The sequence below is a fragment of the Typopeltis vanoorti genome, chromosome 21, assembly GCF_054136105.1.
Source record: "Typopeltis vanoorti isolate ZY-2024b chromosome 21, IOZ_Tvanoo_1.0, whole genome shotgun sequence".
Taxonomy (NCBI): domain Eukaryota; kingdom Metazoa; phylum Arthropoda; class Arachnida; order Uropygi; family Thelyphonidae; genus Typopeltis; species Typopeltis vanoorti.
In genome coordinates, this window is record NC_143569.1 from 31,315,332 (window position 1) to 31,559,124 (window position 243,793).

Consider the following 243,793-nt stretch of genomic DNA (forward strand, 5'->3'; position numbering starts at 1 on the left):
AGTTCTAGTTTGATTGATGATAAAGACGATATTGGTGGCGCCACCCAATCCATCTTAAGACGTTAAGAAACGCCCAATGCTAAATATTGGCTTATTACAGAAGCTCAAGGGAAATATTTGGAAGGGGTGTTCAAGATATAGGATTTCATACTTATGTTAGAGGAAATGAATCACGAGGATGACACGAAGAATGATAATGGAAAGGAATTATAAACACATCACAAAACTGTCTGTTAGGAAGGGGGGGGTGTATACAAAGATACACTGAAATGTTTTTATTATTAATTTAAAATAAAAAAATTATAAGAAAAGCAATGAATACTTAAATAAAACTTTTTAAAAGATTCATCTCTGGCTATTGAATTTTATTTAATTTAATTTCTTATATTAATTTAAGCAGCTTTAATTATTACACTTAAGAATGCATATAGTGATTTGAATAAGAATATGAATCACAACTAAGAATAAGCGACAAAAATAAATTATTACGTTGAGGGAAACTAGGTCATGTCGACTTCCTTGACATTAAATTCACTACGCATGGGAAAAAAAAGGAAACAGTGGACTTTTATTCCTCCCTCCCATAATAGGAAGCCCACAAATGTTGTTAGACGAGCTTCGTTTGAACTGCCCTTGTCGTGCAATGACATTTAGGGTGATGTCCCCTACTCTACTACAAGAAGTCTAATGGATGTCACCGAGTTGCTGAGGAATTTCTTCTACTTTTACTTTTTTATTTCTTTTCCTCTTCATTTTCATCATTTGTTGGCTTAATCCTGTTGATAATCTCTAGAGGTCATGGTTTATTGAGAAGTCAACATGATTTATGGTAGTTTTAGCCGCCCTACAGCAGAATATTTGAAATGATTGTTGGTAGCATTGACGGTGGAATTTGTATGATAATAAGAATGACACCCGTCTTACGAATATTAATATATCAAAGCATGTTTCGCAAAACCAACTACTTTAAAAAGAATTAGATAAGAAAAACAATCGATTTCTCTATAAAACATTTTCCCCTTTGGATTATTGTCAATGTCCTTCGGACAAACAATTATTATATTGTAATTCAGCTTACATAACACTCGCTTCTAATTTTTAGCAATTCATTTCGTATTCCTTTGTTTGCATACATTTCATATTGCGTAGTTGGCCATACGCCATCTACACCAATATTATGGAAACATCTAGAAGGAAGTTCCAATGGTTATGGATACCGATATGATTGGTGGAGTGTATAGCACACCATCTCAGCAAACAAGTTGTTGGTTCTAATCCCACAGCAAATATGAACGCTATGAATGTCTATAAATGTTTTTTTTTATCGTTTGTTGAGACTACAGCAATCATATTACATGCTAAAGACCGCTTCAGACCTTTCATGAGCATAATTCACATAAAAGTCCTAAATGAAATTAAAATTCTGGGGTATTTTTAATGAGGATTTTGATGATATGTAATAAAATAATAATCATAAAATTATTTTAAAATGAATGAAAATGCAAATGTTTACCTTGCCTAAATAATCCTACTGTCATAATCCGTTTCGGTATTACTTAATAAATTAATCAGGAAGAAGGACGAGTAGGAAAGAAAATCAAGGGAAACCACTAATTTTGTTTATAAATAATAATAAAAAAATTTTTCTATAATATTGTGTTACAGCATCTTCAAAACCACGTAACCTTCTATGGTGACGAGAGATGCACTATTATATCTCGATGAAAACTAAAATAAGCAAAATGGTTTCTCTACAGTTTTTATTCAGTAGTATATCTATTTTAAAGTTTGGGTAGGAGTTTTTAGTATAGGTTATAATAATAATTATTATTACGGGCTACTCCAAGGAGTCCTTAGACTCGTCGAGGGAGGCTCTAAACATCATGTCCATCACAACTATTCGACATTCACATAGTATCTATCATACTTTGCCTTGAACTCATTCACTGTCATAGCACCCAGAACAGACCCTGGCAGCTTATTCCACTCATTCACCACTCTAAAAGTAAAAAAAAAAAAAAACCAGCTCTAACACCCTTACTAACCACACTCTTGCCCAGCTTCCATGGATGTCCACAAGTCCTCCCACCACCAGTCCTGTTTTCAAAAATATCCTCTGAATTAATCCTATAGAAACCCTTCAGCAATTTGAATGTCTCAATCATACTCCCCTTTTCCGCCTATCAACAAATATTTACAAGCCAGCCAGGCTCGTAAATATTTGTTTACATTTGTTCGAATTCCAACCGTACCTGGGATTTCGTAAGCCAGAGCTTCCAAAAATTTCAATCCTAAAGCTTCATAAAAAGATTCTGGTATGTAACTAAATTAAATGTCACTTCATTCATATCGTTTTAAAACAAGTAAATCAATTTATTATAGAAAATAACTATCGAACAGGAATTCGGCAATGCAAAATGAACAAATGTAAAGGCAAAAAACTGAATGAATAGCTGAATATAAATATATTATTATTTATCGAACATGATCAAAGAACGATTAAATGATTAAAGAAAGATTAAGAATAGGTTTCGGAGATGTCAATATTCTTATCGAAAATTCTGATTCTGCGTAGAAAATTCTCACGTCTTAGGTATCCCTCAATTCTTTTATAACTGATCGTTCAGAACATCTGGATTTACTTTCTCAATCAGTAAGATGATTCCATTCCACAGTATCAGAAACCAATGAAAAATAAATCGCTGCCGCTTACAAATGTTATGTTACCAAGGTAAACTTAATGCAATTACAGAAACAATTAGATTAAACAGTACTGTCGTTACTACCGAACGTTATTCCTATATTTAACATTATAACGGTGAGGGTGTGTGTGTCTTATAGTCCTAATAAAATAGTAAACATCCTTTAAAATAGTCCTGTTATATTCAACAGTTCTTACACCTGACCTCGCCTGCATTAAATTTACGTAGAAAGGTTTTCTAACTAGCATTTTGACGGCCACAAAACAGTTAACTGATGAGTTATGGTCACTGAATGGATAATTCCAAAATATCTTTATCGGATCGTTCATGATGAAGTAATAGAACAGGAGAGGAAACTATGCGAAAAATGTATTCCCGACATAATTCATTCAAATTAATATTTACAACAATGAGAAAAATGAGACATTTTTAAAATAATATTCAGCTCTAAAATGATTGAATCAAGAAGAATATTTAATTTGGAGACGCATTTAACCATTATGTTACTTTTCTTACCTGTTCTCTCTCTTGATGTTACATTTAACCTGTTCTGAGGGACGAAAAACCCGAGTTTTTTCCGGGAGAAAAAACCTTCCACCACCGTATGAAACCAGCTAACTCACCTTTAATCGAAAGAGACCAGATAAAAGTTCCTCTCGTCATGGACGGAAATCGAACCCAGGTCTTTCCTACCAAAGGTCTTCATCTATATTGACTGAGCTACCGAGGCTCTACCAATAATGTACTCAATAAAAAAGAAAAAAACAACAACAATAAAACATGATATCCAGGTAACCAAAAGAACTTTTATGATTTGGTTTTTTGTTTAATCCTAAAGTATTTTCGCATAAATAACCGTGTTACAGGCTCCAAAGTTGTAAAATTTTCCAGTCTTAGATTTTGGCTTCCAGGTCAATAACTGATCCTTTGCTGGACAATAACTCATAGCCTCTCCGATACTCACTTTGTAGCGTTGTCAATTCACAGAAAGGGCAAACTGTGTATCGTACGTGTTAGGTATACTGAATAATTAATTCCACATTTCCTTGTTGACAGTAGGCCACTGACCATACTAGGTAAAGAGAGGAAACAAATGACAGAAAAAGAAAGAAGATATGAAATAGAAGATATCCAAAGTTTCCACTTATTACCTTCTAATCTGCTAATTAAAATTCTTAATGTTTAGCAGTCCACTCCAAAACTTGTATAGCAGAGCTGGCTCAAGGTCCTATTCAACCTAACAGCTTCCGAGGACTTAACAATACGAGCGATGTTAATAACCGAGAGGCTGTTTTAGATCTGTGCGATGTACAAAATTCCTCAGGGTATTGTTAGATGTGTGGAATCTGTTAATAATATGAATCAACATTGAAACGAGAATTATAAAAAAATTAAAAAGTAATAAAATAATTAAAAAGGCGTGCATCTGTGTGTGTGTTTATTAGTTGATATCGAACAACTAGCGCACATAATTAGGTTTAACGTTTTACTCATACTAGAAATAAGGACGATTACAGTTTAATTGTCTGCGTTTAGTTGGTACTATTGATAATTCTATGTTCATGAACATTAGTTTTTATCATTGATAAATTTTGAATGACAGCTAGATGGAGTTACATGGATATTCGAGGATAATAATAACATAATAAAAAGACTAAGTGTGTGTGTGTAATTAAGAGAGAGAGAGAGAGAGACGACTATTATTATACAGCAAAAATGTTTTTGTTTTTGTTTTTTTGAAAACCCGATATTTAAATGGCTCCTATAGCCTTGTACTGTTTCCCTAAATATCTACATGGTGCATCAATACGAATGGAAGAGAATATCATTCGTTATCATGTGAATTATGCAATTTGTTATGCATTCGAATTCCAATAACAACCATCGAGAATTCTTGGATAATAAAATGTATTGTTCTATACTGTTGTCTACAGCTATTTGGTAATTTGCATGATAAATCATTATTATTATCGTTACTAAGAGCCACTTAAAAATGTTCGAATCACTTTGACAACAATGAAATTGCCAAGCGACCTCTATTTATCAAGAGCTGTACAAAACACAGACAGATGCGGCATTACTGTTTAAGAAATAAGAGTCACGAAAAGTAGCCGCGTGTTGTTATTGAAATCAGTGATGTGTGCCGTGGAATTCAAATAAGCGATGAACAGTTCGTTATAGTGTTTCATTCTTAAAGGTCTAAAAGATGTAAATGATAATAGTGGAAAGAAAGAGTTAAACCAAGTACAATGGATAAAAATTAATATGCAGTTAGTTTGCATAAACGAATTTGAGACCTACTATTTTACTTTTTGTTTTTTCAGTGGACTGGTATACGAAGGTTGTCTGAATAGTTCTCGGCCTAACAATTAAAAAATGAATTTATAATTTCAAAATTATTTTAATTTTTCAACATAATCTCCCTTAAGACTAATTTTATTCCAGCGATGCTCCAGAGCCATTATCCCGTCCCTGTGGTTCTCAGTAAGATCTGCAAAATACCCCTCTACAGCTGCAATAAAACGCTGACCAGCGAGAAAGTGTTTTAGTTTTGGGAAGAGATAGAAGTCAGAGGGAGCCAAATCTGGGGAATAGGGTAGATGTTCCAACGATTCATAATGCAGATCCCTTAATTTTCCCATTCCCAAAACACCTTTGTGGGCAAGTGCATTGTTCTGATGAAAGATGATTTTTTTCTTCTTCAAACCGGGTCTTTTCTCACGAATTTTTTCATCTACTCTGGTTAAAAGATCGGAATAATATTCCCCGGTTATTGTTTTACCCTTTTCAAGATAATTAATAAACAAACTGCCTTTAGCATCCCAAAACACCGATGCCATGACCTTTCTACTAATGGAACCGACTTTGTCTTCTTTGGCGCTAAACAATCGGCTCCTGTCCACTATTTTGACTGCTGTTTGGATTCTGGTGTGTAATGCTGAATCCTAAAGTCTCATCCACAGTAATAAATAGACGCACAAAATCAGTTTTAATATTGTTAAAATGCCACAAGCACTGTTCAGAGATTTTCACGTGAGTGCGTTTTTGATCTGCTGTGAGCAAGCGCGGCGCCCATCTTGCGCAAAGCTTTTTTATTTGCAATTCTTAATGCAAAATATATCCTACACGTTTTTTTTAAATGCTTATAGTGTCAGCAATTTCACGCACTTTGACTCTCCGGTCATCCAATGTCATATCGTGTACTTGGTCAATGATTTTTGGTGTTGTTAAACTTTTTTGGACGTCCTTCACGTGGATCATCTTCAAGCTGGTACGGTCACGTTTAAACTCAACAGCCCATTTCTTAATTGTCGAAAATGAAGGAGAAGAGTGTCCACAAACTTTTTTGTGGACCTCTTCTAAAAAAAAGGAATTTTTTTGGTGTTAAACCTTCTTTTACAAAGAATTTTATAACCGCACGATACTCAATTTTATCCATTTCAAGGGATAAAATTAGATACAGACAACAATTTTGCTTCAGGCAGCGCTGTATAAAACAAACTACTTGATAAAATGACTTGCAATTTCACATGGATGCTTCTGATAGATGTACCAACTTAGAAAAAAACTCTTGTCGATAGTGTTAACATCTATGGTCGATACCGAGAACTTTCATACCACGCTCGTAAATAGTGCTAATCTAAGACTGTAACCAGTTAAGATTAGCAAAACAAGTGTTACAAGCTAAAATGGAAGGATAATGGCTGAGAAGAAAACCAACATACAGATGGTTTGTTTGATACTGCTCGAAGTGAGACAAAATTTATCTATTATTTGAAATTTTGAAAATTGATTGAAATTAGCCATGAAAATATTGTGTTCGACTCTCATGATATTTGGTACATTCTTTGAGAGTATACACCAGAAAATGATGATGATTCCTATAAATAAAATCTCCTATGTTTTTTTACTTGCCCAACAAGTGTGGTCATTATCATGTACATACCAAAGGTAATATATTATTACATATCATATTTTAACTATCTCAATTTCACATCAAATTGTCTAAAAGCCATCAATGCAATTGATACGCATTTTAATATTTGACAGCAAAGCTTATTAAAAGTAATAATCTGAAAGAAAAATATTTTGATCTAAATTGTATTCAAAGTGTATTTTACGTAAAATATACTACACCTTTTCATGTATTATAAACAACAATAATAATTAATCGTAGAAGCCTTACGTTATGAAATGAATAACTTTCATTTTGCTTTTGCTTGAGAGTTTAACAGCATACAATATAAAATATAATTATACAATATAATTAATTGAAAAAATTCCTGAGAATTTCTTTTATATTTAACGAGGTTAACAAAACTCAATTTAACTAATGAAGCTGAACCAGGGAAAAGTAGTTCACAAATTATAATCCATGCGTGATATAGATACCAACCCTTAAAAGAAAGTGCAAGCAACCTGTTTTCTTAATTCTTCAAACATTAAAATATGACCACGTATATGGAACGAGTTATTACAGCTAGAATAATGCATGATTATTAGTTTTGTTTTTCTTTAAATTAAAATTTCTATAGAGGTGGGATGCATACTATTGTTGAGATATATCTCATGCAAATTTTCAAATTGTTTTTATTACCTCCAGTCGTCACAATTTACAATCAATCTCTCAATAATATCAAATTATTTTACTCGGGCATCTCTGAATACTGTGGATAAAATGCACGAAGAAGTGTGCCATTTGCACACAACGTATACATGCTTATAATGATTGTATATTCCTTACTTTAAAAACGGCGTGGGAAAGGACACCTCAACCTCAAGGAATGCCTTCGTTTTCGAGTGGGAAGCTGCACCCCTACTACCAAACCTAACGAAGGTGTGCATCAATTATGATTCTGAAGAAGTCAAAGTTTCATGCGTTGAAATCCAATTTGCATGTTGAACATGATTAGTGATGAACAGTATCATTCGGGCGTTTCTTCATATTCTGACCTCCTACACATAAATGGCAGATCAAAAGATTAGAAGACTTATTAAACTTCACAGCCTGTGATATTTTATTCGTAAAACGTGAATAGTATTGGGTCACTAATGCTTAAGAGAGATGGGACAATAAAGAGTTTTTTCCTAAATACTGCCTTACAGATGCAGTGTTTTCCCTTAATCTAGTGGTTGGTGGGGAAGTAATGATACTTTACTAGATAATAATTATAGAACAAAGTGGTTTTCTATTGACTTACTTGTCCAATAGTCTTCTATGTCGATATGTGTGTTTAGCAGCGGGTTTGTCTATTTCGAGGGACGAAAAAACCCGATTTTCCTAAAAAAAAACCTCAATTGTCATATGAGACTGGTCTTACTTTGATTAAAAAGCCCTGATAAATCCTTTTGGTTAGAAAAACCAAAGGGATCCATCGAAACCACCTAAGTTGCGAAGGCTCATAGATGCAGCAACAGAAGAGATATTATTTTTTAATTTTTTAAATACTTCTTCAAAATCCCAACACAATCTTCATAGCAGTTCTTTACTATATTTAAAAATATTTTATATGTAGTAAAATATATAAAATGGAATGTCTAATTGATTGATGCTTTTAAAATCGTAGATGATGGTTACATATTAATGAGGACGTCAAAGTAAATATTATCAAAATCATGAATATTATCCTTTTATTATACTTTAAGCAATAAAAGCGGATATAATAACAGCTTTTAAGAAAACTTCAGTGTAATAGTATTAAATAATTCGATGAATATAATCAAATAATGCTAAAGGTTGCCCTGTTATCGAAAGGTCTGTTAGTTATGATAAAGCTAACGTCTTACCTCAGTTGGTTTTTGCTTACTTTCTCCGTAATAAATAATGTTTATAAATAATTATCATATTAAGTATTTTGCATTAAAAATGAGTTAATATTAACGTTAATATTTCTACATTTTAGGCCTAAAAGTTAAAATATGCAACGAAGAACGATGCTTGAAAACCAATGCCTCATGAATAATGAAAATGCCTGCCAGACCAATCACATTTTTCATTTAAATAATTTAAAAATATATTTCCACTGTATTTCTAATTGTTCTACATAGCAACGTTGCTTAAATAACAGTGTTTCCTAACTTACAAATTCGCATATTGGGTTAAGAAGCATAACGAGAATGGTAATATCAGAGAATAATAAACAAATTATAATTTTTTAATAAAACTATAAAAATTTCTCTAACAAGAAATAAATTTATAAATTTCATATCTGTTAACTGAGATGCCATTATAAATAAAACACTGCAGATTCTCTAAATGAAGGTTATTTGCAAAACAATTCTCGTCCCTCTTTCCATACATTCATGTCCTCAGTAGGGAGAATTTGTTTTGACAATCTCAAGTTGATCATTTATCATTAATTCTGAGTTCATCCTTAACTGATGAATGAAACAGTATGTAGAGGTTTTAATTGCCTATAGAAGTTCAAGTAATGTAATATTTCAGCTTTCTTGACGTCTCAAGATTTTGGGAATGAAAACATGTAAATATTTGCTGTCCAAAACGTACTTTATTGTTATCAGCATGCAGTAGTTTACTTTTCTAATATTCGTATGGGAACAATCTATTTCAGAGGAAAGGATGCTTAGGCAGATTTATTTCTATCTAAGCGTCCTTTCTAAGAATTGAATTTCTATATAAGAATTGAATATTACAATAGCAGATAGCGTATGTAATTAACAACAACAAAAACAACACGACGAATGTTGAAGAGCAATGTCAAATATTTATTTATGTATCTCTAAGGGCAATTCCAGTCTAGTAGGCGGTAGATTATTTTCATTTTCTGATTTTCTGGTGTGTGTGTGTGTGTGTGTGTGTGTGTGTGTGTGTGTGTGTGTGTGTGTGTGTGTGTGTGTGTGTGTGTGTGTGTGTGTGTGTGTGTGTGTGTGTGTGTGTGAAAGCTTATTGTAAACCTCAGGTAGCTTGACGAAGGTCACTTTGGTTATTATAGTAGCGTTTCTCTATTATCTAACTCTCAGCACATGCACAGTATAAAAGTGCTATTGGTTTGTCCTTCTATTAGTGGTAGCGTGATGAAAAAAATCTCTTGTAATTCATAAAGAAACAAACTATAAACCGATAAAAGAATATTTAAATTTCACATTTGACTAATTTAAATTCTAACACATGGTCAGTATTTTCAGTAACCCAAATATAATAATTACTCTCTTGCCGGAGAAATTCTCAAGAGTTGTCTTCGAATTGACACGTGTTTTATGTTTAGAACTTATTAATGTGGCTCTCAAAATAGGGAGTATCAGTATTATTATTCAGTGTTAGTATTCCTTGTATTAGTATTTGCATGTTTTCTTGTTATACGCATGAGCTACCAGGATTGCATTCAATTTTCATTTTATACGCTCGTTTGAAATCTCGATGACAAATCACGATGACAAATTAATGGTTCATAAATGTGAACCATTAATTTATCATCAAGTAATATTCTGAACCATCTGAATAATCTGAATCTAAAATATCTGAACCAACCACTAAATGATTAGAAAATACTCTACTTATAATCTTCCGGACAACTAGTTGCAGTGACATCTTCTCTAACATCATGCGATTAATCGAAAAGAATCTTAATTATTTGATTCCAACACCAAGCTTTTCCTAGAGGTATCAGTGCCATTCGATTTTTATCTGCATACAGAAATAGCCTGCTTTTCTTCCTACAAGAAACAGATGATGTTGCACGCGACAGATGAATTTCCTGAAAACAAGCACAGACCGGATGATTCAGTCCGAGTGTAGTTGAAATTGTTTATTGTGATGTGACTTGTTCAAGAAGAGTCCAAGAAATGTGTGACGTATGTCTCTACTAGGTAAGGAATTCCATATAAGTGTAAAACGGGGACATGAATTCCCAAAATGATGTCTTTGTTAGCTGGACTTGATGAACAAGTAAGTAATGCCACGACTAGTTCGTGACGTAACCCGTAATTGGTTCTCATACTGGTGGGATATGCTTAACAGCACCATTTTGAACTATAAACTTGCTCGTTTCCACCCGATACGGCTCCTTATTTTTATAAGATACAATAATTCTTGATAATTATATAGCAATAATATTGAAGACTTCCATGAACATCTACGTAGAGAAAACACAGGAATGAGACTTGCCCTTTTATTAGAGATACGTAGCTTTGAATCCGGTCTAGCAAGTCAGAAACATTTATTTTATAAAGAATTTTGAACATAAAGGGGATTATTTAGTCTTATATAAAGCTTTCGCTTTCGTTTGAGAACACACACACACACACACACACACACACACACACACACACACACACACACACACACACACACACACACACACACACACACACACACACACACACACGCGCGCGCGCGCGCACGCACTGTTAAAAAGAACTCATCCAATAAAGAATCATAATTATTGCGATTGTACAATGAACGTTCGCTTTGATTTCAACATTGACTAAACCCTGATGAATCATTTCAATTTTCACTTATTCATGAGATATCAAATAATTCTACAGTCATAATCTAGACAAAGAATTATATCTAATTTGCTCTCTCTCTATCTCCGTCTATCTCTCTCTTAGTCTCCGTCTGTCTCTGTCTCTCTCTCTCTCTCTCTCTCTCTATTTTTGTCTCTGTCTTAATTCGCATAGAATTATCACCTGCTTTTTTCCGATTTAATTTCCTTCTATTTTTTTTTCTTTCCGAATCTCCGACGTTCTGTTCATTTTCGTACGTTGAGTGTTTCATATGTTTGAAATACCGTTTCAGTTTTCTTTCACCCTGCGCTGTCTCCTGTAAACGCAGGATGAAGTTCATCACAAATTAGAGTTACAATGATATGCATATTGCACATCAAAAACATTTAATGACAATTCCTGTAATTCGCTAATTACCCATAAATCCTCTAACTACCTTCGTTCTCATTAATTAAGTGCTAATTGACAGTCCACCTTGGTGCATGTTTTATATGCTTGAAACGCACTGAATGCCAAATGGATGTTGCAGGCTGCAGACTTCATTTAAGATGCTGCTGATCACCTGCATCATATGTCATCACTAGAAGGACATCTGCGATCCGGGACTTGAAGTTACACACCGTTAGTCAGCAGGTAAAGGCCACTTAAAGCTCCAAGGACATGACAAATGCTTCGGGTCGCTTAAACATCCTGCTCTGTAGCGTTCCTTATCGGGTTTTTCCGTCAGAGGCGTAGAGGATGCCGTTGAAGATAGCGCCACTACGTGATAACCTCCATAATTATTTCAATTACTGAAAAAACGGAAACGCAAATTTAGAGAATGGCAATACAGAAACGTGAAGCCCACCAAGAAGGAGGACACCTCGTAGGTGAAGTTCACCTAACGCGGGTCTATTAGTAATTCTAACATCCGACTGATTCGTCACTCTCTTCCCACCATAAAACCACCCTCGAAGTGCTTATTAGGCATAAATCACACTGAAAGCTCCTTCTTAATAAAAGGTTTGTTGGAAGAGAAGATAAACATTGGCATTCATTCATTGTTCATACACTCCTTACAAGTTTAAAACACTAGTAAGTATAACACTCCCAACTTGTGGACATTACGGCAATTTAATTCACTTCCTTAATTCTTTTTAAGACAGTCACAGCCGCATATTAAATAGTTTAATTTGTAGTTGTCATTTTGCATTAATTTTTCCCCTTTCTCATCGTTTTTCCCTGTCTTTCTCTTTTCTTGGTTCATCGCATCCAACTGTAGCATTTTCAACCGATATTACTATGATTAACGTATGGTTTTGTCAAATTGCTCCGAAGTTTATACATTTGTTTTATTCTACTTTTCACACTCGAGTATGAGTGGTATGTCTGCTAAATATTTTAAATATTTTTCGCTATTTTCTTTGTAAATTTAGGAAAATAAAGATGCAATGCATAATAGACTGGTAGGCAGAAATGCTTATTTTATTACAACTGTAAGGGGATCCGACAGTCAGAAAGAATAACGAAATTGCCTCTCTAGTCGAACTGCTTGCCAAACCTTGGAATGTATTTTTCCTAAATACCTTAAAATCTGAAAACAAAACAGTGTATGTTAAATGTTTTTACCTACTATGCATGATAAAGAAATACAGATAGATTACCTTGAGGTAGAGAGAGATTGAGAGAGGGAGAGTGTGTGAAAGAGGTCATTTTACTGGATCACATACTGAACAAATGTTATTGTGAACATTACGATCCAAGTCAAGAATCCTGCTATGCAAGTATTCGCGGCCCATTGTTCAGCTATAATCAAGAAACAAATGGATATGACTCTTGAAGTCACGACTGGTCATTTTGCTTAGGAACCTACTAAATGTGTATCTAATAGTAGGAAATACTCTAATGGAGAAAGAGTTTAGGTTTGTCCACTATATTTTGTCTGATAATAGTCCGCTTTGTCTTCTATAATATTATGGCTTTTTCATGAGCTCGTATATCACTTAGCAAACCAGCAAAACGACTTCCATATTTTGAGAGAAAAAAGAAACACGCCCTGAAGAACCAGATTTAAAATTGCTGTTGCACTAATCCCTTATTCCTTCTCTCTCTCTCTCTCTCTCTCTCTCTCTCTCGCAGTATCTGTTTGTAAATGTGCATGCGCATGTAATATCAGTACGCTAGGTTTTATATTAGTTTAATTATTTTGGATTTCACGACATTCGTTCCCATGTAAAAAAAAATTACATTATTCTAGTACACGCACTAGAGATGCACTTGTAGTGTCACTTTGTTATACGAACAAACTTTCTATTTTTTTGAACAACAAAACCCCCTTTATAAGCGTTTTTCAACTGAAGGACAATGGCATTGTCTCAACGAAGAACCTTTCTCTGATTGAAAACTGTATTTTATGTAAAACATATCCAAAGGCCGAAAACACAATCTATTTACAGATAATTATAATCAACATTATTGTCTTATGATTGATTTTCAATGATATTTTGAACATTAGCTCTACTTCACAAGAATGAATGAGAAGATAAGGTTACGAAAAAACAAAGAGTTTTACTTATCGAGAGTACGGTGCTTGGGTACTATCTTATCCATTTATTCATATTGTGTGGGTGGCTGTGCTAAATCATTTATCTATCTACATTAACATAATGGAGTTTGAGTATTCCTTCATTTTCTCCGGTACATCCCTGGGTGTTACTTCAGAGCAGCTGGTTAATTGTAAAGTTCGGTGATAGATACCAAATGTGGTACGTCTGGAATGAATGAAAGGTCAGAAGGCGCCAGTAGGTCGGGAGATTATGAAATAAAGTGTAATGAGGTAGGTCTGGAGAGTATATAGGTGGGAGTGATAAGAGGAAGGACTCCTACTGTGAAAAACAGAACCCAGACGTCCACAATGTGCCCCACATTTGTTGAACCATCCTTTTAAGTAGTGAAAAGATGCACAGATCGGTACCAGCAGATGATTTTTAAATGATGGATTCGTGCTTAGCAAGTGTATTAGAGTACATGAGTGCGGGATTAAAGATTAATGTCCAATAGTTGAAACCTGTAAAGTACTTATGTATGTAAGCTACGTTATAAAATGTCGGTCCATTTAGAAATATTTCACTTGTCATTTATGAATTAGTTTGTTCTAGATCCCTCCTACTCGCTCCCCCAAGTGGAGGGGAAATAGGAATCAAATACGGAAGTGTCATTCTTTTCACCGTTTGAAACTTAATGCTTCCCCCCAACTGAGAGGTTTGATTGACTTTGTTTTAGCGTTATTGGCACTATGACGGAAAGAGTTGACAAGTGAGATGTAGATCGGGGCGTGGGCCCTTTCTATATACTGTTCTTGGACGGAAATCTTTAAAGAATGCTTAGTGTTTAACAGAGCTAAAGGTTCGTTTTAATTACGTTTAAGCCAGTCACCGAAGTGTTAACTCTATAGGTGGTGAATACGTGATATGAAAGGTAACTTTAAATCGTAGGAAAATTATCATAAACATTATTGCTTGGCTCTTGACCCCTTATGTCACATATTATAACTAAACCTACAAATTACTGATGAAACATTTTGATAAAAAGAAGGAAAAAAGTCATTCATTTTATATTAAATGTACAGAAGTAATTAAAATAAAGAACTGCTGTCAAGTTTAGCAGCGGCGAACAATGAAGGAAAAATGGATTCGATATCAGAAGCAAATACATACTCTACAATGCTGTAAATATTACGAAAACCGTAATATTGTTAATATTTATTGCAGAATATGATTCTCAAAATTGAGCGTTAAAGTGACATTCTTGTAATAGAATCAGTTGTGAACTGATTCTAATCTATAGATTATTTCTTTATACCAAGAGCAATGTTCCAAATTGTGATTACAAGGAGAAACATTTTAGAAATAATAGAAAACAGAGAATTTACTCTCAGAACGATTGAAATTAATTGAATGGATGTCTGCAATTCAAGAACGGTGAAGCTCTGTTAAGTGTCATACAGATGGGAAGAATGATATTAATAAGTGCGCATTGTAGATGCTCCGAAATTTAAAAAGAGCTCACGGTAAATAAATTGTTGTTAGACGAGAGAATGGAGGAGCCTCAAATAAACTCCTCTGATTGTCATGATAACAGTATGGAAGTAAAGTGATAATGACGTCACAATATACAAGATTATGGCATACATCATACAGAAACTAATATTCTCATTTTTAGTGTTCAATTGTTAATACAAATAGAACATCGTTATGATACAAAATAGCAATGGTACATTTGACACAAAGATCAACTGTTGGAAAATTTTAAGACGGTGATGATTGACATACGTAAGTGGTTTTAGATTTCCAGAATATCTACACAACTTTACTGAATTCATTGTATGTATGCTATTCAACATTTTGACAGTAGTAGTTAATCTATACCTCTTAGTTTTAATGCATTTCCATTTCTGCAGTTTTGTTCAGTATGTCCTATATAATCATCTCAATCATGAAACAGCATAATGGTATAATAATTTATGTCTTATGATATATATCTCTCCTCCTGTACATAATGAAGTTTAATTACATTATTATTTCCTTATGAATCAGTTGTAAATTTAAGGCATTTAAGGCGTTTTCAATCTAGTGCCAAAGAAACTAGTTGCTATTCTGTAAAGTTGATGCCTCATGGAAGTGAGTGGCTCAGTTGGCTATGTGATAGTGGATACGGTAACAAGTATCCGCTCTCCAACTAGCAGTCTGTGTGTTCGTGTAAGAGACGAATTCCATCATCGCCTTGTGTGAGACCACCACTCCCTTTCTTAGAGAATAGAAGTGGCTTGAAAAGTTTCCTGTTGATCTTTAGGCAACATTTCAGGATTATGAAATACTTAGCCCTCGTATAGTACTAATGTACCTTTGACTATCAGCCTTCCATTGGTGGAATTCACATAAAATAAACGACTATATTTTTCTAATATCACGCCCATATACGGGTGCTAAGAAATCTGCAGCACACACTAGTACAATGTGTGGAGTTCAGGTGAGGGGTGGGTAGGTTGTTGGCATTTTTCTTGAAGAGTTGAAGATTGTGGGGAATTTTTAATGAAGGCTGTTTCAGATAAAAGAGGTAGATGGAACGAAAGAAGAAAAAGAGCAAACAAATTCGGTATGTTTGTAGCTGTACTGAAAAGAAATGTTGGGAAGTGTTGCTGTTGTTTGAAGAGCCAGGACAGAAAGTGGAGAAATGATTGCTTGTTCACCGGAGAAGAGACAGCTGCAAACAATACATCTGTGAGATTGAAGTTGAAGTAAGTCTGTGTGTGGTGTGTGTGTGTGTGTGTGTGTGTGTGTGTGTGTGAGAGAGAGAGAGAGAGAGAGAGAGAGAGAGAGAGAGAGAGAGAGAGAGAGAGAGAGAGAGATGGAGAGAGAGAGAGAAAGAGATCTCTGTTTAGTTATTTATCTGTTATTGAAGGTAAAGTTAGATGAAATAGGATCCCCTTTTGTGAAAAAAAGTTCTTTTTAAACAATATTAGTTCTATACTAGGCTGACATTCAAAACGCTGTGCCGTGTCTCAGCAAGTAATCAAGAAGAAAGAAGGAAATTATTTATATAGACAGGTGAAGGTTGTGTTTCTTGGTCAAAGTGCGTGTGAAGACTGTTCCGGAGTACAGAGGTAGAAGGCAGAAAAGAGGAAGAAGGAAAGTAGGTGCGCTATGTTTGGAGCTGGACGATGAATAAATGCTAATGTTTATAGATTTTAGGGGAAGTGGACGAATATAAGCTACTATGGCGGAATACCTTTGATGAAATTATGTGTAGAAAACATTTGAGCAGAAAAAAGTACGTCTTTGAGATAGTGGCTGAAATGGATCTCTAAGAGAAGGATCACCAATTAATAGACTGCACACTCTTATGGACATAAAGAGGGGTTTTTGGTGCACCATCCCATATGCCAGTAAAAGATGATAGGCTCTTATGTGCTTAGGCCATTAAAGACTAGAGATATAAGTAAGTTCAAGAAGGGATATTTGATGATGATGGAAGATGGATCTAGGTCTTGAAGGTGACAAAATTGCTCTCTCCCTTCTGAAATATAGCGCGAAGATCTGTTTAGGGAGCTGATTATTGATTATGCAAGATTTTTAGCTTGTGATCTAAGGGCATTGCAAGGTTTGTCGAATAAAAATAATGAACGGAGTGCACTGGTTAACAAAACTGGAGATAGAATTTTAGGTCAGTGACAAGAGGTCATTTATAGATAGGAAAAAGAGAAAAGTACAGAGTCCTGAGATATCCCAACATTAATGAGAATCTTTGAATAAAGAAGGCAATACACCATGACGCTTTCTGTTTATTACATGTTTATCACATGTAATAAACAGAAAGGAAATTGACAGTGTAATTGCGACGGTTGGAAGATAGATAGGCCATATGAAGATCACTTGGTAAATAGACCATTCTGACAGACCACATCAAAAGTTTTGGAATATCGAGATATATATTTTCAAGAAGTTTTCATAGATTTCATCAAATCTTTCAAAAGCTTGGATCATACGTTGATGATTGGTAAGGAGATCTGCTATACACAGAAAGTGCCTGTTGGATTCTAGTTAGTAAAAAAGATGATTGTTGATGACTTTGTCTATTGTTTTTGATAGCTCTGATGTAGGTACGATAAACGGATGGTTGACTTTTATTCCTTTCATTGGGATGGATTGTATATAGGCTAGTTTCCATGCTTAAGAGTAGGTGCCAGTTGACACCCAAGCTGTTTCGAGTTCTTTTTGTCTTTTTGAACGAAAGACTATAAGAATGTTCATTTTTTTGGTAATGTTGGGTATACGTTAACTTTCCCTTGACCGTCGATGTGGGAAGTGGAAAGGGAATATAAGGAGGTCATCCTTATCTTTGAGTGATGTTGAAATGGTGACATAACCCAAGTGGAAATGTGGATGGGAAGTTAGGTCCAATAGCCTTTGCGAGGGACCAGAAGGTTCGGTTTCCATTTAAACAAAAGACACGTTTAATGCACTTGTCCTTTCGATTTTAAACTTGGCTTCGTTGATCGTCCTTTTACATCTTCTGCATGCTGCCTTGAAGGCTAAGCGGAATACTGGAGTTCTTGTTTCACTTATTATGCAGAATTCGTCCTGGAGTGTTTTACACACTTGTTAGTAAACCAAAGTGTCGACAGTGCTCTGGGCATTGAGGTAAAGTGGGGGATGAGGGCTTTCATTCGAAGTGGAATTATTTCAGTTATTCTGTAGAACAGGTATCTGGATCCGAAGAGTTCATCACTCATTCTAAGAAAAGTAAGTGTAGAAGAGCGGAAGCGATATCCCCTGTGACAGGCAGTGAACGACTAGAGAGAGAAAGAGAGAGAGAGAGAGAGAGAGAGAGACAGAGAGAGAGAGAGAGAGAGAGAGAGAGAGAGAGAGAGAGAGAGAGAGAGACGACTGACTACCCATTTACGGAAGGTATGGCAATTTACTGTGTGGACTTCGATGCAAAACAGAGTGAAACACTAGAAATGTCAAAAACAACAGAACGTGTTTCTACGAATCTTTATGAGGTAAATATGAGAGAGAGAGAGAGAGAGAGAGAGAAATTGAAGATTGGAGTGGACACAGCAGAAGTTGTATCCGATAGCCTTTGCAAGAAAACAGCAGGAATGCCTTCCATTTGGACAGGTGCAGAGGTGACCGTAGGTCATATCTCGACGTAGAGTTGGCCAATAAAATACAGAAAGTTATTGGAGAGTGAATAAAGTTATATGGTATTCAGGATAGTAAAGGTACAATTTCCGTTAGTCACTGCTTATATCAAACATTAAAACAAAACAAAAAATTAAAACAGCAAAATATTAAAACAAAAAGGGGAGCAAGCTAGTTAGGGTTGTGGAAGTTAAGATCGTCTGGGAAGATGGCTCCACTATTTCGATAGCATTTCGTCTAGCTGAAGAAATAATGCGATGGGGTCACAATGGTTTTTGGAATTTTCAGAGCGTCAAAATTAGATTAGGGTAAATGAGTGGTGCAAGGAAATGTTAGTCCACAGAAGGTTAAAAGCAGATTCTGAATTTCTGCATTCACTAGCAAGCAACACCCGGTCTCATAAAGGCACAGATGCTGCCCTGTGCATCCATGCTGTTAGATGATGCATTGCTTGCATTTCATTGATAACAAAAATTGCTTTGGAAGTTCCAAAGTAGAAGTTTCCTGAAGATGTACTTTTGCTTACTCCTTTCCTCCTATATATAAATAACTCTTTTTCTTCTGATTGTATTTTTTATCAAGATTTGCTGATAGTATTAAGCTCTATTCATTTCTTCATTCTAAAAACCATAGAGTGCTCTGACATTCGTAATAATAGGCTAATTTTCCAATAGTATTTCTTTAAACACTACTTTTCATACCATTTCTATATGGAAAATATAAACATTTCCAACTACAATGACCAAATCATAGTTCTTTCTTCTCGCAAGAAAATCTCATTTTTTAAATATGCGAACGGCACTTTGTCGAATGCAATTTGAAATCTTAATAAAATCATCGTAATAAAGCCATAAGAATTTTGGTTAAATTAATAAGTGCCGATGAAACTTAAATTTCATGGGCGATGTAATGTAAAGTGTCAGTACTGCCATCTATATTTTCTTATAGGTACTAAGCAAGATCAACATTAAATATTATGCAGCATAATGCATTTTATTTTTATTTTTATTCTTGTTTAGGAATTTATCGAAGAAATTACAATGGTAAATTATATATAAATATATAAACATACAAATATTTCTATTGTTTATGAAAGCACAAAGACATTACAGTTTCCTGAATAAATTTCATCACTGCCATATTTTATTATTCGTTTCACTCCGAGATACCATTGCATTGTTCTTTAATTCTTCTGTTGCAGGAGCAGGTTTCAGTCCTCCTATTGTGAACAAGTAGAAAGTTAGCTATCATAAATTGTGTTCTAATAAGCACAGTTATTCAAAAGCCATGCAGCAATGTAATTACCACTTTGATTGATGTTCGTGTATTATTTTCTCGTAATTGAAGATTAATGGTTATCGTACATAAAACTAAACTGGGCCGATCTACGTTGTTATGGCTAAATCACGGACGAATATCCAGAATGCGTTACCCCAATAAAAGAATCAATAATTGAACAATAACTGGCCGTTGATTTCTATAATTACAAATCTGGACAAAAGAAAAAAAAATTATGTAATCAGAGGTCAGTGGACTGGAATTATGGATGATAATTCTATTCGATGTCAAAAGGGCTTGTTGTTGTACCATTATGAAAAGGGCATGTTCCAACTCGTCCCCGCACATCAAATGTTAATCATAAGTTCCGGAAGACACACCTGTTAGCGAGATCCACCATCTCACGGCTTAAGATAATTATACCGAGCGATACTCTGATGAATTCGAAGCGTGCAGCTGTACTCGGGGGGGGGGGTCTTTGAAAGTTGATTCTTCTATGGCTTTAGTTATATAAGAATTGAAATTATAAAAATTCTGAGACATTGGAAAAGAGGAATGCTTATTGTCCAAAGCGAATCTTAATAAAAAGGAAGGAAAAATTATAATGTAGTCGATTTATATATAATAGTGTTTCATATTCGGGAAGAAAGCAACCGCTGTGTTCACAGTCATCAGTGGAGTTTGGAGAAACTCCAGATGTCATCCACGACGAACATTGTTCTTTGAAGTATCAGTAAAAAGAGCAATGTTGTTTTAGATACTTAAGGCAGCTATGCTATGCTATACTATATGCATTTCGAGATGAGACTGAATGGACTGAAAATTGCTTGAAGGTGCTAATGGTGATAACGCATTTCACAATGAATAATGAAAATATTCATGATTATCTGATATCCCTTTATTGTTTGGATTTCATATGAGAAAATTCTTTTCAAAGGTACGTATACAATGCAACAGAAATTAGAATGAAATGGAACTATCAAATTATTTCGTGGAGAGTCGATTTACATATTTAACACTTGAGGATGCTAAACAGTTACATGCTGTTTGTGATTGAGTGCCTTGAACATGCACAAGTAACTTTTTGATGGTTTGAGGTTATATAAACAGGTGTTTTGAAATCGATTTATCTGTATATTTTCGAAAGAACTATGAAACTTATTAGCAGATCATTTCCAGTATGTCAACCTCTTTGAATAAATGTCACAACCAAACTTATAATTCAAATCAGAGAAACTACAGAACCTTGAGACAATCCACCATCAGTAGGAAAGTTGGACGATAAAACTCATTCACTCACAAGAACAGTGAACAGTTGCCCTATACATCTTTGTGACAGATTTGATCAGAAGTTCTTTATGAAGACGTACACACTGCTAATAATAATTTTCATAAGGTCATCGAAAACGCATCGATAAATATGATTAAAACATTTGTTTATATAACGTTTGGATAATTGAGTTTTGGATAACTGTATTTCTCAAAAAGCAATTAAAATATATAAAAACAGCAGTGGAGCATGCAACACTCAATCTAATGTTTAGAATTGATTACTCTCCATCTTTACCGAATGGAGAGTTCCAAAAAGCCATATTTTGACTTTTTTTTTATTACAGACATTCTTACTAATACATAACATGCATATAATTTTCAAACAACTTTATGCTCAACATTTAAAAGTTATTTAAAGAGTTCATATATTGTTGTTATTAAAAGTGAGAATATCCTGTAATAAATGAAATTCTATAGTTCATTGGAATTCCTTTTCTTGCAAAAGAACAGCGAAAAATAAATTAATTTATTTTGCGCTACAGGTTTTTTGAAATAATATTCGAGATTCGACCATGATCTCACTGTATCAACTCACCTGCCTTTATACAATACTAATTTCTGGCATACGTTAATTATATTAAAAAAATATTTCATTTTAGGTTTCATGAAACGTCATCTGGTCTGTGGTCCAACATGGAACTTATAACACTAGCCGTAAAATCCAATGGGTAAACTTCTGTACAGCTGTATTTATAAACTTGAGAGTTTATTTATAGAAACTACTAAAGCCTTAATACATCCCCTAAATTAAATCGTAATGATTTTCTTTTTGTTCCTTTATTATTTATTATTTATTTATTATTTTAATATTATTTTGTTATTTAGCGCTATTATTTAACCAGGCCGGCCTGGTTGGCCGAGTGGTTAGCGTATCCGCTCTCCAGACAAAAGGCTGTGAATTCGAATCCCGCCGTGGGCATGGATGTTTGTGATTGTCTGTGAAAATACCAGTGGTGGTGGTTGGAGGTAGATGGCGTTGGTGTAGATGGTGAAGGTAGTTACGAGTGGTGGATACGGAGAGTTATAGAGCAGATACCTTCTCTCGATGAGTCTTTGGATTCCTTGGAGGAGTCCCTTAATAATAATATATAACACACAATCTCATAGTTTTTGGTGATGATTCTAAAAATAAAAAATAAAATAGGAATTCACATGAAAAAGAGATTATGTCTTCCATAACCCGTTCTTCATGCGCAATTTTCTCGATTTCCGCATTGATTCATTTTATTCTAAATCACTTTGTCTTTTTCACTGAACAATTTAAATAATCAAACTTTAACAGAGGAGGTTGGAGATCATATTCCAAATCGTACAGAATCTTCGAAATATTGTTTGTTTGTTTATTTAGTGAATTTCCAGGAGAAACAAAAACAACTAAGAACTCTACTTTCCTATTACTGATTAAACTACACAGATTTTTTTCCTCAAAAGCTTCGTCACTGTTCAGTATTCTTGATATTATTGGCCGCCAAAAATTGAAATCGAATTGATCTACCATCTATCCACAGACTGTGCTACCATTTTACAACTTTCCTCGAAACAGATCACTAGATAACAATGTCTTAAACATAATCTAATACTGTATTTAAATCGGCGGTGTGTTAAAGCTATTTAAACATTTAAATTAAAACTATATGCGTTTACGGGAAAAAAAGTTTAAAATTATTGGAATGAAAATGAGAATAAGAATTTCCAAAAAAAAGTTCCTATTTTTTTGAGATCCTTGTTCAAAATTAGACATTGTTTTCTTTAATATGCTTATCGAGTGATTTTTACTATTTATCTAAAAAGGTTGGGGGCGCTTTATTCACCAAAATCAACCAATGACCTACCAACTCGGGTGAACGACGCCAGATCCGGGTATTTCCTAATAATGGCGGAAGAGAAGTGATCTATAAGTTTGGTGCAGACTGAAAAGTGGAGTTATATATTTAGTTTAGTATTTACTAAAAAAGAATATCCGTTTATTATATGCAGAATAAATTACATACCATAGGCTATCAGGTAGTGTATATCTGGACTGAGCTGCTATGACACTCATAATATCGGTGATCTGTTTCATAGCGTTGAAGTATGGCTGCCATGCGTATGCTAACCGTAATGAAGGAAAATATATTGAAGGTAAGCGTTGTGGAGCAAAAGCATTAACAGTTCTGTGACTCGTTTATGTTAGATTCTGTGTTGAATTATGTTTGTTTGTTGTACTTTCAAGTAATACTATTGTTTATGCCTCGGTAAGTATTAACTGGCACATCAGTTTCTTAATAATATGAAAATTGAATAATTTAGATTATAAATATTGATGGTTCATCGATAACAAAATGTAAAGTAGAGCAAGAAAGTCATTATAATTGTTAGAGATATGTTGTGTTTTAATTAGAAAACATCTTTGGAGATTCTTTTACCAAAGGGTTCGTGAACAGTATTTGTTTCAGATAGAAAGATTTTTATAATTATTTTTAAATAAAAAAAAAACTTTTTTTTCAGAATTAACGTTTTTGGCTTTCTCTGTTTTAATCAAACAATATCATAGTAACAGCTAAACATTGGATCTTACATTATTCCATAGGTGCTTTGAAGATTCAGCCATTTGCGTTTCCTCCTTCAAATATATTTGGAGAAAGAGTGACAGCTACTTGTTCTACTAGAGCTGGGGCAAAACAACACTTTACTTGGTTGAAAGATGGAAAGAACATACAATCATCGGCCAATGTACAGATTCATTCTTACTCTGGCGTTTCGAATATTATAATAGATCCCCTATCTGAAGAAGACAGTGGAAACTACACATGCGTTGTGACTTCTGGTGGAATGTCTGAGAGCTATAGCACACCTTTAAATGTTCTTGGTGAGTTTAAAGTATTTGTTTGAAACATGAGAAAGACATACAAACTGTGAACTAGTAGTTCTTACCAATTCTATTATATTCAACTGCAAAATTTGAATATAAAATTAAGTAATGATTTCTCATTAAACCTATGTGATGCATAAATTACAAGAATGTTTAATATATTTTCCTTTAATTTTTACTTTTAGTTCCACCAGCATGGCTAGTGATCCCCTCAGATAGAGAAGTGATGTTGAGCGAGAGTGTTGTCCTCCAGTGTCAAGTGACAGGGAAACCCGTTCCTTCCATTAAGTGGATGAAGATTAAAGGTTAGATTTAATAATTTTGAAGCATGGTTAGACGATTATTTTGAGTCACCAAATCAATAGCTCAGGGACGCTCTGCAGATGTTTTGAAGAATGTATATTTTTTTCAATATTAGGCCAAAGTGATGTCTCTGAGAATAGAATCACTTGAATATTATCAAGATAATATAGAATATCATCCGTTTTAGTATTTTATTCCAAAAAATCGAATTTCATACAGGGACGAATGCATTTAAACGAAACCTATTTTAAAATCGTTAATATAGACAAATCTATACATAATTTACTTTGGAAAAGAATGAAAGAATCGACCCAGTACAGATTTATTCAACTAAATAAATACAATAAATTAAATATTTAAACAAAATCAACGCAGCGGCATTTAAAATGATATTAATTTAATTTAAAATCATTTTGCAATCCTTTGTATATGGCTTTAATATCAAACCTTCACAATAACGGTTGCTAACAGAGATAGATAGAATGGAAAAGGAAGAAGGAAGTTTGTTCTGTGGGTTTGTGTGTGGATGTTAATTAGCAGCTGTTCCTGTTCATAGGGCGTTTTGGAAGCAAGTGGAGAAACGACAGAAGCTCATTCAATAGAATTGTCTATGAAGATATCTACTGAAGGTACATAAGGTGGAAACATAACGCATATATGAGGGCAATTGGGACGAATTTAAAAGAGAGAGAGAGAGAGAGAGAGAGAGATCATTAATCGAGAGTGAATTTAAGAGAGAATGATCATCCAGTAATCGAATTTCTCTTTCTCTCTCTTATGGAGAGCATAAAGCATTTTTACGAAGATTTTTGCTACCACTCCAAATGTGTGAATAGCATTAAAATATTCTACAAGTTTGGAGTTTAGCAGTGTTAGCAGTTCTGTGAGATGTAGTTACTGAGGAATTGTGCAACTAGCTTTTTTGGAGGTTGAAGCTATGAATGTGATGCGCTCCAGGAAAGATTAGAGGCGTCAGTTAGCCTAAAATTCTTTATCGGGTTTGGAGATCTGGGAATTATCAAAAATAAGGGGAAGTGAGGTCTTTCTTGTAAGTAAGAAGACAGAATTCTGTTTTAGCAGCATTGAAGTTGAAGGCTATGCTTGCTCTACTGGCATGAACATCTGAGTTTAAAGTAGTGGCTGTGGAAGGTCTTCAAGCTTCGAGTGATTGTGTTACACGATTTGTCAAATGAAGAAGAGTAATGGAATGTATAGTGATCAGCAAAGCTATGAATAGGAATTTGAGGTCAGTTGTGTACATGAGGAATGACGGGCGAAAAAGTGCTGAATCCTAGAGAACTTAACATTGGTAAAGAAATCCGAGGAGAGTCTCAAAAAGTTGGTTTTTGGAATAAGATGAATTATAGAATTTATTTATTTGATTTATATATGAATTTCCATATTCATTAATGACAAACTATGCTCACTTTTACATCTCCAGAGATTCTACACTTATGTGGTCTATAAAGAAAAATTACAATGCATATTAGCATGTCTAGTTTTACTTATTTCATATCCATTTTTACATATACATAAACGACAGCTTGAAAAAAAGTGTGAATGCTATGGTAATCTTGACAAATAGAAAATTTAATTTTCCATTAATTAAATTTATTTATTAAAATATTTTTTAGGTTCATAATATATTTTCAAAATTTTAGAAAATGCAAGAAATTTTTAAAATTATTGTGACAGTTGTTAAGTTATATAAACTTACATTATGCATTCATAGAAAAATGAAATAATTTTAAATGATAATCTAATAAAGCCAAATATATGATTTTTCATTCATAGGTAACGATGAAAAATCATACGAACAGATCGTCTCCTCTGAGCGACTGGTGCTGCCACCTAATGGCACTTTTACAATTCCATCCGTGATTTCAGACGATAAAGGACATTATACTTGTGAAGCATCTAATGGAGTAGGAAAGGTTCTTCGCAAAACTGTTTCTATTAATGTAATAGGTAAGTCTACCCGTTCCAAATGTAATTATTACAAAAACATACTATAATGCATCACGTTATATTGCATATTATATTAAGATATTACAGTAAACTCCATTTCCTGTGCGCTGTGTAATGTTTTTATACATTTTATTGTATATTTTTTTCAGTTTCAAAATATTTTACAATCATTTGCTATGGTCATTATTATTTTACTGTGAGTTTCACATTACGTAACAATGGGAATGCACATGCGCTTTCTCACTTTTGTAAAACATTATTTATTACAGTATTTCATATAAATTCCTAAATGTTGTGCTAAGAGATCGAAAAATCAAATAATGAAAGGTAACCGTTTTTTATAATGAGGCTCAAGTTGTGTATATTTCTACTTTATAGTGGTTATTTCTAATTTTAATGCTTAGGATTTAGTAATTGATTTTCATTTTCTTTTTTTTTTTAATTATTTTTGTAGATAATGAAATTTTGCATAGATATATCAGTTTATAGTATTGTTATTGCTGTTCGTGGTATTGTTATTGAACTTTCTATTATCAGTCAACCATACGTCCTTCATATTCTGCTTACTGAGCATACACAAAATTATAATTGGATATTCTATATAACAGCGCACGTACTACTCAGAAATGGTTTACGTATTTCTTACGACGATACTGTTGTGTACACTATCATTATACATTGGAGCTTGTAAAGAAGAAGAAGAAGAAGAAGAGAATTTCAACTTAGTAGAGAGAAGAGAAAAGCCTATAAGCAGCCTGCATAAGCTTGTTTCGTACATCCTTGTGTGTGAGCGCAAAGTATGAGGTAAGAATTTAATGATGGTTAATTATGTGGATTTTTTAAAATTGTCATTTCGAATTATTTAAATATAATCAGTCATTTATTTTTATACCATTAATTATTAATTATTTCTTAATTAAGGAAAACGTTACACATCACTGTCGTAGAGTGATGTTTCTAACATACCTAGATCTTTTGATTAGCTGAACATGCAATACATTACATGCTTAGCTAACATGCTGTACATTAATTTATTAATAAGCAGTGCATACGAGTAAGCAAAAAATCTGGGGAAAAAACAGCTCTCTTGGCCTTAAGTTCAAACAGCGCCTGCTGTTTTCTTAAGTCAATTCCCGCTTGGCCATTGACTTCAATTGGTTAAAACAAAATAACAGGAGAACCATATAATGACACAAATCTATCCTGCTGACCTTTCTTCCTAAAGTAAAAAAAAAGCTATTCTCAATGACAACTGCACAATTGCAAAAGAGATCATCTTCTTACCTGCATCTATCTATCAATCTATCTATCTCTCCCACTGACAACTTTCAGATTGTTTATAATTAACAAAAAATAGACACAAAATTGTCGTTAGTGCTCGGTTGGTTTCGCAGTCAGTGTGTTCTGGATTATGGATTACGAGTGTATTAGTGGATGGTACGTAAGTATTGAACAGAGGAATTCTGCAGTGTAAGAGTGCCTTCCATCCCTGACACTGGAGGTGTTACGTAATAACTATATTTTTATTATATGGTTAAAGTTTACATTTTAAAAAGAATTTACAGGAAATAAACAAATTTCATTAGAAAAATTATATAAACATGTTTAGAATAGTAGACTATGCAGATTATATTTTCATACACTTTAATCACTTTTATGGGAAAGTTAATCTGATTTAACGTTCTGGTGAAAAAAAAAGTAAGTGACCGTAAATTGTGAAAATGCCATCATCGTGATTTATACTTATATGCTGGTAGTCAGTATAACATGCGCATATTCAAAGTCATTATCATTCAAATCTATCGTCAAATCTATCGTCCATAGACTCCTACTTTATCAATTTATTACATGCTATGCGTTTCTATTACATTCTATTTTAAGCTACTCGTTCTACATGTTTTTTTTTTCATTTCGTTCTTTATTTTTCTATTGTTTGTATTACCGGTGTTTGGTTTAGTTCTTTCAGAATGTCTAGTCTCCTCTGTTCTTCCCATGTCTAGTCTTGTATAATCCTCTCTTCTTCCCATATGTTTCGCTTCTGCTGTAGTACTCATTTCTTTTCTTATCTCTTCCTCTTATTTTCCATGCATCAGAGCTATATAATAATGTTGGATTTGATAAAATATTATACATCATTAATCTTCTATTTTTGGTGTTCTATTTTTGGTGAATATTGCCCTTCATGTTTTGTTTCTTGTTCCATGTATACTTTGGAAAATTTGTTAGAAATGTCTAAATCTTACTGTAACTTTATTTATATCCCAAATAATGAAAGCTAAATTAACGACTTATTCAATTGTTTTGTTGTCTATTACTGTTTTAGTTCGAATGGGAATTTTTTGTTTGAATGACATACCTTTCGTTTTTTTTTGATAGAGAGGGATTAATATATTATATTGTTTTATTATTAAATTCAATTTATATACAGCTTTTTTTACAAATTGTACTCAGTTGCTTTAAATATCACTTGGCCATCTGAAAAGAGTAGGGTATCTATGATAAATTTAGCTTCTATTTAGATTCCTTTTTTGTTGGTTATCCCTCAGTCTTTGATTATTTCGTTCCTATATATATATATATATATATATGTGTGTGTGTGTGTGTGTGTGTGTGTGTGTGTGTGTGTGTGTGTGTGTGTGTGTGTGTATTTCAAATAATATTGGAGATAGGATAGGAGGCATTCTTGTCTAAGGCCTCCTGTTACGTCAAATGTTTTTGTTATGTTATCGAAACTGCTCTGAGTTCCCATAGGTTCACAGGCTTGCCATTTTTGACTATAAGATTTATTATGCACACTGCATTACTAAGAATATTTACACCTGTTTTACTGTGTTATGAATAAGCTCCAATGAATTTACAGAAAAACAAGGAATGGATAAAGCTCTCTGTTTCAAAAAATATTGAAGTATCCGAAGTGTTTTTTTATATAAATTGCGTTTCTCTTCCTATTGGACTATCCAAAATCATACAAAATATCTTGCGTCGCATTGCCGAGATTTAACTTCCCCTCCAGTTTGTTGTATTCTTTCTCTTTTTCTTCACGACTTTTTTTTCACGCAATCACATATTCTATTCACTCCACTTACATCTGCGCAATAGGCGAAAATAATTTGTTACAAATTAATTTGCTATTTATAATAAGTAATGCTAAAATTGAAATCTCGATGAACTTGATTATCTAAAATTGCATCAAATTCTTATAATTCTTAATTATACTTTCCGACTAATCTGATTTTAATTCGATCCGATGTAAATACAAAGATGTTAATTTTGCAGTGTTTTTGTTTCACATATTTTAACAATATGAAAAAACCAATTAAATCTGAATTATATATTTTTCTCTCGGGAACTGACTACACTCTTGACTGTATTTCTTATCCGTTTTCGAGCAGAGTAAAACAAAATGTTATCTGATAAAATGCCATTTTATTAGAGGAAGAAAAGTTTATTTTTGTTTTTAATAGGAATTGATTTTACGAACAGTTTGAATACGGACTGTCCAAACTTAACGACATGAAAAATTCATGTACTATTTCCGCTGCGCATGGTGTTTGCGAATAAATAGTATGATGGTCACTAAATTTGAAAAACTCTGACCATCATTCCGTTAATGATCAAGGCTTGAAAACATTCCATCTCTATTCTGTATAGTTTCGGATTATCTAACCATTAGCCCATCTACCTACTATCAGCTTCCAGGAAGTATGATTTAGATGATGGGATTCTTACAGCAACATCTAGTGAATTCAGCTGCCTTCAGTATGCCGAAGATATATCATGAGCATACGTTTCTCTGTTTTCATTGAAAATAGGAGTAAAATTTGAGTATAATGCAACTGAAGAGTCTTTTGTTTATTATTATAATACGTGCTAGGCCATTTATATGGAATTATATGTAATAACACATTGGAGGAAGCCTGGCTCTGCCATCTAATGGTTTGTTGAAAATACACGGTATTGATGCGATTGAAGTGATGTGCAGTACAAAGCGAGTTAAGGATCCACTAGTATGTTGTAATAAGAGTATTATTAACTACAATAATAACAATTATTTTCTAATAATAACCAGTCTTTGATGTTAATGTAAAGAGTTTTAGTGTTTTGTTTAATTAATATTAAACAAAACACTAAAATTAAGATTTTGTCTTTGGTATATAAAATCTTATCCGCTCACGGTAACTTATTAGTGCAGTTAAGATTTGAATTGATGCGTTTAATCAATTGTATACATAATGCATTATTATTATCTATTTTTTAAATTTCATTTTCTGATGTATAGATTATATAACTAGTTTCTTGCCCGTACTTATTGTGGTCAGAATGAATTAGAATAAAGCATGACAGCAAATCAATCTTTTACTTGACTAGAAATAAAAAAACATAATTTCTTATTATATTTGAAGAATAAATTACACCTACATTATGACATACTTTTCTTGATTTAGTGTGATAATTTTCAAAACATTTCTAACATTATGTAGGTTCGTGTTTTTGACGTAGTGTGGTGCTGCAAATTGTTCTGTGCATTGTTTTTTGTTTTTATATGTTCGTTTCATATCAACGGAAGTTTCCTATATTTACATATTCGATGTTTAATACTTAATATGATTCTCGAATTGTTTATAAAGTTTAAAGGCTGTTTATTTTGAGTTTCATTTTAGTAAATAATTCCTGATTCCATAAAAGATCTTTCGACTCGATGTTGTCCACTTTATAAGTAGAACGCGTATGTAAAGCAGTGGCTGCTATGCTTGGCTCTGGAAATATCTTAGTGTGGATCATGATGGCTAAGATGAATGCATTCACATTCAGTAAGTTTTTTTAATTAAGCATGCATATTTTTATTGACCGTTTTTGTTCAATATTTATTCCAAATTTTATTTAAATGCATGATTGTTTACATGAAATACATACCAAGGCCATGGAAATAATTTGATAGTTTTCATTTTTCTCTACAATAATTTATTTTCTTTGGAAACGCTTTGGCTAAAAATACATAATTTCAGTTACAGAATTTTATCATTATCTTCTAGAGCACAGAAAGTTTGAAATAATAGCACTAGAATTGGCTTATATTATCCCTTTTCATACATACTGCTATTTGTGTATGTACAGCATATGAATGGAAAGGGAAAACGGATATATATAAGTCAATTCTAGTGATATTTCAACATGATAATATTTCAATATAGGTAAACAATGTCACAAAACGAGCATTAGTTTGGTGCAATACTTTTGATATCTCTACGTTATAACATTTTCAGTTCACCCGCAGCTGGCTCTACATCTAAGTTGGTGCCATCTCCTCACATGACGAGGAGATGGCACCAACACAAACAATGCGAACACTTTCGTCGCCTATTCAACTTCTTCGCTTTGATAAGTATTCAGGGACAACGTGCTTATACATTATTTTTAAGCATCCTCATCCGTTTCCAGAAGTTAACATTTCTTTTCATAAAATCTTACGTATCAAATACTGTATTTTGCAATAATATTTTTCAACTATTTTATAGTCATAGTCATTGCTAATGAGGCTATTTAAACTCTAATTATTAACCACAAACACAATTCATGTGATTGTAACTTCGCCAATTTTAGCATTGACTACTGATTACGTAGTGACTATTGATTAACAATTTCAGGCTCATTTCAGTACTTGTTTCATTTATTTTAGCTTATATATCAAAGTCCAACCATTTAGTTGCCCCAACATCTCCCCCTCCGTGGGTGAACGCAGTACTGCCATCTGAACTACAAGATCATTAGAAACCCTGGAATTCCTTTGGTTTAAGGATGGGATTAAAATTATAAATGTTTCGTCACATTACTATACGATCATATCCAGAAATATCGAACATCATAAGAGATATAGTAATGGAAGAAAAAAGTGGAAAGTACACCTGCATTGTAAATTCATATGGAGCGACAGATTGTTAGACTATCTTTATTAGGTAACGTTTCTATTTCTAATTATAACTAAAAGTTCTTTAATCGCAATATTCATTGTCTTTTTGCTTGCACAAAATGACTATTTTCATCATTATTTTTATTCTTTCACTAATATTTACATATATTGAGTATACAAACATATCTATATTCATTCCATTCACTTAAATAAATTATACATTTTATTTACTGGGAATTTACTGTGGAAGTATTTGAATAAAAATATTTCTGATTATTTTATATTAAATATTAAATAAAAATAACATAATTTCCCCATTCCTCATTTCTTATGCTGATGAATTAGGTGCACCTGTTAGTAGGGGGTGGTGCCTCATTTAGCTTTTCTAACATTTCATACAGGGATGGATCACAAAATAACGAAAACATCTGTAGGGCTGTTGGCTCATACCCGCTTGAGTTCAGATTCGTTGATTCACACACACACACACACACACACACACACACACACACACACACACACACACACACACACACACACACACACACACACACACACACACACACACACACACACACACACACACACACACACACACACACACACACACACACACACACACACACACACACACACACACACACACACACACACACACACACACACACACACACACAGAGTTTTACACAATACAACATAATACATATTTAAAATTATTTTAAAGACAAAATACTTATTACATCCCAACATAATTTCTTTATTTTAATAATGAAGTGCACTTATTTAAATGATATTTTTGCTATTTTTCCCATTACAGTGCAATTTCTTTGATTTATTTTGACAATGAAATATCTGTGTGATTATTTCACAAGCCATCCCATTCTTACGTAGCTACAATTGTTTACATTTCAAACTATGGATACATTTCGTTTAAAATTCACTATTAGATTTGCTAATTAATTAATTGTTTTCAATATATTTCAGTTCTTTCCAGTAACTAGTATTACATTCTACAAAAACTGATGGCATCTTCTCTTTCCATTCGCCTGTGATGTAAAGTCTAGTGAAGATGGAAATTATTTTAGTACATCTAAACGAATGGATTTCTGTGCACCTCTGCAAACAACGTTGTATATCATCTAAACGAGAGAATGAGATAGGCCAGCCATTTACTCCCTTTATTTTACATGTTGATGTTTAATAGGATTTAGGTCAAGGAACTGGGTTGGCCACAGCATCCGGTGATTCATCATCCTTTCCAAAGCATACTTAAACGTTTTTGGTCTCGTTTATAAGTGGTCTTGTTATCCTGAAAATCTATCAAATAGAGAATTGCCGTCATGAAATATGTGTAGTCTGACAGGTGTCGCAGATATGCTCTCTCTCTCTCTCTCTCTCTCTCTCTCTGTGTGTCTCTGTCTCTCAAGGTTACACGACTCAACCGACATTCTTCTCAATATCTGCTTAGATTATGAAATAATAAATGCATGAGAGAGTTATTCGTATTGTAAATTAGCAAAACTGTGCCTTTGTCGGATCATTAAGTGCAGTCTTTCTTGCGTGTGTTAATGTGTTCTGTGTGTGTGATGAATACCTCCACACACACACACACGCGCGCACGCGCATTCACGTGCATGTGTTGTTGTTGTCTTAAAAGATGCCACACTCGAGATACTTTACAGACGAAATCCCTCTTGAAGTCAGTAATATATCGTTTTCTCTCCCCCCTCTGTTGTTGTTTGTATTACTGACTATTAAAGGCACTTGCAATATGCACGGACTGTGTGCTATACCACATATCCTGTTATGATACATTACATCGAATTCTTCATTAATTTTTCTTTAACTCTCTCTCTCTCTCTCTCTCCCACTCCCTCCAACCAGGATATATAATCTAGCAATATATTTTGATGCGAAATATATCACTTTGAGAAACTTCTATCCAGTTCATGCAATTACGGAAAAGTGAAATGTGGCTTGTATGTCATGTACCAATGAAGACTTCGTCGATTAAAGAATTGTAACAGAAAAAAATGTCTTTCCTTCTCTTTCCTTCACTTCCAGTTATAAAGGTTCCCTTGTAATATCTGTAATGGTATGTGATTACTTTAATCATACTGGAAGAAAGAAAACAACTAATAGGTTCTTTGTGAAAAATTTAGATTATTGCCAGTCACTAGCTATTAAATCGGAAGAAAAAAAAAAGAAATTCTGGATGACTGGACGGTTTCTTTGAGAAATTTGCATTATAAACGAATTAGATCTAGTGCCAGTAAAATTGTCTCAACGAATGTATCGAAATAAAAAGTTATCTTCATTGGCATTTCTAAGTGCACAAATTGAATACCTTATAATAAGGTATTCATACCTTGTGAGTGATTAATAGCAAACACACTTTTACGTAAATAGGTAATTTGTGTAACTCAGTAGCAATCCAGTAACAATCGCAGACTTTGGTTGTTGAATATGTCTTCCAGAAAGTCAGGTAGCTTTTTTCTTCTGCAAAATAGAAAAAACTGAGTGTGATGAATGAAAGTACTGAGAACTCTGCAAAAAAAAAGTTAATTCTAAATAATTTATAATGCAAGCATTTACTGTACTGTCGTACTGCTAATTATTTTATGTATTTTACTATGAAAGAAGCTATTATTATACTATATTACTAATTCTTTTATATATTTACCTACTTCCATAGTACAATACATAAAATAATTAGTAATATAATATAATAATAGCAACTTCCATAGTAAAATACATAAAAAATATAACGTAAAAATAATAATAAAAATTGCTAGTAAGACATAATAGCAATTGTGTTCTAATATGATTGAACTGTTTGAAATTATTTTAATAATGAGATATGTCACTTTAACTCGTAAGTGCATTGTTATAATGCACTTTGAGAATTATTTCATCAATGACGTTTCTGTTAATTCAATTTATTTGAATTATTTGAATGTGTCTATTATTTAGTTACAATAAGTCTGAGTTATTATGTGACGATTACATCCTTTATGTTGCCATAGTGAAATGTTTTTAATTTTTCAGAAGCTTTCATTTTTCACATCGAAGTATTTTAATTTAGTCACAATAAAGTGCTTTCATTTTGTCACAATGAGATGCCTTCATTGTGTAACAGTAAGTGATTTTGTTTTCTCAAAACGAAAAACTTTCGTTTTATCACAGGGAAGTGTTTTTATTATTTTCATAAAGATATACTTTCGTTTTTGACACGATGAAGTGCTTTAATAGTTTCACACTTTAGAGTTTTTATTTTATTACAATGGAATGCTTTTATATTTCCACAGTGTTTCTCCTCACAGCGAAATGCCTTAATTTTGTGACAATGAAGTGCTTTCATTTTTCACAAAGTTTATTTTGTCATAATAGAGTGCTTTAATTTTGTCACAATGTATACTTTTATTTTGTCACAATGAAATGGTTTCAATTTTTCACAGTTAATTGTTTCTATTTGTGTCGCAATGCAGTGCTTTCATTTTGACAGAATGAAATGATTTCTTATGACACAATGAAGTTCTTTCATTTTATAACAATCAAATGCTTTCATTTCCCTCACAGTAAAGTGTTTCCATTTTGTCACAATGAAATACTTTAATTCTGCCAGTGAAAAATGGAAATATTTTAATATTTTTATTTTTCACGTTGAAGAGTTTATCTTTTGTTACAATGAAACGACTTCATTTTGATACAATAAAGTGCCTTCTTTTGAAAAAATGAAGTGCATTCATTTTATCAAAAGAAGTGCATTCATTTTATCAAAAGAACTGTTTCATTTTCTCACAATGAAGTGTTTTTATTTTGGTAAAATAAAATACTTTAATTTTATCACAATGAAGTGCTTTGTTTTTGTCACAATGCAAAGCTTTCAGTTTTCAGCTTTTATTTTGTCATACAAGAATACCATAATTTTGTAATAATGAAATAGTTTCATTTATTCAGAGTGAAATGCTTTGATTTTGTCACAGTGAAGTGAAAAAATTTTGATTTGGTCAGAATGAAATGTTTTCATTTGATCACAACGCAGTGCTTTAATATTATTACAATGAAGTGTTTTCATTTTGTCAAAATGAAATGCTTTTATTTTCTAACAATGAAATACCTTCACTTTTCATTTTAAAGTGTTTTATTTTGTCATAATGAAATGCATTCACTTTGTCATAATGAATAGCTTTCAGTTTGTCACAGTGAAGAATTTTAATTTATCATAATTGCTTTAATTTTTTGTCAAAATAAAGCTGTTTTAATTTTTTTGCAGCAAAGTGTTCTTATTTTGTAACAGGAAAGTGCAATCAGTTTGTCAAAATGAAGTACTTTTATTTTTTCGGAAGAAGTGATTTTATTTGGTCCCAATTCATTTTTATTTGCCGCAGTGAATTGTTAATTTTGTGACAGTGAAATGTTTCGTTTTTTCACAATGAAATGGTTTTAAGTTGCTGCATTGCATTGTTTTCTTTTTGTCACAATGCAGTGCTTCCGTTTTGCCACAATGAAATTTTTCCATTTTGTTATAATGAATCGTTTTCAATTTTCTTTAATGTATTTTTATTTTTGCATAAAGAAGTGCTTTAATTTTATCAGATTAAAATGATTTTTATTTCTGTAGTGAAATATTCTTATTTTGAACAACGAAATTATTTCATTTTGTCACATTTAAGTGTTTATTTTGCTGCAGTGAAGTGTTTATGCTGTCACAATGAAATTGTTTCAATCTATTGCGGTAAAGTGTAATTGTCAAATTTCTATGCTTACAATTCGAAACAATGAGATTCTTTCATTTTGATACAATGAAATACTTCCATTTTGTCACCGTGAGTCGTTTTAGTTTTGTTACAATGAAATATATTCATTTCGTCACAAAAAAGTCGACTCATTTTGTCACAATTAGATGTTTATTTTGCCCCAGTTAAGTTTATTTTGTCACAGTAAAGTGCTTTCATTTTGTTAAAATTAAATACTCATTTTATCACACTAAAGTTTTTATTTTGTCATAACAAAGTGCTTTCATTTTTCAGAAAAAAGTGGTTTTATTTTTTCAGTAGTTCTTATTTTTGCAATGAACTGCGTTCATTTTGTCAAATGCAGTGCTTTCAATTTTCACTTTCATTTTTCTCCAATGAAATCCTTTCTGTTTGTCCCAATGAAATGCTTTCATTTCGTAATAATGAAATAATTTCATTTTGTTATAGTGGAGTGCTTTGATTTTATCTCAGTAAACTGCTTTTTATAAACAAATAAAATGCTTTTATTTGTTTTTGATTTTTTTCACAACAATATTGTTTTGCATTTAAACAACGAATAGCTTTTATTTTGTTACAGTGAGGTATTTTTTCATTAAAAAGTGGTTTAATTTTTTCAGAATAGTGGTTTAATTTGTTTCACGTTGAAGTGCACTTATGTGGTCAAAAATAAATACTTTCAGTTTCCCATAATAAAGTGCTTTCATACTGTCTGTAACAAATGGTTTCATTTTGTCATTTAAGTGTTTATATTGCCCAGTGGAGATGTTTATTTTGTAAAAGGCAGGTGCATTCATTTTGTCACAGTGAAATGGTTTTCATTTATTGCACTGAAGTGTTCTTTTTTCATTTTAATTTCTTACTTTCATTTAACAGAAAGAGATTCTTTCGTTTTGAAACAATGAATTGTTTTCGTTTTGTCAAATGAAGTAGTTTCTGTTTATTACAAGAAAGCGTTTTCGTTTTTTTTCTACGAAATGGTTTCATTTCTTCAGAGTAAATGATTTATTTCGTCAAAATGAAGTGCTTTCATTTTGTTACAATGAATTACTTTCAGTTTGTCACAATGAATCGCTTTTAATCAGTCACAGTGAAGAATTTTTATTTTTTCGTAAATAGCTTTCAAATTGTCACAATGAACTGCTTTCATTCTGTCATAAAAAGGGTGGTTTCATTTTTTTTTCAAAATAAATGGGTTTCCCGTATATCACAATGAAGTGGTTTGAATTGGTCACAGTGAAGTGTTCTTATTTTGTTGCAATGCAGCGCTTTTATTTTCAGTTTCCGTTTCATTTTGTCCTACAGAAATACTGTCGTTTTGTTACAATGAATTGTTTTGAATTTGTTACAGTGAAGTGCTTTAAATTTGTCACAATTAAATTCATTATTTTGTTTCAATAAAATTTGTTTAATTTAATCACGATTAAATACTTCATTTTTTCATAGTGAAGTGCTTATATTTTGTTTCAATGAAATGTTTTCATTTTGTAAACAATGAATTACTTTCGTTTGGTCACAATCATCTGCTTTCAATTTCAGTTAATTATTTTTATCTTAACGAAGTTCTTTCATTTTTCACAAAGAAATTACTTCGCTTTTCACAAATAAGTGTTTATTATGTAAAGGTGGAGTGCTTTCATCTTGACACGATGAAATGGTTTCAATTTGTTGCAGTGCGGTGTTCTTTTTTGTCACAATGCAGTGCTTTCGTTTTAAGGACAATGAGATTTTTCGTTTTACACAATAAAGTGCTTTCAATTTGGTCACAATGCTATGCTTTTATTTTATCACAATAAAGTGCTTTTGTTTTGTTACAATGAAATGTTTTAATTTTTCCCAGAATGAAGTGTTTTTATTTTTTCACAAACAAATGGTTTTATTTTGTTATAATTAAGTGTTTATTTTTCCCCAGTGAAGAGCTTATTTTCTTGTAGTGGAATCGTCTCACATTAGTAAATATGAAATGGTTTCAATTTGTTGCAATGAAGTGTTTTTGTCACAATGCAGTACTTTCATTTTGACACATTGAAGTACTTTCTTTTTTGTCACAATGAATTGCAATTCAGTTTATCACAGGAAAGTACTTTTATTTTGTCATAACAAAGTGATTTAATTTTTTCAGAATAAACTGGTTTAATTTCTCACAGTGAAGTTTCTTTTTTGACACAATAAAATGTTTTCATTTTGTCCAATTAAATGTTTATTTGTCTCAGTGAAGTGTTTGTAACCTCACAGTGAAATGCGTTCATTTTTCACAATGAAATGGTTTCAATTTTTTCAGTTAAGTGTTCCTTTTTGTCACAATGCAGTGCTTTCATTTTGACATACTGGGATTTATTAATTTTGACACAATGAAGTAATTTCCTTTTGACACAATGAAGTAATTTCCTTTTGACACAATGAAGTAATTTCCTTTTGACACAATGAAGTAATTTCCTTTTGACACAATGAAGTAATTTCTCTTTTTCACAGTGAAATGGTTTCATTTGTTCAAAATTAAATTAAGTGCTGTAATCGCAATGATGTGCTTTCAATGTTTCCAAAAGAATTGCTTTCATTTTATTACCATGAGACGGTTTTAAGTTTTATTGTAAAATGTTCTTTTTTGTCACAATGCAGTGCTTTCATTTTGACACGAGATTATTTCATTTTAAGCAATGAAGTGCTTTCATTTTGTTACAATAAAATGCTGTTTTCATTTTGAAACAAATAATTGGTTTAATTTGGCATATTGAAAATGTTTTATTTTGTGAAATTGAAGTACTTTCAGTTTATCATAATGAGCTGCTTTCATTCTTAAAAGATTGTTTCATTTTGTCTTATTTAAGTGTTTATTTAGCCCCACCGAAGTGTTTATTTTTTCAGAAAAGTGCTTTAATTTCAATTGCATTTTGTCTCAGCGAAATAATTTCAATTTCAATTTCAATTTCAAGTGTTCTTATTTTGTCAAGATGCAGTGCTTTCATTTTGACAGAATCGGATGTTTTCGTTTTGACCCAATGGTGTGTTTTCATTTTCTCCTAATAAAATGCTTTTATTTTGTCAACATCTAATGCTTTCATTTTCTCAATGTGGAGTTTTTATTTTGTCACAATAGAATACTTTTGTTTTGTCATAATGAAATGTGACAAAATAATATGAATGTGATATTCAGTATCAGTACAGTTATAATTGAGAAACATGCTTTTAGGCAAAAGAGAACATGCTTTTGAAGAGATTAATCTATCTGTTGGAATAGTTTTGCAACTATTGCTCGATGTTCATATCGTTTGTTGACAAGAAAGATTATGCCATTTACGCATGTGAAGCCAATAATGATGTTTGGGAAAATTCTGAAGAAAATACCAATGAAGGCATATTCACTCTCCTTTGAAAAAATCCTTTGTCATTGATAATGTTAGCAATAAAAATACAAAATTCAATTCTTTAGTATTATAATTTATTCGGTAGATTCTCGCTTTGCGACCTCTCGTTTCGTGACCACTCTGTTTGGACTGGTCTGAATGCATATCCTCATACCTGAGGTTACTGAAAGACCGACTGAGACCCCAGTGTATACAACTGAGAAGGAAACATTTTAATCAGCAAGAATGATTTCTAATAACTGAATCAGGATTTATTTTTATCTATCGATTGAAGTTTACATCAAAATTACTACGTACATATTTGAATTCTTTTAAATCACTATGAGTCGCTGTACTCAGATCACTTCACAGGTGTAGAGAAGTGAATGGTAAACGCGAGTTGTAATGTGTCTCGATCTTCATTTATTGTCAATTTAGTTTAAAATTATTTACAACACAGAACATATTTAAACACTCAAATGTTCGATAAGAAAAATATGAATTTGAGAATACAAAATCTTGAAAGAAGTACAAATCAATAACATCAGAAGAGAAAAATGAAAATTTAGCCTTAAGAAATCTGAAATGAAAGTGATGAAACTTATTCCAAGTTTCAATTGTCCAATGTATGACAAGCACCACACTAAAAATAAACAAAAAAGTTTTCATTATATTACAAATATCAAACTTTATTTCCATGAACGTAATCCCATTCATGATATTGAGTCTATAGAAAACAAGTATTCGATTTACTACTCGCTTAACCAGAGTTTTTCAGTAACTAATTAGATCATAAAAACTGAAGTCTATTGCAAATACGTCAAGAATAATTTACTTTTCTAATGATGAAGTATGTCAACCTTACTTGTTATATCTTGAGTACATCCTACCTTACAAATAAATCACGGAATATGTAATGAAATTATTTCCCTTTTTTTGAATATGAAACCATATGCTTAATTTTAGGTGCATTATGATTTCAAATTTTTCTTTCCTTCTTTTTTGATATTATAATAATTTTTCTTTAAAACTAACTATTGCATATATAATTTTTAATTATTATTTGTTATCTTAACACTAATGGTTACAATTTTAGACTTATAGGAAACGTAACTCTTTGAACTGCTTATACCAATACTGATTTATAGACAATTGTTGCTGCATGTATTATTTGTAAATATACCATGATGGATTGTATAGAAGGGAATAATTTAAAAACTGACTTGAAGAAATGCACTGGATGAATAGCTTATTTCTTGAGTACTAATAAAAATTAACAATTTGTTCCTCAATATAGTTATTTATGTGTAACTTTGGAATCTGTTTCACACTAGCTCTCCCTGTACTTTTTCTCTTAGGTCATTGTATATACAAGTTGGTTCAAAGTTCCAGGTACAAACTTTGAGGGGAGGTTGAGAACATCAAGAACATTACACACACACACACACACACACACACACACACACACACACACACACACACACACACACACACACACACACACACACACACACACACGCACGCACGCACGCACGCACGCACGCACGCACACACGCGCACGCGCACACACACACACACACACACACACACACACACACACACACACACACACACACACACACACACACACACACACACACACACACACACACACACACACACACACACACACATAATCAATAGCAGAATGATACCATTACTATGTGCAAAGTTAATATTAATTGATTTATCTAGTAATATTCCGGCATACTTTGATACTTTGAAGTTATAATTTATTACTGCGAAATTCGGAAAACTTCTTTCAAAGTTATCTAATTTTTCAATATTTTATTTTCTGTGAATATAAAAATAAGCAAATGAATATAAAACTAAGTTTCTTATCGCAGAGAATGTAATGATTCACTTCATGTGGTATTAATATGCTTAATGAAAACGACTGAGAAATCAAAATATATCTTGGTATTTTAACTTTTTGCCACGCATGCTTCAGGATTGCATACCTTATAATTTCATACATTATTAGGATTATTTTTTAATATATATTTTTGCTTTATTTTCTAAAATAAAATAGAATAAAACAAACTGTCGGGATTCGTCGCTCCAACTTTCATGTGGTGCTGCCATCTAGTGGCACTTCTGAAATACTCTCGAGCATTTGAGAAGTTGCTGATGTTCGTGGATAAACTTAAGAGCATATATTAAATTAAGTTATTATGGCCTTCTGAAAGCAATTGCAAAAATACAATCAATCAGATTTTTTGGAATCCTGTGGATCTTAATTTACATTTATATTAATCTATCACTAATAATAATATAGCGAAACCATACAATTACTCGAGTAATTCATTATAATTACTCGTTCGTTTACGCTGTAAAATTATTTTTTTATTCTTCCTTATTTTTCAATCTTTTTAAATGAATATCTACTCTGTAGTGAGGAAAATAAAGTGTTTTAATTTGGTATTTTAGTTTTAATACACTAAAATGAATTTTATTCGATTAAATGTATTAAATTTGACTGCAAATATGTTTAGTGAGTTTTATGATTTACTAAAGCTAACTTAACGAAATTGATAAAACAGGTCGAAATAAATACCACTTTACTCTTATTAGGATTAAATTCCGACGTATTTTTAATAAAAATTTAAAATATTCTGCTAGTACCTTAAAATGACTTCTAAATTGATAATGAAATAATCAATTAGTGATGTGAACCATATTATTGTAAAATATGAATCAAGTGACGCTAGCTAGTTCACATTTTTGACATGGTGTGGCGCTATTTGCCATAAAGAATACAGCTTTTGTATAGAAGAAGCACGCATGTTATTTCATCTGATATTTTTCTTATATTTCACTTTTTATTTTTCTCCATATTTGAGATTTAGAAAAAGCCATTGTGAATATTAAAGGTGATTATGCGTGCTTTGTTAATTCTGTAGAAATTGCTATAGTTTAGGAGTATGGGTAAAGGCTGAATTTTAGACCGTGAAAGCAAACTTTATTCGGCCGCCATGACGAAGCTCGTCTGTGTTGTGTGCTTCTGGTGGGTTAGCATCACTCATTGTTCTTCTCCAGTTGAAGGTAAGCATAGATATAATATCAATGCTGTATTTATTACTCCACAAAGCCCTATTATGTGGTTTATATGATTATTATTATTGGTGAAGTACTGATAAATGCATACAGACCATTATATCGTTTTATTAACAAATATTTGGGTCAATATTATTTAGTAGTAGAAGTGAATTTACCTGCAGTGCGCATTTATATGTATATGTTTCCTATAATTTATGATGAAACTTATAATTAATATGTTATAATATATAAAGTGTTAATTGTCTTTCTTAATAGTGAGGCTAAATATATGCATTGATATAATAATATATGCTATTTGTACATTCTCATAAAGGAAAAACCTCGCAATAGATTTTTAAATATTTCTATTCCATGATAAAGGCGGCGTTCAACTAATATGTGAATAAACAATAGATTAGCTAGGCAGACTTCCTGATGTATTATCTAGGACCATTAAAATTAAATCTCTAGGACTTTGATATCAAAGTAATAATACATTGGCCTAATAGCCTTAGCTTCTTCAGCCTTGTATCCAAAGCAAACAAAGAGTCACTTCCTTGTAGGGATCGCTACCCTGTTTATTGGAGGCCTGTGAAATAGGGAAATGGTTTAAGGGCTTGAAAAACTCTAGGGACGAAACATGAAATCGAGATTAAGTCATAGGCAACCCACAGTCATACATGCATCTTAAATTTACAATATTTCATTTAAGAAATAAATGGAAATACCACACATTGCTTTTATGTCAATTAGTCTCTAAAATATCTGTTGCATCAGCAACATTCAAATAAAAAAAATCATTACGCCCACAAATAAGTAAATTATATTTAAATCAAACTATTCCTAATAACTATTCACAACTTTCATTATAATTATTGATTAATAATTATTATTAATGTATCAGGTACAAGTCTGCCTCGGTAGTATAATTAGTAAGTGTTATTATTCATTAAGAAGGATAGGAAAGAAGATGAGAAAAGATCTTCCTAACAAACTAATAGCGTTTTCATATTATAGTGCATGTCGTTCCTATAATATAATATAATATAATATAATAAAATATAGTTATTGCGATCAACTTATTTAATTTTTGTTGGGAAGATGTTTGTTGAAGAGTTGTTGAAGAAGAAGATTGTTGGGATATTTCTGAATAATTAAAACCTGACTCTGTATTAAGCATCGCTGTCGATTCGTGATTCATTGAAAGATAGAAAAATTCTTTGTTACTCTCTCTCTCTCTCTCTCTCTCTCTTATTCTTACGTATACACTACGTGATTTTGGTAAAAAAATCATGCTGAAAGTTCCTTGGAATAATCTTAATGGGAAGGATATATAACCGATGAAAAATTATAATACTACAGTATAGCTTTATAGGACCTTATATAAACTGACTTTCACAAAAATCAATTCACTCACAATTCACAAACATTTCCAACCTAAATGAAGAGAGAGTTTAGTTTGGAAGAGTTTCAAGGATAATCCGATGTTCTTATTCGCCTTCATATCCGACTTTATGGTCTTTTAATTCCATCTCATCTATATGCTTTATTTTAGAAAGGAAACGAAACTACTTACTGTTGGTTTGTTGTGAATATAAAGATTTGTCGCATTTGTAGCATTCTATGTTCAGTATATCGTTTAGGTAGACAGTAAAAAACATCAGTAGCGATCAGTGGTTTGTATTTACTCATCGAGACCTTCTTATTAAGAGACGTTCCCGTTGTTCTAGAATTATTCTTCCAAATACCACAAAACAGGCTATTAATATCCTACAATGACACCTGTTAAAAAGTACACTTTGGCTTAGCATTAGTATAGCCAGACTGTATCTTCCTATTGTTAGGTACTTTTAATTGTTAAGTAGACGAAATCTATGATTATTCGAATAAAATAAAGCTTCCTGTCCTAGCTGAGGTTTTATTTCCCAGATGCAAAAATATTCATGGTACGTACTAATATATTTTAGCGAGTAAAACAGAAACCATAGCAAGTAAAATTATAAACTGTTTTTGCTGGTTAAGGAAGAATATACAACCGAAGCAGGTGTAGACTAGAATTAGCTAAGTCAACATTATTAAGAGAGAGAGAGAGAGAGAGAGAGAGAGAAACAGATGCATAGCATGCCTAATTAGTGATTCATTGTCCTTACCAAAGTTCTTTCCAAAGTAATAGAGAACACCATTAGCAGTGTACTTTGCTCAATATAAAACCTTCTGTAATTAAATTGCTAATACGGATTTCGCCATAGCCGTCCTACAGGAGACCTTGCTTAGATAATTTCCTCTGGTCAAATGTAGAGAGGTTAGTGACCCAACCAGCTGTTCTAGATATCTCCAGGACATTTGTTTATGTTCAGCAAAAAAGCTATGATCTCATGATCTCTATGCTCTTGCCATCTGTAACTGGTATTCAGTTTCCTTTATGGTCATATTTGTAAGAGATCTGAATTCTTGATAACTTCTCTGAGCAAACAAGCAAGATTTCAACAGTATCGACATTTAATATTCTTATATGGATTTCACCATTCACTACTGGAGAAAATTCAATTTCTCCATGAGTTGAACTTGCCACATTTCTCTTTCTCTTTATCTCCCTCTCTACTTCCCTTCTCGCTCTAAAAAGGTTAAGGAGATATATCCATTTCTGAAATAATAACTCTAAGCTTTATTGCGACATAAATCACATTTAGAAGGGGATTTGGAAATCTACAAATTCCAAATTCAATGGGAAACTTTATCATGTCTGAGTATCATTCCATTTGCATTTTGTCTTAGTTGTAACATAGAGCAATTAGATGATTATTTGTTCTCTCTCTCTCTATTTTACACACACACACACACACACACACACACACACACACACACACACACACACACACACACACACACACACACACACACACACACACACACACACACACACACACACACACACACACACACACACACACACACACACACACACACACACACACACACACACACACACACACGCTTCACTATAACAAATAGAAAATCAGTTCCGCTCTCTGACTCTTCTACAGGTACTTCCGGAAGAGGCTCATCACCATAACTTGCAGCTGAACTTTTTCCATAAAACCAGATGAAATTCAGGTATTAGTCAATATCAAATCAAATTTTACTTTAACTTTAGACTCTCCTAACTACGTTTCCTCTTCATCCATCTATTATACCTCTCTCACGTGGAAAGAAAGCTCTTTGTAGAAGATTTCAACAACTACAATCTAAACGAATTCATAAAAACACCAGTTACCTTCACTTAACTTAATTTTTGGCTCATTCCTAGTAGTGCCTGTGTAACACAGGTTACACAGATGTTATTCTATAACTTCCCACCCAACTAGCAATGCCTAGTGACAATAGAATTTACACAGCTCACCCAATCAGGAAGAAATGAAAGATTTTCAGAACACACTTATTTGTATATTATTGCTATTTGTAAGACTCAATAAAATTCAAATATTAGATCAAACTGTTCCTATAGTGGTGCTAAGTTAAATGGGTTTAAGTCTTTACTTTTGATAATATAATCTTGTTAGTTATAGGCCCATAAATTGTAGACAAACCATGAACATTCGCTAAATTCATTTGCTCATCGAAGGAAAATTCCTATCATATTCTTATTAAGTCACTAACTTGTCATCAGTTGCGACTCTCTTAAATGATTTTCTTAAACGTCTCTGAATACATTAAGAAGGTTAAATAAAAAAGCACATTTCGCTTGAATGTTGTCAACAAATTTGTGTTTCTTGGAAAACTGTTGGGAGAGACTGGTTCCACAGAATATAAAAAGATACAGATGAATAAAAGTGAGTAGTTAGTGCAAATAATTTGGAATTGAATTAGAAATTGGCTTTCATCGACTTGAAGATTCAAATATCTTTGTTAAGAAGGATAAAATGATAGATGAATGTTAGAGTGAGAAACGGCGTGGAAAATATGTATAAAAGACACGAATAGAACCCTGTATCTTCTCTAGAGAAACCAAGAAGCCAGATATATAAATTATTTCTTAAAGGCCTATCCTATTTTAAAAACAGAATCAGAACTTTCAAAAAAACAACTAACCAACTGAAAAGAAAATATAGGATTAAAGTGAGATAGAGGAGGATATTTTCATTTCACTGCAAGACATGATTCAACAGACAGAAACAAACGAAGCTCCTGCATGAAAAGAATGGATATATATATATATATATATATATATATATATGCGCATTCGATACCATACCACTTATTTAGTCCTTTATTATTAATAATATTGAGAAGCATATTGAGAATATTAACAATCTTTGTCCATTGTTAATGTTAATATTCTGAGGTAATACCAATTAGCTATGGCATGTAAAACGACTAAATAGACGTTTTTGTATTTGAACTTATTTAATACTTTATCAAATAAGTATATTTAATACATTAAAGATTAAGAGATTCTTTCGTTTATTTCTATTGCAGGACACCTCAAAATCCAACCGTTTGCTTTCCCAAAGTCATCCGCTGTTGGAGACAGAGTGACAGCATCATGTACTACCAGATCTGTGGAACAACTCTCATTCCAGTGGCTCAAAGATGGACGAGAAATAACCAAAGCAGAACGCATTCAAATACGTTCATATCCAGAGATATCTAACTTAATTATAGATTCAGTGCGTGAAGAAGACAGTGGCAATTATACATGTGTAGTTTCATCACCAGCAACCACAGACAGCTATACCACACCCCTTGTTGTCTTAGGTAATACAAATGTATAAGGCATATATAAATCCAATATAATATACGTACATGAAGTTTTCATTCCGATCATTCATAAAAAACGAACTACGTCGACTGTACCTTTTTCTGTTTTTCACTAGTTCCACCGCACTGGTTTCATGTTCCAAATGATGTTGATGCTTTTCTTGGGGACTACATTTCGATATCGTGTCAAGCAGTAGGAAAACCTACTCCTACTGTTAAATGGAGAAAATCCAGAGGTAAGTATTGTTAAGCTATTAAATCGGGATATGAATGCTTAGTATAAATTATATATGCTTATAAGGAGCATTCATTTCCAAATTTGAAATATTCTAATAACTTCTCATTAAAAATATTTCGCTTTAATTAAATTTCTAAGAAGAACACAAGCATTTTAAAGAATAAGACATGCATTGTATCATTTCTTTGATGTAGTCATTTGTTCTGCATTTCTACGTTGTATAGTTAAGTTAGTTAGTTAGTCATTAGTTGAAAGTTTATTTTTAACTTGGTTAGACTATAATAAATTTAGTTTAATCCTTTATCCAAGTGTGAGCAAACAAAGTTTGCGCCTGAAAATATCTTCAGGAGTTTACTCACACTTGGATAAAGTATTAAACTAAATTTATTTTAGTCATTAGTTCTTTTCAAAACAATCAATTAGTTCAACAATCCTTTCATGAGAATTTAAGTCTCGCAAATTTCAAACAAATGTTTTAGCTTTGAAATTAAGGATTTTATGCTATAATTTAAAATAAAAGAAATATTGACCTTTATTAGAAGAAATAAATATTTTTCCATTACTGAACAATGATACATTTCGCACTGTAAAATATTTCTGTGTTATTGTTAATAAAATTTATTTGTCAAAGAATAAAGTAACCCTAATTATCAATGGATGATGCAAATGTACGAAACTAGAGAATTACCTGGCCTTAATATTTACCATATCCTCGTATACCAGCCGTATGACAGTTCCGTTTTTTTTTTCATAATTCTGAGACCGATGTATTCTATAAATATCCATAAATTCACGTTTGACAAATATTTCTAAATTATCATTGGATTAAACATACCGAATTAATGCACTTTTATCAATTAGGAAAAGAACAGGAGGACTTTTCTGAATTGCGTACTTCTGACAGAATAATTATTTCTTCCAACGGCTCACTTTTGGTATCGCTCTTAGAAAAAGGTGATGAAGGGGTTTATCAATGTGAAGCCGGAAATGGTGTAGGAGAATTTCTCAAAAAGACAGCTCTGTTAAGAGTATTGGGTAGGTTTTTCTCGGATGCATTTGCAGTGAATAGAAATATTTATATTTCATGTAATAGTATATTGTTTTAAATATTTAATCATAACCATTTTAATATTACTGAATCCTATATTATTATTAAGAAAATTCACTCATCTTCAAAAATTACTTTTCTGTTTAGGAAATTCATAAAAATTAATAACATTTCTGAAATGCTTCTGAAATTAATAAACTGACTATACTTTGTTAGTGTATCTTTCTTATTTTAAGCGGTTTCTTATTCTTTTCCTTTAAATTTTAGATATAATTATCTAATTGTGTTTCCCATATTTTAAATATTTGATATAACCATATGCGGTCTGTTTCAAAATACTCATGGTTGAATAACGAACCTCAATAAGTAAAATAATTGTTAATTTTAGACGTTTGCTAAATGTTTGATCAAACATTTCATATTATTGATTTTCTATTATGAATTTTATGATTATTATTATTTGAAAATAATATTTTTATTTACATCGAACCAAAGGATACTTAAAGAATAAACAATTTTGTTTTGTGGTTTTCGGTTGTATAGAATGTATGGTTATTATACAGTAAAATACATTTTAAACGTTGTCTTTTACTGAAACTGCTATTTGACAATATTTCATATATTTCAAGTAATTTCCTTAGTTTCTGTGATCCAACACAAGGTGGCGCTACAAGCATAGTTTACTGCAGGTTGAGAAGAAGTCGACTCGCCATTACGTTCTTGCCTTTATAATTCATAGTTTAAGTGCTGTAACTGAATAGTAAAATAAATTGTTATTAATACTTTGGTTCCAGTACTTATAGATATTACAAAGTGAACATCAATTGAAGGGAGTGTTTAAAGTCGAATTGGTGATTGCAAATCCTTGGTCTAATTGCAGTCATGTTACAAGGGGAAATTCTCAGTGTTTTTTTGTGTCAGTTGATGGTCTACGTGAATGCTTCAGGTAAGCATGTTTTTTTTTGTTTTGTTTTTCGTTTTGCTAACTCAATCAAAATTTAATTTAACTTAATTTTAAATTCTATTTTGACACGCTCTAATCAGGCAAAACTTTCCTTTGCTTTACATAGTTCATTTATAGAAAGCCTGAAATTCTTTACATCGATATTATTTACATTTAAAATTAATTTTTAATTAACATTAAAATTCTAAATATTTTTTTCAATTTAATAATTTTAACCAACTCCTCAATAATTAAATCCATTATATATATATATATGTTAAAGATACCAAGCTATTTTAAACCTGGTTTTACTCCATTTTCCAAGTAAGCAAACAGACAAATAAGTCAAGTTTGCCCCTGCACGTAGTGTGAGTCAAAATGGAGTAAAACCAGGTTTAAAATAGCTCGGTATCTTTAACATATATTATACCCAAGGTGTAAAAAACTTTCTATATATATATATATATATATATATATATATATATATTATATATATTTTATTTATATTTTTTGAAATTGTAAGTGATATTATTTTGCTCTAGGTAACATAAAACTTCAGCCATTTGTCTTTCCTGGATCGCTGGCTGTTGGAGAAAGAGTAGCTACTACATGTATTGCTAGGTCAGGGGAACAATTAAAATTTCATTGGTTAAAAGATGGCAAAGAAATACCAAAATCTTCTCACATTCAGATCCGTATATATCCTGATTTATCTACCATAGTTCTTGATCCTGTGAAGGAGGATGACAGTGGAAATTACACTTGCGTTGTCTCCTCTCTCGGAAGTTCAGATAGCTACAGTTCGTCTCTCTCAGTGTCAGGTAAATTAACTATAAACTCGTGCTTTATTGATGAGTTGAGTTCTTGGTTTTAGTTTGCGAAATGCAAGGAACTTATTTCAAAATATTAAATACTTACATGCTGTGATGTGGTGACTCTCGAACAGGAATTTGCTATTTTGAACTGATATTTATCCTCTTTAACGGAATATTTAATATAATCATATACAGTAAATTATATCTTAAATGCTAATAGTTTTGTTTTTAATATAATGTTTTCTGATAAAATAAGAAATACAAATTCTGATTGCAGTTAGTACTTACTGAATGCAGAACTACTATTTGACTTATGACGCCTGTCATATACAGTACAGCTCTGTTTCGACAATAATACAATCGATAATACTCTAATACTCTATAATAATAATACAATAATACTCTATAATAATAATACAATAATACTCTGTTTCAATAATACATACTTGCAGTAGAGTATTGTAAGCTTTGACGAACTGATTGTTGCAATGTTATTTGTGACAAGCATTTAGTAGTTCAATCAAAGAGTGAAAGAGCAATGTGAGTAGAAGTACTTTTTGAGAACCCTTGTGAACATAATTGCTCAAGTAAGTAAATCTTGCTGTTATATATAACTAAATGAATGGATAAAAATTGTAAAATAATTGTAATGATATATAATTTCGTACACCTCCATATGGATTTTATTAATCTCCAATGAAAGTTCATCTGCGTGCTTTCTGTTTACTGCTTCTAATAAGTTCATTTGGTAACTCAAACTTCAGAATTTATAATGGTGTTAGCATATGGTGTATAGTTTTAGTTTTAGACGAATGAATGAAATTCACATATGTTTATCAGCAAACGAAAACAACCATGTATGAGATTAGTGTCATTCTCTGTTACACGACATGGTGAGATTAACTTATAAGAAGAGTAATATTTACTTCTTCAATACATTCATAAGTTACATTATTCTTACTGTATTTCATATAGTTTCGTGATATTCATGAGGTTACAATCTGTTCAGTATCATATCCTGAAAAACCTAATTTAGTAGACATTTAGTATTAGGGCAGAAAACGATGTTTTCTTTAATTAAAATTTGAATCATATAAGTATACAATGAAGTATACAAACTCCGCTCATGCTGAGTGAAATATTCTCTTTTGGATATAAACTAGAATAGTTTCAAATTTTGGTTTTAGTTGTACAGGTTTATTTCCATTTTTATAGTTTGACAAAGTACCATAACTACACTGAACATACCTTACACTTCAAATTTTAATTAAAGAGAACATCGTTTTCTGTCCTAATACTAAATGTCTACTAAATTAGGATTTTCAGGATAGGATACTGAACAGATTGAAAACTCATGAATAAACTTTATAAAACACACCAAAAATGTATATTTTAGATTGCATGCTCTTGTATTATGTTTTAAAGTAATGGATTAGTAATTAATTGTATTCTATTGGATGCTTCGAGAAGAATTACTTAGAAAACATCACCCTTCTTTAGCAACTTTTATAGTTAAATGTATTTTCTGCTGTAAGGAATTTCGTGCATATTATTATATTTTATACATTTATTGAGAAAATGTTACCACTTTCCTAACTATTAGCAAACGTCATATAAATATAAACACCGCCTAGCAAACCTTTGATAACAAAAGTATTTTCAAATTTGCTAATATACAATAGCTAATTACAGTTGCATTTTCTTGCGCTGTATTATGTCCTCACGAAGATGGAGCTCGCTATCAAAAAATGTTAAAAATCTTATGTTTATCATGTTTGTTTTATACTATATAAACCCAACATCATGATGCATCTACACAATTTAACTCCATTAAAAATATAAGATTCCCCTTAATTTTCGGATCGGAATCATCCCACGCAAAATAAAAAAAAAAAAAAATATTGCTGTTGACATCTCGAGATCCCCTCCAAAAAGGTTTACTACTCTATGGAAATATGATTTAGCATTTCATTCTTAAAAAAGTAATTGATGCCTATTATAATTTTAATTTAGTCTAAATCTTTTTAGTTTATACACTTAGGCAGTAACACTAGACTAATCCTTCTGTATATTATTACATTCAGTTCCAACAGAGTGGATTAATCCGCCTTCAGATAAATTCATATTTCTTGGTGAGAATCTCATTCTTGATTGTCAAGCAACAGGAAAACCACCACCCAATATCACTTGGACGAAATCTCAAGGTGGGTTGTTCATATCAAAGAAACTCTTTATTTTCAACAAACGCGAGCTTTTAACTATCCATTTTCTTCTTCTATTTTTGATTAAAAATGACGTCATTTTCTAGGTGATGAGGCTGCAAATGTGTTTCGACATATTCATTCTTCCAAAAGGATAATATTGTCATCTAATGGCTCGTTAATTATCTCTGCAACAGAGAAAGAAGACGAAGGATTCTACAAATGCGAAGCCTCTAATGGAATCGGAAAGAAGTTGGAGAAATCAGTCATAATTAGTGTCATGGGTAAGAAATCTATAATTCGTAGTTTTATTTAAATTAATTATCAAATTTGAAATGAATTAGCAATTACTGTATTATTTAACTATTACAATTGCAGTAACGTTTGTTATTTATATATTCAGAAATGGTTATGGAGAATTATTTCAATATGCTCCTGATTTCTAAATTAGAAAACTTAACTGTTTTTAATAATTATATAATTATATTTTATATATTTAATTTTCTAATTATTATACATATTATAATTATACATTTAAATTGGAAATTCACTATATGAACTCTCAATATGGAATATATTCCTGCTGAGACTTTTTAAATATTTATATAAAAATATTAATTCGTTCTTTTATTTCATAATTTATTAATATGCTTTTTGCTGTTGTTTTTGACAGAAATAAAAACTGTACGGTCACTGTATTTCAACATTGTTTCTTATTTGAAAGGTAACATTATTTACATATTGCAAAGAGACATATTGTATTCGGTCTATATAAATTCATTTTGATTTCTATAGATAATTGTTTACCTTTCTAGACCTTATATTAAATAAGAAACAGGCAACTTATATTTGTCATTATATAATTTAATTTTGAAATTATGAACAAAAATATTGCGATATTATTTATGATGTTTGTTTATGAAAGTATAAAATTTGTTCTGCTAATCATTAATGGAATTTATGTCATAATTTTAAGTACCAGTGATTTATTGCAAAATAATGTACTTATAAAATTAAAATATAAGAATTTTCAGAGAAGTGTGTTAATAAATGGTAATAGTTATCAAATAACACACAAAGAGAGTAATAACAAGGATATTTAATTAGTCGTTTAATTGCTTCCATTATTTAATTATCATTTCTGCACGTTCTTTAGTTAACATTTACTCTTAAACACACACACACACACACAAAAAATATATATATATGAATGTTTCTCAAACCTCAGTACGTTTTTTCCCCCAACCTTTGGCTATAATTATAGACTATTCAGCTGAATAACCGTTCCACTATAACAAGGGCCCATAGTCCAACGTAACGACCGAAATTTCAACCTATAACATCACTTTCATTATAATTAGCACATGGTGCATTATCATGTTGAAAAATGACTGGATTCACTAAAATTCTTAGATGTGTAGGCAACAATGAGCTCTCCGAAATATCAATATAATACTGGTGTTCATTTATTTTAGACTATAACAAGGGACCATAGTCTAAAGTAGCAAAAAAAAACTTCATCTATAACATCATATTTAGCATATGGCACAACACTAATGGAAAATACGTTTTCTTAGCACCGTCATTTCATACTCGTCATCTGATATTTGAAAAGCATGTACACGATTGTTATTCATCATTCTACACAATAGCTGTCCATAAGCTCTTTTTAAACCCTAAAACCACCATGAAATGCAACGCTAATTTCATTGTAGGTGGAACTCTAAAATGTACTTAAAAACTTTAGGATTCCATTCAATAGTCAACATCCAGTTGATTATTTCTGTCAATATTTTTAAGTTATCTGATAGTTAATAAAACAGCAAAGTACTAGGCACTCATTAGCAATGAGATTTTGAATTACATCGTACTCCTTATTTTAAAATAATAATCCCACTCACATTTAAAGCAAAGAACATCTACCACATTAAGCTACCAATTTCGTCTCTTCTTCGCTCATTACTGTTTCTTCTACTATCTGTGACGAGCGTTCTCAAACAGAATTTTTGCCAAAAATTAGAATCTACTGCTGGCCTATCTGCTCTCTAGAAATAATGCAATAAAAAGGAAGAAATTCAAATATGATGTGACTTGCATTTTAAAGATAATTTTGTTGTATCTATAACTACCATAGTGGTTTTATTTTTCTTTTAATTTTCATTACTTTTCTTCTCCTTTTGAGAGGTATTCATTTCAGGATCAATGTTCCACATGAATTTATTTAAGGTTTGTCATAGTGAAAGTTGGGTTTTGGCAAACCGTTTTGATTTAACAATTAATTTTTAATTTTTCAGGTAAGGAGATATATAAAAGTTTTAGCTGCACTTAGCTACCATAAAACGTTTAATACAATCAGTCTTATATAATATATAATATGATTAAATTATATTGACTTACAAAAAAAAAATCAGCTAACGCCTTTTTTTTTATTCCCGTATACGGGGAGTAGGCGAGGCCATTTAGCCCTATCTAACTTTTGGAGACTGAGTGGGCAGTTCAATCTCCACTGGTACCAATCAGAGATAGATGGCCCAAGGCTATCACTAATTAAGCGGTACACAGTGAAGAGAGACGGCTCAAATGTGCCGCCATCTCGTGGTCCCTAACCCTAACACTATATATTTAATGTCTGAAATAATGTGGGTTCTACGGTCGATTTTCTTGAGTTTACAGGACGAAAAACCCGAGTTTCTGGGAGGAAAAACCTGCTTGCCCGTGCCAGAGATCGACTAACTCGGGAACCGGTCGAAAAAAGGCTTAGAAAATTATATTGACTTACATTATGTTATTATTTTATACTATAAAATTAAATTTTAAATTATGTCATATCGATAAACATGAAGATATTCATAAAATCAATATATAACGTAATGTTTTCTTTTATTAAAAATGATCATATTGATGTATCAATTTATAATACAATGTCTGTTTTTATTCAGATTGATTATGTTGATATGCCTTATACAGTTATCACTCTCTCTCTCTCTCTCTCTCTCTGGTCATGCGCAGTCTGTCATATTTGTTCGTAATATATAATAATATAATAATTATAAGCCAGTACAGTGCCTAAATATTATATGTTAGAACACTCCAGGGTCAAAAAGTATCAAAGATGCGCAAAACATGCTTCTCTCGATCAGCTGTCAACCCCTGCCTTCTTGTGATATAAGCTATTGTCATAAAAGGGACTCTGCGATCGAGCATTGCCAGTTTAAGCGGTTTTAATTTGGCAGAAGACAAGTCCAGAGGCCTTAAGGTAGCAGATTCTACTACTGAATGAACTATCGCCAGGCAAGTAACCTGACATGGGGAATTTTATCTTACTTTTTAGCCATTAAAGAACATTTTGATGATTGGGAATATCTTTGTCCATCTGTCGCTTTTCATCGATGTAACATATCCTGCGATCTAACATCTCCAGTTTAAATTTAAAATCTCTTCCCTTATATCCAACGCTTTTGTTTCTTTTTTATATCTTCATTTCTTATCTTGTACTTCGGAAAATTACTCTGGAACGAAAAGGCAAAACGACAAAATATAAGGAACATAGCGACTTGAAATGTAAAAGAATTAGCTTATAAAGAGATAGAATTACATACAATATTAAATGGAGGAGGAGTTAAAATTGCAATAATTATATTGAAGCAAAGAAGAAATTTAAATGACACCTGGAAACTAAGCACTTTGCTATAATGGAGTCAGTAGGCATTAAAGAGCAGAGAGGCATTATGGTTTAGCTTCATAAATCTATTTCCAAACCGATAAATTGCTGCAAATATTGCAATGAAAGAATGATACATATTAGATTAAAAATAAATGAGATGTAAAATTCCTTCGCTTCTTCTTTTTCTAAATCACCTTTTTAGAACGATGTTAGGTTACGGGCCTCTCCTCATTTGTCTCTATCTTTCTCCGTTGAAGGCTTTCCGATGCCAACATTCTCCATCCATCCATCTCTACTAGGTAACCCTTTCATCTTCTCTCCAGGCCTTCCTTCATATGAATATCACTGGGTGATTGTCTTTGTCCATCTGTCGTTTTTCATCCGTGTAATATATCCTGTGCATCTCCAATTTAATTTTAAAATCTCTTTCTTTATATCCAACGCTCTTGTTTCTTTTTTTATATCTTCATTCCTTATCTTGCACTCTGATGTTTAGAATAGCTCTCTCATTCCATTCTGAGATCAGTTTTCCTCATTATGTCCATTATTTGTTTTGTTATTGGCTATGTCTCTGATCCATATGACAAAACTAAGATGATGTACTAGATGAAAAGTTTGGCTCGGTTTTCTTGTTTTATTTTATGTTAAACCGGGAAGTTTAAATCCAAGAACTGGAAAAACAAAAAATTAAGTATAATAGTGGAATCTGTGCAGAAAATATTATGAACAAAAATGGTAGTAAATGAGTAGATTTTGAGTATATAATAATAGAAAAGTAATGCGTTCCTTCTATAAACGAAGATATATATAAATATTTGATTAGCAAGAGGTTAGAAATCAATTGTGGACTACTTTATTTTTAACGAAAAAAAATCAACTTCTTTAGATGTTAGGGTAAAGAGAGGATATGAAAATAGCATTAGTCTCTCCCTTAGGAGGATATAATTAGGATTACTACCTAAATGAATGCGATTGATGAAGAAGCAAAAAAGTATGAAACATCCCATTATAAAACCAGATTACTGAATGATACAAATAAAAAGTTGCTATATGAGCAAAGCTTTATCCAATGCTTAGATAAAATAGAAAAAAAGTGAAGAAGAGAAACTGAGTGGTATAATATAAAAACGCTACTAAAACACAGCAGCAACAAATCAAAATCTAGGAAGAACTAAACATTTATTGTAAAAAAAAATTAAATTTTATTTTATATATATCTTATTTTATATATATTAATTGTAAAAAAAAATTAAAAATATGGGATGATGAATAATAAAAAAGAAACATACCACAAATGGTTAAGCAGTAAAAAATTAATATATATATATATATATATATATATATATATATATATATATAAAATAAGGTATCCGGAGAGTTCATTGAAAAGGCAACTCATCGAATGAACAATTTATAGAACGACAAATCGTCGAAAATGCAATTCATCGAAACAACAATTCACCGAAAATTTTAAATGTTTGAAAATGTTATGAAAAAATTGATCCATTTAGAACAAAAATCGAACCGTGCATAGGGAGATAGCAATGCTACTTGAATAGGAAAAAATTATAGAACAATATAGTTTCTTACAGTCTTTTTTGTCCGATAACTATTTCATGTCTGTTCATGTGACTGATTTGTCTGTTTCCGGGAGGAAAAGCCCAGCCATCTCCGTATTATACCTGCTAACTTACCTTTAGCTGAACTGGACTGATAAAAATTATGCGCGTCATAAAAGGGATTCCAACTACCCAGGTCTTTCTAACTAAACGGCTTCGTTAATACCGACTGAACTAGGCTCCATTATTATTACTGTTGCTAGTAATAATATGCGACTTCAATACAGCAATTATTATGGGATGAATTTTACTCAGATTCGCTATTTGAAACTTTTACAAGAAAACATCGAACCATTTTCAGTTCAGCTATATTCGGGGCAACAAAGAAATAACGTGTCCAAATTACGTGTTACAATAACTCTCTGACTTAGCGGAATTAGCAGAAGTTGCGAGTACAAGAAGCTTCTGCATGGTTCAGTTTTTGTTCTAAATGGAACAAACATTCATAACATTATCGAAAATTAAAATTTTTCGGTGAATTATTTTTTCGATGAATTGCATTTTCGACAAATTATTGTTCGATGTATTGTTCATTCGATGAATTGCCTTTCGATGAATTTTCATGGAACCATAAAATAAGACTAGAGGCATATACAACTTTGAAGCATCTCGGTACAGATATTTTACAAAAAGTAAATATAAACAGTGTATGATTATATTTACTTTATTTACTTTATTTGGTTGTTTTTAGCATGACTGTTAAAAACAACCAAAGAAATTTCTAAATTTTTATTCAGAATTATGGACCCATAATAATTACAAAAACATATCTTGAACAGAAGAATTAAAAATTAATTAAATATTAATTAAAACTTTAATATATGAAGATAACAAACTCGTAATTATATATAAATACAGAATTAAGATTTATAAAGATATTAATTTAAAATAACGTTCATTCAACAAAAGAGCTACCAAACGAATGAAAAATATATTTTAGAAAACGTAAATATAAGCAGTGAGCTAAAAACAACCAAAGGAATTTCTAAATTTTTATTACAAAAGTAATATAAAAAAGACTTTAAAATTATATGGATATATACATTGTATATTCGTTTCAAAATATATAGCAGAATATAAAATAAAAATTTACAAAATCTCCAGAATTTATTCTGGAAGCACAGAATGGTGCTTTCAGAATAAGCAGTTGTGTATATCAAGGTTTCTGTCTAAAATTATTAATAGAAAAAAAAAAGAAAAAACGTATAGTCTAGAAACACATCGCATTTACTGATATCAAAAAACATTTGGTGGAGTATAAATATTTATAATAAGCTTTCTGCCTAATGGGGAGTTCTATATAGCTTGTCATTTTTGTATAGAAACAAAACAAATATGAACATTAAACGAAAACCAATAAATAAATACTTCCATTTCCATAAAAGTGAATATATTAATAAAATAATAAAAACCCTGAGAAGAATATCCTCTTAAATGAAGGAGAGCTCTGAAAGAATGAAAAATTGTGGGTAATCTTAAATCAGAAACAACGTTGCATAACTGATATTTCTTTCATGACCATAATGAAGTTCTAGAAAATTAATAAGTGAATAAATTTTTTTTATAGCGAGAGACTGTTTCGCCCAATACTGTCGTCCCTCGGAAATAAGGGAAATATGAAAAAGCCTTTCCATCCTCCCACATGTGAAAATCACAAAATTTCTAAGCATAACAGCTGTTATAAATTCTGTGATTAAACCCAAATTGGTATAAAGACACCATTAAAAGTTAATAATTCCGTAAAATATTTTTAAATTTAAATTCTTCTATGGGTCATATAATTTTATGACCACCCATAGAAGAATTGAACACAGCGCAAGATTCATAATTTTATGAGTCAGCATAAGACTCAAAATTTTATGAGTCTTGCTTGTGCTGAATTTCGTTGATATTGAAGAATAAGCTGATTCTTCCTCAGAAATTTTAAATCTTTAATTAAATTCCATAATATAATCAGCACCCTTTAATGTGAAACTCACTTTCTTTTAAATTTAAGAACTATCTAGTGTATTTATTTGAAATGAAATGCCAGCGATTGATTTATAATTAGAATGATATTAACTCTATTTCTGATATTAGTTTTATGTAAACCTTTATTCTTGTTTATTTTAATCCAATGAAATATTATGCTATTAGTATTCGATCATATATTCAGCATAAAAATATGAATTGCAGCATGCTAGTTCTTTATTAGAAAACTTTATACCTATTAATAGTAATACATAATTTTTCTAAGTTTTCTTTGTGTTAATCTAAAAGGTTTAGTTCATTTATTGATGTTGATTTATTTTGATATGTATTTGTATTTTTTGATTGATTGTATTTGTTAAATGCACATTTCACTATTTTCTCACAGAGGGCGTTGCAGCGCATAAGTTATGGGTGGCGTTCTTTACAGTCGCCATGAGAGGTTACGATTTTCTATCCAAAATATGAATATAATTGATGTGTATTAATATAATATAACTACTAATTGTGTACGGTAGACTTTTAATCCTTATCTTCAGAGAAAGTTTTCAAAAGGAGACAGAGTAGTTCATTTATTTCAAGAGTAATCGCTTACGGTCTGATTGTTCAAGGCTGAAGAATCTGTTGAGGCTATGTTTTCCCGATTAGTGATGCTTCTGCATTTTCTATCAGTCAGTGGTGAGTAAGCATTTAATTAATATTTTTGCTATTTTTAAATATAACATATATGAGTTTTATGAGTTTGCATTTTTAAACTTTTACAAGTTTAATATATTTTTAAATCTAGTAAATGAATATAAACGATTGTAAACGTGTTTTATTTCATGTATACAGTATATGCAAGAATTGTCTCGTTTACTGATCTAATACTAAGCTGGAAGTGATCAGAGCTTCCTTAAGGCCGTGTGAAAGGCATAAAAGTATAGTGGTGCTAATTGTTAATAAATAAATATTAAAAATTTGTCCGAGCTCTAATTGCTGTTCTATTGGCAATTGTTTTCTAGATTTCTTGTCAATAACGTTTCTTTATGCGATCCATCAGTTACCAATATTTCGATTAACCTTTCATATGAATTTCTTCGGATCAATATTTTTATATTATTCTCACACACGAGAAGTTACAAAATTTATAACACAGCAGTGACATATACGGAAATTGATCATGGAGAGAGTTGGCATTCATCATAAAGTTGGATTAAGTAATATTATTGCACATTTTATTTCAGAAGTTTTTTATATATTTTGATTTTGCATAAATAACTGTAGGAATATTCTGCAGTGTATCTGTAATGCAATGTAACTTTCATGAAGAAATATTGCTACTATGCTTCATTTATTTTCTAAAAGTTTCTCAGAATAATATACTGAAAAACGTTTTAAACCATTGTAAACTAAGAGGAAACCCTAAATTTCCAGTGATTAGAAGTCTCAGCGGTTTTTAATTCGCCAATGACCTTAAGCTTCCAATGATTTGGGAATGAGTTTTTAAAAAAAAATAACAAAATCGAGTTTTAACTTTATAGCAGAATTTTTAGGATGAACAGTAGTAAACTACATACAGAATTCGCGAAAATCATTATTACTGCCATTAAACTAACTAACAGTTCACAATAGCTGTATTCGTGATTTTTAGAAGAAAGAAAAATTAATTCTGCTTTTTACAGAACTGGTTCCCCTTAAGTAAGCATTTATTTCAATATTATTTATCTGATGAGGTTTATCTGTGAAACTGTATAAATAAAAATGAAAGAACGATGACCAAATTCTTACATATTTTTATTTCTTCATTTCATCCGTTTAGATACTCTCAAAATAAGGCCGTTTTCTTTTGCAAACACGGCAACAGTAGGAGAAAGAGTATCAACTATATGCTCTACAACATCATCTGGAGATGGTTTAGAATTTCGGTGGCTAAAAGATGGTAAAGAAATTTCGATTAATGGTCATGTCAAAGTTCACTCCTATTCTGGAGTGTCTACTATCATTATTGATCCCTTATCAGAAGATGACACAGGGAATTATACATGTGTGGTTGGAACCTCTGGAGGATCGGATAGCTATACAGTTCCTCTAAATATACTTGGTGAGTATACGTCAAAGGAATAAAGATTTTGTTTTTAATGCTAATTTCATGCTTAAAGGCATAAACATCCTTCTCATTGGTTAACTAAAACTTATCGAGTGAGTATATAGATAGAAAGTATATGTATTAGATATGATTTAATATCATAATGATATTTACTAGTATTTCCTAAAGCTCTTCCTATTCGATTTTGTGTATGTCAGAAGGACGAAGTTAACGTGCATTGATATTCGTATATCCCTGACAATTTGTTCCATAAAGTATTAAATGTAAGCATTTCTTCATATCTACTACCATTTCGATGAGAATTTTAAAATTCCAGTGAAAATATTAAATATTTATGCTGAATAAATATTTTATAACAACAAAATATTTAGCTCAAACCAAATAAAACTAACCCATTCGTTAAATGGGTCAATCGGAAAAAATGAATATTCGAATGATTATTATAGATTTATAAATTCAGTTTAAAACTAATTAGCAATTAGTAATAATAAAAGTAGGATAGTAATCAACAAAAGTATTCTTAAATTTTTATAAACCAATAAAATTTTAAGAATACTCTTGTTAATTACTTATCTTGATGATTTGTTTGAAAAACATATGTACATAAAATTAAATCTTATTTTTTAGTTCCTCCTTCGTGGGTTATTGTTCCATCTGATAAAGATGTCTTTATTGGTGAGACAGTGTCAATTTCTTGTCAGGCACATGGGAAGCCTTCCCCTACGATCACGTGGAAAAAAATATTAGGTAATTAATATGCTTTTTTTTTCATTGTAGGATTAGACAGTATTTAATGAATTAATGTTCTTTGTGAAATATTTATTGATAATGTTTTATGCATTATTTCTCAAGGTGAGAAGGAGGAAAACATTAATTTTTTTCACCAACAAAGAATAACATTAACTTCCAACAATTCGCTTATCATTACTTCCTCCGCAAAAGAGGATGAAGGATCTTATCTCTGTGAAGCATCTAACGGGGTTGGAGAGCATTTGATCAAAATTGCTGTGGTTAGAGTGATTGGTGAGTTATTCTGTACAAAATGTAATTATATTTTTGTATACTATTATATGCATTTGGTAATTTAATAATGTATATAATTTTCATTTCAAAATGATGAAATGAAATTATTTTTCAAATATTTGTTTCAGATAAAATGCATTATCCGAACTTTGTGTCACTGCTTTGCTTAACGAATTGTGATCTTAATTGAAGCTTTTGGTGTAATTATTTTTGATCTTACATTTACTAATATATCAAATTGATTTTTACTCAAATATAAATTGAATATTTTCTATTCTAATCGCACATATCTAGTCAAGTTAATCATAATATAATAATTGCAATAATTAAATTCTCTTTCCTTATCGAATCATTTATTGTTTATTTCTGGGCATAATTTTTACTTTTTCCCCATCTGTTGGAATTTATAAGTATTTGTATCATAGCGTGATTTCTATTGTGGAATATATATTTTGTGATATTCTTAAACTCCATTACTGTTCTATATATACACAAAATATTTTTTTGTTTTAGAAATATAATCAGATTTTATGCTTTATATTATCGCTAGTTTTAGAATATGTAGAGTATGTATAGATGCTTTAATTTACTTTTAGTTTAGTTATATAATTGTTTTGAACTTCTCTGTGACAAGATTATTCTTTCAAATATTTTTCTGTGGCGCTACAGTCGGTAATTACACGTCATTGTGGCCACTATCCAGAAGACGCCAAGAACTGCTTGCACCATTTTGTTTACTTGTGTAGTAATAATTTGAAGGTAGCGTTGGGTGCATGAACATTTATATTAAGTGTCCTCATCTTTTTGTATATTAGTTCACTGGATTAGTATCGAAAGTGTTAGATTCTTACAGTATTTGACGATTTTCTGAGAGTATATAACGAAGTCGTCATATGTTAGAAGAAAGGTGCCGTGCAATGGGATCTGCCGTTCTGTATTTACTCCTTTTTCTGCTTGAAGCGAATCAGGTGATTTCTTCTGGATCAAAAGAAGGTGAGTGTTAACTTATCAGAAAGCCCAAATATATCCTTATTTATGTGTTTTAAAAAAGAATTATCATAAAGTTTAAACTCAGGTTGCATTTTATATTACATAGATTACGTTGCATCAAAAATATATAAAATAGATGCCCAGGAGAAGGATAATATTTGGATTTTAAATCACCTACCCAGAGCATAACTTTAAACTTCATGATGCAGCAAATAGAACACATAACTCAGCTCAAGTTTAATATAAATGTAATTGCTTTTAGATTTAGTGAAACTTAATTTCTTAAAACAGTGAGTTTGATTTTTATCTCCCAGACCATTTAACAAATAAAACTCTTAAACAAAATTTATGTGTATGGGTTTTATTAGATGTAAAGATACAATGATAAGATATCTTATATCTACGTTTATACTACTACTGTCATACATATACGGCATCCATATAAAATAGTTATGCTTTTAAAGAAAATGTACCAAGAGTACTCTCTGTTTATTCCTGGAGACAATACTGAATTACTTTTACATTGTAAAAGAACAAAGTTCTTAATAAACATACAGTTTCTCGAATATATCTGTAATATTAGTTTACGATCAAATCACAATTCAGGTAATTTTTATGACATCTCTTCTATGAATGTGAAGCAACCATAATCCAATATTTCAAAACGTACTTATCCTTTTCGTGCATCATGGTACATAAGGCTGAGATCTGCTTCTTTCAGACACCTCTGTTCTGCGCCACCAATTCAGCTCTTCTCCAGCTTTCACAACTAGCCATTCTTCTTTCCTTTTCTATAATTCTCTATTAAGTTAATCTAGGTCAAAACTACTGTTAGAATTTCTCTCTGTTGTCAATTCTCAGTATTTGCCTACTCTATTTCCATCTGCACTTTTTATTCTAATGATGCTCTTTTTTGCTCAGTCAGTTTATATAAGTCGTTTGTTATACGTTGAGAAATTATGTTTAATAATTTACATATTTTTTAAATGTTTATAACTCCTTGTTTTATGGTTTGTTTCCACATCACTGATCCATAGAATAAAGCGGTCTTATCAAGATCTTTATTTTGGTTTTATTATGGTAATTGGGTGATTCCAAATATTATTTAATTTTCTGAAAGTGGTATTTGTTTTTTTTTTAGTCCTTCAGTATCTGCATTTGCTCTCAAGTATGTAAAATTCTTAATACTTTCTATTGCGTATTGATTGATTTTAATTTCTTTTGACATTTAAATTGACATTTGCCAATTTAAGAATCTTTGTTTTAATTATATTGATTTTAACCCCAACCTTTTCTGATATTTTATTTAATGTTTCCAATTTTGCTTGTATATCAGTGTATTTTGATGATATCAATAATATGTCATCTGCATAATCTAGATTTTTCCAACTGTGACATACAATTCCATTTAAATCCTCTTCTTGCACCAATAACTTTTCTCATAATCCAATCAACGACTATGCTAAACAGTGAACTAGACATTACACAACCCTGTCTAGCCCCAGTCTTCATCTCAAAAAAAAAACAGTTATCATGCTGAAATAACAGGTTTTATTTGCTTTATACATTTCTTTGATTATTCTCACAGATTTGTTAGGAATTCCATAGTTTTTAATACTTAACCATAATGTTTTTCTATGAATACTATCAAATGATGTGGCAAAATCTCTATAATTTAGGTATAATGAACTTCTAAGTTCTATTCATTCTATAACGATGTTCTTTAAGGTATAAACTGCAATGCACTGTAATACCACCTATTCTAAAACCAAACTTCTTCGTGCCTTAATATATTTTCTATTCCATTGTTAATCCTCTTTATTAAAATTTTACAGAATGGTTTTGCTGATAATAGATTAATTTCCCTCCAATTTTCATATCTAATGAGGTTTTTCTTTGGAGCTATAGTTACCACTGCTTGAGTATCTTTTCAGTCTCTTGCACATGGTTAACGATCAATTGCAATTTATCATCATCAGCTTCTTTAGTGGTCAATTATTTCTATTGCTATATTAACATTGGCACATGTCTTTCCACTTTTAGTGTTCTATATTACATTCATTACTTCATTTTTGATTTGAATATTGGTATTAGTGTAATATTTAAATTTATTTTCTACATTTTAAATCTCATGAAAGTGTTGTTTTCATCTTCTAACAATCTCATCTACTTCAGTTAGGAGCAAAGCATTTTTATCGCTTATAGCATTAACTTGCTTATATTCTTCAGTGCATATTTTCTTTGTTATCTCATAGAGTTTTCCAATGTTTCCTAATGTTGCAGCCTTTTGAGCTTCTGTTAAACTGTCCGTTCCTTTTATTTTATTTTTTTCAGATCAGATCTTTTAACTAATTTCTCTTTCTTTCTATAATTGCTCATATGAATTCTAAAATCGGGCGTGTTACATTCAAAGCTTTTGTCAGTCTGGATTTTGAAATAAATCCCAGAGTATTTTAGCTTTTTCATTCTCAATCACTTTTTGGTCAACTTTATGTTTCCAATAGTCTTTAGATAACTTTAAACCAGTACTTTTTGAATAAACGCCAGTGAATTATCTTAGCTACATTGTCGTGCCTTTTACGGTACTCAATTTGTGCGATTGTGCTGCACTCACTTATAATGTGGTCTATCGTTTCTTCCTTCTCTTTACACAATCTGCATTTACTGTCTTCTTGAAGATTTTGTATTTTTGCCTTCATAACATTGTTTTTAATGCCCTGTTCTTGTGCTGCAAAAATTACCGACTCTGTTTCTTTCATTGGGGCTCCATTTCTCAATCATTACCAGGTCAACTTGCTGTCAGCGCTGTCCTCTATGCAGTGAAGGCATTCCCATGCCATGCCTTATTTTTCCATCTTTCAGTTATCACTTTTACTTGGTTGGTCTTGTACTCCAATTTTGTCTCCATGGGTTTAAGAAAACCCTCTTTCCTTACCTCATTTAGAAAATTTTCCGTTGTTTGCTGCAGGTAATCATCCAGATTTCGTTTTTTTTTTGCAACAACTTGCTTTACTTGTAATAATCTTTCGCCTCCTTTTTTACGAGAAAAGTAGAGTCAATGTCACTGCGAGGATTGAGGACATGATGCATTATCATTAGTGTTCGAGTTTTGTGGTCTAAATTTTCCACCTCTAGCTGGGTCCATTCAACAATGCCTGCTGAATGGCTCAGGTGTTAATTGCATTTATCAAATTTTCACCGTTCAGCATTGACTTAAGACGTTTTTAGCAGCCATGTGTTCTGCTGTAGTTTTTTCTCTGAACTTATTGTGCAAACTTTCTGATGCTTCTAAAATTCCCAAATATAACTATTTTAGAATTTTGTTGCCTTGATTTTTTCGCCATTGAGTAGCTCGATTTCATTCAGGTTTTTAAACTTTCCTCTTGTTATTTCAGTAATTGCGCATTTTCTAAGCCAAAATCCATTGATATATCTTGACTAAATATGTGGACAGTATTAAGCAATGATTCAAGTTCATTTCCTGATTTTGCGCACAGCTTCAGATCGTCCATGTAGAAAAGGTTAGATATCTTTGCACTTTTTTGCGCAGTTTGCTAACCATTAGCAGCTTTATTTAAAATCCTAGTTAAGGGGATCAATGACAAAATAAACCATAAAGGTGATAATGAGTCTCTTTGAAAAATACTCCTTTATATGTTTACTATTCAAAACCAAAATTATTTTCCAATTTTTCATACTGGTTTACAATCAAACGCTTTTTTATAATCTATCCAAGCAATATGAAAGCTGGTTTTTCTACGTTTGCAATTTTTCAAAATCATTTTGTCAATCAGCAATTGGTCTTATGTGCCTCTCGAATTTTTGCTGCTACCTTTTTGTTCAATTGGAAAAAAAAGAATTTGATTTAAGGTAGCTGTATATTTCGTCAGCTAATATGCCTGTGAGTAGCTTGAAAGTTGTTGGCAGGCAGGTTATTGGTCTGAAGTTTTCTGGCTATGGACTTTTTTCTTTATCCTTTATGATCAAAAACATTTTGCTTGCTGTGAACCACTTTTCTTTGCTTTGTCCTTCTAAAACATTCGTTTAGCAAGTCTTTCGTGTACGCCTGTCAGATAGTTTAACCAGTACAATTCATCCTTCCCGAGTGTTGACCAATTTGTTTATTGGTCAACACTTAGCTTGTTTTTGGACCATTTCAATTGTTATTTTCAGTTGGTCCATTTTTGTTCTTGAAATTCTTTCGTGATTTGTTCAATCCACTTTGCCTTGTTATTGTGCCTCTTAGGGTTGTCCCATAGGTTTTGCCAAAATTTAAGTGTATTTTCTTTGTAGTATTTATATTTATGTTTTCTTTAAAATTATCATTCCTGCAGCTATCAATTTTCTTATAAAATTGGTGCTGATTCGCGCGAAACATCGAATTTTCCTTGTACTGTTCATTGCTTGCACTGTATCTTCTTATTTTAGCTGCAACTGCTGCAACTATTTTTTGCTTCAGTTCCTCTAGTACTTTATCAATTGGTCGTGTTCCAAAATTATACTTCTTTGTGGGGTTATTTCGGGTTTTCGGGTTTTTCAGCATTTGGTTGAACTGCTTTTGGGTTTACTAATCTTATGGCCTAATTCAGATGTTACTACGTTGCTATTGCGTACATAAGTTGAATCGTTTTTCCGATAGTTCCAGTAGGAATAGTCATTTCAGCTTTATTGGCTTCGTGTAGAAGTTCCTTCAACTTTTGTTGAGGAACTTTCCTCAATACTGGAAGTCTAACTCGTTCCACGTTGTTGTTCATTAGCTGGATCATTTTTGTGGCGAGTTCTTGTTCCTTCTCTGACAGATTCGATTATTTCTATATTTTCAACACACACACACACACACATATATATATATATATATATATATATATATATATATATATATATATATATATATATATATATATATATATATATATATATATATATATATATATATATATAGACATTAAATGTAAATTGTGCAAAGAAAAGGAAGAAACGGTATACCACATTATAAGTGAGTGCAGCAAATTCGCCTAAATTGAGTACCGTAAACACCATGATAACGTAGCTAAGATAATTCACTGGCATTTATGTAAAAAGTACGGATTTGAAGTATCTGAATACTATTGGAAACATAAAGTTCACCAGAAAGCTATTGAGAATAAAAAAGCTAAAATACTCTGGGATTTCAAAATCCAGGAATGTAATACACCCGATATCACAGTGGTTATTATCATCGGGTGTATTACATTCCAAACAAAAGCTTGGAATGTAATACACCCGATATCACAGTGGTTGAAAAAAGTGAAAACAAGGGTGTTCAGTTTATCAAAATATAGTACCAGGAGATAGTCGGATTGACGACAAAGAAACTGAAAAAATTACAAAGTATCGCGATTTGCAAGTCGAAGTTTAACGAATCTGGCAAAAGAAAACGAAAGTTGTTCCCATAATATAAGGTGCTTTAGGCGCCATCTCTAAAACATTGAAAAAACATCTACAAGCACTCGAGTTAGATGGATTAAAAATCGGGCAGCTGCAAAAGGCCGCTTTGTTCGGCACAGCTTTCATTTTCAGAAAGTATTTCCACAACTCATAGGCCCTTGGGTAGGGTTCGAATTAGTGGAATATAACCAGCATTTTACTTAAGACTGAGGAAGAAAATATATGATGAGGACAGAGAACACAAAGGAAAGAAATTCACCAAAATGAAAGGTTCATTCAGTGTTGAGCATGAGACACGCATACATATTGTACATATTGAACAAGAGACATAACCGTGGTGTCTTAAGAACTAAGGATATTAAAATATGTTGGATTTCAGTAATCATGTATTTATTCAAAATCCTAACAAAAATTACAGATTAATGAATGCCATCGCCTCTTGTTTGTATCATAGCAGATATCCTTCAGAACACTGAATTCACAGAGTATGAAAGTATATGTACACATTAGTTTGTGACCATTCATTCACTAGTATCATGCTAAGATTTTAAAGGTGTAAATAATGTAAGTATTCTCTCTCTTTAGAAAAAAAGTTTAGTTTAGAAGATTATTATTATTATTCGTGACGCCTCCAAGGAGTCTGAAGACTCATCGCGGGAAGACACCTATTGTTCAACTCTCCGTCTCCACCACTGCACTGATCCTTTACTACCAATCATCTACATCAGCGCAATCCACTGACCACCACCACAGCTAGTATTTTTTGTCTGTAAATTACATGTGTTCTGAAGTTCCGATTTGTCTGTATGCGGGATGAAAAACCCGAGTTTCCGGGAGAAAAATAACTGTTACCTCCGTATGAGGTAACCTCCGTATATGGACTTTTTCAAAAGTCCATATACGGAGGTTACTTTATATGGACTTTTTCAAAAGTCCATATAAAGATTCCTCCCGTCATGATGAGATTAGAACTTAGGCCTTTTCCAATTGAATGGCGTAACGTACTGTCGTTCTTCCAATTGCGCTACGGAGGCGCTAGATATAGCAGCATCTTCTAACGCTTTTTATTTTCAGCTTGAATTCTTAGATTAAATAATGCATCATCATCATCATCATCATCATCATCGTCGTCGTCGTCATCGTCATCGTCATCATGCGTATCAAGGATTTAGGCCTAGCATGACCTGTTACGGCCTTAGAAGTCATCGTTGAATCGTTTAAGAGGACGTCCTGGTTTTCTTTTTCCTAATGGCTTGTACTTTATGGCTTGTTTTGGTAATCTTTCTGTTTTCATTCTTTGAACGTGTTCCATCCATTTATGTTTATATTTTTTAATTTTTTTCTATTACTGGCTCTTGATTTAATTCTTTCATAATTTCTTCGTTTCTTTTGTGATCAAATAGGGTATACTTTTCAGTTTTTCTCATAAACTTCATTTCCGCTGTTATTAATCTTTGTTTGTTTTGTTTTATTGTCCAGATTTCTCTTCCATTCATTAAGACTAGTAGGGCTAATGTATTGTATACTTTTAGTCTGGTTTGTTTTTGAACTAGGTTTGGTTTAAATATAGAGTTAATTACATCTTTTATTTTTAAATAGTTTGTAATTTTTACGTTTATATCTTTTTCATTTTCATATGTGATTATACATCCTAGGTAGTTAAATGAATTCACCTGTTCTAAGATCTTGTTATCTATTACTATTTTAGTTCTTGCTGGATCGTGTCCTTTAAAGGCCATAGTTTTTTAGTTTTCTGTTGATATTATCATACCATAATCTTTGGCTATCTCATTTAGATATAAAATAGGTTTCTGTAAGTTATCTTCAGAATTTGTAATTATTATTTGGTCGTCGGCAAAAAGGAGAGTGTTTAAGTTCACTTTAGGAGAAAGTTGAATTCCTTGCTGGAAATTTTTATTCCATTTTATTATTATTTAATTTAAGTAAATATTAAAAAGAGTTGCTGAGAGGGGACATCCCTGTCGGACCTCTTGGTTCATCTCTCTCGTATATGCTCGTGATTTAATCTTATTTGTAATTGATTATTTTCATATATACTTATGATAGCTTTTAGGATATTATTTAGTATTTGTCTTTCTTTTAATATGTTAAATAATATGTTTTTTAACTTTGTCAAATGCTTTTTCGAAATCGATAAATGCAATATGTGTTTCTAAATTGTATTCTCTTCTTTTCTCTATTATTAATTTTAGGCAAAAGTCCAGGATTATATAATGCTCCCCAAGATATTCAGGTTTATGTTTTATGGTATCTGCTTATCTTTCTTTATCGATTCTTATTTTACTTTGTCAATGTTTATTTAAAATATCTGCAGGTTTATTCAAACGTTTTATTTTTTCACTGTTCATGGATCGAATCCTTCTTCTTTACTCATTACTACAATCGGATTTTACTATTCCTATATAATGAAACCGGAAGCTTATGGATGCTGTACCTCCATGGTAAACGATTGCAAAAGTTATGCATTTTCCTCATTACTAAGGCACCCGAAGGATTTCTTTCATATGAACATCATTCTTTTTCTGACTAAAATGTCAAAGATAGTGTTTACTTACAGAAGGTTTCGTCTGTTCTCTTTTTTTTTTCAAACAGTTTTAAAAACATCTTTAGTGTATAACATCATGCGAGAACCTATCGAACCATTAGTTAAAACATAACGAAAAAACTATTTATTTGTTATTGCTTGCAAAATTTTTACCATATCTTAACCATCTGTGCAAAAGGTTCAATTACAGATATGTCTTGAAATGCAACGTAGTGTACAATATTTCAACGTGTAATGATATAAATTTGTGTGTTCATGCACTTGGAATTACAGGTGAAGAGCTAGGTCTGAAATACCATTAGAGTCCATTCTGAATAGAACCAAGAGAACATAAATAGATGCTTATCAATATTTCCAGAATTTGGAAAATGTTGAGGCAATGATAATTATCAAGTTCTAAAAACACCTTAATAATTGTGTCCTTAGAAATCTTCCGGATTTTGAACACACAGTGCAGAGACATTTACATTTCTATCATCACATTCAAATGCTTTGCGAACATTCTAAAATAAATTAAAAACAATAAAACCAGATTTCACTCCTTCCAGAAAATTTTAATCAATTATATATATATATATATATATATATATATATATATATATATATATATATATATATATATGCAATACATACAGTTATGCTATATGATAAACTTAAACTTAATTCCCAAAAAAGTATGAGTTAACTTCCAGATGTTTTTTTCTACAGCTGCAAAAATTCAACCTTTTATTTTTCCAAAACAAGTACTAATTGGCCAGAAAGCAAGCGCCACCTGCACTGCTATCTCAGGGTCTCTTCCACTTGATTTCCGCTGGCTCAAAGATGGTTTCGATATTACCGTTGGTTCCCATATAACAGTGCGTACATTGTCTGATATTTCTATCATTGTGGTAGAAAACGTGAGGTCTGATGATGCTGGAAATTACACATGTGTATTGAGAACCCCTACAGGTTCAGACTCATTTACTGCAGCACTCAATGTCAGAGGTAAGATAATTATGAAAGGCATGACTTTTGTAAATTAGATTCATTAGCTTTATGAATAGAAATGATATTAACATAATAAAATCTTTAGGATGAAATGCACGAAGTTGTTCTTGAAACATTTCAGCTCCATCCAAGTGGGTTCTGGAACCAACAAACTTTGATATCACTGTCGGAGGAAACTTATCATCAGAATGCTCGGCATCGGGACTTCCCACACCAACAGTAATATGGAGGAAAAGAAAGAGTAAGCTGACACTATAATTCTAAATTTAATTATTATATTTATGAAATCACTTAGTACTCTTAATCATATAAGTTAATATTTATTGCTTTATTTTGTTGGAGGCTTAATGGATTGTATACAGCACTCAGAAAGGATTAAAACAGAATTTAATACTTCCTATATTTCGTTTCAGTCACTGAGACATCTCCAGGGATTACAAAAAACTAATGTAACATATACACATTAACCACACAATACTAAGCCCAACCATGTGGGTGACCAGATCTAAAGTCCTACCTAGGTGGGGCGCCCTCTGTTGGTAGCCTGGAATGTAAGGTGTTGGATCTCTGATGATAAGTGTTTCCCAAATCTTAGGAAGCTTAATACAACCGTATTTATTGAGATTTGGTTGATTTCTGAGAGCTGCTGCTGATTGATTCTAAAAATAGTCTCTCTTTTTTGAATTTGCTATGGTGGAGCATGGTGGTTTTTTTCTATGAGATCCTGTGGGTTGTATCCAAGACATGGTCAGCCAGGCCTGACTGACCATAGTCGTGGTTGCAGATGTGTGACTTGTAGTTCCTCCGGACGGATGGTTGATGATCTGCCTGTCTGCCCAAAGTACGCCAGCTTACAGGAACAGGGTACTTTATAAACTCCAGGCACTGAGAAATGAGGGAGCTGATCTTTTGTAGAACAGATAAGGGTAGCAAGTTTGCGGTGGGGCTTAGATGCTGCGTGTAGGTTGCACGTGTTTAAATTCTTGGCTATTTTTTCCGATGTGTCATTGATGATCTGCCTGTCTGCCCAAAGTACGCCAGTTTACAGGAACAGGGTACTTTATAAACTCCAGGCACTGAGAGATGAGGGAGCTGATCTTTTGTAGAACGGATAAGGGTAGCAAGTTTGCGGTGGGGCTTAGATGCTGCATGTAGGTTGCACGTGTTTAAATTCTTGGCTATTTTTTCCGATGTGCCAGGGATGTAGGCTATAGTGATGGCATTTCTAAACTCTTTCTGAAGAGAAGACCGGGGAATAGGGGAGGAACTGATTGTTATTTTTTTAATACTGTGATCGCTGTTGCCATTGGAGAGGAAAGTGTTGTATGTGTTCAAGGTCATTTGAAAGGTCGGTTCCACTGGAACAAAGATTATGGGCTCTCTTGGTTAGAGTTTTAATAATGCCATATTGTTGAGCGGGATGGTGGTGGGAGAGTTTGTGAATGTATCTACCTGTGTGCATAGGTTCTTTGTATACAGTGAAGGAAAGTGTACCGTTAGGAAGGCGTGTAACTAAGGTGTCTACGAAGGGTAAACAATTGTTCTTTTCCTTTTCCATCGTAAACTGGATTCTAGGATGTAGGCTGTTGAGGTGACTGAGGATGGAGTCTAATGTGTCTGGGCCATGAGGCCAAATAGACAATACATCATCTACATATCTTAGCTAGACAGAAGGTTTGAGAGGGACTGAGTCTATGGCTGGTTTTTCCCGCTGCAGCCTCTACAAACGGATTTATTACTTTCTCCGCATATAATGTTAACTTCTGAAGTGCTGATTTTCCTATTCTTATGATTAAATTTTGTGTGTGTGTGTGTGTGTGTGTGTATGTTTGTGTGTGGTTGTCAGTTTATGAGTCACACTTGACAAATTATAAAATCTCAGTTATTATCATAATACATTTTAATGAATGATAGCTTTTAAATAGTTTAACTATCTAGGTATTACTTCTGGTATTCTTAAATTATAGAAATTCTCTCTCTGTGTTCTTCTGATAAGATGCTACGTTCAGTAAAAACACATAAAAATACCAAGTTTGTAGCGAACAGAACTTACATCCCTTTTATGAGAATTGCCAAGAAGGTGTTCTAATAAATTACTAATTATATGAAGAGCCAAAGACTTCAATTCGGCGACATGAACTTATTTAAGTTAAGGGGTATTACATCCCATATTCAGCTTGCACTACCAAATAGGTCAGGTACTGTACTATCCAAGTATTTGCTTACGCTTGGAATCGCCGAACTTTATATAGTTTCTATATTCGGCATGAAACTCTTTGAGTTTCTTATTCGGCTAAGAAACAATATGGAATTTAATATCCCTTAACTTAAATAAGTTCATGTCGCCGAATTGAAGCCTTTGGCTCTTCATATAATTAGTAACATAAAAATTTGTTTGTTTGTTTTTTCAGTTCTGTTTAATTGTTGACTTTTGTTTTGTTAAAAGAATTTTTGGAAAAGCAGAAACTTACAGATTTATTTTTGCATAATATTACAATACATATTTCTGTTCTAATAGATCAATCACATAGTGATATGATCGATGTGACTCAGAAGCAGTTTCCAGGAGGAAGTAAGTTGTTGATAATCAAAGCCACAGAGGATGACAGTGGCTACTACACGTGCGAATCCAATAATGATGTAGGAACACCTCTGAATAAAGGAATAATTATAACAGTGTTGGGTAAGGTTTGAACTTTCATGCTTAAATAATGTCACAATGTATTAACCTTTAATCCATGCTTTATATTTCCCATCTTTTATGTTATAATTTTGAAATTATAGTATTTTTCCATTACTAGTTCAGAATATCATAATTTGTTGAGTGTATTTTGTAAAACTTTGAAATTATTTTATTTGTCATTTGTTAATAAAATAGCAGCTGAAATATTTCTTGAATAGATTATTGTTATATGATTATTATATTTTGTTATATAACAGCGGTAACCAATCTTTGCTACCGGTTCGCTGCGGCTCTGGAGTCAATATTGTTTTTTATTCTGTTTCTCATAAAAGACAAAAAATCGTGAATCATATATAATATTTTTCACAGACATATAAATACATATATTATATGCATTTATATGTTTATATTTATATTTAATCTTATATTATTCTATTACTAAATCACTTAAGGAATTCTCAACGTATATAAGAATATAAATTAAATAACACTTTAATAAATATTTCCGATATTTCGGCAACGTCACGTTTCCATCTTCAAAAGGAACTTACAAAAAAGGCACGTGCACATAGGCACTACAACACAGTAACTGAGAATGAAGTGAGGAAGCTATTGTTCTCTTAAAAGTCCTGATGGTGCCACCTAATGGGCTATGTAGGTGTTCTTGGCCGTTGGGCTGAAGGTCTGCTGATGTAAGCCTCCCAAATCGGGGAAGTCTCATGCAACACAATTTGTTGAGGTTTGGAGAGTTGAACATGGAATCAGCCTCAGCCTGTTCTTAGGGCTGAGGCTGATTCCATGAATAGTCTTTCAAATTTGAACTTGCTACTGTGTATTATTGTAGTTTTCTTCCACCGTATTCGGCGTGTATCCAGAGCATTGTCTGCAAGACCCGAGTGGCTGTACTTGTGAAAAAGGATGTAGTCCTTGTGTTCCGAAATTCTGATATTCGCTGTCCTGCCTGTTTGTCCAAAGTAAGACAGTTTACAGCTGCAAGGGACCTGGTATACACCAGGTAGTTCTAGGGGAAGTGATTGGTCTTTAGTGGAGCGGATAAGGGATGCCAATTTTCTGTATGGTCTGTAACAGGAGGTCAAGTCTTGTTTTCTTAAGATTTTGGTAATTTTTTCCGAGGTGCCTCGGATGTAGGGAATGGTGATGGATTTAGAGTAATCCTTGTTGAGGGGGGGGGGGGGGCTGTGATTTGTTGGTTTCAATATTTTTTGGATTTTATAGGGGGGGTAGCCATTGGCTGAGAAAGTGTTGAGGATGTGATTTAGTTCAATGTTCAGGCCTTGACTTTTGTACAGATTAGTTTAGCCCTATTGTATAGTGTTTTCACCACTCCATATTGTTATGAGAGGGAGGGGGGATTGTTGGTGAATGTACCTGCCTGTTCCATTAGATTGGTGGGTGACTAGTGTGTCTAGGACAGGGAGGCTTGTTGTTTCTTCTTTTTCCAGAGTGAACTCGATTCTGGGGTGTTGGTTGTTTAAGTGTGTTAAGAAGGAGAGGAGTGTATCAGAACCATGTGGCCAAATAGCGAACACATCATCAACATAGCGAAGCCATATGGTTGGTTTTTGTGGGGAAGAGGCTAAGGCTGTTTCTTCAAAGACATCCATAAAGAAATTGGCCAAGGGTGAGGAGAGTGGTGATCCCGTGGCTATCCCCTCTATTTGTTTGTAGAATTTTCCCTGCCAAACGAAATAGCCTGAGTTCATTGTGAACTGAAATAGGGCTGAGATATTTGGAGGAAATTTAGCTTGGATTAGCTCTAAAGTTTTCTTGAGTGGGACATTGTGAATAACGAGGAGACGTCAAAAGCTGACCATTATGTCAGCATGTTGGAGTGTAAGGTTTTCTATGCTGACTTTGAAGTGGGCTGAGTTTTTTATGTGTGATGATGTGTTGCCAGTATAGTGTGTGAGCGCTTTGGCCAAATGTTTAGCTAATTTGTATGTCGGGGAATCAATGCCATCTACTATATCCACTATGGGATGTAATAGCACATTTTCTTTATGTATTTTTGAGAGTCCATAAATACGGGGGAGGGGTATAGAGTTAAACGGTTTTAATCTGTTAGTAATTTCTACAGGCCAAGAAGTGACCTTCTTAAGGAGCCTGTGAAGTTTTCTGATTTTTGAGTTGGTGGGATTGTATTCGATAGGGAGGTAAGTAGTCCGATCTAATAGAAGGGCTTTAGTTAGTTAAGTGCTACAGTTGCATTCCCTTATCCTCTTTGGTGATAACTATTTCTTTATTATTCCTCATTTCCTGCAGAACTTTATACTTATTGGATATGTTGGTTTTTGCTGGTCTAGCTTTGGAGAGGACACAAGCTACATCCAGTCTTACACTGTTGGCGATTTGATTCGGAAGGTGGCGGATTCCGCGTTCGATCTGGATCATAATATCCTCACTAGGTATTTTTCTGGGAGCAATGGCGAAGTTGTGGCCACGTGAAAGCACGTTGAGTGCCTTCAGGGTGACTGAAGAAAGGTTGATTACGGTGTTCATAGGAAGTTTTGGATTGACGGTACAGTTCTTTTTTAATTTTTCGAATTTTGTGATATGTCGTATTTTCTCAAATTCTTTCTCTGTTGCGGTCAGGGATGGAGTAAAACCCATAGGGCCCTAAGCACTTAAAAGATTTTGGTGCCCCATATATATGTAATTCAAAATATAAACAATAATAAACCATAAAATAAATTTTCATTTTTCAAAATGAAACAAAACTTATAGTAAGATGGAAAATAATGTTTATTTTTGTATACTTCAACTTTATTTAGATTTCAAAAGTTTTCTCCTACTTTTTTTAATTGCAAAATCTTTGATCAGATCCTCAAAATTAATCTTATGTAACACATCTGCTTCTATACTTAGTAGATATAAGGCATTCAACCTGCCTTGTTGCATAGTTGTTCTGATGGGATTCGTAATATACTTCAACTGAGAAAATGAACGCTCAGCTGAACAATGTGTGACCATTAATATTAAAAATATACGAAAGGCAATGTCTAAATTTGAAAAGGCACACTCAATATTGTCTTCTACAATTATTTTATAAAGTTCACCATGCCTGAATCTTGTTTTTACATTTTTTGTTGCACTGAACTTATGGCGCACATATGAGTGAAACTGTTGAAACTCAGCTGAGAAATTAGTGTTCAAGTCCTCTGGGTAAGCATCAATCAGCTTTTGACAACACTGAGAATACCTTTCAATTTCAGTAGATGATGAAGTCACTGAAGTAGCATTGCGTGGCACATCACTTAGAAAAGAAAATCTCTCTCATATTTCTTTGTATATCTCTCCTCTTCTCATCTCAGTTTCAAGTTTGTCAACAATTGTGTAAAAGGTGGTGATACGAAATTTATCTCTGGCATTCAGATATACTTCTGGAGCATCTCCGTCATTGGGTACCTTCTTTCTGATACGCTTGCGAGTTTGAGCTGCCTTGTAATCAACATCTGGTAGCACTTCCTTTGTAGCTGCTTCATATCTTTCAAATTCATTTCGTGAAGTGTACAATTGATCAGCTAATGATCCATACAGATCTACACATGTTTTTAAGTTGACATCCTCATTCTGTAGAACTTGTCTTACTCTATGAAAATTTTGCAAAATATCATCCCAAAAATTCAACATAAAAACGAATTCTAGCTCTTGCATCTTATTCGTAATATTATTTGCTTCTCTTCTAGTGTCTCCCTTTTGTGACTGGTCTTCGGCTATACAGTCTAACGCTTCTACAATTTGAAGAAAAGATTTCAAAATTTCTGCTGTTGCCAAAGCATGTGCCTCCCATCTGGTATCAGAGAGGGATTTTAAGACATTTTCATTTCCAATACAACCTTTAAGAATTGTCCACCGAAGAATTTCTTGTAGAGAAAAAATTAACCGCCTCTTGACAGCCCAGACATGTTAGCAGCGTTGTCATAAGACTGACCCTTACATTTTGAAAGTTTAGCTGACAAACTTTACGTAAGTGCTGCAACACCTGATTTGCCATTTCTTCACCGGTATGGCTTTTCATTTCCAGAAAGGTTAAAAAGTGTTCAATAGGCTGTCCATCTTTTAAGTACCTAAGTACAACACTTAATTGGTCGATATGTGACAGATCTGGTTTGAATCAACTGACAAACTAAAATAACCAGAAGATTTTACTTCATCAATAATAAGCACGTGGACCTTTTGAGCCATCAGTTGAATGAGTTCCTCACAGGTGGCTTTGGACAGATAAGAAGGATTTCCTTTGCCAAAAGTTTCATATTTCGCAATGTGACCTGCTAAAAATGGATCAAACTGACTTATGAGCTCAAGCAGCCCTAAAAATTCCCATTTTGCAATGATCTAAATCTTTCTTCTGTTCCTCGAAAAGATGATGGTAATTCTCGTAGACAAACTTATACGCTGGTTATGCATTACTAAATCACTTAAGGAATTGACAATATATATAAGAATACAAATTAAATAACACTTTAATAAATATTTCCGATATTTCGGAAACGTCACGTTTCCATCTTCAAAAGGAACCTACAAAAAATGCACGTGCACGTAGGCACTACAACACAGTAACTGAGAATGAAGTGGGGCAGCTATTGTTCTTCTAAAAGTTCTGATGGTGTCCCCCCCCCCCTAGTGGGATATGTAGGTGTTGGGCTGAAGGTCTGTTGATGTAAGCCTCCAAAATATGGGACAATCTCATGCAACCAAATTTGTTGAGGTTTGGAGAGTTTCTTAGGGCTGAGGCTGATTCCATGAATGGTCTTTCGAATTTGAACTTGCTACGGTGTATTATTATTACGGTGTTTTAGTTTTTTTTATTATTTTTTTCATGATTTTGTTCTTAATTTACAAAGCTCAGATCACTTTGAGCATTTATAGTGATGAGAGAGTCATGTTTTTCCATATTTTCCATATCGGGAGTCACCTTTAACACTTTTATTGCCAAGCTGAAAATTGGAATTTCGTGTGGTGGCCAACTTTTTTTTTATTTTTTTATTTAGTTAGCGACGTCCGCGCGATAACGCGTGATCGGCCGTTTGGTGAGAACTCGCATCGCGCGATATCGCGTGATTGACAACGAACGTGTTAAACCAGTAAACACAAAATAACATCTTATTTCTTATTTATTAAAGTGTTATTTAATTTATATTGTTATATACATTGTCAATTGCTTTAGTGATTTAGTAATGCATAACCAACGTATAAGCTTGTCTACAAGAATATATTATTCTATATATTGTATTCTATTCTATCTATATTTATACTTGTTATTTAAATATAAATATAAATCTATATTTATATTTAATTATTTTTAATAATAATACAAATATTTTGCGGCTTGTGAATATCTGAAAAACGTCCTATGTGGCTCTTAGTCCAAGGAAAATTTTGGCCACCCCTGTTATATAATATGCACATTATATAATTTTAATTCTGATGTTTAAATGTGATTCTCATTATAAAAATTTATGAAATTAAATGGAAAATATTGTGATCACTATACGTAGTGATCACAATATTCATTACTAGTGATCACAATGTTCATTACTAGTTATTCGTGTAATTTTATGCTTTTATTTAAAAATAATAATAATATTCGTTGTAAATTATTTCGTGTTATTTCACAATTCACTAAACAGAGGGCGCTATAGATGCAGTTTGTAAAGGGCGACAGTTGTTTCAACATTGGCGGAGTACGGGGACACGTATGTTTTGGATAATTATGTTTGTATATTTATGCAGGTATACCCACTATATTGAGAAATTTTGAATAGGATTTGTTCTTTAATTGAATTCTAGTCACCAGTCGTTTTAGATTCATTATATGAGTTTTCTACAAAGCTTCCGTTTTATGCTCTGAAATATGCCTGGCAAGTTTGGATATGTAATGGCGGTTCTTGTAGTGATCTGTGAAGCTAGTAAAGAAGACAATGGTGAGTACTTGAATTTTTTCCCTTATATTGCATAATACAAAATCACTCTTTAGTGATATCTCTAAAACTGACATTCTTCTATTTTTAAGTCGTTAGTCTTCTTGAGATCAGTGTTTATTTATCATAAACTATATTTATAACAGCATTTTAAATAGTAGGTTGATTATGTGTTTGCGCATAGTCGTAGAGGCAGACAGACCATATGTATTTGACCCACGATAATAATTCCTTTCCTACTCGTGATTTCAATAATTCTGTTTACCGTTGATGGAAATACAGTTAAAATCAATTATTATTTAATATACAGCCAAAAGGCTCTATTTTATTTCAATACTTTTTGCACAATGGAACATACTTATGAACAAAATTAGATGAAGAAAAAATTATCTTAAAATAAATTCAGGGTAAAAATTGAAGTTCCATGCGAACTGCGAATAAATAAATGTTAAACGTTAGCAATAACCAATGAAAACGAGATTGGCAATTGCTTATCAGTTAGTTTTTTTAAATTATTTTTTTCATCATTTTGTTCTGAATTTATAAAGCTCAGATCACTTTGAGCATTTATAGTGATGAGGGAGTCATGTTTTTCCATATCGTGGGTCACCTTTAAACCAGTAATCACAAAATAACGTCTTATTTCCTGGATTCTTTTGAACTTTTCTCGAGTTTGACAATATTCTGTGGCTGAAGAATATTGAGCGTGATGTAATTTATTTATTTTATTTTTTAGCATTTTCTGTCATGACTCGAATTCTCACATACTTCCAACGGAAATAAGTACTATGTTTTCTCCTTCCCCAGCTCAAAAAGACAGAGCAGACCCTAACCATTATCAACAACAACCTTTTCCACCAATTTATTCAACTTGTGATAAGTTACGCTATATTTTCACAGGTTTCAGATATTTACAATCAGAATGTCATTTTTAACAAAAACACTGATACTAAATATCGTATTATTAACCTAATAAGAATTTAAAAAATTATACATTAATTTCATCCATAACAAACTTTTAACTTTCAATGTCTGGCCGTTCTTCTATTCTGTTTAAATGCTTTCTGCACAACGGAACTTGCTTAACAACAGAATTAGATGAAAAATATATACATGCATTCGTATGAATTGTGTTTTATCAAAGTGAGCATAATCATTACATTTATGTTGAGTGTCCATTTTTTGCACTTGCCAAAATATTTAACTTCTCTAAGGCATATTAATTACAATTATATTATCATCACGCACATTTTATGAGTATTTCATACATATAAACATTTGCATAAACAGTTAGTGTAATAATTTGAATTAACCCTTTTATTTATAGATTTGAAAAACATTTCTATCAGATAAGATTGAGATTGATATTGAATTGTATTAAGCATATAATACTTACAGGTGTCTTCAGAGTCCGATCCTTTAATTTTCCTAGTCCTTCTGTACTTGGAGAAAGAATTAGTACCATGTGTACAACAACAACAACATCAGGAGAAAAAATTAGTTTTCGGTGGTTCAAAGACGGAGTCGAAATTACCCCGACTTCTCATATTCAAATTCGCTCCTTCCCAGATCTCTCTACAATTGCAATTGAACCTGTTGAGGAAGGTGATAGCGGAAATTACACTTGTAGCGCGACTTCTGGTGGTAGAAGAGATAGTTTTACCACAAGTGTGAATATTTTAGGTATGTGACTATTTTGAAGTGCTAACATTAAGTAATACATTGTTAATATAGAATATATTTTGCATTGAAGTATGAAAATAATCGGTTAAAATAAACTCCTATTCGTCTGTCTGTTTCAAGCCTAAACTTTTAAATTTTAAAATGAAATGCAGCATTATCAGTAGTGGTAAAAAACATCAACCAATATAAACGCTGGCAATAGCACCTAGCTAATGAATAGACATATAACTTAATTTTTAAAAAAATTGAAATATACTCATAATATGTAGCCAAATCACCTTGCAACAAGTCTTGATGTTGTTTTGGAATTATGTAGAAGCAACTAAGGCTATGAGGCGAATGTATTATTTCTGTTAATTGGGTGTATGTGTTACATACACCCAATTAACAGAATGTTATGTTATGAAATGTTATATAAAAAGGCAAATATAAAAAAATAAATGTTAGGACATAAAGGAGAGGGTAAAGGATAAATTATTAATGCAAATATAAGGGAAGTGGAAAATGTGGAATATCTTGTGTTAGGCTTATCGGTTTGACTAGACTGTGAATTACTACATGGTTCACTCAGCAATGGGTTGGTTGCTCTCTCTCAAGCACTAACTGAGTTGCTTTTCATCCGATTTTTCCCATCATAAACATAAAACGTAACTCGCACAGTTCGCTAAAGTATGAACTTGTTACTTCAAAATAATACTAATTTCACTAAAATAAATAATCGAAAATAGAAACCCCCCCCCCCAAATTTTCAGAATTTCAATATTTAATAAAAAGTGAATCAAATATTGTTCCCGACGGTGCTATTCCTACTAGACCATCTCTATTTTATTTCTTTTGAATTTATAGATGGAACTGATTTAAACTCAAGTAGTGATGCAATCATAATCGGTTAATTTACATACTTTCCTAAATTATTTAAATGACCACATAAATTACTAAAATATGGTGTGTGTCGAGTCGAAATAAACTATGTTTTTATGAATTAAAAAAAAAACGGGTCCATTTCCTCATGCATTTAAGTTTTTTATATCTGAAGCATTGTTTGAACAATTGTCTAACATAGCTACATTATATTTATTACACGTAATGCTTATTTACTCCGATAGTGTCAAATATACCTTTGTACTAAATAACAGGGTTCATTATTCACACAACCAAGACTGGTCAATGTGTTATTTCTGTCAGAAATGGCCAATGTGTAGAATTATTCTGGAAATGAAATACACTTCATCTGCGTACGATATCCGAATATTTTATTACTAATAGTTCGCAAATTAATTATTTGAATACTTATTTATCTAGTTTAATTATTTAAATACTTATATTTAGTTACTTTATACCTAGTTCATAGGACTTGTAGAACCAGATATGATTTCTCATGTTTGTTTACTGCCAGAAGTATTCGAAATAAGAGGAACATAATTGTTGCATTGATTCAGTTTATTCACCCCGAAATTGTTGGTATAAACGAGACATGGTTAGATGAGGAGGATATCCTGACAGGAATAGAGATGAACAGATATGATATTTTCGTAAAGTCAGACGGGAAAAAAGGGAGGAGGAGGAGGAGTACTGTTATGGTAGCAGATGAGTTGTGCCCATCTAAGGTGGATTTTCAAAGCGCAAATAGTGGCCGCGGTTTTGAGGCAGTATGTTGTGAGGTAACGGTGAACAGGATGAAATATTTATTTGGGTCGCTATGTGATCTGATAACATGGAGGGTAATGAGAAGGAAATGTATAGATAAATTAGCCTGTCTTGCAAGAAACGATCATCATTATGAGTGACTTAAATTATGGTGATATAGACTGGAAATCAAGAGAATGCATGTCTCTCAAAAACTCCAGAAATTAATTTCTGGAGTTTTTGAGAGATAGTTATCTTAGGCAGTAAGTAACAGAGCAATTACACGAGGATCAAGGGTATTGGATTTTATCATCTCATCAGATGATGTTATTATAAATGTGGTGTGAAATCTTCCACCAGTTGGTGAGAGTGACCATGAGGTGATCACTTGCAGAGTGACCAATCATTTGAGGACGTCTGTTAGAAAGGAATATATGTGCAATTATAAGGCTGGTAATCATGAAAGCTCAGAAAACAGCTTTCGGTAATAACTTGGAAAAGAGTAACTCGATGGAAAGAATATCAATAGTGCATGGGCCCTTCTCAAGAACTATTTGACAGCAGCAATATCAGAATGGCAATATTCCAAAGGTCAAGAGGGTAAATAGAGCAAGTATGAAATGGATTAATCTATAGGTAAGGTATGTAATCTGAAAGAAGTTATTATGGAAGAAGCCCAAAATGAGTGGTTATAATAATCAGTTGCACGATGAGTACAAAAAGCAGGCGAGGAAGGTGATTCGCTTGATAAGGGTAGCAAAAGTTCAGCATGAGCAGCAGTTAGCTAATGCGGCTCTAGAGAAATTTTTTCAATCTATGGCTAGCAGAAGAAAGAATGATTATGGAGGGAAGGCCTTTATTGGTGGAAATGGAGGAATGACAACTGCTGAAGAGGATACAGTTGAGGTATTTAATGAATAATTTAAAAGGTATTTAGTTCTTTTGAATGTGACATCATGCAGAACTTGAATGCAATGGGAAAGGAGGAGGAGGAACTGTTAGTACGTGATTAGGAGGTATATGAGTAATTGAATAAACTTGATGTATGCAAGACTGTAGGACTTGAGGATACCGCACCACGTGTATTTGAGGGAATTTTTGGGAAAGTTAACAACAGCTTTTACATATCCTTTTAACACAAGTCTTTCACTGGACCAAGTTCCAAAGGAGCAGAAACGGTAAAATAATTGTCCCGATTCATAAGGGAAGTGATAAGACTACGGCTTTGAATTATAGGCCAGTCTGTGTATCTGGAGTTGTTAAAGTGTTAGACTTTAACAAACATAAGTTTGTTAAAGGAAGATTGTGTTTCAAATATCTGCTGACTTATTATAATAAAGTGACAAATGCATTGGATAACGGTGATGCATAAATAATGGTATATTTAGATGTTTCAAACGCCTTTTATAAATTGTCAAATCAAATAAGAAGCTGGTGATTAAATTGGAACTGCTAAACAGTAGATTAGTGCGATGGAGTGGAGACTTAACCTCCAAGTTGTCTATGGAGGAGCAGTATCTCAGAAGAGACTTACTAGTGGTATACCCCAAAGGGTCTGTTTTGGATCATTGCTGTTTAGTTTGTATGTAAATATTATTGGGAAAGGTCTGAATAGTGATATGCATCTATTTGCAGATGATGCAAAGTTAGGGAGAGCTGTCAGGAGTAGAGCGGATGCTGTGGCTTTGCAAGGGGACTTGAATATACTTTCTGAATGGCTCAATGAGTGGGGATGTTAATTCAATATTATGAAGTGTAAGATTTTGAAATTTGGGAAGCCGAGATGGGATGTAGATTACACAATCAGTGGAAATATCTTGGAATATGTAGAGGAAATGGACGTTCTGTGAGTGATTGTGTTGTGGACAAGGATCTAGAATTCCGGGGACATATTGCTATAATTGTGATGAGAGCACAGCCTATAATGGGAATAATGCAGAGGTCACTGACTTTTTATAAGGCTTTGATCAGACCACATATGGATTACTGTGCACAGATTTGATCACTTGCTTTTTAAAAAGATGTACTGTAAAAGGTCCAGAGATGATTGAGACTGGAATATTGAGTATGAAGACAGAATGAGAAAATACAATTTGCAGAAATTGGTGGATAGGAGGAGGAGGAGGAGAAAAGGGGATATGATCGAGACATATAACCTGTTAATGGGTTATTACCAGATTAATGTGGAGGAGGTTTTGCACAAAATGAATGAAGATAGGGAGAGAACAAGAGATCATCCATGGAAGCTGTATAAGGAGAGTGTGAGCAAGGATGAGGAGCAGGGTTTTTGCATGGAAAGTAGTGAGTGATTGGAATGCATTGCCCTAGAGTGTGGTGAGCACGGAGGCAACGAACATGTTTAAAGCACGGTATGATAAACTGTATGTGTTAAACAGTGAGACCTCACGCGATGACTCTTTTGACTCCATGGAGATTTAATAATAATAATAATAGTTTGCTAAACTTTTAAAGTTAATACTGCGATGTATGGATGTGCATATTCTACCTAATGTGTTTAACTGAAGTTAAGAATATTATATTGTGAAACCTTTAGAACCTTTGCAAACCCTCTACGTGTTTAGATTTGGAAATCTAGAGTTATTATCGAAGTTGCCAAACATAAAAAGTGGGTTTATTGTGTGTTACGCGTGTACGAAGCATCAGTGTCAAAAACTGTAAGTTTGTGACACTGATGCTTCACTAAATTATCATATTAGGCTCTGCACTGTATAACCATTCGAGGCCTTCTATACGGTGCAGTGCGGTAAAGTATATTTATTACATGTAATGCTTATTTACTCTGATTTTCTTTTCTAATTTTATTATTATTATTTCATGATTTCTAATTTTGTTTTCGAATTTTAGACAAAAAATACCTTTAAAAACTAACCCTATTTGAATTCCGCTGACTTACTTTTATATGGTAGAAATGTTCAATAATTCTAGTTTACAAAATCTTGAATAATTGTGATATCTATACGTTGTATCTATGCATAATATCAAATAAATATAGTACATTTATTTGATAGTATATTCTTCAGATATTTATCCTTTACAATAAATAAATAAATAAAGTTACTGCTGATATGGAAAGATAATGCTTTCCATGTCAAATAATCTGTAATACACTTAGTTTTAATTCACTGCAGCTTTTTTGGATTCTGGAGCAATTAATTGCTACTTTTCGCTTTAAACGGAAATTTTTATATAGCTTAACTATTGTTCACAGTTCCACCGAAATGGAGTCATATTCCCAATGATCTGGAAGTGATGGTTGGTGAGCACTTGTCAGTTGATTGCAGAGCATTTGGAAAACCACTCCCAGAAATGAAATGGAAAAAGAAATCGCTAAGTAAGTTATATCATGTTCAAATGAGGTACTGTTGCGTGTTTTGCTTCAGTCTGAGAATCACTTAACCAGAGTTTGATTATTGTATTCCATGTATGAACTGATACCTAATTCACTTTACAGTTCACGAAGAATTCCACGATGTTCAATTTTCAACGCGCATTCAACTTTTATCTAATGGAACTTTGCGTATTGATTTGGCTACAAAGGAGGACGAAGGCATTTTCCTTTGTGAGGCTTCAAACGGAATCGGAAAATCATTGTCAAAAATAATTGCCATTGCAGTTATTGGTAAGGAATGCGATACTTTTCATCATACTATTATTGAGTTGTATTTTTATGACCAGTCCTTAACTATTTTTCTGCCTTTATAAATCACTAACACCTGTATGGTAGAAATGTTCAATAATTTTTAACTATGTAAGAGGTTATAATTTAATTATTTCTGAAAATTATATTCAAATTCAGTTTCATTCCTGGAAATAATGTTTAATAATTTAATTTCTTTTAGGTATGATTATCCTGAGATATTTTTATAATGTAGAAAAGAAATTATACATTTTCCTTATCATATATACGAAGATGTAAATACATAGTAATATTTATGATGAATGTAGTTATATGTAAAATACACTGACTAATATATTTATGTGAATATCTTTTGCTATATTTTAAATCCTGTTTATTAAGCACTTTGTCTAATTTATTTTATTATTGTCATACTCTTTAAGAAGCGCTACTTTAAATTTTAATATGTTTTATTAATTTGTAACCAAGGACATAGAGGTCGCTCTAATCGCTGTACTCTGTTGGAATAGTAGCTTATAACGGTGTCTGAGTGTACGTTGGTCCATATTGTCGTGAATTTGTGTATGCAAAAGACAGCAGAGATTGCGTATTATATAGTCATATATCCTATTCCTCGACTCAACTAACATATAGTTTCAGTTTAGCATATTGCAGTGTACAGAGTACAATCTACATGAACTGCCAGTTCTATTTGGATATGTTTTACGTACTGGGATGTATAATGGCGGTTCTTCAAGCGTCGTGTTCAGCAAATATGCGGGACGATAATGGTAAGTAACTTATTTCCTTTATGTGGTATCTTATTAAAATAACAAATAAATATTTTTAAATAGGAGTACAGTTTTGGTATTTAGCGGCCATTTAAATAATATTAATTCGACTAAAATATGCATATGCCATGTGTATTACTATTTGTGAAAGAATTTGAAAACAATATAGAATAATGTATAGTATTTTGATGCATGATCCATTCGCAAGCAAACTAGAAGTCATCTCCTAGCGTAAATAATAGTGCACATTTAGAAAATGCATGTAATAGAAAATGTAAGACATATGTATGCAACATTTGTCTTAGTTTATCCAAAATTTAAAACAAAATATTAAATATAAGTGATCTGCTTGCAGAACACCAAAAATGAAATTCGTGACTATCATTAAAAGATCTCATACAGTATGTGGTATAATAATATTTATTATACGAAATATTTAGTTTATAAAAATAGCATAAAATATTTAATTCTTATTACCACTTGATATTGTTATTAAATGTGGATAATTTCTTGATTCATGCAGGTTTAACAAGACTTGGTTTAATAAGACTAGAATTTAAAAAAAAAATACGACTAATGCTTTAATAAATTTGAAGCTCTGCATTTCTTCAGCGCATTGTAAACAACTGGATATGGCTCTGTTGTATTAGTTTTCTATTGATAAAAATGTTAGCTTAAAAAGAAAATGCCCTTTAGAGTTTTAGGTTTTTTAAATATGTATGCAGAATAGGATTAAGCTACTTAATTTAAAAAAGTGAATTTACGTAGAAAAGTTTGTCCCATCTACTGTAGGTGTAATAATTTTGTATGGTGTTCTGTTTGAGTTTCTAAACAGTGCTTCTAAAAGAAGAGGATATTAGGTCTTCGTTTATCTGCTGAAATATCAAGATAATAATTCTAAATTCATGATAAATATGATAAATTCTTACCATTTTTTTTTCTAGTTGGTTTTTGACTATTACAAAACTAAATAGATTGAACTATAATTTCCAGGTATATTCAAAATCCAGCCTGTTATCTTTCCTAGTAATTCTGTACTTGGCCAGCGAGTGAGTGCCGTGTGTTCAACAACATCAGGAGAGAAAATCAACTTTCAGTGGTTTAAAAACGGAGTTGAAATCACTCAGTCTTCTCGTATTCAAATTCGCTCTTATTCAGATCTTTCAAATATTGTGATAGATCCTGTTGAAGAAGATGACAGTGGTAATTATACGTGCAGTGTAACTTCTGGTGATAAGCGAGACAGTTTCACCACACGCCTAAATATTCTAGGTGAGTTGCACTCATGTGTCTTTTCATGGATTATTAATGAAATATGTAACTTATGTTTTTATTTTTAGCAGTAATTGTGGATCAATTGCTATTTTGAAATGAATCCGAGTGATTTCATACTAGACGATAGCTTTTTTTCATTTTTATTAAGCCTGCTTGCTAATTTTGATATAGTCACTTACAAAACATGATTGCCCAATAGCGTGTTAATATGTGATTGTGTTAAGGGTTAAATCAACTGGAAACCCTCACAGAATTGAGAGCCAAACTGTATCAATTCTCAGGTCTCGAATAAGGTTTTCCATAATATATGAAAGTTGTGTAAGCTTCATGATTTAAATGCGGGGAGATCATCATCATGTACTGTCCAAAAAGTTCACAAACATATACATCACAATGAAATTTGAACCTACAACCCATTAGTAGCAAAATAGACACTATACACTTAGCCATTCAGACCACTTAATTAAAAGTATAATGAAAAATAATTAAACAAAACTTCCTGTAATAATAAACGTCAATGTACTCCACATGATCATTTCTGACTTATTGGCCTCAAGTCTCCTACACAGAATGTATAATCAAGCTCACACGATGTACATGATTATCTTACTTCGTGTTTTCTCTTATGAGATTTCGGATCACATCGCCAAATGAAGTAACCATTATCGTATATCAATTTGTAGTAAAACACTTCGCTAAAATAATTTATTAATTATTTAGCTTTATTATTAATTATTTATTAATTTTTATTTTTCCCTCATGTAGGGATCACTGCTAAGATTTCAAAGGATTGAATGAAAAATCTATCACTGTTATACAGATCACAATTCCACCCAACCAAGTGATATTTTTCTCAAGAGCTCCATGGAACTTTTCCATATTGTTAAAAAATTAATGTTTCTTTTTTATATGAATCCCACCCATGAAAATTGTAAAATATTGTAATTGAAGATTTTGAAACTTGTGTGCTCCCTACAAGCCAACCAGGCCTGCTGGTTGATAAGGCCCTCCCTTTAATATAGCGAATCGATTAGATATACGAGATATAAGAGAAAGTATAGTATTATATATATTCATATTTAATATTAATAATTGTTTCCTCCATATCTCGGCGAAATACTTTAATGTCCACGAAAATCTGTACATAATATTAATGATGCACTGCTTTGACTCTGCAGGACTTATCATATACAACTATGTGGTTAATTGCATATTAACTTTCTTGCATTAATATTCACAGAACAAGTTACTACGGTATTTCTACCGTAGTAACTTGTTCTGTGTATATTACTGGCGTTAAGTAACCTCTTTTAATTAAACATTTCATGTTGTTTTATATAGGCCTGTGTCTAGAGGTCTAACGCAATTTCCTATTTCCAGTAGAGAATTTTTAAGTTTAATTGTTGCATTATTTTTAATTCTCCATTATTATTAATCTCGAATAAACATAGAAAAAAGATTTAATCGTGTGATTTTTACAGTGCCTCCTAAATGGATTCACAGTCCTAATGACTTAGAAGTCATGGTCGGCATGACAGTATTAGCCGACTGCCTGTCATCTGGGAAACCAAAACCAGAAATAAAGTGGAAGAAGAGAAAATCACGAAGTATGTTCACGATATTTTATTTATTATGCATTAATTATTTTTTCTATTGTTATAATTTTATACTTTTAGAAAGATTTTGATTATTAGTAATCAAAATCGTCATCTTTGCAGATCACGAAGAATTCCACGATGTTCAGTTTTCAACGCGAGTTAAAGTTTTGCCAAATGGAACTTTACACATTGATTCAGCTACAAAAGAAGACGAAGGTGTTTTTCTTTGTGATGCTTCCAATGGTATTGGAAAACCGTTGTCCAAAATAATAAATATAGCAGTAATTGGTAAGGACAGACAAACACTTTTCATTTATCATATAATTTGAACTTAAATTTACAATAAATGTTCAGTTTACTCGGTGAAGATCATTCCCCGGAATACAAAATTTAAATACCAATTGTAAATAAATACAACTAGAATTTATTCAGTTAATTCTGTTCTGTGAGATGAGATTTTGCAATGAATGCATTTTCCAATTAATGGTTATTGTATTATTAAATTAATGTTTAATTTCAGGTATGCATTTCATAAAATTCTAGGAGAAATTACATTTTGTTTTTTATTTTAAGCTTATTGATGTATATTAGTAAATATAATATTGAAGCTATGATGTGCCAATTCATATTTCTTATTATGTACTTTAACTGTTTGTTTTATGCTGTTATTTTATAATTAAGAACAAAATACAGTTTTAGTATATAATACATTGTAATCTTAATTAATACTAACCAAAGCAGAATTTGATTTTTGCTATTTCTGAGATATTGTTTTAGTTCACTGTCGACTACATAGAGGTCGCTTCAGTCAAATCATTTTGTATGGAATCTAGTTGTTTAACGGAGTTGGTTGTACTTGGTGCCGCCACTTCTTTTTTAACAGTATATTTGAGCAGTGGAATGAATCTACTGTCCAATTGTGAATATAATGTTTATTAGTTCTACTTACAATAATATTTATTAGTTATATGTAGTTTCAATTAAGTGTATTGCAGTCTACAATCCAACCAGGTTCTTCTGATCTTGGTGAATATGCCTGCCAAGTTTACTGGTGTAATGGCGGCTCTAGTAGCGTTGTGTGCAGCCAGTACCGGAGACGATAATGGTATGTCTGATATCTCACTATTATTTGGAAATTGTTTCTATACTATGTAGTGTTAACATGCCTTTCTGTGATATCTTAAGTACTATGACGATGTTAAGTTGAGGGTAACATTGATTGGTAATTGCTTATTATAAATATGTGCTTTATATGAAGAATAACTGTATACTTAACATTTTCACAGTACTTAAGATATCATAATAACTCATATTTTTCTTATTTAACATAGCATCTAAAACTATATTGCAGTTTATAATAGTTACAGATTCCATCATTAGATTTCTTGACAACTTATTCAGCAAATATATATATCATAACAATTATATACTTGGGAATAAAGAGAGAGACAGAGATTTTTTTTCTTTATGGAAGTATTATGACTTTTTTATATTTTAAAAAGTTTATTTTTCCGTGTGTTTTTATCTACTGACCTATCATTATAAAAATCGGAAACTATTAGCCACTTGTTCTTAAACAAAATACGATTGTTATGAAACTGCAGTATCAGAAATAGTTTATATAAAACTTCAATTAAAATATCTTCGATTTCACTGTTGATTTTTAGTATCAAAGATGTTATCCGGATGAAAATAACAGACAAAATATGTTTTATTTTTCGAAGCAATATCATTTTGATACTTCCATTAGTTTGCATCTTGTTTACTCGAAACATTTGAGGAGAAATTAGATAATACATTTACACACACACACACACACACACACACACACACACACACACACACACACACACACACACACACACACGGTATTTTAGGTTATGATGTATTATCATTATTATTATTAGATGCATGCACTACCCCTAAAGGCAAACTATTCCACTGACTCACTGCTCTTTAAAAGAAAAACCTAGCTCTTACCCCTTTCTTGACCGTGAATAAACTTGACTTCCATGGATATCCCCATGTTCTCTCCCCACCTTCCATATAACGAAAAAACGTCCATCAGACGATATCTTATAACACCCATTCAAAAGTTTATAGACCTCTATCATGCCACCCCTCATTCTCCTGTTAACTACGTCCGTAATCCACATACTCGCAATCTGTCCTCATGATGTAATTCCAAATCCGGATATAATCTTTGTAGCTCTTCTTTAAACCCTTTCCACATTTTTTTATCCCCTTGGAATCCGGGACACCAAATCTGCGCACAATAATCCAGGTGTGGCCTTATCAAAGCTTTATAAAGAGGCAAAATTATTTCCCTATCCTTAGATATCAAGGTTCGTTTCAACATCGGAATTATCCTCTTAGTTGTATTTGCAGCTTTTGCTATGTGACCTTTGAACTTCAATTTCTTATCCACCAATACGCCAAGATCCCTTGTAGCATAACCCTGCTAATATGATATGCTGCTTGAAATCTCATTACGCCAAAGTGAATAACTAAAACGTTACTAATATTAAACTGATAGTCATTTTTGTTTATCCAAATTTCTAGCCTATTCAAATAATTTTGTAAGTACTGAATATTAGTAGCATCCGTGATTGCTCTGCCTCTCTTTGCATCATCGGCAAACAATCGCACATCTGAGGTTAGCCCTTGCCTGATACTATTAATGTATAGATTGAACAATTATGGCCCCAAAACTGAACCCTGAGGTACACCACTGGTCACCTTAAATCTGGCAGATTCGCACCCCCTGTATACCACTTTTTTGATATCTGTCTGTCAACCATCCTCTGATCCAAGTCAACAGTTTTTATTTTAATCCCATATTCTCCAGTTTATGCGACAGTCTTTCGTGTGGTATCCTATCCAATGCCTTAAAATATCCAACATTATCGTAATGTATCCTTTCCCTTTATCCAACTCTGCAGTAACATTGTTACAAAATACGAGCAGATTGCTAAAACATGACCTTAGTAAACCCATGCTGCTCCTTGCAGAGTATAGCTTGTTTGTCTACTCATTTCTGTATGCGAGTTCTTACCAGCCTCTCTAAATCTTCACTACCACACCAGAGATACTGATAGGCTGATAGTTAGACACATCAGTTTTTGCACCACCCTTCTGCAATGGAACTATGATACATTCCTTCAAGTTATACAACATGTGAAAGGCCTAGTCAAGTCAGCCGAACATGCCTTTAGCCAACGGGCTGGTATTCCATCTGACCTTATTGACAAATAATTCTTATCCATATTACGCAACAGCCCTTCAACCTCATTTTCATGAAACTCTAACTCTTCATCTAATGTAGCAGTAGCACTGTGCACCATGTTACGTACACCTATCTGATATATCTTGGCAAAGTGAGCACTCATTAACTGAACAATCTCATTAGCTTCCGACACTGAAGTACTATCTGCATTCAATAAAGGTATTCGTTCACATTCATTCTTTCTTTTGCTTACGGCATAACGATAAAATTCTTTTGGATTGCCTTTAACCAGCATGGCCAATTTCCTTTCATATTCCGATTTAGCTTTCCGCGCAATACTTGCTATTTTTCTGGCCTGAGTGTTATATATTTCATAACTCCTCTCACTACTATTGTCAAGATATTCTTTCCACATCACCTTCTTCTTGAGGATCTCTTGCTTATTAAGGCTGCACATCCATTTCACTCTCAACCTATTTATTCTCCAAAAACTAGGAATACATTCAGATACCGCCTAATTTAAGCACTTTTTTAAAGATTCCCTTTCGTTGCTGACATTTTCCCCATTCAGTAACTGATCCCATGGAACCAAAGATAGTATTCTTCTAAGTTGATAGTAATTTCCAGCTTTGTAGTTCAACATGTAACCCGTTTTAATCACGAAAGCACAGCATGATCTGTCACCAACGGGTGGTAAAATAGCCATATTCTTAACAGAGACTCCTTCTGATGCTATGGCCTCGAGTCCCTTCTTTCGCTTGAGAAAGTTGTCTCGCAACAATTCAATAAATTCCTCTTCTTCCTTATCATGAGATTTTCCATCTACCGAATCAATGATTGAAAAATTAAAGTCACCTATAATGATCACTCGTTTGGTACCCATAAGGCTAACTTGGCGATGTACTTCTTCTCCCCTGCAACTGAGGCATCAGGTCTGTAGCAACACCCCATATATGTTTCATTTTGTTAGTCTCCACTTCACATCAGATAGACTCAAACTCACCGCTACATGGGACATTTTTACCATCATTATTTTCTTGCTTTTCTACCATAATTGGTATTAAGTCGATATAATTAGTAGTGTTCCTCCAATCTGTTTTGTCATTCCTAAAAATAGTATATCCATTACACTCAATCTCAGTTATCATATCTGATTCTGATAGCCAGGTTTCACTAATGCCAGCAATCTTATGCCACATCATATTCAGTAAAGCAACAAACTCGAGTCCTTTTTTCCAATGCTCCTGTCGTTTGTGCATAATAAATTATCACATAGTCTATTCTTATAATTAGATATGCAATCTTTTGACCTTGTCATAGAACTTTCTCTTTTCCCTCCCTAGACATACTTAAAAGGTCCGAACCCAAAGCATATTTTTCTGTCCTTTTGGAAAATTATTTCATGTTAGAATTTTATCACAATTTAATAGGAGGACTCTAGTTAAATAGTATCTGTTCGAATAAATATTTATATTAATTTAGGAGAAGGAATACTATAAATAGTGAAATATCGCTTAAAATGCTTTTGTAAAGAATAATTTTGATAATATTTGATCACCACTATCATCATCAAATTTCCGATATGCAATGTGAATGGGTATTGTATAGGATACCGTGATAATATTAAATGAAAAAAAGTTAGGTTATTACTAACTTCCTATCAACAGTTTTTCTCCAAATTTCCAGGACTCCACTATTATCAGATCTTATATTTGTCTTCTAATCCACTTTTTACTGCATCTGTCAATCTACCTAGGTTTTGATCTTCCTCTATTTTTTTCCTATCGTTTGGCATGCTTTTGTAAAGAATAATTTTGATAATATTGATCACCACTATCATCATCAAATTTCCGATATGCAAATGTCTGTTTTGGTAATCTTTTTTCTCCAAGTTTAAGTACCATGCTACCTTAGATTATCTCTTGTCACATTCCTGAGTGCAAGGAATATCACGTTTCTTCATATCTTCATTTTTAATATGATTCTTTCATTGATGACATCTTAATTTGTCTTAGAACTCTCATTCTGTGGTCCCGTCATCTGTGATCAACTTGTTTATTTGTAATGCAGATCTCATATACATAAGTTAAAATTCGTTCGAAAACTCTGCAGCACCTCCCACTTCCACAACAACAACAATAATAATAATAATTTTTATTATAATATATTATATACCTTGAATTATTTTTCTTTTCCGAAACTAGCAATGTCCTTATTAAAGATAATGGCAAATCTCTGTTGTTGAGCAACCTTAATATTTATTGCGTTATTATATTTACGACTACAAGTGTTAACTTGTACTTATATTGTGATTTTAGGTGTGTTCAAGATCCAGCCAGTTGTCTTCCCTGGTACACCGGTAGTCGGTCAGAGGGTGAGCGCTATGTGCGCGACAACATCTGGAGAGAAAATATCCTTTCAGTGGTATAAAAATGGAGTCGAAGTTATTTCGTCCCCACATATACAGATTCGTTCCTTCTCAGAACTCTCGCATATTGTGATAGACCCTGTTGAAGAAGACGACAGTGGAAATTATACGTGTAGCGTGACCTCCGGACATAAGCGAGATAGTTTCACCACAAGTCTGGATATTCTAGGTTAGTTTGCAATCAGAATATGTCTGTAAATGACATTCTCCTGATTTGGCAAGGAGCTGGTGTATCTTTACAGATACACCAGCTCCTTTGCTAGTGTATCTGTAAAGAACGCAGGATTAAAATTATAAAACATATTGTCTCCAAATGTTGCATTACAAGTAAAATTTAAGCTCTTCCTTCAAACAAACCTTAAGCAATATTATTATTTCAAAATAAAGTATATTCAGTGTTACAGTTTTTCATCTTCCGATGTGGCATACTTATCAGACTTGAAGTGTCTTGAAAAGGTTTCATGTTTGGTCTGCTACATGTGTGTGTGTGTGTGTGTGTGTGTGTGTGTGTGTGTGTGTGTGTGTGTGTGTGTGTGTGTGTGTGTGTGTGTGTGTGTGTAAAAATATTATTTCATAACTTCACAATACTAACTCGCTGAAATACAAACTTATTGATTTGTAGTTAACTTTTAGATATTTAGATTATCAGATATATCTTAGAAATATTCATAATGTTTAATTTACGAGTACATAAATTTATCACTGCATGTACTGAATTCATAATCGGTTAATCACCTGTCAGTTTGAACTTATAATGTTTTGCGTACACTCTTAATCTTTCTAAACTGAAGAGTGTTTTTAGGCATTTTCGTGCAGTGAGGCATTGAGGCAGCTCGTTTTTTGAAACAAGGTTATAGAAACTTATTTTCCGCATACCAATATACTGAATTGTTTTCTGCATTCATCTAAAAATGGTTCTAAATAGTTTATTTCTTTCGTAGTGCCTCCAAAATGGATTCGAAGTCCTAATGATTTAGAACTTATGCTAGGCAACACAATATCAGTCGATTGCCAATCATCTGGAAAACCAAAACCAGACATAAAATGGAAGAAGAAATCTCAAAGTAAGAAAACAATGAAAACAATATTGTATCTATTAATACGTTTATTTTTCTCTATTGGTATTTTATAAACTTATTATTGATAAAGTTAAATTATTGTTGCAGATAATGAAGATTTTCACGATGTACAGTTTTCAACGCGAATTAAAGCTCTATCAAATGGAACTTTACACATTGATTCGGCTACAAAAGAAGACGAAGGTGTCTTCCTTTGTGATGCGTCTAATGGAATTGGAAAACCTTTGTCAAAAATAATAAACATAGCAGTTATCGGTAAGGGTATAAGAAATATTTACAAATACGATAATTTGAATATGACTACTTAATAAGTTAAACAATTTAAATAAAAATGAACAATAAGCCAGTTTATTCAGCAAATTTTTGTAACTTTATAATCGTACCAAATATTTGTTTACATAATATCGTTAACGTATCAATGAATTTATCATTGCTAAGTGTGAATTTTCTCAGATGAGCTGCTTTTGATGGAACAGAAAATTTCAATATCCGTAAGTTTGTAACATGTTCTCTAGTCAATATCACAATGTTGTTAAGTTGATCTGTAGTTACGTTCATAAGTACTTAGAATTATTTATTTTATATTCCTTCTTTTTTTAAAATCAAATATATATTAGTTAATGAAAGGAATTAAGAAATTGGTTTCTGATTTTACATTTTAAGCTGTTTGCAATTTAATCATTTAATTCCTCAACAAGTTTTTGAATCTTGCTAATAAATATTTTGGAGAAATTGCTTGTTATTAGTTTATTGTCGATCACATAGAGGTCGCTTTAGTAGAGTTATTTTATTTAGAATCTAGTTGTTTAAGCTGCTCTGTTGAGTGTATTTATTATCGCCCATGCTCTGTATTTGGATACTTAAATGGTCGAATAAACCCAATATTCAATAGTAAATATTAGTTAATAATTAACTGTTAATCATGATAATTATGCAGTTTCAGTTCAGTGTATTGTAGGCTGGAAGTTAACATGATTCTTCAGATCTCTGTGAATATGCCTGACAAGTTCACTGGTGTAATGGCGGTTGTAATAGCGTTGTGTGCAGTCAGTACAGGAGAAGATAATGGTAGGTACAGAACACTAGAATTTCATTGATATTTTTTGCATGGCTTATAATTCTCACTATGCTCTATATCATGATGTTGTATGAGAATATTATACGATAGTATTTAGTAATAATATCGTGTGTTTATTTTGTTATATATTATAAATATCCATGTGTGAGAGAGTAGATTTCCGAGGATATGGAATTAATGTTTTCCGCTTATTACTGTTATGATCCTTAATATCTTTATGTAGCACATTAGAATTTTACGAGATGTACTTATTTTAATTAAGTTGCATTCTGCTTTATATGATATTCTGCTAATTTATATGCTTGATAATATTCCACTCCCTGAAACGTTTGTTTAATTGTAATAATTTCAACACTTACTGATTACCGAATCTTACCATGCAACCATTTCCCAAAATTCCTGAATTTTGATTCCTCTTAATATTTATTAACTTACTATATGAACAAGATAAGTATTTCTACTGCACTTAGATTGATATACAACCAGTTAGCGTAATTATTAGTATAATTTATACATCGTTGTATTTAATGCTTATTTTCTTAATGACTAAGAATTTAGAAGATAATATTATGACAAATGAGCAATATATCACTGGTTCCAAACCTGTGCAAACATTAATCACTACTTCAATGCTGCTGATAATGTTTTAATTAAAAGCAAACCTGTATATAAAATAACAGTTCAATCAGTAATGGTGTGGCACTTTCATGAAATAATTGATTGATAGTAGATTCTGCAGTTTCTGTGCAATAAAATATTAGGGTAAAAAAAAGGTGGTAGCTTTTATAATAATCAGGAAAAATAAGTATGCTCTTGCTTGAAAAATTACATATTTAATTTATTTCACTATTTTAGTGTCACATTGGACTGCTGTATTGTAGTCCAATGTATTAAATGTGTTATGTAAAACTTAAATCTATCATTTAATAATTTTTTCTGTATTCACTGTTCACTTGTTCGTTATACAAGGTTCATTAAGTAATTAAAAATCTTTTTTCCTTCTTCGTTTTGTGCACAAATTAGAAGCAAAGTGTTTATTTTATTTATAACTGGATTGGTTATAGAAAATAAACGTAAAATATAATTTGTTCATCATCATTGTTTATATTCTGCACAATTTTTCGAACTAAGTCAGTACGCATTTTAACGATTTTTCAGTTTTCAAGTTGTGAAACCTGAAGAATGATTTTAATACAATGAAAATAGTGTGTGTGTGTGTGCGTGCGTGCGCACTGTTTTTATTGTTATTTTTATGTACGTTATGAATTTAATAAAGTGTAAGATTTTGAAAAGATAAAATTAATTCAGTAATATTTCGTTGATAATTTTTAATACAAAACATTATTTTGTTATCAAAATTTAATATATAAAACATGGCTTTTTATTACTTGCTCAAATAATTTATTTTGTTTGCGCAGAATAATACCTGCCATAAATATCTTTATTAAATATTTTGCTTAAATGTTAGAATTACATACAGTTTCCAAAAATAATAATATATGATTTTTTTTTCATTCGAGAGTAGAAATTTGCAGGCTAAATTAGTTTAATTTCTTCATTCAGAAAAAAGAAAAGTCTGGTTAATTTCTGCTGTGTCCTAATTCCTGGACAGTACCACAATAGCGAACTATGTTATTATGATAGAGCTTTATATTCTGGTTACAGCTGTCTCCTGATAACACAGGGAGCTCTCTTATGGGGCTCTCCACACGGTGTACCCCAAAATAAATCAAATGTTGTATAGACTATACGTGCTAAAGCTTTAATTAAACCATTCTTTTCCAGAACTGTTCGAGATTCAGTCCTTCCCTCTATATCATGCTATATCTAATAAATGTTACAATTATTAAAGTACATGCTTTTGTTAAACTATACCTGTTTAATCTTTTATTCAATCGTTATCTTTCAGGTGTGTTCAAAATTCAGCCAGTTGTCTTTCCTGGTACTTCGGTAGTTGGACAGAGAGTGAGTGCTATGTGCACAACTACATCAGGAGAGAAGATTTCCTTTCAGTGGTACAAAAATGGGGTGGAAATCGCTCAGTCCTCTCGCGTACAAATTCGGTCTTTTTCCGACATTTCTACCATCGCTATAGATCCTGTTGAAGAAGATGACAGTGGTAATTATACTTGTAGTGTGATTTCTGGTGGCAGAAGAGACAGCTACACCACTAGTTTGAATATTAGAGGTAACGTCACAAATAAATTATTCTCGTATCTTTTTAACCGTGAAAATTTATTTGTGTAAGAATTTACAAAAATTATCGAAACGCATTCTTTTTATTACGCTTAATGTAAAGAAAACATTGAGCTACTTAATAACTGGTTTCCGAAAATTTATCCGTAGAAATAAGTGCGCATGTGTGTGTGTGTGAATGCATAAACCATTCACAACAAATAACAGTAACTTTAAAAGTGAAAGAGCATAGCAAGAGCCCCTTGACTCTGAACACCTTGGCTTGGTTACTTTCTATGCTCTTTTCTAGTGAAATATGTTGGATTAATAAGAGAGTAACCAAGAAGGCACCCTCAAATTTTTGGTGGACATTTGTGTGTATATGATAAACTTTGAAAACAAGAATCGTTTCTTTGTGGGGATGGTTTAACAATATAAATAGTTACTTAAATTCTTTCCAGTGCCACCGAAATGGATTCATGCACCTAATGATTTCGAAGTGATGGTGGGTGACACAATATCCGCAGAGTGCAGAGCAACCGGAAAACCAACACCAGAAATAAAATGGAAGAAGAAATCACAAAGCAAGTAAACTAAATGATATTTCATAAAGATATTATCTGTTTATTTCATTGGTAATACATTTAGAAGGTGATGCTTATCGTTAATATTGAATGTACTTTACAGCTCGTGAGGAATTTTATGAGGTTCAATTTCCTGCACATGTTAAATTTCTTCCAAACGGAACATTATACATCGATTCCACTACAAAAGGAGATGAAGGCATATTCCTCTGTGAAGCTTCCAACGGAGTTGGGAAATCGCTGTCGAAAATGATTACCATTGCAGTTATTGGTAAGGCAGTGTATGAATCATCACAATATTAATTTGTATTTTATTTAATATATTTTTACTGATTTATTTGTCACTTATTTCAGTAATGTATCAACTTGGGATATTGAAAATCGAATTATCAGAATAAAACTTTAAATTTTGTGAGGTTGTAATAATATAAATTGCTATTTTATGAATTAATATTCTGAATCAAAAATATATTATGACTACGTTTCATAAATATTTAGGTAGATTTTCTTTAATTTTCGCAAAATTAAAAATATAGGTTTAGCTTTAGATGGTGAACAATGATCAGTACGATTATTGCTATTTTTGGTTTTATTAATGTTTTAATTTTATGCATGTAACGAGAAATGTGTTCATAGTGAACTAGTAAGCAAACTAAGTTTATTAACTTGCATCAATCCTTATTGTATGTGATTATTGCTTTGAATTCTATTTTGAAGAAAAAAAAAATATTTATGCCAGTTCACAAATGAATACATAGAGGTCGCCTTAGTCACTTTAGTTTTCTTTGGAATGTTAAAGCAGTAAACCGTATTGCCATACTTGCAATCCTCGTGTATTTTTTGTATTCATGCAGAAAACTTCACTAATTAGCCTATTCTGTTATTATATCTTGATATTAATGTCATCTGCAGTTCCATACAGTTTTAGTTTAATAGTGTGTACTCACTGACGTGTCAGTAAATATGCCTGACAACCTTCGATATGTAATGGCGGCTCTTCTAGCGTTGTGTGGAGCTTCTTTGGGCGATGATAATGGTAAGTAACTGATTTATTTGTATGACGTTCCATGCTAACTGTTCGTGAGTTTATTACGCGTTTTCAAATTGTTAATAATCATCATGCATACTTCTTTCATTATGTTTTCACTGTAATATACTCAGTTTATAAATGTATTATAATATATTTGCAACACAAATAAAATATCTAATATGACTGTTAGACATTTGAAACATTAAAATTTGTGGATGGGCTTTTTTCCCCTGGGGTCTCACTCTGGATGATAAGAATTATCTACCACAGCATTCATTGAAAATCCAAGCCATAGCCTCTTGGCTGGAAAGCTACTCGACCAAAAAACTTGATTATGCATACTGTGTACTAATATATAAAAAATGAGTCTCTCTCTCTCTCTCTCTCTCTCTCTCTCTCTCTCTCTGGCTCTTGAAATTGTTATTCCAAAAATAAAGAGAAAAAGACAGTTAAGTCGCGTGCAAAATATAAAAAGTTTACTTATCCATAAAGTAACTATGTTATTCTATTTCACACTTTTTTAAAAAGTGTGAAATAGTTCTTAAATTGTAGGTTTAAGACAGCGATAAAAGAAACTTCCTTACTTCAGAATGTAACCTCCGAATTCTTTTAGTTATCTATTTTTCATTGTGCTCATATTATTTTTTAATTATCTCCTTAAACAAGAATACGCTAATTACTTCATCATTAAATATTAAGGTAACTATCAAATAAAATCTGATTTCATTTAATTTAACCAGCCTGAATATTAGTTAACGTATCTTAAACAGTTACGTTTTTGTTTCCAATAAATATGATTGAAAACTTCTCTTAGCTATGGACAAACTTTGAAATATCTCTAGTCAGGCTGAAGTCTAATGTAGTTGAGAATAAAACGGAGGAGTATTCTTTATATGCTTCAGCCATTTGCTATACAGCAAACATCATACAAATGGCGATGAAAATCCTTCCCATGAGTAATTTCTTGTGGAATTTAGGGTACATATGTCTCTTATATATCCCCACAGAAAGAAGACACAAGAAATATCGTGTGAGGGATGTCACACAACGATTGGTATGCTCCCCTTCCTAGAAGGATCTCATTGAAATAAGATGAAACATTCAACCTCAGTAGTAGAAAACCAGCCTCTTCCTCTAAAAAGTAATCTCTTCTTTTGAAAATTCTCTACAGCTAATTCTCAGGAACATCTGAAACATACATAGCCACGGTAAGGATTTCTTGTGGCTTACTCAAAGTAGAAAGACCTGTAGATTTCTGTATGGCGTTTCTTCTTTCTCTGAGATCATGGCAACTTCTGGACAATACTGTGGAGATGTATGGATCCTCAAATCCTGATTTTTTTTATTGATGGTACTTACCTGATGAAACACAACTTCATTGAGAGGGCACTGCTATCTCTAGAATGTCCAGCATTTAATTATCTAATGTCAAACAGATGGCGGCGAAAACTGTCGCCGCCATCTGTTTATAAAAGTTGGAATTTGTGTGACTTCATACGACGCAATTGTCTTCATAGGAGTCGTCAGCCCATCGATTATAATATTCTCAACTCCTGCTTGCATGAAGTGTGATTTTTGATGTCTTCGGACTTGGCCATTTAGGTCGTGCACAGACGATTCGTATTCCAAGAATTGCTGTGCTTACAGAAGGCAGAGAAGGTACATATTTACGAAGCTCTTGGAGAAAGGTACGTTACACTGTTGTTGCTGATTTCGCTTCAGCTGATTTGAGAAAGTCCATCCGATTGCACTTTCTCAAATGGTGTCTCCCTGGCAGACGGAATAAACTAACTGGATCGGTCGTCAGCAAAAAATTGACGACTAATCCAGTTAGTGCCAAAAGTTAAAAGTTTGAAGGTGTAAAATTTGAAATGTGTGCCTTAATAGAAACCGTTCGGTTTAAATTCCTGCCTCGTATAAATTTCCATTATACGAGGAATTGCTGATGGCAACCTCAACTGCAATTCCAGGATATCATACCATAATTCAAGCATACGTGCCAAAAAGAATTTGCTAGATCGTGATATAGAAGAAGAATATGAACAACTAGAGGAACTAATATCATCACTTAAAGATAAATATGATTTAATTATAATGTGCGCCTGATTCGGACTAGTCAGGAGGAATTCAAGAGGAGAAAGATTTTACATTTCCTTAAACAACATCGCCTTATAGTTGGTAAGGTAACACGCTTTTTAAAGTATCAGAAACTTTATGCATGAAAATCACTAGGAGATGTTGCACGATGCCAAATTCATTACTATTCCTTCTCCTTATACGTATATTAGGCGTAGTGGCCTGTTAAGTTCGTAGTAGGCATAGCCTATTACGATTTGAAACTGCGACCGCCTTGAGGATAAGGTGGTTAGCTCTATGCCTCCCGGTGTGTTCTATGCCTATAGATGTGTGTTCTCGGGGCCGGTTTGTCTGTTCTGAGGGAAGAAAAACCCAAGTTTCCGGGTAATAAATCCTACCTCCGTATGAGACTGGCTAACTCACTTTTTGTCGAAAGAAACCAGATAAAGATTCCTCACATCACTGACGGGAATCGAACCCAAGTCTTTCCGAACCAAAGGACTTCGTCTATACTGACTGAGCTACGGAGGCTCAAATTCATTACTAGGCAAGAAGAAATATAGAAACCAACTCTTGTAATGGTACATCTACCCAGGAGCTGAAATAGAGAGTGACTCCTCACTTGTTATTGCCAAATGTAAAATAAAACATAAGAAAATACACAGAATAAGAAGAAGAAATGGGATATTGAATTACTGAAGACCTTAGATATAAAAATGAATTTAAAAAAGAATTAGTTTGCCATGCTTGAGATGAACAGTGGGAAATAATGGATGGCCGTCAAGGAAATAACTAAAAGATTAGCATACAAATTGCTAGGATTTAAACAAAATTACAACCACGGAAGCCTTGTACTACAGATGAGATAATTTAATAGAAAAATAAAATAAAGCAAGGAAAAAGAAGTCAGTAACAAAAGCAAGTAACAGTATCGAATATTAAGGAAGATTGCCAAAAAAGCAATGGTTTCATGCATAAAGTCTTTGTTTTGATACTTTAAAAAAGCCCTTACCAAGAAGAAATATATGAAGAGGTTAAACATACATAAAAACTAGAGGAGCTCACAAGGCATATAAAATAATTGCTGCGCACACACCTTAAATCCCAAAACAAAAAGTAAAGTAGTACGAAACAAAAAAGGAAAATTTTTAGTAACAGATTTAGCAGAGAGATAGAAGGAATGTCTTGAAGACTTATATAGCGGAAAATATATGAAAAATGAAATTATCGAACCGTAATATGAAGTTTAAAAAGAAAGTCTTGGAGAAGAGATACTGGATGAAGAAATGAAAAAGGAGATTAATGAATTACCTAACTGGTAAACTGTAGGAACAGATGAAATACCTCTGAAATTAAAAAATCCTGGAGATGCAACACAAGAAGACATTTAAAGTAATTAGATTAATCTATCAAAAGGAATAGGAAGTATATGATTTCTATGCAAGCTTGATGGTAATAATATCCATGAAAGAGAATGGAACAGGTTGTAAAGATTATCAATCGTTAAGTTTACGCAATCATGCCTCAAAAATTATAATAAATATAGCGAACCATAGAATAAAATTAAAAATTGAATGTTATTTAGATGAAGATCGGTTTGGATTCCAGAATGGCAAAGGAACTAAAGAAAGAATACCTTGAGAAGAATAATAGACCGAAAACCTGAATTAAATAAAGCTACGTACGTTGCCTTTATAGATTTGGAAAAGACATTGGACAATGGTTCAAAGTTTTTATTTTTCAAATAATGACGGAAATTGGAATCAACTGGAGATCAGATTCAGAAGACCTATTAAGAAATTGTATACCAGCCACAAAATACAGATACGTATATAGGAAAATTAACCAAATGCAGAAGTAAAGATAAATATAAAACAATTTTGTGCATTATCAACCTTACTTTTCAACTTGTATATAGAGAATGCAATGAAATTAATAAAAGGTGGAATGAAGTGGAGTAACTGTAGGTGGAATGCAGATGCATACTATACGCTTTGCTCATGATATATCTGTATTTGCTAAGAATGAACATGATTTAAAACATAATATTTAGGATGGGTGATGTTTTATCTGATTATGGACTTAAATATTCCAAGGTTCAAAAGGACAAAATAATATAGATAAATTAGTGATTCGAGGTTAAAATATTGAAAAAATGAGGAAATTCCTTCATATATCTTTGAGGAACTAATCAAGAAGATGGAATATGTAAGTCGAGATACGAAGAATTGCTTAGGAGTATGTATTTTTATCATTCATGCATTTATTATTGAATGTCGATTGCAGAGTATGGTTTCCCAATTGCTAAAAATTTGAGAACTATGGTCTGGGGGTAGTGATTTCCAAAAGTTTTAAGTTTCTCTAAGTAAATAAAATCAATACATTCAGTATAATGTAGAACTTTGTGATAATTATATCTTCATGTGATACTTTTAAGAATACATATTTCAATTTTGTATTACAACTTATATATTTCAAAATTGTACTACAATTTTTCACATATACGAGGGTGTTTGCTGAAAAGTTCTGATAAAACCCAGAATATCTCAGCTTCATGGCGATTATCACAATTTTTCAGACACACACGCGCGCGCACACACACACACACACACACACACACACACACACACACACACACACACACACACACACACACACACACACACACACACACACACACACACACACACACACACACACACACACACACACACAGAGAGAGAGAGAGAGAGTCCGCGCGGTTAGCCTAGTGGCTTTGCGCTTCGCAACCATATGCCTGGGGAAGGAGTGTCCTAGGTTCCATTCCCGTCGCCGACGTGAGGAGCTTAAGGATCTTCTTCAGCCATAGCCAAGTTAGTCGGTCTTGGGCGTGGACAGCAGGGTTTTTCCCCCAGTTTTTCTGGTGTTTTTCATCCCGCAAGCAGGCAAACTGGACCAGTGAATACACACGGATCTACAGCCATAAATACTTAACCCCCCCATGAGGGGGCTCAACTCGCCCCAATAGGGACGGGGGAGAAAAGGGAGGAAACTCCATATGAATAGATAAATAAACAGAGAGAGACAGAGGGAAAACTCCCTCAAATTAGGAACCACATAATCTCAAACTTTGTAACAGCAAATTCAAGAATATGCAAGAACGTGCACTTGAATGTTCAATGTATACTTATAAATTTCAGGTATATTCAAGATCCAGCCTTTTATCTTTCCTAGTAGATCGGTAGTCGGACAAAGAGTAAGCGCCACCTGTACAACCACTTCAGGAGAAAAAATCGCTTTTCAGTGGTACAAAAATGGCGTTGAAATAATGCCGTCTCCTCACATCCAAATTCGTTCCTTCCCAGATCTTTCAAATATTGTAATAGATCCTGTTGAAGAAGGCGACAGTGGTAATTATACATGTAGTGTAACATCTGGCAGTAGAAGAGACAGCTTCACAACTGTTCTGAATATTCTGGGTAAGTAGCTATGCATAATATGTTGCTTAGAACCATTCTAAATGGACTTTATTTTTTTTATAAAATATAAGTAGAAGAATAAGTAAAATGAGGTAAATTTCAAGAGTCATTTTTTACATGATAGGTTTCATAGATTTATAGTCGTATGCTATGATTGTGAAGGCAAGGAGGTAACGTGTTATGTCTGTACAAATGCGAAGAGCATTAGAAACCAAGTAGTTGAGTTTGTTGCTTTGGTGAATACTTTGTGGTATTCACCAAAATCTTTGCTTAAAGTTGTTAGCATTAGTCAAACTTAGCTCTCAGAGTCAGATTTCACTAATGTAGTAACTGGAATCGAGTGTAAAAGGTGGAATATTTTTAGGAATGATAGAAGAGATGTATGAAGAGAGGAATGAGCCCAGTTAGAATATAAACTCATAAAAGTAATATGTAGAAAGTTTTTTCCTTGGGTATACTATAGATTAAAGCTACCAAATTATTTTATAAATTTGGTTTTAATAATTTTTCCCAAGTAAGCAAACAGGCAGGTAAGTCAAGTTTGAGCCTTAAGTATTTTCATGTCTGAGGCAACTCGTGGTAAAGGTGGAGTAAGATCTGATCACTATCCTTAGTATCTCCCCTAATGCAAAGCACATCTCCTTGCGGACATGTATACCCAAGGTGAAAAACTTTCTACATCTTTCTCTCATCCTGAGGTGTGGCAACTTGTGTAGGTAAAATTTATAAGTTCTGCATTACTTCAGCCTTGGTGTCTCAGGGTCTGGCTCCTATTGATGAGACCTTAATAAAGGTCGAAACCTGCCTGGGTATTGATCCTTCCCTTAATGCATAGCATCATGTCCGCAAGGAGATGTCTTTTGCATTAGGGGAGATACTAAGGATAGTGATCAGAGCTTACTTCACCTTTATCACGAGTTGCCTCAGAACTGAAAATACTTCAGGCGCAAACTTGACTTACCTGTCTGTTTGCTTACTTGGGAAAAATGGTTAAAACCAGTTCATGAAAGCAACGATGGTAATACTGACCCATGTCTTTGAGTGTGAAGTGGAGGCTAACAGGATGAAATATATGCTGGAATGTTGCTGCAGACCTGGCGGTGAATTTGTTAGGGATTAAGAAATGCATAATCAAAGTACCCTGATGGATACTAAACTAGTAATTGCTATGGGTGACTTAAATTATCGTATATGAATTGGGTAGTAGAAGAGAAAACTCATGATAAGAACGAAGGAGAATTTATTGAGCTTTTGAGAGACAACTTTCTCAAGCGGCATGTGAAAGAAGCAATTCTAGGAGAAACAGTGTTAGAATTGATAATAGCGTCAGAAGGTATCTGAGTTATTGATGTTACCGTTTTGCTATCAGTCAATTCGTGACAGTGATGTGTCCTACTAACCTGGAAAGTAGCCAACTATATGTGTATTCTAATCACAGCAATAGGTTACATGCTGAACTGCAAATCTGGAAAATTATGAACAATTGAGGAGAACATTGTCTTCAGTTGAAAAACGTTGTAAAGGTTCACGTCTTAGACACGATTCTAGCCCACCTTATTTCACTCAAGGAAATGCACAGCGTTACTGAAGTATCAGGTATTTTGAACGTAATGAAATGGTCTAAATTTATTCTTATATTTGATATTATACCGAGGAATAGCATCAATTGTTTACGTTAGAATATTCACCGATGCTATTACACTGGCATCCTGCACAACAGACAAACCTGTCAGAAAAGCTCATGCGGTTAAAATACATAATATACTGACCTCAAGGCCTTAGTTATTTCTGCCATAATTCAGAATAACAATTAATTAATTGTTATTCTGAACTAAGTAATTCTTTTAGTATACTACTACCACTACTCGTATTCCAAGTAGTGTTGTGTATGTTACGAAAAGTGTACCTCTGTCTTCTTGCAATGCCAACACGCAAATATCTTTACATGGTTGCATGATTGTTTAACGATAACAGGATAAAGTAAGTTCTTCCTCGATCCGAGCATATTTTGTGCTAGACCGCATGAGCACGCATTTGTAGTAACTCTCCTCTTTTGTAGTACTTCTCTATCCATATCTTTTAATTGGTTTTCATCGTTCACTATCTGCTTCATATCACCACTAATGTTACAAGTGCACCCATACATGCAATTTTCTTGTCATGGCAATAAACGTTTCCATTTAGTATTTGTTTCAGCTGGTAATCATTATTTTATTCGGACAGACATCACTTTTGAGATCGTTTGTTCGTGAAGTAACAAGAATGAAGTGACTATCATGAGATTCCCTCCTAAAAATAATTCGGCAGTCGTAACTCCTTTCAAACGGGACCGGTCTGTTTTGGGCAAACTTGATGGACAGAGGCAGCAAACAGATCATCTCTGGATATCAAGTTCAGTTGATTTCACTTTTTGGATATCTTTCAAGCAATTGAAAGAATTTTCTTAACACAGCGTCCCAAGAAGGCTGCATATTTATTTTTGCTAATTACTGTAATTTTTTTTCTTCGTTCTGAAGAGAAATATTTCATAAAGCCAACGCACGCAGATGACAGACAATAATACTAACATTTTATTGTATTCGTTTGACGAGATTATTATACAAATACATGTTCTTCTAGCTAATAATTAGAAGCAACGTCATCATAAAAGTGTATTTTAACGTAAACATAGGCATTATCACAAAACCTAGTTATTGTTTATATTTTTATAGTTCATCCAAAATGGATTCATATCCCTAATGACTTAGAGGTGATGGTTGGTGATCCATTATCTGTAGCGTGCAAAGCATCTGGGAAACCAGTTCCAGAAATGAAATGGAAGCAGAAATCACAAAGTAAGTTAATTATTTGCTTTTTTTTATCATAATGCAGTTTGTTGTTGCCGGATAAAAAATTATTAGTTTCTTCAACTTTCAATAAATTTTAGAAACCCCTCTTAACATTATTGATGTTCAATCTTCCAGATCGCGAGGAATTTCAGAATGTTCAGTTTTCAACACGTGTCAGACTTCTTTCAAATGGAACAATGTATATCGAATCAACTACAAAAGAAGACGAAGGCGTATTTATCTGTGAAGCTTCAAATGGAATTGGGAAATCTCTCTCGAAAATTATAACTATTGCAATTATTGGTAAGACTTAGCAGATAGTGGTCATCAATTATCAAATGTTATCATTGATTATAACCTGATAATTTTAGCTAATTTATAATTTTCGCTGTAAATATTTCAACATATCAAGTAGAGTGTTAATCATACATTTTTGGTTGTTTGTTAATAATAGAATAACGTCTTATTTTATTTAATTAATGGGTGTTAACTTGAATGCAATTATGCTAAATAAGTAGAACATCATTTGGTGTTAATAATATATTGTTATATATAAATATGTCTGAAACATTTGCTAAAGTTATTAATTTTATTTTAGTTTATATTTTGTTAACCATAGAAATGACATTTAATGAATCATTGCCTTTAACACGAGTATAAAACTATTTCTGATTATTACATATCTGGTTTGAAAGTGAAATATTTTACTAATTTGATTATTTTATATAAATATTCGTATGGAAATAACAGCGATAAAAAGCAGACAACATTGATTTCAAAAATTATCCAAAGGAACGATTTTTTAAAAAAAATTAATCTATCAGATGTCATTTAGTTTAGTACACTGATAAGAACATAGAGGTCGCTGTAGCTTCTTTTTTGTTTGGAAATACCAGCAGTTTGGGAGTTGTCATAGATATGTGCCAATATACCTTATTCTAATGATTGTACAGGTAATGAATTGTGCTGAATTGTGTAATTCTACCTTAGCTGTTATTCTATCACTGGGTTCTCCATATAGTTTCAAGTTGAATCTTTTTGTGGCCTGCAAGAAAAATCTTCTTTGAATTTGTGCGGATATGCCCGACCAGTTTCGATGTATAATGGCGGCTGTTGTGGCGTTGTGTGCGGCCAGTAAAGGAGATGACAATGGTAAGTAGCTGATAGTGAGTAGTGTTTTTATTTTTGTAATTAAATATTATAGTACAATTTATACTCATCTCGTTAAATCATTTTAAAAATATACTTACTATACTAGAATTGAAATTGATCATCTGATGGAAAAATATCGCAATACGAATTCGAAATGCAACCACTCATCACTCCTTACTGTGCTGCCTTCGTGCTCTGAAGCACAGTGATAATGTTGCTGAATAAAAGAGATAACGATAGGACAAGAGCTCTGCCTTTCCGGATGATTTCATTTCTGAAATGAAATCATCCGGAACTGTTATTTAAACAAGAGATTTATATTATATTACGTGAAAATAATTATGAAGAGCATTGTACTAATTAAAGACAGACTGTTTACTTACTCATAGCATATCTTGAGTAGTCCTAACTGGGATGTCCGTGAATCATCTGATTGATACTAATTATGTTTTCTCCATCCATTACATTCTTCTGCAGATATTAAATCTTTTAAAATTATTAATATCCGCTTCTGTCTTTACCTATAAAAAGGTTTACAACAAAAAAAGTGTAATAGTAGCATGTGAAGATTCATGAAAACGTGATAATTCATGTCTGAAAACGTGAACCTAATGTCTTACTCGGACCTTGTTTCTTTAAATTCACATTTTATAAATAGACACTAATACCGATCTTTCGGTAAAGAATTATACTTCCTTTTTAAACGACTATTTTCACTCTTTAAGTTTTACACTATTCTTTCTCTTTGCTTATATCACTGGTCTGTGATTTTGCTGCTGCATTAACAAAACTTAGCAAAGTTTTATGGTAATAGAGCTTCGTCTCTGTTCCGCCATAATGCTAAAATTAAGTTCTAACAAAACAAAATGTTATTTATTACAACAATATTAAAAAGACATACCCGAGTATGTCTTTTTTTGAAGGAAGTGATGACACCGATTTGGTGTTGTACTTGATCAAGCCGATAATGGAAAATTTCGAAAATGTTGAGGATAAAGAGTAAATATGTGAGTATAGAAATATATACCCAGTAACCAAAATGAGACATGACATTATTGGATATATATATCTGCTCACATATTTGCTCTTTTCCAAAATTTACATTTAAGTCTCGATCACTCCTTCAAAAATACACAGCCAGGAATGTCCTTTTAATATATAAAACTTTTAATTATGAAAACTTAATTTTAGCCTTATGTTGGAACACAGGAACATCTCCATTACCATAAAATCTTTGTTATTTTTTTGTTATATTTTCTGTCTAAAATAAGGGGGACCACATGAAACAAAAATTCAGAAATGTTGAATTTAAAAGCATGCATAGCATTACTGCTATGAATGCTTTTAAATGAAATTCCGTTTTGATATTCCTTAAGGATATATACATCGCGAGTACGTGTGCATACATTAGTGCCATCAGTTTTCTCTTTGTAATAATTATGATATTAACCTTTAATTTAAGTTATGAGTAACTCATAAACTTAATTATATGTGTGATAAATATGTAAGAAATCCTAATATATGTCTCGGTGCATAGCAGCGTTTTGGGGAAAATTTGAATTTACAAGCATGCAGTTCATCTTATTTCGCATTATACATTGTTCGGTTGGATATCTATTGCTACCAGAAAAAAAAAATAAAATTAGACTGCACTAAAAATTAAATGTGATCACAACTCTAAGTTATATTATGTCATCACAAAGAGAATTATGATTTCTTATTGTTAATATAGAGGTGCTCGTTCTGCTAAGTGGCGACATCTAGTGTTAGATATTGGTATTTATTTGATACGTTAATACAGTTTTTATAACTCCAAAAAATTTAGGAACGCCCTTATTTAAATATAATTTTTATTCTTCACTCAAGAACCTGAAATATTGCCAATTTCATATTTTTATGCATGTGAACCTTACCTCATACACGAATGGTTTCAAAACCTATAACACATTAGTCCTACTTAGCGCCAGGATGTTAAAGAGAAACGAATCTTTTGATATGTTTATTCATCTGGAGGTTGGAAAAGATTGTCTTCTAAAGAATAGTAGGCACAATGAAAGAGGTAGGAGAGAAGTTTGTTCAATAAGTTCAATGCTGGATGGTGTGAGCATCTGTTAGTGTTCCTGTTAAGGCAGAAACAAAACGTATGCGAGAGAGAAATTAGAGTGAATCTGCGATAAAAGGATTTATCAGTTACCTTGATTTCCCTCTTCTGGACTGCAGCAAGTATTTGGGAATATTTTTGTTCCCCCGGCTCTGAATGTATGAGTGGTATTCTAAGTTTGGGCGAAATTATATTTATTATTTAATTATATAAGTTTGGGCGAAGTTAATGCTATATATAAAGTAGTATTTATATATAGCATTAACATGTAAGGCGAGTAGTGTCTTGAGCAATGAGCACACTTTTTGGAAGCTAAAGGGTCTATGATGCTGTGTGTGTGTGTGCGTGTGCGTGCGCGCGCGCGCCTGTGTGCCAGAAAGACTAGAGGTGTCAGTTCGAGATAAAAATATGATCCCGTTTGCAGTTATCGATATTATCAAAAGCAATTAAGTGAGGTGAGTTCTTACGAGACTATAGCTTAATTTCTTATAAAATTCTTATTTTATATATATAATAACTAAAATAATCTCATAAAATTAAATGTTTTGCAGGTTTACTAAAAATCCAGCCGTTTAGCTTTCCTACTACTTCTGTACTTGGACAGAGAGTGAGTGAAGTCTGCACTACAGTATCAGGCGAAAAAATCACCTTTCAGTGGTTTAAGAATGGAATTGAAATCACTCAGTCTCCTCACATTCAAATCCGTTCTTTTCCGGATCTTTCTACAATTGCAATAGATCTTGTGGAAGAAGATTACAGTGGGAATTATACGTGTAGTGTTATTTCTGGGGATAGGAGAGACAGCTTTACAGCACCGTTAAAAATTTTAGGTAAGGACACCTTAGTATTATTTTCCTTGCAGTAATTTAGCGCGATATTCTTAAATTTAAGTTACTATCCTATTCAGTGGATTGTTAATTAATGTAAAGTTAAATATGTCACCTTTAAGTGTAGTTATCCATTTGCTTATATGATTGGGAAATATGTCATATCATTAAGTTACGGGTGGGACATGTCAGTGCTCAAGTCACTAAAAATAAAATGAACACTGTTTAAAGTAGAGGTATTCTCAATATCATTGAAGGAGACAAAGCTTTATTTTGAATATTGTTCCAGTTATATTAATAATATTGCAAGAACACAACTTATAAAAAATTATGAATTCGATAGACAATATATCAGTACTGCGTTTGTATGCGAATGGTTTTCTGTAGACACTTTAGACAGAAAAAGCACCACACTTAAAATGTCCCTAAGTCATCGGACTAATTTTATTCCAGTATGGACCAATTGTTATGACATATACACTGAAATTGTCTTGCTTAAATGATGGGACAATTTTTCAGGATTTGTTTAAACCTTCACTCCTCTATCAGTACACTTAGCTGAGAATAACAGAGTATTATATGAATATATGGCTTTGCTTTACAATTCCACAAATGTCACATTTTCTAGAACGATTTAAATATGAGCCTTAAGATACAGAACCCAGCAATATTCGGATGCATCTTGACCCCAATTATCGGGAAAAAAAAGTTGTAATTGATTCATTGCATATGAATTTCTAAATGAAAGAATAACTTCAACTGATACTATGAAACGGATGTGTTGATCGAAACTTAGTCCACATATGTGCACATCAGAAATTTACTTTACCAGGCATCAATAAAATTATCTACATAATCGTTTTCCAAGATATTCAGGGCGCAGTACAATTCAACGGGCACGACTTCACAGATGGTCTTCCAGCATTTAGTCTCCTACGATTTTTGTAATCCCAATATTTTTTCTTTCTTCTGAATGAAAAATGACTTTATGCTGTCGTGAATATACGAGATGGAGGCTGACAGCCATTCCTTAAGAGGACTTTCCAGATTTGCAGGGAAAAGTAGAACGATCACTGCATCCAATCTGAAGAATGATAGTTTGAAATAGCTAATTCACAGAAATTTGAATGTGCTTTAATACCCTTGGAAAAGTATCCAGTCCATTTTTTATTTTCCATCGTATGTTGTCAATAGAAGTCTTTGCACAATCTGCAGGAATAAATTTATAATTTAAATACTACATGCACGTAAATTTTGATATTTAGCTTTATATTTAGATTTTGATAGAGTCTTAATCAAATTAATAAAATACATGAGTTTAAACAGTACAGTGGCAACATAAGGGAAGAGAATAAAAGATCTTGATGTTTATAAATCTAATCACAGAATACTATTTCTGCAGTCTGAATAAGACTGCAGGAATAGTATAGTGAAAGAAAATATAATTATTTGTTTTCAGTTCAAAATTCTAAAACCAAAAATATTGGCCTTTTGGCTTACATGCTTTAATCCATATTTAGTAGTGCGTATTTGCTTTAATCTACGTTTAAAATATTATTTTATCATGAAATGGGAGAATTCTTGATCATTCATTCATATTTATATGTTATTTACCAAGGAACAACGAGCGATGTCCGACGTCTAGCTATCCTTCAGTGTCCAGCAAATTTTAGTCAGCCCCCTTGATTACCATATTTAGTCTCCTACGATTTTTGTAATCCCAATATTTTTTCTTTCTTCTGAAAGACGTTTTCAATATACAGAGTTCCTTCTGTGATGCACTCATGTACGATAAATGCTTTTTCAGGTAGGAAATTATAATCCAGTATGAAATTTTTTGATCGCGTTAATTATTTAAAATCAGGCGATTGAATGCGTATAGTTATATGAAATTGAGAATTTCTTATATCAATTTGTAAGTTATATTTTTTATTTATTTCATTCGATAAATAACTTCTTTAAATTTTCAAACATTAAACGTATGTCATCTTCCAATACTTAACATGAATAATTTTATGATGGATTCTGAGTTTCATTTTAGTGAAAATGATTCAAGATAGTAAAAACGATTTGTTCTTTCGAAAGCTAAATGGATAACATCCAACTTGGGATTCGTTGTTACTTGGTAAATTAACATCAAGAATTTTCCCTTTTCATGAAAAATTAATACATTTATGTTGTCACCATGAACTATTAAATGTAGATTAGAGCAATTACCTACTATTAAGTATGGAATAAAGCCCTTTAAAGCAAAACATATTTTAAAACTAATCTTTTTTTTTTTTGTAGTACCACCCAAATGGACCCACATTCCTAAGGATATAGATGTCATGGTAGGTGACATCGTTTCTGTAGATTGCAAGGCATCTGGTAAACCTTTACCAGAAACTAAATGGAAGAAGAAATCACAAAGTAAGTGCTCATAAACGTTTTTTGATCCCTACTCAGATATTTAGCATATACTACAACTCTAAGGGCGTTTGTTTTTTTACAGGTAATGAGGATTTTCAAGTTGTCCCCTTCTCACCTCGTATTAAAATTTTCCCAAATGGAACTTTGCATATCAATTCTGCTATGAAGGAAGACGAGGGTATCTTTCTTTGTGAAGCTTCGAATGGAATTGGAAAATCTTTATCAAAGATAATTACAGTCGCAGTAATTGGTAAGATCATGGAATGTTTTTAACATGGAACAAACATTTTGAACTTCTTATTTCATTGTGTTTTTCATATTTATTTGATACCTGATTTTTGATTTTGATCATTTATATGTGGGCATATTAATATGAATTTCTTTTCGTAATGTAGATGGAGAGTATTTATAAAAATTATTATTTCTGTAGAATTATTCTCTTCCTAGCCATTTATTTTATCATTTGATAAATTTTAATAAATGAAATTTAATTATTGGCGTGGTTGATTCATGTTTATTTTTTTCATAACCTTTTCCCTATTTGTACAAAATAGCGTATAGAGGGCGCAGGTGTATCCTAACTTTGTTGGAAGCCAGTTGATGTACGCCACAAGAACTGCTTGGTGTATATATTAATGATTTAATTGTTGTATTAGTCATTACTTGCGGTATTCTGTGTTATAGAGTGAATTGGTGACACAGCCTATTATATTAGTCATCTATTCTGGTTACTCAATTTCTAGTTTATTCAATCAGGCTTGTGGAAGATATCTATCTACTAGACTTGGATGTATCATGGAATCGCCTACTAAGTGCACCTATTTAATGGCGGCTCTTGTTGTGTTATTTACTGCTGTTGTAGGAGAAGAGAACGGTAAAGTAATACATTACATTCTGCTATTTAATTAGTTATTTATTTTAATTCTAAATTTTGTATAATTTTCCCGTAATTTTTAAAATTAAATAACATTAATAAATATATATTACAGTTTTAAAGTTAGTGATGTCCTTGAAAAAAAAAAAAAAGGGATCCAAGTAGCTAAAAGTTATAAATTTAAATTATTATGTGATTATCTATAAATTTAAATTAATTATTATGTGGTTATTTTTTATACTCATATGTATATATGTATATAACTTTTAGATCACTTTTTAGAATAATATAAGTAAAATTGATCTTTGTGTGAGGTAGTTGTAATTTATATTTCCAGATCTTAACATCCAACCCTTTAACTTTCCAACTGCTTCTGTACTTGGAAAGAGAGTAAGCGCTACTTGTACTACAACGTCAGGCGAGAGAAATACATTTCAGTGGTTGAAGAATGGGATTAAAGTAGCCCAGTCGCCTCATATTCAAATCCATTCTTTCCCATATTTATCCACAATTGTGATAGATCCTGTTGGAGCGGATGATAGCGGGAATTATACATGTAGTGCAACCTTTGGTGGCAGAAGTGACAGCTTTACTGCAGTTTTGAATATCCTAGGTAAGTACATAATGTTGATTATTTTTAATAAATTATACTATTTATCAACTATACACTGCGTCCAGATTAAGTAATGCACGTTTCAGATAACATAGCTTGATTACTTACTTCAGTGCGAATTAATCCGTGCATTTAGGAACTCAGCAGACTATCATGGATGAATGGATTGCAGGTATGCAGTGATGTTGACTACGAAGCCAAGAATTATGGATATTGCTTGAAATACCCCATTTTGTAACTATTATTTAGTGATGATTTATTCAGCACACTGAGGTGACCGGGATATTTCTACCCTGAAACTCTAATTTGTCATCCTAGAAAACAGGCAAACAGTTTGGAGAACATACAACTTACAGACATAATACACCAGCTACATAGCCTTAGTTGCATCGTAAGTCAAAACAACATAATCCAGCCCTGGAGGCCTTTTTGATGGCCTTTTTATACTTCAAATAGTTGATTTATTGTCATTTTTAACATGTATTATATATCTTTTAAAATCTTTGGCCAAATGTTTCCGCTAAACATTGTACAGTCTAAAGCAGAATTGTAATGAAATAACTTGTAGTAAAGATTCTAATGGAGTATTTACTCCTATTAGAATCTTTACTACAAATTATTTATTTCGTAACCTATTATTTACCCCTGTTCTCTAGTGATGAATTATTATTTTTATATCATTTCGAATTGTTTTGTTTAATTTTGAGAATAAACTAACTGGATTGAAGCAACAATCGATGCAGCTGGTCGCATAAATGTTTGTAAATATTCCAAATGCTACATCTCAATACAAGTTCGTTCATCTATATTGGAAGTACTGTTTAATATAACGGTAGTTATACTCAGCGCGCGCGCGCATACACACACACATACATCTGAAAAGAGATTAAGCAAAAACACCTAGCTTAAGTGAATTTTTTTCTGTTATCAGCTTTTCCTTTAAGCAGCCTTTGTTTGGATTAGAATTTTTCGATACATTTACTAAATGTATCGAAAAATTCTAATGATGTTGTTTACAATTCCATTTAATTTATTTCATGAATTAAATTTCAGAATTATATATTGATACATTTTAAGAATTTAAAGTGAATAATCCTAACTGAAGATTTCGATTTATTTTAACCTAATCTGCTTACAGTTTTACTTATTTTTAGATCTGTATTTGTAATGGAGATTATAAACATACGTGCTATTTTATAAGTTTACATGCATAATTAATGTCAACTGCTTAAGTAAGGCTTTAGCATACGGCCACCATGCCACAGTCAGTGTCATACAAAAATTGTTTGCACAGATATAGCTTGTACACTGATTTGGTTGCTTTTCTTTAAATCTAAATGTAATAATTTATCCATTCTAAACTTACAATTGATCTTATAAGTTGTTTCAATTCCTACAGTGCCACCGAAATGGATTCATATTCCAAGTGACTTAGATGTGATGGTAGGCGATGCAGTTTCCGTTGATTGCAAAGCATCTGGCAAGCCGAAACCAGAAATTAAATGGAAGAAGAAATCGTCAGGTATTCTAATCTACATGCTTACTTTACATGCTTACTTTGATCGGCATACTTGCCAGCATACCGATCAAAGGATAAATGCCAATAATTAATTGGCATTTATCCTTTTGTAGTGAACGAGGAGTTTCAGGGTGTCCCATTATCATCACATGTTAAGCTTCTTCAAAATGGAACGCTGTATATGGATGCCGCAACGAAGGATGATGAAGGTGTCTTCCTGTGCACAGCCTCGAATGGAATTGGAAAATCTCTCTCGAAAATAATCACAGTTGCAGTTATTGGTAAAGTAATTTATTATATATTAGTACATTAGATAATTAATTCAATAAATCAGTGTTGCTTATTCTTATAAAAAAAAATCAGTCACCATACCTTAGTAAATTTTGTGATTACGAGATTTATAGTGTTTGTTATTATTGAAATTAAAAGTCTTACCTAAAAATTTGACAAGACAAATTAACTGTTTAATACAAGAAGTACCACTAAATGATCTTAAACTCTGATTGATGTTTCTGTTTTTGTTAATTAATAGCGAATTTCAGAATTGATGTGCGAATTTCAGAATTGCCAGCTAATCTGATTCTGAGATTGTGGAAATAATTCTTAGAAGAAATTGGCTGGTATTATCATTCTTCTAGAACGGTATTAATTAAGAAAATGAAATTGTTTTTGTAAAGTGGTTTACTAAAAACGAATTTCAAAACAGAAGCAACAAACATTTTCATTTCAAGCCAATCACTAATCTTAAATGTAATGTTTGGAATATAAAATTAGTCTAATCAGAAACAAAAATTAAATAATTAGAACATTTCGCATTGGCTTGTGAAGGTCAAAATCGTACTTGGGAAATTTCTGTCGAAAAATAAGTTATATGATAAGAGATGTAAAAAAAATTGTTTGGGCAATTACCATGCAATGCTAGTTTATATTTTGATATTAGGCATTTTGATCAAATATTTAAATGATGACAATCTGCATTTTTCCTTCTGCAATAATGAAATATTAGGTAATTTATTGGGATAATGTATAGATTTTTGTATTTTTGTTTCGATTAAGGATGATAATAATATCATTATTTGTTTAATAAGTAAAGAAGTATTATATTAATCTTTTATTGTCGTAAAGAATTTGTTGAATAATTAAATATATTATCAGTTATCATTGAATGGGGAAAGTGTATTTTAGTACTCTATATATACATTATTTTAGCTTAAAATTAATTATTGTGTATAATTTTTATAAATCTTTTAATAATTTCGGTTAATTTCGAATATATATTCTATTGTCATTAATGATACCAATAAAATGTATACGAATTTGACGTGAATTTTTATAGTGAATTATTTTTTTAATTGAATAATATATCAAAAACATTTATTTTAATTCATCATTGAGAACACAGAGGTCGCTGTAGCTAATGTACTTTGATATACCAGTCGTGTGATGCTTTCACGGTACTTGTTATATAGCCATATACTGTATGTACACCATGATGAATTTGTATATTCTTTCATGATTATACAGTATTCTGTTCAGTGGACTCTACTAAAAAACAGTACAAGTTGAACATTTTGTAGTCTACAAGAAAAGAAGATTATCCTAATTTTTGTGGAAATGCTGAACAAGTTTCTCTGTATAATGGCGGTTCTTATGGCGTTGTGTGCGGCTAGTAAAGGCGATCATAAGGGTAAGTAAATATTATTATTACTGTATATTGCCTTACATTGTGTTTTACTGTGAAACTTTTAAAAGAGTTTAATTAAAGTTTAATTAAGAAAGGAAATTTTTCTTTTTCATGTTTATTATTATTGTTTTATTCGGCACACGCAAAATAAAGTAATCCTTATATATATAGTAGTGAATTAAAAGAGAAATATATGCTGTACTACAAAAAGAATTTAGATTAACAGCTGAGTGGTAATCTCGTTGTTATATATCCATATAACAACGATTATGTAACATCTTATGAATATATATGCATGTTATTTAATACTTATTATTCAAGTTATTATACTCGGTTTTAACTTAGACTTTCATATAGAAAACACATGAATCCAGTTACTCTTGCATAATTTATGCGCATGCGTAAAAGAAGAACCACTGCAGTTCTGCTAGGGAGGGAAAGAAACGTCAACTTTATGATTCGACATATAATCTGCAATTTAATAATTCTTGCATTTTAGCTGCCTTTATTGGTGTTTTCATATGTCATGTTTAAGTGAAATTTCGTACAATCAAAGAATGATCATACCTGAAAGGAGGATATGCAGTCTCCGTTAGCTAAAAATAAAAAGATAACAGAAAGCAACACAAACGTCAATTAGGAGAGCATTTGACATTATATCACACTATATCTCTGATAGAAAGAACGAATGGAATTGGAGTTAACGAAAATTATGCCAAAGGGTTTAGAAAGTAGCAATTGTGGAAGATCCATGGAAACACTAGAGTTAAAATGAGAGTAACAGGATATTTTCTAGATCTTTGTGTTACTGAAGCAATATCTTCTGCTCTCCACTTAGTGGATTGTTTTTCTCCTTACCAGTTGCATAAATGATGAATGATGAATATCATTTTGTACTTTTCCAACGCATTGATAATTAAGGCATATTGTATACGCCAGTCCAATAATTATAATTTTAGAAACTATAACTCATTTTTAGGAATGTTAGTCAAGTGAGTAATATTTATTATCCGACTAGTTTCACCGATTTTTGCTATCGGCATCTTCAGGGATACAATTGGTAGGCGATATGAAAGTAACAGACTAGGTTTTAACTGACAGTTCTAATTCATACAAAATTAGTACTGTGCGTGAGACAATACGCGTGTCGCGGGTATATGATTTATTTGTTGAGAGACATAATGTAATTGGCGTGAAAGTTCGTTTCTTTGGTGTTTAGTGATCTAATTAAAGTTTTCAAATATCCGGTAGGATTAGACCTTGATTCTTATCTAGGTTTCCTGTTGAACGGGCGACTATAGCAGCTTCCTTGAAGGTTATGGAATGGTAGTTCTCTTCTATATAGGGGATATGACACTTATCCCATTTAATAAGATGGTTGGTAGTGGCGAAGTGGGAAGAAAGGCCTGAAATATCTTGTCTGCTGTTTCAAACATAGCCTATGTGCTCCTTCTGTCTCGTTTCGAAGCTTCTAGAGGTCTGTCTAATGTAACTAACACCACAGGAACAAGGTATATTGTATACTCCAGAGTACTTGTAGAATGGATGAGGATCTTTCGGTGATCTTAAAAATTTCCGAATAGTGTTGACTGGTTTGAATGTTACTCTAATATTGTGTGGTTTTAGAAGGATAGCCAATTTTTTGGAAATGGTGGTGACAAATGGAATAGTTACAGTGCTAATGTATTGGGTGTCATCACGTTGTCTTTGTGGTATATCCGAAAAGAGAATCTTGTTGATGAGTCTTTTAGGATAACCATTTAAGTATAGCTCTCTGGTTATTGTAGTTAATTCTTCTTGTAAGTCATCTTGGTCTGTGGCATACTGTATAGCTATTATCTAAACGTTGCCAGGTATCTTCATGAAGGTTATTAGAGATGTCTGTGAACAAAGATAATATGATTTATAACAGTTATGCTAAAACCTTCAGTTACAGCAAAAAGACGCAAATTGATAAATTCAACCTGCTATATGATAATCACATTAACTCTAAACCGTCTCTACCAGATAACTAAGTTATAGTGAACCTATCTAAACACATTTTAACAAAACCTGAGATCTCAATTCTCAAAAAAGGATTCAATTTCGCCTTAAAATTTACTGCTATTCCTAAAATAGATTTCATATGCAACTTAGAAAAAGTCATCTCATTGCTACCACACCCAATAGCTAATGACCTATGATTAAAAAGCAGCATAATCCTCTCCGCTCCGTCAAGATCTCCTAACACTAACTCTAACCAAATGGAAAGAAGAACACTACTCAAATTAAAGAATAATAAAGACATCATCATACTTAAAGCGGACAAAGGGAATAATACTGTTATCGTAAATACAAAAGATTATGAAGAGAAAATTAAAATCTATTATCAGACACGTCTGTCTATGATGTTCTCAGTACAGATCCTACGCAAAAAAAACCATAATGTCACCAACGAACTATTACGTGTAATGACTAACTGGCCTATAGATTTAATAAGAAAGCTAATATCCATGCACCCGTTGACTCCAAGATTGTATGGCGTTCCTAAAATACATAAAGAAGGTACACCATTACGTCCAGTAGTTGATGGAATCTATTCTCCAACTCACCAACTGTCTAAATATCTAGCCAAAATTTTACAACAACACATTCACAACTCGGATACTTATATCAAAAACTCACAACATTTATTGAGAAATTAAAAAACATCCCTATCTCTGAAGATGATATACTAGCTAGCCTTGACGTCACATCTCTGTTTACAAACATTCCAGTTCTGGAAGTCATCAACATCTTAGACAACTTGTTCCCCAGAAACATCACTACGTTGTTCAATCATTATTTAACTTCGAACTATTTCGTTTGGCAAAAAACCGTCTACAAACTACTTACCAGATTAGCCATGGGTAGCCCCATCTCTCCTTCTTGTACTGACTTATTCATGGAAGCCCTAGAAGATAAGATCTTATCTCAAATTACCCCAAAACCTATAACTTGGTACAGATATGTAGATGGCATCTTTATCATTTGGAATCATAAGAAAGAAGAACTAATGGATTATCTCAACAAAATCAATCGTTTCCACCATACTAACAAATTCACATTAGAAATTGAAAAATATGAAAAACTTCCGTTCCTAGACATCCTAATAAAGAAACAAACTAATAACAGTATCAACCTGTCTGTGTATAGTAAACTTACGAATACTGGACGTTACCTCCATTTCAACTCGTCACATCATATATCCCAGAAACTTAGCATTATCCATATGCTTAAGAAAAGAGCTATACATTACACAACAGACCAAGATGACTTACAAGAAGAATTAACTACAATATCCAGAGAGCTATCCTTAAATGGTTATCCTAAAAGACTCATCAACAAGATTCTCTTTTCGGATATACCACAAAGACAACGTGATGACACCCAATACATCAGCACTGTAACTATTCCATTTGTCACCACCATTTCCAAAAAATTGGCTATCCTTCTAAAACCACACAATAATAGAGTAACATTCAAATCAGTCAACACTATTCGGAAATTTTAAGATGACAAAGATCCTCACCCATTCTACAAGTACTCTGGAGTATACAATATACCTTGCTCCTGTGGTGTTAGTTACATTAGTCAGACTTCTAGAAGCTTCGAAACGAGACAGAAGGAGCACATAGGCTATGTTAGAAACAACAGACAAGATATTTCAGGCCTTTCTTCCCACTTCGCCACTATCAACCATCTTATTAAATGGGATAAGTGTCATATGCCCTATATAGAAGAGAACTACTATTCCATAACCTTCAAGGAAGCTGCTATAGTCGCCCGTTCAACAGGAAACCTAAATAAGAATCAAAGTCTAATCCTACCGGATATTTGAAAACTTTAATTAGATCACTAAACACCAAAGAAACGAACTTTCACGCCAATTACATTATGTCTTTCAACAAATAAATCATGTACCCGCGACACGCGTATTGTCTCACGCACAGTACTAATTTTGTATGAATTAGAACTGTCAGTTAAAACCTAGTCTGTTACTTTCATATCGCCTACCAATTGTATCCCTGAAGATGCCGATAGCAAAAATCGGTGAAACTAGTCGGATAATAAATATTACTCACTTGACTAACATTCCTAAAAATGAGTTATAGTTTCTTATACAAGCAGTCAAGAAAAAAAAGTCACACAATTATAATTTTAGTTTTAATGTAGCAAAGCAAATTTGCATTCAGTATTTATATGCTAAATTTAAATGTAATAATATTTGGAATTATTGTGAAAAGAGAAGTTATCATCATACGTTTATGTGAATCCCAATATGAACTTGTAAATCTGTGGCATATTAGTACGGTGGGTCGGTGGGCAGGCTGAAGGTTAATATATATTTACGAAATAAACAAGTTGCTACAGACGTAGCGTTAATTAAGCTAAAATACTTACTTTATCCGATTATATAGGCTAGAATTTAAGCTATCGTTGCCTTCAACTTAAAATATCTTTTTTTTCCGCAGGTGTTATAAAAATCCAGCCATTTAATTTTCCTAGTACGTCAGTGCTTGGGCAGAGAGTAACTGCTGTTTGCACAACAGTATCAGGAGAAAAAATCACTCTTCAGTGGTTTAAGAATGGAATTGAAATTACACAGTCTCCTCATATCCAAATCCGTACATTCCCAGATCTTTCTACGATAGCAGTTGATCTTGTTCAGGAAGAGGACAGCGGTAATTATACATGCAGTGTGTCGTCTAATGATAAGAGAGATAGCTTTACAGCAGAGTTAAAAGTTTTAGGTAAGTGTACACTGGTATTGTAAAGTATTCTTAAAATAGTAATTGAATGATGCATTCATGGGATGTTTTTAATGCATTATTTGTGTGTATTTTATTGTATATTATATTATCAGAAATGTAATGACCATATTTCTTCACTTTATGGAAAAAATTTCGCATTCGAGGATAATGAAATGAACTACATAAATGAACAAATAATTCAGGTTTTATAATTAAAATGAAATTATAATTATCTTGCCATTTTGTATGAACAACAAAAGAGGAAAACATGTAATAGTTCTGATATAAGATGGCAAAATTTCGAAAATGTTATTTGTGTGTAATGAACTTTTTGCTTTAAATATATCTATTTGTCTCTGTTTAAGGACCTAATAACATTAAATCTAGATTTTTTCCTGTGATCATATTGAAGATTATTCTGATCTATCGTTTTCTATAATTTTTGTTTCGATATTTGAGATATTAAATCCTATAAATTAATAATAAATCGAATCAACTTTTGTTAAGATTTGTATGTGTAACTCAATTTTGGGTTTGACTTTGAAAAGTTTTCACTCAGAAAACAAATCGTCTTGATATACATTTCTGACTTTGAAAATAGCCTTGATTCGTTTTTGGTATATAAACTTTGATACAATTTATGACTTTGAATCAAGGCTATTTTCAAAGTCATAAATGTACGTCAAGACGATTAATTTTTATTTTTAATTTTTATAGTAACTCCTAATTCTATAGTAACTAATATTCTTTGTAAATCTAGAAAAATGTAGATTAATTTCTAAATTAATTCCCTATTTTTCAATAATTTCAATGTAGTGAATGAAATTGAAATGCCAAAATTTGTGTGTGTGTGTGTGTGTGTGTGTGTGTGTGTGTGTGTGTGTGTGTGTGTGTGTGTGTGTGTGTGTGTGTGTGTGTGTGTGTGTGTGTGTGTTTACAAAATATCCTTGTAAATCCCGAAAATGTACAGAATAACCTATTGAACGTATTGAAACATAAATTCATCATTATTATATCTGCAATGATTTACTCTTTCAAGTAGTTGGAGAACTAAAATATATAAACTTATTTTTATATCTGCTTCCTTTTTTGATGATTAAAATTTTAAATTTATATCCGCTCATACAAAAGATAACCATTAATTATATTGTGAAGGTCCCAAAAGTAGAAGAAATGTGTTTAGTATTTAGTCAGTGTGAAAAACATTACACCTGTGAATGATCTGATCAAAAATAAAACATATATGTTAAGTTTATTAACATTAACATATGTTAATGTTAATAAAGCAGAACGCTCTGTTTAGCAGGTACAATATTAATCTGCTAAATCCCCTTAAGTATCTTTGAAAATAATCAGATATTTAAGAAAATATACTTAATTCGATCCATCTTTATTATAGTACCGCCCAAATGGATCCATAGTCCTAACGATATAGATGTCATAGTAGGCGACAGCATTTCGGTAGCTTGTAAAGCAGCTGGAAAACCTTTACCAGCAACGAAATGGAAGAAGAAACCACGAAGTAAGTGTTTTTAGGACACCATCGACCTGAATGAAAATTTAAGAAACATCTTTTTATAATTTAATTGCTCCCTCTGTTGCAGACAACGAGGACTTTCAAGATGTCCCATTCTCCACGCGTGTTAAAATTTTATCAAATGGAACTTTACATATCGCTTTGGCTACGAAGGAAGACGAAGGTGTCTATCTCTGTGAAGCTTCGAATGGAATTGGAAAATCTTTGTCGAAGATAATAACTATTGCAGTAATCGGTAAGATTGGGTGTTTTGATCTGAATTCTGCTATAGCATTATATATATTTATTATTCTCATGGTGTTGTTTCGTATCCGTTATATTCATAGTTGATATTCATTATTGTCTTCATTTATATGGTTTAATATGTAATTTTATTTTGCTATGTGTAAATTTATATAATCTTCAAGAACTGCTCATTTAAACTCTTTGTATATGGTTGTTATCAAGATCTGTAAATATTTATTTTCATATAAATCTATAGATATTTATAATAATTAGAAATGAGATTTATTAGGAAATATTCTTATAAAATATGCATTTAAAATTTTAAATTAATTTTTTTTCTTAAACAGGAATGGCTTGCATGTTACAAGCCATTTAGTTATCTGTAACTCATATTTTTTCATGATGTTTTTCATACTTTCACAAAATAGTCTATAGAGGGCGCAGATGTGTCCGTATTTTGTTTCGAAGTCAGTTATTCACGCCACAAGAGCTACTTGGTGATGTTAACTGTTTTATTGTTGTATCATTCCTTAATTGTGATGTAAATGGATTTGTGAGCAGCGAACTTTATATCACTCACCTATTCTAGTTCACTATAAACTAACTTCTTCATTTTAGCTTTGTACAGGATCTGTTTTTCCTGTTTGATGATGGAATTGCTTACTACGTGTACTTGTGTAATGGCGGTTCTTGCTGCAGTATTTTGTGCTGCTGTAGGAGAAGAGAATGGTAAGTGTACATGAACGTAAATAATAGCATATGTAAGTGGTCTTTGGTTTTATCGTTATAAAATTCTCATTTGTTTTATAGTCATGTTATTTTTCTTTAAAATTTCGAGTTAAATGACGAATCAATCTTATATTAAATATGTAGAAAATAAAGTGTGGATAACAGTTATCTTGATAATACATAGTATACTAGTCATTTGTCATTTGTGCATCAGTATGAATATAGAGAACGTGAGTATGAGAAGTAAAATAGCGTTACGTTTCTGGATATAAGGTAAAGTTAATTACATTAACATTTTATTCCATTTAAAATATATGTGAAAAAGGTTATAAAAAATCAGCTTTAAATTACACAACATGATTACAGTGTGAAAGAAATACGTCATTCTTTAGTAGTAATAAAAATAATTGGTCTAAGGTAGTTACACATTTCTTGTAGATATCTTCAAAATCCAGCCATTTATCTTCCCAGCTACTTCCATTCTTGGAATGAGAGTAAGCGCTACGTGTACGACAACGTCCGGCGAAAGAAATTCATTTCAGTGGTTGAAGAATGGGATTAAAGTAGCCCAGTCGCCTCATATTCAAATCCATTCTTTCCCATATTTATCCACAATTGTGATAGATCCTGTTGGAGAGGATGATAGCGGGAATTATACATGTAGTGTAACCTCTGGTGGCAGAAGTGACAGTTTTACGGCGATTTTAAGTATTCTGGGTAAGTTGTTTCAGATCTTCTATTAATGCCATTTGGATTATATATAATGTATAATATGTATGATATATTTCTCATTGCTTCGACTCGAAATGAATAAATAAATTGTTTAAATAACATTTTAAATAACACATCAAATGTTACACCTTGTAATAAATTAAGATATATGTGATGTTGCCTACAGTTAAGTGAACGCAAGTGAGAGAGGGAAAAAATTGTTCAGGATCAAAAAATATGTAATATAATTTCTTGTGGCTCGAGTAATCAGTTCGCTCATTAGGATTTTAAAGTATGACCTGTACTAACTTACCTATTATTTCTTACATCTGTTTTACCTGACAACGATGATATTTCAAGAAAAGAAATGAAATTCTGTTTCTTATAGTCCCATTGTATTATTAGTATGTAAACGTATCGGTTCAATGAAAGATAAAATGCAGTGGATTCATCATATTTAATAAACTTCTTAAGTGACTCCCACCCACCCAAATTTTTGTAAGCCTATATTCCTACCAGAGGTTAGCTAAAATTATATTTTTAATTCATTTAAATTATTTTAATTTAAAAGAATTCAGACAATATTTATATAGTGTAGAAATCCTGCTCTAGAGACCAAACACTAATTATTGGAAACCACTTCAGGCTTCCAGTGCTGTTAATAAAAGTCCAATTCTGTATTCATCAAAAATCAGTTCTATTCAGTCTGCAGTTTTCTATATATCCTTTTGTCCTGCGCATCATATGCTTTCCAAACAGGTGTAAATGATATGTTCGTTTTAATACATTCGTATGATTCTTTAAATATGTATAAATTCTGAATTACTCATTATCCTTTTCTCTGTTTTAAATCCTACAGTGCCACCGAAATGGATTCATATTCCAAGTGACTTAGATGTGATGGTGGGAGATGTAGTTTCCGTTGATTGCAGAGCATCTGGCAAGCCGCAACCAGAAGTTAAATGGAAGAAGAAATTATCAGGTATTCTAATCTACGTGCTTACTTTAAATATCTGATCGGTTCACTTGTGTTTGACTTTCTTCAAAAATTAATTGACAATTATCCTTTTGTAGTGAATGAGGAGTTTCAGGGTGTCCCATTATCATCACATGTGAAGCTTTTTCAAAATGGAACGCTGTATATGGATGCTGCAACAAAGGATGATGAAGGTGTCTTCCTGTGCACAGCTTCAAATGGAATTGGCAAATCTCTCTCGAAAATAATCACAGTCGCAGTTATTGGTAAAGCGATTTATTATATATCAGTAAATATTAGATAGTGAATTCAGACAATGTTGCTTGTCTTATGCACAATCAAAGCAACATGTCTGGTCAAGTTTTATTACTGGTTTTATATTTGTTATTATTTAATTTTTTTTTTAAAAAAAGTGGTATTGCTGATTATCAGTAAAAATATTTTCGCACAGTAATTTGAAAATTATGTCTAATCTTTCAATACAAGCAGTGATTGATTAAGCTGGGCGAATTTGTGCAAATTTACTTTTTAGAAGCACTTACTATTTTTCGTTTAGATATTTTGTGATGTTGATAGCATTCTGTAAAACGAAAAACAATGATAAAAATAAATTTTTTATCCTGTTAACTAGCAAAGTTAAATGTAAAATGAAGTACTCGTTTTTATATTTTTCTGTATAATGGCTATTTCATTATGTCAATAATTGCTTACTCAAAGTTTTACCATATCTAATTCACTCAATGTTAATTAATTAGAACCTCTTCTTATACATTTAATTATTTGTTCTCATTCCTTTCCTGCTTTTATGTAAGACATAATGTGTATAGCAGATATAAAATTCGATAATATGATTTTGCTAATTTCTGAATTTTTTATGATAGGATTGACAATATTGCTGTATTATGTAATTACGTTTTATGTAAAGTTCTGCATATTTCATTAATTAATCGTTACGATTAGTAATCTTGAATGAATTTATTTGCAAAAAAAAAAAAATGAGTTACAATCATGAAGGCAGAGGTCGCTTCAGTAGCTTTACTTTCTTTGAGTAAGAGCTGTTTTGTGCATCCTGTAAATGTGAAGATTTCTTATCACATCTTTATATAGGTAAAAGAACTAGGATTGAAACTGCATCATTATCACCTCTTATAATCATCAGATATCTGAGATATATAGTTTCAGGTTGTTGCGTTGCTGTATACAAGCTAATCACTTCCTTCGGATCTTTGTGAATATGCCTCACAAGTTTGGGTGTGTAATGGCCGTTCTCGTAGCGTTGTGTACAAGTAGTACAGGAGACGTTAATGGTAAGTACGGATTGCGTATTGTGTTTAGATATTTTTGAAATGTAATTCTACTCTGTAAATGTTTAGATGCGAATTAAATGAAAATATTGTAATCTTATTTTTAAATTATATATGATATTATTCCTAATATTTTAACTGAATAACTCAATTCCTTGTATTGTATTAAAAACTACGTTCTCTCTCTTCATCCATGAAATGTTGCTGTGTTACTCATCATATAATTATAAATCATTAGTCTCTTTCGTTTCAAATATCACTATTGGTTCATTTACAGAAATGATCGCAAAAAATATTAATATGTCCTTTACACTTGACAAATGACTTCGTTAGTAGGTATTGTTATTTTGTTAGTAATACCCCCGAAAAAAAACTCTTCTGGTACAAGAGAATTTTTACCATTTCTTCAAAAGCTGGGCGATTACTGGAAAGAAAATTCTCGATGACTGATGCGTTGGTAATTTTTATTTCTGTATTTAATTTTTTGGAGATACTGATAAAAGTATCAGTATAATACTTGTTACAATATTCTCCGGTTTGACACAGTTTACAATACTTTCTGTAGGAATTATTACTTATATATTTTATTACCTCTATACATAATCTCTGTAAGAATAAACCTTCAAAATAGGAAGTAACCACAAAATATTCCGTTTTTGTGGTTACCTCCTACGAGTAGGAGTAAAGCATCAATTTTTTACCACTAACTACAAACGTAGCATGTAATTCTTATATACTCCTACCAACGAGGTGCTTGGAAGAACAAATTGGAATAACTACCCCAAGCAGAGTTTCCTCAATCCGGGTTTTGCGGGAACCCAACGTTCTGTATTTTTGTGATTGTCTTCAGGCGTAAGACCACCGCCCCGCTTATTGGAAGCCTGAAGTGACTTGAAAAATTTCCATGTTTGGTCTCTAGAGCAGGGCTTCCGGATTATGTAAAAATAAATTAAAAAAATACATAAACATCTATATATCATTGTTAAAAAATGGAAGAAAAATCCTTAGCTCAACCACGGTACGAAATGTGCTATAATTTTGCAAATAACTTTTCGCGGTGGGAGCACCATAAAAAAGAAAATTTCAGTTTGTAAAGAAAAATAAAAATGTATGGTAGGAAGGTGTATTTTTTCTTGGCTTTAAATTTAATCGTTCACCTTTCTAAGAATAAACCAGGCTTACTCTGTTGTTGTGGTAAACTCCTATGAGCAGTAGTAAGGCGTCAGTTTTTTCTCGCCGAAACACAACTACAAATGTAGCATGTACTTCTTGTATACTTCTACTACTGGTTGCTTGTAAGAACAAATCGGAATAATTACGTATATCCCCAAGCAGAGTTTCTCAATCCGGGTTCCACGAGAAATTGTGATTTGAAATAAAATAAAATATAATATATAAATAAATAAACATAAAGATATAATACTTTTCATGCACTAATTCCCTTAAACTTGAATAGTATTACAGGGGTTCCTCCAGATAAAAATATGTTCGAGAAAAGCTGCCCTACAGGTTCCACTCGTCATGATGTATAAGTGCTATTTATAGAAGATATAATATGCGTGTAGTTTCCGTTTGGAAGATAGGCATTAATTTCATCAAAAAATTATGACATTAATTGCAACATTAATAACTAAATACAAGCATCTAATAGGCATTAAAAAAAAACACACACCTAACGCCTTATTTCATGAGACTTATTACTGATAATACAGATGCTTGCTTAGGATTACTTGCAGCTGCTACTCAATCTACAGTATATATGGCATTCGCTTACATAAAATCCTTACGCTTATTTGTCAAATATGCGCTCTCTTGCGAGATATTTAAACTTAAGAAAGGATTCGGATATATACCAAACCAAACTGACAAGAGAATGTTGCTCCTTGTGGAGGTGCTAGTAATTTGTAAGTGGTGCCATCTGTTATCAGATATTGTTATCATTTTCGGACAGGAACAGCTTGGAAGATTCAAATAACAGTAATATTGACGAGAAATATGTTTATAAATTCCCATATGCAAGTGAGGAAGTCCAGGAAGCAAAATTTTGCATTACGTTTGTTGTAAAGCAGTACAGGTAATAAAAATATTGAGCAATCCTCAAAACGCTAAAAGAATAACCTGAAGAATTTTAATGAATTGAAGTATACCAATCGATATCATATACAATAAATATCATCACATTTCAACGCTAATCACATGAATATGTATGCATGCTAACACTGTTTAGTTATTATCTAATGTGTTTTAAATATATTTATTTAAAAGTTACGCCAACTCTCTCTTTTAAAGTGCAGTTTCAACTAATTTCAGGTGTGTTTAAAATCCAGCCATTTATCTTTCCCAGTACTTCAGTACTTGGACAAAGAGTGAGTGCTGTGTGCACAACAACTTCTGGAGAGAAAATTTCATTTCAGTGGTATAAGAATGGCATTGAAATCATTCAATCTTCCCGCATCCAGATTCGTTCTTTCTCTGATCTTTCGAATATTGTAATAGATCCTGTCGAAGATGACGACAGCGGTAATTATACTTGCAGCGTAATCTCTGGTGGAAAACGAGACAGCTTCACGACAGTCTTGAAAATTTTAGGTAAGTAGCTAATTGGCTAATATTCTATGAAATATTTGATTTTCTAATTTTTAATGTTAATAACCTACTGCGTGCAGTTAGATTAAAGATCTCTGTTTCTATCTAGTTTGTTGACTATCTCTGAACAAAAGTAAAATGACAAAGACTATTATCATCCAGCTGAATTTCAAATTAATTATATAAGCTTTCATGTCAGCGAATTAAGTGTGACTTGGAGTATGAGAAAAGTCAGCAAACGAAATTGCTTCTCAACCTTTTCTTTCTGTATTACTTGATATTTAATACTTAAAATACATACAAGAAAAAAAAAGGATTTTGATATTTTGATATTGTGGTTCCACAGAAATTGTCACTTATGAATTCAGGGAGTGCGAACAGAGATGGGACTTATCAACGTTTATCTCACTGAGGTATGGATGGTTATCGTTGGATAACACTACAGGAAAACTGTTTCGAAGAATATAGTTCGACCCAATGAAAGAAGAGGTAGAAATTCTTTTTTCAGAGTTTTACATGCATCTTACCTTGATGTTACTCATATTTTCATAGACGTTGTGAAGAGCGAAGGAGACGCTTCAGTTGAGCATTTCATAATTCCCGTATGAATGTTATAAACAGAAATAGTTCATATGTAGTGGATTGCACTTACTTATTCTGGATATCATCAATGAATTTTATATAGGCTGTCAGTGCTCCATCCATAAAAATGGTAAGAGTCAAATGATAAGCGTATTATGAGTCAGTGCGGATTTTACATAGTAACTAGTTCGTTGTAGGTGGATAATTCTGAGGAGGAGAAAAATTAACATCTGAGACTGATGAAGTTAATATATACGATGTATTTCTGAAAAGAAAGGAGAGAATTGTTGCTTACAAAAGAGAACGAGAGATCCTACTGTGTCTGATGAATTAGGATCAGTAAGATATCGAACATATGAAGTAGTTTAAACTTATTTTAAAAAAAATAAACAAACGTATTTCTTTTGATCTGCGTGTATATTGACTGAGTTGTTTTCCCACCTTTGAATAATGACCTGAAGAAGCAATGGTTTTAAATACGGCTGGTTCTCTGTTTATTGTCAGTGTTGTGAAAGCTGTCAAATGAAGGTGACATAATAGGATACCTCTCTGCAAAATCAAGGTAATTTTTTTTTGTTTGGAGATCGCACCAAATCGACTGAGGCTAGGAGGCATATCTTGTCTAACGTTATTACTTCTATCTGAGATCGGCCACCTCGGGCTTCAGAATAATAGCCTTTGTAAAATTTCCTGCCTCCCATAGGATTCGAAGTATATCTTTTCAAAAACTATTCAATTTCATTCATCTAAGTGTGATACTTGGATGAACGAAGGCTCCCAAAATTGTGTACTGACATTAATTGGACTGACATTAATTGGATTAATGTCAGTAGAGAAAGAAAACGAACTAACTGGTGAAAACTGTTCCTGCATAAATAAGGAGGTAATAGACTGCAACTTCCTGTTTTTCTAATAAGAACAATAAGAGGTTGTGTATAATTGAAGTGTATTAACTATAGTTTATGTGAATAAGTTGAACTGCATAGTGTGTTAACTAGGTTTCTTTCTGTTTTGAACTTTGGCTGCACGTATCATTGCATCCACAGTATGTGGGATCAGTATAAAAATAGCATTCTTCCATGAGACAAAGTATTCTTCTGAAGAGAATAACTACCTTTATCACAAGAGACAGCAGGATTTGAGATTGCTGTAAATCTTGCTCGTGAAAGATTCAAGTATTAGTCAGAAAATTAGGAGAACATGAGTTTCTACATTTCTTTTGCAAGTATCTAATTATGAGCAAGCAAGATAAAGCCCTTTTGACAGAAACCACCGAAACCATATCATCTGGGGTTTGATTAAATGATGAGTTAATAATAATTGGCTGTCAGTATATAACATTCTTTTTTAAAACATTTGAAGCGAAAGCAACTGGACAAAGTTCACTATCAAAGATATTCTTTTTCTTATGAATTTTCTGGATAATAGCTAAAATAAAACACAAGATATATCACCAAAAAGGACAGTAAAATCAGGGAATAATGATAAGCCGAAAGAAAATCATTAGAGTAGACAGTTTAGTTTTTGTACTGAAGTCGTTTGGTATTTAGAATACCCTATTTAAAGGGTGCTCTGAAGACAAAAGTTTAGGCTAAAATTAGAAAATATTGAATTATGGTATAAAATGACAAAAAATGAGAAAAGTAACAAATACAGAAGAAGTGGGACTGTTATTTGTTGGGAATCTTAATTTTGATTATTGTTTATTATAGTGTCATTGGGGTAAGTAAGACACAACACTTATCTCTCGCAGATTCATATATTAAAAATTCAACTGAGATTCAAATCAGATATTTTTATTACAGTACCACCGAAGTGGATTCATATTCCTAATGATATAGAAGTTATGGTAGGTGACATCATTTCAATAGACTGTAAAGCATCTGGAAAACCTTCACCAGAAATAAAATGGAAGACTAAACCTCCAAGTAAATACATTTTTAAAACTGAAAATTAAAAATTGAAAGAATTTTTAATTGAAAATTGAAAAGACTTTATTTTGACATTGAGATTGGACATTATATTACAGATCACGAGGAATTTCAAAGTATTCCATTTCAAAGTCACGTTAAACTTTTACCAAATAATACTCTCTACATCGATTCTGCGACGAAAGAAGATGAGGGAATATTTCTTTGTGAAGCATCTAATGGAATTGGAAAATTATTATCGAAGATCATAACTATAGCAGTAATTGGTAAGATAACTGAGATGACTGTGGATCTGAAATTAATAAGTTGATAAACCCCATCCCTTTTAGTTTGTTTCTTTGTTTTATATAGTTGTGATTCATATAAATATGTATTTATATGCACAGTTGAGTCCACATTTTTATATTTATTTTAAGATATTACAATTGCTGTGAGCATTTTATTAATGATGTCTGCATATCAAAATATTCAAAGAAGTTTTCAAATTTAAAATTTGAAAGGATTATCAATGAATAGGACTGTGTAATGATATACAATAACAATTTTGGTTATATTATAATCAATCAACATTTATCTTTACATATTAAATTGTTCATTGTAGTAAGCTGCGTAAAGAGGGCGCTGAAATCGCTACACTTTGTTCAGAATACAGTTGCTGCACGCTAAATGTATTACTTGGTAGAATTTGTTGTTTCAATTTTTAATCTTTTTTCGCAGATTGTGGTATATATATTATAGTTGAAGTGAATAAGTTGAACTGCATAGTGTATGAACTTATTCTGTAATTTATCGTGATCTCTCAGCTGTTTATTACAGTGTTGTAAAGGGGATATCTTTCTGAACAGAATGATGTATTCGCTTAGCCAGTATTGCTGGGCAATGGCGGCTTTTGCATCGTTATTTTCTGTTAGTGTTGGAGAAGGGAACGGTAAGTAGTACATTATTATTTCAGTCATTAGTTCATTATTTATCATGCTGTATTATAATTGTAAAATAATATATTCTTGTTTATTTACGTAAATCGTAAGCTAATTTTATTAAAGAACATAATTATCGATTCATTTTATAAATATTTCGCAAAAAAAAAACATTTAACTGAATAAGCATAAACGAATTGTGTGTGTGACCAGAATTGTAGTGTAAAAGTAATATAAATAGTTAAGAAATGTACAGTTTTTGTGTTACTTTAAAAGTATTATTGTTAAATTTAATAAAATATCTTTGTTAAATATAAATTCTTTGATAGAACTTTATAGAATAAATATTTACTTAGCTCTTGTGGAATGAATGGTAAGATTGCAGTTCACTTAATGTTCTTTCTTACCAATACCGGGAAGGGTGAAATGCCATTAATCTTATTGTGATCCTTAACAATCTTATCTAAGATTCATTATGTAGATAGTTAGTTTAGGGAGCCTCCGTAGCTCAACCGATAATACCGGTGCTATTTTTTGGAAAGACCTGGATTTGAATCCCGCCCGAGGAAACTTTACAAAGGGTTCAAATAAATGTTAATTAGCCAGTGCCTTCCAGAGGCATCAAGGTTTTTCATCCCACAAAAAAAATCGGACAAAATCATGCATACAATTAACAAACGCAATACATTAATCTCCTATTTTAGTTGCTTCGTAATATCAAACCGAACTATATGTTTTTTTTTTATAAAGAATATATGAAATTTTGAAATTTAACCCTATTTAATACAGAATGGGACAATCCTTATTTGAAATAAAATGGTTAGAAAAAAATATTAAAATAAATGTGTTTTGATGAGTTCGGTATAGTTTGCAACATTTCAGTTGCATTAGTCAGTTATGAGATAGAATGTTAACTTTGTCGAAGTTTAGTGTAACCTAGGACAATGAACTAAATCCGTTTTCGGATAAATTAAGCCACATATCTCATAAACATGTTTTTTTTATAATTTAATTCCATAATACTTACAGGAAAAAAAAACGGCGATTTCTCTCTTCCTCTGTCTGTCTGTTTATTTACCTATTCCCATATCAGAAGAGTGCTAATGAGGAGACGTTTAAGAGTGGTGTAATTATTTGATATGATATGGCAGCTTCTCTTTCCAGTGTGAATAAGCAGGTTGTGTATCACTTATTTCTGAATGTCAAAGTATGCTAAGAAAGAATCGTGCTTTTATCTATGTACTCATTTTCGTTAAGTTTAAAATTAAAATGATCACACATTATGAAAAGATAAAACAAAAGTGGTATTTCCATTACATTTTACCTACAGTAGAAAGAAGATGCAAAACTTGATTATTGATGTAATGATTTTGTAATGGAAAGCGATGATCTTGGGAAAGAATTTTTATTACACTTGTGAAGTTGTGAAAATACATTTCTACTGCAGAGTATGAAGCATGTTAAGTGGTATTCCTTGTATTTGTTTAACATTTCTTAAAATGAATAATGGAAACGTGAATTTAAGGACTGAATAATACTGGATTTTTTTTTTATCCGAACACTGTACTCAGTCAGATCATATTATTACCGGCTGAAATTTAATAAAAGTTAAAACGTAGAGATATAGGCTATGTTGTGCAACACTGAATAGAAAGATAATATTCATGACACGATATGATTTTATTTTTTTTTAATTATTGCACGAATAAGTAAACGATTTCAATATCAGGCTTACAAATATTTCATCTGCTGTTCTGTAACGTTATATTAGAGCAACTTTCATCGGTAATTAAGGAAATTGGGAAAGAGTGCTGTACAATGAATTTCTTCCAAACACTTATTAATTACTTCTTCTTACTTTTTATTGCCAGCATGTAAATTAAAACCAATATTACATAGTTCTGAAATGTATTTTATCTAATATTGCTTGATGATTTTACTCCTAAAACATGCTTACTTTTATTGTTTATTTTGCTGTGAGATGTGATAAATGATAATCCTCAAAACGATCTATTATGAATGACATGCCACACTTGATTAATACCAACAATCATTTGATTTTTGTCCCTCTAAAGCTGTTACGTTGCGTTCAATTTTAAGACTAACATTATAATTCCAACAAAACATTTCATGACAACAATAGTTCCATGATAATGTTTTTCTTTCGTTGGATGGGACAGAAAGTTTATCAAGTAAAGCTAGTTTTAAGTTCTTTTCTGAATTTTAAAATGCAGCTTAATTTGCCATTGCCAAATTACATCTGTAGATGGAATCCAAGTCGAACATTAAACATCTTGCATGTTTCATAAAGTGGCGGAAATATCATGAAAACTTTCTGCCATTCTCTGTTTCTTCTCTTTTGTGCGTTAAATCGTGCTCCACAACCAAGAAATAGAATACCGATGTACTTTTCAGCAACTATGGAAAGAAACATAATAACGAATAAATATCATGTATTAGTAACGATAAAAATGTCAAACTAGACTTTATCCTTCACTTATGAATTTTAAAAATTAGCTTAATGTTTTGTTGTTATTTTAATTCATCATAGTTTTTCACTTTGTTATTATATCTATTTTTAAGAAATAAATTCTTTAGTTATACAAACGTTTTGCTTAAAAAAGCAAATCTTTTGAGTATAACAATATCTTTAACCTGGTTGACCGTGTGGACAACGTATCTGATCTCCAGCAGGCACTGGTTCGAATTCTGACGTGGCCACGGATGCCTGTGAATGTTTTTAGGTAGAAGATGAATTTCGTTTCAATAATGAAATTTTCTGAGTCGGCATATTGAAAAGAATTATAAAACTAGATGAAAACTCGCGTAAAATACTTCATTAGCATCGAATTTTCGCCTTAGTATCATAGGCATCGTCAGTACTAGATAACTATAATTATAGCTATAATTAATGACCTTTTATACTTATCTTACATTAGCTATTTAGGTAGCGCTTTTTTGGAATTGTCTGCTAATGTTTAATTTCCATTCTGTGATCTTGTACTGACGATGCATATGATACTTAGGCAAAAAAAATATTCACGCTAAAATAAAGTTTTTAATGTGAGTTTTCCTCCGGTTTTATAATTATTTTCAAGATGAATTTCATCACAGGTGCGAGACCTCGCTTTGCATATTGGAGGCCTGAAATTTGCTTGAAAAGTTCCATGCTTGTTTTAAAGCACAATACAAAAATTAAATTACAAAAATTACAAACCTCTTAGCTTACCCATTCATAGTAACTAATGTACTGCTATAGATTTAGAAGAAACGAGCATTATTGGGTAGACGTCACATAAAAAAAGTAAACCCGGTATCTCCGTTCTGGAAACCAAGCATGTCTTTTCAATATCATTTAAGCCTCCAATAAGTAAGGTATTAGTGCCATACCGACTGATGATTCTCTCTCCAGCTGAAGTCAAACTTACACTGAACGAAAAATATTAATTTGGTTGGTTCTTAGAACTAATGTTATTTAGTCAAACTCAAATGATAAATCATTATCTGTCTAAATAAATATCTTGATCATTCCAGGTGTGTTCAAGATACAACCTTTCAACTTTCCCAGTTCCTCCATACTCGGACAAAGAGTGAGTGCTACATGTACAACAACATCAGGAGAGAGAATAGATTTTCAGTGGTTTAAAAACGGTATCGAAGTAACGCAATCTGCTCACATCCAGATACGTTCTTTTCCTGATATTTCTAATATCATAATAGATCCTGTTCAAGAGGATGACAGTGGGAATTATACATGTAGCGTGACCTCTGGCGGCAAACGAGATACTTTTACAACCAGTTTACAAATTCTAGGTAATCATAATATTCCAGTTAATAATTATTAAATGTGAATCGTTTCATTGCCTCCATTCTTCAAGATTTTTCAGATGATAAATGAATACTTTTTTGTAACGCACAGTTCCTCCAAAATGGATTTCCTCTCCTGATGATTTAGAAGTGATGGTGGGCGATATTGTATCAGTAGCGTGTAAAGCATCTGGAAAACCTGCGCCAGAAATCAAGTGGAAGAAGAAATTACGAAGTAGAGTATATCCGAAATTCTAGAGCTGTGGTGGTTTACAAAAGCTTTTAAAGTTTAAAATAGTTTTAAAGTCATTTCTCTTATATTGAGATTGTGCCAATATATTTCTAGTAATACTGGAAAGCACTTGGAAACCACTGCTTAAAACTTTAATCTGAAAAACATTATTTTCTCAATTTTTTTTCGATTAGAATATGTTAAATGTTAACACTAAACGTAATTTTCAGATAGCGAGGAGTTTCAAGATATTCAGTTTTCTGACCATGTTAAACTACTGTCGAATGGAAGTTTTTATATTAATTCTGCTTTAAAAGACGACGACGGTATATTTCTTTGTGAAGCTTCTAATGGAGTTGGAAAATCACTAATGAAAACTATTGCTGTTTCAGTTATTGGTAAGGCAACAACACTTAAAGATAAGATTACACAAGTATATAAATTTCATTTGTGAAAACACGAACTTTATATTCTAAATTATTAATACTGAACAATAACTATTTATCTGAATTTTTAGATTTAATTTTTTGTTTCTCTGTTTGAATAACGTTGATTATGAAATTGATAGTTAATTTTGTGGCTATTATGATTTTTTAACCTGTAAGTTCGTTGGTTTTTTATTTTTAGAATATATTTAAAATCATTACATTGAATGCAGATAGAGGTCGCAACAATCGCTATACTTTGTAACAACAGTTCTACTGTACGCCATAGGATAACTTTGCTGCTTTGTGTTCTCTGCTGTTTTTACTTTATAACTGTTAGTGCAATATAACCTGTATGTATTTCCCTTGATTATTAGTTTAACTGGACACTACCTGCCCATTTAGAGTGCCAATTAAAACCTACACTTGCTTCTATTAAAGACGATTTGCCTGTACTATCACATTTACTGATATGACTAAAGCCGTGGTCGTAATGGCGGTTATTGTAGAGCTCTTCTCATGCAGTGCTGCTGAAGAAAATGGTAAGTGAAATTACTAATTCCTGATATCCAGATATTATAAAATTAATTTGAAGAGTTTAAATATAAAATTAGTAATGAGAAAGGTGGACAGTAAATATTTGACCGTAAAAATATTCATGTTTACCATAGTGGAATGAAAATAATTTCGACTGATATTTATCAGCACTCTGAATTCGATAATTATTGTAATAAAAATGGGGAATACTCTCAGTCTTTATGAGATTTCTTCATACATAAATACAAAATTATGTAATAAATTGTATATCAGCTTGTCAGAAAAAATGTTAGAATAAATTGACTCAAATTTTCTATCTAAACTAGTCATTAGTTTAGGAAGGTATTTTATTAATAAGTCATAGAAGTAGAGTATAAAATGAATTAAGTTCAATTTAAATTTATGACTACTTTTAACCTTTGTGTTGTTATTTCACTTACATAGAATGCTGAAAATATTTCTTCCAGTTGAATATCGGTCCACTTTTGAGAAAGCTTTATAACATTTATTGTACCACATTTTAATATTTGGTTTACATCTTATCTAGCCTGTTTTGGTTCTATGATAAAAAAGAGGCCACATATTTTGTGGACAGAATATTGTACCACAATTTAATTCTGATAATTTTATACCACATTTAAGTTTACTTATTATTCTGAACATGTATACAATTTTCTGAAATAGACGCATGAATTCCAATATGGTATACTTACTATTGTTTCTACAGGACACTACCGAACTAATAGTATTTAATGCCTTTCAGGTATATTCAAGGTACAGCCATTTAATTTTCCCAGTAAAACCATACTTGGACAACGAATTAGCACTGCCTGTACCACAACATCTGGAGAGAGAATTGAATTCCAATGGTTTAAAAACGGTATTGAAATAAGTCAGTCTGCACGCTTTCAGATTCGCTCCTTCCCTGATCTTTCAACTATTGTGATAGATCCTGTTGAAGAAAATGATGCTGGTAATTACACATGTAGTGTAACTTCTGGAGGCAAAAGAGATAGTTTTACCACAGTTTTAAAAGTACTAGGTAAGCTTTTTTCTTAGAACATATGCTACGTATTTTCTAAATAATCTCCACTCGATCTATCGTTATACTCGACAAACAAATATATTATTGTTATCTGATAAGCATCCTAGCTGATTAAAACATTTTTGTAAAACAAAAGTTTTAGTATAGGTGTAACACATTAAAGTTCCCAAGTTTTCTGTTAAGAAGATTAATAGAAATATATCAATGATGGTGGAGTATTTTAAAAAAGCTTTAAGTTGAAAACAGAAATTTCTCTATCGTTGAAGAAGAGCTCTGAGTTAAGTCAATATTGTTAGTATTGTGTGTACGATTCTTAAAGTATAAAAGAGTTTAAGTTCCGAGAAATAACTTGTAGTAGTGAAATGAAAAGTAACTTTAAATAAGTTTAAACGTACCGGAGAAGATGAAGCAGCTAAATAAAATATCATGTCTGCTGTGGACACCAAACATCTCATCTACAGTATTAATGTTTTGGGTTTATAACGTTTCGTGGTTGGGATTGATATAAAAAAAGTATACTTAGTATAAGTACTCTGTGTACTTATACTAAGTATAAGTACACAGAGTTTTTCGGATAAGTAGAAGAATTGACAATGTTTCTATTGGCAGAGTAATTTATTTCTTCTCTTTCAAATTCTTCTCACTCGAGTCATTTTAATGACACTGGTGATTTCATTTGAAAATTTCAAAACACTATTCATGACTTAAATAGCAGTATAAATCATCTAACATCATGATTAACGAATTAACAAACTAATAATGTCAGGAATTCTTTGCTACTTCATGCTTCTAGTGTGGATTGTGCAACCGATAAAAAATATAGAAGCTGAAAGAATTTAAAAAAATATCGAAACTTTGACTACAGTCTAGAGAGGTCCTTTACTAGTCACTAGGAATTTGTGGTATCTAATTCCATAGAAGCATGAATGCTTATAATATCCTTTATAGCTTAAAAATGCATTAGCGTTATCTAATAAGCACAACTGTCATTTTTGATTAAAAAAAGGATGATATGATAGCTGTACTCAAAAGCTGACAACTAAACTAGCCTTTTTTGGTTTTGTGGCGTAAAATATTGTACAGCATAGTAAAAAATATTGGTTAAAATTGTGGACCAATATTGTGGTTAGGTAGGTATGTATATATAAAAAACATTTAATTATGATTATGTGATTGGAAGATATAATTGCTCGATAGATATAGTTAGACGAAGATAAATTTATAACTACTCTTCTCTGCAGTATTAGTTGCAAAGTGCTGTATATTTATTTTCCTAGGTTTCACAAAGCCTGAAAATATCTGGTATACTTGAGTGAGAGCCGCTACTTCAAGATTAATGACATATCATACAATAGGTTCTGAGCAAATTAATACACTGACAAATTAAAATTAACGCATGTTTTGACGACAGCATTTAGCATATGAAAGAAAATGAAAAAATACCAGTTACATTTGGCCGAGCAGGTAGCATATCCACTTTCCAAACAAGAGGCTTTAGGTTGGAATCTTACGTTGGCATGAATCTTTTGATTGTCCTTGAAAAAGTTACATTTTTGGTCTCTAGAGCAGGGTTTCCGAATTATGTAAAGTTATAAATGTAAATTATATAAAGTTAATAAAATTGGGAAAAATCCTTCAGTCAAAGTATTAATGTACTATATGTTTTCTTGTACCTTCCAAGGGTGGTAGTTTAAAAAAAAGTGGTTATTGAGAACGTAATCAAAGATTAGTAACAAATGAGGAAAAAGTGACATCCATTGAAAAGATTTTATTCCATTAATAGGGTGATTAAGAAAAATATGTTTCATTAAATTATTGCTTTTTAAAGGTATCAATAAGATTTGTAAGCTGCATATAATCTCTCTGAAACATTTTCTATAACGTCAGTGTAATTCATAGGCAGCATGTCTTTGTGAAGGGTCGTCATATCTTAGTAATCTACTAATACTTTATAATAGAGTGACAACTGAGTTGGATAAAAGGGATGGTTTCACGATTATCCAGCTAGTTTTTGCAAGGGTGTTTGACAGGATACCACATAGAACTCTGTTAAGCAAACTGCAACAAATCAGGATGTATAGAAAAGTGGTGATATGGATAAAAAGGGTGGCTGATGGACAGATACCAAAAAGTAGTATGCGGAGGAGCAGAAACCAGGAGAAGGCAGTGACTAGTAGTGTGCTGCAGGGCTTTGTGCTGAGACCACTGCTGCTTAATTTGTACATAAATGATTTAGAAAATAATTTGAAGAGAGGTATTCAGTTATTTACTTATGGTGCAAACATGGGTAAAGTAATAGTTAATAAAAGTGATACATTGGCTTTCAGGATAATTTAAATAGGCTGACAGTATGAGCAAAACCTAATTGATATCAATTTAATGTGGATAAGTGTAAAGTTATGCATTTTGGGATATACAGATTACATGCTGTGTACAACATTGAGGGAAATGTACTCCAGGAAATTGATGAAGCCAGGAATTTGAGAGCAGTAGTAGTGTAGATAGAGAGCTGACGTTTATTGGGCATATTACTAAAGTAGCTCACAGGATTACTGGTTATTGAAAAACACACTAACAATTAGAGATAAAGAGTAATAATTCATCTTTATAAAGCCTTGATATGACTACATTGGATTACTGTGCTTAGGTCTGATCACCTAGGTTTCTTGGGGATGAAGAAGTGGTGGAGATGATCCAGAGGCCAGTGACCAAGTAGGTGAGTGGTCTGTGCAGTGCTCCCTAAGAGGATAGATTGAGCGTTTATGGGTTGCAAAAATTGGTTGATAGGCATAAGGAAGGGGAGATATGATACAAACTTTTTAAAGTTACTTAAAGGCTTTTATAGAATTGATGCATGGGAAATATTTCAGCACTTGACTAGAGGAGAATGAACAAGTAGTCAGCAAAGGCATGAGGAATAGATTTTTCGCTCAGATAGTGGAGAATGCATTTGGAATGGGTTGCCTAAGTCAGTTGTGAATGTTTTATCTGTTAATAGTTTCAAGGAAAGATATGATAGCTATTGTGTTGATAGTTTGGGTCTTCCACGATGAGTATTAAGACTCCACGGAGGTGCCCGTGTAGTAGTAATAATAATAACAACACCTCTAAAAAGAGGCCAATAAGTAGTTAAACTGCTACTTATAATTCGGAATGTTTTGAATCATAATATATATTGTTCTCCGCGAACATTATCAGTATTCAAAATATAAGAAATATGCAGCATTTTTGAGACATATTTTGCCCAGAGAAATACAGTTTGTATATGTGCTTGCGTGTGTGTGTGTGTGTGTGTGTGTGTGCCCACGCGGGTGCCTAAACATGCTTGTTTAAATAATTGGTTATAAATTTTAAATCGTTGTTTATTAAATGATTTTTTTTTAGAAAATAACTTTTATTCTCACAAATAGTAGCATTGAATTCTAGTGTGCACCCATATTCCCGTGGGATTGTAAGTGCGCATTGATTACTTTAACTCGTCATGGGACACGTGATGTGTCACTGCGGATATAGTTCCACTAATATGACGTTAACGCACTACCATAAAGAGAAGTAGCAGGTAAATGCCGAAACCAAAGCATACTGAATTCACATTTTTAGCTGCCGGTTATCCAAACAGGGATGATAGTTCCTTTGATAACTCAAAGTCGGATGATCTTTTAAGAGATTTAAATCGCACCAAAATAGTTTGAAATCTGGATTTCTATGGAGCCTTCTCGAAATGAGTTTAAAAAAATCAGATTTCAAAGTCATTAAAAAATTTTAGAGTTATAACTTTTTATGACTGGTGTGGTGTTTCTGAATTTTTGCAACGATGTTAGCTGATTAATGGAAAGATTGGGAAGAAAACATGTCCTACATGAACGGCGGTTATTTCTAGATGCATCAAATCTTGTTCTCCATCAAACATTGTTCTCCATTCCATCAGCATGTGGAGGAATCTTTCTTGATATAATCTTTTCTTCTTAAATACATGAACTGCAATGAATGCTTTGGGTGATTTCAAGTGATAGCAATTTAAATAGGTTCGTAGCTAGGATTCACAAAATCTTGCCCTTTTTTTACGCGAGTGGAATAAATCGAGCTAAGACAAATTTTTATTAGGTTAAAAATGTGCCATTGGATAGAGTTTTGTATCAGAGAAGAAAGGCGATTCACGTCCCTTTGTACAACCCGAAAAATTCTCTTCCATTGCTCCATATTAAACTTGGTTTGATGAAAAATTTCGTTACAATTTTAAATAAGAATGACGATTATTTCTTCTGTTAGTAAAAATAGTGAAAAAAATAAGTAATGCAAAAATTAAAGGCGTCATTTGGATTTCTCCTATAAGTTCTTACACATGACGGGTTTTATATATCTTGTGATAAAATACCTCAGGAAGGTACTTTTGACACTATTAGAACCAATTTTAGTGTCTGTTTCAAGTGACGATAGCGGAGATTAGCTGAAAGATATTGAAAGCTATACAAAGTAATGGGATAAAGATTCACTTTTTTCCATTGACATTTGGATTTCTTTCTTGCTAACTTGGGAGCTGCTAGTAATAAACATAACAAACAATTATAGTAATTGTTTTATCGAGTAGTAGAAGTCAGATAATTAAAATTTCAGGATACCTGTGGATTTTGCAGTTTTTTTTAGAAAGGACTTATTCCAGCTTATAAGTGAGGCTCTTAAATTAAGATAACTCGAATTAATTTGCTCTGGAGCATGTGGCAATTTTAAATCATAATCCAGTTCATCACATCGAAATAAATTGGTCTGATTTACTTTAGTTTCAAAGCTAAATAAAAGTTCTGTCTGTTAATCCCTTTAATTATTTAAATTTATCACTGAATATATGTCAGCTAATTACTGTCGTATAGGTGGTTGCACTTAAAATGTATGAATATTTATTCCTTACAGTACCACCAAAATGGATTCAAGTCCCTAATGATGTCGAAGTGATAGTTGGTGAGGTTATATCTGTAAGTTGTTCAGCATCTGGAAAACCTTTACCAGAAATCAAATGGAAGAAAACATTACGCAGTAAGTCTATCCTTGACACTTGGGTGTCTGTAGTTATGCCTTTTATTTATGCAGGCCGAAGAGTGGCGATGATTTAATATTCAATTTACATTGCAGATAATGAAGAATTCCATGACATTCAGTTTTCTAGTCATGCTAAACATTTCACGAATGGGTCATTGCATATTGATTCAGCAACAAAGGATGACGAGGGTGTTTACCTTTGCGAAGCATCTAATGGGATAGGAAAGTTCCTGTCGAAAATATTCTCTATTGCTGTAATTGGTAAGACAATATACTCGCCAATATACATTAGATATTCACCACTTTTATATATATGAAAAATGCACGATCTCCTGTACAGTATATTCTATCATTGTGACTTTCTAAACGTAAAATAATTATTTTATCGATATAGTATAATGATTCGCTTTAGTTTTATACATTATAAAATCTCTATGAATATATTTGTATTAAAAGATCATCGTGATATTTTTTTTCATTTTATTTCATTATATTGAATACCTGTTCCAATTATCAGAAATAAAATAATCGTTTTTTTCTTATGAATAATATCTATTCATATTCCTAACAGCAGATATCATCAGAATGTATTGAACATGAATTATTTTATATAATCCGCTATCGAAATCCTTTTCCTAACATATTGTATAATTAATTTCTCTTTCTATATATATATATATATATATATATATATATAAAACAAAGTCTATTCATTTGAAATAAAATGCATACAAAAGCAATTCGAACATCAAAAATGCTGTCTTTACGAACACAACATTTTTGATCTGTCTTAACTATGGTTTAAAGTTTATGCAAAGGAAATGAGAGAGGGAGAGAGTGCTTTTATATTTGATAGAAAAACGCAAGAGGACGCTGCAGTCACTACTTTGTTAGGTGCGTTATTTCAGCATTATCATACAGACTATTTGTTGGATTAATTTTCTTGCTTACAGATATATATATACATGCTTATTTGGATGTGTATGCGAAGTGGTTGCAGCACAGCTAATATCCCTGGATTTCACTCATCTACTGGGTATGCTTCTTGAACTAACAAGACACATCACAAATAAACTACAAATATGCTCGACTGGTTTCTGTGTGTAATGGCGGTTCTTTTAGCGTTGCCTGAAGCCAAAGCGGGAGGAGATAATGGTAAGCAAAATAACCTTCATATTATATATTTATAATTTGTTGTGTGATTGTCCATGTATGGTGACTAACGATATATATATATATATATATTTATATACAAACTTTGTTTGGATACAAATTTTATGTGAAGAATTTATCTGTGTAATATGAAGATAAAAATAAACTGAATTAGGAAGGTTTTCTCATAATATGAACTATTTTGTCTTTTTTTTATACCAATAGTAGTTTTTTAATTTATATCAATAAATCTGTAAAAAAAACTAATTTTTCAACAGCATGGTTTGTGTTGTGTATTGTGCGGACAACTTAACCTGTAATAAATAAATCAGTTCTCCAAAAACATTCTTGAAATTAATTGAAGTAAAAAACATCGAAACGTTGGTTTCGATGCTTGCCTTTTAACCAATATTAAGAGAAAATTCTTAACATTGGTTAAAAGTTTTGTAATTTTCTGCTATTATATGCGGATATGCTAATATGGGCTGATGTAGGTGTGGTGACTGATTAAAGATGTTCATGCCGAGTAAGAATAAATAATCAAAACAGAACCATGAAAGGAAGGAGGCTGTTAAAAAGGAAAATTATAAATTACTCAACAGTGATGTAAAATCTAATTTTTAATAAGGAAACAGAAGAAATATTTAAGTCTCTGTGAGGCCCTGCTCTTAATTTACTGGTCTATCAGTGCCCACTAAGTGTTCTCCGCCACAATCCACCACGACGGTGAGATGATTTTATATTATAAGGACACTTTATTTAAATTTTTGAGTGAAGATTTTGTTGCGAAATTTGGCATAATATGAAGGGAACTTCCAGATTGGGAGAGAAATATTATAATTCTTTTACAGTAAGTAGTAAATCAAATCTCTCACATGCAAACAGATCACTCTGAAGACTATGAAAGAGCCAGTATGAAATCTGCCTGAAGAAACTTGATATGAAACTACTGTTTTCAATTTTTCAAAATATTTGAATTCATCGAAGAAATGGAAGTTCATATGGTGTTTGTTATTAGAAAGTTACGGGAAGCGAAGATAATTATCATCAAATTCTTGCCGTGTACCCTCAAGTGGTGTACAGGATATGATAGTACTACATGAAAAATTTACATCATTACTAACTTCCTATCTACAATTTTCGTTCAAATCAGTCTGTTACCTGTCAAGCCTCCTACATTATCCGATCTCATATTTCTATCTTCTAAGGCATTTTTCCTGTATCAATCCATATATATCTTGGTCTGTCTTCTTCTTGGTTCTTTTTCCTGCCAACCTGGCAGAGAACACTTGTTTTGCTAATCTTTCCTCTCCCATTTTGTTTAAGTGACCAAACCACCTGAGATTAGCTCTGTTAACATATTCCTGAATGTTGACAATATCAAGTTCTTTACTAATATCCTCGGTTTTAATATCATATTTCCATTTATGACATCTGTTCATGCCCATGATCTTTCTCAAAACTCTCGTATCTGTAGTATCTAGTCTTTAGTCAAATGTTTTACTTCTGACCCAGCTCTCAGATCCATAAGTTAAAATTGGTTTGAACACTGTCTTGTATACAGCTAATTTAGTGTTTTTTTACTAATTTCTCTCTTATTCCATATACATTTATTCACTTGACTTCCTACCACACCAGCTTTGTTGATTCTATTGTCTATTTCCATATTTAATTTACCATCTTCACTAAAAATCGTTACTAGGTAGCTGAAATGTTTTACTTGTTTTATAGGTTCTCCATTCACAATGTAGTTGATAGTGCTTCTGCCTATTTCTATTGTCTTTGTCTTGTTATTGCTGACATTCATACCATATCTATTACAACAGTTATTCAATTTAGTCATAGAATCTTGCAGACTTTTAGCAGATTTATTTAGAAGTATAAGATCATCTGCATAAAGCAAAGAGCTGACATTAACATCTCCAATTTTGATATCCGGTTTAATGCCACTTTCCTTCATAATGAGATAATGAATAACAGAGGGGATAATGTGCATCCTTGTCTGACACTAGATTTAACATTAAACCATCTTCCTGTACTTCCTTCAAATCTAACTGCTGACTTAAATAACTCAAATAAAGACGCAGTATCGTTTGATATACTGCATATAACCCCACCATATAACTAGCGGTTTGAATAGCTTTTCTCTTGGTACCTTGTCATATGCCTTTTCCAGATGTACAAACCTTAAATACAGATCTTTGTTGTATTCTCATGATTTCTCAACTATTTGTCATAAAGTGAAGATCTGATCCTGACAGCCTCTATTTGGCCTGAATCCAGCTTGTTCTTCACCAAGCTTTTCTTCCACAATCCTTCTTAACCGTTTCTCAAGTATACTTGCGTAAATCTTACCAGGAACACTCAGTAGAGAAATACCTCTGTAATTCTCATATTCAGTTTTATTTCCCTTTTTATATATGGGTACTATGAGAGCTCTAATCCATTCATCCGGAATTCGTCCCTCTGTCTAGGCCTTCTGAACTATGCAGAACAGCCGCTGTAAGACTTTTATGCCTCCATACTTGAGCATTTCTGGTCGAATATCATCTACCCCCTTCTGCCTTTCCACATTTCAGGCCTTTGATGACTTTTTCTACTTTAAGTATGGACATGTATTTCTAACTGCATACCTGTTGAATGTTTTTACCACTGTGCTATCACAGCTTGTTTCATTTAGCAATTTTTCGAAGTAATTACTCCATATTTCAAGCATATCTTTTTCTCCAGTTTTTCATGCCACCTTTGTCATCTCTAATTCCTTTTACAGCACGCTTTCCTCTATTTTTGAGTTTTTTTAAGAACCTCCAGAATATAATGCCACCATCTTGATATTTATTTTCTATATTCTTACCAAAGTCTTCCCATGACTTTTGTTTAGCTAGTTGTACAGTGTTTAGCTTTCTTACATTTGTCTCTGTATTATCCTCTAAGAGCACAAGCTGACTTATTTGCCAGGAACTTTTGATATGCTTTCTTCTTTTCCTTCACTGTCTCTTTAACTTCCTGTGTCCACCATGGAGTTCTGATTTTTCTCTCCTTGCAGACAAGCTCACCACATGCCTCTCTGGTTGAATCAATCAATCACTGTTTTCTTCAGGGATTGCCACTGAACCTCCAAGGTTTGGTTCCTCAAAATTTTTTTCTTGAGTAACATTTGTGCATTTTAGTCTACAGTTGTCTAGTCAAGAGCTGCTCAACTTTTATTCGCTTTAAAACTTTCTTACATGTTCTTCTTTTCAATATGAATTTCAATTTTATCCTGCTCAAGACTAAATAGTGATCACTTCCAATTCCAAATCCTCTGTACACTCTGGTGTCCTATACCAGGGAGAAAACATCACTATCAACAATAACATAGTCAATGAGGCTTTTCTTATTCCTTGCCTCTTCTCTCCATGTGACTGTGCACATTTTTATGTTGGACAATTGTGTTAGTAATGTAACCAGTCCATGTCTTGAGCAGAAATCCAACAGGTATTTGCCATTATTATTAGCTTTGCTCTTTTCTCCAAATTTTCCCAAAATATTTTTGTATGTCTCACAATCATTTCCTACTCTGCTATTTAGATCCCCAACAAGGACCAACTTTTCCTTTTTCATTGTGTCAGTTGCTCTCTCTAAAGCCTCAAAACATTCCTCCACGTCTACCTTAGTAAAACCTTCTGTGGGACTATAGGCACAAATAACTCTCATTGTCCAGTTCTCCATTCTGTTATTTGTCCACATCACTCTACTTGAGACTGCCTGCCATTCAAGAAGATTGGCCTCGTATTTAGTACTGAATATTATGTCTATTCCTTCTTTTCCTTGATTGTTACTGCCTGAATGTTCTTCTTTTCAATATGAATTTATTATTATTTATTTGTATTTATCATTTTGTATTTATTTCTCAGAAAGATCTCACCAGTTTTTGTCTTTTTTTTTGTTTCAGTTACCCTATTTTGTCGATCTGGTACTTATCTAATTCCTCAGCTAGTCATATTTCTTTGTCATTCAGTCGTCTTATGTTGATAGTACCTATCTTGAACTCTGGTGACGTTGAGTTGAGGTGTGTTTTAGGTTTTAGCGAAGATAATTCTACCTAAAATTTCTACACTTCCGTGGACATTTTTATATTAACCCTGTAAAACAGTGCATGTGTAGGCTCCTCGAATGGTTCAGGAGAAAGAGTCTGTTCAAGTGTTGTTTTTTAGTAGATGGAAGTGTCATTCTATTTTAAAACGCTGTTCTGAAGAACACAGAATAAAATACTGAGATTTTATCCTACTCAAGACTAAATGGTGAAGTTTGAAACTGCACTGTGCGTTGTTTCTTTTATGAATGCTGAACAGCAACTGCTCATTTTTATGTTTAAGAGAGGAATTTTTTTATATCGGCATGTAATCAAAAATTAATACACTTGTTTTAATTTAAGCGCAAATTCTTTTATAATTGTTATAATAATATGAATATTTTATAGTTATAATATTTTGCCTATTACAGATATCTTCAAGATACAGCCTTTCATCTTTCCCAGTATGCCAATAATCGGACAGCGGGTTAGTGCTACATGCACAACAACATCAGGAGAGAGAATTAATTTCCAGTGGTTTAAAAATGGCATTGAAATAACCCAGACTACCCATATCCAGATACGCTCTTACCCAGATCTTTCAACTATTGTAATAGATCCCGTTGAAGAAGACGACAGTGGTAACTATACTTGTAGTGTGGCATCAGGTGGTAAAAAAGATAGCTTTACTACCATTTTAAGAATACTAGGTCAGTTGATTATTCCATTCGCAAAATATTGTTATAAATAAATGCTTCTATTGTTATTTTATAATTTTCCAAATAATGAATTGTTTATTATGTTGTCTTTTCTGTGTTTAGTTCCCCCAAAATGGATTTCCACTCCTAGTGATTTGGAAGTAATGATAGGTGATGTCATATCACGAGCTTGCAAAGCATCAGGAAAGCCTCTACCAAAGATCAAGTGGAAGAAGAAATTTCGGAGTGCGTTTATAGAATTCCTCTAGTATGAAAGTGATTTTTGTTTAAACACCAGCTTTTTGCATGATATTTATTAAAATAGAATTGTATGCTTCTTCATTAATTATCCATATATATTTCATGGTGGTTCACGAATATATTTTAAGAACCAGTACTGAAAATAGTTATAAAATTTTAGCCGTCTCTATCAACTATATTTAAATTCCAAATCGTAATTTATCATTCCAGATAATGAGGAGTTTCAAGACGTTCAGTTTTCTGATCGTGTTAAATTATTAACAAATGGGACTCTTTATATTGAAGCTGCATCGAAAGAGGATGAAGGTGTTTTTCTTTGTGAAGCCTCTAATGGGATTGGAAAATCGCTGATGAAAACTATTGCGGTTGCAGTTATTGGTAAGATGATAGCTTTCCTAAATACAAAGCAAAAATATTATGTTCATCATTATATATAAAATGCTTATTCACAGTAGGATATACATTTCCATTTCAACTAAAACTAATCGTGCATAACATTAAGTTTACCTGAACATATTTCATTTCTACCTATAATTAATTTGAGAAATATCATCAGTACTTTATGATAATTAAGTATGCTGTATATTTTAGATTGTTTATTCTTATCAAAAGCAGTCATTTAATTTTTTTGTATTAAATTCAGACAGAGGGCGCAACTATCTCTATTCCATGTAACAACAGCTGCTGCCCGCCATAAGTGTCTTGGTTAACGTTTTGGTTTTCTGTTTAGCTTTCCAACAATGCTTTAAAATCTTTGTACATGTGTCTCGCAGTAATTATTCTGTCGTACTGTGGATACTACCTACCTACTTGCCTGCCTCCAATACCAGTTTATTGTTCTGGATTGTAAGTTCAAGAGGATCCTATTATCCGACCGCATTTTCAGAATGGCCAAGAGAGTTGTATACGTAATGGCGGTTATAATAACGCTCTGTTCAAGAGGAACTGTTGAAGAAAATGGTAAGTAGAATTTCAAGGATTTTCAAAGGTAGTTTTTGGGCAGTTCTCTTAGCACTAGCATAATCTTTGAAAAGATTATGCTAGTGCTAAGAGAAATTTCACTAGTGTCTGTAAATTAATTATTTCTGCTTAGGAAAAGTATACAAAACAATCTTCATGCTTCTGTAGATGAAGATAACAGTAATTGTATCCTGTTATTACGTTGCATTCTGAATTCACGTGTTTCCATTAATCATAAACAGCAATAAATGAATATGTATATACTTATACATATTCATTTATGCTAAAGTATTTAGTAGCATATACATGTGACAAATAACATGAGCTCTATTATGAACTATTTCTGTGTTTTATATATGTGATCATACCGTACTTAAAAATTAAATTCTATTCGAGGGTAATTAATAATCATATCAAAGGTTTTGTCATAATTTTGTGTATCCTATGCTACTATATTTATCTACGACATCACACACACACACACACAACTCAACGATTGAACAAATGGCTTGTGATTTATCGCTAAAACTGTTTTAAATGCTGCCGATTTTGATTTGTTTTGTTATGCACGCAGAACGAGATTCGCGAACTTCGACTAATCAATATTTTTAAATTTAACAAATAGTAGTTAAAAATCAACAGAAAGCACTGAACTGATAACAAGTTTAAACATTTCAGGTGCGTTCAAGGTACAGCCATTTTATTTTCCTAGCACGGCTACACTTGGACAGAGAATTATCACTGCCTGTACAACAACATCCGGTGAGAGGATTGAATTTCACTGGTTTAAAAATGGTATTGAAATAAATCAGTCAGCCCGTTTTCAGATCCGCACCTTCCCTGATTCTTCGACTATCGTGATAGATCCTGTTGAAGAAGAAGACACTGGTAATTACACATGTAGTGTAACGACTGGTAGTAAAAGGGACAGTTTTACCACAGCTTTGAAAGTTTGGGGTAAGTAAACTGTATGTTCTAAATTATTTAATTTTTAATTAATTATTTAAACTCTATAGATTGCAAAGTAAAGATCCCTTTCCCTCATCTAACTATATGGGCAGATATCTTGCTTGATTTACTCGTTGTAATAAATCAAGCAATTTCGTGAAAATGCTGTGTTTGTTACATATAAAAGTTCTAAAAATAGTTAAGTGTATACTTGTCAGTTACCTTGGAAGAATATAGTGAATAATGACGTCGTTAGTATGATAACTTTAAGATAATTAGGTTAATTTATCAGTTATGTGGATTTCTCAAGATAATTTGCATAAGAGGAAATCTTTGCAAGAGAAAAAAAAACTTCAGTATGTGGAAGAATACATCGTAGACTGGCTAAAATAGTACCTAGTGCTTTTCGCAGGTTTCCAGCTTATACTCAAAGCTGTAACTATTTCCTAAAGTAAATCATTTGTTGAAAGAGGAATATCATATTGTTACTTTAAAGAGAAAAAAGAAGTATTTGCTAATCTTTACAGAGCTGTGTCATTTGAAAACAGCGGTTGTCCAGTTCGAAAGCGATCAAGTATGTAACATAATTGCGATGGGATGTGGAAAGTACAATAGATTTGAAATGGAAAAAAAACGGACTAAAAATAAAGATATTCTGTTATTTTACAGCGGAGTTTTTTCCCTCAAAGCAATTGGTTTAAAATCGTATTGCAGTTCAACTCTATTATTAAATAAATGTGAAACCTGATTTCTTTTCCAAGATGATAGTTAAACAACTTCATTAATTTCAGTGCCACCTAAGTGGGTTCATGTTCCGAGTGACGCAGATGTGATTGTTGGTGATGCTGTGTCTGTAGCTTGTTCAGCATCTGGAAAGCCTTTACCTGAGATCAAATGGAAGAAGGCATCAAGAAGTAAGGATATGCATATTTTGTTGGTAATCACTCTTTTCTATTTTCGAAACTGAAAAACGGAATGGCCATTATTGATAATTAATGTCCTGTTTGCAGATAAGGAAGAATTCCACGACTTTCAGTTTTCCACTCATGTGAAACATTTCACAAATGGAACCTTGCACATCGATTCAACAACAAAAGATGACGAGGGTGTTTTCCTTTGTGAAGCTTCAAACGGGATTGGAAAGATCCTTTCGAAAACATTCGCTATTGCTGTAATTGGTAAGGCTATATATTCGTCCATGTGCAGTTAATTGCAGAATATTTGGATGTATTGAAGTATATTCTACTTCTTAAATGAAAAGAACGTATGCTCTTAATCGTAGTATGGTGTGATTTCATGCTAATATTATCATGATACTTTATGGGTGATTTATTTTAATTGTCTTATAGAATTTCATTCAATGTTTATTGATATATTAATGTTATGTTATTTTAATATTAATAATTCATGGCATCTGTAAGTAACATTCAGTTTCGACATTGTGAAATATATATAAATAAGTTGTTTACAATCAGAAAGACATTAAGAAACTTGGCGTGAATCAGATGAAATGCTGTTATTACTAATCAGTGAATTTATTTATTGTGGAAAAACATTTTTTCACGGTATTTTATGCGAAACATATTCAGCTGTATAAAATTAGGAATATAATTGTTTACTTTTATATATATTATCCAATATGCATATCATAAATGGTTGTTATTATTACTACTATAGATACATTTTAATTGTTTATGCAGTTTGATTTCATAATTTAAAATGGAATTCAGCCTTTTTTTGATATTTATTCAGAAAATTTTCAGGTTAACCCAGTTAATTTATTATTTATATATAACTTGAGTTGCATTATTTACTACATTATTCTACTCGATTGCTGTCTAGCAAATGACTCGGTTATAAAACATGCATTGTTATATCGGAGCTTCTTTCAACTACCGTGATTGTTTTAAAAACATCGCAGACATCAGCAATACTATTGAACTCTTTCATGCAAAAACTTCCTATTTGTATTGTCATCCATCCTTCCTGTTTTGTTTTGTTTACTTTTATAAAAAAAATTATTCATAAAAAATATCTGAATTATGGACAGCAATAATTTGAATAATTTGAATTGGATTTCTTGTCGATCTACCGTTTCACTGCGATCCTCTCAAAAATGGCGACGTCAGTAAGTTATCTTGGTTAATCGCTAATTATCTGATGAAGTTTCATCCGTTACTTAGCGATCACCCTACATCAGTCATCTTCGGACATGTACCGTGCAATGGTTCGAAGAAATTTAATCTTACTTTCGATACATAGTACATTGTAGATGTCTGACCGAGTTATGGTCCTCTAAAACTTAACTCCAGCCATTTTGCATAAATACATCATATGAACTGAGATCCATAATTCCTGCAGTTTTCTCGATAAGTATATAACATGATACGATCAAAAAGCATACCTTTCTCATTTGGAGGAAATTCCATCTAGGCTACCTAGCTTCCTAGACAATAGATAACATTCGTCGGTCAGTCAAATATCACGACAGCCTCTGCTGGAGACCTGAAGTGACCCGTTTCTAGGTTTCTTCCCTAGACCAGATCTAAAGTTTCTTTAAACCTCATTCTCTTTATATGCGATGCAGGCGCAGTCTGCCCCTATATTGCACAAGAACCCAAGTTAGCATCTCATCAGAATGCTTTCAGTTCAACTAGCAAATAATCACGATATCGCTTTTGCTGCCAAATCGTGTTGTCTAATGGATAGGCGAGAGGTGTGTATAGGGTATGCAGTGGGATTGTCGATGCCACAAGTGAACAGAATACTAGATTCTTTCTCTGTGAGAAATGTGTTCATGAGCCTTTAATTTTCCACAGTTGGAGCCCCTACTCTCTAATTAACTTTTTAACATCGTACCATGAAAGACACCAGTAAAAATTACATTAACATTTTGGATCATAATCTCCCACAAAAATTAAAAAACATAGCATAAAACATCCGTAATATAAGCAAAACATCAGAACTCCCCCTCCCAACACACACCCTCACACACCGTAAACATTCGTGGCCTTAAAATTATCTGTGATAAACTTCAAGACTACAATAAAATCCCTAAACACCGATCTTCACACCATTCTTCATTGGGTGACAATGAAGAATGGGTGACAATGAAAGCATTGAAGACAAACTAGTTGTCTTCAATGCTTTCAAAACAATTGTATTATCAATTGTCTTCCAAAAAGAATTCTATACTTATCTTTGATAATGTTCAACTTCACAGTCAAAACCAAATATTGCTCTTTTCAGAATGACTCTTGCTTCTAGGCTTTCCTAGCATAATCACTTCTGTAGTATAATCAGGTTCTTAAAAACACAGAAACTATTCTTTTTATCTCAGGAAGCTACCTTTCTTCTGTCTATTTGCTTACTCTGTACAATCCCAAATCGGCCCAACCTTGGAATACTGTTCTCCTATTTGGAATGGCTCACCTAAGACCTTGCTAGAATTCTTCCCATTTTAAAAGAGAGTGGTTCGGTTTGTTGATGATCCCTCTCTTCAGCCTCTATCTAATAGGCGGTCAGTTTCGGCATTTCTCTCTCTTCTACAGATAGATTAGGGAAGTACTAGCATCCATTATTTTCCCCATTTTCATTAAACCTACAGGAACACAAGCAATAGCTGCCCCAACATTCTTTTACAAGTTCAGTTCATCTGCTGACTCACCAAACCTGACACTGCCAGTTATCTTTTATTCCATCTACTTCAGTTCTGTGGAACAGCCTTCTTCGCGAAGTATTCTCAAAGGACTGTAACCTCCAGCTCTTAAACAATAATATCAACAGAGCTCTTGACTCCAGCCCACACACGGTATTTATTTATTATAGGCCTTGTGGCCTCTCGTGTATGGAAGTATATATAAAAATATTTACATACGTAGTTGTTGAGGCTGCCTCAACTATCCAAACTACATCTTATACGATTTCTTCCGTACAATCGCATGATCACATTCCATGTTCAAGAACGAGAAATCTAAAACTCACTATTTATTAACCACTTCGGTTCAAAATTTCTTTGCCACACTTTATCTGAATTTGTTATCGTTATCAATATCCAAATTTCTACAAAAATTTTGACCTACGAATAATTATCACCTATGCTTGATTCTGCACTCTAATTATTACTTAAGGGTAAGGTCACCGTCCTTAGGGACTTAAAGTGTACACTTAAACTGGCTTCCCTTCTCGAACTACATTGATCAAGCTGAAAGAGAAGTATTTGCTGTTAATGATGACCTAACTCTTCATATACCACTAGGTAATGCTCATCATACTCCCAACACCCTGGAATTTTTCTCAACAATCTGTCCTGCCATATTTAGATGTACTTCTTTTCTCTTTATTATCTTCGCCATAACCTTGTCCATGTTTGCTTTTCTATGGCATGTCCTTCTCCAAGCTATACTTTTCACGTGTTCTTTAGATTACAATAATACTAAGTGGATTATCCTCGTAATTTATACTCTTTGTTTCTATGATTTAATTACTGTTTCCACTTTCTTTCCCGATCCATACTATTGCTGCTCATAACTAAATAAGCATTGCCTGAACAGCCTGAACCCTCGATCACTACTGAGCTTTAGTGCCTTTGTTCTCTAACAGGTGTGCCAAAGCAGTTCGAAATAAAAATTCAGAATACTCAAGCTATCCAAATAACAGGAAAACATATAAAAAAATTAAAATACACAACTTCACTTTCATTTTACTCTACAGTACATTATTTGTAAACGAACCTTCAACCAGCAAGTTATCTGAAGGCCTGCCAACTAATTAGTAATCATTATAGATTCAATCCTACCAACTAAGTAATTACTGATACGTATTGCGTCACTCTAGCTCAGAGCAAATCTTAACCTTGTCACCTTTGGACATATAGAGTGGTTTGGAGAAGCTGGTGTGGTCTATCACTCCTGACGTTTCTAGAGTATTTGATCATGTCTGGCATCGAAGCCTACTTATCAGGCTACCATTTGATGGTCTGAGAAACGTAGACCATAAAATGGAACTGTATTTCACTTCTTTTTTTTCACTTTCATTCACTTCGCTACTTCATTTCCCTTTTTGTATCTGGGTCACTAGTTTCCTCTCTGGTCTTTTATTACACGCATGTAATTTTTGCACTAATACTGAAGTATTCCAGTGCTCTGCACTTTCTGTAACACTTTTCTCCTATACATTAATGACTTTTCTCACAAACCTGAAGCTTCTTAGAATTGCCGATAACAGTACAGCCCTTTTCTCTTCATTTGGCAACGGAATGCTCAGATGATCAAGCTTCATGGGCTTTCATAACTGTCTTAATGATCTCCTTATCATTTTCCACGGATGAGAATAATGTACTGAATTTCACTTCTACTACCAAAGTAAAGTCCTGTTTGTAGTAAGATTTTGCTTCACTTCCTTTTATGTTTGATAATATTCAGATCTCCATCCAAATTCAGATTTCTCTTCTCTGACTGACTTAATCTCTTTCATAAATGTATCACATTGATAGCTTCCCTAATAATACGTGTTCTTTTCTATACGAGTCTCTCACCTCCCTTTCAATTTTAGATTTCTCCAACTTTAGAATACTGTTTTCACACTTGGAGTGGCGCATCAGTACTTCCCTAAAATGCCTGATATCATCCAGAAGAGATGGTTTGCTTAATAGATAACCTCTCTCTCTCTCTCTCTCACAGACTCGCTCTAACTACTTTTTCTCATAGACGTCTAATTCTTGCTTTAACTTTTCTATAGAAAATTTCATGGCCGCTACTCTACTATGCTGATCACCATTATTTCTCCTCTTCTTTAGACATATAAAACGAACAACTGCTGCTGAATATTTCCATAGATAGCCAATTTCCATTGAAGCCAAAAGGCTTCAAATATGCCGAATTTGCCTCTCATTCTCCTTTCATGCTCTCTGTATCTATTCTTAGAAACAACCTTTCTTGTATCATTTTTGCCAGGTCTGCAAATTCCAATAACTCAAAAGCGATCCCTCCATTTATGGAGGGATCCAAAATGGGATCCCTCCATTTATGTGCGATTAATATATAAAAAATTCCCACAGATAGATACATATTTTTCTCACCAGATTTTTTCTGTCTTTTCTTTCACCGCTGCTATACATCTGTTTTTGTATAACCGCCTTCCTCCTTTATTTCTGTATCATTTACAGTCACCGGTTACTTAAGTTTCTTTTATGTTTTCATCGTCCTCTAAGAATACATTCTAATACGGCAGAGATTTACAATCTTCTTGTTTGGAATATAAACATAAATTGTTTCAGGTGAATTCAAGATGCTGCAATTCATTTTAAATCATGCTACTATACTTAAACAGTGAGATCGAGCAAAACGTATAGTATGGAAGGAAATTAATTCTTTGTGGTTTGAAAAAAGGCATCGAAATATCTCACCTGTTCACATCCGATGTGTGCTTTTACTTCCGAATAGTAAGATAAGTCTGTCAAAGAAGATGCTGCAGTGATAACCTGACTTTTAGTGAAACATAGACATAATTTTAAAAATTTTTATCAAGTAGAGTATATCACTTACAAATTTATGTTGATCATATACTTTTACTCTCACATCATAATGGGTATTTATTTATTATTTCTAGTAATCTACAAGTAGGTGATTTTCTAAGTTATTTTATAGAATTATTCCTGAATAGCGTTGCTGCATTCCTTATGTTTTCCAGATTTATTTCTGAAGTGATATCCTTTCATGTATGTGTTTGTTATAAAGTGAGTGTTTTCCTTAATAGTAGTTGTTTATTTTATTAAAATATTATTTTTTCTCTACGCATGAGAAACCTTATTTAATTTCTATGAAGAGTTAAAACATTGATCATCTCTGTCATTTCAATTTTATTCTTTTTATTTTCGAAATCTACAGTTTATTATTACATCAAATACAGACAGAGGGCACTTTAGTCGCTGACTTTGTTTGTCAGAGTGCACTACACGCAATGGATGTTACTGAGCTTCACAATTTGTATTTGGATTTTTAATAGGTATCGTGAAATAGTGTATTTGCGAATCTGCATTGTTAACTCTAAAGAATATCCAGCCCACCTATTAGCAAGATTTATTTTCTGTCACCATTTCAAGGAGATCCTACTCCAGCAATATATATAAATATGTTCCAGAAAGTTGTGTGTTTAATGGCGGCTATCGTTGCGTTCTGCTCCCGTGGTACTGCTACAGATAATAGTAAGTTGATTATTTATGAACACTACGTAGATTTAATACTCTTAAAATATAATTTTTATTATAAAGATTTCTGGGTTAAATTATTGGCAACTGAAATTGTGGTGGCATTGCCTAGTTGGTAATCCTTATTAAATATGAAAACTAGAAAATTATTTTGTCCATCACTGGATAAAATTGAATGCGTCTATGTGTAATGATATGTCGAAAACAGGAAGATCGGATTTTTTAATAATTTTCATGGAGAGAAATGAACATACGTGCAGTCTGAAATACAATAATATTTTAATTTAATGTGAAATGCATTTATGTTATAATAAATTATCTAGTAAGCACATATAATAGAAAATATTACGCTTTTTAATAATGGCTTACGTAGATTTAAGCACTGTTGACTATTAGACTTTCTTGCCTTGTTCTATTAACATGCTTTTACTTTTAGGTGTATTTAAGGTGCAACCATTTAACTTTCCTAGTACAACTATACTTGGACAACGAGTCAGCACAACCTGCACAACAACATCTGGAGAAAAAATAGCATTCCAGTGGTTTAAAAATGGCATTGAAATAAATCCGTTTCCCCACATTCAGATTCGGTCGTTCCCAGAATTTTCAACTATTGTAATAGATCCAATTGAAGAAGGTGACGGTGGTAATTACACCTGTAGTGTAACCTCTGGCGATAAGCGAGACAGTTTTACAACCACTCTCAAAGTTCTCGGTGAGCGAATTTTTAATCATGTTGGACAGAAAATTATAAAAATTTTCTAATCCAGCTTAATTTAGTTTAATAATTTAATTTAAAAAAATAGATTATTTTAAAGAGTTTAAAACTTTATATAAGCTTAGTGTAATAATTCAGAATTTAAATTTAAATTCTGAACTTAAATTTAAATGTTCTAATAGATCTCAAATACGATCTAATGAAAAAGATAGAATTTCATAATTAATTTTAATTTCTTCGTTCTTACTTGGTACCATAAATACAATTTGTTTATTAAGAAAATTTTCTGGGCGATATTCATATTCATGAGTTATCCCAGTTGATTTTCCTGAATAATCTTTGTATTATTAATGAAAATTAGTTTTAAATATATAAGTTTTCTACGTGAAGTTAATGACCAGGTATATTATATTTTTATATTCTGTTGTATCATGAGGGCAACCTAGTGAGTTAACTAGTAATTTGTTATAGCTACCGTATATACATTTTTAATATTTTCTATTACCTTGAAATGTGAATTTTCTTTTCAAGTACCGCCAAAATGGATTCATGTCCCAAAAGATGCAGATGTTATGGTGGGTGATGTTATGTCGATTGCTTGTGCTGCATCTGGGAAGCCTTTGCCAGAAGTCAAATGGAAAAAAGCATCGCGAAGTAAGTTATTTCTTCATTTCCATGACTAGACATCATATATCCTTTTTATAGCTTATATAGTTAATTTTTATTACATATTTTTTTAATTTCAGATAATGAAGAATTTCAAGATTTTCACTTGCCTTCTCATGTTAAACATTTTACAAATGGCACTTTGCATATCGATGCAGCAACTAAAGACGACGAAGGAGTTTTCCTTTGTGAAGCTTCGAACGGTATAGGAAAAGCTCTTACAAAAACAGTCACTATTGCTGTAATTGGTAAGGCTAGTACATTCGTATATTCCTGAAAAAACAATCTAATATGACCCCCATGTTATTCGCTAATTATTCAGCCAGTTGTCATAATTGTAATCCATTAATTTCAGTACAATATCGATTTACTTCTCATTGTATATTTCACGATGTTCACGATGTATCTTTCATGGCTAATTTATTTATTTATTTTCATTATCTCTGATTGCATTGAGATATTTTTAAAACTTTGTGGAATTACTTTTATATACCTGTTATAATATTTTCATTATCGCTGCATAGTCAATGGTAACCATTAATTAAAACAGTTTGATCATTAAAAACATAAGAAGTGGAATAATAACATTTATTATTATTCTTAATTAAAATTTTTCATAGCATCCTGTTCATATAATCTTGTTAACATCCTATACTGAAAATTATATTATTATTAATGCATGTGATATATATTTACTGTTGTTATCTGATAATTACCGTTTTAAGGTTTAATAAATTATATATTGGAATGTTACATATTGGGTAAAATAATTGTATTTGAATATATCATATAATTTAAATATTTTTATGAGTAGTGCTCTTGTTTCATGAGTTTTTCAAATTGATATTCATTTGTCAAAACTTTTGTGCGATGTTTTCATTATCATTGCTTTATTTTTAGTGATTAAATAATTAAGACAGATTGATTGTTTATTAAATTTTGCAACATTAGTTTTACATTTCCATTGAACAAACTGTCCTCTTAAGTAGAGAAAGAACAAATTAATAATATCCTTTTTCAGCTTCATTTAACCATTTAGATAACAGATAATTTAATGAAGACATTTTACGAGTAAAAAGCTTGTTTTTACTATATTTGTTAGGTGTTCTGAGGCAGGTTTATTCGAAATATATGCAAGATTTAATTGTATGCAGTTAAATGTATTTAACTATAAATTTGTTCATTTATTCATTTTTTATTAATCTTACCTAAACCAGTTGTGGAAACACGTAATTACAGTTTCATAAAATGAGCTTACATTTCAGTGCAAAAAACATAGAGGGCACTGTAGTCGTTCGACATTATTCGTTATGTCATTTCGTGTGCAGTAGCTCTTCTATTGTAAACAGCTACTCGTTAGATTTTTAATTCTTTATGTTTTTTGCTATATTTCTTATTAGAAACTGTGTGTTCTAGGTGTATGTAATAACTGCATTAGCTAATCTTCCTGTATTTCATCAAAGAACAGATTTATTGCTTACATTTGAGCAGATATAACCGACCTGTAAATATGCTATATATATTTCTGTACGCAATGGCGGTTCTTTTAGTGCTGTCTACAGAAGGGACCGAAGAAGATCCTGGTAAGTGAAATAATATTAAATATATGTGTATATTAATTGTCCAAATTTTTTAGATGGCTATTGTGAAAGCGATACTTATGCTTGACAGTAACCATAATTTTGATGTCAAACTATCGAATTTTGTCCGTAATATAATTTATTTTGGACATTGATTATTTTTATAATTATAAAGCATGGATTACTTTACTAAGTGAAGAAAGGAATAAGAAGAACACGAATTAAATTGACTTGATATTTAATCTAAATTATAAATAATCATCTAGCCTGCTTTGATTAATGATTCATATTAGCATAACGGCAAAGTACTTTTTCTGGATTTTTTTTGGCTTTCACTTAAAAAAAGTGAATGATTATTTTTACTATTAATCTAAAGGTTTATGTTGGGATAAGAATAGGGTGGAATTAGTAGTAAGCAGGAATAATAGGTCATGATTTGAAAGGGGTACACAAAATACATATATAAAATGGCGCAACGGTATTTATTAGTTAAGTTGCTTTGGCGTATTCATAAAATAAGAGGAGTATATTGAATCTGTTTTTTCAACACATCCAGTGTTTGTGTGGTGGGAAGAACTGTCACTTTCGCACAATAGCTAACTCATTTTTGAGTGAAAAAGCCTATTCATCTTGTAAATGATTCGAATTTTGGATTTTACGAACAAGGGGATCATTATTTTGTCTCACTATATTAGGAAGAAGTGGCAAATACAAAATGGTCGCATTCTTAGCACTGAACAGTGTGTTTGAAATACAGCGGTCAATGTTTAAACTTGCTAGGCTATGGTAGAAACGTACCATGCTCTAAATTAAGAAACTAAATCAGTTGAAGCATTTCATTTTAAAAGCGAAATAATGTTGACCAAGTGGATGGACTGAACATATCAAAAGTAAAAAAGGGAATTTGCGATTTAAATTTGAAATTAGATGTGGAGGACAGTTAGAACTGTAAATATTTTAATAAGCATATAAATAGATTTGGTGTAGAAATAAAAACAATTTGATTTGAAATGAACCTCAAAGATGAGAAAGACAAATGAGCTTAGAGAAAATACTCAGCCTGTCAAGCTTAAGGTGATATAAAACACCAGCTATGAAAACATAACTTGGGATATCTTAGCAACTATCCCTTAAAACGCATTCATGAGAAAAGCAGTTTGAGATTATCAATTAAAAATATATTACTGCTGATAGTCAACAAAGCAATTAATACTTATTTTACTAAATGGCTGTCATAACTAATGTCATTTTTTCAGGAATTGTGAAAGTACAACCATTTTACTTTCCCAATACGCCCATGCCAGGACAACGGGTTACCACTACTTGTTCAACAACGTCTGGTGAAGGGATTGCATTCCAGTGGTTTAAGAATGGCATTGAAATAATGCCGAATTCTCGCATTCAGATTCGTGCTTACCCCGATCTTTCAACTATAGTAATAGATCCTGTCGAAGAGGGTGACATTGGCAACTATACATGTAGCGTCACCTCTGGTGGTAAAAGAGACAGCTTTACTACAATTCTGAAAGTCCTAGGCAAGTATTTAATCATTTGTGGTTATTAAAAGAATATATTAGAATACATTTAATATTAATGAATATTATTAACTATTAAGATTAGGTGGATCACTGGTTTAATTGAATAAGGTTTAGCTCATCAAATCGTGATACCAACCGTTTTGTCTTATTTGATAGTGTAAACTCTTTTGAATACCTTAATAGTTGTAAATGCCATATAGGTATATCACTTATATCTCAAAGATACAATGGCATATAATTTACGTTCCTAAATGATATATAAATTAATGTTTCATTTATTTATAGTGCCACCAAAGTGGATTAATGCGCCTAAGGATGTAAATGTGATGGTAGGTGAAGTCGTGAACATGGATTGCACAGCATCTGGAAAGCCTTTACCACAAATCAAATGGAAGAGGGCATCACGAAGTAAGTAAGTCACTAAATGTGGGGAAAAAATCTCTGTGTTCCCATTTTTCATATGAATACTTGTTTCAATAATAAGATCTAATTTCCCTTGTCAGATAATGAAGAATACCAAGATGTTCAGATTTCTTCTCGTATTAAACATTTTATGAATGGAACTTTTCATATCGATTCAGCAACTAAAGAGGATGAGGGTGTTTTCATTTGTGAGGTTTCTAATGGGATAGGAAAACCACTTTCCAAAACTGTCACTGTTGCTGTGATTGGTAAGGCTGTTGACATCGAATTTATTTAATAAAATAAATAATTAATTATAAACTTTATTCATAAAATAAATATTTTATTGAGTTTATCTCCTATAGTATGTTTCACTTATGTTTGTTCATTTATGATCTCTGTGTGAATATTTTAAACCATTTTGGTTATAATATATCAAAACTGAATTAAAATAAAGCATTGTAACTGAAACGAACTTTTGAAATACAAGTTAGGTGTGTGAATCTTGCATTAATAAATGGACTATTATTTTATGCAGAAATGATTTACTGTATACTAGTTTTTAAATTCAAAATATCTCTACGGTGATATATTTTTAAGAGTGAAGAATGTTACCTCTTAATGCTTTCATTAAAACATTCAGTAATTCTTCCAAGCTTTCTGTTAATATCTTAATATTAGAGAATAAATTTATATGATAGAAGAAACCACAAGAGGGCACTACGGTCTCTTTGCATTGTTAGGTTCGACGTTCGTCCACAATACACGAGATATTATTTGGATATTTAAAGTTTTTCTAATTACAGATACAGTTGTAATGATGAAGTCTGCATGAGCCCTTCATATCACAGATAAGAATTTTGGATTTTATTTTCTCCAAGGATTTTGATTCATTGTTTACTAGTAAAGGAACAGAAGTTAAAGTAAGCTATGAGAGTGCTAGGCTGTTTTCGATGTGTAATGGCGATTCTAGTAGCGTCAGCAGTAATGGCAGGAGAAAATAATGGTGAGTAAAAAACCCTGTAATAATACCATTTGAATATGTTTCCATTTATATTTTAATAAATAATTATTAATGACATCAGGTCACGCTGTGTTTTGCATATATTACTAAATTTGAAAAGTTTTAGACTACGATTTTTTTATATTGTAATATATTGTAATATTTAATATATTTCAGGTGAAAAGCGTTACAGTACATATAACTAATACACATTAGTTTTTATTTTTCTTATATGATAAAAAGAAGTGTGAGAACACTAAAGCATTGAATCTATTTTATAAAACGTGTAATGTTTTCATACATAGGTTCACAGAATTATATACCAAGTAGTTTAATTATTTCTCTCTCTTTCTCCCATTTGTAGGGATATTCAAAGTCCAGCCTTTTAATTTTCCTAATACTCCAGTATTTGGACAGAGAGTTACTACTACTTGTTCAACAACATCAGGGGAGAGTGTTGCTTTCCAGTGGTTCAAGAATGGTATTGAAATAACTCAAACTCAACGTATTCAGATCCGCTCATTTCCTGAATTTTCAACTATTATGATAGATCTTGAAGAAGACGATAGTGGTAATTATACATGCAGTGTGACATCCGGTGGTAAAAGAGACAGTTTTACTACAACTTTAAAAGTCTTAGGTATGTATATTTAAAGAGGAAGAAGTAATCGAACAGTTGCTTGTTTATGGTCACATATTTCAATCACCAATAAAGTTATATCGACATATGGCATTAACGTGTACTTTGTAATACTTAGTGACTAATATAGAATTCTTGGGCAGAGAAGAGTAAATTTCTGTTGTTATGTTATAAACCATCTATTAGCATACATTACAGATTGATCACTTCTTGGCATTTATATTCTTAATTCGAGCATTATTGGTGACTGGTTTTAATAGATAAATTAAAATTAATGCTATCTTCATGTGAATTAGAAAATACTCATGCAAAATTAGATTTGCTTTTTATAATACGAAACATGGTATCTGTTTTCTATATATCTGACATAAATTAAACTATATTTCTTTCCAGTACCATCAAAGTGGGTTCACATTCCTAAAGATGTAGACGTAATGGTGGGGGATATGATCTCTGTGGTTTGTGCAGCATCCGGAACGCCTCTACCAAAAATTAAATGGAAGATGGCAGCACGAAGTAAGTTAATGGTATTATTTTGGATCAGTAAAACTCTCTCTCTCTCTCTTTCTAGATTATATAAATTATTTCCCTTTGTCAGGATTTAATATTTTGCAGATAATGAAGAATACCAAGACATCCAGTTCTCTTCGCACATTAGGCACTTTACAAATGGTACTTTGCAAATCGATGCAGCAAGCAAAGATGATGAAGGTATTTTCCGCTGTGAAGCTTCCAACGGTATAGGAAATATGCTCTCAAAAACATTTGCTATTGCTGTAATTGGTAAGAAGATTAGTCCCTAGTCGTCATTATTTTAGGTTAGTCAAATTAGCATTTAAGTTATATGCTATCCTTGATCAGTGTTTGTTCATTCATTGTATTATTTGAAAGATGTTTTATATTTCAGTTAAATGATCATTTTAATGAAGAAGAATTAAATGTAAACGAAGTCAGATTATTTGTCAAAACTTAACATTCTTATATCAGTTAGCACTTGTGCTTATTACTAAATGCGGGCCATCCCAATGGCCCCCATTTAGTAATACGAGTTGAAACGTATTCCTTTTATTAGTATCAAATGCAATAAATAAAATATATTATACTTTTTATTAAAAGCATTTGCTTTTCTCTTCTTGATTGAGAAATGTAATTCTGATAACGAAATTAAAAACTTAAAGTAAGATACTATATTATAGAAAGGAAATAATCCATTTATGATAACTTATTTAATTGCATGCAATTCGCAGTGACAATTGTTTCTAAAGGGTTTGAGTGAATATCTGCACGATGTTCACTCAAACTCGATGTGGTTGCTCAGTTTCATATCAATTCTTGAAGCATTAGCATGTATAATATTGATTGAATATATCAAATTGCAGATATTTCCAGTAATCTAAAATTTTATTTAATAGTTATAGATATAAGATATTCTTAATATGAAAAAAAAAATATATATATATATTGTTGCGCATGTATCTTGATGTTGTTTAAATAGGAGTTTCAAATCAGTTTAGAAGAAAATTTGGAGTTAAAATATTCTTTGAAATTTAAAAGTACAGATATGATTTTGTCTTATTGTTAATCTTCTTTTGTTGTATTCATTAACTCAAAACTGATTGCAGTCATATAATCAAACATATTATTTAGTTAGATATTTAAAAATATATTTTTTCTGTATGTACTAAAGAGCTTTTTATGTGTGATTATGTATTTTAACAGAAAAAAAAACAAATACACAGGAGGCGCTTCTGTCGCTTTACTTTGTTAGTCGCAACTTCATACACGCCATACCATACGAGATATTTCTTAGATGAATGGTGCTTTTTTGTTTACAGATATGTGCTTGTAATGAAGATAGAGTAAGCGCATTCTTCACAGTTGATATCGGAATTCTATTTCGACTTATTAAAATTGTTGGTGCATAGTTAATCTTCTAGAAAATACTGCTATAATAGAGCATGCTAAGCAGGTATTGCAGTCTAATGGCGGTCTGTGTGGCGTTGTCTACCGCAACCGCAGGAAGAGAAAATGGTATGTATGTGATGTATTATTTGTGTGATTGGCTTCTACTTATATGAGGCTTCGAAAATTATCAATTTTTCTATCCCAATGGGCACAGATTCTTTTTATAATTGATAAGGATAGTTATATTATTTTTTCAGGTATTTTCAAAGTCCAGCCATTTGTTTTTCCTAGTTCTCCAATACTTGGACAACGAGTAACCACTGCCTGTTCAACAACATCCGGGGAGAAAATTGAATTCCAGTGGTTTAAAAACGGTATTGAAATAACCCAATCATCCCGCATTCAGATACGATCCTATCCAGAATTGTCGAATATTTTAATAGATCCTGTCGAAGAAGATGACAGTGGGAATTATACGTGCAGTGTGACCTCTGGTGACAAGAGAGATAGCTATACCACTGTTTTGAAAATTTTAGGTAAATGCTTATAATTTTCTGATAAATAATAATGTTCTTCTATAAAGTTCATAATGAATATTTTTTTTTTGGCTCCGCTAATATTCTCATATAAGTGAAACCTAGCAGTGTAAAGTTCAATGCTGTGTGAGGAGAGAGTGAAAATTGAAATAACTATCCTGTCTCGCGGTAGTGAGAAATATAGTATATGCGATTTTTAAAGTTCTATTAATCATATTTTCTCAAGTGTTTTTCTGTTTTATCTTATAATGCAACAATCGTCATTCTGTTGTTAGAAAGTTTTAACTTTTGTAGCTGAATCTATTCTTTTATAATACAATTGTTTATTTCCCAAACATGTAATATTTTGAGCTCTTCATGTTCATTAACTCAAATTCTGTTAATGTTAATTCTGTCATTCTGTTAAAAATGTTATAAACTGCAGAAACTTTTTTAATATTTATTAACATAATAATAATAATATATTAAATAATTGAACAACAATCAGTATCTAGTAGTAGTTGCCAGGTATACAGAAAAGTAGTGAAGTTTTGTTGATTTGTGTACTGATTGTCTTGAATCTAATCCTTTATTCTATGCATTGTGAGTAATTATTCTGATCAAGTTATCAATTAAACCGGTTTGAAATACACTATATTAAACATTTTTTTATCTTTTCACACCGTATTGATTTAACTTTTTGTTATTAAAGGCCTAAAATAACACACTTTTTTTTTCAGTTCCTCCAAAATGGATTCATATGCCTAATGATTTAGATGTAATGGTAGGTGACACAGTATCAGTAGCTTGCAAAGCATTGGGAAAACCATTGCCGGAAATCAAATGGAAAAAGAAATTAACAAGTAAGCCAGTCCCTTTTTTTTGTAAGCGATAACTTTGTTTTCAGATACTTCATGTTATAATCAAGTATTTGAACATATACAGTTTTATGTTTCAGATAATGAAGAGTTTAGGGATATTCAGTCTTCAACTCATATTAAGCTTTTACCAAATGGAACTTTACATATTGATGCTGCAATAAAAGACGATGGAGGTGCCTATATTTGTGAAGCCTCAAATGGAGTTGGAAAGCTTCTTTCAAAAATTATCGTAGTTTCGGTTATTGGTAAGTTGTGGAATACTGCTGAATTCAAATATAAATATTTGAATATTTATATAAATATAAATTCCCTTTTAGTTATAAGTATATTTACCGCGGTTTCCATTTTTAATTTAATTATAATACTGATCTTTATTGTAAACAATTCTACTTTTTACTGTGTGTCATATTTAATATGCTTGTATGCAATATGTGTAATTTTGAATGTATTGTGAATGTAATTTTAAAATAACTGCGTTTAATTACTCTTATTTTTGTATACATAGATTATTATTGTTAGCTTAAATGTGCCTCATTACAGAATGTGCATTTTATACTATTCTTTGTATTGATTATTATTATAATTACCACGGAATATTTCTGTGGTGTGTAGCATCATTGAAATATTATTTATGTAGTGAAAAAGTACTTTTTAAACTGAGTTTGCGATTTTAATAATTTTGCATAAAATGAATTTACAAATAATTTTGAATTACTTTTCAGAAAATAAAAACGTGCTTGACTTAGACTTCCTCTTTGGAGTATTATTTTTTTTTCCGAAATAGAATTCTTGTGTCAAGAATATTTTTCTAAGTTGTTTTCTACTTTGTGAATCCTGTGAGTAAGATAATAACGAACTTTTGCAATTCTCTCTCTCTCTCGTTACATATTCAAAATTAATTATGTTTTTGAAAAGCGCGGTTTTCGAAAACTAGTAGAAAGGACTATAGTAGATAATTTGCATTGCCTAATATGACTCCAGTTCTTGATGAACTTCCTTCGTGCTTTCATTACCACCATTCGGCTTTCTCTCCCTCAGATAATCTGAAAACTCTAGTCTAGAGACCAAACATCGAAGTTTTTCACGCCCCTTCAGCCCTTCATTATGGATGTTGGTGGTCTCCACCAGATGATGCAATTCATCTACCACTCGCAACCATCCATGCCCACAGTGAGATTCGCACCCCACAACCTGGTGGTCGGAGAGCAGGTATGCTACCCACTCGGACAATCAGGTCACCAATATGTATATAAGCATCCTTTTTGTCGGGTTTAGTTTGTGATTTTTTTTAATTATTAAAATAGAAATAATGTTGAAAATTATCTACTAGCCAAAGTTTCACAAACTTCCATTCCCATTCCCATTGTAGGATTGCAACTCACAGCTTGTTGGTTACCAAGTGTGGAAGTTCAATCGGTCACTGAACCGGTAGGAATGCTTAACTATTTAAGACTAATTGGACTTTGAGATACGTTTGGTTGATGTTTCATTCAGTGGCTTTAAGAGGCACTTGAGTGCCCACGGCTTTCCAAGTATCCTTGGATTTCCTAACCGTAATACGAGGATGAGGCAGTTATCCCTATGCCTCTAAGTATTCTTGTCTGTAAATTATTACAAACATTTGCTAATCACACAGCTTATCCATGCAAATCACTTCATTCACTAAGTAATCTATCAGTACTAAAAGCCCAAACCATTGCATAGATCATAAAGTTACTGCACTTTTCCATCAATTATTCAATGGGTTTCCTGATATCAGGCGTAACAGTAGTTTTCCAGTTGAAAACATTCTGCATCTATTTTCACTGGTTCTATAATCTTCATTTAAAATGAATGGAATTTCATATTTGTTAATCCTTTGATAGGATATTTAGTAGGCATAAATTAAGAAATATGTGCAAACAGAACTCCATCTGATTATTTTTATGTAAAAAAGAAAAAAATGCTCATGACTGCATCAAGAAATCCATCTTTATTTTCATGCCGATTTTATCAAGAGTCGTTAAGAATAACTTCGGTGCTATTGCACATAGTTATAATTATTTACAATTATTATCTATAGTTACAATTTTTTCATAGATATGCTTATTAATTTGTGTTCCCAAATGAACATCTGTGCCTACGGCGGGATTCAAATCCCTAGCTTGTTAGTTGGAGAACTGATACGTTAACAGGTTGGCCACTTAGGTTCATTTATTTATTTATTTTTATCTCCTCATAATTATATACAGACAACACTATCGGTTTTGAACTGAATGAAATATGTTTCGATAAAACAAAGTTCTATGTTTTAAAACCTACCTAATTTTCAGATAATCCATTTGTCATACTGCATTTTACAGAGGGCGTGCCTATCGCATTACTTTGTTACGTTGTCGGTTGCTTCCCTTCAAAATGATGTTTGGATGATGTGTACTGTTTACCTTTACATACAAAAGTGATTAATGGCCAAACCTACTTGACTTATTAATATTGGAAAGTATTAATATTGCAGAAGTCTTTTCAGATATTTGTTCAGTGTGAAGAGAGTACCATAAGTCTGCAGTAATAACAGCTCTCATAGTGAGATGCAAAATGTTCAGCAGTGTAATGGTGGCTCTTCTAGCGTCGATTGCAGTGGAGGCAGAAGATGATAACGGTAAGTATAAAGCTTTTGGTGGACATTATGATATTCTTTGTAGTTTTTTTCTTATTTATTATCTGAAAATATTTATATGTGCATTTGTTGGACAGAAAGTCGGAGAAAATATCTTATAAAGAAGAATGAAAGATTTAAAGATAAAATTTTCATATAAGTGATATTATAGAGGTCGCAGCTGAAGAGGTTGTATGATTCGTGATTTTAAAGAGAGAAAGAGAAGGTGAGAGAGAGACAAAGACGACACGAGACTAGAAAAATGTATTTACCGATACTTAATCAAGTTAATGTATTACTTATTTAAAACTTAAAAAATAGATATCCTTTTCATTATCAATCTCATATTTGACTGTTGTTCCAAAGGGTAATTTTTACTGTCGGTTTAACTGTTTATTTATCTAAGAGAACACATCAATCATTATATAGACATCCTGCTTTTGTAGTTGATGTGAGGAATAGCATTTAGTAATTTTGCTCATGGACATCAATATAAGTGTTTTCAGTGGTCAACTTCATTTGGTTTACAACGTAGTATATGGGATTGAGGCATAACTATGGCAAATTAGCAATAATATATTTATTCATCTGTGTGAAGTTGACTAAGCATTCAGTGTGTATTTACACAGTTTTTTTTTTTTAATAGTATTATGAGCCATAATAGAGAATGACCTTTCAGGATAAAGTCCGATGCGAAACTAGTTTTACACACGTAAAACTAGTTTTACGTGTTAATTACTAAAAGCATGTGTCACATTAATTGATAGTACTTATTTACTAACTTACTAACTTTCATTTTACTTTTTGATAAGATATTGATTCGACTTTGACAAACAACAGTATCCACCCTATTATCAGGTACATAAGTCATGGAGCATGCCATAGAAAGAGCCCGTCTTTGTGAAGGAACTACATGAGTTTTTTTTTTAACATCACCAGATTTTTTATCAGTTATAAAAAAAAGACATCATGTAAATGCCTTCTAAAATACAGGCCCTTTCTGCGGAATGTTCCATGACTTATGAGCCATCCTGTATAAGAGAATCCTAATCCTTTTTTTTTTCTCATATCCATGAAACCTTGGTAATGAAACAGGATCCAATTGTATTCCATTAAGTAGAGTTCCAAAATTTGTAGAGTATTTTAAAATTCAGGATCTTTAAGCCAAGTGACAAGTATTGTTTTGGATGTGAGACTAGCAGTAAACAATTCCATGCGATGTAGTGCTAGTCACTGTTGGTTGCTCATAACTTACAGAGTGACAGTTTAGCATTCTGTGTCAACAGTATTGAGCGTGAATATAATTCAGTTAAAAAAAATCAAAGAATATAAATTACTACGTTATAAATGAAGCCGGTATGATTAAGTAAACTACAGGAAAACTTAAGATAGCTCCTTTGGAATGCTGTTAAATATGTTGAAGAATTCTATAGTGATTGGTTAATACTGAAATTTATATACCTTTTATCATTCATGCAAGGATTAGTGATAGAGAAAAAAAACAGCGTGCGCCATTTTATAACGGATTCTGCTTTTTTGTGTGTTATGTAAAATTGATGTCATGAATGATCCTTATTTATTTTACCCAACTATTAGAAGGCCAGAAACAGTTAATTAATTTAGGATATACAGATTCTCCCTCTAATGATAGCAATAAGTATGAGGAACTGTTTCTCAACATTTCTTTATGTTGCACTCTGCACTTATTCTTTTTCCTCACTTTATAATGAAAAAAAAGAATAAGGTTATTAATTTTGAACATAAAGTTTTCATTATTATTAAACTTGTAAATTGGGACCAGTCGAACAAAGTGATTTCAGCAGTATTAAGCGAATCTTTTACTTACCATTATCCGAATCACATAATTGATAAACAGTGTAAATATATTTTTTTTAATTTAAGAAATTTTAAAATACATCGTTGCACTTGTATCAGTAATATACGTTATCTCAATATAGTATATATAATGAGGATCAACGCTAGGAATCTATATTTGGGAGTTGACATAGTTAGCTCTCCCCTTCATATAGTGCAATAATGTATTTCTGTTGTGATATTCAGTAACTGAGAAACTTTTTTAAAATGTTCGTACAGGTGTGTTCAAGATTCAGCCCTTTAACTTTCCGAACATCTCTATTCTTGGACAAAGACTCAGTGCCATGTGTACAACAACGTCTTCAGGAGAACAAATTGCGTTCCAGTGGTTTAAGAATGGCATCGAGATGGTTCATTCCGCTCATATCCAAATACGTTCCTTTGCTGACTTTTCGACTATTGTAATAGATCCTGTTGAAGAAGAAGACAGCGGCAATTATACTTGTAGCGTAACTTCTGGGATGAAGAGAGACAGCTTTACCACAGTATTAAACATCCTTGGTAAGTAATTCAAATGTTAAATAATAAAATGTTGGCAATACATTTTAAAATAGAAAATAGAGAGTATTTACAAATGTTGAAAATAGAATTTAAGATTATCTTCTTCATTAATGGATTGGTAACAAAATGTCTGCCATATTTAAAAAAAAGTGCTCACTTTTTTTTTTCATTTTCTTAATTAAAATTGTCTTTATTCCTGTAAAATCCTGTTATGGAATTATTTACAATATGTATTGCTGTAATATTATTTCACTGGATTTCATTGTTTTTCAGTTCCCCCCAAATGGATTACTATACCAAAGGATATTGATGTCATAGTAGGTAGTATGATATCTCTGGGCTGCAAAGCATCTGGGAAACCAGCGCCAGAAATCAAATGGAAACAGAAATCATTACGTAAGTTGACATTTTTTGTAATATCCTTTTCCAAATCGAGAAAGAAAAATCAGGTAATCAATATGCATATATTATATCTTTATATCAGATCTTATGCTTACAGATAATGAAGAGTTTCAAGACATTCGATTTGCTCCTCAAGTTAAAGTTTTACCTAACGGCACCTTGCACATAGAAACGACAACAAAAGATAATGAGGGAATCTTCCTATGCGAGGCTACAAACGGAATTGGGAAAACCCTAACGAAAATCATTACAATTGCAGTTATTGGTAAGGTAAAGAGGTTGATCAGTATCTAATTATTGTTTAATGTTATTGCTAAGACATTCTTATTTTCTGTAGCTGATCCAACTGTGTTCTGAAACAAAATACCACTGCATAATCCGAAATAATATCTGTGATGTTATTAATGTCTCTTTATATTTTTACATGTTTATTGTCATATTTTTACAAGGTTTATATAAATATAAGGTAATTTTATTATACATTTATTTCTCGTAGTTGAATGCTTTATTTGTTGCTTTTGAATTGTTACTGAAAGATGTTCAGATGTTAAGGATAAGAGTGAATATGCATATCGAGAAAGCGTCAGGTACTCTTTGAAAAGTAAGTATTGATTCATTAATTTCTTTCATATGTCCGTACATAGCTTATAACTTTATTTCTTTGAAAGCAATTTTTCATCCTGTGGAATACTTTTATGATAAAAACTGCAAATGATTTTTTCTTTCCATAATTATAGATGTAATTAAGTTTATATGTTAGAACCTTTCACGTCAGATGGCGTTGTTGTTTTGTTATTGTCAACATGCAGACGCCATTGCAAACATAGTGAAGCTGTAGTGAAATAATCACGATTTAATATAATTGTTTGAATTCAAAGTATTTCATTTTACTTTTAACAACCGTATTTTGTGAAATTCTGTTCTTCGATACCCTATTAGGATAAATCTGGTAGGAGTGATTAACATAGCGTTCCATATGCAAATATAATGGCGAAAGCTTTATTTTTACTGTCCGTGTTGCTTGTGGGATTATCGATGCCGATATCATCAGCTGAACAAAGCGGTTGGTATTTTCGAACAACACATTTCATAATTCTCATTCTATATTTTTTCCCTCCAAATAGTAAATGTTGTTGCTCCTGAACATTAACTTGATCATAAACGCATTAGTTTATATGGATAGTTTTTTTTAGAGTTCGAATAATTTTTAAAAAAAATGTTTTAAACTGATTTTTAATCGAAGAATATTACAAAGAATGATGTAAGATTATACATACATTACACCCAGATGCATTTCTTAAATATTAACAGCGGCTTATCGAGTTGGATCTGTAATGCATGACTCCAATGAGTGTACGCTGGTATTTAAATCCTTTAAATTAATGTTTTACAGTTAAATTTATCATATGTGTTTATAATATGGTATGGCAATCTGATGCTGTTTTGAAATGTAACTTAATTCATATCATTCTTGATAGTTAACATGTTATTTATATTTTCCTCTAAATTTTGATAATTTGTTAAATTTGTAATTTGTTGTGTTGTATTATAAAAGAATACTGATCAAAATAACCAATTCAGAAGCACAGTTTTATATCCTTTCCAGTGTATCTTGTAAAGTAGATTAAATGGTCTTTCTAGGAAGTTTTACTCTTTAAAAAACATATTTTTCATTGAATGAAATGTTCTGTTGTCAAGCCTTTTCTTTATTACTATTTTTATCACTTATTATCCAAACATTGTAATTTCCTGAAAACGAATCAGTAGCTATATTAGTTTAGATGCAACTAAAGTGTATCAGCTTGCAAAATACAGAAGACACTATATTTTCCACATTTGTTGCTTTATTGTTTGTTTTTATATAAATTGAAAAGTTTTTTCGCTTGGTCATACCAAGAATTAAAGTTATTAATAAATTATATTCTTCGTTTAAGAATTAAACCAGAATGTAATTTCTTGGGATCTTTAATTAATACATGATACAGGAATAAGGCTTTGGTGTTCTTATTTTCCGTTTAAAATACTTAGCTTGAGGAATTCTTTGAAATAATTTAACATATGATACACATAAAAATTTTGAGTTAATTATTTTTGGGAATATTCACAGAAGAATGTGAATTTTATATTTAAAATTAAATGAATATTTAACTTTTAAACATGAACTTGTGAAAGTTAACATTAGGTGGAGTTGCATACTGGCTTTGAGGTGTAATAGAGGAAATTATTATTATTATTTTTTTTTTTTTTCCTAATGTGATAAACTATGAAAGAATGGGCTCTAACATTTTCAGACAGTTTATTCATACTGCTTTGTCATCTTTGTCAACATTTTCCTCATTGGCTGATCATCTAAGAAATGCATGCAGCTGTTCTGAGAACACCACTTGCACAGGAAGTGGGCCCGCACCCTACAAACGTCAAATTCTATTTGTTTTCTTTTACCTTCTCTGTGCAGCTGCTCTGGTCACGTGATACGCCTCGAGTAAGAAGTGCGTGTGTCAGAAAAATGGCTTCTATTTATCAATTCACCCACGAAACGCCCTATGCTGTGTTCTTTGCATGTTTCATTTATAACAGTATGAATGTACAAAGTTTTAAAACATATTTTAACTCAATTTGGGTTGTCATCTGATACCGAATAATCACAATGGGATTTCTTCCCTTTGGTTCTGTACCTCTATTTTTGCCATTCTTCAAGGTCACTCCTGACCGAGGTCGTTGCCTTTTAAATTGCTTAAGACACGTGCTTAAGCTACTTCATTCATTAGCCAGTTTCTGCATTTGTCCTAGTGTGACTGTGTAGCTGCACAGTAGAGTGACTCATATCCCTCTCCGATTTGCTTTATTATCATAACAGTATTTCTCCTTTTGCACACTAAATTCTTCAATGCAATCATACAATATGTAATTGAAAAGTCGAAGGCACATAAGAACAATCTGTGCATTACACAGGCTATAAACCTTGTACTTTGATCTTATATATATCTTGGATACAGCACAGTAAGAGTAGGTCAAGGACACAAGTTAAATCATTACAGGAAATGACGTCCTTGACAAACACAGAAATGTGTAAAATTATTTTTGTTCTTTAATGTAATTTTATTAGTTAATGCGAAGCTATTTATTTAGTAGGTTAATTAACTGATATTTATTTTCACGGTTCGTGTTCTATGGTAATCAGTGTTGTTATTTATTTTCACGACATGATATGTTGTCATGCATAAACAAGTCAGAATACTTTTTTTTTATCTCCGGTTTCAATGGTAGTTCCATTTTATGGCAATAGATGGCGCCACGCTCTTCAGTCAATTTTTCCTGTATGCCATGATAATAGTCAACAATAAGTTGAAGTCCAAATTATTGGAGGAAAGAGATCCTAAATCTATCCTAAAGTAACCAAATGCTTACTTTGATTCTTTGATTGTTCATGTTTTACAGATACAAGTAAATAATGATTGTGAACAGGTGTAAACTAAGCGAAAAACAACGAAACTATTCATAAATGTTAATATTCAGCTATTAAGAGTGCAGTGAAAAATTATCAGAAGAGAACTCAGTACAGTGAGTCCCCGTCTGAGAAACAAAAAACATTTCTTTCAGAGAAATAAAATTTTGGGACCCTAGATATCGGAACTCATACCAAATGATACTACCAACATTATTTGAGATGTCAGCAAAAACACTTGTGTTCAATAAAATAATATTAGCAGTATCTGAGAATAAAGAAAAGTGGAAGTGTCTAAGGGAAGTACTTTGATTTCATCTAAAGAAAAGAGTTCTTTTCATAATAGTAATTTTGTCTAGCACTTCATTCATTATCATAACAACTAAACTCGATCATTTTTCGCTTATTTACTATAAACACAATTTTGTTTTGCCTGATATGATCACTAAAATAGTCCTCTTGAAATTAGTTGCTGCAGGCGTCAGCTAACAAATTATACTACTAAATATTTCAAAAATGTAGGAAAGATCCTAAATACCAAAGCTTAATAGAAATCCATTTCACCCACAGCAAAGTTATATTATTTTGTATGCGATGTTCATTTGATAAGCTTTTGCCGTATAATTGTGGTATAGCTCGAAGTATTTTGCCATATAATTTCACCATAGCTCGAAATAAGTTCCTAGTGAATAGAAACACATTCCTAGTGAAATTTCTTATAATCTGTATAGAGTGAACTCCTTCTTCTCGAGGGAAAGAATCACTTTATAAATAATACCGGACAGATTCTTCTTCCTTCTATGACCTCATTTCTCAAATACTCTTCAGCATACTTTTATGAAAATGGTATCAAGGTTTTCAGTCTCTAGTACGTCATTAAACAGTTTGGCTAAAAATAAGGAACAGAATAATCGCATCAATGAGTACTAGAAATGTGTTTTTTTTGCACTTTTCACATAACGTGATTAAATCTTTCAGGGTCATTAAAGATCCGGCCTTTCTCATTCCCTAGTCCTGTAATAAGAGGGGAACGGATGGTTACTGCTTGTTCTACTACTGCTGGTGACGAGCTAAAGTTTAAATGGTTGCGAGATGGTGCAGAGATAACTAAGACTTCAAACATCCAGATTCGCACTTTCCCTGATGTCTCAACATTGATTATTGATCCGGTACAGGAAGACGATTCAGGAAACTATTCCTGTGTAGTCTCCTCGAGGAAAATGTCCGATTCGCACATAGCTACCTTAAAAGTTTTAGGTAAGGATAAACTGGCGTGTATTTTGCATTAATGACTATTGAATAGTTATTCGTTTGAATACCTTTCAAGAGAAAGGTATTCAAATAATTTAATTTGTGCGGTGGTCATTCGGTGTATTCTGTTTTTCTTTTCAGTTCCTCCCTTTTGGATTATTAGCCCTATTGACCAAGAGGTTGTTACAGGTGACACAGTCCTCATAACATGCCAAGGATCTGGTAAACCCCATCCTAAAACAGAGTGGAAGAAATCATTTGGTAAGGATGTTTTCATTAAGATACATTGTCAACTAGTAGCATAATGGAAAATCAGCCCCTTCCTCTTCAGAAGTAGTATCCTGAGTATTTTCAGATATAGACATGGTTGGGAATATAGAAATGGATGGAGTTCTCATACACAATTCAAGTGTACTATATAATTATTCTTGAATTATATATCGGAAAAACTGTTTGACCTCAAACCTGTTTTATTTCAAAATGAGTTCGTTTTCCTGATATTCTTAACCTAAAGATCAGAAGGTTAGGAAGAAAGGCAGCTTGAAATGAGTTTTTAGAGTTTGGAAAATAGTAATGAAACAGTAAACAGAAAAATGTAAAACGTGAAGAAATTCCTCCTTATACAAAGTATAAGGAAGCTTAGATTTTTGTTTCCTTGAATGGAATGTGGAGATGGAAAACATGTCAATATAAACAAATTTATTACATTAACTTTAGCATAATATTTTTACCACATGCTCTTCAAATCTTCGGGTGCCACCTTAATTCAGACATTCCATTACACCATTCCCCACATTAAATAATGCATATAATAAGTAATTAAAGAAGTAATTGATTTTTGGTGGGGTTTAATTTTTTTTTAATTTCAAGTTCTAGATGAAGAAAGTTCTATAATATTTTTTATTTTTTTGAAAGAACAAATTTTGATGAACAGAAGTCAGTTTGCTGAAAATATCTTTGAAAATGTTTATAAAGGAGCTCGAAGGATTGTACCTCATGTTTAAAACTTTAATTTTACCCAACAGTGGGGAAAATGTTACACGCTGGAAAAAAAATTTATATATATATATCCAGTCAATTTGATTTGTACATTTTTATGTAGTGTACACCATTGCGATCCTGATGTCATCTAGGTCCTAATTTTTCTACTCTAAATATTTCTGATTTTATTTTTTTTCGTGTACTGGCTTCCGAATTTCTATAAGTACATCTAAATGTGAGGAATATCACTAATCATCAGTGGTTAACAGGAATCATCTTTAATTGTACTTTTTTAAATTGATAGTCGATTACTTAATGTACGAACCGTCTTGATGATTACTAGACAGATATTAATCCCGACATTAAATAAATAAATACAAAATTATCTCAGTATATCAAGCTTTGTACTCTTGATATACTGAGACATTATAAAAAACGTTTAGCAATATTGATTTTGAAATATGATTATTGTATCCATTTAATGCTAGTATATATCAAATCAAAAGTAAATAGCTAAGAAACTGCTACGGAAGTGAATTTCGGACAGTTGGGGTTCGGTGAAGTTCATCTGAACAGTCATTTGCGAGTGAGTAACAATACTGTACTTAAAGAATTCTTGACATTGTTTATCACATTTGTAGTGGGAAAATATCAAGGTTTCTTTTTAATCAGCTGAGGTTTTATTTAAAAGCAGTAGGCGAACCAAAATAGCGATTAACAACATATTTTATTAATAATGAATAACTTTTAATTAACTTCTGAGAATAGATGTTAAACAATATAATAAAATATACAAAACAAAGAATATATTAAAAACTCTTTGTATTCCATAAGGATTGTTGTTCTTTTGCTCAGTATCCCAGAGATGCAAAGAACTTTTATAAGAACTTTATCAAATGAAGCTGAGTTATCCGGTCTCATATTGAGAGGAAGGGTATTTTCCTCCTGTTTTTCCTCCCCTAAGCAGACAAACCATAAGAAAACTCGCAATTAGCAGACATTGTAGACTTGCCTTGTAAGCATTAGTTGCTTCACGCAAAACTCCAGATGGCTCACTGTCCCAGATGAGTAACAAATAAAGAAATAGTGTCTCATTCAAATTATATTAACTTTGCATTATATTAAATTATATTGCCATTAACATGTCTTCACGCTGAAATGTTTAATACCTTAATATTTTATAAATAGTCCATAGAACAAATCCCTCAGTTGCCTTACATAATACGACACATAATCTCAAATATTGCTTAATGTAACAGAAACATGTAGTTAAAATATTCATCTTAAGAAATGTGAAGTAAATATCACAAGAACATTTTCAACCAACCAGTGTAAATTGGCATTTTTTTCAACCAGGTAGCTCCATTTATTATTGTTGTTGTTGGCTGTATTACTGCAGAAGATTTACATCCAGTTGGCATGAATTTCTCTTTTCTGCTTGAGTGACTTACATATAATTGTAGAACCAAATGTTCATTGTTAGTTTTATTTATAAGGAAAAAACCAGTGCATCAGAAGGAGAAACGACGCCACTACTCCACTCTTAGACCGACTAACACGGTCCTGAAAACTCGAACAGCAGTCGAGCCATATACTGTATAACCACTTCTGTGGTTAAACGTTACACAAGATTTGCATACCGCATACAAGTTACTTGTGTGTACTCACACTTAAAGCTACTTTCTCGCTTCCTCCAAGATTTTATTTTTATTTTTAGACATAGTAGCTTGAGAAGACATAAAAGTGAATCACATTAGTATGTATGAGTCGTTAGATGGTAGATGATATTTGTTGGCTGGTGTGAGACCATAACTGCTTATTTGAAGCCTAATGTGACTCGAAAAAAGATCCATGTTGGTCTGGAACTGGGGATACTGAATTATCTAATCATAATCCACCCACTGTAGTAATGTACGATGTACCTTTTTTGATGGGAATCACATAAAATAGATATGTCCTGGGAAATTCATGGTAAAAGGGAGAAAATGTTTTAATTTTCTCATTTGCATTGCATTTCATCCCACTATTTAATCACTTATCTTAATTATTTATTTGCTAGTTGAAGGCAAATTACTGTGTATTTTAAACGTATATAATTACAACGGTGAATATTTTTGTTCCAGGTGTTGGAACCGATTTTGCATCAGTTCACTCTAGTTCAGACATCGCGTTATCACCAAATGGAACACTCATTATTGCTTCAATTAGTAAACAACATGAAGGCGTTTATCTCTGCCGAGTTTATAATGGTATCGGAAAGGATCTCACTAAAATGGTCAACATTAAAGTAATTGGTATGTTTCAGTTGCCAAAAAACATAGCATTATATTACCATTAGCATGAAGAATAATCTGGGAAAAGGTTTGTTTGTCTACTATTTTTAAGGTTTATATAAATATTAACGATTCCTGGATTTAAAAAAAAGTCATGAAAAAATCACTCTTGCATATAGAATAATAAAGGTAAATAAATACATATTGTCATATTAATTTAAAAAAAGATAAGATATTATGTTTATATTGTAGTTTACAAAAATTGCAGATCTGTAACAGAACGAAAAGTTGACTAAAAGTCAATTGACTAATAGCCAAAATTCTAATTTATGTTTTAGGAAGGAAAATAGAATTTTGACTCTTACGTAAATTTCAGAAAATTACATATTAATAATATCATATTCAATCAAGAGCCAAAATTCCAGTTTATGTTTCAGGACGAAAAATGGATTCGATATTATATTATCAATCAGTAATTTTCTATTTTTTATATTTATATTTTACGAAATTTATGTTTTTATCGCTATGTGGAATTTAGTATTCGAAATGCATGTACATTTTTCTCATTTTTATCTATTAATTATTAATTTTATCAGTATCATGATACTATATTATCTGAATTATGTAACCGGTAAATTATTATTGTTGTACTGTTCAAATTGTTACATTTTAATGCACCTTACGATAATAATTTATCTTCGTTTTAATATCTCCTTATATGTAACTATTTAAATGTTCATTGTGCCATATATTTGTAATAATCAGAATAAGGAACGAAAATGTGTTGCTCTGTTGATTTTTTACTGTGACGCTTTCACTTTTCAAGCTATTAGTAAAGCATATATTCCAAGAAAAACCTGAGATAAGCTTCTGCAGTGGATTGACATAGCCAAACAAGGTAAGCTCGCCTATGTATATACTGTGTTTGTAATTGAAACTAAATTAATGGAAATTTGCATGCAGGAAGTTCAGTAGTATTTATCCAGATTAAGGAAATGTTGACTTACGTACTGTAAGTTTTAGAATATTGATTTGATATATATTTCAGTGTTGTATTGTTTCATCATGCAGCTATTGTCACGAGCTTGTTTATATATTAATCCCATACAAGAGAGGTCGAAGAATTTATAAACATATGCGTGCCGTGTGTGGGGATGCAGTAGACTGATAAAGAAGCTTGCATTTTACTTGAAGAATTATAAGTTGTAGTTGTTTGGGAATACTTCATGAGGAAGGTTTTTTCAGAGGGCACAGGTAGAAGGGACGGAAGAGGAAAAGCAGGTTCGGCTTCCATTTGGATAGGGAGCAAGATTTCTGCTGTTTAGTTCTACTGATGACTGTTTCGCATTTATTGTGCGCTTCAGCGTAGACTGAGTATCGTTCTTTATGCAAGCCATCTGCAGTCAGCTGAGTTTTTTTTTTTTTTTTCTTAAAATGCTTTGCTACACTTTCTGTTAAACTGGGGCTTGGAAATTGGGCACAAATGTGGCAGAATGGGGATTGAAGGCCTTCGTGCCAGCGAGGATAATTTTTGTAGCTCGCTCGGACCAAATATTTATCTCAGAGGAGCGCAAACCATAGTTCGAACATGGAACGGAAGAGTTGAAATTCCGGAGGTCATCGCACTTGTCACTTTTGTAGTGCCAAAGGACGGGAATTAGAGGAAGGACAGTCTGTAAGAGAGTAGACACGGCCTGTAAAGTGACTCTGGAAGAACTAATTACAAAGAGGTCAAGACTCTTGGAAGAGTGAACAGGGTTATTAGGAAATCGGGTACGTAGATTTGTGTTAGGTCATTGCTTTTAGCAAAGACTTCTCTATCTCATCCAGTTTTAGGTGGAACATGAATTTCATCATCCGCTGGGAAACCACCATCCTGCATTTATTGGAGGCATGAAATGGCTCGGAAAAAGTTCCATGTTTGGTCTCTAGAGCAGGGTTTCTGGACTTTAAAATTAAAATTTATAAAAAACATGATAGAATTTAATAAAACAATTCAATAAAAAAACCCTTATTCCATTTATGATAGTAATGTACTACAGTCTTACAACCTTTCGTGAGTGAGAACCACCAAAAAAAAAAAAAGTTTGGTTGTTGATGGAAAGGAGAAGCCAGTTGGATTTGTGAACATTAAGGTCACTAGGAAGATAACCTCACTATTTGAATGGCTGGATTGCAAATCTTCAACCTTCATGGAGAAGAAAGTGAAGAAAGAAGTCAGAGCGATTGTCGGATACCGGTAAATGCAGCAAATGAATGTTATTAAATGGGGAAAGGAAACCCTTAACCATAGGAGGTCAAAAGCGAGGGATTTTAATTTAGCCATTCTCTGGAAAGCCTTCTCAGATTTCCAGTGGTGCAAATAGGTAGGTATTACCCTTTTCACGAAAGGGATCTTGAAATGTGTAAGTTGGACATTGAAAGTGGATGCAATTTGCAGCTACATTCCCAGTAGTTAAATAATTCGGAGAAAATTGAACTCAAAATACGTAGTTTTCATTGAAAGAAAAATCAAAAGAGTAACTGCTGCATTTTCAGACAGAAATTATCATGAGTACCAGACAGAACCAATTAAAAATTCAAAAGAATCATCAGGACTTCTATTCTGAATTTGAATTTTTATTCTCAAATATATATATATAATTACAGGTGTTATTCCTGAAGAAGAAGATGATGATGAAGCATTAATTATTTAAAATATATGATAAACTCAATCTTTATGTATGTCGGCAAAACACAAGATCCAGATGAAATCAAGATAGAAGAACCAATGAAGGGAGCATATATATTCTAAAGAGTTAATTTATTTATTAACTTTATTGAATTTTCATTGACGATTTTATGTAATTGTGCTTCAACTTAATGATTATAAAGTTACTTTTATAAAATCTTTCATTAGTAAGATTAAAAAAAATTAGTTAAATTGGTGACTAACCAGTCATTTATTAACAATCAACATTTTATTAGTTTAGTCTTAAAAAGGTCCTTTTAAGGACCATGTTTACAAACGGCCCTTTTAAGGGCCTAGTTTACAAACAGTCCTTTTAAGGACTTGACCATTTTCTGATAAAGAGATGCCAATTCGTACTTCAGTTGCTTTTTATATATTTTATGTCACAGCTACGTATTAATCAGAATTATAAAATACAATAAGCGATAAATGTTTGTAGCTGTTGATCCTACTGCCTTGTTATTTGTGATGAAAGAAACATCCAAATTATCATATTAATTGTGATTAGTTATATGCTTTAAAACCAAATATAATAATAACTATATTAATGATTTTAAATGTCGGTTTAGGATATTTAGTGTTTTTCTCCTATTTAAGTCATGCCAGTTGTTATAGTGAATTCATAATTTACTCTTAGAGGGCGCTGTATAATAGTCAGCGACGCGATTTCTTTAGTCATGGCCGATGTGTAACAGAAGCTACAATATTAGATGCGAGGGAGCCAAGTGAAGGTTTGTGCATCGAAGAATATTCATATTGTGATTATTTTTCCAGTTATGCGTGGAGGATGATATCAATAATGCAAGGAATTCATAAATATATTAAAACAAGCGTTATTATGATTACAGTCGTTAACTTCGTCACAGGAACTCAATTAAGTAAGCAGCATTTATAATATATTTAAATATCATCTATTTCCGCATTTATGTCGTTCACACTTATTTTTCTGTCTATGCTTACATACTAGGACATTACGAATGTTTTTATATAACTGTTACAGTTTTATAAGACAAGATATGCGGTTAAAAAAAATGAAATATATAAATTATAATGAACCTTTCAGATAACATTGGCCTGGTATTTAAATTACCGTATTGCATCTATTTGTATAATAAATTGCAGTTTAGTAATTCAAGCACTGTAGATCATATGTAATAACATTACTAATTATATATAATATTGATATCATCTAATGAAATATCATAATTTCGGCACTAAATTATCGCAATTTACTATTTCTAAATTAAGATAATTTAGAAATATTTAAATTCTTGTGTATTTCTAACTGATCCTTAGAATGAAAAATGCATATCCTATGGTTGAAAATATAAAATGATCTATTGTATGATTGAAATAATTTTCCTTACCATTTCTAGGTATGTGGAAAATCCAACCATTTAATTTTCCTCCTATTTCTGTTGTGGGTCAGAGAGTGATGAGTACCTGTGGTACAAGTGGTGGTAAATCTCTTACATTCCAGTGGCTGAAAAACAGTCAGGAAATCAAACCAAATTCACATATACAGATATTAAAGTTTACAGGACTTTCTACACTGGTAATAGATCCTCTGAAGATTGAGGACGAAGGTAACTACACTTGCGTGGTAACATCACAAGATGGGTCTGATAGATACACTACCAGTCTTATGACTTTTGGTAAGTAATAATAATAATAAAAATAATAATAAATGGTATTGGTTGCTCTGTACATGCATCACAATATTGCTATTTTGTTAAATTTCGCTTTCTTGATCGACTGGTTATATGTGATTAGGAAAGAAAATTGGCATTTTGGAACTACGCTTATTTCTGAATGTCTGATTTCTATCAAAAACTTTAGTTATTTATTCAAGTTAAAAAAAAAGCAATTTAATTATTTTGATCTTCTAGCATTCATTCCATTTTTACAAAACTATATACTATATTAGACAATGAAAATAATTCCGTATTAGTAAAGCATTCAAATTTAACAGCATTAAATAATCTTTTTTTTTTCAAATTTTATTGAGTAAAATTAATCCTTTCATGATATTGTAATAGAAAACACGTTTTATTCTATTTCTTTACTGAAATCCTTTGAAATCCTCGTTATGTGAAATTTTTTGCTTTTGAAAAGTATATGTAAATCTAGAATACAACTATCTCAAAGTAATTAATTGAAATTGTTAGAATTATAAATAAAATTTTCCTCGCGTTTTTCGATTTACTTTTAAATTTCAAAAATATATTTGAAAATGTGAAAGAGTAGGAATCGCTACTTGAGTGTTAAATTATATTGTCTATTGGATATTCTTAACGTATGTTTGTTATTCGCAGTTCCTTCCTCTTGGATTGAATCCCCTGTTGATCAAGATATATTGACTGATGAAAAGGTTGTACTTCCTTGCAGAGGATTTGGCAAACCAGAACCAAAAGCATTGTGGACAAAAGCATCTGGTGAGTGAGTTAATTTAAATTTAATTATTTTAGATAAGTGAATATCAGCCTACAGATAATACACTCCCATTATTATAATTTTGCAGCAATTTTAAGTATTTCAGAGACTACAGAACTTTTACTGTCCACTGATTGTTATAATTCATATGAAAAATTTCACTATAAAATAAAACTAATACTCTCCTTAAAGTTTAAATTCTCAAATTTATTTTATCTTCGATTTTTCTACCTACTACCGTTATCAATACTAGTGTTGGGAATAAGTAATGTTAGATAGGCGTGTCGGTTAATTTATAATAGATTTAGGAATTCTAAGATGCAAGGAAAGTTTATAGACCTTTTTCAGATGAGAGGTTGGTTTGCCAGCTTCATGCAATAACAGCGGGATTCTCTTTCCTGAAAACTAAGAATTTTATTCTCTGAACCAAGGAAAAAAAAAAAAGAGAAGCAAACCAGAGTCCAGAGAAGACATTTGAAAGATAATAATACGTTTGTTTTATAGCTTTGGCCTATCTAAATAGCAAATAAACAAACTAAATAATAATTAACTACTTTTGTTTTCGTTTCTTCAGACAGATGCGATCAATATAAAAAGTAAATTAGCTTTCATAGAAATATGCTGCTTGAGATTGGGAATATTGGAAAATGTTTAGAAACAGTTTGTAAATATTCAGATAAGTTCGGTGACAAGTTACTTTTGAACTAACTTAAAAGGATAGAATATATCATTGGATCGAAACCACTGATTTAATTATAATTTTTCATGCGCTTATAATTTTATGCAAATTCACACTCAAAATCTAACAGTGGATTGTTTTGTTTAATGTTCTCATCATATTTATTTATTTTCCTGTTATTTATTAACGGAAAATATTTAACATGAAGTATAAATCATTATTTTTTTAAAATACCACTGATGTTTATTCTAAGGTTACTTCTATAATAATAATTATAATAAATTTTATAAATATGTGATTCTTAAAACACATTGATAATGACGATACTCTTCTCAAAAGTATTCATCTCTACAGGAACAAAGGAATTTCATCCTGTAATTCCGTCGGAGCGCATATTTTTCCCTCCAAATGGATCATTAGTAATATTGTCTACTCTGAAAGCAGATGAAGGTTTATATCGTTGCGAAATTTCTAATAATATTGGTTCCTCTCTACATAAACATGCGATTATAAAGGTTACTGGTAAGAATATTTATCCGGCTAAAATGGTTTGCAGTTATTAAATACTCCTTATGCAGTGCGACTTATAATATATAACTCTTTCGGGAAAAAATTAATTTATTGAATATCTTATTTCAATTATTTTGTAATATAGTTTAAAATAAATATAATAAATAATTATAAATAATTATTAAATATATTATTATTATATTACATATTTCATTTAAGAAGGATGTTGCTCTAAGAAGTTCTCTTCATATTTGATTTTATGGTAGTTACTTTTTATATGTACAGAATGCATACGAATCGCTCTTTTCTATACTGAATAATAAATAAGCTTTATGAAGAAGATATTTTCATAACAAGTGAATTAATTCATTATGCTGAAATATTATCACAAATGTGGTTCATATTTTCGACACTGTGTGGCGCCAAGGTATTCAGCAGCACAGTAAGTCATTATTGTTGTCTGTGCGGCGTTGCTTGTAAATAAGTTTCAGGTTAGAGTGATATTTTAATTGGTTTTACGAAGAACTTGTTTCATTTTAGAAAATGACAATTAACGAAGCCTGGATAGGATAAACACCTTCTTTTAACATAACTGTAGTTTGCAATTTACGTGGTAAACAAGCTTGGATGATGCTGTATTTAATGGTAGCGATGCTTTTCCTGCCGATATCAACTAGTAATCAAGGTGAGATTTGTTTTCTTTAAAATATTATTCATATTACATATATTGCGAACACGAAGATACAGATAACGTATATATGATTTTCTGAAATTCAGAATTATGAAATTTCAATGTATAATAAAAAAAAAATCTAAATTAATCACTTCATAATCATTTTGGACAACATAATTTGAATTCGCAGTAAATATAACTGTACAGATCTTCAGAATCTTCGATAGTTTCTTATGTTAATTGAGATTGTTATAAAATATGAATTGTTATATCCCCTATCTATAATTCTATAATGTTTCAAGAATGAAACTCCCTTAGTATTTATTGTTTGTGTGTGTGTGTGCGCGTGCGTGATATACTGATAATTTATGTATTGAATTATGACTTTTTTATCTTAAATGTTTTTATAAATTTATTTATGTCTCATCAACTTAAAATCCACTGTTTATCTCACTTTTAAATATCAATTAATTTATCTTGTAAAAGATTATATAAAATATGATGACAGTAATGAAGAAAAATTATTTATGGTGTACTAATTAATGTTTTTTATTATTTATTTATTTATTTTAGAGAGTCCTAAAATACAGCCGTTTCTGTTTCCTAATAATGTCATAGCTGGGCAGAAAGCAAGTGTGACATGCATTCCTTTATCGGGAAGTTCCCCAGTAGAATTTCATTGGATGAAAAATGGACAGAAACTCATGTCATCTGCAAAAGTATCGATTACAAATAACAGAGATTTCTCTGTCTTTATCATAACCAATGTGAATGCTGAAGACTCGGCTAACTACACATGTAGCTTAAAGTCACGTGATGGTTCTGACCAATATACAGCCACACTGGAAATAAAAGGTGATATATCAGAAACACTAATCATTCAATTAAAAGTTTTCATTTCTGATCAGTTATATTTGTACTATACTCTATTGCAAGTATTCGAATTATGGTAAAGTTTAAGATATAGTAAATGACAGAACATATTTTTTGTAATCTTTCATATATACCAGTAAATATTTAATTCTCTCTAATAGTATTACCCGACGAAATATAGAGATTTGACACTGTAGTAGGCATATTTAAAATATCCTTAAATCCATCTTAATCGTGATGTGTTCACGTATAAATATTAACATGTGAAATGTGCTTAATTTCCCATTCAGTTCCACCAGTGTGGATTCGAGAATTAGTGGATATTGAAGTAGTAGCTGGCAGCAACATCACTCTTGATTGTGAATCTAAAGGTGTTCCACTTCCCACAGTTGTCTGGAAAAAATATTCAGGTTCATATTATTTTGACATTTCTTGATTTTGAAGATTATATATCCTTTTCATTGAATTTATGCCGAATGATTGGAAGAAAAAGAATGTGTTTTCTTGTATTTAATGTACCAATCTATAAATATGCATAATTGATAATATTGACAATTTTATAAACTAGTGGTGAGATCCCAGCCTAGATCCTAGGCAGGTCTTCATGGGAAATTCTGGGCCATACATGTTTTCTAATTATACAGCATAACCTCTATTTTCACGACTTTCTACTGAGAAAAACTAATTTCCCCTTCTCTCCCCCAAAAGCTAACCAGATTTTCACATTGCATAGGGCACCTCCCACACAGTTTAGCGCTCTTTGTTGAAATAAAAAAGCGCATTAAATTTTAATTTAATGCGCTTTTTTTTAATTTAGCATGTAAGCCTCTATGATCCATTCTTTAAAGATGGCTGAAAAGACTTGGGTCTCAAATCCAGTTTAGAACGTAAGAAACTATTATGATTTTTCAACTAAGAGTGCATTACCTTGTCTCATACAAGTGGGGAAGAGGGGCGTGTCCCCTCCCGGAAACTTGCGTTTTCTTATGAAGAAGCAAGCTGTACAGAAACTTAAGCAGTTAACTGATAAATTGATTAATTCTGCAGTAATTCCAACTAAACAAACAAAAGAGACAAACCAACAGAACACAGTTGATACACAAAAGCAAACTACATAGATATGATGAACCTAAAGTTCTTCTGTTTCTGTGATTTCCTGTTGGAGTAGAAGTTCTCTTATATACAGACGTAGTTTAGGTTAAGAAGGGATACATTATTACACATAACGTTAAAAAGAAAAAAAGAGGAACTGAATTAAAGAGAGGATGAGGGAATGAGGGTGTAAAAGGAGAGAGAGAAAGAGAAAAGGCATTGTGAAAAAAAAAAAGCAGAACTCACTTTTAGCAAAACTCGCTAAAAGTGAATTCTATTTTTCAATATATATCTTTGGATAGATCATGAAATGAAAAATATTTTCTTTTGTTTACAAGAGGAAACATTTTGTTTCTGATAAGTCATAAAATGTATACGAAAAAGTAATTCACTTTTAAAAAATGATCCGTTCTACAACAAAGCTTAGGAGGAAAAAAGATCATACATGATGAGGATGATGTTAGAGAGTAATGTCCTTCTGTCAAAATATGGAACTGAAAAATTTCTTCATAGTCGTCTCATGATAATACCCAAGGGTTCAAAGACACTGTTACAATGTTAATACAAGCTTTAGAAAGCTAAACTTGTATGCTAATATGATATTTATTTCTGTTTTGACATTGTTCTGAATGTCAAATACTTCAAATCTGCATCCTTTTAGTCGCAATTTTAACTTAGAACAGAAAACAAGTCTTCTTGAGTCTTTTTTTTTTTTTTTGGGTGGGAGGCAAGGATAAGGAAGGTGGTTGAGCACCGTAACCTTTTGAACCATAAATGTCTGAGGTTTGCCTTCTCAAAGTATGACATTAATGCTGTGGTAATTATGGACGTTATCCATTTAGTATTCACATTTAACTTCCCATCATTCTCACTGGCTACATTTTCTCTGTTCTCTTTAAACTATTTAAACCATCGAAATATTTTGTTCGGGATAGCGCTTCGTCCCTATTAGCTCTTCGTAACATTTGTATGTTTCGTTGGTAGTTTCCCCCTAGTTTGCACAAAATTTGATATTGATCTATTGTTCTATTCTTTGGTTACAGACAGTAACGTTGAACGCGATGCACAAAGAACATCCGTAAAAAAAGCAGCTTAAAGCCAACTGGTTTGAGTTGCCAGAATTCCAAGGTCATGCGTGTTATGAGCGCCCTTTCCGGAGCGATATTCGTGTTAGGTATCCCTTTTAAATTTAATCTCACTTTTTTTTTTTTTTTTTTTTTTTGCTGCTCTGTATGCACATAACCATCTCCCAGCAGTACTCTGCGTATGTACTGGTGGCTCGATATCATTTCGGTCATTTTCTGCACAATACTGTGAAGAAAACGCGGCCTCCAATAAAACAAGTGGGGAGTAAAAATTACTGTTTGAAAATAGGGAAACTTTCATCACAAGCACCTCACTCATCAAGCACAATAAAAAAGGACCTTTTTTATTTTATTTATTTATTATTTTAGATAGCAAGTACCTGCAGTGTTTCATCTAAGCAACGAACGAACTACTTCTAAGGAAAGCACTTTATCAAAGCATAATCGTTCATCTTATTAGTGCTGATATGACCGTTTATTTAAGAAATGGTTTTCAGTTTCTTAGTAAACTTCATGAATATGCTAGTGTATCATAATAAATAAAGAAATTAAACTTACTTTCAAGTACCATCATTAGTACACAATTTGAAATTATCTACTAATGGTAGAGCTTGAAACTCTCGACTTATGAGCCAGTTTTGAAGGAAAACGGAAAAAGGGGGAAAAAAAGGGAAAAATTTTTAATTTAAAATTTAAAATTTTAGCATGAGTTAGAAAGTCTCTCATAGAGATAGCAGGGTTTCCCTCCTGGAAATTAGAGCGTTTACATTTCACAAACCAAACAAAAAACAGCCTGAGCATACATCAAGTAACATACAGCATATAGACCTTGTAACCTTAGTTGCTTCGGCCGTAATTCCAAGTGTATTCTAGTTCCAGGATTTTATTATTATTATTATTGGGAAAACATAAGTTCCTGCCTTAAAGTTCCCTGAACTGCCGCAAGGGGGGGATATGGATGAAAGTACTATTTACTGCCGGATTGTATTCTTACATTATGGATTATGCTGTTGAGTTTGCAACTAAGCTCTGCTTAATTCTTCGGTTGTTTTTGGTGTTCTCAATTTTCAAATTGATTGATGTGAAAGAACAATGAGCGCAAATCACATTTTGCTGTTTTAAACTCAATCAAGAGTGGCTTACAAACTCTTGAAATGTTGCAAATAGCTTTTGGTGTGGCAATAGAAAAGTCGTTCAAGAGCGGATGATTATTAATAGAGCGTGATGAGTGCTTTATCTGATTGGGAAGTAGGTGTACATCAGGAATTTCGTTCCTGCTGTTAAACTAGTAATACAATATCACTTCGCATCTTTATGGGATTCAGAAAGATACTTGCCAAAAATGAGCAGAAAAAAGTTAAACACACATATACATATAATGTTTACACCACAATTCCTCAGTAAACTCGAGCATGCACACACACACACGCTCGCGCGCAAATACTGGCTGCGTTATCTGTGCAACAACGACATCTGGCTTCTCTGTGTTCTCGAAGATGAAACTGCATTTTAAAAGAAAGATATTTGAGATCGTTGCGGGCCATTTCCCAGATACTGCTGAACATATTATCTAAAGAAGGCTACTATGGATGTTCCCAGTAGTAGCAGATCGTATCTTCAATAAGGCTGCTTTAATTTTTTGAAGCCAAGGCTGGATAATATCATAAGATCTTGGCCATTTTAAGATGTAAGTCTCATTAGCATAACAAAATACTACGAACCAACTCTATTTAATTAGAAGAAACACACGTATAAACCACAGTGAAAATTATTTAATTGTAAATATTTCATCCTAAGTATCTTAGGACATCATCAGTACAGTATTTAAACAAAAATTAGGAATAACATACAGTTAGGGCGCATGATTACAATACAATCCCAAAACAACTCAAAAAATCATCAGTCACTTCTGCATACATCAAACCAGACAGGAAGAAGTGCATAGGATTCCCATACCTTACGTTAAAGGCATCTCAGAACGTCTTTCTAAAATTATGAAGAAATACAATTTTGCCACTACTTACAAACCTATCAACCAAATTTACAACTTATTACCTTCTCCTAAGGACAAATTCTCACCCTTGATGTTACTTGGTGTTTATGAGATTCCATGCTCATGCAAATTATCTTACTTTGGACAGACAGGTAGGTCTGTTCAGAAACGCATCTCGGAACATCAAGACCACATTCGTCTTCTTAAACCGCAGAAATCTGGCCTCTCTCAACACGGAATTGAAAATCCAAACCATAGGATCCATTGGGAAAAGGCTAAACTTTCACATAGATCTTTATTTAAACATGAACGTTTATACAAAGTTCTGAAGCCTTACTACACAGACCAAACCTAAACCGCAACGACGTTCTTACTATTCCTAAAGTATGGGAAATTATCATACAAAACTGTGTTAAATAATTAACTTTTTTTTCCCTTTTTTTTTTGTACTACTTTAGCACGTTATGCACGTTTTCATGAGATTCTATTGTAATCATGCGCCCTAACTGTATGTTATTCCTAATTTTTGTTTAAATACTGTACTGATGATGTCCTAAGATACTTAGGATGAAATATTTACAATTAAATAATTTTCACTGTGGTTCATACGTGTGTTTCTTCTAATTATGAACTCACCACAGGTTTCGTTATTTAAAAAAAAACAACTCTATTTAATCCTACTAGGTTCACACATATTTTTTCTCTTACTCATTTACATGAATAAGAAAAAAAAATAATCACATAAATCCTCTTGCTCTTGCAGATAATAAAGATATTGACATTCCTGTACGTTCTCAACACCAAACTCCAGGCAAGAACATCATTGCCATCCATAATTCTGACAAGTCCCATGCAGGAAAGTACATATGCGAAGCTACCAATGGTGTGGGAGCACCTTTAAGTAAAGTAGTGATGGTAGATGTGCACGGTAGGTTAAATTATTTCAAGAGGTGAGCTGCATAGTAGTGACTAGTACTGATTAGTGATTCTTCTCCTTTTTTGTGTTTTGCAAAACATACCAAATGTATGAATGCATGGTATGCATGATACCAAATGTATGAATGTATATTTTTTTTTTTGAATTTGTTTCTATAGGAAGTGTACTTAAAATAGTTACATTTACTTAAAGTCTTGAATATTGATTATGATATTGAAGGTGTCATGTAATAATAATAATAATAATAATAATAATAATAATAATAAAATTGACTACTTACATTTTAGTACTTGCTTTTTTTTTGTAATATTTTGATAAACGAGAAATATTAAATAAATCTAGTTCCTGAATCCAACATTGGGAGGCGCTGCTATCGAATCACAAAGATGGCTACTAAACAGTGCCACGCCATGACTTCCTTGGTGTTTAACGTTTAAACTTTGTCTTTTAAAAATATTTTACTCTTACTACTCTTACATGAAATTGTAATATACTCTATATGTATATTCATATCAGATTATCGTGTGCTTGGAATTTATTTATTTTTTGTTAGAAGTCCTGTTTCAGAACAAAATTTCTCGCTGGTGATTACGTCATTGCTTATTTTCAACGTGATTTACGCTGCTTCGAATCATGAAAGGCCTTTGCAGTGATGCTATTCTCATACTTATAATACTGGAATGCATATGTGGCGATGGTAAGTAATTCTTTTGTGCTTTTACAAATGGTTATATTAAATGTTTAAATTATAATAATTAAAGTTAAAATATTATAATACACTAGTCCAAAACTATCGCTATCAGATACTCATCAAACAAGATATATCTGTATAGTGCATATCATAAATAATTTAAGCATGCTAAAAGACATTAGTATCATGTTATAAATATTATCATCAGTAGCGCACTCAGGATTTAATCTTTTGGGAAGGGGGGCGAGTTGAGTAGACGATTTGAGAATACACACTACGCATCGCATACGACCTATGACTGAGCATCTGCAATGATCGCTAATTCATAAGTAGTACAGAAATAGAAGACACGAGACAACATAAATAAAAAAAATGAATTTTAATTAGGAAAAGATTTTTGGAAAATTTTCTAGTGTTTTTTTTTTTTTCATTTTTCTTAGGGGGACAGAGAGCCCCTTTTCCCCCCTCTGGGTGCGCCACTGATTATCGTTTCTATTTTCTAATAAATATTTTTTTCTGATTTCAGAATGATAGAATAGATTGTAATCTTAACTTCAGAATAATATCATTTTTAGATAATAAAATATTTAGAGTATTTATAATTCTCAACTTTATAACAATGTAAATTATTCGTTTATAATGCAGGCCCACCTAAAATTCAACCATTCAGCTTATCATCTAACTTCAAGGTTGGTGAAAAGGTGACTTTGGTATGTGCAGTGCAGTCTGGTGAAAAACCTTTCGTTTTTTCTTGGTTTAAAGATGGCCGTCCGATCATTGGTGTAGACGATATTGAAATACGCAATTTCGATGATTTTTCTTCCTTGTCTGTTAAGTCTGTAATGATTTCTACAATGGGGGATTACACTTGTCGTGTGACTAACGATAATGGGCAAGATGAGCATATGGAAAAACTTACTGTTGTAGGTAAGACAGTTATTTTTAAACTAAAATACTTTTAGCTTTATTTCGGAAATAATTATGTCAAAGCTTGTATATACATCTGTACAACAGATTTTCATTTCTAATGAATGTAGCTACTCCGAAGTTTCTTAAAGTGCCAAAGGATAGAACTGCAATTGTAGCTACAGATATCAAGTTTGAATGTGAAGCACAAGGACACCCACTTCCGACTATTACGTGGAAGAAATTTGAAGGTATTTGAACTAATAATAATTTTAACTAATTAATAGTGACAGTATGCACCTGTGATTTTATTCGTGTTTATTTTATGCTAAAATAAGCATATCATTTGAAATCTAAACAGTGCATGTCGTGTGTGTCTCACACACACACACACACAGTATCATCATTCAGATATTGCTTTTCAGTGAAAGGATTGTTCATTACGCTATTAGAATGCTATAAATTATAAATAAAATAATATTAAATTAATTAATTATTAAAAAGTAATGCATATCTAATCACTGTAGGTTCTGCTGATAGTATCCCAGTACCGCTAGCCGTCGGGCCAAAGGTACAATTTCCCAAAACAAGCATTCTTCATATCCAACAAGTAGGAACTGATGACCAAGGTATTTATATGTGTGAAGCCAGCAATGGCCACGGATCTGCCATAACACACAATGTTACACTAAAAGTTCACGGTAGGAAGTATTCTTTTGTCTTCGTTATTGTTATTAGTATTGCCGAGATATTTCAGTCGATGGTATTTCATCGGCATCGACTGAAATGCCTCTTTGCTCTGCAAAAAAAAAATCATATTTGAATTAAGTATAACATATTATTCTCCCATAGAATGGGGCACTCTTTTTTTTAAGCTTGTGAATTATTTCCCAAATATATTTTATTTTCCAATTTTATTAGTATATCTATTAATATTTATTAATATTTGACTAAATTAATGCATTACTTTAATAGTTTTATAAATAAATGTGTATATATATATATATATACTTTAACCATTTAGCATGTTTGCTTTGTATTAAATTTAATTTTCATTTAATTTTTTGTCGTAGCTTGTGCATTTCCTATTTTGCTCACAGCGCGGCGCTAGCAACGGTACTTGATGTTTAGAGGCTCCTTGGATAACGCGTCCAAGCACGTCGCTACGATTACCCAACTATTTCCTTCTTAAAGTTTCTAGGTGGTACAGTTTATTTTTCTGGTAATTTATAGGTGGAAAATTAGTTGTATCCTTTTGCGATGGTCATGATTAGCACGCTTGTGTTCTGTCTGTGCATCACGCTAAATGATTACCTTCAGCATTCTCGAGTCAGCTGTGAAAAAATAGGTGAGTGGAATAGTGTACAGTATATACTTCATAATATAATTTTAGCAATTGCGCATAATATAGAAATTCTTTATATGTGCCAATAACTTTTTTTTCGATATGCAATAAGCAGTAGAATAGAGACCGTTATCACTTAGATAATGCAAATAATGTATTTAAAATATTTTTTTAATGGTCATTTTTACGTATTACGCTGATAAAGGGAGAAATATTATCCTTAGAGTAAATATTCCTTCAATTATTTCTCATCCTAACCTTGGATTAAATCCTAATCTCATCTGACCTTGAAATATCATTAATTATGCAGTTTTTTATTTGTTTGTTTGTGAATTGTTACACTCCCGCATATTTCGGATGTCTCAGTATACAACTGTGTAGTATACTGAGTTTTAGTATTTCGGCAAAGTTAACCTTGATAGCCAAACTGGTGTGTGTTTTCTGATGATATTCCAAACTGTAATATCGTTTATCGAAACTACATTTGATAAAATTGTGAGTGGTAGCTTTCTAAGATGTCTGAATTTAAAATCATGTAAATTCAAACAAAGGAAGTAAATTATATTAGATTTACTCGCCACCATGTTAAAATTCAATAAAATACTACTCCGTGTATGGTAATATTTGTCCGAAAATGCATGCTAGTAATAGTGTTTACCAGTATTGCATTTGTTTGAAAATGGTTGAGGAATAATACAATATTTATCAGTAATATAGAGTTTATTCATAGGTCCGTTATATTATTAATTACTAATACAGTTAAGTGCTAATACCGGTACAATCATATTCAATTTTATTAGTATTAGTAGTACTCTCTATGAAACTTACTAAAATATTCAAACAACAAAGCCAATTGCAACATTTTAGATAAAGTTACACTTAGACTAAATATAAATATTGCTACAAGTCCGCTTATTTTTTTTTTAATATTTAACGGTATAAACATATTATCACAACAACAGAATAAATAAGATTATTTATTAAATAATCTATTACTTAATAAGATCATTCTGTTCCAATAACCTATTTTTTCCCTGCTAATCTAACTGTACTTTTCTAATCCTAACCTTTCTAATTCTTCTGTTGATCCTTCTATCCTTCTGATATCCTATAATGGTGTATTATTCTAATATCCTGTTATAATAAGATTATTTATTAAATCTTATTTGAACATAAGATTTTTTTAAATTTTATATTAAATGGAAAAATGAATGAAAAAATAGGCGAAATACTACATGTTCTCCTGTCAAGGAAGAACAAAAAACAAAACTATTGCTATCTCTCTATTTTTAAGATGGATAGTGTTGAAAATATAGAATTTTCACACCACTTTATGACTACACATCCAGCTAGCAATCCTCATGTGTTCATATAAGGACAGGCTGTATCAAGGAATGAATAGTGTCATGTTCCTGCAACTTAGCCTACTATGCATAGTAAATCAGGAAAATCTTAACATTCACTTCGTAGTACATAAGAAGTGCATTTCGCTACCATTTTAATGGTAGGTCATGCTTTGTACACCTTTACACAGAATTCAGTAGAAGAAAAATCCATAAAATGCATAGACTGAGAGAATAATTTTGTGTCAGTATTGGCAATGAAAAACTTCTCAAACCTCAATAAGTAAAGTTACATTCATTTACCTCAAATTTGAGAGACTGATTTTAGACCACTTTCAACCTAACTACTGTGAATGAAAATTTTAATTTTTTTTTTAATTCGGCTCCCGAGTAAGCTCGATAGGATATTAGTCCCTTTGTCTGTTTCGCTGAAATATTAGATTAGCAGATTAGAATAGCAGCTTAATAAAGAATCTCAATTATTTAATTTTTACAGTTGAAGAGTAAGACAGGCAGCGATGCTGAATTAATAAAGTACTTGTAAGAATACTAGTGATGTCAAAGTAGCTGTGATTATAGAAATATTTTGTTAACTTTCAATAACATTTTACATTAATATTTACTGTGTATCAAATATTTTTGAACCATGATGACGAAGTTTCAAATTTCATTGAGAGGAAGTCATTAGCAGCTCTGATCTAGTACAGCATTTGTTGAGAGTCTAATAGGATTCTGAATGCCATTTTTAGGTTCAAAACAATAATTACAGATTATATAAGCTAAAGACGTCAACACAGCATCCTACACTGCTGCTATGTGTTTTTTTATTCCAATTCGGAATAATTATATAATATGCTGACAATAGATAAACTTATAGACCTTAGTAGACTGCAAGAATTAAAATCTAGTGTAGTAATTTAAATATTAATCATCAAAAGGATGCAGACACCAGCAGCGGCATAAAGCGCAAATAAGTAAAACACCCGAATATTACAAATGGCGCCAGGATAGATGGGTGGTTGCTATAGACAATGTCAGCAAATCAATAATTATAATACACAAATTAAGGATTGTGGAGGTTAGAGTGTAATGTTTCCAGAGATTTAGAAAAGCCCATGTGAAAAAAAAAACATTTTTTTTTTTGCATTGAAAAAAAAAAATGCAACCTCTGTGATCTTCCAGAATAAAATGATAAGTCATGAATATATTTTGGAGAATGAGAAGAATACTTTTATCACTCTATCCAGATAAGTTCTTCGAACGCATAGTTTTCAGTGGGGTTTAGTCAAAGTAGATTTGGTGATCGTATCCATATTTGCTATTCGTTGAACTATATTTGATCCACCTACAAAAACTGCAGTCAGAGTTAAACAATTATTTCAACAAGAATTACAGGATTAGAATCATTTGAAATCTCATAACTCTGAAGCAATTAACTAATATGAAGTAAGAGGATTATGCTGTGTACTCTTGCTGGCTTTTGTTTACCCAACAGACATCGAAGTGCTTCAGGCCGAAAACAAATAGTCCAAGGAAATATTGGATTAGGTGCGTAAGTTTGTAATACAAGCATTTGGACTTACTTACTCAGAAATACGGATCTTTCATCTGATATGTCTTAAAAGTATTTTGTAATATGCATCTGGGAATGAATTGTACAACATTACATACTTATCTTTTAGCATTTCTTTTATTATTTTCTTTATATATATATATATATAGTAGCGCACTCAAGATTTAATCTTGGGGGGGGGGGGGGCACAAGTTCAATAGACGATTTGAGAATACACACTACGCATCGCATACGACCTATGACTCACATCAGCAATGATCGCTAATTCATAAGTAGTATAGAAATAGAAGACACGACACAACATAAATTAAAAAAAAAAAAAATTTAAGTAGGAAAAGTTTTTTGGAAAATTTTCTAGTGTTTTTTTCCTTTTCCTTTGGAGGGGCCAGAGCCCCCCCCCCTCTGGGTGCGCCACTGTATATATATAGGGAATTGTATTCCGATATATTTAATTAGGAATGACAAACTACCTTTATTTGTCAATTGTTGTAACACGGTTTTTCATAGGCCTGCCGAAAATCCAGCACTTCAGTTTTCCTCCGAATCTGGTGGTTGGCCAGAAAGCTAAAGTATTTTGCACAGTGATTGAAGGATCAGCTCCGTTTGAATTTATCTGGATGAAAAACAGAAAAGAACTGGTAAGAGACGAAAATTTTATTGTTCAGGCGGAAAAAGAATTTTCTATTTTGCAAGTGAATAGACTGGCTATCGACAGTCGAGGTAACTATACCTGCATAGCAAGCAACAAAGTTGGAAAGGACTCCTATACTGCCATGCTGGTTGTGAATGGTAAGTGATCATTCAATATAATTAGTTAAGTTCAACTGGAACAGTTTTCGAATTTTTTTTTCTCAGGAATATGTGTGATATGAGTTTAGGATGCGTAACATTCTTAATGTTTTCTAGCACTGAGATTTTCAGAAATGTGTAAATCAGTTTTAATAATAATAATAATAAAATTATTATTATTAAAGTTCATTTCGATGCATATCACCACAAAGCTTAATGCTGCATCAGACTTTGATAACTTACTGGACACTAATCAAACTTCTAGCATTTCCCTGATAAAGCGTTTCACAGTAAAAATATCTTCCTGGAAGGCTTTCCATATTCAGCCAGCATTGATGAAGTTGGCTGATAAGGAATCTAGCTGAAAATGAAATAAACATATATTAGAGACTACAATAAAGAGCCAAGAGGCTATTTTTCCGGCGGCGTAAATTAAGTTAAGGGGATAATAAATCCCTCATTATTTTAAAGCCGGATACGAAACTCGGAGATCGAAATCTAGGAGTTTCATGCCGAAGAACTATCGGCGAGTCCAAGCGTAAGTCAACATGTGGGTAGTACAACACTAGGGCAACTCGGAGCAAAGGTGGAGCAAGTTCCATCACTGTCCTTAATATTTTCTCATAATGTAAACCGCAGCTCCTAAGAGATGTATTAATGTTTTACATTATGAGGAGAGGTCACTACCCAGACCGGTTTCGACCTTTTTGAGGTCTCATCAGTGCGTAGGTAGACCTGGAATACCAAGGTTTAAGTGAACCGCGCTTACATATACCCCTACTAACGAATTGCCAGACCGGTGTACCCATATATTATTATTACTACGATAAAGAGCCAAGAGGCCATTTTTCCGGCGGCGTAAATTAAGTTAAGGATATAATAAAGTTCCGAGTTTCGTATCCGGCTTTAAAATAATGAGGGATTTATTATCCCCTTAACTTAATATATTACAGACATTTTCCAGTCAAGATTTTGCAATGCTTGCGATAAATTTTTAATCAGAATGTTGAAATGGTTAGTCTTTGTTATTCTGAAAAGTCCTGGAAAACACTTTGGCTTTAAATCTTTTGAGTTCCGAGTATTTAGTTTTTATCACCTTCAATTGTAAGCAAAATTATTCTCCTCGATTTCTGCATGTCAACAATATTTTTTAAAGAACCCTTACCCATATTTGTCATATGCATTTCTTTTATTACATTTTTGAAGAAGAATCGCTATTTGTAACGAGATTCTATCATGTAAATATCACGCCCAACTTCATTAGAAAAATGAAATAACACAGCCTTGAGAATTTAATTGAGACTTGATTAATGAACAATCTCCGATTTTAGAGGATACTATAGTACTCTCAGTTAATCATGCACCAGCAGTCTGGATTCAATTCTGCCACTCTAGATCCACAAATCTTTTAGGCTACATAACTCACATCTGGACACGTGCCATAGAAAAGATTGGAGAAATCTTTCCAATTATTTTTGATATTTCAAAATTATTTAGTTGATGATATATGAGGTTTTTTTGTTTCTTCAGAAAGTGAGTTAGTCGAATACGAAGAGGGAAGGATTTTATCGCTTAAATTATGGACCACTAGTATAAATTCAGCCACTTCAGATTCATAGTAGATCATAGATCACTTAGCCTACATAAAAACGTCATCTGGACCCGTGCCATGGAAATATTCTGAGAAATATCTACCATTACTTGTCATGTTTTCAAATTATTTGGTTGATGATTTTTTTATTATCAGAAAGCGAGTTAGTGGAATACGAAAATGGAAGGATTTTTCTCCCTCAAATCATAGACCACCAGTATGAATTATATCACCCTTGATCCACAGCAGATCTCTTAGCCTATATAACCACAGCTGGACACATGGTATGGAAATTTTTGGAGAAATCTCTGCTGTTTCTTGTGATGATTCCAGATATTTGGTTGAGGTATTTTGATTTTTTTTTTCATCTGAAGGTGAGTAAGTGATCGCATACAAGGATAAAATGGATTTTTCCTTCCTCAAATCATGGACCACAAGTACGAATTCTTCTACCCTAGATGCACAGCAGATTTCTTAGTATAAATAAACTCATCTGTACATGTGCCATGGATGCGTTTGAAGAAATCTTTGTTGTTACTTGTGATATTTCCAAAGCATTTCGTTGAGGTTTTGTGATTTTTTTGTATCTAAATATGAGTTAATGATCGAAGATGGAAGTGGTCTTCATCCCTCCATCCATGGTCACCATTATGGATTCAGCGATTCTAGATCCACAGCAAATCCCTTTGACTATGTATCCACATCTCAACATATGCCATGAAAATGTTTGGAGAAATCTTATCTTTGCTGTTCCGTATTTCCAAGCATTTGTATGTAATTTTAAGAGATATTTTCCATCTGAAGGCGAGTTAGTGATCGCATGCAAATCATGGACCGCCAGTATGGATTCTACTACATAAACCCTGTCTGGACTCGTGTCATGGAAAAATTCAGAGAAAATGTTTGGTGTTGCACATGATGTTTCCAAAGGATTAGTGGGGTTTTATGAGTTTTTGTTTTATCTGAAAGGTCGTCATATGTGATGATGACAAGATTTTATTCCTGAAATCATTAATGATTTATATAGCTTCTGCTCATTTAGATCAACTGCATCTCTTTGCCTAAATAACTCCCTTGTGGACAAAGCAAAGATTTCTTCTTACTGTTACTTGTAATATTTCCAAAGCATTGGTTGATGTTGTATAAGTTTGTTTTTCGTTTCATCTGAAAATGTGTCGAGTACGAATATCAAAGTATTTTTCTTCATTTAATCATGGACAAGCAGTATGGATTATGCCACCCGAGATTTACATTAGATCTCTTAGTCTGTATAACCACAGCTGGACACGTGCCACGAAAATGTTTGGAGAAATCTCTGCTGTTAATTATGATGTTTCCAAAGTATTTTTTTAAGGTTTTTGGTTTTTTTTTCCATCTGAAGTTGATTCAGTGATCGTATACAATGATGAAAAGGATTTTCTTCTCTCAAATCATGAACCAGTAGTATATATTCTGCTATGCTAGATCCAGAGCAGATCTCTTACCCTACATAACTCACATTTTGTGGACATTTACCATGTAAAAGTTTGAAGAAATTTTTGCTGTTACTTGTGATTTTTTTCAAATGATTTGGTTGATTTTTATAAGTTTTTTTGTTTCATACGCAGGTGAGTTAGTTGCATACGTAGATTTAACGATTTTTATCACTAAAATCATGGATGACTACCATGAATTCTACCAATCTAAATTCATAGTAGATCTCTTAGCTTTCATAAACAATATCTAGACAGTGACATGGAAACGTTAGGACAAATATTTGCTGTTCCTTTTGTTATTTCCAATTACTCTCCTCCGGAAACGTGCATTGGGAAAATTGGGTGAAAGTTTTACTCTTGCTCATGATGTTTCCAAAGCATTTGACTCGGGATTTATGAGTGTTTTCTCATATGAAAATGAGTTACTTGCATAACAAGATGAAAGGATTTTCTCCCTGAAATCATAGGCCATTAGTAAGGATTCTGCCATTCTAGATTCACATCAGATCTCACTCTTCGCTTACATAACTACATCTGGACACATACGAAGAGTATTTTCACACAGACAGCCATTGTTTGTGATGCTTCCAATGCTTTTGGTTGAGATTTAATGAGATTTTTTTCCCATGCGAAAGTTGATAAGTGACTGCATAGGAAGATTTTTATCCTTCAGATTATGGACCACCAGTATTCTGTCCTCCTAGATCAACAGCAGATCTCTTAGCCAAAATAGCCCCATCTAGCGTACCAGGAAAATTAGGAGGAAAAGTTTTGTTTTTGCTCGTGGTGTTTCCAAAGGAAATGTGTTTGAGATTTTTATGATATTTTTTTAATTTCATCTGAAATGATTTATTTCAGTAACAGCATAGATTCTGTTACTCTAGATCCAAAGCAGATTGCTTATCCTGATTCGTGCCATAGAAAGATTTAGATGAGTCTTTGATGTTTCCAAAGCATTCTGTTGAGCTTTTATTCAGTTTTGTTTCCCATACGAATTTACTGGGGTGTATACGAAGATGGAATTATTTTATATCGCTTAAATGGTGGGACACTAGAATTGATTCTGTCACAAACCCCCAATAGACAAGCTACGGAAATGTTTAGAGAAACCTTTGCTTTTGCTTGTTAATGTTGTATGAGATTTTTGATCGATCTGAAGGTGAGTTAGTGATCACATACGAAAACGGAAGGGATTTATATCCCACAAATCACACTTAGATTCACGGATGTCAGATTACATAATCCTCATCTGGACACTTGGCATGAAAAAAATGTGAAGAAAAAATTTTGTTTTGCTCATGATTTTTTAAAGCATTCGAATGAAGTTATGGTTTTTCATCTGAAAGCTTTTTAGTCGCATTCCAAGATGAAAGGATTTTCTCCCCCAAATTATAGACCATCAGTATGGATTCTGCTACTTTAGCTACTCAGCAGATCTCTTCACCTATATAACCCATATCTGAACACGTGCCATGGAAATGTTTGGACAAATATTTGCTGTTAATTATGATCATTCCAAATCATTCCTTTGATGTTTTATGAGTTTTTTATCCATCCGAAAGTGAGTTTGTTGCATACGAATGTGGAAAGATTTTTTATCCCTGAAAGTATGCGGCACTATTAAGAATTTCGCCACACGATATCCACAGAAGATCTCTTAGCCTACAAAATCCCCATATTTGGAGAAAGCTTTGCTGTTACTTGTGATCCAAAGGATTTGAGGTTTTAGGAGTTTTTTTTACTATCTGAAGGTGATTTAGTGGTCACATACGAAGAAATATAAGGTTTTACATTTCTCAAATCAAGGACTACCATTATGGATTCTTCTACCCTACATTCATTCAGCGTAGATCTCTATTCTACTAATCCCATGATAACGCGAACCATTGATAAGTTGCGAGAAACATTTTGGTGATGCTTGTGTTGTTTCTGATGGATTTACTTAGAGAAATCATAGACCATCAGTATGGAAATTCTTCCGTTATAGATTCAAAGAAGAAGGCCTATCTAAACACGATCTGAACATGTGCCAATCAAAAGATCGAAGAAATTTTTGCAGTTAATTGTGATGCTACCAAAGACTTTCATTCAGGTTTTATGACATTTTTTCCATCAAAACCTGATCGCATTCGAAGTTGTAAAGGTTTTTTAATCCTTGAAATCATGCACCACGTATGAATTCTATCACCATAGATCCTCAGCAGATCTTTCGTGCTGAGGATCTATGAATTCAATCTGACATGTGCGATAAAAAATTGAAAGAAAAATCTTTCTCATTGTTCCTGACGTTTCGTAAGAATATCTTTGGGTTTTACTAGTTTTCTGCCACCTGAAAGTGAGTTAATCGCATCCAAGGTGGAACGATTTTCTCTTTCAAATCAAAGATCATCTCTACAAGCTTTCCTGCTGAGGATATATAAATTCCATCTGACATGTGCCGTAAAAAATTAGGAGAAAAATGTTTCTTATTGTTTCTGATGTTTCGAAAGCATATCTTTGAGTTTTACTAGTATTTTGCCACCTGAAAGTGAGTTAATCGCATCCAAGGTGGAAGGATTTTCCCGTTCAAATGAAAGATCATGTCTATAAACTTTCCTGCTGAGGATCTATAAATTCCACATGACATGTGCCATACAATATTCGGAGAAAAATGTTTCTTATTGTTCCTGATGTTTCGAAAGCATATGTTTGAGTTTTACTATTTTTCTGCCACCTGAAAGGGAGTTAATCGCTCCAACGTGGAAGGATTTTCTCGTTCAAATAAAATATCTTCTGTATAAACTTTCCTCCTGAGGATCTATAAATTATATTTGTCAGGTGCCATAAAAAATTGTGTGAAAAATATTTCTTATTGTTCCTGATATTATGAAAGCATATGTTTGAGTTTATTAGTTTTCTGCCATCTGAAAGTCAGTTAATCGCATCCAAGGAGGAAGGATTTTGTCTTTCAAATCAAACATCATCTCTGTAAACTTTCCTGCTGAGGATATATAAATTCTATCTGACATGAGCGAGAAAAAAACTGGGAGGAAATTTTTATTTTTGTTCCTGATGTTTCGATAGCATATATTTGAGTTTTACTAGTTTTCTGCCATTTGAAAGTGAGTTAATCGCTAAACGGTGGAAGGATTTTCTCGTTCAAATGAAAGATCATCTCTATAAACTTTCCTGCTGAGGATCTATAAATTCCACCTGACATGTGCCGTAAAAAATTAGGAGAAAAATATTTCTTATTGTTCCTGGTGTTTCGAAAGCATATGTCTGAGTTTATTAGTTTTCTACCATCTGAAAGTGAGTTAATCGTATCCATGGTGGAAGGATTTTCTCTTTCAAATCAATGATGATTTCTGTAAACTTTCCTGGTGACGATCTATACATTCTATGTGACATGAGCCATAAAAAAATTGGGAGAAAATGTTTATAATTGTTCCTGATGTTTCGAAACAATATGTTTGAGTTTTACTAGTTTTCTGCCACCTGAAAGTGAGTTAATCGCTCAAGGTTGGAAGGATTTTCTCGTTCAAATGAAAGATCATCTCTATAAACTTTACAGCTGAGGATCTATAAATTATATTTGACAGGTGACATAAAAAATTGGGAGAAAATGTTTCTTATTGTTCCTGATGTTTCGAAAGAATGTGTTTGAGTTTATTAGTTTTCTGCCATCTGAAAATGAGTTAATCGCATCCAAGTTGGAAGAATATTCTCGTTCAAATCAAAGATAATCTCTGTATTGTTTACTTCTGCGGATCTATAAATATAAATTCCATCTGACATGTACAATAAAAAATTGGTAAGAAAATGTTTCTTATTGTTCCTGATCTTTCGAAAGCATGTCTTTGTGAGTTTTACTAGTTTTCTGCCATCTGAAAGTGAGTTAATCGCATCCAAGATGGAAGTCTTTTCTCATTCAAATCAAAAATCATCAATATGAACTTTCCTGCTGAACATCTATAAATTCCATGTGACATGTGGCATAAAAAATTGGGAAAAGTTTGTTTCTTATTGTTGCTGATGATTCGAAAGAATATGTTCCAATTTACTAGTGTTCTGCTATCTGAAAGTGAGTTAATCGCATCCAAGGTGGAAGAATTTTTCGTTCAAATCAAAGATAATCTCGGTATAGTTTACTTCTGAGGATCTATAAATTCCATCTGACATGTGCCATAAAAAATTGGGAGAAAAATATTTCTTAGTGTTCCTGAAGTTTCGAAAGCATATCTATGAATTTTTCTCGTTATTTCCACTTGAAGGTGAATTAATCGCATCCAAGGTGGAAGAATTTTCTCTTTCAAATCAAAGATCATCTCTATAAAGTTTAGTTCTGAGGATCTATAAATTCCATCAGACATGTGACATAAAAAATTGTGAGAAAAATGTTTCTTATTGCTTCTGATGTTTTGAAAGTATATGTTTAAGTTTATTAGTTTTCTGCCATCTGAAAGTGAGTTAATCGTATCCAAGGTGAAGGATTTTCTCGTTCAACTGAAAGATCATCTCTATCAGCTTTCCTGCTGAGGATCTATAAATTCCATCTGACATATGCTATAAAATATTGGGGAAAATTTGTTTCTTATTGTTCCTGATGTTTCGAAAGAATATGTTCCAGTTTACTAGTTTTCTGCCATATGAAAGTGAGTAAATCGCATCCAAGGTGGAAGAATGTTTCGTTCAAATCAAAGATAATCTCTGTATAGTTTACTTCTGAGTTTTCTGCGATCTGAAAGTGAGTTAATCGCATCCAAGATGGAGTGATTTTCTCTTTCAAATCAAAGATCATCTCTATAAATTTTACTGCTGAGGATCTATAAATTCCATTTGACATGAGCCATAAAAAATTGGGAGCAAATGTTTCGTATTGTTCCTGATGTTTCGAAAGCATATCTTTTGCTAGTTTTTTGCTACATGAAACTGAGTTCAAATCAAAGACAATGTCTGTATAGTTTACTTCTGTGGATCTCTAAATTCCATCTGACATGTGCCATAAAAAATTGGAAAAAATATTTCGTATTGATCCTGTTGTTTCGAAAGCATATGTTTGAGTTTATTAATTTTCTGCCATCTCAAAGTGAGTTAATCACATCCAATGTGGAAGGATTTTCTCTTTCCAATCAGAGATTCAGTTATCTTCTGTAATTGCAACTTCGAAATCTCTGTATAAATATTTCACGACTTTCCGTTTATCCATGCGCATACATTCTGTAAAACGGTCTAGTAATTCTTGGTAGCAATTCAGAAATTTTGTGCTGTTCCATCCAATTCCTGCTATAATCATTTCCACGAACAATACTGAAGTGTTGTAGGTTTTACAGCCTTCCTTTCGTTTGTGAATCTTCAATAACTTTCTATCTCATCCGCAATGTAAGAAAGATTTTCTATCGCTTTTCGAGGAATGCTGAGCTAGCCATTCTGAATATAAGGTAACTTGGAGTTTTTTTCGGAAAAACTTCAGTTTACTCCAACTCCTATAAAATAGACTGAAGGATCTGTATCGGCATAAGATCTCAGTATTGTAATATAACAAAAATGCACCTAAAAATATAAAATATGATATATGCTGCCAAAAGACATTCAGCAATGACAGTTAATTCGATTAAAAAATATTGTTTGGTTTATTAATGTATTCTTTACTTAACTAGTCACTATTTCACTATTTTGGTTGGAAGAAAAGTATGTAGTATTTTTTCAATCAGTGATCTGAAAATATGCTTATTCTTGTATTTAATTTGCTTTTATGTAAAAAAAAAACATTTTTCTCGAAAATAAAAAATAAAAAAATAACTCAAACGAATCCTTCCTAATTTTCATTTTGCTTTTGAATTTTTAGCAATTTAAATTTTTATGACATAAAATTGTACAGATATGTTTTATAAAGGAAGGAAATATACCGTACGTGGGTATCCTATAAGCAATGCTCGTTTCAAAACAGTACGTTCATATTATTATTACTATGCCATTTTAAAAATAAAGATAGCAAACATTGTCATAATAAACACCAGCATACTTGGGTGCAACAGTTTTAGGCAACGATAAACATTTTGTGTGCAACCATTAAATTTAAAATATCCAGTATAGGACTGTGGTGAACAAACAAATATTCATCCTAAACGTCATCTTTTTGCCACAAAAACAACATGCAAATCAACTTTGACCTAATCACTGCTAAAGAGAGTTTCACTTTGTAATTAAAGAGGCCTTCGAAATTCACAAGATCACAGACAGAATGAATAAATAACACTTCAACGCCCTGAACATATGTTATACTGTATTAACACTAGCAATACCATTTGAAATTTGTAAGTGAAAAGCAATGAGATTCATGTTGGATATCACAGAAGAACATAACATTTTAGGTCAAAAATATCAACAAATATATTTGATAATGCTAATTGCGATATAGAATGTGCCCCCCCAAAAGTAAGTAAGATTGGGAGTTTATCAATCAGGGATACTCAGTCATCTGTGTCTGTAGATCGGGTGTGTTCTCTGGTAAATTTAGTCTGTTTGGTAGGAGAAAAATGCTAATTTTTTCGGAAAGATAACATTTCAGATTCTTAGGCGATAGACTAACTACGCCTTCACTTAAAAAGCTTCATAAAGTTTCCTCGTCTTCAACGCGATTCGAATCCATATCTTTCCAACCAAGAGGCAAATATCATGGCATGCTTTCAAGCTTGGAGGTTCAAGTAGTATTGAATGTTGTGTATCTTGCCATTTAACATTACAGCTTATGTAACGTCAGACATTAACTTTTCTAGGATAGTACCCATAAAACAAGTACCGTGTATGTATATAACAAATGCATGTCTCAAACTTATACTGACTCTTGCATTCACTACGTGACGCTATTTTACTCATTTGCAATCCCCTCTTCTCTTGTCACAAACTAACACACAAGATGATGATTTCCTCAGAAATAAATTCACGTTAAGACAAAAAAACAACAACAAAAAAAGATATTCCCATATCTTGGCTTAATAACATAAAAAATATATTATTTAAAAATAAAAGTTTATCAATAATCATATTAAATCTATATGCTTCTATTTAAATTTACATTATAAAATAAAACTACTAAACTGTTTATTTAATATCTTTACTTCCTATTCTTTGTTAATCTGTTCATGGAATATCTAGATTTTCATCCAATAAATGCAGGATATGAGAAAGACAACTTGATACTTATGTTATAGTTCATTAGAGTTGCAAGTTAAAACCTTGTTATACAATTCTACCTTTTAATTTTCTTCTACACAGAACGATAATTACCACTATTTCTTTCCCATACCCTAACATTCTATATATCCATGGATACAAATTATTAAATACATTTCCCCCATTAAACAACCATACACTTAAAATACCGAATATAGTACTCTGGTGATCGTGCTATTCATCAGACAAACCGAACATCATTTTAAGGCTGAAATTTGAGTTTATGGTGGCTAAGTTTAATTTCCGGTTGATTAAAAAAATGTATGTATGTGATCTTTAAGTTGTACAGGCGAAGTGAAATGAATGTTTCTTATATTTACTTAGTTATAAAGTGTCAATTATATACAAGTATTTTTATGTTTATTATCGTGTGTGTGTGTGTGTGTGTGTGTGTGTGTGTGTGTGTGTGTGTGTGTGTGTGTGTGTGTTTCTGTTGTACAGTTTTAGGCTGTAAACATCTTTAAACCCTTTAAACAAGACAATGAGATAAGGATAAACATGCCTAGACTTGAAATGTAGCTATAAATTAAACTCTAGTCAGTTGTGTAAAATTTTAATCAATGATAAATGAAGCATAATTAATCTAGTAATGTCCATTTATTTCTTTTTCCCCCCATACAAAATGAAAAAACACTGAAGATATGTTCTTACACTAGACTGGTTATTTCCCTCTTTAACCTATTCTTAGATTCTATTAGGGAAAAATTTGAGATCTATTGTTTTGAAAAACGAGAGAAATGTTACTCACTATATTCTTAGAGCTACCCCCCCCCCTCCCTTACTATGCAATACACTGATCTTCTTACATTCTACAATAGCGTTACGTATTTATGGATGAGTCCTATTTATCCTAATAACGTTGACTAATAAGGAACTAACTCTCTTTTAGCTCCACCATTTTGGATAACGGAACCCGAAGATCATACCCTTCTAGAGGGACTCAGTACTATGTTCACGTGTCAAGCAAGCGGTTATCCGGAACCCAAAATAATGTGGATCAGAGGTAAAATACATATTTTTCAATGTTCTTTTTGAACTATAATTGCATATTCGTTATTAATAAAAAAATTTTACTGTTTCAGGTACCATGGATACACGGAGACATCTGGAAAAGCACATGGAGACCATACCCAATGGAACTTTTATCCTAACTGGAGTTCGCAAGTCAGATGAAGGCTATTACACTTGTTTTGTAGAAAACAGCATTGGAAACGTAAAGAAAACCGTATTTCTTAGTGTGATGGGTGAGAAAGTCGTTATTATGTAATCGCAGACTTAGATGTCTTTTATCTTGGATTCTAGGTTGTTTGTCTCAAGTTGCACTTCTTATGATACAGGATAAACTTGTGTTATCTATTTGTCGAATTTACTTTTAGTATGTAAGTAATGGTTGTGAAAAACAGAGCATTGAGAAATTTTTCTCATATAAATTCTGTTCTTTTATAGTTAATGCTGTTTGTTACTCTCATTACAGGCGAAGTTAAGTCTCTTGCAGGTAGCTTTTCTACTGTAGTCGTCTTAAAGAAAAGAAGAATTTAAAAACAAAAAAAGAATTGTGCCCATTATGTGATTTTAGCATGTTTTCTTTTTATTTTAGCAGGAAACATATGCAGAAAACTAGTCATGAAAGGTAGATTGGTCTAACAGATCTTTTTTTTTCAGCGGGGAATAGTTGGAAGTTTTAGCATGTGGAAATGCCCATTTTAATAGCATATATTAGATTTTTTTGATATTATGTTTACCATTTGTTTACAGTTGCAGTAATTCATCATTGGTTATCCATTAGGTTGTTCTCCTGGAATGTGAAGAAAAAGCCCACGTGAATAGCGTTTCTTATCTGTTTCTTATGATATTATGCTTAACATATTTCTTACAGTTGCAGTAGTTCTTCAATGGTTATCAGTAGGATGTTCTCCAATCATATGAAAAATACCAAATTGAATAGGGTTAATGTGTGTTTTTCATGTTATTGTGCTGAACATATTTTTTTACAGTTGCAGTAAACGTAAGTATCAGTTGGAAGAAGAACTTGACACCAATCAGAAGTGTTACCATGGTGTTAAGAGTGGTGTAATATTTTCCAATGTGTGTTTAGCTTTAGAAATTAACAATCCGTTTATTTCAGGTACTAATGCCAAACATTTTATTCAATATACATATTTTATAATAAGGATTATACAAGGCGAAGTTTGTCAATTGAAAATTCCATCTAGTCTAGTTAATTCATTTTCGGGGAATCAACTAGGCTTCAGTTCTAAATTAGACACTTAACAGAAAGGTGAAATTCAGTGGATGAATATTTCAGTGATTTTACATCTTGAGGCAAAGTGAATATCCGCATTAATATGGAAAGTGGACGAAATTTCATGAAAAATAAAAATGGAGAATCAGCATTCACTTTCTTATTATATTGAAAATAAGAATATCAGACTTCGAGTTTATATCGTTTTACTTCAGCAACAGTGTAAGAGTAAATGCAATATGGAGTTCTGTGAACTCCATATCGCATTTAATCCTCATGTTAATCCATCATGAGGCTGATTTTTAAACTCAGCGTAGTAATTAATATACTACTTTAGAAAAAAAAATGAATAAAGACTATTATTATAATTACGGCTATTATAGCCTGTTTTTGTTTAGGAGTGTCCCTTATTGTAAATACATTGGCTATGATTACTCAAAAAAGGGTATATATATTTTAGGGCATTATGGGTGAGTATAGAAGGCAATTATAGCAGAATAAAAGAGATGGAAAAATTTGTACATACCTTGTTTTGATACTAGGATGTCTTCCAATTCCATGATCCTGCTGAAGGTTGTTTATAAACGAGAGGGAAGAAGAGGAAGAAGGAAGCGTGGGGAGTGTTAAATAACGCGGAAAAAATAAAGTTGGAAACCCGGGTTTTGTATTAATAATATATATACATATTATTGTGTTTAAGGGCGCTTTGTTTTTGGTGGGGGGGGGGGAATGGGAAGGGTTTACTTATGGGGAAACTTGGGTAGGGGAGAGCATTAACGGGGTGCGGACCGTTTCGGTCGACTGACCATCATCGGAACATTTTCCGAATGAGACCTTTCGGAATAAAGACTGTTCTTCTGATAAAGACAATGAAGATATATTTATAATATAGTTGAGATACTTTGATAAGAAAACGAATCCAAATGGATATAATTTTAACTCTCAAATAGGAGTCACCTGCTGTATTTTGAGAATATGAGAAGGATTATGATTTGAAAACGAAGAGTGAGCACTGAAATAGAAATAAAGCAGTATCAATGTACTGAAATAAATCAAGTGAAGACTATATTCTCTTTTTTTTTAAATATTGTCAGTGATTTAGACAACATTTAAAAAAAATCGAACATTCAAGAACGCAGTTAGTGGAAAAGTCAGCCTTCATTCGGCAGACTATCTTGAATTTAGTATAGTCCAATTGACAAACTAATCGACCTCACACACACACACACACACACACACACACACGTCAGAGATTAAGATAAATGTACGCTAATCTTGCAACATCGATTTCTACATATCTTACTGGAAATGGTAATTGTGAAAAATGGCATTTTAGGAAAACAGTTTTCCGTTTGTTTTTCCTTTAGGATTAAAATTTAATATTAATTTAATAAATTTAAATTTAATAAATTAGCTGAAGGGCACGTTTTCTAAAATTGCAGAACAGAATGGTATGATAGCCAACTAAAAAAAAAACAAAACTTTTGTGTCAGACCAAATCTATTTTGCCACGTTTCTAATAATTTACATAATTGTGCCAAAAAGTGTAATATTAACGTATAAACAGAAATAAAAGCTACATCCTAAAACAATTAGGCTATCCCACAAATATTCTCGTCGAAATCTGGATTCTCGCAGCCTGTTATAGAACCAGGTGTTTATGGAAGTAAGAAACCGTGTATCTTTCAAAAGTATCCAAATTTAAAGCACAGAGACTTGAAATATCAAGTGAATATCAAAGAATCCGCTCAGATGGAGTAATGTAGCTGAATTTAGTTTTAAGGATTCAGCATGAGCCCCCTGATCAACTATCCGCCGAAGTAAGATAAATGTCCACAAACGATCGCTGCTGTTAGTGGACAACCATGAATGATGTCACAAGACCAACAGCAGACATGTTCTGCATTTCTCGTGTTATATTATGTTTCAAACATTGAAATATTTCTAATATTAATTAGTTATGCACGAATTTATGTTTACTCTAATCCTATTTACATGGTTTTCATTTTTGAACCCTCACTAGGCCTGTGGTAATCTATTTTGGAATTCTACTTAATTTGTGCAGATACGAACACGAAGTCATGGTATTTTGGCTCTTTTTTATGTTGAGTTATTTCGCAGACGCTTTGTGGAAATGAACACATGACATCAGAAGAAAATAATATGATACATTTTCTAACGAAGCATAAAATTCAGAATGAAATGAAATGAAAAGTACTGAATAAACATGCTTTTATTATGATAGAATATTTTGTTGAAATATTCAGCCTTTCATATTTTCCTAATGAATTTACCTTTTCCTTTCACATTTATCTAATGAATCGAATAACCCATCGGGTAGTTGAATCGTAACAAATATTATTGTGCGCAATAAAAGTTATTGATAAAAAATAACTTATTTTTATGACTGTTTACAGCAATGAAAATGAAAGTATTTTTACGTGTGCAACAAGCGATCTGATTAGTGTACAACAAAATGATCTGTTATGCCAGGTTCAATCTATTGTCCATAATCATATTTTTGTTTCACTATTAAAACAAATTAACTACTATCATTAATAGTTTACTGCTAGTTCTTGAATAAATGATATCTAAACAAACACACTGTTTTATCCTCCTTTCTAAATTCAAACTTTCGTAATACAAACGTCGTTTGGATCAGTATTATTCAGACAAGTATAATTAGTTCTGATAAATGTTCCCATAAAGAATTATGCGAGTTACATTTCATTTACCTGTTTCTTTGCACAGAAAATGTATTACTTGTAAAATAATATATCAGCATTCAACTCACTCATTGGATCTACAATACTTCATATTTCATAAGGATAATATGTCAGAATCCGTTCTACCTTATCCTTTTACATTCCGGGTTTGAGAATAACTGTTTAATAATTAACTGCTTTCGAAGTTACTGCTGATGAAACAAATGCTTTGCAGCTTCCATTGTTGCAATAAAATGGCAAATCATATTTTCTACTTAACAAGAGCAACAATGCGTATCTGGTAATAATTATTTACAATAAATTATTAAAAAAGAAGCACTTATGTCGTTATTTATCGGAAATCGAAGGAAAAGATTTCGAATTCTACATAATTTTGCAAAGCAAAAAAAGGTCCTATTTAAACTAAAATGAAACAGCTTAACAAATAACATAGATCCTGAATACTAAATGTCATTCATTTCGGCCTAGTCAATATAGAAGTAATTATATTTACCCATGAACGAAATAAACGTTGTAAGTACTTAAGCATTTTTCGTGACGAGTTTCTGTTTACACATATGGGTATCATCGCTCAGCACTGTTATCCTAAAATGCCATTTGTAAGACAATTCCAGCCCATTCTTTGCATGCACATATACACACTGCGATCCTTATGAAATGTGGTACTATGGCATACTGAATTACCTAATTAGTATGCATCACTTTACCACATTCATTTCTTTCGAAGTCGAAAGAAATGAGAAATTAATATGATTCATTTTCTTTCTCTTTCTGCAGTTCCTGCGCGCTTCGAAGAGAAATTTACTGTTCAGTCAGTTCGTCGTGGAGATAGTGCCAATTTGAAATGTGAGGCCCTAGGAGATAAACCATTGACTATTGAATGGACTAAAGACAAAAAACCACTGGATTTTTCCAAACAAACCAGGTACACTCATCCGAAATAAAGATTTGTTTCAATTAAATGTTACTTATATAGTTCTAGCTTATTATTTCCAAAAATTATTATTTTTATTTTTTTATCTTTTTCATTTCAGAATAGAAAAATTTGACAGAGAGCAAGAAAAAGGAGTCAGTTCTGAACTGATAATACGAGCCTCTGGAAGAAAAGACGGAGCTCTTTATGGTTGCCTCGCAAAGAACGAATACGGAAGTGATGAAAGAAATGTCAAATTGTTAGTAGTAGGTAAGAAAATTCATAAATGTATATTGTTTCATTCTTAATGGATAAATATTATCCTTCCTATTTGTCAAATATGGTACTCGGCTATCGTAAAAACATTGGAATGAATGTAAGTGAACGCCAATGCAACTAATGGATGAAGAATTATCATTGAAAACGAGGAACTGTGACATTCAGTGTGTGTGTGTGTGTGTGATTATTATTCCTATGTTAATCGCTAATGTAGCATAAACGGGCATCTGGATATAAGCCGATATCATGAACATATTTCGAGACTTTGCCTCTTACTAGAGAATTGAAAGAAATGGGAGAGAGAGAAATAGAAATAACTTTGAAGATTCAAGAAGTTCATAGACTCTTGAAAATTTGTTAAGCCCTTATAGAGAGATGCTGTCTCACAGAGCAGGAACAAACCATGAAGTAAATCACAGCAAGGTAAGGAAATGAGATATTTTAAAAGTCATTCTGAAAAACGAAAAACTAAAATCGAAGAAACTGAACCTGTTAAGAATAGTAAATCCTCAGTAGTGAATTAATTCGTGCGAGAAACATCATTTGGTTATAAATATATTCAAGAAATCAAAGAAAGAAATGCTAAATTTAATTTTTTTTTGTAAAGCTTTCTTGAAACATACAGTAATGGAAATGAATCTCACTATCTATGATTGTTGATACTTGTTTGCCAATCTATCCATTCATGTAAGGTTTATAACCTTAAGTATATGAGTAACCCATAGATCTTTTAAGGTATAGCATAGGGATTATATAAAAAGAAGGCCACTGGCATTTCTGCGTTTCTTTTTTCTTTTTAGATTTTTGCAATGTGAAATATGAAAATAATCAAAAGCAATAATAAATTTAAGCAATCAGTACAAAAACTGACTTTTAATTGAATAAATGAAGCATTTATATTTATTGATAAAAATAGCTTTCCTTTTCTTTGCCATAAGTAGAAAAGTAAGTAAAAAATAAATCTATTTTGGAAATTTGGAATTGTATTTAGATAAATAAATATATTGTTTTGCTTAAACGAATGTAGTATTTTTAGTAACCATCCTGGTTGCTGCAGTTGATAATTTACCTGCTCTTCAACGACAATTTGAAGGTTCGAATCGCTCTATGGCATCGATGTTTTTGAATGTCTTTAGGTAGACGTTCTTCGTCACCCAGTGGGAGACAGCTAGTTTGGCAGATTCCCTTAGATTATCATCGAATATTTATAATTCAATACAATAAATCACTTCACAAAGAAGAGAACCCGTACGCTTGACCCGATTAAGATTATTTTTATGCTTTTTGGCCTTTCTTTCACGAACAGTGTGCTGTCCTATCCATGTAGTGTGATTAGGCAGTGCAGGTAAGAAGTGTGGAGAGAAGGATGCTGCCACTTGTTACTCTTAAGTATACAGTTATCAATTTATTTCATAGAAATATAGATGAAACAAATAACTTCGGAAAGAATTGAAGTTGATTTTATGGAGAATTATATATATATATATATTTTTTTTATTGTAAACATAACAATCTTATGAACAGCATTAACCGGTTTTTGGTTCTCTGCAGTCAGGCAGAGAGGTTACATGCTCTTGTTGAAGTATGTTACACGAAATATCAGTTATAAGGTGAATTACATTTTTTTTTTAAATTTAAGCCATTAACAGTTTTGACATGATACTGTATAATAACATAAAATCTTACATGGAAGCACATAACAGTTGCTATAGGACAATATTATCTATTTACATTAGAGTGACAGCTGATTAAGATTCGCACTATTAAGCACAAAAAATCTTTCTTTCCCCTTTCTTTGGGGGGGAAAATGATGACACTTCTCTGCTGGAAAGTGGACTATGATGCAGTCGCCCTGCTCGTGTAGGATCCGACTTCTCACCTTTTGTTTGAAGGCTGCAAGGAGTTGGTCAGCTGCCTCTCTCTGTGAAGTTGCTGTGCTGTCTGGTCTTGTATGTCTCTGAGATAGAAGCTGTATATTACCGCTGTAGCAGTGATGAAGAAGTAATTACAGAATGAATGATTATTTGACTCTGCATTGACGCGATTTAAATACTGCTCTTCTGTATGAAGACTACCACAGGTGAGAGCTGCCGTTTCCCGAGACAAACTGATTAATTGGATGTTGACTGGGCATTCCAAGTAGATATGCCGGACTGTTCCTGATCGGTAGCAGAATCTATATGTGTGTGTGTGTGTATATATATATAGATAGATAGACCTGATAAAGATGTCTCGGGTAATAAACAGAGTTCAACTCGTCTTTCCAATCCCATGGCTTCTCTACCAACTGACATACATATACGCAGGCTCCAATCACCAGTTCCGACTGGTAAAAACAATTCCATACCGCTAATAATGTTGAAGGTGGCTTCCCCGCATATCATTAATGTAGGGCCAGAATGCTAACTTGTCTACCGCTATGCACTCATGAATATTACTGAATTGTGTTGAAATTTAATAGTATTATTGAAATATATCTTATAAAAGCCGTTAATTTATATTTTATACATTGTTGTCTGCATTTATGTTTTAGAAGTGCCAGCTCAGCCACTTGATGTAAAAGTTCAAGAAGTTTCGAGTCAGAAAGTGACCATCCGATGGTCACCACCATACTCAGGAAACAGTCAAATCAGTAGATACGTCGTGCAGTACTGGAGAGACAGGGGTGCGTATTTAATATCTGTTTGGTAGGTAATAATGCTAATAAATTATTATTAATAATAACTGATATCTCAATACTGAGAGAATTGAGATGTTAATTATTTGATAATTTAAATATAAAGCTAATTTGAGTTTTTAAATAGTGGTAGAGGACGTAATTTTTTAATACGAATGATTCCTTCATGGTATTTGCTATTAATTCCTACGCTTGTGAATTATTAGCAAAATATTTCATGTTGTTCCTTCAGAATATATATTTTGTCAGTCAGAAGTTGCCAACTTCAGTTTTTCAATAAATATAAAATACATATAAATTACATTAATAGTGAATAAAATTATGCATTGTGGCACTCGCTTTACAAGTTGAATTTCAAAATGCGCGCGGATTAATAGCACACGATTAAAAACATATGAACCTGTTATCCAGCCAACAGACAGTGTGTTTGAATTCTCCTGTCGCATAGATGTCTGTGAAAGTTTGTGTTGCTTGACTTTTTCTAGTCTGGTCTGGTGCAGTAACCATTATCAAACTTAGTGAGGTGCAAATTGCAAAGGTTTACGTTTAGTCAGCAGTGAAGGGGGAGATAGATTATCTATTCTGGAGAAGAAAGCTTGTAAACCTATCGCACATTAGATTTACAATTTTCGTAGATGCAATTCATATATATATAAACACACACCACTTCGTTATACATTTCAATAATTGTTAAATGAAATCATTTTAACTAAATAAACCTTTTCTAACAGGAGGCCCACACAGACTTCTAGAAGAGAGTGTTGGAAGCACCCATACGTCGGTTGTAATCGAGAATCTCCAACCTGGAACGCCTTATGCTGTTACTGTTGTTGCTGAAAATGGGATAGGACAAGGAGACCCTTCCGAAGTACTGCGTTTTGTAACTGGCGAAGAAAGTAAGTATATTTGTTCTTTAGCTGTCAGTTAATGTGATTGACTGATACGGTATTTTTAAGGGGAAAGTCAAAATGAACTTGCCATGGATCAGTCATTAAAAGTTCTGAAAATTGCAGATCTAATCAGTCAGCTGGAATCACCATCATTGGGAAAGAAAGAAGACCTAGTTGAAATTTATTGGGTGCGAGGAAATTGTATATGAGCTTTTCAGTTTAATGGAGTTAAACAGCTTCATAAAGAAATGCAATAAATTTCTCTCTTAAAATTTAGGTTTTCATCGAAGGAAAACGGCAAAAACTATGAGGAAAACACATAGAAGCAGAAATAATATCCTTAACAAGTAATGCTTTGCATATTTTTTGCAACAATAAAATGTTTCGAATAGTTGGAAACATTGATTGTTATGAAGTATAATACAGTTAGAATTTTGATACAATTAGGACAGTGATAATGACTATTCTTTTAGTACCGTGAAAGGCACCCAGGAAACTCTGAACGCGATGGATTTTGGAACAATTAATAGCAATAAATGAATTTCAATGCTGCGATTAATGACTTTATCACATTATCAGAATGAATCTGGCGAGCTTGTTTTTTTTTCTTACAGAAAATTATACGATTACATGAAGTTTACTCACTGTGAGTATTAAGCTGATTTTATGAACTATAAAATACCTAACCTAATTTCTTTTATTTATATTCATTATAAAATAATCCTTGTTGAGCTGGAATCTGCATTACTTTGCGATATTTGCTAAATATTTTTTTCTCTAAAATTTAAACTGTTTAATTGTTTAAGTCTGAATTGTTGGTTGAAGGTTCATATCGAAAGAATACCCTTACAACTTCTCGCTCTGACAATGACTACGTAGTGATATGTCATATCACTACGTAGTATTAAAAGTGGTTCCTTAGATAAGCCGCCTTTCGTCATAGACACAGTGACTAATTAGAAAGAAGAACCTGCTGATATGTTTTGTCTTGAACAGTCAAGAGTCTTGAAATAAACAATAAGATTATATTTGTTTAAAAGAAACACAGCTAAATGGAACGAAAAACGAGGACAAGAAGATGATTCTATAAAATCAAAGTTGGATTGTGTACGGCTGTATACAAACAAATAATAATAGTTATAAGAGGTTAAAGGAAAATCGTGCATGTATGGTGACCAGCTCGGCAACACAGTGAAATGAAATACATACGGAAGGAGTATAAGTTAGAAAGAGGATGTCTCTGAGAAGGGGTTGGAGTCAGTCTGTTGTATGTTAACCGGATTGCCCTTTTCTCGATAGCATTAAGCATTTTAATATATTATCGGAGGAGTTTTTTAATTTATACAGCAATTCTACAGGTGAGAAATAACGTCTTCAGTGGAAAAGGACACAAGTTTTTGCAAGCTGAGAAGGCCTAAGAATCAACACAAGAAGAAACATCTGGATCCGGGAATCAATAAAGATAATGAGAAAGGAAAATAAGATCCCTCTTGTGAGAAATAAGACAGGGCTAAGTTTAGTATCATTCACGTTTTAAAGGTTGTTCTCATCTCGCTGGAGAATAGTAAGAAGATCAACGTTTATGATATAAGTTAGGAAATCTCTCATATGATATAATAGATTAATGCTTCGGTAGCAAATTTTGCCATTTAAAAAATTAAATAATAATAAATAACTTAGAAAATAAATTAAGAAAGAAAACTCTTTTCAATACTTTGCAAAGTAGATTAGGAAACATGAATCATTGTTGGTGACTCATTACCCCCAAAACAGGATTATATCCACATAGTCAAACCAGCCAAAGAACACACAAGTCTAGCTTCAATCTCTGAAATTAATTTTATTATTTATTTCAGAGGCTTATCAGCTGACTACTCGGATTTGAATGGCTATAATGTAGGCTACGTTTTTCAGTGATTTAATCAATATATTTGATTCTACTTTGTTTAAAGCTTGGTAATGCTTTGATGCATTTTATGTGCATCTTTTTAACGAAAATTATGATGTACTTTATTAAAACCCTGAGGGGAAATAGACTTTGTTGTGCTCCTTCTATAACAAATGTAAGCAAGTTTGCATTGCTTTTATGCAATGATGTAATTGATTAATGAAATTTATTTGAATATTCAGTAAATAGTTCTCTGTTTTGTATTACAGAACCACGCGGACCACCTACTGATGTTTGGATAGAATCAAAAGGATCTGGATCGATTCTTGTCACATGGAAGGTGGGTAATAATGCTCAATAGTAAATCCATGTATTCTATTAATGAGTAATGAATATATTGTCACTCGATATTACGATGTTTTGTGGAAAAGTAGATTCGGCAATTCCTCTGATCAAAATTTGACCAGAGGGATTTATGTAGCCTGACATATGAAAAGTCATGAGCTGTTTTAAGAAATAATTATTTCTTTATTAAAAATTAAGATATTTAAAGGATATTTCCATTCTGCTTAATTGAAATAAATCATTAGCAATACCATTAGCCATGTCTTAACCAGAAATCACTTTACTGCAAAATGTCTTAGCGCAAATTCCATGACAGACAAGTAACGATTGTCTACCATGAAATTATCCTCGTATGCTTTCCCTAAAGACAGGAAGAGTACGATGCGAGTAAATCGATGAGATTCTTCGGTGCAATGAACTCTCACAACGTGCTGTTGTGCTCGTGCCTGTTTTCCACTGACCTATAATCTTGGGCTAAGATCGCATTCAGAAAGTTAATAAAAATGAAATTAAACAAAGCGAGAAATATCATTGGGATGTATAATACATAAATAAAATTAAGGGTGTGACGAGATAAGTTTATATCATATTCTTTATTCCATTGCATCCTTATTAGAAGTCATTAACGTAATATTAATTTTCTCCGTTATAAAATGCTTAACCTGAAAATCTCATTATTCTGGCTTCATTTCACGATTTCTTATTATTTAATACTTATTATTATGTGCATAAATTTATTTTATTTATATAAATAAATGAAAGAAATTTACGCACATAACAAATTTTAACATTGCATTTTCTTATTTTGTCGGATATTTTATTTCTGTTTTGATAACACAGATTAATTTTCAATAAATAATCTGATGATCTGATTATTTATCTAAACAATGATCTGTGTTATTATTACAAACCACGCGATATTGGAAAAGTTAGATAGGGCTAAAAGGCCCACTTCTTTTGTGGAATAAAAGGCGCTAGCAGATTTATTTATTTATTTATATCCTCGAAAATATTGAAATTTTTTTAAAAAAGTTAAATAAAGTAAAGTACAGCAAGTTTTCTTTATTTATGTACTTTTTTGTATTTTATGTCTTATAATAAAGTACACTGTTTAATAAAAATGACTTTATTATTGCGAGCTGATTGATATTGGAATATTACTTATGTCAGTTCTTTCTCCGTGTGTAATGATATATTGATTATTCATTGGTAAATTTATTTCAATTTATGAAATCACTTTTATACTTGCTGTTAATCATTTCGTGTTTGTTGAAAAATACATAAATATTTTATTGACACTTAGATGAATTATTGCCATCGTAATTTTACTGTGTTTTTTTTTCCTTTATCATTACAGCCTCCTCCACTAGAACATTGGAATGGAGAGCTGAGAGGCTATTTCATAGGTTATAAAGTAGAAGGTTCTACTCATCCTTACTCCTTTAAAACAGTTGATAATGCTGCTAATGACACTCACGAGTTCATGCTCACTAACCTCATGAAGTCAACGAAGTACAATATTGTAGTGAAGGCTTATAACAGTGCTGGAACTGGACCACCTTCCCAAGAAATGGTTGCTAAAACTTTAGATGGAGGTATGTATTTATTTAGTTTGATAACTGGTTTGATTGTAGTCGTATATGAGAGTTTTGGGTGATTTGAAAATGACGCATACGTGAAACTTTACAGCTGATAATATACGTTTTATGAATAGAAGCATGTCCGTTCTTATAAAAATATAATTCAAAAATTTCCAAATCTGCGATTATTTGTAATTTCTAAATGTGAAGCGTGTGTGATTATGTGCATCTTTCAAAACATCATCTAAATAATTATTTATGGCTTTTAATTTTAGTAAGAATGTCAATATCTAAATACCTTAACAATTTTTATTCAGAACTTGGTCGTTTTACTTAAAAAAACAGATTTAACTGCATCTGGATAAAATTGTCTGTATTCGACTTTAAACTTAAAATTATTTCTTTCCATATGGCTTCAAAAATAAAGTTTGTGTGTTGTGTGTGTGTGTGTGAGAGAGAGAGAGAGAGAAGGGATGTGAAGGAAGAAAAGTTGCAAAAAGTGAAAGTTAATGTTGTTATATCAAAATATATAAAAGTCAGAATTCATGAATCTCATTTCACTGAGATTGGATTAACAATTCTAATTTCTATTCTGACTCGGTGAGGTGGATTGTACTTGACTGTGTTTCGTTGATGAACTACTCGTAAAGGCTGTGCCATATTCACTGCAATGATCTGAATGTCCCTGCTAAAAGCTGGTTGTTGTTTAACCCCTTAACGTACCAATTAAAAATCAGAAAGTGGTCATTTTTCTGCCAATTTTTTGGGCGAGGGTGATTTGCTGGATCAAATTCATCATTATTTGAAAAATAATGATGAATTTGTGCAAACGCAAATGAAATAGCCGATACACGCCGTTGACAACTTTTCTCGGCTGAAAGGAAATAGGCACAAGATTGTCTAGCGTCTATATTCGGTTGTATTTATATTTGAAACCAAATTTCAAAATCAATTTTGGTGCAATAAACAAAAGACGTGTCACAGACGTCTTTGTATATTAAGGGTTAAGGAGCTTAGCATAGTGGTTTCGTGTTTATTCCACTGAATACAGGTACAGAAAGTTATTTTCACGGCGTAAGTGCCCGATATGACAGCAGCTCAGAAGTTAAATCCACTGTCTTCTGGTTGATATTGCTAAAGGAAATAAAATATCTTGGTGCTGATTATTGAAGTTTGTGAACTTCCAGTCCTAATCATTCTCCATTCTTTAGCATTTCTTAAGATTTATTTAAATCTCGATTTTTATGGAATAATATGATTTTAGTTTGAAACCCAATCTCTCTCTCTCAATGATTGGTAAAAAGGTGTTTGGGTTTGCAGTAAATAATTTCTGTAATACTTCTTGTTTTATTTTGTCTAAAACTTGATTGTTTGCTACTTTTTAAGAAATTTTGATTTCTCATAAAAATATGAGAATATTTGTAAGGAAAAAAAAAGATTCTCAAAAAAATGATTTTTTTTAGATGTGCCTCTTCCACCTCCACTAGCACTCATGTCGTCTTCAGATTCAGCAGTTAGTCTGAAATGGGGTGATAGTCCAGCTCGAAATGTTCCAGTGACAGGTTAGTATAAATGGCTTTTTCTAATTCTGAAATAGAGTATATCGGCCTTTATATTAAGCGAATTTTTATAGGTAATTAATTTTTTTTAATCAAAATTCCTTAAAATGTCTTTAAAAAATGCCCGACATTTTGCTTATAGTATTTTTATTCATTTCCCTGACTAAATTTGACAGTTAATAATTATTAATTTAAAAAATATTTTAAAAAGATATTTTTAATAATTCAGTTGATTAGTTGGTAGATTATGCATTGTAAACTTACTTATATTTATCAAAATCCAGATTGCAGAGTGCATTTCAATACCTTGAATTCTCCTTAAACAGACAATTAAATAAAATGTGACCCATTTCTTGCTCAATTATTAATTACTTTCTGCCATTATTATAATGGAATGTAATACATTATTCTATTATAATATAATAAACACGGAACGTTTCAACTTTTCAAAAAATATTTTTATTCACAGGTTATACACTACACTACAGGAAAGACACCGGTGACTGGTATCACATTCCTATAATAGCATCCAGTCAAAACAAGTTCACTGTGACCGGCCTGGAAAGTGGAACTATGTACAAAATGTACATAACTGCGTCCAATCAGTATGGCAATGGAGAAGCTGGTGATATTCTAACCGTAAAAACAAGTTCAACCGGTAAGTAGATTTCAAACGTGCTTGATTTTCCTATGAAAGTAGATTCATTTTTTTTTAGTTTTTCATTAGAATCCTACCCACGAAAAGCTGTCAAGTATAGCACATTAGTATTATTACTATGAGTGGTTGGATAAATCGGAAACTCAGCTGCTCTACAGGCCGTACATAAGACTTAAGCCACATCAGACATCGAATAATTATTTATATCAGTTTCATCAACATTATTTTCGGTACTGCCGACTGCAATGATTTTTCATATGCATTTTTTAATTAAAAGCTTACCATGACGATCACAATTAGCTTTTATTCTAGTTGATAATTAGTATTGTTATCCAGTACCATTGGAAAAAATATATAAACATGTACGGTATCATTGAGCGCAAGACTTCATAACTAAATTACAGCGTATTATAGGTTTACCATATTTCATGGAATGAATTATCACAAAAATAGAAGCATTGCCTATAATACACGTAAACATGACATGGTCGAAAATCATTTATTTAAAACTAATTAGACATATCATGCTTAGCCATAAAGATCATTTGCAAAGAGTTCCGTACTCAAGGCACTTGATAGATGTACATTATTGCATATATTAATATGATTCTATATTTAATTGAAAATATTTTATTGTCAGTCTCTAATTGTATTATGTTACGCCATTATTATTTTCTTGCACATCTGTAACTTTTAAACTTCTCAACTGCATTTAATTCCTTATGTAGGTTTCCACATAGCTGGAGTTCCCTTTTATATGGATTTGTCTGTGATCATCCCTGTCATAGCATGTATCATGGCGTTCGTGGTAATTGTAGTGGTTACGGTCATCTACATCAAGAAGTCTAGAGCTCGAAGCAATTTAGAAAGAGGTAAACGGGTTTTAAGAAACTTTTATTAAGATATTTCTTATACAGAAAGTATTAAGAATAATGGGAAATATTTTATAATCATTCACTATAAAAAATACCCGTTAAAAACATAATTACAATTTATCAATTTGTTTTCATTTAGCTCTTCAGGGTTCTAAGCCCTTTACATACACTGGATCCTCCCAGCGATACATTGATATCGACAAGGCTAGGCCTATCATCAACCCTGAGCCGGGCACTCCAGCAACCTCTACATTAGCCTCTTATGCAACTATTCCATGTCGAACGGAAGATCCTGATGATCCTCGTCAAGAGTTAAAGTCATTCAATCCTCCCGTAAGAAGAATCTGAATATAATCTCATCCTATAAGCACACTTCGTAGTCACATGGTTTGTCACTTTGCTTATTTTGCGTTGTTTTCTGCTCTCTTTATACAGTAACTCTTGCATGCAAACAACGAATACTTCAAGCATTTATTTTGCATGCATTTCTGTTGTAGGTTGTCTTACTAACTGCACAATCGTAGCTTACTCGCGTGTCTTCCTTAGTCATTTATTCTGTTGTATAAGAATCACTAATTAAAGAGTTAACATCTCAAGTGAATGCATAGAGTAGACTGCAAAGGTTCACATATATATGCAACTATCTTCATTGCATCTGGTTAGCTATTGCTTTTTTTTTAATTCTATTTTTTCTGAATCAGTTGCAAGAATGTGCTGTTGCCACTTTACGAATAATGCTTGCTCCCTGAACTCAGGTGACATTAATGGGGAAAATTATCATACATTAGTTTTTTATCAAGTGTATATAAAACGTACGTGGACTTAACAAGTTCATTATTTATAAGTAGAATAAAATAAAATTTTCTGATGTATATAGAATGAAATAATTAGTTCTTTTCAGTTACGTTTGATGTGGTTCATCATCTTTGCAGGATTATGCAGTTTATGCTGATTCTGTAGCTAGAGTATGAAATTCCACAAAAACATAGTTTTAATACGTATTTGTATACTTATTTGAAATGAGGCTATAAACTTCTAAGAAGATGCCGAACCTGTAGCTACATGTAATATCGTAACACAACAAATTTTATTTTCTCTGTTCTCACTACGGTCCAGTAGTGAGAACAGCTATGTTAACTGCAATTCATCCTAAGACAATAACGTTTTCTCTGAAATCTTAACTCACTGAACTCAATTTTAACTTTATCCAAAAGTCTTATCATAATAAAAGTTTCCGCCGAAGTGAAAAGGAAATTTTTGATCTACCAATAGATAATGCCTGCATAAGTTTATATTCATATACATAAATTATTAGTTCGTCTTACAGAATATCGGCGGTATTCCTCCATATTTCTCTTGAAATATATAGTTCCTTGCCGAGTAGGATTTCATATCGTGGATAAGCCAGGCAGGGTCTTAGTTTCGAGAAAAATTACGCAAAACTGGCATACGAAATGCATATGCTTATGATCATGGAGGTGAAACATTGTTTTTCACCTGTTTTTGGCATTGAATTTTCACCCTTACCGATTTCATTCTGTAAATATTGATAAAAGGAGCATGTGAGTTATTATATCTAATACTAGTTTAAATAGAAATTATGGAATGGCATTCAAAATAATCTGAACAAACTTTCTAAATTCAACTGCAAGAATGTACTACGAACTTTATTATCCCTTTCGTATTTGCCATGTTTTTAATTGTTGATTACATTTATTTGTCAAAATGAAGTCTAGTATTTAAACAGTTAGATCACATTCCACAAATGCATACTGATGACTTAGAAAATGTCTCGTAGATCACAGTATAACGTTAAACGTACGTAGCATTTATACATTAGACAAGTTAAGTAGGGTTAGCTTTTGTGAATCAGCCAAAACACGAAAAAAGCTAATTAAAAATCATCTTCAATGAAATTTTATTGTAATAATTTTTTATAAATTCTTAATATTGTGTCCTGTTAGAAACAATAATTAATTTCTTAGAAATAGAGACCATTCATTAATTCATTTTTATCCTTACTACAGAGGGACGCACCGCATCCGTACCCAAGAGAAGAGTCTTTGAAAAACAGACGAAAAGGAAGACCAGATCAATATCCAGATGTCCAGTAATACACATGTTTATATGGCCAAAGGGTCGATTTATACGTTTGTTATGCATTTACAATGTTTATCATGTGTAAGAATCTCAATGAAATCGCAAGAAAAAAAAAAGTGAAATGTCCTAGGCGAATGACATAGGATCTTAGCTCATGATTGTAGAATATTCAACTAGCTGTTTGTGTAATAAGAGGAGTTCTATTCTAACCCTATTTATTTAAGAGAGCTTGTTTTAAGTGTTTTATAATACTTCTTTAAAGTTTATATGTTCTGCGATCTGTGCCTCAGGTGTTTGTCCTTTGTAAATCAAACAAACAAATAAAAAAAGTATTACTGTCTCTCTTTCTTTTACAATAGAGAGGTAGACAAAACTCAAATCTTGTCGTACATGATAGATAGAACGAAAGCTACCTTTGTTAAAGAGACTTTGTATGTGAGGCTTAGAGAGCCGAAATGATATTATTATTTGGTAAGCGATAGAATAGAACTTAAAATTGAAAATGAAACACGCAGTATTGTGAGATTGCGAATGTTCATTGGAATCCTAAGAAAAGGTATATCGTCTACTAAATGAGAGTAAGAAATCCAAGGGTAACAGCAATTATAAATTCAAGAGGAACTTGATGGATTAGTAATGAGATTTTGTTTTGGTTTCAGGACATTTTAACAATGTTTTACTTAATAGCTAGTAGCTCTTATTTCATTATTTGAATTTCGCAGTAAATTTATGTCCATGTTCTGCATCTGCCCTAATTTCTTTCGTTTTCCTGATTTTTTCTAAAACCACATGAATAAAGTTAAATTTTGAAATTCCGTTTTGGGTGGTATCGCGTTTTCCTGAAAATCGAACACCTATTTAGAGTTTCTGTTTGCTATTAGACCTAACGTCTGCATTCGCACGGATGTGTTGTATATTGTCTAATTTGCTCAAATACATAAGTATGCTCATGTAATTATTTACAAAAAAATTGCTGCAGTCACATAGTAATAGTAGAAATTGCTTCCTGACGAATATATTGTTATCTAACATATTAGCTTAAAAAATTAAACTATCTTCTTTCATAGCGTAGACTCTACACTGGCATTTAACTATTGAGATACTAATCACAGTTGATATAATACATAAATATTTCATTTATACCGGTGTTTTGTTACTTATATTAGCATTCATCTATCACCATATATATTTATATTTATCGCCGTATAACAACTAACCAACAAACAGTTCACAGCAATTAACAACGCATGCAAATATAATATTTTTATCTTTCGATCATAAGCCCCATCTGTGTTAGAATTAGAATAGGAAACTTCAGTTGATAAAGAGAGAAGGATTGGTTTTATATGGAACTACGGCCTAAAAACTACATGACTTGTGTATTATGTATGTTAATTGCATGTGTGATTGCAGCCTGTTTGTCCCTTTACAGGATAATAATAAAAAAATAAAAATAAATAAAAACAGACATTGATGTATGAAGCGATAACCGGCCTTCAGTTAAAAGACCTTACAAAGATATCTCATAAGGCGCTCCTGTTATGAGGAGAATTATAAAGTATTGAACCCCTTATGCTTAAATGAACAGCTGTTCTATTATTTTATCATAGGTAAGTTAGAGCAGGTTATTTATCACTTTTAGATTACAACAGCACCCACTTTAAAAAAAAAAGCAAGAGAGAGAGAAAGAAAGCCATTTTGCCCATGTGACGTATAAGTAGCTAAGGTTATGTGGTTCTTTGCTATGGTATTAAGGATAAATAGTAAAATACTTAACATTTCTCCTTCCTAACTATTTTGAGGGTCTATAGAAAAATCTGGAGTCTTGCTGGTCGATGATTCTCTAAATAGCTATCATTCTCTCTCTATCTCTCTTTTTATCTGAATGATTTTATAGCAGGAGATATTTGCGGAAGTATATTTGTGATATATAACCTTAACCTTGGGTTAAGGTTAGATAATTCGTAAACCTTTATTTTAAGATCAGGCATGAAATGTTTGTAATCGACTTTAGGCCTCCAGTAAACAGAGTGGTAGTCTCAAGTAAGCAAGATACTGTGCAGTTAAGCTATACGGCAAAAGTCCAAATTTTTTGTATCAGAGGCAACTTATGAGTTTTAAATAGACCATCACAATAGCAGAAATAAGAGATTTAAATGTTTTATCATGTATCTTTGACGTTTTTGAAAAACTACAGAAGTCTATTTGTGTACATCAAATACAGTGAGGACAAAATCTCTCTCTCTCTCTCTGTGTGTGTGTGTGTGTGTGTGTGTGTGTGTGTGTGTGTGTGTGTGTGTGTGTGTGTGTGTGTGTGTGTGTGTGATTCAGGGGGATTTTTATAACTCCCACCCACTTTTAAACTTACTTATAGTACATTGGTACCGTAGGTTGACTTATTAAAATAAAAGCTTTGCATTTGTATTGATGTTTCAGCATGTGAACGATGTTATTTGGTTAGTTGGTATCTTCTAATGCTATTTAAACTAGACATGGCTCTAATATAACACTTCTAACATCAGTGTAATTAAAATATTTTGTTATTATGTCAGTCACGCTTAGTATTTCCATAGTAAAGTTTTTCCATTGTAGAGTTTTAAAATCAGTTGAGACTTTTATTTCCCTTCCTCATAGTTGCAACAAGGTTTAGGATACCACGAATTAGAAAATAAAATGTAAAAAAAAAAAAAAAGCTGTACACAGTTTTTGCCTTAAATTTTTTTCGGTAAATTAAGTTCTGATTTTTTTTATTTCATTAATCACGTATAACAATATCCATGCGACATGTTGATTTGTGTTATAATTTCTCAAGAACCCCCATTATGTTTATTTTCAGTAGTTATGATTTTATTTTTTAATAGTTTAAAAAAAATATTTTTTTTTAATATTTTATTATCATCATTTCATCTCTCCCCTCCAGGAGACTTAAGTCCATTTAGGTAATAACATTAACTGCATCAATTACTGCAAATACTACAAAGAAATGTGTTCTCTGGAAATTTTTAATTTTTGAGAAGGCGTAATACACCGAAAAAAAAATCGACATACTTTTCTTAAGTAAACTGATCCATCCATTCCTGTATAATTATTATTTGTACATTTAAATTTCCTATGTATTAACATTTCGGTTCTTACAATTGTACTTACAATATTCATAAAAGTATGCAGTTGTTGGGTATGTAATAATAAAATAAGAATATAAAATTGTTTAGAACTTTATATTAAAAAAATGTTGAAATTCTGTAATTGATCTGTATAATAATTTGCTTGTAATTGTTTGTGCAGTTTGTAGTATTTGTAATGTAGCTTGAATGAATTATTGTTCATTGTGAGATATGCCAGTCAGTTTTATGACTCTGGGTGATTCTGACTTTGGAATACTTATGAAATAGGCTTTTGAATGTCATTTAAACGATTGTTTACAGGCCAGTTCATAAAGTGCACAGTTTCTATATTATACCAGTTTCTATGTACTATATTTTATCATTATTAGTGTAGAATAATATGCATCTGTACTAAGATGATTGTCAGTGTATGAAATTCTTACAATTAAGAATGTCGTATTATTATCTTTTGTATAATCTTTGTCAGATTATGGATTGAGAAAGAATGATACCACTAAGATTGGATATGTGTTCAGCTAAATGTTTTCGTTTCTTAAAAAGACGAGTTAGATGTAGCATTTCGATGGTGCTTAAAACAAAAAATTACCCAGGAAGCCAGTTCATTATGCCTTTTAACGTATACAGTGCTAAAATTAACTGAGCAACTGACATTTGTAAGCTGCAGAATGTTAGTAGACTGAAGATAAGAGAATGTTTTTAAAAACCAATCGGGTAACTTAAAGACATATCTAATTAATTTTTATCGTTACTTTCACAGAGTTATATATTCGTGTTTTGACTTGATAACGTTAAGGAATCTCAATACTGAGTGTCTAAAATGGAATGAAAGATTGTGTTGGACATTAGACGGGGACAACAGCCAGTAGAGAAAGAGAGACTCAATCACTGATTACTATTAACAGTAATTTCAAAGCATTCTTTAAATTGTTGGGTGTAATTACTCAACTACTTGGAAGTAAAATATACAAATAGTTAAATGATATCAAAATGATGCCATATAGAACTTTAGTGCCAAATGACAGCGACTAATTATGGAGCATCACATGGACAAAAATATCAGTGCCATACATCATCCAGGAGAATCAGCATGCTTTTTCCAAATTATTCCTTCTTATTATTAAAATTTAAATTTTAATCTGTTCGAGCCTCGTATAGGGGAATTGTAATCATTGGGTATCATTCTTTTATTGATATTTAATTATGTGAACTACAAGAGTTACCTCATGTTTGTAAAATACGGCATGGCGGATGTCAAATTTGTTATTAGTAATAATAATAATGACAATTATAACTACAGTCAGATTAATAATTATAATTTTGATTGTCGATAATTATTATTTATAATATTTTAAGAAATTAATTTCCATGTGATAACTACAAGTTGTAATTTTTGTGAATTCTTATGTGAATGATTCTTTCTATATTAAGTCCCTCGGTATTTTATTAATTGTAGATATAGTCGAAATAGTTATTATTAGAACTTTCTGTTTTTCTCTCTCCTCTCTCTCTCTCTCTCTCTCTGTTTCCTACAAAATGAAGCGAATGGAAAAGTGCACTTTAGAGCTCTGTTTGTTCTATTCATTGTGTTAAAATAAATATCTTACCAAAATTTTGTTTTGTTTTGATTTATTTTGAAATCACACACAGTTTTCTTTTAAAATAGATTTCCCATAATTGTATACATTTCCTTTTCAGTAACAATCATATCAGCAAAAAGTTTTAAAATGCATATTTTATTTATATAATTTATAAATATAAATATAAAACAATATAA

At 32.2% G+C, this 243,793-nt stretch overlaps 2 protein-coding genes across 2 annotated transcripts; both read left to right on the forward strand.

Annotated features, from left to right (window-relative positions):
• Positions 1–32,502: 32,502 nt before the first annotated feature.
• Positions 32,503–243,551, forward strand: LOC150094706 (cell adhesion molecule Dscam1-like). The gene is made up of 15 exons (XM_090411640.1): positions 32,503–32,536; positions 48,146–48,424; positions 48,544–48,663; positions 49,527–49,700; positions 225,908–226,055; positions 226,165–226,313; positions 228,856–228,987; positions 229,731–229,895; positions 232,047–232,117; positions 233,480–233,717; positions 235,166–235,264; positions 235,731–235,919; positions 236,648–236,791; positions 236,934–237,127; positions 238,822–243,551. Exons 1-15 carry the CDS (start codon positions 32,503–32,505, stop codon positions 238,906–238,908), a joined length of 2,223 nt encoding a protein of 740 aa, XP_090267766.1. The 3' UTR covers positions 238,909–243,551.
• LOC150094707 (hemicentin-1-like) lies at positions 64,929–173,578 on the forward strand. The gene is made up of 52 exons (XM_090411587.1): positions 64,929–65,028; positions 73,727–74,005; positions 76,527–76,691; positions 84,032–84,316; positions 89,172–89,294; positions 89,415–89,582; positions 91,364–91,642; positions 93,127–93,252; positions 93,340–93,531; positions 98,788–99,066; positions 99,839–99,961; positions 100,064–100,231; positions 102,964–103,242; positions 103,691–103,813; positions 103,917–104,084; positions 110,099–110,377; positions 113,089–113,211; positions 113,341–113,508; positions 117,010–117,288; positions 119,575–119,697; positions 119,780–119,947; positions 120,909–121,184; positions 122,584–122,706; positions 122,817–122,984; positions 128,881–129,159; positions 130,559–130,681; positions 130,764–130,931; positions 131,540–131,650; positions 133,221–133,343; positions 133,436–133,603; positions 137,138–137,230; positions 139,615–139,737; positions 139,839–140,006; positions 144,192–144,470; positions 144,577–144,699; positions 144,927–145,094; positions 146,422–146,700; positions 151,612–151,734; positions 151,831–151,998; positions 157,375–157,653; positions 157,765–157,887; positions 158,113–158,280; positions 159,541–159,819; positions 160,602–160,724; positions 160,821–160,988; positions 167,454–167,732; positions 168,267–168,389; positions 168,482–168,649; positions 171,238–171,516; positions 171,805–171,927; positions 172,023–172,190; positions 173,289–173,578. The coding sequence occupies exons 1-52, from the start codon at positions 64,929–64,931 to the stop codon at positions 173,576–173,578; spliced, it is 9,630 nt and encodes a 3,209-aa protein (XP_090267713.1).
• Positions 243,552–243,793: the final 242 nt, after the last annotated feature.

What these genes read in the sequence shown, in the direction of transcription:
- LOC150094706 (XM_090411640.1), top strand. Translation starts at nt 32,503, where the DNA reads ATGGAGCGACAGATTGTTAGACTATCTTTATTAG. An exon ending in CGATTCTTGTCACATGGAAG is followed by an intron (nt 232,118 to 233,479) that starts GTGGGTAATAAT and finishes TTATCATTACAG; the next exon opens with CCTCCTCCACTAGAACATTG. An exon ending in CGTAAAAACAAGTTCAACCG is followed by an intron (nt 235,920 to 236,647) that starts GTAAGTAGATTT and finishes TTCCTTATGTAG; the next exon opens with GTTTCCACATAGCTGGAGTT.
- LOC150094707 (XM_090411587.1), top strand. Translation starts at nt 64,929, where the DNA reads ATGTTAGAAGAAAGGTGCCGTGCAATGGGATCTGCCGTTCTGTATTTA. An exon ending in TATTGCGGTTGCAGTTATTG is followed by an intron (nt 158,281 to 159,540) that starts GTAAGATGATAG and finishes TAAACATTTCAG; the next exon opens with GTGCGTTCAAGGTACAGCCA. An exon ending in ATGGAAGAAGGCATCAAGAA is followed by an intron (nt 160,725 to 160,820) that starts GTAAGGATATGC and finishes TCCTGTTTGCAG; the next exon opens with ATAAGGAAGAATTCCACGAC.